Source organism: Cryptomeria japonica, chromosome 9 (genome assembly GCF_030272615.1).
Source record: "Cryptomeria japonica chromosome 9, Sugi_1.0, whole genome shotgun sequence".
Classification (NCBI taxonomy): Eukaryota; Viridiplantae; Streptophyta; class Pinopsida; order Cupressales; family Cupressaceae; genus Cryptomeria; species Cryptomeria japonica.
In genome coordinates, this window is record NC_081413.1 from 406,386,185 (window position 1) to 406,635,136 (window position 248,952).

The 248,952-nt window shown below is 36.6% G+C and overlaps 1 protein-coding gene and 1 pseudogene across 4 annotated transcripts; both read right to left on the reverse strand.

Moving 5' to 3' along the window:
- Positions 1–56,845: 56,845 nt before the first annotated feature.
- Positions 56,846–61,335, reverse strand: LOC131074072 (disease resistance protein RPV1-like; annotated as a pseudogene).
- A 47,674-nt stretch (positions 61,336–109,009) lies between these two features.
- On the reverse strand, positions 109,010–236,855 carry LOC131073294 (uncharacterized). Of its 4 annotated transcripts, none has more exons than XM_058009727.2 (10): positions 236,739–236,855; positions 236,514–236,611; positions 214,345–215,688; positions 213,954–214,144; positions 197,630–197,751; positions 194,989–195,100; positions 178,540–178,687; positions 178,081–178,242; positions 109,527–109,649; positions 109,010–109,328 (listed from the first exon to the last, which is right to left on the reverse strand). In XM_058009727.2, the coding sequence occupies exons 3-10, from the start codon at positions 215,641–215,643 to the stop codon at positions 109,305–109,307; spliced, it is 2,181 nt and encodes a 726-aa protein (XP_057865710.1). In that variant the 5' UTR covers positions 215,644–215,688; positions 236,514–236,611; positions 236,739–236,855; the 3' UTR covers positions 109,010–109,304. The 4 variants fall into 4 exon arrangements, with proteins under 4 accessions (XP_057865710.1, XP_057865702.1, XP_057865686.1 ...); XM_058009719.2 differs by having other exon boundaries at positions 236,514–236,644; positions 236,739–236,854; XM_058009703.2 differs by lacking the exon at positions 236,739–236,855 and having other exon boundaries at positions 214,345–215,699; positions 236,514–236,720.
- Positions 236,856–248,952: the final 12,097 nt, after the last annotated feature.

Consider the following 248,952-nt stretch of genomic DNA (forward strand, 5'->3'; position numbering starts at 1 on the left):
CTCTACCTGCCATTAGTGAAATTTGCCGGTGTGCAGTGGAAAAAACTGTCTAGTTAGCCTGAGCTATCATATCATCAATTTCTTTAGGTGAGTTTGCCAGATATACAACAAGTAATTTCTCAATTTTTATTTTCTTATCCAATTCTATCACACCTTGCCTTCTGGCCTCAAGTCTTTTGTATAAGTCATCAGGAATTTCATTTAAGACTTGCAACAAAAACTTTTTAAACATGTCCATGTGTAATATTACACTCTCCTCAACTTGCCCTTTCTTATCATCTGATAGGATGTCATAAATTTTCCCTATGTTCTTTAATTTACCTTCCTCTATGATCTCATTTAATAGAATTTCTAAAGGTGCCAAATCAGTTGTTGTCTTTTTCTTTTTCTTAGGGGTCAGCTTCTTTTTAGGTGTGACCTTTCTGACTGGAGATCTCATAGCTTGTTGCTTCTGCCTTGTCCTTCTAGGTGAAGGAGTGGTTGCCGATGAGGGGTCTCTTTTCCTAACAACTCTTTTGAAAGTTGTTGGCATATCTCCTTCTGAGGAAGCACCTACCGGTGATAGATGAGTTTCAGGTTGTTGGGCTGCCAACTCATCTTTAGTTATGTCGGTTTTCTTTAATAAATCTTCCTTTATGGCTTTCGCTTGTCTGGATCCTTTTCTCACAAATGCTTCAACCTTTTTCACTCTCTTCTTAGATTGAATTTGACTTTCTATGGTCTCAGCACTACCAAATATTTCTTCTTTAGGTTCATTGGGGGCTTCCAAAAGTGCTTTGGCATAAGTTTCCACTATGTGGTCATCTGTTTCATAGCCCATTTCTGTTACCCAAATTGTCCTAGGGATGACTGCTTCCATCCATATTTCATCCTTTTTTATTACAAAACATATATCATCCTTGTATTTGTTGACAATTTCCTATGATAATCTGATTCTTTTGTTCATTCTGACCTTTAGTGCTTGAAAATATTCATTGATATTCTTTTCCTTGTTTTCACCCATGTTGTTGAGTAAGTCTGATAATTGTTTTCCTACCAGTATGTCATATCCAAAATCTTTGTTGCCTATACTGGGAACCTGTTTGGTTATATGTAGCATTAAGCATACAAGTAAATTTCCAAATCTAAAAGTTCCTTTCTTATCCTTCTTGATTTTGGCTAAGTTATCAATCAACTCATCTTTTAACCATTCACATACATCAATTTTCACATTTTCTTTTACCATATCATGAGCACTCTTAATGCATAGACTGGAAACTCAGTTAAGTCTATTTGCATGAGTTGCTTTGTACCCTAAAATCATGCTAACAAATCTAACATTTATATCGGTCACATCATTAACCCTTAAAGACCTTCTACTTGATGTTGCACTAGTTAAGTTCATTACTAGGTCATTGGAGACCTTCTTAGTCTTGTCGGGTCTGTTACCGGTGGAAGGTAACCCTGTTACTGCTTTCACAGCTTCCTTTGTAATTTTGTGAACTGAATCAAGCCAAAAGAATGAACCATGTACCCTGCTTAAAACTATCCTAATCACTTCCTTGGGAAATTCAGGAATGCAGAGGATTTCAGTGAATCCTAGGGTTTCAACAATTTTATGTTTAGGTTTTATATTTCCGGAGTTGTCACATATAACAGTCTTATACATGTTTTTAATTTCTTCATCTCCTAATTCCTCTATGTTGCAATGAATATATATTCTAGGGTCTTCAGCATATACAACACCTTTTGGAATTTGGGAAAAAGCACTTGTATTGTCATCTTTCTTAGCTACCTTGGGAACTAGCTGAAATATGGGCCTAAGGCATTTTATAACCTTGACTACTGTAGGGTTTGCTATGAATTCAGGTGTAGAGGAGGATGCCATGATGATAAATACCTTTTTCTGCCTTTGGATGGATTGATTGCTGAAATGCTTTGCCTCTTTGTTCGGAATGCCTTAGCTCGGAAATCTTCGCGCTCTCTGAAAGTTTGAATGCTCGATGAAGTGAAATGGAGCCAAAACCTTATTTTATAAAGTCTTTTCTGCTACCTACCACATTAATTGCTTGCTGGTAATGTATTAGCTTAACTTTATTTGCCGGTAATGAGTGATTTTCAACTTCTTTTCTCTAACTGAGGGAATAATAGCACATGTGTCATTAGATTGCCAAACCCTCAAGATAATTTTCTTCAATTAGATGAAGAACTTCCTACCGGTGGAGCACTACTATGTCCTATCGGTGGAGCATCACATTGTCCTGCCGATGGAGCATTTGTTGGTTCTACCGGTGGAGAAGTATTCCCAATATTTAGATCACCTTTTCTAATCCATTGCTTTGAGAATTCTTGCTTAACCTCTTCAACCTTTTCTTTACCTTTCAAGCTAGTACTTATGTTGTCTACCGGTGTACCTTTACTTCTACAAAATTTAGCAATATGACCAATCTTGTTACATGCATAACAAGTTACATTATTTTTTTGAAAAGCTTTCCCATAACCTATGCCGGTTTGTGTTCTGCATTGATTTGATAAATGTCCAAATCTTCCACAAACATAACATCTTACATTCATTCTGTAGTTTTTAGAGTTATGACCAATTTTGTTGCATTTGGAGCATTGACCAATGGGAGGATTGATATTCTAATAATTCCTAGATCTACATTTGTTTTCCCTATGACCATATTTATTATAGTTAAAGCATTTTCCATTGAATTTGTAAGTATTAGGAGGTCTTACCGGTTTGTTGTGATCCTGAGTATTTGCAGTACCGGAGCTTTCTCCAACTTCAAATCCAATTCCAAAAGTGTCACCTTTGGGTTTTTGATTCTTCAATAAGGTACCAAGTTCTTCTGAGCTTTTCTTGAATTTTTCTTTGTGTTGATTTGTAGTTTCCAATTCCCTTTCCAAGATTTTTTTTTGTCTCATTAGTTCATTTGAGTCATTCTGAGTATGCATTAGATCTGTCTTCAACATGTCATTTTCATAGCTAAGTCTTGTGTTCTCATTTGCTACATCACTTAGTCTTCTGGTCAATTCTTCTTCATTCTTCTTTCTGTCCTCAATCTCTTTGCAAAATCTCATAGTCATATCCTGCATTTCATTTTTTGTTGTCAAGATTTCTTGTTTCAATTTGCTTATCATATCATTAAGTGATTCCTTTTCATCATTCTCATTTTGCAATTTTTCACAAAGTTCTCTTCTCTTATTTCTTGTAACAGTAAGATTTTCTTGAAGTGCTTGAATAATGTCCTAAGCTGCTTTTAAATCATCTTCTAATTTGATATTTTTCAACTTCTCTACATCATAGTCAGTAAGAGCTCCTTCAAGTTGCTTCATCAGATTTTCCATCTTTACTGGTGTCAAGATCTTCCTCAAGTTGTTAGGGTTCTGAAAATAGAGGACCAGGGTCTGATACCAATTGTTAGGGTTCCCACAGATACTGAGAGGGGGGTATGAATCAGTATCTGACCGGTAATGAGATTTTCTTAATACAAAACATGCAGAATATAAAGTAACACTATACCGGTATGCAAGAATTAATGTAATTAACAGAATCAAAAGCATCCACATGAAAAGAACACCATAACACAAGATTTTTAATGAGGAAACCCAATGTGGGAAAAACCTCAGTGGGATTTGTGACCCACGATATTCACTTACTGGCCAATAAGAGAATATTACTTGCAATAGGGGCCTGCACATGCAGGAAGGCCAACTGCCTAGAGCACACTACTCAATAAGAAGTCACACTGACTTACAATGAGGATTATGCAAATCCAATATTCTCTACTGCTTTACAATAGCATCTTCAATGCCAGATTCAGTACCGATTCTTGCTCTATTCTTTACATATACCCTTGACCTATAATTCGCACATTAGGTCTACCTAATAATTTTCTTTATACTTCCTATCCATATCTTACTAATGTCTTCAATGGTCTCTTTTATATACAAGAGTCATTTTACAATTTTCCAAGTCTTCTTACAATAATAAACAAAATATTACATATCAAAAATCATGTCGGTCTCTGTGCCAGTATACATCTTTTCTTCTGTGCTGGTGCCGGTGTCGGTGTAGATTGTTCTTGTTGATGTCAGTGCACTGTCTTGCTTGAATAATGCTTTGCTGGTAGAATGTCTTGCCGATGCCATAGGATTGCAAGGTTGCCTGTGTAATTCTTTGTCGGTATAATGTCTTGTCGATGCCATAGGATTGCAAGGTTGCCATCAATGACAAAACCTTCAATCACACACAATGTCTCATTGGAGTGTCCATATGCCAACAATGACTATACATTAGCCTACTATCTCAATGCAGTTGAACCCATGTACTCTTCCACCAGCGAACAGAGTGAAAACAAGACTGAAACAGATATCAAGTATCTTAGTCACAAAAATAAGAAAAATAAAAATAAAAGATCTGATGGCGAAAACCACATTGTGGTCGTGTCAGAATCTAAAAAAGAGAAAATAAATGATGTACCTAAAGGTGAAAACCTTTCTGAGGTGCCTGAGGGTGAGATACTTGATATACTACCAAGTCACTTCTAGGAGAGATCTTCCATATTGATTGATCCAACTCAGCCAGTGAACATTGGGAGTCTAGAGATGCCACACATCATTCATTTAGCTCAATCATTATCATTAGAACAATTAAAAGATTTTAGCAACCTTTTTTAGAAAAGAAGATCAACTTTGCATGGACATACTCAAATATGCCAAGACTAGATCTTGATCTCATCATGCATCATCTCTCTATTACACCAAGAGTTAAACCAATCAAGCAAAAAATCCGTAAGATGCATCCGCATGTGGCATTGCTAGTCAAAGCTGAACTAGAAAAATTGTTGAAAGCTGGATATATCAAAGCTATAGACTATGTAGAGTGGATATCAAATATAGTACCCGTATCAAAGGCAGACAAATCTATTAGTGTTTGCACAGACTTCAGGGATCTCAACAAGGCATGTTCGAAAGATGATTTTCCATTGCCCAACATTGACATGATAGTAGATATGACTAATGGATATGAGTTGTATTCATTAATCGATGGATTCTCTGGTTACAATCAGATCAAGATAGCACCTGAAGATCAAGAAAAGAAAGCTTTCACATGTGCATGGGAAACATTCTGCTGGAATGTTATGTCATTTTGTCTAAAGAACACAGGAGCAACTTACCAAAGAGCAGTAACCACTATCTTCCATGATATGATGCATAAAAACATGGAAGATTATGTTGATGACACCCTGGTAAAGACTATGAAGAGATCTACGCATATTCAAGAACTAGGCCTCATACTAGATAGAATGGAAAGATTCAAGCTCTGGTTAAATCCTAAAAAGTGTGCATTTGGGGTAACATCAGGAAAATCGCTTGGTTACATAATTTCAAAAAAAGGAATTGAGGTTGATTCGGAAAAGGTCCAAGTTATAATGGAAATGCCTCCACCCAAGAATATCAGTGAAATGAGAAGTTTATAGGGTCATCTTCAATCAATAAGGCATTTTATATCTTAGCTAGTAGACAAAGCTCAACCCTTCACAAAGGTATTAAGGAAAGAAGTTCAATAGAACTGGGATAAAGTTTGTGAACAACATTTACAACAAATCAAAGAACATCTTCTAATCCACCCATATTAATGCCACCGATTCAAGGTAAGCCACTGATCCTATATATATCAGCTATAGATACTTCACTGGGGGCACTTCTGGCACAACAGGATGATAATAAAAAAGAACGAGCTATCTATAAAATCAGCAGAACATTGGTGTCATATGAAATGAACTACACTACAATAGAGAAAGCATGCTTGGTATTGGTCTTTGCATTACAAAAATTAAGACACTGTATGTTGGCACACTCTATTAAGCTGGTAGCTATGATCGGTCTGATAGTTCTGATACTTAATGTTAAGTACAGATGCCAAGCTAATAAGATGAGGGGGAGGGGGTGAATCATACAAACTTAATCTTCCATAAAAACATCAGATTCAACCTCGGTAACATATACTTCAGTAATATAATCAAAACTGGTAAACATGCAAACTCAAAAGCATATAAACATCATAACACTCATAACACCAGATTTAATATGGAAACCCAAATAGGGAAAAACCACTGTGGGATTTCGGACCCACTAAGAAATATACTCTTCTAGAGTATGCTCGGTTAAAAGCAAATCCTGTTAAAGATTACAAAAACATTGCTAGATGTGACCCGATTAAGGGATTTCCCTTAGATCTGTTAGGATCTTCACCTTGTTAGAAGTGACCTTGTTAAAGGATTTCAAACACTCAATCAGAATGTCACCTTGCTAGAGGGTTTTACAAATAAGACTGTTAAGTCCACTTGGTTAAGAGATTTTCTATCACTTTACAAAATAATAGTAATAAAATATATCTGCAACTTCACATCTAAAATGCTAAAGCAGATTCTTATTTGCTCAATACAATATGGACATAAAACTAATCTTGTCCTTCTGCTAGGCTCTATACTCTATTATTCAAACAGGTCTTCAAGCTTCTGTGCTCGGTAATCACTATGTAGCATCCTTGTGCATACACTTGCACACATACATTGTTTATCAACAGTTCCTTATATATAAACAATTGTTTGACCGCTTAATCTCCTTGATCACATTTCCCATGATCAATCATAGCCATCAAATCTTCAAACTTGACCAAGTTCAATGAATTCTTTGATTTGAAAATGTTTTACCCCACCTTGGAACTTGCATACATTTCTTGGAACTTGTGCTAGGGTATTGCGGTTCAATCTAAGTTGTAGATCTTCCTATCGATTTTCCTTTGCCATAGATTTTTTAACAAACTTCATTCATGGCATACCAATCATTTAATCATAGCCAGCTCATCAGCTTCCTTCATTAAATAATGCTTGTAATCATTTAATGCATTCTGTTATAGCTCGGTTACAATTTGGTAAATACTAAACTTCACTTGGTAGACATTCTATCTTCATTAACTGATAGCGATAACCTTAGGGTTTACCGACTAGGTTCTTTGCTCGGTAACATAGTATAGTATTAACCTTACAATCAACAACATATGTAGGATATCAAAACAATCTAAACATCATGATCTCATAATTGTCTAACATGGTAATAGTTGCCAATTGAATAACATATTCATCCCCTTATTCATCATATTCTTTCTGTGTCTTTTACCGACATCTTTATACTCATCAAATCATACTTCTTAAGATATGGCAACATCATACTGAATTAGAAAATCAATTTCTTGACATTAATGACAAAATAATAATATTAAGACAGTAGACATCCTTAAGCAGTTATATCCATAATCATCAACAACCTTCTCAATATCCTTATTGAAATGCCACCAATCTCCCTTGTCTGTTATAATGCCAACAATCTCCCCCTTTGGCATTGATGGCAAAACCAATTGATTTGACCTAATTGATTCGGATTCAGATTGTTGTGATTCTGAAATGCTGAAATGCTCTCCCCCTATCATTAGACTTCTCCCCCATACATTAGTCTTCTTCAGTCTTCTCCCCCTTTGACAACATTGCCAAAAAGTAAAGAACTCAAACATAATTTCTTCCTGTATGAAGTGAATTCCTGTTGTTATGTGTCACTTAGTCTCGGTTAGAGCATTTATGTCTTCAATTCCTATTCCCTGTATTGTTTCCTGCACACCTTTAGAAAACCTCCTAAAGTGTGTAAATCAACATCAACTCCTAAAAGATATTCTGTAGAGTCATCGAATTGATGCTTTCACCAAACTCGATCAGTGAATGGAAGATAGGGGTAGGACCCCTAACTTACTTCTAAGGTACTCAAAAGTGTCGCTTGGCAATGGCTTGGTGAAAATATCTGCTATTTGTTCCTTTGTGCTAACATATTCCAACACCACTTTCTTCTCTTGAGCTTCTTCTCTAAGATAATGATATTTGATAGAGATGTGCTTTGTCTTAGAGTGCATAACAGGATTCTTTGAAATGTTAATGGCACTAGTATTGTCACAGAATATAGTTACTGGCTCGGTAACTTTCTCATTTATACCTTCCAATAGTTGTTTGATCCATACTATGTTGGTGCAATTCAATGTTGCAGCAATATATCCAGCTTCTGTTGTTGACTGTGAAACACATCCTTGTTTCTTGCTAAGCCAACTCACTAGTCTTTCTCCTAAAAAGAAAGCTCCTCCGCTTGTGCTTTTTCTGTCATCAATGTTGCCTGCCCAATCAGCATCAGTATAAACTTTTAAATCAAAATCATTTCCTTTCTGATATACTAAGCCATAATCCTCAGTGCCTTTCAAGTATCTAAAAATTCTCTTGATTGTTGTCATGTCTGTTTCCTTGGGATCTGTAGAGAATCTTGCAACTATACCTGCTACATGTGCTATGTATGGCCTTCTGTGAACAACATATTGCAATTTTTCAATCATGGATCGGTAAAGTGTCTCATCAACAGATGCAAATTCATCATTCTTTGATAATTTACAGTTGGTAGTCATAGGAGTACTTACTGGTTTTGAATTCTCCATTCCAAATTTCTTCAAGATTTCTTTTATGTACTTGCATTGAGTAATGAAAATCTCATTTTTCATTTGCATTATCTGTAAACCTATAAAATACTGTATCTCACCTATTAATGACATCTCAAATTATTTGCTCATTTCATTTCCAAAGTTCTTGCATAGAGAGTCATTTCCACAAAATATAATATCATCAACAAATATGGCTGAGATCAGTATTCCATTTTCATCATTCTTCATGTAAATATTGTTGTTCTCACTTGTCCTTATAAAACCAATCTTGATCAAATAAGAGTGCAATCTTTCATACCATGCTCTATTGTTCAATTTACATACCTGATCTTTATTTTTGTCTTCAACAAATCCTTTAGGTTGTTCAATAAAAACTTATTCTTCTAATATACCATTCAGAAATGTAGATTTGACATCCATTTGATATACCTTGAAATTTTTGTAAGCAGCATATGCCAACAATGTTCTTACTCCTTCAAGTCTAGCCACAGGTGCAAAAGTTTCACCATAATCAATTCCCTCTTCTTGAGCATAACCTTTGCAAACTAGTCTTGCTTTATTTCGAATGACCTCACCTTTTTCATTCAACTTGTTTCTGAAAATCCACTTTGTATGGATTACATTTTTGTCCTTTGGTCTTGGGATTAGTGTCCATGTGTCATTCTTCTTGATTTGATCAATCTCTTCTGTCATAGCATTTACCCAATCTTCACTGTTAAATGCCTCTTTCACTATTCTCGGTTCAAATTCAGATATCAGACATGTGTTCTGTCTTAGTTTGTTCCTTGTCATTACTGGATCATCCTTATCTCCTATAATCTGACTTGATGCATGATGTCTTCTGACATACTTGGCTAATACAGGCTTGGTAGGCTCTGTATGATCTTCTTCATCACTCAGTAACTGAATATTCTCTTCATTTTCTTCAACAGTTCTTTCGGTAGGACTTGTCGGTTGAACATAGACAAATTCATCATAGTCTTCTGGTTCCTTGGAATTTCCTTCATCATTTCTTTCTACAAATTCATCAATTTTCACATTTGCACTTTCTACTATTTTGTGAGATGATTTGATCAGACATTTAAATGCTTTGCTTCTAGAAGAATAGCCTAGAAATGTTCCTTCTTCACTTTTCTGATCAAACTTTCCATTTCTATCATCCTTGTGTACATAGCATCTACTTCCAAAGATTTTAAAGTAACTTACATTAGGTTTCTTGTCATACTAGATTTCATATGGTGTCTTCATAGTTCCTTTCTTCAGTTGTACTCAGTTCAGGGTGTAAACTATTGTGCTTATTGCTTCTCTCCAAAATGTTTGTGGCACTTTCTTTTCAATCATCAGTGTTCTGGCACAATCGACAATAGATCTGTTTCTTCTCTCAACAATTCCATTTTGTTGTGGAGTTATTGGTGCAAAGACTTGTCTTTTAATACCATGATCATTGCAGAATAATTAGAACTCATCAGATGTGAACTCTCCTCCTCTATTTGATCTAAGACATTTCAGTTGTCTTCTTGTTTCATTTTCAACTCTTGCCTTGTACCATTTAAACATTTGAAAAGCTTCTGATTTTTCTTTTAAAAACATTACTGACATCATCCTTGAGTAATCATCCACAATTAATATGAAATATTTATCAACATAATAACTTTGAACTTTTAGAGGACCACAAAGATCAGTGTGCACAAGTTCTAAAATTCCCTTAGAAGTGTAAGACTTACTTGTAAAGCTTGATCTTGTCATCTTACCCATCTGGCATCCTCAGCACATAGCATTCTCAAGATTTTCAAGACTCAGTAGACCTCTTACTCGGTGCTTCTTACTTTTTTTGATTAGATTATCAAAATTTACATGACAAAACCTTTTATGCCATAACCAAGTATCATCTATCTTTGCATACAGACATTTGTTCCTAGTTGAGTCAAGGTGAAATGTATTACCTTTTGTTTGTGTCCTAGTAGCAACTAGCTTTCCATTCTTGTCATGAACTTTGACAATTCCTTTCTAAAATTCTATAAGGTAACCTGTGTTGTTTAGCTGTGCTACACTCAACAAATTATATTTCAAACCTTCAACCCAATAAACATCAATGCATCTAGCATTGTCAAGAAGTGTTATAGATCCTTTACCTTTCACCAGACATGGTGCATCATTACCAAATCTTAGATAACCTCCATCATAATCTTCTAACATAACAAACTTGTGTTTATCACCTGTCATGTGATGTGAGCATCCACTATCTATGATCCAAGAATCATTAGTATTCATGTGAGATATTAGGGATTTTTCTTCATACCTTTCTTCAGTTGATCCATCTTTGATAGCCACATAAACTACTTCCTCTGTATCAGTTTCATCTGATTTATCATCATTGGATTCCTCATCAGCTATTAAGCATATATTTCTATCTCTTCTTCTTAAGTCTCGGTGTCCTCTATAATGATTATCTTTCTGTCTATCATCTTGGTAATCTCTCTTTTCAGTAGAATCTTTGTCAGGATAGTTAGAAGCCATATGTCCTATCTTATCACAATTTAAACATTTCAAAGGTAGTTTTCCTTTATACTTACCTTTGCCTCTCGGTAACCTTCTAGCTAATAGTGCTTCAAACTCTTCTTGCTTTCTAATTTCCTCATACAGTTTGTGTACTTCTTCCATGTTCTTATGAAATCTTTCACTTACTCCACTGCGATCTCCTTCAGAGTACTTATACTTTCTTTCATTGTAATCATTAGATTCATCAAGATGAAAAGAACTAAATGCATATTCAACTTTATTTACCGAAGACCCACTGTTATCAAAATTAATTAACTCAAATGCATGTAGCTTACCAATAGTAGCATCTAAAGAAACTGGCATATTGGGTACAGACCTCAATTCATTGATTGCAGAGACTCGGATTGCATAAGCTGGTAGAAGGGTTCTTAACAACCTGATATATCTTTTTCTTCAATAGTTCCACCTACTCCTTTGATTTGATTGACAATCTCTTTTAGTCTTGTATTGTACTGGGTTATATTCTCACCTTTATTCATCCTCATAGATTCAAGTTATCCTCTTAGAATATCCACTTTTGCTCTTTGAACATGTTCATCACCACCATACATAGATATGAGCTTGTCCCACATTGCCTTTGCATCATTGCAGCCTTCTAGATCATTAAACTCTGAATCGGTCAATCCAGATGTTATTTCAATCACTACTTGAATATGTTCTTTCTTTTCCTTTATCTCTTCCATTGTCAATGGATAGGTGCTCGATGTGATGAAATCATTCTCTAAATAATATACAGCATATTCTCCAACTCCTGATAGGTGCAGCTTCATCATTTTCTGCCATGTAGAGAAACTTGACTTGTTCAGCTTCGGTGCATCCCTCTTATACATCTTTGGATCTTTTCCTCAAGTACCTTTAAACTTTTTTTTTGAAGTCCAAAGCTCTGATACCAATTGATAACTCTAATACTTAATGTTAAGTATAGATGCCAAGCTAATAAGATGAGAGGGGGGGTGAATCATACAAACTTAATCTTCCATAAAAACATCAGATTCAACCTCGGTAACATATACTTCAGTAATATAATCAAAACTGGTAAACATGCAAACTCAAAAGCATATAAACATCATAACACTCATAACACCAGATTTAACGTGGAAACCCAAATAGGGAAAAACCACTATGGGATTTCGGACCCACTAAGAAATATACTCTTCTAGAGTATGCTCAGTTAAAAGCAAATCATGTTAAAGATTACAAACACATTGCTAGATGTGACCCGGTTAAGGGATTTCCCTCAGATCTGTTAGGATCTTCACCTTGTTAGAAGTGACCTTGTTAAAGGATTTCAAACACTCAATCAGAATGTCACCTTGCTAGGGGGTTTTACAAATAAAACTGTTAAGTCCACTTGGTTAAGAGATTTTCTGTCACTTTACAAAATAACAGTAATAAAATCTATTTGCAACTTCACATTTAAAATGTTAAAGCAGATTCTTATTTTCTCAATACAATATGGACATAGAACTAATCTTGTCCTTCTATTGGGCTCTATATTGTTATTCAAATAGGTCTTCAAGCTTCTGTGCTTGGTAATCACTACGTAGCATCCTTGTGCATACACTTGCCCGCATACATTGTTTATCAACAGTTCCTTACTTATAAACAATTGCTTGACCGCTTAATCTCCTTGATCACATTTCTCATGATCAATTACAGCCATCAGATCTTCAAACTTGACCAGGTTCAATGAATTCTTCGATCTGAAAATGTTTCACCCTGCCTTGGAACTTGCATACATTTCTTGGAACTTGTGCTAGGGTATTGCGGTTCAATCTAAGATGTAGATCTTCCTGTCGATTTTACTTTGCCATAGATTTTTTAAAAAACTTCATTCACAGCATACCAATCATTTAATCATAGCTAGCTCATCAACTTCCTTCATTAAATAACACTTGTAATCATTTAATGCATTCTGTTACAGCTCAGTTACAACTCGGTAAATACTAAACTTCATTCGGTAGACATTCTGTCTTCATTAATCGATAGCGATAACCTTAGGGTTTACCAACTAGGTTCCTTAGGGTTTACCGACTAGGTTCTTTGCTCGGTAACATAGTATAGTATTAACCTTACAATCAACAACATATGTAGGATATCAAAACAATCTAAACATCATGATCTCATCATTGTCTAACTCGGTAATAGTTGCCCATTGAATAACATATTCATCCCCTTATTCATCATATTCTTTCTGTGTCTTTTACCGACATATTTATACTCATCAAATCATACTTCTTAAGCTGTGGCAACATCATACTAAATTAGAAAATCAATTTCTTGACATCAATAACAAAATAATAATATTAAGACAGTAGACATCCTTAAGCAGTTATATCCATAATCATCAACAACCTTCTCAATATCCTTATTGAAATGCCAACAATCTCACTTGTCTATTATAATGCCAACACGATCCACTAAAATATCTTCTCAGTAAAGCAACGCTTACAAGGAGACTAGACAAATGGGTCACAGTTCTTACAAAATTTGATATCGAATATGTAGAATGTAAAGCCATCAAAGGATAGGTTATTGCAGACCAATTTGTTGATGCTCCACTTGAAGACAGTCAACCTCTGCATATAGAATTCCTAGATGAATCAATCATGCACCTTACTGAACAATCATGGAAGATGTTCTTTGATGGGTCTTTCACTCAACATGGTTCTGGTGTTGGAAAACTTTTTATTACTCCTCAAAAATATTCAGTTCTGAAAGCTTACAAGATTCTCTTCCCTTGCACAAACAACATTGCAGAATATGAAGCTTTGGTAAATGGGATCAAGCTGGTCATCGAGTGGAAGATTATTGAATTACACATCTATGGAGATTCTCAACTCATCATCAACCAAATCAATGACCTATATCAGAAAACAGATGAAAAACTGATGCCTTATAAGAGAATGGTGGATGATCTCAAGAAATACTTTACCTTTGTATCATTTCAGTAGATCCCCAGAACAGCAAATAGAGCAGCGGATGCAATGGCCACCTTTGCATCTATACCACAGCTACAGGAATCTAATTTTCACTTTGAATTCCTGGTGGAAGAGTTATATTATCCTGCCTATGATTCCCCCAAGTCGCAGATGGTCTATTCTATTATTGGACATGACTCGTCTCATTATCGCCACATTTACTCTTACCTGCATGACCAAGTTGTCCCTGCTAATCTTTCCCGAAATGAAAAAAGGAACCTAATCTGAAATGCATCACGGTACGTCATCATTGCTAACGACCTATTCAGGCGAGGTTTAGATAATACTTTTCTTAGATGTCTAGAAACTAAGGAGTCCCAATGTGCATTATCCGAGGTTCATGAAGGTGTTTGTGGATCCCATTCGAACGGTCTAACTTTAGAACAAAAACTACTAAGGGCTGGCTACTACTGGCCAGACATGGAGAAAGAAGCTATAAAGTTTGCTAAAATCTATGAAAAGTGTCAGTTGCATGGGCACCTTATACATGCTCCAGCAAGGGATCTCATACCCTTTGTGACACACTAGCCCTTCCAATAGTGGGCATTTGATCTAATTGGCCAAATATATCCTGCATCATTTAATGGACACAAATTTATTATCACTGCCACTAAGTACTTCACTGAGTGGGTAGAATCGGTTCCGCTCATCAAGGCAACTGGCAAACAAGTAGCTCTCTTTATTCTTAATTATATCATCTGCAGGAATGGTATACCTTCATCCATTATAACTGACAATGGAGGACAATTCAAGAACAAAGATCTAGATGAACTCTGTGAGAAATTCAAAATAAAATAACACTAGTCATCAGTATATTACCCTCAAGGTAATGGACAAGCAGAGGCATCTAAGAAAAACCTATTGACTATATTACACAGAACAGTGAACAAATCCGAGAAGGATTGGCATCTGCAACTCAATCCTGCATTATGGGCTTATAGAACAAGTATTAGAACACCTACTAGGGCTACACCTTTTTCTCTGGTGTATGGGTCCAAAGAAGTATTACCTGTTGAGGTGGAAATACCATCTCTAAGAGTTTCTTTGCAAGGTCTTGTTACTAATGAAGAATATAGAATATCTAGATTGCAAGAGCTCAAATTGTTGGATGAGCATTGGTAAGTGGCGTTTGATCATCTCAAAGTGTATCAAAAGAGAATGTTCAGAGGATATAACAAGAAGGTTCGACACCAAGAATTTCAGGTTGGTGACCTAGTTCTAAGAGAAAATCCTAAAAATCAATAGTTTCGAGACAACAAAGGGAAGTTTGAACCCAACTGGCTGGGTCTGTATATCATTACTACATCTTTTGGCTCTGGTGCCTATCAACTCTCAACATCGAAAGGAGAACAGCTTCGTGAACCGATCAACACCATCCATCTGAAGAAATTCTTCTTTTAAATATTCTCTGCTTCAGCAGCCTATACAGCTAAAAAGTCCTAAAGAAATCCTAAAAATCAGAAAAAGTCCTTAAAAAATCCTAAAAATCAAAAAAAGTCCTGAAGAAATCATAAAAAATCAGAAAAAGTCCTGAAGAAATCATAAAAATCAGAAAAAGAAGAAAAAAAAAAAAAAAGAGGAAAAAGAGAGAAAATGCCCTGGTGAAAACCTGGTAAACAGGCACCTTGGTTAAAAAAAAAATGAATCTCTGCCAAGCAGGTGAAAACCTTGCAAACAGGCACCTCTTGTACTCAAGTGCTCCATCTATCAACGCAACATTGGCATTCCCGCTTTCATGCATCTTTGCTTTCGCTTGTACATATTTCAATCACTTTTGTGACATCCTGGTTCGTTGGAACCCTCATGGCTTGAAACCGATCAATGTCCTAGTATTAGGTAATCTAATGAGCAAATTACATATCCTAAGCGGTGTCAAACAAGTCATCTTTCCATCAATGAAACCTGGTTGTCCACTCCGAGTCAGTCACCTGTCTCCTGACTACTGAAGAGTTTTATAACTAAGTTAACAAGCAAAACAACATAACAGAAAACAATCACTAAACAGTTTGAGCTATGAATGAAAAGTTTCTTTGTGTGTTGTCTTTTATATTGGTTTTTGATTATTATCCCTCTGAGTAACTCAAGGAAGTCTATCTTGACTAAGAGGAGCAAGGATTGGGAGCATAATATATTCCTTGTTTTCTGCTTGAAGGAATTATCCCAATGATCTGGAAACATCTAAATTAGATGGGTATCTATGATAAGAGCCTTCACATCAAGGTGAAATCACCTCACGTACCTCGACTCCACTTATTTGAATGCTACAGGGAGGTTCCCATCATTTCTTTGTCTATTTTGAGGGAATTTCTTTATTGTGCAATATAGGTCCCTACGAAATCTGTCCAAGGATATGAACGAAAAAAGGGTCATTATGGACAAGATAATTACTATTGCACATGAAAAGAAATGAACTCTATTATGCCTGCTATAATTGTTAAACGCTCAATGATGAAAAATTAAGCTTTTCAAAATCCAATGACTAGGTTTAGGTCGCATTTTGCATATCATTTTGCATTTCATTCTGCATCTTGAGAATTTAGAGTGAATTCGGTATGGTAACAATGATCTCTTTATCTTCTGAATGAGAGTTGGAACCATCATCATTTCTTAGCTAAGTGGTCTCTTTTCATCATTTCTTCGATCGAGTACTTGTGTTTTGAGATGTTAGCTGCATACATAAACATTTTATATAAATTCATACACTCATTTGCATTCATCTTATTGCATAGAAAAATGAAAAATTTGCATTACTCATTACTCATTCACATCATTTATTTGCATATGAAAAGAAAGAAAAATAGACATCCATATTTCATCTGCATTACATACATTCATACTAACTCAAAAATGCATACATCTAGAATAAAACATATAGAAAACATCTCAAAAATCGAATCAACACAAGTATGATGAAGTTAAATCAGATCTCGTATATATATCATATCAAGTCTCAGAGTACAAAATGATGTCCAATGACATGTACAAACTCCAATCGGAGCAAGAATCGTATCGGCTATAAAAAATGGGTGTCTCTACAAAAAATATATATCCCAGCTACAAAAAGAAATATCTAGATGGCACCCTCTCCCTCATCGCCCGATGGAGGAGGAGGAGCCTGATGCCTGGGATCTTGATGAGGTATTCGAACTCCCTCTGACCATTCCATATACTATGAGTAGGGTATCACCTATTGCGCAACAGGAACTGCAACACTATATGTTGCAACATAGTAGGTTGCCCTACTAGTCTGGTGAAAGACCTCCTATCGCAAGGGCTCTATCTCTGCTCTCAATGTTGTGATCTGGTGATCACGCTCGACCCTCACCTTGGCAAGTTGTCGGTCTTGCTTTGCCAGCTGAGTCTGAGCCACTGTCAACTATGACTGTAGCTCTGCAAGACATGCTCTCATCGACCGCCCTGCATCAGTCCCCTTCTCTCTAGCAGGCTCTCCACCTCTAGTACCACCCTCCTCATCCCTCCGCTACCAAACCTATCTTAGAGCTACTTGCTCCTCCTCAGTCCCGCCCAATCTCACTCCCACATGCCCTAGGGATCCACCCTCACCCCTTTGTTGTCCACCCTCAGCTGGAACCCTACTGCTACTAGCACCAAGATCACCACCTGTCCGCCTTGGAACCTCGGCTCTCTATCCCTATCCCTACCTCTAGCCTTGTCCCTATGCCGGTGTGGGGGAATCATCCTCAATATGAGGATCCTGCTCTGCTAGATCTATGAATCGAGGGAATGGATGCTGCTGAAACCAATCCCTGAACTGGGGCAATACCCCTGCATCCACCACATCATCCAAATAGTCCCATCTCAGTCGCTAGAGACCAATCAGCTCCTGCATAGCTAAGGAATAGGATAATCATGGAGACCATCCCTGTATCTCCTCATCCACATAACGCACATAAGTTGTATACTCTTGGGATATCCCCTGAGGCCGACCATACTGTCCCATCACCCATGAAATGACAAATCGCTCAACAATGGTATGTGATCTCCCGATGAGAGGACGCATAACAAAAAGGTCCCTACGAACAAACCACCAGTCATCCCATAGCTCTAAGCCCCTATATGGTCTCCATACTATGGCTTTCAGGTCATCAAACTATCATCTCCAAAAATCTATCTTGCCCAGATGATGTTGTGTAATATATCTGGCATACTTGTATATCATTGGTTGCCCAGGCTCTCTACTATCATCTACTATCGGTCGACAAATGGGAAGGTGCTCCCAAGCCCAAACCTATAAAATATATACACCTACAACCATACTCCTACCATCTCTGTACACAATCTCATACATCTCTCGATAAATGTGAGCCAGTATACAAGAACCCCAGCCAAGCCTCTAAGGGGTCTCAACTAACCTCTCCAGCATTCAACCCCATCCACACTGGAAACCTTGCTGCCCTCTATCTCACATCACAAAACAACCAATGAAACCTGCTAGAACACGTGCTAGCAGAAACTCCTCGCTGTATCTGCTCATCAATATGTCCCAACTGATAGAACGGGTCAAAATGTCTGGATCCCTGAATACATGCCTAACCGCCTGTAATCTAGGTAACAGTGCAGTATCATAATCTACCTTATCCCCATCAAAAGGGATATGCAGGATCATGTACACATCCTCGAGAGTGATAGTCAACTCCCCCACTGGAAAATGAAACGTGTTATTCTCTGAGTGAAAACGCTCAACCAATGTTGTGAGCATACCATGATTAACACAGTTATTAGGTAATCTCAAAAGATGAGTCAAACCACATAAATCAACCTGAGCCTGCTCAACCTTAGATAAATGTCATACTAATGCCATGGTGGGAGGATATACACATCTGAAGAGCACAGGAGGTAATCGAACCTAAAAAAACCCAACAATGAACATCAGAAAACATTCCAAATAAGCCAAGATGAGAAATAAAACATCACGCAAATCCAACGGAGTCAAGTGCAAAATCAAATTTTCAAGATTAGAACTTCAAAAATGCTCACTATTTCCTGAACGACAAAACACAGAAGGGCAGAATTTCGTACGAGTCAGGAATGGCTCTCGTACGATAAAACATTCCCAAATGAAAAATTATAAGATTCTACATGACAAAATGGTCTTTTTACTGACATGTTGTATGACACATGAGTAGGGTCTGAATGACAAAACTAAAGGCCCCAAACAACAAAAGAAAATTTACCAGTTACTCGTACAAGACAGGGTCCTGTCTTGCATGATAAAACATAAAACCCAACCCCAAACATGCGAAAAACTTGAAAAATGAACAAAAAACTTCAAAATTGAAAACATAAAGAGGCTTAAGATCGATCACTTACCGCTGGCTCATAGTTTTGAGGTCGGTTATGACATCTCTGGTGCTCAAATCAATGCTGACAAGTAGGGACCACCATTTTTCTCACATAAGGCATTTTGAATTTTCAAACTTTGGAGGGTTAAAATGAATTGAAAATGACACTTTTGTCCCATATATAGCCAAAAACCTAATTTTTCAACTTGCTCCGATGGTCATGAAAATTGTACCCTTAGCTAATTTGACCATCCTGATTCCATTTTCGAGATCGAAATCAAAATTCAAGATCATTTTGCTAGTCAATTTCACAAAGTTTGGACCACTTAGCGCTTTTCATCAAACTGCTCATTCTTTCTCCAATGTGCGCTCAATTTCAATGCTGAATCTCAATTTAATTTCTACAAAACAACTTTGCACTCAATTTCTTATCTATCAACGCAAAATTCTCAAAAATTCCTCTAAATCAATTTGTGCTCAAAACAACTTATCATCACTCAAAATTGCCTATAATCATGTACCCTCGCTATCTTTCGAATTCGCTCCCGAGGGGGCATACTCGTGACCTTATGACCTCACATTCTTCAATATCAAGAAAATTTTCAAATCTTCATCGAAAGTCGACCAAAACAACTTTTTTTTCAACTAAAGAAAATCAAATAAGACCTCATCGCTAGGGGCATCTCAACTTCATCGCTTTATATCAAGTTGAGATTTCTCAATCATCTGAATCAAATCAATCTAGGGGCATATCAGTTTCATCGCTTCAAATCAAGCTGATATTTGTCTTCATCTGAATCAATCTCTTAACATTAATCAGTTTCATCGCTTTTCATCAAGCTGATTATTCATTTAAATTGAATCAAGGGTTTAAAGAGTTTCTTTGATCACGTTCAATCTAAGTAGGTGCTCAGTTTCATCACTTTGGATCAAGTTGGACAGTTTATCTTCGATCATCGTGTCTTGATCAATCAAGTTCAAGATTGATTTTTATCATCACTCACTATATCTAAGTTCAATCAAGTTCTAGATCAGTAAGATCTGCTTCTTGATCAATCAAGTTCAAGTTCGGTATCTTTTGTTTTCTATCGTTCCTAAGTTCAATCAAGTTCGGGATCGGTATCACTTTAATTAGACTTCATTCAGCTTCGTCGCTTTGAATCAAGCTAAACACCTCACTTTTCATCTAGTTCGTGATCAATCAAGTTCAAAACTGGCATCTCCTAGACATTCAACTATTCTTTGAACCAACGCGCTGCTCGCACATTAATTCAAAGAGGGGCAATTGTAATACCCTAAAAATGGTCATCTAAACCATGGGCCCCTAATCTCGACAACGTCACCAAGGTCCTAACCAAAGGCAATTAAATAAATCTTGAGCACACAATTAATTTCTAAAATCATCAATGTCACATGGAAAAATTAATCAACCAATATTAATTAAATATCTATTTATATAATTGGTCATTCCAAGTAAATCATTTTTAAACAATCATCTTATTTATTTTATTAAATATCCTAGCATATTTAATTAAATAAATCAATTTGCCATAAATCTTCAAAAAAGGAAACAAATCAAGAAAGATAAATTGGAAATTATGAGCACAAATCTTCAAAAAAGGAAACAAATCAAAAGAGGAATTAATTGACCAAGAAAGAATTAAAAATTGAGAAAAGAAATCAATTGGAGATAATCTTGAAAAACAAATTAAAAATTGATAAATAATCCCAAAGAAAGCAATTAAAACAATCAAATATTAAAATTGAATGAAATAGAGAATAAATCGGTTTTTTCTTGATTAATCTTTATTTTAGTTCAATTTCCTTTAAAACTGAGAAAAGCATCCAATCACGTCAATTCACCTGGATTGTGCTTCCTCTTGGAAAATCTTGACCGCTCATCATCATTTAATCTCAGCCTTTGGTTTCTTTCTAAATTTTCTATAAATTTAGGCTCTCATCTCTCATTCATAAATCCTGGAGAATATATTGTTATTATGTTGTTTTTGCTCTAGGTTCATTGAGAATTTGCATTAAGATATTGCATATTAGTTATTTCATTATTTCTTAAATCATTTAGCCTAAATATTTATATATTTCTTAAATCATGTTAGATTAATCTTGCATCCATTTAGCTTAATCTCATGCTAATATATATTTAAAAATCCTTCATTTAGGTGTTGTCTAGTCACTGGATAGCTTAGCAATCTGAGAGCAATCTAAACTCGCATCTACTAGAAGGCAATGGGTCGCTTTGTAAAGGTTTAGTATTCATTGATTATTGATTTACTAACCATGAATCTAATGACTTAATTGAAGTGTTGTGCATACAAATATAGGTCCACTTTTCACACACACAGTTTCCACTTTAGCTTTAAAGATTTTTAACTTTTCAAATGCTTCAGATTTTTCTCTCAAAAAAATAACCCACATCATTCTAAAATAATAATCAATGATTAGCATGAAATATCTATCACCATGAAAACTTTTAACTCTAGCAGGGCCACACAAATCAGTATGAATAAGATCAAGAATCAGTATGAATAAGATCAAGAACATCATTTGATTTGTCTTGTATACTTGTAAAAGAGGTTCTGACATGTTTACCCATTTGACATTCTTTACATACCGGATTATAGGGCTTCATAATCTTAGGTATATCCCTAACTGCCTTAGTTGAACTGATCTTCACAATGCAATCAAAATTCACAAGACACAGCCTTTTATGCCATAACCAGCTCTCATCAATCTGTCTAATCAAATATGTTTTCTCATCGAAGTTCAAATGAAAGATATCACCTTATGTCTGTGTATTGGTTGCAATCTCCAAGCCAGATCTATTAATGATTTTGCATTTTCCATCCTTGAACTGTAATTGAAATCCCTTGCCTACCACTTGTCCTACACTCAAAATATTATGCTTCAAACCTTCAACATAATAAACATTGTAGGTATTGTTCTTACCATCCAATGATATAGTTCCTTTTACTTTGATCATACATGCCTTGTCATCTCTAAATCTAACTAGTCCACCATCAAATTCTTGCAAAGACAGAAACTTCCCTTTATCTCTAGTCATATGATGTGAACAACCTCTGGCAATTACCCATTCATCCTTGTCCTCAATTTTAGCAGCAAGTTTCTTCTCTTCTGGTACATCCAATTCCAGATCATCTTCCTTGATAGCCAAGAATACCCATTCTTTCCCATTGTCAGATCCACTAGCAAGGTCTTATGTTGGTTCATCATCTGAATCAGTAATGTCTTCCTCATCCACTATGTAGCATGATTTGTCTTTGTTTTTCTTGAATCTATACTTGTTCTGATATCTAGGTTTAGGCTTAAATGATCTTTTAACTCTTTCTTCAAATCTTGAATTCCTTTCAGGACATCTAGATGCAAAATGACCAATCTTATTACATGCAAAACATTTAAAAGGTGCTTTTACTTCATACTTACTTCCTACCGGTCCTTTCGATACTCTTCTAGAAAATAGTGCTTCAAGTTTCTCAAAATCATCATCTTCTCTCTTCATATCTTCTAACTCTTTTGCATATAAAGATTTCCAGTCTTGCTTACCGGTTGCAGATGTAGATGCATGAAAAGCAGGTTCAATCTTCACATCTCCAGAAGGTCCAAATTCCTCAAGATCAAAAGAAGATAATTTCCCAACCAAGTTATCTTCATTGATAGATGTATTAGCCATTGTTCTCAGCTCATTGATAGCACTAGCCTTCATTTTATAAGCCAGTGGTAGGGCTCTTGGGAATTTAGAAACAATTTCAACTCCACTCAGATTTTCACCACAACATTGAATTCCCATAACAATCTCATTTACCCTTTCCATGAATTCAGCAATCCTTTCATCGTATTTCATCTTTAGGTTCTCATATCTCACCCGGTAACCATCAAGTTTAGCAATATTCACTATAGGGTCACCTTCATTAAGAGTCTCCAACATATCCCATATAGCCTTTCCAAATGATTTGTTAGTTAATCCCATTATTTGTTGATCAGATAGTGCACACAAGAGGGCTTCTCTTGCTCTATAATCATTCTCAAGCTCCTTGTCTAGGTTTGTTGGAGGAGGATTGCCAGATCCCAGATTATAGGGTGTGACACCATTCTGTGTGATCTCCCAAATATCCTTGTCAAGATATCTCATATGAGTCTCCATCTGAATCTTCCATATTGTGTAATTTATTCCATCAAGCCTCAGTATATCCTTCTAAAGATAGCTCTAGAAGAACTAGATGAACTTGAACTATTAGTCGCCATAGGATCTTCCTCAAACAGTTAAGCTTTCTGCAGAGAAGACCAAAGCTCTAATACCAATTGTTAGACAGTTCAGATAACCAGAAGAAAAATCAGAGGGGGGGAAGTGAATCAGTTGTCATAGATTATCGAAAGCATTTTGCAATTTAAACATAAATATCAGAACCCAAAACAATAATACCAACATAGAAGTTAATCCAATTAAGCATAAACAATAATCATAAAATAAAAGACATTCAAACAACACCAAGATTTGTATGTGGAAAACCCAATAAAGGGAAAAACCATGGTGGGAAGCCTACCCACGGTCAGATAATACTTTTGCAGCAAGTATGTGAATTACAATTGAGGGGCTTGCACTTGTAGAAATACCAACAGCCTAGAGCACACTTCTCATCACAAAAGGAGTCTCGCTAACTACATACAAATCCATACTACAATCTGGAGAAGTGTTGAACTGCAAAGGATAGCATCTCCTATGCCACAGTACAGTTTCGGTTAAGCTCAATACCGGAGGACTAAATCCTCATACACCCAATTCGATCTCCAATGATCAATCAACTCCTCTTCCTGAATGATATTACATTATTAACACATTACATTCCTTTACCATGACCTCTTACATTAACCATGATGATCTACAATGAGATCTTACATCTATATATACAAACCCTTGACCATAAACAATTAGGTCGGCCACTAGACAATAAACCAATTACATAATTACAAACCATGTTGGTCTTAGACCAAACAAATGATATCCAACACATAAGACATCTTGGAAGTACATCAATAGGTCATATCCACACATTACAATAATGTCGGTCCATAACCTAGATCAATCGGGACTAAGTATAGGTCCACACTCTTTAGCAATGATATCCACACACCAAGTCTCGAACATGATCACCAACAACATCTTGAAACTCTAACAGAATTTGCACCAACATTTCTTAGGCAATTCATCAAAGATCTCCACCAAAAGCTCTGCCAGTGAAACCCTCATTGGAACCAGAAACCAAGCTTCTCAACAAGTAGGATAGCATCCAAACACCAAAACAAAACCAAATGATCAAGTATGAGTATAAGCATAATGAACAAGCCAATTCCATCACCAGATTATACCAAATTCTACTAGATCATGTCGCATCCAAGTAAACCAGAAAACCACTCAACCTACTGAGACCAAAAGGGTGTCGGTAAAGAATCCAAATAGATAGTGTTGACATCAATGACAAAACATCAATGCAGCACATAATCAATTCCACCAAATGGCCAATAGATTGGGGGTCCTTAGATTTCACTACTACCTTTTCTAGAAAGTCTAAGATGCCTGAATCTTGTATTGCAAATTTTTCTCTTAACACAAATATTGAAATTGATTGGGCCTCTTTAAACTTCAATCCAATCCCTTAAGAGTGAACCCTATTTTAACCATACACATGGATGCAATGGATAAATGCTTGAATGTGAGTGACAAAGTCATGAGAAATCACACTTTCCTTTGTCAACATCTTCTTCTCCATTGTCTTGTAAATCCACACCTTCTCATTCTATTTTTGAGTTACAACAAGAAAATGTGTTGACCAATCTTCTAAATTCCAACTTAATATCTCCTCTTTGTCCTAAACGGAGAAGAAAACATAAACAAAATTATCAAACTTCTTATTTTTGTAGGTATCATCAAACCCACGACTATTCTACTAATGAGTGTCGAGCTTTGAAAACACAAATACAACATTACATTGATTCTAGAATGTTAAAAATAACATCTGACAATGAATGACATATTCATCATGATCATTTAAAATAACATTCAAGTTACAATTATGTTGCTCCTCACTATGTGACATAGTTAGCCTACCTATTGGGGGTCTCCTTGGCATTCATGGTGGTACAATTTCAGGTGTAATCATATTTAGTGGGCAACATAATAGTCCATTTATTCTTGCCTCTATGCTTGGGGGGAAAGAATATTCCTTTTCCTCTTTCTAAGGTTTCACTATTTTCTTTATGGAGTACATTATTCATAAACCTGATGTCCTTTCTTGCATGGAGTTCTCCTTCATGCAAGTGCATGTATGTTCTATGAGTGGGATATTTTCCTTGCTTGAAACGGTACGTCTATTATGAAAAATCTCTCCTTAGAGAACTTTTGTGAACCAACTTCTTCTTTCTCTCTCTTTGCAAATTACATCTTCTATTGTGTTATTCATAACTTTATGCCCTTTCTTGAATGGAGTTATCCTTCATGCGAGCGCATGTCTATTCCTTGGTTAGGATGTATTCTTCACTTGAAATGGTGTGTCTCTTATGAGTAATCTCTATCTATAAGTTGTGTAATTTTTCTCATTGTCCTACACTTGGAGGGAAATGATCTCTCTCCCTCTCTCTTTCTCTAAGGATCCACTCTTTCCTATTTTTCAAATGGTGTGAGTTTTATTATTTGTTGTCATTCCTTGTGTGAAGTTTTTATTGTTTGCCCAAGGTTTCTCTCTTATAAAAGAGGTGTAAGTCCTTGACTCCAATATCTTCATACTTGGTAATGTACATCTATAATAAATTCACCCATCCCCATTAGGATAAAATTGATTCATCCTTCATCAATAATCCATTTCACCTAGTAATAGAGAAAGGATTGAATTCTTTTTCTCTTTTGTGCTTCGTTCTAGAAGATGTTATATTTGTCTAACACAACTCCTCTTGGAGGTAGATGTCTTTTGAGCAAATATATGTTCTCCTCCAAGGATCTCCTTTACACTTATAGCAAGATATCTCTTTTCAACTATCTTATCCTTACTTGAAGAGTATTCCATCTCTTGCTTATATTTATGACATTTTTGCATGATGGATATATTATTAGTGTCGAAGGTAGGTATCCTTGTTCTAGTTTCCTTAAGATGTCAACATTAAACTACATTGACATCTTAATGGGGGCACCCAAGGTGCTCCTTTTGTATTATATTTCTCTCGTGCATTGTATATCTTATATAGTGGGTCATTCTTGGAACCAAAGGGCAACCTCTTAGAGAAAGATGATGAATAATGATGAATAGCAGATATCCTAACTGGTACTGAGAGGGGGGGGGGGGTGAATCAGTACATACAAAAAATTCTTCACAACTTATCAAGTTAAAACAATGCTAACCGGTTGTCTTCATTACTGAACTTAACCATGGCAATACCGGTTAAACACAATATGACTTTAGACAACATAAACTAGTAAAACTGAACCCTTCAGATACATTCAATATTTGATAACTACTTCACCCATAAACAATGCATGTGGTGTGCCAACAATACCATAACCATTAGCTCTGCATGCATAATCACTTAAATAAAGAATACTTATTCATCACAAAAAAATGCACAACTCATGACACACAGATTTTTCACGTGGAAACCCAAATGAGAAAAACCACAGTGGGGATGAATACCCACAAGCTTGTTTTTGAACTCTTTCAAGGCTCACTTTGTTAGGATCCTAGTATGGTTAAAGACTTTACAATAAGGTTCTTCTAGGAACCGATCCTGTTAAAGATCACCCGGTTAAAGGATGGCTATATACCCTATTAAAGGTTACCTTGCTAGAGGATTTAAAGAACTTAATGAACTTGAGTCACCTGGTTAGAGGATTTACAGTAAGCCTATTATAGCTACCCAACAAAGGGATTTTCCTTCTGTTGCAATGGTTAGAAGACAACAGGTAAAGCTTTGATCTGATAACAGCACTATATGCTAAGGCAGATCCTTTTTCAGTTCCTCTACTCTGCAATCACACTTTGTAGTTTTCTCTCACTGGTCTAGCAAGTATCTCATCACTCGGATACACACACAACATTTTCCAACAACTTACAATAACAAACATCATCGACCTTATAGACAACAATTAGGTCGGTAGCATAAACCCTAAACCCTAAGCATTTTAGGTTTACAATACAAGCGGTCCAATCCTAACCATCAAAACACTTTGCATAGAGTAATACAATTTCAAACAGATCACTAGACAATCTGCATCGTCCATTCTTAACTGCACATGGAAATCAATAGCTCATCACGCTTTCTTCTCATACCACTAAGAAGAATGTTCATTCCTGAGATAGATATTTAATGTAGTTGATCTTCTCATGCAAGATCCTCAAGGAAATCCTTCACGTGCACAAGGGTGGTATGGCATCATGATCTCATCTTCATCTCTTAGCTAACTCATCGCAGAATGTCATCGATTCCATCGCACAAGAGAGATTGCCAAACCGGAAACCCTAGAGCTGAGACTACCAATTGGTAGTCACACTTAGTGAAATCCAGACACCGGTTCACTACATCTCTTCATACCGGTTCACCAAATTGTTCAATTTGCATATCGGTTCACTTGCACTTATTGACATTAATGACAACATGCATTACCATCATATCAACATGGTGGTTCATCATATGCCAACAATCTCCCCCTTTGGCATTGATGGTAATACTCAATGTAGCATTGCAACAGTAAACATCATAGACCAGTGTATTCTGCATCATTAGATATCTTATCCCCATACATCAAATATCTTATCGCCCTTTGACAACAATGCCAAAGTGGAGGCACAAGCTTCTATTCTCCACTATGTTTCTCCCCCTATGGAGTAGCATCCTTCAACACATCAATCCTAGAAGATTTGACACTGTAATACCTGATTGATGTGGAGCACATAGCTTTAGTTGACTTCATGAAGGGGCTAAACCCCTAATTCACCTCTCAAATAGGTAAATTTAGTCTTCGGTAAGGTTTTAGTGAATATATCTGCTAGTTTCTCCTTATTGGAAACATGTTCAAGTACAACCTCCTTATTTTGAACCTTCTCTCTCAAGAAATGATACTTGACCTCAATGTTCTTAGTTCTAGCATGCAATACTGAATTCTTGGAAATATTTATTGCACTAGTATTGTCACAAAATATACTCACTGGTTCAGATATAGGTACTTTGAAACCTTCCAATACATGTTTCATCTAGATTTCTTGAGTGCAGTTCATAAATGCTGCCACATATTTTTCTTCAGCTGTGGACTAAGAGGTACAACTCTGCTTCTTTCTTGTCCAGGAGACTAGTCTTCCACTAAGAAAAAATGCTCCACCAGTTGTTCTCTTCCGGTCGTCTACATTCCCTACCCAATCGGCATCGGTATATAATTTGAGATTAAAGTCACCATTATATGGATACCACAATCCATAGTCAACTATTCCTTTCAGATATCTAAGAAATTGCTTGATAGCTACCAAGTGGGATTCTCTTGGACTTTTCTAAAAATGAGCTACTATGCCCACTGCATGACCAATATCTGGTTTGTTGTGCACCACATAGTGCAGCTTACCGATCATTGACTGGTACTCCTCATTCACCAATGTTGAATCATCTTCCTTAGTCAGTTTACAGTTGATCACCATCGGTGTACCAACTGGTTTGCTCTCCTCCATGCCAAAGGTCTTCAATACCTCTTTGACATACTTGGACTGGGTAATAAAGATACCCTCTTTCATTTGTTGAATCTGTAAACCAATGAAGAACTTTATCTCTCCAATCAAAGACATCTCAAACTCTTTCCTCATTTCATCTGCAAAAGCATGACTCATTTTATCATCTCCTCCAAAGATTATGTCATCTACAAATACTTCACAGATCAGAATCTAATCACCTTTTGATTTTAGATAGATGTTGCTATCCTCACTTGTTCTCTAAAATCCTATCTTCACAATATGAGAGTGTTGTTGTTCATACCATGCCCTAGGTGCTTGTTTCAATCCATATAGGGCTTTGTGTAATCTACACACCATGTTACTATCTTTTGATAAGGCAAACCCATCTGGTTGCTCAATATACACTTCCTCTTCCAGGATTCCATTCAAGAACACAGACTTCGCATCCATCTAATAAACCTTGAATACCTTGAATTTTGCAAATGCAAGTAGCATTCAAACACCTTCCAGTCTAGCCACAAGAGCAAAGGTTTCTCCATAGTCTTCTCCCTCTTCCTGAGCATATCCTTTGCATACAAGTCTTGCCTTGTTCCTCACAACTGTTCCTTCTTCATTTAGCTTATTCCTGAAGACCCATTTGGTACCTATGACATTCTTGTGTTCTGGTCTGGGTACCAAGGACCATGTTGCATTCTTTTCTATCTGGTCTAGCTACTCTTCCATTGCCTTAATCCAATCTTCATCTATAAGTGCTTCTCTGGAAGTCTTGGGCTCTAATTCAAAGATCATGCAAGTTTTCTTTCATCTTTCTTCTTGTGAGTATCCCTGCATCCTTATCTCCTATGATTTTCTTTGAATCATGATGTAGTTTCACATACCTAGGAATGACTCTAGCTAGTTCTGCTAGCTTTTCTTCTTCTTTTCAATTACTTCTTCTTCTTCACCTACTGCAGCTTCTACTGGTATAGGAACACTGAGATTTTTACTTGTTTCTTTCTTAACTGGTTCCCAGAAGGCTATACCTAGTTCATCTTCCACTTCCTCACTACAGGTTTCCTCAAGTTCCTCAGGGGATTCATCAACCCTAACATTGATACTCTCGACAATTTTATGTGTTCTATTATTGTAGCACTTGAGAGCTTTTCTCTTAGCAAAATATAGCATAAATATTCCTTCATCATATTTAGCATCAAACTTGCTCAGATTCTCACCTCTCTTGATGTAACACTTACTACCAAACACTTTAAAATAACTCACAATGGGAGTTTTCCCGGTCCAATACTCATAAGGGGTTTTAACTCTACCTTTCTTGATGAGTACCTAGTTCATAGTATAAACTGCAGTGCTCACTGCTTCTCCCCAAAAAGTGTGAGAAATCTTTCCTTGGATCAACATTGTTCTAGCCGCTTCAACTACAATCATGTTATTCCTTTCTGCTATGCCATTTTGTTGTGGTGTCCTTGGGGTAGACAACTACCTCTTGATATCGCTATCTTCACAGTACTTATTGAATTCATCAGAAGTGAATTCACCTCCTTGATCAGTTCTTAGGCATTTTATCTTTTGACCACTTTCCTTCTCTACTAATTCTCTAAAGGTTTTGACCTTTCCAAATGCCTCAGACTTGTCTATCAAGAATGTGACCCACATCATTCTTGAGCAGTCATCAATAAAAACCATCAAATACCTATCTCCCTGAATATGTCTAGTTTTCATAGGACCACACAAATCAGTATGCACAAGATCAAGTAAGTTTTCTTCTGAAAAAGACTTACCTTTGAAAATTGAGGAAGACATCTTCCCAAGTTGACATTCCTACACACAGAATTCTCTAGTTTGTTTAGCAAAATCTCAGGTTTGCAAGTGACGACCTGCATATTCTAATTCAGTGAAGGAGACTAAAAGAGGCATGTTTTACCTGATAAAAATAGAGATCCAACTCTATCCTTCAAATATTCAAATTCATGAGATAATATTAATGAATTTGACAGCGATACTATAAGTCAATTACAGGCAACAGAATGGGTGTTTGTTTATAATACTCAGTATCCCATGAAATAGAGATTGATTTATCAGAAGCTATAATAGATGTTCTTTGTTCTTCTAATGGTAAATGAGGATCAATTTTCTTTTTTGGAAATACCACATGGCGATCTTAAGACATGCCTGGAAATGGCAAAGCTTGCAAATATGATTGCATTTGTAGTTTCAGTTGATGGCTGTGGAATTGTGCACAATCGATATCTTGTAGGAATCCAATGCTCATCTATGCTCAGAGCTCTGCATTTTCCCAACACTATTGGCTTGATCATTGACTCACCAATGGATAAAAGGAAGAAACAGGATGCTAAAAAAAAAAAAGAATGATTTTCAAGTCTTCCAAATAAATTTTCGGAAGACTGTAAAATTCTACTGGCAGATATAGAGGAAGTATTCTTAGACCTTGGTAATATTTTTAATTTCCTTTGAATAAATACAAGTGCATATACTTTGTCATTCTAAATCTTGAAAATCACTAGAATATTTTCATTATATGTTTTTTATCCTTTAAAGTTCATTGAATCATTTTATATTAGGGTAAATATTATTTATTTTTCAAAATCAAAATGTGAATATTATAAAGAATATTTCGTAAAAGGGGAAGATGCATTTTTTTAACACAAATGAAAGAGATGAATAGTATTTATTGAAAATCCATTGCAATAAGGAATTCCTTTCATATGTATATATTTGCCCTAATCCAATAAATTGAACATTTTACATTAGGGTAAATAGTTTTAATGTTTTAAAGATCAAAGCATGATTATTATTATTTTGGAGAAAATGTATTTTTACGATAAGTAAAGTGATGAAAAGTATTTATTTATTAAAGTGATCCTTCCATATGCATTTTATTTGCCCTAGGTTTATAAATTTAATGTATTTATTAGGGTATATTATTTATATCATGTAATTAATGATTTGATTGGTATTTGCAAGGGTATGTTCATGTGATAAAATATTTCCAACCTAATTCAAGTGCCCTAAAAGGTGAAGAGGTATTAGAAGTTTTTCCACGGTTATCATTTTTGCACAGGGAAGTATATGCTTCTATTTGCCATATAAAATCTTTTACCTTAGGTTATGAAAAAACTTTCACTAGGGTAAATTATTTTGTATGAATAAATATTTACAAGTGTTTAATACTTTGATTTAAGTGAATTATCCTAAATAAGTATTTTACATAAGGGAGAAGGATTATTACCTAATCAAAGGTGGTATGTAGTTAATGTTTAAAATCAAGGGATTTGATTGGTTTGTTTTATGTGCAGGAGATATTGAGGAGATGATGAATATTTACAGAGAAATGTTATCAAAGCAGAGGATAAAGGATATATTATTAAAGCATTATTTAGTATGGTGTTTTAGGCTTTTCCTTTTAAATTATATATGTAAACCAAAGGGTGTGTCCTTTGGAAAACAACTGTTTGTAACTCCCTCATGTGTATGAAAGGGTGTGTCCTTTCATATGTGCCTATGGATTCACATACTTATAGGGAGTCTTTTTTTAATGTAAAAGCTAGGGGGAATCATGAGAACAACATACTGTTGTAAGGACTAAATGTCATTTTGTATTAGGTCTATAGGAAGAAGAAGTATCATTTTTTGCAAGCAATATGTAATAGAGTATCTGCAAGTGCATCTTATGTATGCAATTATTTCTTAAAGATTAATATACAAGGTTCATTTTTTTTTTTCAAATATTGTGTACACTTTTGTGTTGAGGATTATCTTTGTCCTCTTGATAAATCTGTTTATAGATTTTCTATGATGTGAATCACATGCCATTGCATTAAGTGAAAGATTGAGTTCTTATTGTTTGTGTAACGCATACTGAACCTTCATAGTTGATGAGAAATTGTCTCTTGAGTTGATAAGATATTTTGTCCACAAAGTGTCATATATATCCCTAGATAGAGGCACTGGTTTGTTATTGATCTTGTAAGGTTTTGATTTGTATGCATTCAAGGTCCTTGATAGAGAAACATTCTTCTCAAATCCTATACAAACTGATCTTTGCAGATTTCATTTAAGTCCTGAAAGCAATCTCATTTTCAATATACATTCACAATCATTTCTTTTCAAAGCATTCAATTAAAGCACATAATAAAGCATAGTTGCAGAACAATAATTTGCCAGTTGTGTAAACTTACTAAAAGGTTTAAATCCACTATAAGTAACCTCTTTTGTTCTTGAGAGGAAGAGGCACACCCACCTAGGTTTAGTGGAGCCTAAAGTGCAGAGGGATCTAGTCCTTGACTGTCCCTGTTCGTTGGCCAAGGCTAATTGGACTACTTGAGGATTTGGCAAGTCTTTTGGTTTTCCAATCTGTGGTTTTGGGAACCAACAGATTGGCAACTCTGCTAGGGAGTTGTTATACATAGTTTGACATTCACCTAGAAGCTCTGGTGTTTTTTTATTGAAGATTTGATAAGTTTTGTTTTCCCCATCCGAGTCACACAACAGATTGGCGACTCTGCTGGGGAGTTGTCATACATAGTTTGACATTCACCTAGAAGCTCTGGTGTTTTTCATTGAATATTTGATAAGTTTTGTTTTCCTCATCCAAGTCACACAACAGATTGGCGATTCTACTAGGGAGTTGTCTGTAAAACATCAACTCCAAAATCTCATTTAAGGTGCTCTACTGGAAGGAAGAACCTAGGAGCTTAATAAGTAATTTTTCCTGCATAGGAGGTGGCAACTCTACCTAATAAAAATTTTTATTTCAATTGGTGACTCTACTAGGGGAAGAGACCCAGAGGGAGATGAAAAATTTCCTTTTGGAAAATGTTTCAAAGAAAGCCTTTTATTCTAGATGGCATCAGGTCGTTGGATCTCAGTAGCTTTCAATGTATTCCAAACAAGTTATTCCCTAAACTTTCACAGCTTGTACCAAAATTCCATGGGGAATATGATGAATCAGAAATTGATCATTTGGATGTATTTTATACATTCATAAAGGATTATAAGATTTATACAAAAGATTATGTGATGAAACTATTCATCGGGACATTGAAGGATAATGCTAGAGAAGCTTATGAATTGCTCCCTACACAGAGCATCTCATCATGGAGGGAGTTGGAACAATGGTTCCTTGATGTGTGTCATGATGTGGGTGAAGAAGGAAGGATGTTCTATGAGCTTGAGGAAGACCAAGAGTGTACTGTGGAAGCAGAATTGTGTGTGTCTCCCTTGGATGAGTTTTTAAATATAAAAAAACAAGAAGATGAATCTGCAGTAGAGTTCTTCATGAGGATGTTCAAAGTTTATCAAGAGATACCTTTAGATATCGAGCCTCCATTTTATGAGTTATTAGATAAAATACATAACTTAGGGTATGATTCTCAATTGTATGATTTGCTCAGGTATCTACTTGATGAAATGGTTGCAGAAGATAATGAATGCAGGATGAAAATTACAGAGGAGCCTGATGAAGAAAGAAGTTTGTATCAGATTGAAGAAGATTCCATTATTGATGGGACCTGTATGTAAATAGACAATACGCAATATCAAAATGATGAATCTCTCAATGTGGAAGAAATTTCTGAATTATTAGACATAGAATATAGAAAATACATTCAGAAAAATCGTCAAAATTTTCTTCAAAATAAGAAAATTAATGGATTAGGTCACATTCAAGGTACATTTGATGAAGTAAATGATGATTCCCAGGGAGATAATATATCAGATAAATATATACCTTGTGGAAAATATAGTAGGAGAGGTTTGCCTGAAAGTAATATTTTTCTCCTACATAATAAATTTCCAGAGGAATGTGAAGGGGAGTTTCCTGAAACTGAGTCAGCTTTTAATCCGTTATGTGAAATATGTTTGCATACAGTTTGTACATAGGAAGGCATGTCCACAAATGAAGACATTATTCAAGGTGATGATAACTCTCAGGAAAATTTCTATAAAGGTATGCATTGTGATTTATCAGATGATCTTTTGTGTAATGAATTAGAAAAAAGTTTTCAAGAAAATATGCATACATGTTCTGTGATTTCAAGTCCATTACTTGAAGGGGATATGGAAAATACAACCCTAAATAATGTTCCAGAAATATCATATAGTAGAAGTATGGGTGAGAAGGAGGTAATATTTTTGCAAAATATTACTGAGAAGGATACATGTCCTAAATCCTTATGTGAAAAAAATAAAATATTCTTTAACCATAAGGGAGAAGAAAATATGTCTTAAGAAAACAAGGAAGTTTTTTCAAATTTACATTATGATAAAATCATATGTGAAAAGAATTCTTTTTTCTGCCCCAATTCACTATTTGAGAAATATAAAATATGTTTCAAAAATGAGGAGGTGGTAAAAATAAATAATGTGCAATACAATCGGGATATTACATTGGGAGGCATAAAAAGAACGAGGTTATAAAGAAAATTTACCAAAGATTTATCTTGCAAAAAATATTATTGCACAAGCAAAAAATTGGATGCTTGGTGAAAGGGGTATGCAACATTATGATATTGATAGTTTTTATCACACTTGGAAAAAGACTACATTTGGTGAAGGTGATTTAAATTTTTCAAAAAAGAAAGCATTATTAGGGTTCTCAAAGGGATGTGAAGTATAATGGAAAGGATATTACACAGTCGGAAATCATAAAATTCAATTTGAAAAGGGAAATGAGGCTAATTATTTATTCTTGGGTCAAGTGATGAGATATATTTATGAAGACTATTGTGAAGTGGAAAAAATTAATGGAGTAATCTATATGGTTGGTGGAAGGGATGATGATACACTCAGAAGGTTTACATTGTTACATAACCAGAACCAGGTGTTTGATAGAGGAAAGGGAATATCATCAATTTTTGGGGGGCCTCAGGCCACCCAATTATAATTCAGATAACAATCTATAGAGGATATAGGATGCTATTTGATGGTCTTCTTCTCCAGAGATAGTTGGGATCTCGCTATGCCCACAAGGGGCATATGTCCCCAGAAAGAGCCACTGATGGAACCTTAATTTTTTTCAAAATTTAGAGTTCCAAATCTCATGCAGGACAGCGAGTTCATTGGAGAAATCATGTGAGACACCTATGTTCAAGTATACTTTTCCATTTCAATCTCCTGAAAGCCTATTCTGATGCATACGTCAAGTGGTTGATTTTCAAGTATGTATGTAGTTGCAAATATGGAATCATTCCAGGTATGCCTTTTTGAATCATAATTTTTCTCCATTTAAGCATTATTATGCCAATCAAATTGTTCTTCTATATTTTATGTATATTAAATAACCCTTGTACCAAGTTGCAGGTTCCTATGATATCGTCTGCCATTTTTCCTAAAGCCACTCCATTTGCATTTTCTTATGTTTTTCAATAGTGAGATAATTTTTTATCAAAGTAAGTCATCTATGAGTATATCTTTCCCATTGAGCTTTCATATTGAATTGAATATTCCTTTGAATTCTTCATGTCACAACGTATCATTTTGACAGTTTCTAATCCTCCATGATTCGATTTGCTTTTTTTCCCAAAGCGACCTTTTTGTAATTTATTTTAAATTCTCATGTGAAATGTAATATTAATTCAAGTAGTCATTTTCATATGTTAATATTTCTTACTTAAATTAATCTTATAATAATATAGTGTTAGAATCAATGATAGTCCCAAAGACACTGAGAGGGGGGGGTGAATTAGTGTCTAACCGGTTAGCAGAAGATTTAACCTTATCAAGAACTTTGCATCCCAAAACAATGTACCGGTAAATAAGAATTAATGCAGTAAATAGGAATAATAGAGACAGCATAGAAAAAACACCATAACACAAGATATTTAACGAGGAAACCCGATGTGGGAAGAACCTTGGTGGGATTTGTGACCCACAATATTCACTCACTGGCCAATGAATAAATATTACTTACAATTAGGGGCCTGCACATGCAGGAAGGCTAGCAGCCTAGAGCTCACTGCTCAATCACGAAAAAAAAGTCTCACTAACTTACAAAATGGATTATCAAAACCCAATACAATGTACTGCTTAAGATCAGAATCAACTATGCCAAGTTCAGTACCGGTTTAAGCTCAGTCCATTACCAAAACCTTCGTTGTCAACTATATTACTTTATAAAAAAATATCAACTATCATGTATCATCATCTCTCATATATTACATACAAAATGACCTATAAGATCTCATAGATATATATGAGTCTTTTACAATATGTCATGTCGTCTTGTACAAAAGATAATTACAATATAAAATAGTTTAGTCCATGTCGGCTTGAGTGTCGGTATCCATTATTGCCGTTGTCGGTGAAGTGCTTGTTGTTGAATGTAGAAGTCTATTGTCGGTGTTGATAACTACTGGTGGGTTGACAGATGATTGTCAGTTGATTACCATCAATGACAACATCAACTATTCTCATAAGAGTATAGAATGTCAACAATCTCCCCCTTTGGCATTGATGGCAACACTCATGAGAAAAATCCAAAACTATTCCAAAAACTGGAGTCCAAAAAGTTTCCAAAAAGATGTGCTCTCCTTAAGCAAATGATCTCCTCTAAATAATCATTTTTCTCTCCACTACTCCCCCTTTGAGATCAATGACAAATGTTGTCAAAAATTGTCAATTGAGTGCAAAAATTTCACCTCAAATTCTATAACTGGTTGGTTACAATCTGAAAGATATCTGCTAAAACCAAATTAAGACTTTGCATAAACCTTTTGCTATCTTTTAAGGTTGCCTTATTCTATTGGACCGTGTTGGTGAGATGATGCATGTGCTCTTTCGGTGATCGTTCTCCTTGAAGTAATGTCTTGGATGTTTCCATTCTCTAAGATATAAGATTGTCCAGTTTTGGACCAAGTTTATTTTTCAGTTCTTTGATTTGAGACCTTATCCTTGCCTTTTCTTTCTCAAGTTTCTCTATTTTTTCTTCAAAGCCTGCCATTTCTTTCTCAACAATTGATATGTGGCCGGATGAGCCAATTATGTTATCAACTATGTCTTCAATTTCTTTTTGCATTTCATTGATTTCCTTGTCTATATCCTCTGTCAAAATGTGTGGTTTTCATGTTTCTTTGTATAGCTCTTTATATTCCAAAATTGTAGAGTTCAATGTCGGTAATAATGTATTTAGGTATTCAGTGCACTTCTTTATGGCATTATCAAAGAATTTGTTCTTCTCCTTTTCAACTTTGTCCTTTATTGTATCCTCATTTACTTTATCAACCGTTATTACATTGTTAGCAATGAATTTGGACAATGTGTCCAATTTACCTAAAGAATCCTTAACATGATCTATGTTACAATTCAGTGCAATCAATTTAAGAATTGGAATGGTGTCATTAATTGCTTTGTAGGCCAAAGCATTGCAATCCATTAATTTTTTGATTGAATCCAGAAGTACCTTTGTTACATTAGTAGGTCTAAATTGACTTGATGATGTGTCGGATTTCTGACCAATTGCCTTTATTACCTTTGTGCTTCTATCAGTTGTAGCCATTTTGCTTGTGTTTACCTCTGGTGGATCAGTCTGTGTTTGCATCTCAACTATCAATGGTTTCTCAGACTGCTTAGATGTCATAGTAATTATTGGTTTCTCTTCCTTAGTATGTACCTCTGCCTCAGTAGAATTCTCTGTATGCTCAATTGTTGGTATCTCAGTCTCCAGTGGCCTTGTGTCAGCATCTATTCCTTTAGTAGGTTTCTCAATTTCTAATGATTGCTCTATTTGGGTTGGGATCTCAACCTCAACAGTCTCTGTCGGTTTCTCAGCCATGTTGCCACAGTCAACAATGTCATCCTTAACCTCTACACTGTCCTTGTCCACAACAATATTCACTTTCTGAGTGTCCACATTCATGGTGAATAGTATCTCAGATTCAGGATTAGTGTCATCATGTATGACACCTTCAGTGTCAATAACCAGTGGATCATCAATATGTACTGGTGCAGTATCCAAATGTGGCGGTAAATTGTCAGTGATCTTGATGTTTGGAATACCACAAATTTTACCTTTCCCTTTGTCCTTATCCTTCTGGTACACTTTGAATTTTTCCTTTGGCTGGTTCATTTCCTCTTATTTTTCCTTCTCCACAAAGAATATATCCTAGTTATCAGCAATTTCATCTGGAATCTCTTTTACTCTACCTCCCATTAAACTTACTTGTCAGTGACCACTGGCAAAAATAGATCGGTCAACCTCTGAGATTAGTTCATCAATTTCCTCTTTAGAGTTTACCGGATGTACAGCTAGAAGTTTTTCAAATTTTAGTTTCTTATCTAATTCCATCACTGCAATCCTTTTTGCCTCCAATCTCCTATACAAATCATTGGTTAAGTCATCCACTACTTCAATTAAAACCTTTTTGTATGTATCCATATGTCAAATTATACTATTCTCAATGCTTTCCTTGTCTAAATCATTGAATGTGTTATACAGTTGGTGTACATTGGCCAAATTTCCATCATCGGTTATTTCACTTAATAAATCATTTAAAAAAGGAGTGATAGGTTGTTGTTTCTTCTTTGGTGTTAATTTCTTCGGTGGTCCCCTTACTGCCTATTTTTTCTTCCTTAAAGTCCTTGTTCTCTTGGGTGAAGGGGAGGGTACCAGTGAAGGTTTTCTCTTCCTCTCAACTCTCTTGAATTTTGTTGGTTTCTCACTGTTAGAAGATGTGCCAACCGGTGAAATGTGTGCCTCTGGTTGCAGTCCTTCAAGCTCACTAGCTGATATGCCACTGATGTTCATTACATTTTCTTTGATTTCGTGTACCCTCTTTGATGCATCCCTAATGTATTTTTCTATTTTCTTCCTTTGCTTCAATATTTTCACATCACTTTCAATAGTTTCAGCACTGCCAAAAACTTGTTCTATTGGTTCTCTTGGTGCATCTAACAAATTTTTTGCATAAGTCTCAATAACATTGAGATCTACCTCATATCCCATTTTAGTCACCCATACAGTCCTAGGGAGTACAACTTCGATCCATGTATCATCCTTCTTGATGACAAAACAAATTTCTTTGTCATATTTGTCCACTACACTCTAAGGTAGTCTTCCTCTAGCTTACATTTTTGCTTGAAAAGCTTTAAAGTATTCAATTTTGTTGTTGTCCTTTGTAGTTCCCATGTCGATAAAAGCTTCTTGTAATTGTTTTCCTACCGATATGTCATATCCAAAGTCTTTAGGTCCTGTACCAGGGATTTCCTTAGTGAAATATAGCATTAAGCATACTAAAAGATTTCCAAAGAGAAATGTCCCTTTCTTATCTCCTTTAATATTTTTCAAATTGTCAATGAGTTCATCTTTCAGCCATTCACACACATCTATCATTGCATTGTTGTTAACCATCTCATAAGCATTGTTAATGCAAAGACTAGAAACTGAATTAAGCCTATTTGCATGTGTAGTCTTGTAACCTAGCACCATACTTATTAATCTCACATTTATGTCTTTGATATCATTCACACTTAGTGATCTACTATCAGATGTTGCTCCAGTTAGGGTCATCACTTTGTTGTTAGAAATTTTTTTGTTTTGTCAGGTCTACTACCAGTTGTGGGTAAACCAATCACTACCCTAATTGCTTGTCGAGTAATTTTGCAGACAGAATCCAACCATATAAATTCTCCATGTGCTCTGCTTAAAACTATTCTTACTATGTCTTCCAGAAATTGAGGAATGTTCAGTATTTCCATAAAACCTAGAGTTTCTATAATCTTGTGTTCGAGTTTGATAATACCATTTTCAGCATAAGCTACACCTTTAGGAATTTTTGAAAATGCTCCTATGGAATCATCTTGCTTAGCTACTTCTATAATTATTTTAAATACGGGCCTAAGGCGTTTTATGTTTTCCACAATAGTAGGGTTTGCAATAAACTTGGGAGCAGAAGAAGAAGCCATTGAAAAATACCTTTAGCTACCTTAAAGTATTTTGAATGCTTGAAAGAAAACACTCCGCACCTTCGCCTTGAATGCCTTTGCTCTTTCTCATGCTCTCTGCTAATTTGAATGCTCGGTGAATCAAAAATGAGGGAAATTCGATGAATTATAATGATTTTTCTCTTACCAACCGCATTAAATGCTCATCGGTTAAGTGAAAACTTAACACATATGCTTGTAAAGAAGAAATATATCTTCTCACCATTGACCAAGGGTAATCTGCATGATATTCAATTTGTTGCAATACCCCCAAAGGGTTACTTCTCAATTGGATGAAGAATCGGCTATTAGCGGAGGGTTACTCTATTCTACTGATATAGAGATAGTCTCATCAACATTCTGATCTCTCTTCCTAACCCATTGTTTTGAAAATTCTTGCTTTACCTCATCTACCTTTTCTTTGCCTTTCAAAATGGATCCTTTATTATTTGTCGGTGAAGTCTTGCTTCTACAAAATTTTGCAATATGTCCAATTTTGTTACAAGCATAACAAGTCACATTATTCCTCTGAATAACCTTTCCATATCCTATGTCAGTTTGTGTTTTGTATTGATTAGATAAGTGTCCATATCTTCCACAAACATAACATTTCACATTCATTCTGCAGTTTTCTGAATTATGACCAACTTTATTGCATTTGGAACATTGACCAGTGGGTGCATTAATATTTTGATTGTTTCTAAATCTACATTGATTTTATTTATGACCATATTTGTTGCAATTGTAACATTTGCCATTAAATTTATAAGCATTAGGTTGTCTTACCGGTTTGTTCTGATCTAGATTGTTTGCAGTACCGAAACTTTCTCCAACTTCAAATCCAAGTCCATTTGTATCTCGATTAGGTTTCTGAATTTTCAGCATGTTATCAAGTTCCTCTAAACTTTTCTTGAATTTCTCTTTGTGTTGATTTGCAGTAGCCAACTCATTTTCCATAATTCCCTTTTGTCTCATAAGCTCAGTTTTATCATGTTGCATGTGAATCGGATCTATCTTCAACATATCATTTTCATGACTAAGTCTTAGATTTTCATTTCCAACATCATTGAGTCTCCTAGTCAAGTCATCTTGATTTTTCTTTCTATCTTCAATGTCTTTACAAAACCTCATAGTCATATCTTGCATTTCATTCTTCATAGTACTATTTTCTTGTCTCAACTTGTTTGCAAGTTCTCTAAGAGTTTCTTTTTCATCATCCTCATTCTGCATCCGCATATGAAGTTCTTTTCTTTTGTTCTTTGCAATAACCAGTTTATTTTGAAGTGCCAAAAGGAATTCTTGAGCAGTTTTAAGTTCTTCCTCCAATTTGATGTTCTTCACTTTTTCTGCATCATAATCTTGAGCAGTTTTAAGTTCTCCATCTATATCGGTGTCAGAATCTTCCTCAAGCTATTAGGATTTTGAAAATAGAGGACTAGGCTTTGATACCAATTATTAGAATCAATGACAATCCCAAAGGCACTGAGAGGGGGGGTGAATTAGTGTCTAACCAGTTAGTAGAAGATTTAACCTTATTAAGAACTTTGCATCCCAAAACAGTGTACTGATAAATAAGAATTAATGCAGTAAATAGGAATAATAGAGACAGCATAGAAAACACACCATAACACAAGATATTTAATGAGGAAACCCAGTGTGGGAAGAACCTCGGTGGGATTTGTGACCACAATATTCACTCACTGGCCAATCAATAAATATTACTTACAATGAGGGGCCTGCACATGCAGGAAGGCTAGCAGCCTAGAGCTCACTGCTCAATCACAAAACAAAAATCTCACTAACTTAAAAAATGGGTTATCAAAATCCAATACAATGTACTCCTTAAGATCAACATCAACTATGTCAGGTTCAATACCGGTTTAAGCTTATTCTATTACCAAAACCTTCGCTGTCAACTATATTACTTTATACAAAAATATCAACTATCATGTATCATCCTCTCTCATATATTACATACAAAATGACCTATAAGATCTCATAGATATATATGAGTCTTTTACAATATGCCATGTTGGCTTTTACAAAAGATAATTACAATATAAAATAGTTTATTCCATGTCGGCTTGAGTGTCGGTATCCATTATTGTCGTTGTTGATGAAGTGCCTGTCGGTGAATGTAGAAGTCTATTGCCGGTGTTGATAACTACTGGTGGGTTGACAGATGATTGTCAGTTGGTTGCCAGTTGGTTTCCATCAATGACAACATCAACTATTCTCATAAGAGTGTAGAATGCCAACATATAGTTTATTCTTTCAAATATTTATGATACAAGGATGCTCTGTGCAAAATCCCAGGTATCAAGGAATTTATTTAATATCTTCTTGGCTAATGTAAAGTTTATTGAGTATGATGTTTGCAGATTATTATTCAGACAGAATATTATTATTTTGCAAGAAGAAATATAAGTTCATTTTGAAAGATAAAATATACAAGATCGAGATTCAATTTTGAATTTGATAAATAGTACTTGTATGGAATATATGTTTAAATCATTTTAAATAAATGATTTGAATAAAAGATATATTCATATGAGACTTATAAAGTTCAAAACACTTTATACATGGCGGGTTGGCAAAGGATGAAACTCATCGGGAGATCATTGTAATAAAAAATAAGTCTCCCCGATCTCCGATAAAGATATAACAAAGCACTCAAGTGTTTAATCAATCCGTTCTAGAATGCATGGTGGCTAAAACTGAATTCACGTTTTTACAGTTCGGGCCATTTTTTGAAGCTGAAAATGAACGATTAATGGTCATTTTTATAATATTTTTTATTATTTTTAAAGTGTTGGTGAGGTGTTTAAAAGCTTAGATTTGCAAGTGACGACCTGCATATTCTAATTCAGTGAAGGAGACTAAAAGAGGCATATTTTACTCAATAAAAATAGAGATCCAACTCTATCCTTCAAATACTCGAATTCATGAGATAATATTAATGAATTTGACAGCGATACTATAAGTCAATTACAGGCAGCAGAATGGGTGTTTGTTTATAATACTTAGCATCCCATGAAACAAAGATTGATATATCAGAAGCTATAATAGATGTTCTTTGTTCTTCTAATGGTAAATGAGGATCAATTTTCTTTTTTTGGAAATACCGCATGGTGATCTTCATACATGCCTGGAAATGGCAAAGCTTGCAAATATGATTGCATTTGTAGTTTCAGCTGATGGTTGTGGAATTGCACAATCGATATCTTGTAGGAAGCCAATTCTCATCTATGCTCAGAGCTCTACGTTTTCCCAGCACTATTGGCTTGATCACTGACTTCACTAACTCACCAATGGATAAAAGGAAGAAACAGGATGCTGAAAAAAAAAGAGAATGCTTTTCAAGTCTTACAAATAAATTTCCGGAAGACTGTAAAATTCTACTAGCAGATACAGGGGAAGTATTCTTAGACCTTGGTTATATTTTTAATTTCCTTTGAATAAATACAAGTGAATATACTTTGTCATTCTAAATCTTGAAAATCACTAGAATATTTTCATTATATGTTTTTTATCCTTTAAAGTTCATTGAATCATTTTATATTAGGGTAAAAGGGGAAGATGCATTTTTTTTACACAAACGAAAGAGATGAATAGTATTTATTGAAAATCCATTCCAATAAGGAATTCCTTTCATATGTATATATTTGCCCTAATCCAATAAATTGGACATTTTACATTAGGGTAAATAGTTTCAATGTTTTAAAGATCAAAGCATGATTATTATTATTTTGGAGAAAATGTATTTTTACCATAAGTAAAGTGATGAAAAGCATTTATTTATTAAAGCAATCCTTCCATATGCATTTTATTTCCCCTAGATTTATAAATTGAATGTATTTATTAGGGTATATTATTTATATCATGTACTTAATGATTTGATTGGTATTTGCAAGGGTATGTTCATGTGATAAAATATTTCCAACCTAATTCAAGTGCCCTAAAAGGTGAAGAGGTATTAGAAGTTTTTCCATGGATATCATTTTTGCACAGGGAAGTATATGCTTCTATTTGCCATATAAAATCTTTTACCTTAGGTTATGAAAAAACTGTCATTAGGGTAAATTATTTTATATGAATAAATATTTACAAGTGTTTAATACTTTGATTTAAGTGAATTATCCTAAATAGGTATTTTACATAAGGGAGAAGGATTATTACCTAATCAAATGTGGTATATAGTTAATGTTTAAAATCAAGGGATTTTATTGGTTTGTTTTATGTGCAGAAGATATTGAGGAGATGATGAATATTTGCCGAGAAATGTTATCAAAGCGGAGGATAAAGGATATATTATTAAAGCATTATTTAGTATGGTGTTTCAGGGTTTTCCTTTTAAAATATATTTGTAAACCAAAGGGTGTGTCCTTTGGAAAACAACTGTTTGTAACTCCCTCCTGTGTATGAAAGGGTGTGTCCTTTCATATGTGCCTATGGATTCACATACTTATAGGGAGTCTTTTTTTTATGTAAAAGCTAGAGGGAATCATGAGAACAACATACTGTTGTAAGGACTGAATGTCATTTTGTATTAGGGAAGTCTATAGGAAGATGAAGTATCATTTTGTGCAAGCAATCTGTAATGGAGTATCTGCAAGTGTAGCTTATGTATGTAATTATTTCCTAAAGATTAATATACAAGGTTCGTTGTTTTTTTTTTTCAAATATTGTGTACACTTTTGTGTTGATGATTATTTTTGTCCTCTTGATAAATCTGTTTATAGATTTGCTATTATGTGAATCACATGTCGTTGCATTAAGTGAAAGATTGAGATCTTATTGTTTGTGTAATGCATACTGAACCTTCATAGTTGATGAGAAATTGTCTCTTGATTTGATAAGATATTTTGTCCACAAAGTTGCATATATATCCCTAGATAGAGGCACTGGTTTGTTATTGATCTTTTAAGGTTTTGATCTGTATGCATTCAAGGTCCTTAATAGAGAAACGTTCTTCCCAAATCCTATATGAACTGATCTATGTAGATTTCATTTAAGTCCTGAAAGCAATCTCATTTTCAATATACATTCACAATAATTTCTTTTCAAAGCGTTCAATCAAAGCACATAATAAAGCATAGTTGCAGAATAATAATTTGCCAGTTGTGTAAACTTGCTAAAAGGTTTAAATCCACTATAAATAACCTCTTTTTTGCTTGAGAGGAAGAGGCACACCCACCTAGGTTTAGTGGATCCTAAAGTGCAGAGGGATCTAGTCCTTGACTGTCCCTGTTCGTTGGCCAAGGCTAATTGGACTACTTGAGGATTTGGCAAGTCTTTTGGTTTTCCAATCTGTGGTTTTGGGAACCAACAGGGTCCATGTATTATTGTTATCAATCCGGTCAAGCTCTTCTTCCATAGCTTTAATCAAGTGATCATCTCCAAATGCTTCCTTAGCAGTTCTTGGCTCAATAGTGGAGATCATGCAAGAATTCTTTGTAATTCTTCTTCTGGTTAATACTCTAGCATCTTTATCTCAAATAATATGGTTAGGATTATGATTGAGTCTCACATACCTTGGAATAACATGATCATCATCTTCGGGTTCTTCTTCCTCATTATCATCATCTTCTTCTTCAAAATCTACCTGTTTTGGTTGAACTGGTACTACAACATTCACTTCACCAACTTCTGGCTTCACCGGTTTTGGTTCCAAAATTAGAATGTAAGGTTCATCTTCCTTCTTCTCCTTAGTGGTTTCTCCTGAGACTTCAGGATACTCATCCACTCGAACATCAACACTCTTAATAATTCTCTGTGTCTGGTTGTTGTAAAATTTGTAGGCTTTACTCTTGGTGGAGTAACCAAGAAATATACCTTCATCACTTTTAGCCTCAAAATTACTAACATAGTCATCTCTCTTGATAAAACATTTACTGCCAAAAATCTTAAAATAACTAACATTAGGTGATCTACCATACCAGTATTCATAAGGAGTTTTATCCTTACCTCTTTTTACCAATACCCGGTTCATAGTGTAGATAGTTGTGTTGACAGCTTCTCTCCAGAAATTTTTTGCTACTCCTCCTTGTATTAGCATCGTTCTAGCGGCTTCAACAATCCACCAATTATTCCTCTCTGCAATATCATTCGCTGTGGTATCCTCGGTGTAGAAAGATACCTCTTAACTCCATTATCTTCACATTATCTAGTGAATTCCTCTGAAGTAAATTCACCTCGTTGATCAATCCTCAGACAATTTATCTTCTTACCACTTTCCTTTTCAGCTAAGGCCCTGAATGCCTTGAAATTACTAAAGGCTCTTGTTTTTTCCTTCAAGAATGTGACCCACATCATCCTTGAGAAATCATCAGTGAAAATCATAAAGTATCTATCTCCTTGAATACTTTTAGTCCTTATTGGTCCACAGAGATTTGTATGAACCAGATCTAACAAATGTTCTGCTGAGAAGGATTTGCTCTTAAAATTTGAGGATGTCATCTTTCCTAACTGACACTCCTTACACAGAGCATTCACTGGTTTTTCCAACTGAGGCAAACCTCTTACTGACTTGGACTTACTAACTTTGACAATGTTATCAAAATTTATATGACAAAATCTCTCATGCCAAAGCCAACTCTCATCTACTTTAGCAATTAAACAGTTGTTGACTTTAGGATTTAGGTGAAACAAGTTACCTTTTTTCTACTTGCCAGTTGCAATTACTTCACCTTTTCTCCCATAGATTTTGCACATTCCATTCTTAAATTCCAATGGATAACCTTTGTCATTGAGTTGAGCTACACTCAAAAGATTGTGTTTTAGTCCTTCAACCCAGTAGACATCATCTGCACTGCTCTTTCCATTAAGAGAAATAGTTCCCTTTCCTTTTACCATGCAGAGTGACTCATTTCCAAATCTCACAACTCCTCCATCAAATTCCTTCAAGGTAAGAAATTTACTCCGGTCACCAGTCATGTGGTGTGAACAACCACTATTTATGATCCAATCATCAAAATTATCCATGCGAGAAACTAATGCATTTTGATCAGATATCTCCTCTTTAATGGCAACAAAGACAATATCTTCATTAGCATCTCCCTCAGATTCCTCATCAGTGATACCACCATCAACTACAATGATAGAATCTCTTTTGCCTTTTCCTTTGTACTTCTCACACTTATGCTCATTATCACTATTAGGACAATTAGCTGCAATGTGTCCAATATTGTTTCATGCAAAACACTTCAGAGGAAATTTACCTCTATACTTACCGATACTTTTGGGTAACCGCTTGGCCAACAATGCTTCAAGCTCGATCAGACTGTCTTCATCATCAACTTCTTTGTTGGATCTATACTCATAACTTGGACTAATATCTTTTCTTTTCCTCATAGGTGGATTAGAAACTGAAGCTCTAAATGTAGATTCGGATTTCTGAGCACTACCATCATAACCATTTAATTCAAATGCAGTAAGTTTACCAATGATGGAGTCAAGAGTTACCTTAGTTTTATCAATAAATTTTATCTCTTGAATGGCTGCAACTCGAATAGCGTAGACCAGTAGAAGGGTTCTCAACACCTTGCTGACCACTGTGGCATCCTCCACTTTACCACCAACACTCTTGATCTCACCAACTATCTCTTTGATCCTCTGACCATACTGTTGAATATTCTCACCTTCAGTCATCTGCATGTCATCAAATTTACCTCTCAGACTCTCTTCTTTGGCAATCTTCACATTCACCACTATAGATTTCATCAAGTTTCTTCCATACCTCATAAGAAGTCTCTAGACCATGGACATCAACATACTCTGAATCAAACAAAGAATTGATAATGGCCTCTAATGCTTGATTATTCTCTTGTAGTTCTTTCTTTTGATCATCAAACATAGTTCCACTAGGTGCAACATATTGAGTAACAACATGTTCACAGTATTGACTTCCTAGACTCTTGATATAGATTTTCATTCTATCACTCCATATTCAGTAGTTTTCCCTATTAAACTTTGGACCTTCTTTCTTCATCATATTCTTCAAGATCTTTACCTCAAGTTGTTAGGCTTAGACCCTATAGGACCTGAAATTATATAATACCAATTGATGGTATGATGAATCTATAAGGATCTAGACAACTACTGAGAGGGGGGGTGAATCAGTAGATAGAAAACTAACTTAAACTTTCACCAAACTCAAAAATAACCTCTCAAGCCAATCTCAGAACAAACTGGTTCAAACATTGAACTATAAACTTCAATAGCATTGGTAGGTTACCAGCTTCACTGGCATATCAAAATAACAGTAAACAACTCTGAAACACTCAAACCATTAACCAAAACATCCAAATACTTTACAAACAAAAGTAAAAGCACATTTTAGATTACTGTCGATCATCTTTTCATATCTAAGTGGATTTAACAATCAAGCAAATTAACCATATCAAACATAACCACAAAAATGATTCCCCACTTGACACAATGATTTTGACGTGGAAACCCAAATGGGAAAAACCACAATGGGGATGAATAACCACAAGTATTCTGAACTCTTCTGAAGTTCGCCCAGTTAGGAGCCAAGCCTGTTAAAGCTTTACAAAAAGTATTGTTAAGAACACATCTTGTTAGGGACCACCCAGTTAAGGGATTGACTATAATGCCCTATTAAAAGCAATACCTTGTTAGGAGTAACCTTGGTAGAGGATTTGAAATCCAAGCTAATGGATTGCCTGGTTAGAGGATTTGATAGCACTAAACTTGTTAAGGCTTGCCCAGTTAAGATATTTGACAGTTGTAATTGTTAGAGAACAACAAGGGTCTGTTGATCTGGTAAATAGCATTACTTTGCTTTATCAGATCCTTTTCATGCTTCTATCTGCCTTCACTCGTACTGTGGATACACCTTCTGGTTTGATAACCAATCACTCTTACACTTAACCAAAAATTGCCAACACTGCAACAAAACAACTCATTGACCTTATAAACAAAATAATCTGTCAGTAACACATCACAAACCTAAGATCTCATAGAGATTACAAACAAATCGGTTCAAGTATGACTATTGGATTACATAGCAATCATTGCACATAGTTTAAGAAAACCTCGGACACTCCTTGATCACCACTTCATCGATCCCTGTAACTCATCAGGCGGTTTTCATTTCATGAAATGCACACACTCATTCCCAAGATATAACCATTATCTCTACGTGCCAAAAACTATTTGAAATTGTAGACAGGAATTTGGAAATCATCAAAGCAATAGATATTAAACTAGCTCAACCACAAAAACTAGATTGCAATGATAAGAAATCCTAAAAACATTCAATAGAGATATGAAAACAAGATAATCAAACCAAATGCAAACGATTACAAACGCAAATATCTCCTCCATAATTCTCCATTGTCCTTTCTCCTTCAAATTACTTTGTTTGTGGATCTCACCTACAAGTGCAAAAGCATAGTATGAAAGCAAGATTGACAAGATGAAATGACAGCGTAAGGATACTAGAAGCGTGATTGATTGATCCTTGACTAAAGAAAATCATCCAATTTATAGACAAATTGGAGAGATGACAAGATTAGCATGAAGAGATTTGAAAGGAAATTTCAAATCAAGAATGACAAATATGACAAATTATGACAAAATTGACATTTTCTATGCAAGATTGATTGATTGACAAATTATGACAAATTTGACATGCAAGGTTGATTGATTGACAAATAATGACAAAATTGACATGCAAGATTGATTGATTGACAAATTATGACAAAATTGAAATGCCACTCCCATGAAATTAGGGGAAATATTAGAAAAATTGAAGAAAATAGGAGAAATAGAAAATTAGGAATTAGGAGAAATTAGTAAATTGGAAAATTAAGGAAAAAGACGAAATAGAAATTAGGTGAATTAATTAATAGGTTTTCATCCATTAATTAATTCATGAAAAAGACCTAGGACTAAATAAATAGATTTATTTAACCCACCAAGAAGAAGAAAAGGATTAAATGAACAAATCATAAAACCCTAGAAATGAGAGGACAAGTAATTAGGTCAAGACAACAAGAAATTAATGTAGGTTCGATCATGATTCTAATTAACAAAGGACCAATGCTGATAAATGATTGAGATTGGTTGACAAAAATCAATGACAAGTTGACCAAGATTGACAAGGAGATCAAATTGATAGGTGCCACTTGACGAGGAACAATGACTAATTGATCCAAATTGACACGATTTGAAAAGGACAAGGATCGATGACAAATCGATCGCAAAAATGACAAGATTGACCAAGACAAGGATCGATGATGAATCGATCGCAAAATGACAAGATTGATAAGAGGACAAGGATCGATGACGAATCGATCACAAAATGACAAGATTGACAAGAGAACAAGGATCAATGACAAATCGATCGCAAAATGACAAGATTGACAAGAGGACAAGGATCGATGACAAATCGATCGCAAAATGACAAGATTGACAAGAGGACAAGGATCGATGACGAATCGATCGCAAGGTGACAAGATTGACAAGAGGACAAAACCCTAATTCTATCATCGATTAGGATTGACGATGTCCAAAATGATGATAAATGAGCACACATCATGATGCGACAGGATAAGATCGACCAAAATCATGACTGAAAATTGCTATCAAGAAGACCAAATTTGAAAGCGATAAACATGAGGAATGCAAAAGAAGGACTCAATGCTTGCAAATGATAAAGACCAAGTGCACAACATAGAAGAAATGTTAATGCAACGCAAAAACCCTAAAATAAGGCAATGCGCGAATGTTAAAGTATGACTCCGCAAGCGTTGACCATTTTTAGATGTCTACAGAAACTCTTCACATACAACATGCATACATGGCATAATCATTACCATCCATCATTTGATCATAAACCAATATAACCGATGCTCCATTGGTTAGGGTTTGGCACATCAACAGGTAGGGTTATCGGTTGATCTCACTGCTTTCTCAAGTAATACCGGTTTCCTTCACTAGCTCACCTACCGGTTGCAAAACAACATCATTACAACATTAATATCGGTTGTAGTTGACATCAATGACAACATAATAGTTCATCAATGCAATCTTTATGAATATAACAACAACCAGAGGGCAACCTCTTAGAGTGAGATGTCGCCACTTTTCTCTTATATAGTGGGTCATGAACTCGAAACTAAAGGGTAGTCTCTTAGAGCGAGATGTCACCACTTTTCTCTTATGCAGGGTGATTATTCTCAAAACCAAAACATAGTCTCTCAAAGAGAGATGTCATGCCTTTCTTGACATTTGTACTATACATCTTATACGGGTTGTAGCATAATCAATCATAGACTCCTATGAGGTGCTTCAAACCTCACTTTCACACATGTGCATGAGGTTGAGTGGAACGAATGGTGCTCTCACTCTCCTCCCTTACATGGATCACCTAGACAGAATCTAGGGGCTAGTTCTCCATGTCCTTTTTTTCTCCATGGATCACCTAGTTCTAGGGGTGAGATTTCCATGGTTCCTTTTGTTTGCCTTTCTTCTCATAGATCGCCAAAGTGTGTATTCATGTTCTCTCTCTTCTTCCTCTCATGAACTCATAGTTTTACTATTGATGGTTCATGGATGATGTCAACTTTTCTCTTTTATATGATTATATGTGTTCATGAGATGGCATTTTATGTTTCAAGAATGATATTAGTTGATTGAGACATTTTCATATCGAGGTATATTTGGCTAGTTGACTTGAGGTCTTAAGATATTAACTTTTGTTGTGTACCTTTTTATGTGCACTTGCATATGTTTGAGTTAAGATCCTAAGATTGGGGGCTTGGTTCCTCGAGATTAGTGACGTCTTATACTCCTTGTGATCTTTCTCTACATCTCTCATCTTCATATCTCTTTCTTCTACTTTATCGGCAGTATTGGCGTAAGCCATACTCCTACTAAAGTGGGGGCTAAATGTAGCATCATAAAATTGCAACCCTTGCAATTTTGACTATTTTTTATGCCCCTTAACTTGGCTATATCATCTCCCATGCTTGATCGGGATCCATCTATGCCTCCACCATGGAATTGGGCCTCATTTTCACACTTTACAACTTGTTTAGAGCCTGTTTCAAGCCTCAAAAATGAGTAGGACCATGGTGTGGTGCCCCCAATCCCCTTAGGACAGGGGAGCATCACCCTTGTCCTCCATTTTTGTGTGGCCCCAAAATGGGTTCACCTAACCCTTGGACTTAAATTATCTTTTGGGAATTAAATTGCCCCCCTATGTCAACCTTTGGTGAAGGGATAATTAACCCTCCAAGCCAAGTATAAAAGGGGATCTATTTCTCTCATTTGCATAAGCAAAATTTGGGAAAACAAGTGGAAGGTCTCCATACCATCATCAAGCGTTAAAGTCTTAAAGAATCCATCAAATCTTCTTCTTCATGTGTCTTCTTCATTCATCCACTAGAGAAACATTACAATATTCATTTGCAAGCATGTGTGTGTGTTAGGGTTTTATCATGCTACATGCCATTTCATGCAATACTTGTGATTACATTCATGAAGCAAAGCAACTATCATCAACAAATTGCAGATCTACAAGGTATACATTTCCATTATTTACATTTAAGCATTTGCAATTACTTTCTTTCAAGGTTGATTCCTCAATCAAGGTTTGACTAAGGAAAACCCCTATCCACAACCCTTCTTCCCTTGTTTTTTTGTGTGCAGATTGTAGGTGTGTGGCTATAATTGAAGATTTAGGATTCATTTACAGAGTCAGAAAAACCCTTTTTGACTCGTGGATTTTTCAGTGAACCGTGCATAGATTATGCACGGTCCTGATGACTTCTCTCCAAACTTGCAGGGAAGGTCTGTATCATTCTAAATACCTCATATCCAAATTTATAGCACGATCCTAAATCGATAGCTCCTTATTTCACCCATTTTGTCTTCATTTTCTGCATGGTCAACAAGTCAACTCTTTTACTTACAAAAGAGGGTAAATTGCATTGCACCCTTGCAATTCACTTAGTATTTAGATCCTTATTCACTCTAGGGTTTGGATCTAGTGAATTCAACCCCTCTTTTGAATGTAAAGTATCTCCCAAGTGAAAATCATCCTAGTGATTTCCTTTCTCTCTCCTAGGTGGGGAATCACTAGGGTTCAATTTTCCACTTTACAGTATTTACAATCAATAATTCCCCCATAGGAATGAACTAAGGGGAATACATAACTCCCCTATAATGGACAATGCCCTCCAAAAATGGTGAGTTCTTGAAAACAAATGGGAAGAAGATAACCCAAGTACAAATGTAGGAAAGATTCTCATTCTAGATAAAAAATAGTAGGAAGCTAAATCCAAATGTATGATGATGACTTCTTTGAAATCCTCTCATATGTCGCCAAGTCCCTAGATAATGAAGATGCCACAAACCAATCAAATACATACCCAATCACAATAGAAGGTAACAAATAAGAAACCGATAGAAACTTATTTGGAACAAGCTCCAAAAAGAAATATGAAGTGACAATTGATGTGTTGTCACTATCACTAAATAGGAGAGATGAGCCCTCAAATGAGTCCTCCAATAATAAAATGTGAGACTCTACAAACACTAAACCAATGTCTAGAAAAAAGGAATCCCTATCAGGAAGACAAATAGATGTCTATTATGATGAATCATGTCGATAACAATAAATGAATTACAAACAAAAGATAAATGTGTGATCTCAACAAGAGAAGTAGGAGTTGTAGGCAGAGTCACTAGATCGTCATAACACTCAAGTTCTGCATATTATTCAAACTCCTCTAAGGTACCATCATCAAAGGGAATATTGTCAACATCATCAAGTGGAAGAAGGCAATCTGAGCCAAGATCATCTAGGAATGAAGGAACATGTAGATCTCCAAGAATCTCCCAAATAATGTTCCAAACTATGTGTGGGCATTGAATACCTTGAAACTTGGGTAGATATAATGGAGGAAACTTTGACTGATGCAACAATCAATCAACACTATGATATGATAATTTTGATTACCCCATCAACTAATATTAAATGCACTTACATTATGAATAACTATGCATCAAATAATTAATACTGTGATGTTGGTTGCCTAGATGAAACTTAAGCATAGGTGAATGTAAAACTCACATTTACTCCAACACTTCCCACCTCTTCCCTCACTCCCTCCCCCCCCACCCCCCTTAAGTGTAACTTAGGAGATTATTATGTGATGGGAGCAAGATACACTATGGATCCCAACAAGTAGGGCATGTTAGGTACCCATGTACAATGCAATGAAATATAATTACTCACAAATGGAGAAAAGGATAAAACCTTGTGGGACAAAACTCCTCTCCAAATGAGAGAAAATATTCAAACAAGCTGATGCATGAAGGACTCACTAATACCCCTAAGAATTGGATGCATCATGTATATACAATCAATAATTTCCCCATAGGAGGGAAAGAAAAGGACCACATAGCTCCCCTATAACGAACAATATCATGTAGAAATGGTGAGTTCTTGAAGACAAAACATAGTCTAATGCCTACAAACAATATTTTTCCCCTTAGGAATAAGATAAAACAAGTAAAAATGTAGAAAAGCTTCTCATTCTAGATAAGAATTGGTAGGAAGATGAATCCAAATTTATGATTATGACGTCTTTGAAATTTTCTCATATGTTGCTAAGTCCTTGGATAATGAAGATGCCACAAACCAATCAAATACATAATCACAATAGAAGGTGACAAACAAGAAACCAATGGAAACTTATTTTGAATAAGCTCCAAAGATAAATGTGAAGTGACAACTGATGTGTCATGCCTATCACCAAATAGGGGAGATAAACCATCAAATGAGTCCTCCAAAAATGAAATGTGAGACTCTACAAACAATGAACCAATATCTAAAAATTAGGAATCCTAATCAGGAAGACAAATAGATACCTATTGTGGTGAATCATTAGTAACACTAAATGAATCACCAACAAAAGATAAATGTGTGATCTCAACAAGAGAAGTAGGTGTTGTAGGTAGAGTCATCAAATCATCATAGCACTCAAGTTCTGCATAATATTCAAACTCCTCTAAAGTACCATTATCAAAGGGAATATTGTCAACAACCATCAAGTGGAAGAAAGCAATCTAAACCAGGATCATCTAGAAATGGAGAATTATGTGGATCTCCAAGAATCTCCCAAATAATGTTCCAAACTATGTGTGGGCATTGAATACCTCAAAACTTGGGTAGATATCATGGAGGAAACTCTGACTAATGCAACAACCAATCAACCCTATGATATGATAACTTTGATTACCCCAAACTGGTTGATTCCATGGTGTCTTTGCTTAGGAATGAGTCCATAAAAATGAAGCAAGAGATTAAGCCACCTACAATGTGTGATGATTCCTTTTGCCCGTGACTCATAATTGTCCTTAGTCAAAGTGACAACAAAAAGATGTATTGCATAACTCGTGATTATATCAATGATACACTTCTCACATCATGAATAGAGAGAAACAACATCAATTTGTGTGAAACCAAGATGTGACTTTGATGGGCAAAAATCAGCATCAATTTTTAAAAATCAATTTTTAATTAAATTATAAAAAATAAAATAAAAATAAAAATATTACTTTTTATGAATTAAAAACTTCATCCTTATCATAGCTTCTATTCTTTGATTCAATATGTAAGGATAAATAAAGTTTAAAAAGTGTTATGAAAGACTTTTAAAAAGTAATAATTACTAGTCATATATTCTAATTATCATCATAAATCTTTCTGAATTTGATTGTATTTGTATTTCTTACATCAACATTTCAAATCATACTATAAGATTCATAAAATGATAAAATGATAAAGAGCTCAAACACAAATGATTACAATTAAGTGGCCCTCATACTATGCTCAAATGCTCTGTAAAGCTGTGAAAAGCTCCCACTAGTGTCTGCTCTTCCTCTCTCACGAACAAAGCCTTCTGCACTTCATCGTCTTCTTCGCACTCTCCGTACCACCCATCTATCAAGAACTCTTCTGCAGTCAGACACGTGGAACGTTGTGTGAATAGACATGTCCATACCCATTGACCTTCATGTGTCTTCATTTTAGATGTTACAACCCTACGACTTGGCATTAACATCAATTCCATTTGTGAAGAAACGCAATTTATAACAGAACATAGCATAAGGGCATTTCCATTGGAGGAACGCTTCTCCACCAATTTTGGCCTTGACTTAATTTTCTGGCTAAAGATGGAGTCACCGACCACCAGATTCGGAGAGAGTAAGGAGTCTACAAGTGACGCAGCATCAGGGACCGCCCGCGTACAAATCATTATGTCATCTGGCCATTTCTGCAAACTCCTTGCAGCACATTCACGACAATCAGTCTAAGTGCGATTAAAAGAAGATAATATTTTATTCCAAGAAACTATTATTACCTGTATTGTTTGAATGCAACGTTGAATGGCTGACCCCTTGTTTGCTCGGAGTTCGAGCGTCCTCAATTTTTCCATGTGCTCCAAACTTTCTATACCGGGCACCTCCCAGCAGGTGTCTACTCTCAGGCTTTCCAATCTTGTGCAATTCTCTAAACCTTCGATTTTCTCAATGCGATCACACTCTCTGAGAGAAGTTAATCGTGCAAAGCTAGGAAGCTCAGCCAACTCTGGACAAGACATTATATGCAGGCATTCAAGGTTTACCAGATCATAAATAACCCTTGCGTTCTTCAGCACTTTACAGGATGTCAATCCCATTGATTTGACTGTTGTTGGCAGTGCTTCAATCTCCGTTAGATGATCGTTATTGTAAAGAGAGAGGCTCTCAAGGCGGGTATGCCGGTCTTCAGAAATTAAAATACTACACAGTTCTGTTTTATGTAGAAATATCCTCTTCAGATTGCTCAATGCAAAAGGTAATGCCGCCCCAAAATCTACTTGGCTGATTGGGCATACAGAAATTGTTAGCTCCTGTAATAGATTAAGAAGCCCCAGAGAGCACGGTAGACACTTCAGCTTGGGACAAGACCCAATTCTAAGATTGGTCAAGGAGAACAAGTCTCCAAGAGAGATCGGCAAAGATTCCAGTTTTGGACAATTCTGAATGGAAAGATCAGTCAAGGAGGACAACTCTCCAAGAGAGTTCGGCAAGCATGTCAACAGCTCATTCCGTATCTCCATCTTTCTCAGCCTCCTTAGTTGACCGATGTTAATTGGTAGCTCCTTTAAGCCCTTCATACCAATTAAATAAAGTTCTCTCAAGGACGCCTGCTTTGAGATGTGAGGAGGCAACTCTTCCAATTGGTCGCAACCAGAAAGGTCCAGATACTCCAGCTTTGTGATCTTTTCGAAGTCCTCTGACGCAAGTATGAGCTGTCCACACCACTGCAAAGTGAGATGTTGCAGGAGCATCAAGTTCGTAAAAGAAGCTGGTAACCTCCTCAGGTTTCTGCAATGAGATAATTCTAAATGCCGAAGATTTCTCAAATCGCCGAAACTGCTGGGTAGTGATGATAGCATTCCACAGTAAGATAACTGCAGGTGCTCCAACGATTGGAGGCGGCAAAATTCTTCAGGGAGACTCCTAACATTGTTGCCACTTGTGATTACTATCTTTTTTAATTCATTGAGACAACCTATGGAGTTAGGAAATTTCTGGAATCTGTGGCAATTGGAAATAACCAACTCTCTTAACTGCACGGGAGCCTGCAGCACATTTCCAGCCAGACAAACTTAAAACATACATCAATTATTAAAAAAATGAAATATGGATTTAATAAAGCTGATACGAAGAGTACTTACATCACTGTCAGCCTTCCACAACTCTTCTAGGTGATGTTCCCCTCCATAGTCTTCATAGAGTTCTAAAACCCTCAAATTTTTCAACGAAAGCCATGAGGGAAGATTTATCTGCCCAATTTGGAACCAGCGAAGCCAGACCAGCTCTCTTGATAGTCCACCAATTATTTGATTGAAATAATCTCCTCTAATCACAAAAAGCTTTAGACCAACTAAAGAGGGCGCGAGTGATAAAATTCCTCCACTTATGTTAGCCATGAGTTCCTCCTGCGAGAAGCAACAACAAAACTCAACAAACTTACTATTTAATCAGCTTCTTTCCTACGTGTGTGGAATAAGAAAATTATGAAATATTCAGAAAAAATACATGAAACCGGAATGTTTTACAAACAATTAATATTGGTAGAGGTATATAGAGAAACAAAAGGCACATAAAAACACACTCCATATGATCTCCACTCTACTATTCCAGTTGGGACAGCCTTAATTCCACGAATGCCATTTCTTATCTGAAAAATAAAAAATTAAAAACTCAGAATCTTGAAAAATCAAAAACAAAAAACTCAATCTTAGAAAAATCAAAATACTATTATTAGTTGTTCGAACATATGCAGAGTAAGCAGCTAAGTTCTCTAGCCGATTTAAAGTGGAGTATTAACCTCACCTCTGTCTGTGCATTAATAATCTGTTGGGGTAACCAAAGTCGGTAGGGTGAATGTTGTTTTGCAATTTCCCTTCCTAGATCTCTTAAATGGTGATGCATTCTTATGCGATTGTTATCATCAAGTTCAACCAAACACTTATTCAGAAGCCTCTCCCAGCTATGGAGACCACTCCACCCTGATCCATTCCATACTTCAATTGCCAAATTGTTCTTTTCTCCTATAAAAAAACAAGCAGTATCAAGGAATGCCTCTTTCTCTTCATCATCAAGAGCGTCATAACTTATTTTGAGTTTGTATTTGATATCATGATGCAATATTCTTGAAATCTTATGCAACAAAGACAACCAATATTCTTTGCAGGTCTCCCCATATAACTGTCCTCCGAATACCTTCAGAGACAGGGGCAATCCATTACAAGCCTCTAAAAACTTTTTAACAAGCTCCTCAAACTCATTGGGTGGAGAGGATTGTAAGAAAGCATGCCAACAAAAAAGTTACTCTGCATAAAATGGATAAGTGCTTTCATTTTGTAGGCAGAAGATATACCCCAAGACCTAAGAACATCTTTATCCCGTGTTGTGACAATGATGAGACTACCCCCTCCAAGACTGTCTTTTGCAGGCAACAGCGCATCGAGCTGGTCGACAGCATCCACATCATCCAGAACAATGAGCACCCTGGCAGATCTCAAATGCCTCGTAAGAATTGCCTTACCTTGCTCTATACTGTCAAATGTCACATTTTTGACAGCAAGGTCATTGAGGAGTTGAATTTGCTTGTTCTGCAACAGGCCTTTGGCTGCACTATCTCTAACATCAAAAATAAAACAAGACCTCTCCATGGACGAGTATCTTCTGTTGTACAACTCTTTGGCAAGCGTAGTTTTTCCAGAACCACCCATGCCCCAAATTCCCACAATTTGTACTCCCTGATCACCCTTGGCAGGTTGAACTGTATTCAACTCAAAATCTTGCACCGTTTCTTTGAGAGCGACTGGATGGTTTGCGACAACTAATGGTACGTTGTTTACTTCTTTCAGTACAATATTCACGATATTCTTCAGCAGCCTCATCTCATCACTGGACCAGTAAAAGCATTGAAAAATTAAATTAGTAACTAATTGTTAGGCCAAAGTTAAATCACATTGATACCAAAAATCATAATCTGCCAAAGTAAAATTACATGAAATGGAAAAGAATGCATATTTGTTAAGATAGGGAGGGCGGTACTTGTTATTTCTGATGATTTCGCCAGTGTAAAAAGAGACGTCGTAAAGTGCCTTTTTCCACTCCCGAAGCTTTTCTGGGCTGTATCTACGCTTCTTTTCATGCTTCTTAAAGGCATCAACATATATTCCTTTCCTTTGAGCTACATATCTGAGATCTGTAGGCTCTACATAGTAGAAAACGGGAATAATTTTGGCTCCAGTTTTAAGCATAAAGAACAGCTCTTCCAAACACCAAGGTGATTCTGCATATCTCTTTGAAAAGATTGCTATATGAAGCGAAGCACCGCGCATCGCTGCTTCTAATGTTGTAGGCATGAAATCGCCGTATTCTAACTCCTTTGAATCTAAAAAAACTGTAATCTCCATGTCGTTAAGGATGTTATAGATACTGCCAGCTAACTTGTGTTTGACATCAGGTCCACGATGATTAATGAAGACATCGAAAGACGGCTTCAAGTTTTTAATAAGCTGTGATGAGGTCCCCACAGGAGATGGTGCGATTCCACGAAAAGCAATCATAACCTCATTCTCTGCTATAGAGGCAGTGGTAGTGGATGCACTAGGATTGGATTCCACTGAACGCCCAAGGCAGCAGGGAAACAAGCGTCGAGACCTCATCTCTGGTCGAGCACTGGTGGTAGAATTAGTCGACATGGAACTGAGCAGTGAGCAGTGAGCACAGAAAAGCGATGAAAACAGGGCCGGAAGCAGGCTCGTTATTGGGCGGTAGAAAGCGCTAAGAGAAGAGGGAGTAGGGGATAAATCTAAGTGAGCAGACGAGTGCGTGAGTGGGTATGAAAGTGGAAGGGAGGGGAAATAGTGTGACGAATGCATCTTTGTCGTTAGCGGTCCTATTAATTTATTTATTTAATAGGAAGGTCGAAATTAGTGGATATGGTTTGTGTAGGAAAGCGCCTAAAAGAAACGTGGAAGGCTCGTCGAAACATGGTCAAGTTTTGTCGGTGTCCAGCGTCAAAAATCTCTTCCCAGAAGTAGGCACAAGGATGCAATAATAAATCAGTCTTCATTCGGGAAAATAATAACTGTTAATTAATTTCATTTTTTAAATTCACTTTCTCGGAAAGAGAGGATTTTTAGTGCTTATGGACTATTCAATAATTTAGTAGCCCTACCATAATATTGTACGATTGTCCACTGGTCCCCCATGCTTTCCACTACGAAGTTTCTTCCCCGCGCTTTCTAAGTATTCGATCATTTCTTATCTCCTATCCGTCTCTTCTACGATTACCTTTACCACTTCAACTTTCCCAGCTATGTTTGCATCGATTGCATGACAATTTATTGCTTATTATTGAAATGACGTTTTCTAATACTGGATGTGACTTTTTCATACCCACAGTATTGAAAAGGCTGAAAACTTTAAAACCGGTTCATAATTTTCTCTGTGTTTTTTCTTTTATCAATTCTTTTAAGGGGTCTTATGGATCACTACATGAATTACTTTTGAAAAGGGGAAAAATTATTATATATTAAATTTAAAATCTTGAATAAGAAAATAGGAGTCATTATTTTCTAGATTTTAGATTTAAAAAATCTTTTTGACAAGCATATTAAAGTTTTTCCACATTTGTCAACCATTTTTAGATTTAGCTATATAATTGTACATTTGACATTTCTTGTGGGTAAAAAATAATCATGAGATCACTAACTTCTTCAAAATTTAGAACTTAAAATTCCAAACTTATCCATTATTATAAAATCCATGGGACCCTTGCTTGTGAAAGTTCCTAAAAATTCTTAGCAACTCTCATTGAGACCACAACCTAGACGGACCACTTCATAGTAAATAGATTTTTTTTTCAAAGTTAAAATGTATAAAAAGTAATATAATTAAATAAGTTTCAAATATTTTTGGATTTATTTAAGGGTTCAATAAAATTAAGCATTGAAGGTTGGATTCTAGTATCTATGGTCTCATTAGATCTATCAAAAAATTTATTTTTTACCCAAATTGTATCAAGAGTAAACATTTTGCTTACTTAGAATGATAATATCCTTCTTGCCTTTTGAAAACCAGAATCTAAGCTAACTGTATCATGTGGAACAATAAGATGGTGCTAAGATTTCACCCCCTCCAACCATGTGGGTTTGAGAGTATTCATTACTGGGTTTGAGAGTATTCATTACACTTGTTGTAAAAGATATTTTGAAATCCTTTTTGTTACATTGAGAAGCCATATTCCCACAAATAGAACATGTTTTACATCTAGAATTTGATTTCTTGTAATCCATGAATTAGATCCAAGTTCTATCTCATTTCTTCAATGAACTCTTAAAAGAGGTCCATCTCCCCATAAGAACAGGCAAAGGTTTAATATGTTTTTTGGCCATCTTATTGACTAAAAATATAAATTTCTATGAGGCGTTAACAATAGCTATCGCCCCTATATTTTATTTTTTTAATTGATCAAAACTAAAAGAATTACAAAGAGAATAAAATTTTGTTCAAATAGGGGAGAGGAGCTAGAACATGTGCACCCTAACTTCACGCTTCTCAAAATCATATGTGGACATTTCAAAAAAAATTGAATTTTATACAACAACTTACTTGTCAAGGCCCCTACTCAAAAATAAAATTTCAAGTTCATATGGTCAAATATGATGCCACATCAGCATGCATTTTTGTGAAGGTGTCCAAAATGGTCCCAAATTGTCATAAGATCCATAGGTGTGCACTAAGTCATGTTTACTTGTGTGCAGATGTGGCATCACATCATTGGTTATTTTTTGAACTTTAGAGGTACTTTTTTTGGGAAAAGCATTGACATGATATTTTTAGAGCACCACTATTGGTCTCATTCTGTCTATGTACTATAACATGTGTTGGCACCTGCACAGGTATTGGCTCCTCTCCCCTAGAGGATTGTCTAAGGAAGAAGAAAAACTAGGACAACATATACATCACAGTATCAACCTACTGAAACAACACAACATTGTCCACAATATGAAAGACTAATACAATCGGTTGGACAAAACAACTCATGGAACATACCAAACACTAATACAACCCAACATTGTCCACAAATGTGAAATACTAATACAACCAACTAAACATAACAACTCATGAACATAATTCAATAGTATTGTAGAGGTAAATATGAAAGACTAATTCAAACATGGACAGTAAAAAATGAGTCACGCAATATTGTCCACAAATGTGACAAACTAATACAACCAGCTAAACATAACAACTCATTAACATAATCGCAACAAATAAATGAATCACTTTGAGAATTAAAATAAGGATACTATTCTTTCCTAGATTAAACCCTAATTTTTCTAGAAGTGACATAAAAATAGAGAGTTTTCAATGTTTTAGGATTTCAAAGTTTGGGACCCTAAACATTTTCACCATAACTAATGAAATCATGTATCTTTTTGTCTTAAAATTAGGCTTATGATTACTCAAACAATTGAAACAAAGTTAACCAAGATAGATTGATTGAATAAATCATTCATTCAATCAATCTATCCATCTATCTATCTTTTTACCTATTCTTCTATTTAACATTTAGAATCATTTATTGTTAATGGAATTACAATACAAGATAATAAAAAACAATTAATTCAAAATAAACTTTTAACAAACTGTTATCCTCTTTACAATAAAAAAATACTTGCCATATATATAATAATTATTAAATAATTATATTTTATATATATATAGAAGAAAGGAAAATAATGAATTACAAAGAAGTGAAGAACCACAAACTAGAAACTACAACAACAACTCTAACAACAATTGTAAATACACCACAGTTGAAAATACAAAATTACAACACAGCTCGAAATACACCACGACTGCTAATACAAAATTATAACATAGCTGAAAATACAAAGGCTAAAACTAATAGTAAAATGAGAAATGCATTTCCTTTCCATATAAAACAACATCTTCATGATTGATCTCCATTATTCTTGATACTGATGTGTAACTATTGAAGAAGATCATGAATTTTTCCATCTTGTGAGTGCCAACTTTTTTGCAGGGACTCTAATTGGAGAGATAAATTGGCACAAATCATATGAAACTCAATCTACAAAGAAAGGATTGAATTAGAGAAAAAAACATTGCATCGGAGTTTCCAAATGCATTTGAGAATCACTTGTTTGCAAGTTTGGGAAAGAGTATCAAAGGATGAAGAAGCATTGAGGAGAGATGACTTCCAAGACCATTTGAGAAGAAATAAAGCTGGCAAGGCAATGAACAGAGAGTTACAAAGTTTTTTAGCGTGAAAGTGGAGCCGAAATGCACGTTTTATAGTTTCTACCTTGGCACAAAAAGGACAAGTGGGAAGAGGATGAACAAACTTAAGACGATTACCAATAGGCAGTTTAACATGAAGCACTTGAGAAAATGAAGAAGCCAAAAAACAATCAAACAAGCATTTGTATATGTCTCATCTTCCACAAAAGTACAAAACACATACAAATAATGGGTTGTGGTTTTCATAAAATGATGCTTGTCACTTAAAGTTTGAAAATGATTACCACTCTAAGAAATTTGTGTCAGTGTATCTCTATATTTGAATAGAATCTTCTTATTTGCCTTCCTTATTGTTTCTACATTTATCTTGTAACATTGTTTGATATTTGTTTAATGTCTTCTATCCTTTACATCTTCTTGGCGAAGAAAAATGGTAGAAATGATGAGAAAAGTGTGAGTAGAATAGACAAATTTTATTATTTTTTTTCATTCTAAGAAATTTCCTATTGAAGATGAGACATTAAAAAAATATATATTTATTCTTTTTCTACCACTTCCTTAATCCCTTTTCCTCCAAATTTACAAGAGAAAATAGAATATTCAATAATGATAACACCCCCTTGTAAAATTTGTGAGAAGCCCCAATCAAACGTATATTAGAATATATGACATGTAAATTTTTGAGAACTTGGCCTAGTGGTGAAAAACTTGTCCTCTTGAAAGAGAGGTCACAAGTTCAAATACCACAGGGGGTAGGGTATGTAGGTCTTTCTTGTAGTGCATTCAGGTGCCTCCCTCAAGGAGTATGAGGTAGTCCCATATTGTTGTAGGCCATCTATAGACCCATATATAGATTGTTGGCATCATGGACTATACAAGATCTTTTTTTTTCCCTTTCTCAATAGTTCTCCCGTGATAAGCTCATCTTCACTATAATGTCTATGAATCTGCACCTTCATTTCCTTCAACTTTATTGTGTTTTACTTACTACTTTCTTCTAACAAGCATTAATATGTAATAAATATAATCTTATATTTTATTTATGGTAATCTAGGCATAAGAGAGCATTAACATGTAACAAATATAATCTTTATATATTTTTTATGGTGATCTAAGGGAGAGGATCCAATAGTTGAGCACCCTAACTTTGTATTTCTCAAAATCCTACGTGAAAAATTTAAATCACTCCCAATTGTTTACAATGAATTACTTGGAAAGTTCTCTACTTGTAACTAAGGTTTCAAGCCCACGTTAGCATTCTTTTTGCCAAGGTGTCCAAAACAACCCAAAAAAAAATTTGAGACTGATACTTGTGCACTGAAGTGGCATTACATGATTTGTTGAATTTTAGTATTGAGGGATACATTTCATTCAATTATGATTAGTTATAATCATAATAACAACTCTAAAGTCACAATTATTGGTACAATGTTGGGTAAGTGCACAAAGTTGTGGTACCAAAAAGGTGCCACTTTTTATCTTTTCATAAAATCTCATCATTGACATGAAAAGGTTGTCCAAACCTTCAAGTTGGATGCCCAAGGAAAATCCAACCCAAAGGGTTGGTATTATCCAATGCAAACTATTTGGCAAGCGCCAAATATGGCGCTCGCCCTATTTGGTACTTGCCAAATTTAAAATTTTGAATTTTCACGTTTGGTGCTTGCCAAATGTGAAAAGTCATTTTTTTGCATTTGGCGAGCGCCAAATTTGGCGCACGCCAAATGCTCTGCATTATCCAATTTTTCATTTTAGAAACATTTTTCAACCTGGGCACAAGTTATAACCATCCCAGTAGGAGAAACATTTCAATATGTCTTTTTCCTTTCTTATACTTTAAGTTATATTTCATGTATATATTGGCAAGATGTTTGAGAGTGGTTTCAGCTCTATAGGAGTTATAATGTAGAATCTAGTTTTTTGAGGATCATATCAAATTTTAGACAGTCAAATTTCAGTAATCAGCATGCTCCTATTAGAATTCTTTATCTCTATATCTCACTCTCTTTATCTTCTCCAAACTATAGACCTATCTCTCTCCCTCTCTTATCTCTCTCACTTATCTCCGCTCTCTATGTATATCCCACCCTCTCTACCTTTCATTCCTTCCTTAACCCCATTTCTATCCTTGACTTCTTTCATTTCTCTTCTTCTCTATCATTTTCCTATTAGTTATTTCCCCTCCCTCTCCATTGTCTTGTTTAATACCTATCCCTTATATCATCTCTCTCCCCATATCTAGGTCTCACCCTCCCTCCCTATTCACCTCAATACATCTCCCTCCCTATATTATTACCCACCTCTCTCTCCTCCTTTACGTTTCTCACCTATCTAATTGTCCACCCTCTAGTTCTCTCCCTCTATCTTCACCTTTCTCTCTCTTCCCCCTTACCCCTATATGAACTCTCTCCCTCTTTTCTTTCTCTCTCTCTCCAAACCTATCTATCTCCTTGTTCCCTGAGTATTTGACTCCCTCCATGTCTACCTCTCCATCCATGCCCTCTTACTTGTCTCTTTCCTCTTTTATATATTCCCTCTCCATTGTCTAGGTCGTCACCTCTCCCCCCTACTTTCACTCCCTCCCTCTCTTAAATTTCTAGGTTTCTCCCTCATTCCCTATCCAATTATATATCTCTCCATCCATGTCTTATTAGGCACCTATCTCTATGTGCCTCTATCTATCTCTCCCCTATCTCTCCCATCTAGGTATTTAACCTCTCTCTCACCCTCTAGATATCTCAACTCTCTATCTATCCCCTCTCTAGTTCTCTCCCTTCCTCTCCACCTCTCTCTCTCCATCACATCTTACCCATCTCCCTTTATCAAATCTCTCATTCGCTTATTTCTCTTGTCAGCTTTGTATCTCCCATAAGGTCTAGACCTATTACTCTCCCTTCCTTCTCTCTATTTATTCTCTCTCTTCCCTCTCTATGTCTCTCCTATACTCTCTCCCTCTCTCTCTTACCTTCCCTCCTTATCTCCATATATATCCTTCCCTCCATCTCTCTTCTCCTTCTATTGTTTCTCCCCACTCTCTCTTTGTTCTCTTCATCACTACCTGCCCCTCCCGACCTCTCTCTCCATACATATTTTTCTCCTTCCCTCCATCTTTACCTCTCTACCATTACCTCTTTGTATCATTACCCACCTCTCTCTCCCCCTCTATTTCCCTCACCTCTATCTTTCCACCCTTGGTCTCTCACCTCTCTCTTCCTAGCCTCTAGATCTCTCACCTCTATATCTCTCTCATCTCTAATTATTTCCTCTCCAGCTCCTTACACCTCTTTCTCTCTTTGTGAACTTATATATCTTATTTTCTTCCCTCTCCCTTACCTATCTACCTCTTCCCTCTCTCTATCTCAATCACTCCTTGCACACCTCTCCCTCTCTTCTTAGTTCTCTCCTCTTTATTCTTCTCTCTCTCCTCTTCTCTCTCCCTCCCCTCTCTATGTCGTCACCTCTCCCTCCCCTTAGGATCCCATATGAACCCTAATGACATCATATGACCCTTTAGGACACCATATAACCCCTCAAGACACCATATGACCCCTTAAGACACCATATGACCCCTTTTAACATCCTAATAAATGACATGACCCCTTAGGACACCATATGATCCCTTAGGACAATATGATCTCTCAAGGGGTCATATGGTATCCTAAGGGGTCATATGGTGTTCTAACACACGTATGGCCCCTTAGGACCCCATATGACTCCTCAGGATACCATATGACCCTTTTTAACCTCATGGTATGTACGACATGACCCCTTAGGACACCATATGACCCCTCAGGACAATATAATGTCGTAAGGGGCCATATGGTGTCATAAGTGGTCATATGGTGTCTTAACACATATATAGCCCTTTAGGACCCCATATGACCTCTAACAACACCATATGACCCCTTAGGACCCCATATGTCCCCTAACAACACCATATGATTCCTTAGGATGCCAAATGACAACTTTTAACATCCTAGTACATGATATGACCCCTTAGGACACCATATGACCCCTTATGACCAAATGATGTCCTCATGGGTCATATGGTGTTCTAATAGATTTGTGGCCCCTTCAGACCACATATGACCCCTAGCAACACCATATGACCCCTTACGACCATATGATGTCCTAATAGGTCATATGGTGTCCTAAGGGGTCATATGGTTTTCTAAAACATGTGTGGCCCCTTAGGACCCCATATGACCCCTAACAACACCATATGACCCCTCAGGACCATATGATGTCCTAATGGGTCATATGGTGTCCTAAGGGGTCATATGGTGTTCTAACACATGTGTGGCCCCTTAGGACCCCAAATGACCCCTAACAAAACCATATGGACCCTTAGGACACCATAAGCCCTCTAACAACACCATATGATCCCTTAGGACACTATATGACCCTCAAGACACCATAGGACCCCTCACGACACCATGTGACTCCTTAAGACACCATAAAACCTCTTAGGACACCATATGATCCATTTTAACATCCTAGTACATGACATGGCCCATTAGGACACCATATAACCCCTTAGGACATCATATGAACCCTTTAGACCACATGATGTCCTAAGGGGTCATGTGGTGTTCTAACACATGTGTGGCCCCTTAGGACCCCATATGACCCCTAACGACATCATATGATCGTTTAGGACACCATATGACCCCTTCTAACATCCTAGTACATGGCATGACCCCTAAGGACACCATATTACCCCTTTAAACATCCCACTACATGACATGATCCCTCAGCACACCATATGACCCCTTAGGACAATATGTTTTTTTAAGGGATCATATAGTGTTCTAACACATGTGTGGCCCCTTGGGACCCCAAATGACCCCTAACAACACCATATGACCTCTTAGGACACCATATGACCTTTAACGACACAATATGACCCCTTAGGACATTATATGACCTTTAGGGCAGCATATGACCCCTTAGGACCTCATATGATCCCTTAGGACCTCATATGACCCCTTAGGACACCATATGCCCCATTAGGATACTAAATGACCCCATAGGATATCATGTGCTCCTAAGGGGTCATCTAGTGTCATATGGCATTCTAACACATGTGTGGCCCCTTAGGACCCCAAACAACCTCTAACAATGTCATATGACCCCTTAGGAGACTACATGACCTCTAATGACACCATATGACCCCTTAGGACAATAAATGACCCTCATAACACAATATGAGCCCTTATGACCCCATATGACCCCTCATAACACCATATGGTCCATTTTAACATCGTAGTATACGACATGACCCCTTAGGACACCATATGACCCCTTAGGACCGCATGATGTCATAAGGGGTCATATGGTGTCATTAGGGTTCATATGGGGTCCTAAGGGGCCACACATGTGCTAAAACACCATATGACCCCTTAGGACATCATGTCGTCCTAAGGGGTCATACGGTGTCCTCATGGGTCATATGGGGTCCTAAGGGATCATATCATGTCTTGACGTTCATATAGTGTCCTAAGGGATCATATGGTGTTGTTAAGGGTCCTAAGGGTCCACACATGTGTTGGAAAACCATTTGACCCCTTAAGACTCTTTATGACCCATTAGGACATTATATGGTTCTAAGGGGTCATATGATCTCTTAAGGGGTCATATGGGTCCTAAGGGGTCATATGGGTCCTAAGGGGCCATAGATCGATTAGAACACCATATGAACTCTTAGGACACCATATAATCCATTAGGACATCATTTGGTCCTAAGGGGTCAATGGTGTCCTAAGGGTTCATATGGTGTTGTTAAGGTTCCTATGGGGTCCTAAGGGGCTGAACATGTGTTAGAACACCATATGACCTCTTAGGAAATCATGTTGTCCTAAGGGGTCACATGGTGTCCTAAGGGGTCATGTCGTGTATTAGGATGTTAAAATTGGTCATATGGTGTCCTAATGGGTCATATGGTTTTCTAAGGGGTCATATGGTGTTCTAAGGGGTCATATGGTGCCCTGAGGGTCATATAGTGTCTTAAGGGGTCATATGGTGTCATTAGAGATCATATGGTGTCCTAAAGGGTCATACGGTGTCATTAGGGGTCATTTGGGGTCCTAAGGGGCCACATGTGTGTTAGAACACCATAAGACCCCTTAGGATACCATATGACCCATTAGGACATCATATGGTCCTAAGGGGTCATATGATGTCCTAAGGAGTCATATAGTGTCATTAATAGTCAGATGGGGTCATATGGGGTCCTAAGGTGCCACACATGTGGAAGATTAAAGAGAGAGAGCTAAGAAGAGAGGGAGAGGTGGGCAGGGAGTGATTTAGATAGAGGGAGAGAAGAGGTAGATAGGTTAGGGAGAGAGAGAGAGAGAGAGAGAGAGAGAGAGAGAATAAAATAAGAGCGATAAGTTCACAAAGAGAGAAAGAGGGGTAAGGAGGTGGAGAGGAAATAATTAGAGAGGAGAAAGATATAGAGGTGAGAGATCTAGAGCCTAGGAAGAGAGAGTTGAGAGACTAAGGGCGGAAAGATAGAGATGAGGGAGAGAGAGGGGGAGAGAGAGGTGGGCAATGATACAAAGAGGGAGTGGTGGAGAGGTAAAGATGGAGGGAAGGAGAAAAATAAGGATGGAGAGATAATTTTGGAGGGAGGTAGTGATAAAGAGAAAAAATAGAGAGTAGAGAGAAACAATAGGAGGAGAAGAGGATGGAGGGAGGTAAGGATATGATAAGGAGGGAAGGTGAGAGAGAGAAAGAGAGAGTACACAGGAGAGACCTAAAGAGGAGAGAGTGAGGAGAAAGAGAGAGAAGAGGGGGAGTCATATGGGGTCCTAAGTGATCATATGGTGTTATAAGGGGTCATATGGTGTTCTAACACATGTGTGGCCCTGTAGGACCCCAAATGAACCCTAACAACACCATATGACCCCTTAGGACACCATATGACCTCTAAAGACACCATACGAACCCTTAGGACACTATATGACCGTCGAGACACCATATGACCCCTTAGGACCCCACATGACCCCTTGAGACAACATATGACCCCTTAGAACAACATATAACCCCCTAAGACACCATATGACCCATTTTAATATCCTAGTACACAACATGACCCCTTAGGACACCATATGACCCCTTAGGACCAAATGATGTCCTGAGGGGTCATATGGTGTTCTAACACATGTGTGGCCCCTTAGGACCCCATATGACCCCTAACGACACCATATGACCCCTTAGGACACCATATGACCCCTTAGGACCATATGATATCCTAATGGGCTATATGGTGTCCTAAGGGGTCATATGGTGTTTTAACACATGTGTGGCCCCTTAGGACCCCATATGACCCCTAAAACCACTTTATGACCCCTTAGGAAACCATATGACCCCTTAGGACCATACAATGTCTTAATGGGTCATATGATGTCCTAAAGGGTCATATGGTGTTCTAACACATGTGTGGCCCCTTAGGACCCCAAATGACCCTTAACGATACCATATGACCTCTAATGACACCATATGACTCCTTGGGACACTATATGACCCTCGGGACACCATATGACCCCTTAGGACCCCATATGACCCCTCAGGACACCATATGACCCCTTAAGATACCATGTGACCCCTTAAGACACCATATGACCCATTTTAACATCTCTCTTCTCCTCCTATTATTTCTCTTCACTCTCTCTTTGTTCTCTTGATCACTACCTCTTCTTCCCAACCTCTCTCCTCATACCTATGTTTCTCCTTCCCCCCTTCTTTACTTGCTTACCTCTCTACCTCTTCATCACTTAGGAGAATGAGAGAGAAGAGGAGGGAGAGATAACAAAGAGAAAGAGATGGCTAAGGAGGGGTGAGGGAGAGGTAGATAGGTGAGGGAGAAAGAGAAGAAATTGATAGAGAAGTTCAAGAGAGAGGGGTAAGAAGGTAGGGAGATAATTTGAAAGGGAGGGAGTGAACTAGAGATGGTTTAGAAGGAGATATAAGATACCTAGAGGGGGAGAGAGATGTGAGAGACCTAGATAGGGAGAGAGAAAGAGTGAGAGAGAGGGTTGAGATAGATGGAGGAGGATAGAGAGAGGTTTGTAATGAGATATGGATGGAGATGTAGAGAGGTGGAGAGGGAAAGAGGGAGAAACCTAGAGAGGGGTAGAGAGGGTGTGATGGAAAGTTGATGATGTAGATGGTAGAGAGAGAATAATAATTAGTAGGGAAGGGAGAGAGAGAGATGGGGATAAGTATGGAGAGGAGATAGAGAGGGATATGGGAAGAAAAGAAGGGAGATACCCAAAAATGGGAGGGAGGGATAAGAGGAGAGATGAAATAATAGAGAGAGGAGTATGAGGGGTTTGAGGGAGAGGTAGACATGGAGGGAATGTAAGACCTAGGAAAGGAGAACAAAGAGAGGTGGGGAGAGAGAGAGAGAAGAGAGGGAGAGGGTTAAAAAATAAATATGTGTAAAGGGGGAGGGAGATAGAGGGGAAGAGAGAGGGTGAGAACTAGAGAGGGGACAAATAGATAGGTGAGAGAACTATATGGGGAAGGAGAGATGAGAGACCTAGATGACAAGAGAGAGGATTGAGATATATAGAGGGTGGGAGAGAGAGGTGAGTAATGAGATATGATGTAGAGGTATATAGGTGGAGAAGAAGGAAGTGAGAAACCTAGAGAGGGGAGAGAGAGTTGATGACCTAGAATGTAGAGAGAGAGAATACAAGAGGAAGAGAGAATAACAAAGTGGGGGAGCGCGATATATATGGGGATATGTATGGATGGGGAGATAGAGAGGGAGAGGAGAAGAAAGGGATGGAGATAGAAGAGGAGAAACAAAAGAAAAAATAGAGGAGTAAGAGGGGATGGATGGAAAGGTAGACATGAAGGGAGTGAGAGACCTATGGGAGAAACATATAAAGAGGTAAGGGGAGGAAGATAAGAGGAGGGATTTCATAAAGGGATGGAGTTAAGGAGGAAGGAGATAGATGTATAGAGGGAGGGAGATAACTATAGAGGAGACATATAGATAGGTGAGATACCTAGATGGCGAGAAAGGAGTGAGATAGATAGAGGGGGATAAAGACAGGTGGGTAACGAGGCCTATATGAAGAGGTAGATAGGTAGAGATGAAGGGAGGGAGAAACATAGAGAGGGGAGATAGAGAGGGAGTGGGGAAGAAAGGAAGGGAGAGACCTAGAGAGGGGAAGGAGGGAGAAAGGAAGACATATAAGAATAAAGAGATAAGTAAGAGGGCATAAATGGAGAGGTAGACATGGAGGGAGTAAGAGACCTAGCGGATGAGGAGATGGATAGGTTTGAAGAGAGAGAGAAGAGAGGGAGAGAGTTAATAAATAGATAGGGGGAAGGGGAAGGGAGTGAAAGGTGGAGAGGGAGGGAGAGAACAAGAGGGTGGAAAATTAGATAAGTGAGAAACCTAGAGGGGGAGAGAGAGGTGAGCAATAATATAGGGAGGGAGAGTTAGTGAGGTGAATAGGGAGGGAGGGAGAGCCATAGATATGGGGAGAGAGAGGATTGAAGGGATAGGCAGTGACCAAGAGAAAGGAGTGGGAGGGGAGATAAACAGCAAGAGAGTGAGAGAAGAAGAGAGAGGGAGGGAGTCAAGGATAGAAAAGGGGCACAAGGAAGGAATGAAAGGTAGAGGATGTGATATGCCTAGATAGGGGTGAGAGAAGTGAGAGAGACAAGAGAGGGAGAGAGATAGGTCTAGAATTTGAGGAAGATAAATAGAGTGTGATATAGAGCTAAAGAATGCTAATAGGAGCATGTTGATTACTGAAATTTGACATTTTGATTACTGATATTTGACTGTCTGAAATTTTATATGATCCTCTAAAAACTAGAATATACATTATAACTCCTATAGAGATGAAACTACTCTCAAACATCCTGCCAATATATACATGAAATATAACTTAAAGTATATGTTATATTTCATGTATATATTTTTCTATTGGGGTGGGTATAACTTGTGCCCAAGTTGAAAAATGTTCCTAAATTGAAAAATTGGATAATGCAAAGCATTTGACACTTTCCAAATGCAAAAAATTGACTTCACATTTGGCGAATGCCAAATTTGGTGCGTGCCAAATGTGAAAAGCCAATTTTTTTAATTTGGCAAGCGCCAAATAGGGCCAGCGCCATATTTGGTGCTCGCCAAATGGTTTGCATTAGAAACCACCAACCCTTTGGGTTGGATTGTACTTGGGCATCCAACCCAAAGGGTTGGATGACCATTTTAGGCATGAGACGTGTTTTTATCAAAAGATTAAAAAATTTCACATAATTTTTGGTTGTGCTCTCCATCAGGTTTGCACGTGTTTTAATGAAACTAAAAAAAAACACCAGAGCTACTTCAAGATCTCTCTTAGCTATGCAAGCATGTAATTTTTTTCACATTTTGATTTCATTAAGGCTTTCATCTATAATTTCTTTTGTTAGTGTGTCTATTTTTGGTCAAAAACCAGCATGTACTATTTTGGCTATAGTTTTTTACACGTTCATCAGATTTTGAAGAAACTTACATTTTTAGAAACTAGACTCCATTCTACAAAATTTAAAAAAAAAAATTGATTTTCAATGATTTTAGGGGGGAGCACGCTCAAATTCCTTTTTCTTCAGGATGTGTCCACTTTGAAAATTAGTAAAAAAACATATACTCATTAAAAAATTAGCCAAAAAATCTAGTATAAACTAAAAGATGTTAGCTAATTTCTCACAGAAGTGATTTTAAAAATAAATAAAAGAAAAATTTAGGGGGGCCACAACAGACGCTATTCTATGTTTTTTGCATATAAACAAGACCACTTTTTGTGGCCCCCTTTTTGAATCCCTTAATCTCCACCATTTTCAAAACAAATTAGTAGTTTAGAAAGTAGACTTGAAGCACTCTAACTCTTGTTCTTGTTGATTCTTCTGATTTGGAGTGTAACTAAGTTCAATTTGTCGTTGAAGTTCAGACTTTATTGATTTCAAAAAAAAGTGGCATCTTAAGACCCCTTTTTGGTATCACAACTTGGTGCACATACCCTATTGTCAAAAAATATTCGGCATTGTAGCGTCATAAAATTGTGACCTTGCAATTTTCAACTTCATTTGGTTCTTTGCATGGGCGGATGAATCCCTAAGCCTGATTGGAGACCCGGGACATGCTCAAACATCAAAAAACTTGCATTTTCTTCCACCCCGCACTGCCTTTTTTTGTCACTACCTATCCTAAATTAGGGTAGGACAGGGGCGTGACGCCCGTGTCCCCCCTAGGATAGGGGTGTGGCACCCCTGTCCCTGCTCTATTTTGGGCCTCCCTTGACCTAATCCTACATTGGGCTTGTCAATTGTGAGCGGGAAATTTTTTTCCTATGTCGGCCTAAGACAAAAAATTAGTTAAAAACCCCTAATTGGCAAGTATATAAGGAGCATTTATCCTCCTATTTGCATAAGTTCAAGAAGAGAAATCAAGCATAAGCGATCATAAGGTGAAATTACTAAGAGACATTGTCATCAAGCATTCAAGCATCCCTTCAAGCATTGAGCATTTCAAGTCTCCTTTCAAGGCTAGGTGTTGCATTCAAGTCAAGGATTCAACCATTGAAGAGGAGATCCCTAAATCAATGTTCAAGATATTCTATTCCACGTATCCTTTCAATCAATTCTATCAACATTTTAATTGCATCCTCTTGAGGTGAATTTTACTTTAGACATTTCCTTTTATTTACTTGCAAGTATTTTCAATCATTTGGTTAATTCCAAAATGGGGTTTGAACTGAAGGCAAACCCCTAATCCCAACAACATTTCCTCTCTTTTCTGTGTGTAGGTTGTAGGTGTGCAGCTGTAATTGTAGGTTTAGACTCCATTTTTCAAAGACAGGAAAACCCTTTTCAACACATGGATTTTTCGGAGGACCAAGTACACTTTCAACCTGGTCCTGACAACTTTTGCTCAAATTTATAGGGGAGCTTCGTCTCCACATCTTACTGCCAATTCCAAGTGCACAACTTCATTCCACATCTTTGTCTCAAGATATAATTGCTTCTTTATCATCTTTACACTTAGTCTCAAATCGCTTGATTCAGAGGGTTACTTTACTTTCCAAATTTATTGCAAATTCCCTACGATTCACTTAGCATTCAATCTCTTTCCATTGAGATTGGATCCAGTGAATTCAACCCCCTCTTTTAAATGTAATGTGTGTGAGAAGTTGAAGGGAATCCTTTGTGAAACTTTTCACTCCTTTCTTGAGGAGGGTAAAGCTTTCCACTTGATCCCCTCTCATCACTTTTCACCATATTATAGGTGTTAAATCAACAAGTGTGGGTATTTAATCAATAAATGATATCACGGCAATTGGAACGTGCTCAACTATTGGGTCATTTCCCCTAAGTATAAGGGAGTGGAATCCTATAAAATTAAGACAAGTTAAAAAGATAAAGTGTGTGTCTTAAGATTAGGTGTGCATAATGAGAACTATAATGTGTACCATCTACCTAAAAAAATATTGCTTCTGAAAATACTTGTCTACCCATCTTAACATGCAAACACAAAATCATAATGCATTTAAGAATTCTCTTTTTTATTAGATGATCTTTTCTCCATTTGTAACTTGTGTTTTGAAGAAGAAGATTTCTTCTTCTTCACATTTGACCATTCTTGATTTTCCTAAGGGGGAGACTCGTAGTTTTGCTCCATTTTACTGTTGTCGTCATTGTCCTAGGAACCATAGACCTCGAGGAAATTGTCCCCAAGCCCCCAAGACAATCAATTTCTCTAGGCTTCGGAGATACCAAAGAGCCCTTAAAAATAGTAACAATCTTAGCATTAAATCTTTCTCTTTAATGGTTGGTAAAGCCACTAGGATATTGCCTTTTAAATTGTCTTCATGTATAGCCCTTGTAGACTAAACTTGCAAATTTGAAGGATGAGGGACATATGATTTAGGAACAACCACATAGAGGAGTATTGGAGGCAACCATAATATTTTCCTTCAAATGAATGTTACAAGCCCACAAAATTTGAAAAATTCATCCATCAATTTCTTTTAATATTTATACATTAGTTGTGTTCTTCCCCTTGCAGTGAATTGACCATGTTTTGATGTCGTAATAAATTTTGAGAATATGTGTATTGAATTTTCCACCATTATGAAACCATTTCATTCATTCATCTATATAATCCATGTGAGTTCTGTATACACCTAAAAATGGTCTGAAGATAATTAGTTGAATAAGCAATTATTTAATTAATCCTCGTCCTCAATTTAATTGAATTCATCAGGAATTTGATTAAATCCTCCCTTTTCGTCTACTTATTAATAAATCTAAGGATTTATTTAATAGGTTCATTTCAATAATCCCCTTTGATTAATTAATTATTCTCCATCAAAATAATTTCTTCTATTCTCTAATTAATTAAAACAAATCAATTTATGAGTTGTTGAGAATTAATTAGTCTTTTCCTATTATTTGAATTTCTAAATTCAAATTACCCACATGCCTCCTAACTTATAACCACCTAACCTAACCCCTTCTAAACCTAACCCAACCCCTTCTAAACCTAACCCATTCCATTTAACCCTAGTTTTAATTAAACCTACCTTAGCTTGCACATCCTAACCTCCTATGGTGTGGATACTCTCCCCTTGAGACACATGGCATTCTTGGGCCACATGTCCCCTCTCTTGGAAGTCTCTTGACACTTGTCACCATAGAGATGACAAATGTTCCCTTTCATCCAACCTCCTCCAATTTCACCATTGATATCTTCAAACTTAATCTTGACCGTTGATTCCTGCCACCTCACCCCTGGCCTTGGAAATCCTATAAATAGACCCCATTTTGGAGCAATAATCATCCCATCTCATTTGCATATTTAGGCATTGTTACTATAGGCATAATATCTCTTAGCATATCATTTGAGCATTGTTATTATAGGCAATTGCATTCTTAGATCTAGCTTATTTTCTAGCATAATTGTTGAATCATGTAGTTTAATTTTCTCTTTTCTAGCTTAAATGCATCATTATCATCTCAAATCCTCCATCTAGGTGTAGTCAAGTCACTGGAATTTGCTTATCCAAATCTGAGAGCAAATCTACACTCGCATTTATTAGGAGGCAATAGATCGATTAGACATAGTTTTATCTTTATTTGTTCAAAATTTGTTAACCATGCTTGTAATGATCTATTGAGTGTTTTGTGTTGCAGCTGCAGGTATACACTTCACAGGCACGACAAGTTCTATCATCTCTTAATGAGACTATCTTTTGGTAGCATGATTGGGTGGGCAACCTTACCATTTTTAACACAAAGATCTTCTCAACATTCGGCTTATTTATCCCAACCACATTATCCTCAATTATTATTGTATTTCTTTTTCTTGTAATCAAATTAACTATGCTTTCTTTGACTCATGACACCTAGTTCTTCTACCTTCCCTCTACTGTCTTGCTTATGCATCACCACTAACCACATTGAAATCTTGTGAAGATGTACACTCCCCTAATACTTTTCCAATTTAATCTATCTCAAAAAACCACTATAAAAATTAACTAGGCTCAAAATAAATTAAAAAAGCAAACTTGTCAAACAATATGACAACTAAAACAATCTTATTATACCTTAAAATAGTTCAAACCTCTTCCAACAGTCCACAAAACAAAATGGAAGCCCAATCATAATCTAATAAAACCATTTTCTATATTTTTCACAATAAAAAGACATACAACTTATTGCCCTCAAACATTGCAATTTAATAAACCAAAAATAAATAAATAAATAAACAAACAAATTCTATTGCGTGAATGCCATACAATTAATAACCATTCTAGAAACAAATGGACAAGAATTAATAAAAATATTTTTAGTTTATTTTATAAATTTTCTTTTTATAAATATGCTATAGATGAAAATAAATGGAAAGTGAACATCATTATTTTGAGTGTTGCACTCCACACTTGGCTCTTATTTCTTGTCCGCATATAGCATCGAATTTTAGCACTGGTTGACCAGAAAGCAGACTCCGCAATTACTATTGAAATGCCCCTCCATGTCACTTTTTCGTATCTTCAAAAACTTTCATTCATTAAATAGATCTAGTGAGCTCATAGATACTATATAATCCAGCCTTTCACTGTTAAATATTTTACTTTTTAATATCAAATCAAACAAATGAATAGTATATAAAAATAAAAAAAAGCCAACTATTAGTTGTGAAGAATAAACTGATAAGATTAATTGACAAAAACTGTTCCAAAAATAAAACAGTAACAGCTGTAAGTGAGCACAACTTACAAAGACTAATCAGTGCTGAAAAGATACAATATCATGATTGTATCAGCCTAAACAAACATAAACAAGACTCAAATAAATTCTAAAACATTTCAAATTTATTTAATTATATTACATTTTACAATATTTAACTTAAATTTCTATTTATTGTTAGAATTTTAAGTAGCATTTATAAACAAAGGTTCTGTGGATTTTATAATAATGACTAAGCTTAAAATTTTAAAGGTATAGGCTAATCTCCACACAAAATGGCATTCCAAAAAATTTCAGATGTGCAAAACACATTGTTTTTTCATCATATTTTTTGTGGTTTAACAACAATGGGAATCCAAAGCATGAAGATTCCACTCCTGAAAATTTTGCAAAAATCCATTGTGTTTTGTGAATTTTAAAAACTGTACATAGTGTTGTTTTGTGTGGAGATTAACCGCTTCCAATTTAAAACACTAAAATTTGAAAAGAAGTTGGTAGTCTCATGATTATTTTTTAACCACAACAAATGTCGAATCTAAAATGATATTACCTAAATCTGAATATATTGGAGAAACTTTCATCCCCTCCCCAAATACATTCCTTAAATCTAAAATACATTAAAGTAGTTTTTAAATTCTGTTTTCACATATCATTTATCTATGATTTTTAAAATTGTTGTCAATTATTTTAGATTTAGCTATAAAATTGTAGATTTGACATTTCTTGTGGCTAAAAAATAATCATGAGACCATCGACTCCTTCAAATTTTACTGTTTAAAATTTTAAGCCTAGCCATTATTATAAAATCCATGGGACCCTTATTTATAAAGGCTCCTAAAAATTCTTATCAACACTCATTGAGACCACAACCTAAAGGGACCACCTCACTATAAATGGAAATTTAAGTTAAATTTATAAAATGTAATATAATTAATTGAGTCTGAAATATTTTTGAGTTTATTTAAGAATTGTAAAAAATTGAGTATTGAAGGTTGAACTCTAGGAGCTATTAGTTCACTAGATCTATCTAATAATTTTTTGGAATCTAAAATTATATCAAGAGATTTTTGCTTACCTAAAATTGTCAATAGTCTTGTCACCTTTTGAAAACCAAGAGTCTAAGCTAACTGTATCATGTGGAACAATATGATGATGATAAGGTTTCACCCCTCCCACCAATACGTTTGAGAGAATCCCTTGTTATACTAGTGTAGCATTGCAAATTGTAACCTTGTACAATTCACACCTCATATTTGTGCTCCTACTTTAGCATGTCCTATCGTCATTCCCTCTAGGTCCATTTTGGCCCCTTTTTACTCCAAATCTTATGTCACCTGATTGCACAACTAAGTGGACTCCATTGCGAGGTTGTCTCCTTATTTGTTGGTCTGATTGTCCTATTTTTGGAGGACAAGAGCATTCTAACACCCCTACCAAGACTAGGGCACCCCACTGCCCTGGTCTTTCTTAACATGATCCATTTCAAATATGAGCGGGCATTTCCCCTCCTTGATGGATTTTGGTCCCCATTGCTCCACTTGATCATTGGAGATCAGCCTAATCAATAATTTACCTAAGAAACCTTATATAAGGACATCCTATCAATCCATTTAGATCCTAGAAGAAATTGATCCACAATATACCGTAGCATTCGCACATTCGACATCAAACATTCTCAACCGTTCAAGGCAACATTTCATCCCATCATTTCCTTCAAGCATCATGGAGCAAAGTAACATCAATCTTCATGCAAGCATGTGCGTTTTATTAGGTCATTCATGTTCATGTGTGTCATGTTATTGCATTCAGCATTTATCATCACATCTAAAAAGTATTGCATCATTGATATTCTATCAACCATTGTAGAAATGACGCATTTACTTCAGTATTTACATTTCTTGGGTATGTGCAAGATCGTGATGGGCCAAAAAGTGGCGATATGAAAAAAATTGCATTCTCCACTCGTCCACAAAGGCGAAAAATCTGTGTTGACTTTTTGCTTGGCTTGGATGTCAGTACATCCAACCATGACAAAAGCCTAAGCATATCGATATCCGATATTATTGAAATTTTATAATATAATATATAATATATCATATAATGTATTATAAAATTTATATAATATAATACATTATATATGAATAATATACAATATATTAAATTTAAAAATTTTATATATATTTTTTTGGTCGGTAAAATATTTATTTTATTAATAATTAAAAAGTCTGAAATACAAAAGATGACATTACTAGTACTATCTATAAACTAGATCAAAACCTACACCTGCTTACCATCGAGCAGGCATTACAAAAAAATTCACTCGTCTATGCTACCACAAACCCACAACAAAATTACATGGAAAGGAACACTGGAGTTTATACAAAACAAACAATAGAAAAAATGTTATTCTTGTTCACCATCCCCATCAATACGTAGTACCTCTGCATTGCTTTGTCTACAAGACCTCCTTGTCTGATGCCCACCTCCGACACCTTGACTATGTGCACCTCGACCCCCACCTCTGCCCTATGGGTGACCACCTCTCCAATAATATGTGAGCTTATACTTTATTAAATATTATGTAATATATAATATATTATATATTATATTAAATATCAAATATTATACAATATATAATATATATTATAATATATAATATATTATATATTATATTAAATATCAAATATTATACAATATATAATATATTATTTAATATTTAATATAATATATTATATGAATTATATATATGTTGGTAAACAGATTTGTCACTTCAAAATATTCTACTATGTGCCCAATGGAGGAGTGACAAAAAGTTCCCAACAGTTGGATAGACCATTCTGTGAAACACGATCCTCCTTTGTGTTTGAGAGGGGCAACTCCCTCGTATGATAGGGGTATTTGTATATTTACGTATAATTAACTTTGAAAAGAGAAAGGAAAAATAACTATGAATGAATTTTAAAGAAATCTACACAACAAACATAAGATTGCCACTCAGATTCCATTCACCTTTAATCTTATCACTATCAACTCTTAGATTACGCATGAGAAGAGAGTGAAACAAAACATTAAACTTGCATAACGCCTATATATTCCAAAGATAACAAAGAAATCTATAACGTTATATGACCATTTTTTTCTTCATGAAACTGGGAAAGTAATTTGCAAGCTTTTTATTTCAATATCACACGATAGTTACATAACATTGAGCAAATGAATACTTAACAACCATGGAAATACTTCCAATCTGCCTTGTATTAAAAATGATGAAGTTATACAGTCCAAAATTTTAGCTGTCCCAAACTCACAAAGTCCAAAAAGTCCTTCTACCATCTATCTTTCTAATATTTATAGCCTCTCAAAATAACCACCTCATAACCAACTTTGATTCTGAGTTAAAAACTAACTCATTTTTGCACAAATTACAATGAGTTAATAACTAGCATATTTATGCGCGGAAAAAGTCAACTTACTAACCTTGACTCTATGAGATAGAAAATCACAACTTATAAAATGAAACCAAAAATAAACTAAGTAAAACATGACCAAGGGGAGTATGCTAAGATATAAACATGGTGTTGATTTTTGATATCATGGAAGAGCATGCTAGTTGATTATTTGTTTCTGCCGAATTAGTGTTTTAGCCTTGAATAACTTGTATGCTTTGAGCGCGTCTACCATAAACTTGTACCTGGGAATGACCACATTATCCATTTTTAATTTGGCAGTAGCTTGGCCATCCTAAATCTTAACCAAATCATGATAATATGAAGGCATGTCACAAGCATCTAAGGCAACTGAAATGACACTGAGTCTCTTCATTCTATTTGCATCTGACACCTGTACATCTGCTAATTCAATATTGACTCTGTCATGAAACTTGCTTAGGAGCACTTGCTTGTCTATTTGCTGAAATTTCTCTTTTACTGATACATCACCAATGATATTCATTGTATCCTCTATTACCTTCATCTTTGTTTGTTCACAAGTTATCAAGAGTTTTTGGTACTCATCCAAGCATTGTTTGATATTCTCCAATTTCCAACTTATACTCTTGCACCATGTACTAGATTGATTTTCTTCTTTATGAGAGAAGACCTTTTCAACAATGAGTACATTCATATCTGCTTTTGCTATCCTTTGGAATTATTTCAAAGTATCATGCCAAGACATTTCTTGCTCTTTGGCGCTCTTCAACTCTGTTTCAATTTCATGTTCCTGTGCATCCAGCTTCTTATGAACATCCTTGGCCTTCTCAATCAAGTCTAATGTTTCTGAATTCATTTGATTAATCCATTCTTCTAACATCCTACTCTGTTTCTTGCATTTGTGTATATCTTCCATCATCTTATTTTCAATAATTCCTTTGGTGTGTGCTAATGCCGAAGTTGAGGCTAACTCCAATTGTGTATCTGAAGAATCTATAATAGATTTGATATAGGATGAAAGAACCTGTATTTGTTGCTTTAGTTGATCCTTTGTTTCCTTATCTTTATTTGCTTTGTCAACAAGAATAGTTACTAAAATTTGAAAATTATGGACAACTCCCTCATGTGTTGTAGGACCTAAATCCACCCATGTCATGCTAAAATATGCCTTATTAGCTTCAGTGACATATTTTTCAACAATGGGTTGGGCTACCTCAATACATAAAATTCCTGATGATGGATTAATTCCCAATCTGGATGCAACTTTGGTTTTCTTGGGTTTAGCTATTATGTGAAGTACATTTGCAACTACATCAAAATTGGGAGCTATCAGCTGAACAATTCTCTTCTTATTTTGTAAACTCTGTTGTAACTAGAATGATGAAGATGATAGCAAGGATTCTTGATTGTTCACATATGCAGAGGTTAAAGATGTTAAATTATTTGGGAAGAGTGGAGATTGAACTTCAGTATGATCATCATTCATTTCAGCTTCCTCACAAATGGCAAAATCATCATGTTGGGGTGATGAGATAATGATAGATGGTGAGATGGAAGGAATTTGCTAACTATCAACATTGGGGGGGTGTTGAGGTGAAATACTTTCTAACTCATCTTCAAGCTCCTGGGCAAGATTCACTGTTTTACCTTTTTTCTTTGATCTCTTTTTCTTAATGACAGGGCTAACTTCACATGCCTTTGCAAGATCTTTCCCTTTTTTTGGATCTTCTCCATCATCACCTCCTTTGGAAATATTTTGGTGTAGACTCATCATTGGGTTTGATATTTCCAAATTAGCTAGAATGGAAGAACTTTCTTGTGATCCACTTCTATCTTTTGAGGAATTAGCTTTATATGAAGGTCTAGTTGTCGTGGACTCAATTCTCTTACCTTTAACCCATTCAAGCGTCCTTTAAACCACATAAGCTGATCTTTCTTGAATACTTCCTACTTCTAAAATTGACCAATTGATGGGTGGAAGTGGAAGAAGTTGAATCCTCTCAAAGTAAAAACCATCAATCAAATCAGATTCATCATCCTCAATGCCATTCACATTTATTTCAATTCTATAGTCAATTATCTATTTGATAGAAATTCTCATCCAGTCCCTTTTCCACACTTCAAAATCATCTTCACAGTCTTGCCAAAAATCTTCTATATCAGGAAAGTGTTCAAATACGACACCAATCTCTAACTCTCCTATAGCACATCCTTTGCTACCAAAGGGAAACCTCATTTCATAAGAATACAGGTGAATCTTTTCTATAGACCTCTCGATACTTTGAGCATCCGAATAGCTCTCATAGCTATAATAACCAAGTCCAATGGAAAAAGAAATAATACTTTTTCTTTTATTCCGGCAAATTTTGTTGACTTGTGCAATCTGTCGGCATACCTCAATGAGGATCAACTTATCTTCAACAAACATCGGTAACATGAGAGGGCGGCCATCATAACCTCCTATCTGAATGTATGTGAACTTCGGAAACTGTATAAAGTAACTACCATATTTCTGAATCAATGTTGTTGCTTTTGAGGATATTTTGAGTCCAATATTACCCTGTAGTTATCTTACTGTCAACATGGTGAAAGCATCATTAACCCGCCTGAAGTGATGATAGTTTTCCTCCAACTACAGTTGTGGATGATAATTGTAAATCTGAGTTGCATCATCATAAATGCCTTCAGCATTCAATCCTGGCCATTTCTTCATCCCATCAATGGCATAAAAGAGGTATGATGTCATATAGAAGTTATAATTGTTCTTCAGTTTGAGTAGTTGATCACAAAGATTATTGCTAATAATCTCGGCCCAATTAATAAATTGTATGCTCTCGCAGATGATATTGATAAACAAGAACATCCACCCTTCTAAGTCATTCGAGTCCTCATTTCCTATGACCCGACTCAAGAAAATAAACATATTAGCAATATCCTCCATTAGCAGAGACCTGTGAATTATTTTAGGAAGTTGTGTTTTTCCTTTCCTTGGTTTTGCTAACCACTTTCTGGCTATATTATTCAAACATTGGGTTTCATTATTGATAAAGTAATTATCTTTATATTCCCTGTCTACCTCTGTGAATTGGTCTCTGAAAGGCAATCTGAAAATTATGGCAATAGACCCTGGATCAAGTTTAGCGACCACATTACCTTCTCTTGTCCTAATCTCTTTCGTATCTAGATTAAATTCTTTCATGTATTCCAAAACTAATTCCGGACATTGGACTGATGTGGGATATCCTGCTACGTGAGCTAATCCACTGTCTAATAACCTCTGGGTTGTCAAAGTCTTATCTTGCCTTGCATGATTATGATTGGAAGAATGAATTGTTGGTGTCTACTGAAAATGAAATACACACTTTATCTAGATTGGATGACATTAGAAGCCTAGTTGAAAAAATCATCTTCATGACACCAAGAGACCAATATGAAGAAAATGTTCCCCTTGTTGATTTGCACATAATCAAGAACACAATGGAAGGAATAAAATTGGTTTTCTTACACATGATGCATGATAGAGATGTTGCCACCAAGTTTTTTGATGATACTTTGTCTTTGAATAAGCAATTGACGGGAGAGGTTAGTGAGCTCACCATTGAGCTTGATTCCACTAGGCTTTCTTTCAAAAGTGTCCAAGAGACACTTCTTGAAGTAAATGATCAGCTCTATGAGGCCAAACATTTAAGAGAGCAGGAGAATAGAGAAATGGCCAAGGAGATCAATCAAGTAATGAAGGAGCTTGATTACATTCAAGAGGAGTATGATCTTTCTCTTTGTCCCCAAAGATCAAAAAAAGTGATTTTGAAGTAGACGAATGTTTGCGTGGAGCATGACTTTGATAGTAATCAGCAGGTTGATAGTCTGTTGCTTGATACAGATGTTGATTGGACATTTGTTAATCCACTTTTCAAGTTTGATGTGGGAATTCCTTTTGACTTCAATGATGAGGTTGGATCACATTGCAGAGTTTGGGATCTACATGCAATTTGCAACCATGAGATATTGTTTCAAAATTGGAGCATTGAACAAATGCATACTCTTGGGTATCTTCTTTGGAAAAGAATGGATCAGATTTTCAGATTTGGGCTTGCTGATTGGTTGCAGATTAACCACTTCACTTTATGGTTTTCTCTCATTCAGGGGAGTTGGTGCAATTTCTTTGGTCATGCAAGTAATGGTTTTCAGTTGGAGATTGCTTGGAGGTGTTTTCCAGCCTTGAACGTGAGCATATGTGTTGTTTTAGATGATGATTTCCTGTGTTGCAATGGTTGTTCATCTTCTTGGATGCTGATTTTCCTAAAATCAAATCTCAAGTCAATCATTTCAGACTTGGTGGGCTGTTGGTGTACTCTTTTTTAGACTTCACAGTCACTTGGAAGGACGGGTTTATGGTCTCAAGTGAAAGGTATGGCGAGTTGGGGAAATCAGTATCCATGTATGGGAAGTGTTCAAGCTCTAACTAGATGTTATCCTCATGCCCTCTCTTCTACTTATGATTGGGATAGTGAACATTTTCTTTCTATGGTTCATCATTTTGAGGTGTTTTGAGTGGAAATCACAAGAGATTTTAGAAGTCTCCATGGTTGTACCAGAATAATTCAATTGAGGCCTAGTAGATTCATGTGGAGTTACAAGAACGAGTTTGTTGAGCTACTGCAAAGGATTGTTTTCCTATTTGCAAGGAGATTTGGAGAAGTCAGATTTACAGTCATGGCTCTGCTTGACACCTTGGGGAGATATGTTGCAGAGTTTGATTGTGAGTTGTGTAGACTTTATTTCCTATTGCCCAGGCTTGTGATAGATAGTGGCATTGTTTTTTTTTTATTAAGGAAAAAGAAGGTTTTGAAGGGGCCCCGAAACCCTTTACAAACAGAACTAAAACAACATAAATAGCAAGAGTGACGAGAAACAAAAAAGATCAGAACCACAAAAAATCAACGAATAACCAGAGAAAACCCAAAAAAGCCCCATTAAGCCATCATGCCTTCTAGAATTCAGATTTTTTCTAGGGCTTTTGCCAGGGTGTTGCTAATTTCGTGCAACTCCTTGATGTTGTCTTTGAGGTTAGGGGGATCCTTAGCGAAAGCAGCCACAACTTTCTTGACGCTGGCCCTGGTTCTCTTCGTAGTACCGCCCACCTGAGTAGCATCACCGCTTCCAGTCTGGATGGTCTCATCATCCAGGTCAAGATCCACAACCGGATTCGGAGTGTAGGTATGATAAAAAACCTTGGCTATGTCCTCCAGGTTTTTAGTGATGACAGAGAGGATACGTGGGATAATGCCCATCAGATTTTTCATCGCTTCTTTTCCCTCTTCCAACGATTTTACCTTATTCTCCATTTCCTACTTCCATTTAATCTGCTCTCTGTTTTCATCCTCCCTCTTCTCATCCGAGTTTATTCCCTTTTTTTCCAGGTTTTTTAGGCTCTCATAGGTCCATCTATCGTAATTCATTCTCGCCTTAGAGAGTTTCTTGAGGTTATCCAAGATAAGCCCTTTACCGACACATTCCTTATCCTCGCTATCCCTGTCCTTAGTCAGGTCCTTCTCAGAATCTTTGTTTGTTTCCTTCTCGGAATTCACTTCAGTTTCCTCGTTATCCTTGAGATCCACTTCTTCCATCAAATGGCTATTGTCCTTACCAGGGCATTCGTTGAGGATAGGGCTTTCATGATTAGGCTTATTATCCCCACTTTCTTCCTTATTACCCAGCTCCTCGTCTTTCCAGTTGTCTTCACCGTTGGAGTCGTCTGTCTCCATTCCGCTGCTTTCCTTAACCATTTCCTCTGTTTCCAGCCCAGGAACACTTTTCCTTTTTTTTGCTGGAGGATGCCTTCTCCTTGCTGGTTTCTCCCTCTTCCATCTTTCTCTTGTCCAGAGAGGCGGAAATCCTCTTATTTTCTAGTAGTGCAAGGGTTTTGCAATGCTCATAGATGAGCAGCAGAAGCCCGCAATGGAGAATCGGGCTGGAAGGGTTGTTCCTATGTTTATTGAGGGACCTGGAAAGGGACCGAAATAGGTAGTAGGGCAGGGATACTTTCTTGTCATGTCTGAAATGGTTTAAGAGCACGAAGTGGCAGGTGTGGGCCTTGGAGAAACGACCTTCAACCGTGATGTATTCCATAATTGCATTCAGGACCCAACCCCACAACTTCTTGATGTTTGCAGCTTCGTAGTAGCCCCCAGTGGCTTTGTTGATTTTAACCCTCTCTTTCTCTTTCCGTGGGAATAGATTGACCGCGTTGTTGGAGACTTTAAGGTCTCAAAAGAAATTAAGCCCAGTGTGGGGCATTCCGATCACAGTGGATATGAGCCCAGCGTCTAGCTTGAACTTAACTCCATAAATTTTAAAAGAGCCATTAGACCAGTTTTCAGAAATCTTAGAAACAGCTAGGTTAACCCTACCTTTGTCATAGTCCACGAGCTTCTCCATGAAACTGGTGAGGGAGCCCTTCTCCAATTTCACCCAGACTTTAGGCATCACTTTCCAAGTCGACGTATTGTTTGGTTCTTCCCGCCTTAGGTCTCCTCCCATCTTCGTAAATGGGCTATCTGCTCTGTTTCTCTGCAAATTAAAACCTTCTTTCCCAATGTTGCTCAAGTTTTTGAACTGAGTAACCCACAAAGCGTGCATCAGATTATTAAAGGTTGTTGAAGATCTGTTGCAATGCAAAGTAATGATGGCCTTTCCAACAAGGCGTAAATGATACTTTTTACTTGTCATGATTAAATTGTCCTTCTCTCCCCATATAATGGTCCTTTCTAAGGAACTCTTTAATGTTTAAATTGAGATCCTTCTTGTGCCAAATCATTTGGGAGTCAGAGTTAACCCCAGTATTCGCTAAATAATCTGCAACACTGTTTTGTTCTCTGAAAGCATGTTGAATAATAATTTATTTGAAACTTGCAATGATCTCCCTAGCTTTCATGATGATATTTTCAATAGACCAAGAAGGCTCTGGTTCCCCCTTTAAACACACAATGATATTAAGTGAATCTCCCTCAAGCCATAATTTATCATAATTAAGATTTTTTGCTATAATTAAGGTGTTCTGGGTAGCAGAGGCTTCAGCAAAATGGCTAGTTTGATTCCCCAGAGGTCCAGCCACTGCTTTAAGACAACTTCTAGCAAAATTCCTGATAATGCCCCCGTATCCAGCTTTACCCAGATTCCCTTTAGAAGCCCCATCAAAGTTAGCCTTAATCCATCCCTGAGGAGGAAAGAACCAAACCAGACCTTCTCTTCCAGTCTCCTTGCTAGAAGAAGTGGTAGAAAGGTTCCATTTGTCTTTAAAATCATCTTTAGCAACAGGTCCCTGATTAGTGCAATAAAGGCATTCAAAAATAATCCTAAAGATTTTATCTACAACCACTTTAGGAGTAGCCATTTTATCCCTAAAAATCCTGTTGTTGCGCTCTTTCTAGATATTCCAACTAACAATCGATAAAGTAAGTCTCCAAGTTTCCACAATTTTAGGATTAGAATTAGGGCAATGCCATTGCTGCCAAGAGTCCCCAAGGGAGTTCGGGAAAACCTAGCTCAAGTTCCACCTGGTTAGGATGATTTTCCAGATATCTTGGCTAAAAGTGCATTGGTTGAGAATGTGGCAAGCCATCTCTTCTTCCCTGCAGCAAACAGAACACCTATTAGGAAAAATAATACCTCTTTTATGAAGATTGTCCAAGGTTAATACCTTATTTTGGATGAAAATCGAGAAGAAGATATTGACCTTTGGAACTAACTTCGTGTTCCAAAGTTTAGCCCAGATGGGAATTTCTTCCACTGGGTCATTGTGAATAGCCACAACAGAGGAAATAGAATAAGTCTCATCCTGGGTTTCCCTCCATATCAATCTGTCATCTTTGTTGTCTCTAGGGATATTAGCAAAGAGAGCAATCTAAAGGAACTTGAGCCCCGGACATTGCTGGCTAAAATTAATCCAGTTCCCATTTATCCAGTAATCTCTGACCTTTTTCCCATACAACCGGTCTTTCCAATCTTTAAGGATTGGAATTTCCTCCAGAGGTTTATCCAGGATCCATCTATCTTCCCAAAATGTTATTCTCCTCCCATCCCCAAGGTTCCAAGTTTTGCCAACAGCAGCCCAGCTTTTAGCAGATTGCACAACATTCCATATAGCGGATCCTTTAACAATGAAAGAGTTATCAAAGAATTCTTCCTTAGAAGGTTGCATATAGAGATATTTGTTTTTCCAGATAGAGTTCCATTCTCTTTCTTCCCCTTTGAATCTCCAAATTTGTTTGGCTAATAAAGATTTGTTCATAGAACCGATGTTCCTTAAACCCAGCCCACTAGAGGCCTTAGGGGAACAGATTTTATTCCAAGCAATAAGGGGAATTCTGTTTTTGACTTCCACTCCCGACCAAAGGAATTTTTTTTGGATTCTTTCAATGGCTTCCACAAACTTAGTGGGGATTTTGAACAGGCTGAGAGCATACACAGGAAGGTTTTGGAGAGTGGCTTTGAGTAGGGTGATTTTGCCCGCTTGACTAAGGACAACCCCTTTCCAACCAGCAAGTTTCAGGTTAAGTCTGTCTATTAGCTTGTTCCAGAAGGACTCCTCAGGCTTAAGACACAGAGGAAGCCCCAAATAAGTAGAGGGAAACTTAGAGATATTGTAGCCAAGAATCCTTCCAATCCTTAGTTGCCTTTGGACTGGGGTATTGATGAAAAACAAAGAACTTTTATCCCAATTGATTTTTTGGCCAGAGGCAGATTCATAAGTATTCATAATATTCTTCATATTATTAGCTTCCATGATGGTGGCTTCCCCCATAGTAATAGAGTCATCGACAAATTGTTCATGAGAACAAACAACATTGGAAGAGGAAGGTTTCAAACCCTTAAGGTTGTCGTCTTCCACATTTTTGAGAATGAATTTGCCCAGGCATTCAGCAAGAATGGTGAATAGGATAGGGGATATGGGGTCCCCCTGTCTGAGACCTCTAGAGCTTTTGAAGAAACATGACGGGGAACCATTGACAATAACAACAGAGGATGAAGTTTCCATAAGTTGAGAGCAGAGCTAAATAACTTTGTAACCAAAACCAAATGCTTTCATGATCCTAAGGAGAAATTGCCAAGTCACTCTATCAAAATCTTTAGCCATGTCTACTTTTAGGAAGAATCCTTGGTCATTCACCACTTTCAGAGAGTGGATATTTTCATGAACGAAGATAATGGAATCCAAAATCTGTCTTCTGAGGACAAAGTCATTCTGTTGGACAGAGATAATCCTAGGAAGAATTTCCAACAACCTGGAAGTCAGAACCTTGGATAAAATCTTGTAAACAGAGTTACACAGGCTAATAGGTCTAAACTTGTTGAGAGAATCACCTCCAAGGATCTTTGGGATAAGGACAATGAAGGTGGCATGTAGCTCCTTAAGAAGTCTTCTGGAGCCAAAGAATTCTTTAACACCATTGTATATGTCAGCCTCCACTATGTGCCAGAAATTTTGGAAGAAAAACATAGGGAAGCCATTCGATCTAAGGGATTCGTCACCCTGAAAGGAGAACACCACCTTTTTGATTTCCAGATTAGAGGGAATATGGGATAAAAGGTGGTTATCAGCTTCCATCAGGATAGAAGGAATATCTTGTAAAAGGGTGTTTTGATTGTTGAAATCCAGGTTATCCACTTCACCCAGCAGGGTACTGAAATGCTCGAGAGCTTCCTTCCTAATGTCGCAATCCTCTATTAGGATACCTTTATTGCAGGATAGTTTGGATATTCTATTGGCTACCCTGTGCTTAAGAGCAGTTAAGTGAAAGAAGCGGGTGTTTTTATTGCCTTCCTTCAGGAACAAGGCTCTGGATCTTTGTCTCCAGAAAGTCTCTTCATTAGAGATGATGGTGTGGTATTTTGATAAGAGATTATTTTCAGCCATCCTAAGATCTTTAGTCAGCCCAACCTCTTGGATTCTATCTTGAACATCCTTTATTTCATCTTTGACTTAAATTTTGCTCTTGAATATGTCCCAAAAAATCTCTTTGTTCCAGGTTTTAATTTTAGCTTTTAGAATGTTGAGCTTTTTGGCAATTTTGAATAGAGCCTTACCCTCCACTTTAGAGTTCCACCATTTAGCAATACAAGCTTCCAGAGAAGGATGGGAGAGCCAAGCTTTTTCAAATCTGAAAGGGAAGTTTCTCTTGGCCGAAAAAGAATCGGCAGTGAAGGACATAGGGTAATGGTCAAACCCAATTTTGATAATGGGAGCAAGGGAGCAGCTATACTTAGAAAACTAGTCAGGAGAGATTAAAGATTTATCAAGCTTAACTTGAATCAGATCAGCTTTGGTTCTTCTATTGGTCCAGGTGTAGTTGATACCCTGAAGATCCACATCAATGAGAGCTTGGTCAGTAATGAAGTCCATAAGGTCTTGTTTTCCATCAAGTTGTAAAGGGATACCTCCCATCTTCTCATCATCTTTGAGCAGGGTATTGAAGTCTCCCATGATAATCCAGCTTTGATCAGCAAACTGGAGTCTGTCAGTAGCAAGGCTTTTCCAGTATTTAGCTCTCCTGGATTTGGAATTAGGAGCATAGACATTAGATAACACCCAAACAAAGTTATCCTTAATATGCTCAAGCTGAACTGAGTTCCTATTAAGAGCAGAGATGATTTCCTTTCCTGTTATAGTTTTTTTGTTCCAGAAAATCGTGGTTCCTCCAGAAGCTCCCTCCAAGTTAGATCCTATGACTCCATTTTCCTTGAAAATTCTGATCTTTTCAACTTTTTCTTTAGACATTTTGGTTTCCTGAACAAGGACCACGTCCGGTTTATGATCTCTGATGATGTTTCATAACACATCCTGCTTATGGGGGGCATTCAACCCTCTAATATTCCAGGATATTATCTTCATACTTTAACTGGGGATAGGGTTGACTCAATGGAACACTGTGTTCCATCAACACGGTTCTTCCAGCTTTCCTGCTCCCTTTGATGTTTTAGGGATGGCCTTCCCTGCTTTTTATTCTGACTTCCAACATCTGCCTTTTTCATGATCTTGCTTCTAGTTGAGATTCCTCCATTGAGTTCCTCCTTGTTTGATTTTCCTTCTCTCGAACCGGGTATCCGGAGATTCCCATCCAGCATATCCACACTTTGAGAAGGGGTTTTACATAGGAGAGGCTTTGGGCTTCCATTAGTTAAAAGCAATAAAGGCTTAGTATCGGAAGGGTCTTGAGCTTCATTAAAGTTTTCCTCAGCCGATATAGAGAGTGAAGAGGCTGAAATGGTTTCTTCCTTCTCCTGACTAACTGATCCATCCTCTTGGTCCAGATAGGTTTCTTTCTTCTCCTGACTAACAGAACCATTCTCCTGGTCTTCTGGGTTTTTTTAATTGTTCATCTCAGTTCCTTGCTCTGCTACTTTAGATCTCTCTAGCAGGTCGTTGGAGCAAACACAATCTTGTTTATCATTACTACTACTCACAGTCCTCTTGACTTCATTCATAAGATCCATTGCATCCTTTTTTTGGTTACACTCGGATGTTGATGAGTCTCCTTTTTTATTTATCGTTTGTCAGATCTTTTTGTTCTTAGTATTGCTATCAGCCTTAATTTCCTTGCATTTCTTGAGTGGACATGATTTAGCCCAATGCCCCGATTTTTTGCAGTGCAAACAGGCAAATGGTAGAGATTCATATTCAATATCTTGAGACCATTTTCCTAGTTTAGATATGATATCTATGGATTGAGGCATATCTATCATTTGATTAACATTTACGCAGATGTGAGCAAAGACTAACCTTGATTTAGCCGCCGTCATTGAGTCAATCGACAAGAGTTCTCCAAAGGATTTTGCAATGCCCTTGAAAAATTCCTCATTCCAGTATTCCAGTAGAAGACCTGGGAGGCGTGTCCAGACTGGCGCAGAAACAAAGAAGGATTCATCAAGGACGAGATTTGGGGCCCATTTCTGAAGAGCCAGGGATGACTTGCCAAACATCCAGGGGCCTTCGCAGAGAGCTTTATTCATGTCTTCTTCAGAATTAAAAGCGAAAGAAAAAAACCCTCTAGGCAGAGCTGCCACTTCCAACTTGTCCTTTTACAAGCCATTTTCTCTTTATGAAATTCCTAACATCATCAATGTTAGGTCTAAAGCCAGAGAATCGTCCCACTAATGTCATAGATAGTTCAGCTATAGTCAAATCGACCACTTTGTCCGGAACGAAAATAGTGACTAGTCCAGAGGTAGGGTCTAAAATGTTTGTTACTTCCGGAAGCCCAGATTTAACCAGCGGCTTCACTCCAAATAGCGAAGACCATTTTTTGCCTTTACCTCCGTCGTGTGGGTCCCCGGGGTTCGAATCTTTCCCCTCTCCTAGTTTTGCTTTTTCCTTGTCCTCTTCTGACCCTTGAGATGCCTGTCCGATCCCAGAAGAGCTGCAGTCTCCAGGAAATCCGCCTTCCCCAGGAATTCCGCCATTTCCCAATTTGAAATTTGGGATTCCCGCTTGTTTTCGCTCCGCTCCCATTTTCATAGTGGCATTGTTGATATTGATTACTCAGAGCTTTATGGGCATGAGATGTTGCACGATATTAATATCAATCCTTCAAGATTTTTCAATTTGAGCATCATGGATGGTAACATTTTGGAGTTACAAGGGAGGTTAGTGTAGTTTTGGCATGATTTTTTCACTGATGTCATCAGAGTGGCACAACATCAGCATGGTGGGTTCATCCTGAGACGGGCATGGGACCCTGAGATAGTACTTGCTTTGGTGTAGATCAGTCTAAAATTCTCTGGAGTTGTGGTGGCATTGCTTGAGGATAAGCAATTTCGGGAAGGGTGGATTGTAATGTCCCCTTCTCCACAGTGATTAGTTTTGTTGGCCATTAGCCTAGTTCGAAGGCCCATAGGCTAGTCGAGAGTAGAAATTAGGCTTTCTTATTTTCTAGGAGGATTCTTTAGTGTTTTCAAGGGGTATATGTGGAAGTTTGATAGTTTGGATTTTGGATTCCTTTTGGGTTTTTAGAGAGCTTCACGATGGTTTGACAAGCATCTGCATCGGGTGACTTTTTCCAAACTTACTATTTTTAGTAAGTGTGACAGTTGCTTAGAATGTGGTTAAAATCACTTTGGAAATACTTACTATTTTTAGCAGGATGTCAACACGCCTGTTCAGATGGCTATTTCCGGTAGGTCAGTTTGAGCAATTGGTCTTCCAACATTTTTTGGTGCTATTCTTGGCAAGGATTCTGCAGCTCAACTCAGTGGCTATTTATGGCAGTATTATTTTGGCAGGATCATGTATTCACTCAAATGACTATTTTTAGCAGTTTCGTTCAGAGCCCCAACTCAGTTCAGTTTTGGTGATTTCCAACACTTTAATCTCCGACTCAATTTGGCAATAATCAGTATTTGAGAAGGTACTTTTAATATATTAATACCTTAGGCATGAGGTATTAATATTTGATTATTTTATGGATGGACGACTTAGGAAGGGAGAAAATATTAATTTTATCTTAAGTCTATTTGGACGAAATTTGCATATGACTTCAAGGGGGTCGTCATGGTGTTAATAATTAAATTATAACTCAAGGCAAATGGGGTTATTTTCGAAGTAAATTGCCTTAGTAATATTTTTTATTTGGAAGTCATAGTTGGGCACCCACTTTACACTTTATTTTATGACACTTATATTTATTAAAAAGGGCGATTTTGGGTGAACTTGTGCAAGGAAATGAAATGAAATGCAATGCCAAATGTGGATGAAATGGAATGGCATTTTCTTTGGGCATATTTGGAGTGCATTTGAATTTGAATTTGGTTGGCAAAAAGTTATAAATAAGTGACTTGGGCTCTCAATTATCATGTCCTACATATACAAATTTAAACTATAGCTCCTAGGGCTCTTGACAAACTTTGATTGTGAGACATCACTCCTAGCTGTGATTGGATCTTCTGAATGTGTGGTTTGATTTTTGTGTGCATTTTCAGATTTCTATTGTGGTGTGGTTTTCAGTGTGGTGTCGATTTCAATGTTGCTAGTTTTTGGTGTGGCTGAAGCGAAGATTCGATTGTATCTCCTTGCATGTGCAATCGATTATTTTGGGTAATATCTCATTGGAAGCGTATCTGGAGGGTGATCATTCTTCTACCTTGGTGTTTCTTTTGGTGTGCTTTCTAATTTTTGGCAGCAAATCGAACTTTATAGCTAGGTTGTACCATCTCTTGGTTGCCTTGGGTTGCGTGTTGGTTGTTTGTGGTGTTCACGGTGCAGGTTTGAGTCTCTAGTTGCATCACCTTAGTCATAGATTTTATATGCTTTCGTTTTTGTGTCATTCTGAGTTGTTTTGGGTGAGTTATGAGCATAATAGTGAATTTGGTATTGGTTGTTTTTTGCGTGTTATGCAGACAACAGATTGTAATTTCAGTTTAGTGATTATTGGTGTGTTATTTCTTTGTGGGTGGGTTTGAGTTTGTTTGTTGTGATTAGTTTGGATATATTCAGCAGTATTAGACAGCATAATCTCTCCTTCCTATGCATTGCATCTCTTATTTGTAAGGCTGGTTAGTAGTACTAACAGCTACTTCTGAATTGTAAAGCATACCCCACTGAAAAGTGGAAGAGGCTGTTGGCTTGCTGCCTACATTTGATATTTGGTAATTTTGTCCTCCCGCTGCATAAGCGATAGAGTGATATTATGTTTGTAATGGTCCTCCCGCTGCATAAGTGGTAGAGTGATATTTTGTTTGCAATGGTCCTCCCGTTGCATAAAGAGTTTAGTTGAGCTTGTTGTAAGTGTTCACTCCTCCCACTGAAAAATTGTGGTAGAGTGATTTGTGCTTGGTTTTGTCATTGTTCTCCTTGGTTGGTTTACCGCCAAGTGATTTCTCATATTCTCCATATCCCACTAAAAAGTGGAAGGGGTTGGCTTGCCACCCAAGCATTGTATTATTTTCAATTATTTGAAGCTAATGATCCCCTCAACACCGTATGCTCTCACCTTCCCATATTGGGCACTTGGTGAGCAGAAAGTGGAAGGGTTACAATTTCAACATTATTGTATCTTGATTTCCTAACCTTAACGGGTTCTTGTTGTGATTGTAACTAGGAATAAATTGAAAAAATTGTGGGGATACTACATCCCCATAGCTTTTAAAATTTCTAGAATATATTGCTTATATGCTTATGACAATGCATCCTAGGCTAAGATGACATACATCCAGGCTTCTTTTGACTACAATAGGATTGAAACAAACTAGGGACAAGTTCCTAAGCAATACCAACAATTATCATGTCCTACATATATAAATTAAAATTGTTCTCCTCACATATACTTCTTCATTCACAAACACAATAGGAACCTATAAACAACCACACATCCTCTAAAAATTTAGGTCATTTAATTGATCCCATGATTGTATATGATTTTCATTGGAGTCTAGATGCCACCAAAATTATTCCAAAACCAATCTATTTTATGTTTCTCTGCATTTTAAACAATGTATGTTTTAGTACTTGGATGTTATTTAAACTTTAACAGAATATACTCATCATATTTACTCATCATATTTGCATCAAACCAAAGAACACATTAAGTCCTTACTTTTCTTTGTCATTTATATGGCATATGAGTTCATTTGTGTAAAACCTCACTCTTCATATTAATGTGACTAAAATTGAATATGGTAGTTTAATTAATTCACTATAGTGTAATTTTAAAATATCCCCTACACGCTATGCACATCAATTACCAATGCATTTCTCAAATAATATTCAACCTCCCAAATATATGTAGTGATATTATTGACACAAAGTTGTATACAACATGTGAATTAATTTCCTAGCAATCCAAGATTTAAACTTGTCACCAAAAATGCTCATTGGGTGTGCTAACATAATTAATGTCATTAATAGTTATACAATCCCTGATACAAAATGTGATATGTACTAAAATTTTGGCAAAAGGTTAAGCACAAATTAATGAACAAATATGTTAGAGATGTAACATGTTTTCAAAGTTGGGATTTTTTTGTTAATTCTAATACCATCCTTGTTGAACCCGTAATGCTAAATGCGTGAAACCAAAAAGAACATTTCTCTATAATTTATTTGAAAGACATTTCGTAATCAACCAAATTTGAAGCTTAATATTCATCATTCATTGTTTGGCCATTTTCAAGCATTGATCCTCCTCATTAAGTACATCTATATTGCATGGGGATTCAATTACATTTCTTGGTTATTTTTCTTCTAATTTTACAATTATTTGTGTTGCTACCAATATTACCAAAAATTCTTGTGCCATAGGCTCTTCTTGTTCGAAATTTTATTCAATTTTTTTAATATATTATGATATTATTTCAATAAAAATTATTGAGATTCAACTTACATGGCCTAAATTTGACATATACCACAACTAGATGCAATCCCATCTGCATCTTGTGCTTATTTCAAACTCTTGATAGATTTTAAACTTGTTTACCCTACCAAAAATTAGATTCAAATGCATATATTGTTGCATAAGATAGCTTATACAAGATATTTACTATAACTGCAATTGAAATTTAAGTACATATCAATAAAAAGGAAAATGGCGGTATCGGCTCTGCAAAAACGGTTGGAGGTTAATGGCGGAGCAGGGAGAAACACAGGTAAACCAAATGGGTGGCGAGGCCCGGAGAGAGATGAGATGGTGGTGAACCTTAGGGAGGAACTCGAAGAAGATAGCCAGCTCTAGGATAACCACGCAGTGATCGCAAAGATCATTGGCCTTAATTGGTCAAGGAAAAATATTAAACTCTGGGTAGCAGAAAGTTGGGGAGATCGTGTTGTTATCAAATTTATCCCGAGGGGATTTTTTGTGGTGCTATTTGAAAACCAATCGGACAGAGATCACATCCTCAATCAGGAGAACTGGTATGCAGAAAAGCACGCGGTGTACTTGCAACCATGGATACCTAACTTTAACCCAATCCCATTGGTAGTGTATTCAAGCCCGATATGGGTCAATCTGTATAATCTACCAATAGAATACTGAGGAGAGTCTTACCTGGAGAAGATAGGCAATATGTTGGGAACGGTATTAGAAATTGATTTCGACGATGAGGAAGATTTATGTAAGTTGGTAAAAATAAATGTTGTTGTAGTTAAAAAAATCCCAGAGTATATCCGTTCACAAACTGCAAACGGATTATGGAGACAATGGTTAGAAATCGAAAAAGAGAGGAGACATTGCTCCAGATGTGGCAGCAAGTCGCACGCTATTGAGAATTGCAGATTGTTTGTTAGGAAGGCTAGGAATCCCCTCAGAAAACTAGAACAACAGTGGAGGAGAAAACCGAAAAAAACGGTTACGGATTCGGTGGTAGAGAGAGATGAAGTTAAATCCCCTAGGTGAAAAGAAAAGGAAGGAAACTCTCTGGCAGAGAATAGAGGAGAAGCCAAGGTAATGGAGAATAGGATCGCTGATGCGATTCCTTCTTCAGTTGTAGGTGAAGGGTCCTATAAAGAAGCAGTGATAGGATCCAAGGAAGGAGGGGTAACTCCATCATCCCCTAGAACCTTAAACATTAGTAAAGGCTTATCAGACACTGAATTCAAACTGGATAAGGATTTGGATGAGGATTTTTACCAAGAGGACGCATTGGGAAATGTTGATTCGAGATGCATCAACCAATCGGTGAACATCCTTTTGGGCAAGGCCAAAGGATCCATAGGTAGGAGAAGCAACCGCCAAAAGAGAGAAGAATGTGCCAAGGAGAAAGGCATTGTCAGTGTCTTTGAATTCATGAGGAAAGCCAGGGGAGAAGGCTTCTCCCCTGGCAAAAGATGAAGATCGCCACGTGGAATGCCAAGGGTCTATCGGCTCCTGACAAAAGACGCTTGGTAAAAAGAGTGTTGGTTAGAAGTAGCAGTGATATAATCGCCTTTCAAGAAACGAAGATGGACAAAGAGAAGGCGAATAGCTTCATCAATTCTTGCAAGGTCTGGGAAGGCATCTTCCAAGAAGCCATAGGGGCTGTTGGTGGGCTGGGAGTTATTTGGAATCCTTCTCAGGTAAGAGTAACTCTACTAGAGAAAGCAGATCATTGGATGTTATGCACAGTAAACAGTTTTAAGGAGAATTTGAACTTCCCTTTAATTAATGTCTACGGTCCAACAAAAACAACATAAAAATCTAAGGTATGGCAAGCTCTCACAAAAATAAAATTCAGAAATAGGAAATGATAAGATAGTAGTGGTTGGCGATTTTAATGCCTTGCTTGATTTGGATGAGAAAAAGGGAGGTTTGAGAATGTCAAATAAGATTATGGAAGGATGTAGTTCCAAAGAATGGAACCTTCACCTGGACGAACAGAAGAGCAAATTTTGCCCATATTTCGGAAGACTGGATAGACATCTCATTGGTGAATCTTGGTTGGAGTCGTCTTTCCAGGTAGAAGCACTCATTCTTCCTATATCCCTTTCAGATCACTTCCCAGTAGAACTCAAATTGAGCGAGGTTCCAACCAAAGGAAGTAGTAGTTTTAAATTCTTAAGCATGTGGTGGAGAGATCCAGAGTTCACTTCGCATCTTCAGCAATGGTGGATAGAAAGTAACACTTTTAGGGGTTCACCAAGCTATTGTGTCGTAAAAAGACTAAAGTTTCCTAAAGAGAAGATCAAAAACTGGAATAGAGAATCATTCAAGAACATCTTTGCAGAAAGAAACAGAATTGAGGAGGAATTAAATCAAATAAATTTGACCACTATCATCTCTGGGATGACAAATGATGCGTACCACAAAGAAGTTTCCCTCTGTAAAGCGGAAAAATCGAACCCTAGTTGTTCTCCCCTCCCCAACTCCAAGGAGAGAGAAGGGAGAGTCACTAGGGTTGATGGTTTTCACTTAGGGGAGACTTTACATTCAAAAGAGGGGTTGAAACCCACAAGATCCAATCCCACACAATGCAAGATTGGATCCTAAATGAGTTTCAAGGGTTAAGACATCAAGGATACCCTCTTTTGTAAAGAATGTAGATAGAAAGATTGAACTAGGAATGCATGTAGAAGCAAGAAAGATTCACTTATAAACAGAGATAGGGATATGAGATGAAGCTGCGGACCTGGAATTAGCAGTAAAATGTCGAGACGGTGTTGTTCTGCAAATTTGAGCGAAAGTTGACGGGACGATGGCGCCCGGCGTGCACACGATCCTCCGAAAAATCCGCGAAACGAAGGGGGATCTGTTCGTCTCTGCACAAGGATTCCAGATCTTCAATTACAGCCGCGTACCTGCAACCTACACACAGAAAAGAGAGGACGATTGGGGGGTTAGGGATGAGGGGTTTGCCTTTAGGTCAAACCCCGGTTTTGGAATTAACCAAGAAATGAGAATGCTGTAAATGTAAATGTTTGTAATGTAAACAAGTACTGATACCTTGCTGTAAGAATGTTTGTATTCTTACATGCGAAGGTGTAATGTATGTAGTATGTTGTATGTTGTGTGTGTTCTCCTCTTCAATGGTTGAATCCTTGTCTTGAATGCAACACCTAGCCTTGAATGGAAACTTAGAATGCTCAATTGCTTGAAGGAATGCTTGAATGCTTGAATGTTTGAATATCGCTTTCGCCTCTTGCTCTTGCTTATTTTCTTCCTTTTCGCGCCTCCCTTTCTAGGAGAGGAAAAGTAGTTTATATACTTGTCAATTAGGGTTGAGAGACTGATTTTCCCGACCTTAGGCCGACCAGGAAACATTATTTTCCAATTTGCAAACTTAAAGACCCGATGCCCACAAGAGACCGGGCCCAAAATAGGGCCAGGGACCAGGGCGCTGGGCGCCATGGTCCTGGGGGACCAGGGTGCTGGGCGCCCTAGTCCTGAAGGACCAGGGCACTGGGCGCCATGGTCCCACCTCCCGGGACAGCAGGGTGCAAGGAGGGATCAGGCCAGGGTGCAGAAAAATGCAGTTTTTGGTGTCGTAAACAGGTTTCGGGGTCTCCATTTAGGTTCAACGTTGCGCCGCCATCGTGAAGACCCAAATGCAGTCGAAATTGCAAGTGTCGCAATTTTAGGACGCTACACCCTCAAGCAGGAATTGGTAGAAATTCTTCTGAGAGAGGAAGTTTTTTGGCATGCTAAATCCAGGGAGCTTTGGATTAAAGAGGGAGACGCAAACACAAAATTCTTCCACACATCAGTAAAATCTCATAGGATCAAGAACAAAATCGCCAGGATAACTGATTTGGAAGGTAAGTTGCACTCTTCCCCGGAAGCCATTGAGGAGGCAGCAGTGAATTTCTTCAAAAATCTGCTTGAGAATGCAGTGGAACAAAATTTGCGGTCCCATATGTTAGCAGACATAATCCCAAACGTGATTTCGGAGGAAGATAATAGAACATTATGCTGCCCCTTCTCGCTCGATGAAGTTAGAAAGGCGATCTTTGATCAACACCCGAATAAAGCTCCGAGCCCAGACGGATTCACAATGGAATTTTATCAAAAATGTTGGGGTTTCATGGGGAACGACATACTCCGAATTGTGGAAGACTTTAGGAAACAGGGGAAGTTTGTCAAAGAGATCAATCATACTAACATTGCACTGATCCTGAAGAAACAAGACTGCTCTTCTATCGTGGACTTCAAGCCAATTTCTCTATGTAATTCCCTCTACAAAATCATCTCCAAGGCAATGGTCAACAGACTTAAACCAATCCTGAAGAACATAATTTCGTTAGAGCAACATGGCTTCACCCCGACGCGTGAAATCATGGACATCATTATGGCAACCGAAACCATCCACTCAATGCATTCTTCCAAATTTCAAGGTATGATTGTTAAACTAGATGTTTCCAAGGCTTATGATCGGGTAAAGTGGAATTTCTTAATAGAGGTCCTCAGGAAATTCGGCTTTGATGAAAAATGGTTGAGATGCATAGTCCACTGTATTTCAACTATATTTTTCTCAATTATTGTTAATTGCTTCGCGTGCGGTTTCTTCCAAGCTTCTAACGGGCTACGACAAGGAGATCCTTTGTCGCCCTTCATGTTTGTTCTTATTGCAGAAGTGCTCGGTAGGTAGATCAAAAGAAAGGTCAGGTAAGGTCTTTGGAAAGGGTTCTCAATCCACGTAAGATTGAATCTGGTGTCCCACTCCCAATTTGCAGACGACACCATCCTCTTCGGCGCTGCTTCGGAAAGAGAAGCTCGGGTCATCTGCAGTGTACTTGAAGTATACGAAAAGGAATCGGGGCAGAGTATGAACAATTCCCAAATTTACTTCCTCAACTCCAACAAGAAAATTCAGGAGAAAATAGTAAGAGTGCTGCACTTCGGCCAAGGTGACTTCTCGATTCAATACTTTGGGGTCCCCCTTTATGCAGGCAAAGTGGACAACAGGCTTTGGGAAGAAGTCGTCAACAAATGCAAAGCCAAATCAGCCTTATGGAAGAACAAGTGGCTATCGCACGCGGGGCGGATCTAGATGATCAAATCGGTTTTATCCACCATCCCAATTTATTACATGTCATGTTACAGGGCTCCATATAAGGCATTGTCGGTGCTAAAAAGATTCATTTGGGAAGGATCGAAGGAAGGAAAAAAGATCTCGTTGATCAACTGGGAAACAGTTTGCATGCTCAAAGCGGAAGGCGGAGCGGGCCTGAGAAAGATGAATTTGCAGAATTTGGTGCTGGGAGCAAAGTTGGCATGGAAGATGTACAATTGTCCTAACAAAGGCTGGTGCAAGGTAATGTCGCACAAATATCTGGATTCGAACGAGCCAGAAAGAATTTTCACCATGGCGAATTCAATAGGAGGGTCTCCGCTTTGGAAGTTCATATGGGATAGTAGGAGGATCATTACCAAACATCTGTCATGGAGAATAGGTGACGGTCGCAAGGCTAAATTCTGGAGGGATTCATGGAACGGTGACAAAGCATTAGTAGATGAAATCAATGACCAAGACTGGATAAATGAGATGGAAGCAACTATGGGCGTGATGGTGACAGATTATGTTCAAGAAGATTGTCGCCCAAACTCTCCAATAAGATGGAAAAGGTTCGAAAATGCTCAGAATGCAAATAGTGCAAAGGTGGTCAACATTCTCCAAAGCAGAAATATTTATCTGACAACTGAAAAAGACACCCTTATCTGGAACACTTCTAAATCAGGGAATTATAAGGTTAACTTGGGATATGAATTACAAAGAAAGAGGCAAAATGATGGCAACTGGTCGGTTGCCTTATGTTGGGACAGATGGGTGTTAACTAAAGCGAGGGCTTTTCTTTGGATTGCTCTGCACGGAAAAATCCTTACAAGCGACAGATTGAAGTTGATAGGTATTTAGGGGCCCAACAAATGTTGTCTCTGCAAAAATAAGGAAGAAACAACAGACCATTAATTGTACAATTGTCCTTTCTCTAGGAAGTGTTGGGATTGGTTGCAGCTGCAACTTCAAAACTATATGGTTTATAATGGTTCTTTCAAAGATTTCATTCTTGCTTGGCCGACAGGGGGCGAATCTTCAAAATGGGGAAGCTTGTGGATTTCAAGCCCTTCATTGGTGGTCTGACACGTGTGGAAGGAGAGAAACAGAAGGATTTTCAAGGAAGAAGAGTTGGAGGTTAATATCCTGATCAATAAAATTCAAGGGGCCATAGAAGAAACAATCAATGGCAAGATCTTCGACAGTAAATATAAATATTATTCAAAGTGGGATATGGAAATGGAGCAAGTTTGGAAGCTTAAACAAAGCAGCAGCCACACCCAAGGAGTCAAATCATTAGAGCGAAAAAAGGTCAAGTGGAAGCCTCCCCCTAGCGGATGGAAAATAAAGAACTTCGATGGTGCTAGCAAAGGAAACCCAGGATTATCGAGCTATGGAGCGATTGTCAGAGATGAGGAGGGCAACCTTATGGGGGCGGTATGTGGCCAAGCGGGCTTTGTTTCCAACAACATTGCAGAAATCACTGCTTTAGAGGAAGGACTTAAATGGGCGACTGCTAACGGAATAACAAAGGTGGTGATTGAAGGAGACTCAAAAGTGATTCTTAACGGAATTACCAATCATCACTTTATGAACTGGCGATTGGACACTTGGATCCCAAGAATTTATGGTTATCTTCAAAAATTTAAGGATTACCATGTTTAGCATATCTTCCGTGAAGGCAACCAAATTGCGGACCCTCTTGCTAATCACAGGATTGCTAAATCTCTGCCAGTCGTCTTGTCGCCTACGAATGTAGTTAACAGAGATCTTCAGCAAAGATTATTAGAGGACAGCGCCCACATCCCAAAGTTGGTAATTGGATGATCGGTAGGTCGTTTTTGTTCCAAGGATAAGAGAAGGTACGCTTTTATCCGACTGTTCACGCGGGTTGGCAAAAGAATCCTCAGCATCACATCCCACCTTTGATAGCCCGTGAGAAAGAGAAGAAGGGGATAGAAAGGGCCTAGAGGGTTCTAGAAACAGTCGATCTTTTTATAGCTAAGAGAAGCCAGATTGGAGTGGTGCATTCAGCATAAGCAAGATGGTTCATAGGTTCGGTCTGAGTTGCCTCTGTTGTGAGGAGACGCTGGAAGCCCAATGCGAACGTCTATTCGATATAGACATCGAAGGCCAGAACGCTATACAGGGATTGCTCAATGATGCATTCAGTGAGGAGCAGCACTGGTGTGACGACTTTATATACGAGATCATCTTGTGTCTATAGGTGGATGGTTTACCATCAAAGGAAGCCTGTGTGGAGAAACTGGTGGGCTTCGTAAGGGAAGAAGATACTGAAGTCGTCGGAGGAGAGGTGTTGGAAGTGGAAGAGGAATGGGCCAGCATACTTGGCCCGTATTTCAATCCCCTAGCCTTTCTTTCTGATGCGGAGTGTTCGGACCTCGAGGACGAAATCCGGCTTGCTGCTGAAGCACTCAGAATGAGGGAGGAATTTATGGCGGAGGCATGGGAGGTTTTCAGAGTGGGAGTCAAGAACGTAGATATGGGGCCTTTCAGAAGGATGATGATGAAGGAAGACGGTTGGCTATTGAAAGGGAATGTCGACAAGGTGGCGACCATAGGCATGCATGTGGCCACCATTCTTAGGCTTATGTAATAAGCTATATGTAATTTGTAATTTTCTTTGAAGTTTGTTGTGGTTGTTCAGAAAATTTCGTTATGTAAGACTCTTTTGGATTAATATAGGGTGCGATCCCCATCTTGATAGCACTTGCTGATAAAAAAAGTACATATCAATCAAAAAAAATATTTAGCTTCACAAAAGAAATGTATCTTATCATAACACATTTAAGATATATTTATTTAGATGTGCAATCATTCCAATGCAAGTACACAACAATTAAAAATATAGAATATAACGAAAAAATACAACAAACACATTTACATGAAATAACTTAGATTTAAATTTGGCAAAGCAAACTAGAGATAAAGAAAATGTTCGCTAATTATAAAACTATAATGATTTACAATTTTATCAGTTAATTTTATATAGCCATTTTAAATATTTTTATTAAAAAAGGTAAATGGTTAGATGATGAGTCAGAACTAATTGACTTAAAAAATTAACATTTTGAATCTAATTATACTATGTGTATAAGATTATCACCAAGAAATATTATAGTACTAAAATAATTGCCTATCTTATTATTAAAAAAAAAATAGCATGGTAGATATAACAATTATTTCTATGCATGTAATGACAATGTATGTAACAAAAGAATAAGTATACTGGGGTTAACCCCACAACGCAGCGGTTATCTACGAGCCTCCTACATGGGAGGTCTTGGGTTCGAGTCTACTTGACTAGTTCTTAGCTTTAAGGAAAAGCTAAAAAATACCGCTAACAATTGAACCACCATGAGAATTATCATCCTACATTCTACAATTCTTGTAAACTTTAAAAAAGTGATTCTAGTAATTTCGAATGCTAGTAATTATTGATAAACTGAAGATTATAACAATAAAATATTGAAAAATATTTTACTTTGTAATTACTTCTAACAATCATCCACTAGAACTAGTACATTCCTAATAAAACCTATGATGTGATGTTAATCATGAACTAAATTAAAAAGTTAATTTAAAAACTAAGTCTATACAACTTAAAAGCCTAAGAATATTTAAAAAATTTAAATTAAAAACTAAGTCTATACAAGTTAAAAGCCTAAGAATATTTAAAAAATTTAAATTAAAAAAATTGAAAAAATAAAAACATTTTTCTATAGCTCAATATTCTGAGTCACTTTTACGCATAAAAATGTATAAAATACAGATAATTCATGAAAACATCAAACAAGATTAAACAAATCCTAACAGTATTTAAAAAAGTTTTAAATTAAACACACATCAACATATTGCATTCTCTTTGTGGAGGTGAGTATGTAATTTATAAAAAGAAAAGCTTCAATATATGTTTAAACTAACATAGTCTAAGCCAAACAGGTCATGAGATTTCCAATCATTGCTTAACATATTAATTTGGGGCAAAATTTAATACGTATATATTGGAGGAATATTATCCCAACTTCTTTGAAGTATTACAGAAAAGTGCAATTTACCTTATTATCAATTACATTCTGATTTTAATTGTGCTACATAGTACAGGGTTTCATTATCTCATATACATATAGATACAAGGTATGATAGATAATAAACAGAAAAAAATCAGGTTCTCAAATTCTCCTTTATATTGTTTATATTGTCCTTTGTCAGGATAAATACTGAGACCATATTTACTCCACTTATGTAGGTTGAGTTCCATTATTCTGAGACAAAATTGAAAGAAGAAATTAGTTGGGCAAAAATGCTAGTTAACTCATAGTAGAAAAAAGATAGGAGACTAGCATTGTTCAATAAACATTCTTGTTTTCTATCAAGAATATATATTTAATACAATTAATCTATAACAAAATAGAAAATGAAAATAAGATATTATCAAGTGCATTGAAAGATAGGTATCTCACATCAGCTGGCTTGAGGAGGTCAATCTTTGAATGATCTAGAACGCGTTGACCCTTGGCATTTGTATGAATGAAATCAACATAGTCTCTATCCCATGCCACATCACCATCGCACACGAAATAATCCTGCCAACAAAATGGTAAACATAAACTAAGATTAAATGTAATTGGTGAAGTTGTGAGATGTTTGCAAAAGTCTAAGGCAAATATCAACTTTAAATCATTTGAAGATGTATTCCAAATTAAACCAAATGTAACTTTACTTTGGAACCTAGATTAGAGAGTCAAAGACCTTAACCATTAAATTTGTGGTTGAAAACATTTGGCAACTCATAAATGAATGTTTGCAAGAAGTTCAAGGCCAAAGTATAGACAAATAACAAATTTGAATAATCTTGTGATAGAACCAACATTCAAACAAATATAACTTAAAATTTTCAATCTAGACTAGATGATCAAAGATCATCTCATGATTAAGTTTAATGAAGAGCTTTCTATTGGTTGTAAATTTATCCTACAAATGAGTACATTAAAATTGTAAATGAGTGATCTCACAATAGTACATCTCACTTGTAGAATGGAAAAAAAATGATCAAATTTTGTTTGAAGGTAAAATGTCTGCCACAGGTCAATAACCTTCAAATGAAGGTGATGCCATCCTCTCTCACCTTACTTTGTTTTTGGATGAAATTTCAATTTTGAAACAAAGGTATGACCATTAAATGGAGTATCATGAAGGTAAAATGTCTGCCACAGGTCAATAACCTTCAAATGAAGGTGATGCCATCCTCTCTCACCTTACTTTGTTTTTGGACGAAATTTCAATTTTGAAACAAAGGTATGACCATTAAATGGAGTATCATGATACAAGATTTTGAAAGATCATAACCCTCAAAGTAAGCTTTCTGAAAAAGTATAATTTGTAATATATTAAATTTAATTATTACATTCACTTTCTATTTCTTAGTGAAGATACGTTTCTATCAAATATAAAAGTCTTTATTAAATGAATGTGGAAATAATAATAAAATAGAGGATTTTTTTTTTTTAAATGCATGTGTAATTTGTATTGATATCCTTGTATCAACAAAAAATAATAATTAATTTGAATGACAAAAAAAGTTAAAGAATTATGAAATAATATTACCTAAATTACAATAAATCTGAATTAAAAATAATAAATAAAACATGTAATGAAAAATATGCAATAATAATATCAAGGTTAATGATTTACGTTAAAAAAATATAATTTATTTTTTCGTAAGTTAAGTTATAGAATAATATTTTGTTAAAATACTACAAAATATACAAACAAGTTACTAAGAGATGTTATATAAAAGAGAGATTATTTTCTATTTTATTTGATTTTTTTCTATGGAGGATTTTTCATTTACCAAGTCGTTTTAGCTATCTGACACAGCAGTACAGACCTTAGGCACGATCCTAACCTCATCTCTTATGATGTTGAAGCCTTACACTCAACAAGACTCGATCTCTAGTGGGCTCATTCAGAAGCTTTCAACTTCACCAACAGACCAAAGGCCCATTGACTTTTTTTATTTTTAAAATAGAATATACAAAAAAATCTCCAAAATTACTAATTTCCATCATTCTTAATGTTCTTAACAATTTGCTTGCTATAAGTGACAAAAAGTAAAAATTTAGTTAAAAATGCTGATTTGAGTATCCCACGTAGGCCAAAAAGTGAAGCATGCTATTATGAGATCACCCAAACAAAAAAATCACTATAAAAGGGTGCATAAGCAATCCCTCTGTACTCCAACTATATACTAGGAACTGAAGGTATCATCTGCATACAGATTTCTAGTTGAATCCCTTTGTATGTTTGTATGCCTAAGCAAAAAATATGCCCATTTTACCCTCCATGAAGATCTTGGATGTTGTTGCCTTCCATAAGGTTCCAATCATTCCCAATGTTCATTGATCCCTTTATCTAGCTTGTCAAACTAACATGTGGTTTGCAGGTTTAACTATTCAGTCTCAACCTCATAATTGGTGACTTGAAAGGGAAATGCATGCGATAATGGAGAACATGTCCTAAAACAATCTCTAATACCATCACCACTTTCTCTAGACTAGTCTCTTCTATGTCAATATAGTTGTAATTTTGATTGAACATCTCTTGGTCCACCAACTACCAGTGCAATAGTTTGTTGTTTAAATTCCCTTTTTCTTTTGAACAACAAGAACTTTCTATTGGGATTGAGGGTGGTTGTGTACAAATATTTTGGTTAAGTCTGAAGACACTTGAAAATGGTTCTTGAAATTGATTGTAAGCCTTCTTCCATTCTTTTTGATGAACAAGTAATCCTTTCAATTGTGGTCCACCTTGGCCCTACAAACACTCTTGACCAAGGAGAATGTTCTGAGTCCTTCAATGACATTACCACAGAGTTTAATATGAACATCCATGTGGATATCACAACTTCTTCAGTCGCCAGAACTCCCAGAGGTTGTATCGGTCCATGAATACACTTAATAACTCTTGTGGAAATGTCATACACTATATATGTGGACAAGAAGCCTTATAAGAATGAGCTTTCTACAAGAAATGCACCTACAGTGAAAAATATTGAGAACGGAAAGAATGAAGTTGTGATCAAAACAATTCTAGGAGTTGCGCTGATCTAGCCTGAAGGAATCTAATGGAAATTCAGGTCAACAAACCAAGTTAAATGCTAAAGAATGGATTACCATTGGAAATGAATGCTGGAAATTGAAGTTGTTGCATCAAAAGTGCTGGAAAAACTAAGATACGAGTATCATTAAATCTGCAATTGCTTGAATGAAGTCACAAACTGTACATGGTGATAATAAACACGCAAAATACCACACAATTGTAAATAAAAAACATGTACAAAACTATTAAACATGCATTAAAACTAAAATTATATTCATTAGACCGGAACATTCATTTAATATAGACATTAACATTACTTAATTTGGGAAGGAGAAATCATGCATACACTAGAGTTACCAAACAGAGGGGAGATGCATACATTTCATAAAATAAATTAAGTATCTAGACGATTGTCACCTACTACTAATCATCCTGACTGGGCCATTTCCCAGGAATGATGATTTGACAGCTCCAGATCAAGATATTATACAGTGGACCAGGAGCAGTAAATATTGCTGTAATGATAGATTAAAATAAATAGATCTATAACCCCTTGCTCCAAGTGAAATGAAGGAGAATATATAAAAAGATCACTCATAATAAACTAGCTAAAGCAATATTTCCTTGTAATTGAAATTAGCAACTAGCTAAAACAATCTCCAGCAAAATTGCTAAAATCTAAACATGATTCCATGTGGTTGTAGCAATCAACCAACAACAATATCCATGAAAAACTTTCTAAAATCCAAATAAGATTTGGTGAGGGTGTAAGAATCAATAACCAAAGTAATCTCTAGTTACAAAGAATCTGTCAATTGAAAACGAAGCAAGTGAAACATAAAATCATCAAGGTTGTAACCTCTGCAGCAACTGCAAGACTGCTGCTACAGAACGACTTCTACAACAACTTATGCAGCAATTTTTTGTAGCAACAGCGCAACTTCAGCAGTTTATTAAAACGTAAAATATCCAATAACTGAACAAGCAAGTTCATTCTATCAAATCCATTAAACCCACTAAAATCTCTATCATATACAGGAAATTACCGCATGGATTAAGTAGGCTTTATGCAATAAGATAATAGTGTTTAAGCCATGAAATGATACCAATCATAGAAATGAAATAAAATTACACAGCAAAATCAACTGTTTTCAATTTTCAGTTTTCATATTTAGTATTGTTTGATCTAAAGCTTAAGAGTTTAAAAATAGTTGGCCAAAATGTTGGTCAGGGCAGCTTTTTGTTTTCTACGATTCCTTGGGTAATAGATATGCATTTGATCTTTCATCTGCTATCACGTTCATCAAGTCAACCTTAGAATGTTCATACTTATGATAATGGTCTTCCTGATCTTCTTCATCATGAGTACCATGCGGTTGACCATCTGCTCCCTTATTCCCAGCTTGAGCTTCATTGGCACTGTCAACATCCTAATGGTATCCCATAGGTTCTGAATACTTAGAAAGATAATTTCCACTCTAATCAGTGCTGTGGTATCCAAAAAACTTGTTTATTTATCTCTTGGTCGGCTTGCTGACAACTAGTGGAGTGTTGTCTTGAACTATTCAATATCAACATGATCCGGTTTGATCTTCATGGATTTCTCCATTTCACATACTTGCCTCAACCATTAGTTGCTTTTCTGTCTAGGGATCTGTTGATGTGTTTTTTATGCACAAAACATTTCAGAATAAAGTACCAAGGTAATTTACCCTCTCCTGAACAAAATCACCTCAGATGCTAAGAATGAGATCAACTAAAATGATTCTAAGGTTTCTGCATGTCAGATCTTGACGAGTGGGTAACTCAATGGTCGATGTGAATTGCTGTGTTTCACTTGGGGGCTTACGCAAATGCTTGGATTATCATGAATGATGCGGAATAGGTGTGCTGAAAACTTAAGATTTATCGATATGGCTCTGGATTTACTTCTTACTAAAAATTGGGCAAAAGGAATAGGGTTTAGGAAGTCTATTCTAAACATAGGAATGTAGGAAATGATGAATGGATTTAATGGAATCAAACCAGGCAAGGTCTCACAATCAGGTATTGACACAAGCTTAGTGCAATCGTCTAAGGTATACTTAAAGATTTTCAGGCTATCACCATCAAACGTTGACACCATCCAAGTTGATGCTTGTCAAGGGACGAGTAATAGTTGAAGTTAAGTTTACTTAAATTCCAGTTGACCACACAAGGCGCACTTACCAGCGGCAAGAGGCTAGTGGTATGGACTAAGGATTCCACACAAATGAATTCAACAAATCTTCCACTCAATCTAACATACATGAAAATAAATTCTAATCTAACTTGGAGGAATTGAGAACCATGAATGCAAATACAACACTTGAAGAGCAAAATCACCAACAATTGAACAATGATTAGGATTCAAATAGCTATAGCATATACCAACAATTCTACAAAAACTCTCTTACAAATGAGAGACAAGGAGGCATATATAGAGTCTCTTACAAAATGGATGGCCAAGATTGATCTAAGATCAACGACCGAGATCATGCCAACAAAACCCTAGAATTGCCCTATTTAGGGTTACATAAAAAATGATGCCACCAACATATGGCCCAATGAAAAGATACCTAGTCATCAAATAGGGAATCTTCTAGAAGATTCCTCCCTGCGTCTCTCTCTATCCTAGCATACTCCAAGAATCTAGCCAATACTGAATCTAACTCCTCCATGGAAATTCTAGGCAAGGTATCCTGTTGTAAATCAATCACGTCCAATGAATCTGAGCAAGCATTCAAAGTGTTCTCCCATTCTGGCATGAGCTTCTGCGAACTATGAACATGAATCAACAAAGAGACCAAGTCGTCTATCTGACTCTTCTTCAAAGAGTCCAACTGGCAAAAATACATAAATTTCATCTTGTCTCTTAATTCGGCTAAGTGTAAACCACTAGCATCACTAACATCAACGCCCAATAATTCCTCAATCGAGGCAAGGATCTTCATCTGAATGTCCTAAATCAATCCCTCCATCTCCATACAACTTGACTAGGCGTTCTCATAAGTTGATTTCTTCACGGCTAGTGAACAATACCAGGCATGGAAATCGTATATGTCTCCACTGTGCACAATGTTCTCGCTGACCAAGGTGGAATTAGGAATCTTATTCAAAGCGTGGAGGCGTGGAATAGTCATCTCTTGGATAGGCCAGAATTCTTCCCAAACTCCCTCCAAATATTGGATTCTGAATACGAGCCCTGTTGTTCTATCATATGCATGGACAAACTGAGTAAGGAAATCATTTGCCTGCTTTCTTGTGCTCTCAATCCACTTTTCCACCTCCGAGTGTGTACCTCTCGCTACCTCACAGTGTGAATGTATTCCATGGTCAATTGCTATAGGGGAAATAAGGGTGGGATTTTCACACCTTGTCCCTGCAATATACTCTCTAAGTTTGATATTCTCTTCTCTGTACCTTTCTTTCTCCGCAACCTCTCTGCCTAACCTCACATCGATTGCCTAGAGGTTTTCACCAATCTCCTGGAATTCCTACTTTCTGGATGTACGACCAAGGGCAACTGAAGTGATCAGGAAATCTATTGGAGTAGCAATGTTCGCTGTCACGCCTGCAATAGGAACAACAATCTGTGCAATCCGCATTCCTGTCTCATCTCTAGCTATGTGCGACAAAATCTCCGCTCTCTTGGGCTCCTTCTCCTTAGCACTCCTAACTAGGTAGTCATCAATGTCATCAATAGGTTGTACCTCTATCATTTGTTTACTTTTTTCCATACTTCTCATCAGCCATTCAGAAATAGCGGCCATCTCCATACCATCATCGAGACATATTTCTCGATCAAGCTCTTTCAATGCCGAGATAACATCATCATCATCAAGAAGATTATTCTTGGTCCAATCATATACCTCATTTCCCAAACTAACTTCCAAAAAGATTGTAGGGGATTCTGGCTGATCATTATTGTCATCAGGAGGTGCAGATGTCGTTGTGGCATGGAACTCCTGAATATTCTCTGGTAGTATCATTGTGTTGGAACATTGCTGAGTCTCCTTGTTCTGCTCTGTTACTTCAATCACTTTGATTGATGAGACACTGGGAGGGGGTGAAGGAATGATAAGTGGAGGAATGATAGTCTTTTGTTTCTTCTTCACCTCCTCAATCTTCTTCCCTCTAGCCTTGACTTCTCCTAACGTGTTCTTCCTTCTCTTGGGAGCTTGACTCTCCTCGTCTCCATGAATCTTGACATCACTGACAGTCCTCTGATCATCCTCGGAAGTAGACTCTTTCGGCTTCATCCTTTCATAAGTGAAGGCAACACCCATGTCAACTAACTTATTCATCTGTATATCCACCCATAGGCGGGAGAAATTCAAGACCTCTCTCATCAATATATTCAGGGCAATCTCTTCTGACTCTGACCAATTAGGCAATAGGATTGCCTTCTTCATTTCACTCTCATACTGTGGATGTGTATGATCTCTATCATCTAATACCTGATCAGGAATGAGGAAAAGTCCACACTTCCTCATGAAATCCACTCACATTCTGGACCACATTCTTCTCTTCACTGCTTGCTCGTCCATCAGGTTAGCCCAATAATCTTCTATGTCAATCTTGTGAGTGAACTTCTCTCCCCTGATCCTTCCGACCTTCTTGTCTGGATCGAATCTTTCTCTCTTCTTATATGTAGCAAATCGATAGAATGCAAGCTCCTCACTCGCAGTGCTAGCGGCTATGGCGGACTGGCAAACCTCTGATGTCTTCCCAACTAAAATAGGGAACGTCATTCCTGTCCTGTGCTTCTCTCTCTGAATAACATCGAAATCTAGAAGTTGTCTCACCACTTCCAACAGTATCATTCTGTCGGTTGGATACCTAGGAAGTCTGTAGGGTTCAGATTGAAACCCATGAATCCTAAGGTAGTGAAAGTGGGAAACTGTATATACCACGATCCATATTTTTCTATTAACTCTGTTGCCTCCTTGGACAATCTTCTGTGGATTCTGCCTTGCAACATCCGTGTGATGTACATAGTGAATGCATCATTCACTCTCTTATAGTCTTCAATTCTATGCATGCTCAGCTGGGGGTAGCATTCATGACTCTTGAACTGTCCTTGCCCATTCCCGACTTCACCTTTGCATATTAATCCTCTGTATGAAACAAACCGTGCAAGCAAGTATACCAAGTAAGAAGTCATGGCGAATGACTTGGACCGCTCTACATTCCTTAGCTGAAAATTCAGGTTGTCACTTATAATCTTGGACCAATTTATTAGTGTTCCTCTAAGACAATCCTGGATGAAGTAGAACATCCATCCATCGAATATTGCTCCTTGCGGCATCCCCATCACTCTGTTGAGTAGGAATATCAAATCACTATACTCCTTAAAATCTATGCACATGAGTGTCTTGGGAGCCTTGGAGTGATGAGACCTAGGCTCAATCATCCACTCTTTGTTAATTAAATTCTTGCATACACCCATCTTCTTCATGTATCTTTCTGTACAATCCTCCTTGGTCACATCCTTCATGTCTGTTCCGCATGGAATTCTGAACACCTCTGCAATAACATCCTCAGCAAGGTAGGCGATGACAACGCCCTTAGGAGTCTTGATCATTCTTGTGAGCGGATCGTAACATCGTGCACACTCTAGGATAAGCTCACTGCACTGTATGGACTGTGGAAATCCAGTGGCATGGAAAAAATTCATTCTCCAACATCTTCAATAGTTCTTTCCTCTCCTTATATCCAGACTTTGACATCGCACCTATACGAAGCTCGAAGTTAGACTTGGGAAAATAAATAATGTTCTTTTAATAAAATTCCTGACTTTCTAAAGATTTAGCTAATTTAGAGCATGGAGTCAGGAAAATAATCCATACACTTGGTAAATTTTAGCAATTAAGTTCAAAGTGTGACAACACTAAGTCATGGAAGCCTTCCATAAAATTCATTGATACCTCTTTATGCTTAGAAAATATGCAAGCTAAAATGCAAAGGAGTATACCGGATAAATGATGACTAAGGAAAGGTGTGAAAGGTTGTGTTTTCACACAATGAATGTCTGAAGACACCTTCCGCAGTCAACAATGGAGGTCAACAATTCTAAAGACAACCTGAAAATCAGACTTTTAAAACATGTTGTAATCTTAAAAAATGTGCATAATCTTGATAAAAATCAGTTTAAATGATGAAAATAATCATATTCAGGAATGTAAGTGTGGCTGGCAAAAAATTAATTTCTGAGGACAAGTCTGAAAATTGGATACTTCAGACTTACCAGCACCTTGCAAAGTAGTTAAAAATCCCTGAAAATGATGAAAAATGGCTAAGGGATCAGCTCCAAGCAAAATCGCCAAAATGGTTAGGTGGCTGGAAATGAAAATTTCTGAAGACAACCGCCTAACAATGGAGTTTTCAGACCTGCAACAGCGATAAGATGGTCTGAAAATGCACAGAAAACTCCACAAAATACTTCCAAATGCAAATCGCCTAAGTTGGAATTGGCTGGGCAATAAAAACTTAAGTCTGAAAATTAATGGCAGCCATTAATGGAGGTCAAAATCTAAAGCAAACCTCAGATCTAAAGCGAATCAGCCGGCTGGAAATGATGGCAGCCACCAAGCATGAATGAAAATCACCAAAATGTGGCATCAAATCACTCTTAAACTAAAATCGAAATTTTCACAACTATGGTGCCAAAATGGAATTCTGAAAATGTTGTCAATGGCAGCCTTGATCTGCAACAATGGAGGTCTGGACAGCAAGCAAATAATGGAGGAAAATATCGCCCAAGTCTCCAAACATAAAATCCGCAACTTTCACCAAAAAATGCCAAATTTGGAAAAATCGTCAAACTTAGCAAAAATTGAAATTTTGGAACTGGTCTTTAATGGCAGCAAAGGGGAATAGATCAGCAAGCTGGAAAAAAATAGAGGAAAGAATCCTCAACCCAACACTTCACTTCAATCACTTGTTAAAATTCGCCCAACTTGGAGAAAAATCGCTCTTTCATGGAGACACTTGGCAGAAATAATAATAAAATAAAGCTAAGGTTCCTCTCTTATACTTGCTTTCACCTCTCACTTTCACCACACAAGCAATGTGGGATAAAACACCTGCTTAAATAATTGCTTGGTGAAAACCTAACTTGCTTCTAGAAGATTCAAATATTAAATGATTATTGCAAGTTATTAAATTTTGCTTTTAAAATATTAAATAATCGTTAATCATTTTTTTAAAAGCAATTAAATGGGGCTTATCTATTAAAATATCGCAATTTAAATCCAAAATAAGCCTCAGGGGAAAATCGACTGAGGTTGGGATTGAAAAATCCCTTTAAAAATCATTAAAATGTCAAAATTTGCCCCATAAGGGAAAATCGATCCTAGCTTGGACAAAAATCCATACATAAATTCATCAAAATTGCACATAAAACTCCCCAGGGGAAAATCGATGGTAGTCTGGATTGATAAATCCACACTCCAAACTCACTTAACTTGGAAAAATACTCCCTGGTGGAATTTCGACCTCAGTCTGGATGAAAATACGGACTCAAAACACTTCAAAATACTCCCAATGGAAAATCGATCTCTGTCTGGATGAAAATCCGGACAAAAATCCTTACAAAATGCTCTCAGGGAAAATCGACCTCTGTCTGGATGGAAATCCAGACAAAAATCCGCACTTAGTTGTCACAAAAATCCTGGTGGAAAATCGACCTAGGCATGGAATCATCCTCAACGTTGTCTGCACTCCAGTCCGCACTCCTGGTGGAAAATCGATGGCAGTCTGGATAAATCCTGACACTTAGCCAAATTTTAGCACTCCCAGGGGAAAATCGATTTTGGTATGGATAAACAGTGGGGGAAAATAGTAGCCAATATGGATTTCAGGGGAAACCCATGTGTAGTGTGGATTTTGAGTGGGGGAATGGCTTGGGTGGTCTGAAATGTGAGGGGAAAAGCACCTCTAGCATGGAATTTGACCCTTTAACCCTTGGAATATGGATTTCCCTTAAGATTTTATCATTTAACCACTCAAAATCACTTAGAAACATTAAATTTAGACTGGACTTAGGCTAATTTTCCAAAAATATGAGCAAAACGCTAGGAAAATATTGGAATAAAGTGCGAAATCAATTTAAATAATACCTTAGGAGTGAGAAAACAACTCCAAAAGGTCTTGGAATACCTTGGCACTTCAAAATCACTGATGCGCATGTTTAAAAACACATTAACGCTCAAAAAGGTCTACACTTAGACAAAACTTAGGATCATTAAAATATCAACGTTTGCAACGTGATCCTATAACTTCAAAAACCCTAGACGGCACTAGGCATGATCAAAACTCCGAGACTCAGGCACGAGAAACACAAAATTGCCCATTAAGCAGCCAAAACCCTAACCTAACAACGCAGAAAGCCGGCAAAGAGGGGGTCCCCGTTAGCAATGGGGTGATGTGTGAAAAGGTCACAACAGGATCCAAAAATGTATCTTGTTGTCCTATGAGCAGATCATAGCCATAACTATTTCAACATCAACAATGTTGACATTCACACCTATTGCTTTGGATCATCATGTGTGTCTCCTTAAAACCATTTGTACAACTTGTTGATCATGAAATTCTTGGAAAAGTAGCCTCACTTGTTGCATTTTACATATTGTACTATGGGTCTTCTACTCGAGTTATATTTACTCTCTTGGTCACCACCATTATTATTGTTGTCTTTTGGTGTTGCAATTGTTCATGTGCCCGCCACTAATGGTTCCTTTTGAGTCAAATGGCAGACTATCCTTAGTTCAGTATTTGCATTATCTGTTTCTTCATACTGGACAGAGAGTTGACTTTCCACTTGTAGATGTGGCAAAAAGCAGTTTTTAGACAATTAGTATTGGTCTGGTTTTTTGTCCCATGGTTGGTACGCTGAACTTCTTTTGCCTTCTTTCTAGTGTCTTTAACTTCATCATCTCTATCAGGTTTTCCTCAGTGCTTCAACCGATCCAGACCCATCTTTATCTCTGTCCTCTAAGTCACAGTAGGCTTTTAACTTCCTTACTGCTATTCCTCACTCTCCAATATCACTACTCTACCAAAATCCTCTTGACAAATAACTAGAGGGAATTATCTCATCCTTTCCTGTGATCTCTAACCAAGATCTACAAATCACTCTTTTAAACTTTTTTAGGCCATATATTGGCTTGACTTATATCCGCAGACCTCCTTTGTCTTTCCTTAGAGCATGTCCTACATTTTTTTGATGAGAGGTTACCTTTGTGATAGAGAGTTTTGAAGCTGAAGCTTCAGTAATTTCCCTAGAGCATGTCCTACATTGTAATAAGAGGTTACCTATATGATGGAAAATTTCCCTAGAGCATGTTCTACATTTTTTTGATCATAGCTACTTCAATGTCTTCCAAAGTGTTTAAGCATCCTGCATGTATTAAATGACCCTGTTAGATACATTTTCAAACGATTCTTGGCATAGCGTCTTCTATACAGTATCTAACAACTTTGTAACTATATTTTATTGATTCTCTTGCTCGAAATATAATGCGATGGTTGGGGATATCAAAACAAAAAAATTCTAATCTTCCAGAACTGATTAGGCTGCAGGTTTCAAATCACTCTAATTTTCTTCTTTCTTCCAGCTCTCTATAGCACCCTGACATTTTACAACATTTTTGTCTTTTGACCATGGGGACGCCTTTATTGTGAAGCTTCCTACTCCATTCTGCTACATTGTTTTATGCTTTTGGGCTCTTTGTATTCTCAAAGTAATCCCCAGTTTTTCTTTTTGAACATTGTAAATTTATTTCCTATACTTCAATTCTTTACCGTTTCTTAATATATGGAAGTCTCTTGAATCTCAAAATACTTGACACTCAAGAGTTATGTTGTGCTTTTCTATCATGTCACCTTCCTCGAAGATAGAAAATAATTTAAAAATTTAACTTAAGTGCCCAAAATGTAAATTAAATTTTATAAAAAGAAACATTTATTTTAAAATTAAATTATATAGTACTTAAAAGTGATTTTAAAAGGAGAATTAAGATATTTTCATAACTGTCGCTTGGACAAGGGGGCTGATTGGAATATAAATTAAAAATTAAAAAAGAATTTCTAGAGATTTCTTGGAGGACTAAAAATAACAAACAGGTCATTATAAAAGGAGCTGGGCTTGAGGAAAAATATACATTGCTTGTTGGCAAATATCTGTAAGTTACCGCTCCATTTTGGCACCTAGTGCTCCTATGTTGATAATTTCCTTGATAAAATTTTGTGTGCACTACAAAAGGAAACTCATATTTATAAGTTGTCATGCCATCTCTTTTTGATACACTCGCTGGAAAAATAGTCTTTCAGTTTACTCAGTAAGCTGCAACTTCATAATAACATATGCTGGGCATTCGCTTCACATCTTACATTAATTCCAATTTGCATAGGCAAAACAAAATTACAAAGAAATTCATTGCGGCTAGCAGTGAACAATGATCTACATTCAAAGTTTCTATCTATCTATATATATATATATGACTATTTTAAGTAATTTACTTTATGCATTTTGTTTTTCAATAGTTTGACAAAATGTCTATTTTACATTATTGATGAACTATTTGTCAAAATTCCTAGATCTGAATATAGATGAGTATAAATTAATTACCATTCAAAATTGTAATCATTTGTGTAGTTCACACCCAAATTAGCTTAAACTTGTAAGTCTAGATGGCAATGCCTCTAAGACACAATGCGTTGTTTAAATTCTTCGTATTGCATACATTGTAGAATTGTGCGGCTTGCTACCAGTAGGTTAGTATCCCAATCACTATATGCTCTCACCTTGCCCACATTGGGATCAAGGTGATTGAAAAATGAGAGGTCTTATGCATTTCATCAAACATTTGCAAAAATTCAAAAATTTGAATTTTAAGACATTACAAATCTATGCTCATCAAGGGCATGTCCCCTACCAAATATGGCCTTGTCCTCCATAGGGAACATTTCAAAACATGGTAATAGGTAGAATACATCCCCACCAATCGCCTATTATGCAAAGTGATCAGAAATGTCCCCCCAATACACAATTTTTTTTAGGAGACACTTAGGTACATTAAGGGGCTACTAGCCATATCCAAAATGGCCAAGGATCAATCATGAGATGTTCAAACACACCCCCAACTATCTCAAAGATGACTAGCCATCCCTTAATGTATCTAGGCCCATTTTAGTTACTTCTGTTTTTAAAACCTTTCAATTTTCAATGCATATTTGGTTTATGACATGCCCATCTAAGATTTACAAAAAAATTATGAAAATTGTATGCATCATGAAGGTCCATGTGGTTTTAAAGGTCTTCACTTGGGCTGTCCCCGTACTCTTGTGAGGAGCACTGTCCCTCAAACCTGCTAGGGGTGCTGCCCTCAAACTCCCACCAAACTATAAGTCTAACCAAATCATAGACCAATGACTAATCATAATCACAAAATCTAAAAAATACATGTCCCATATTGCAGATCTCTACATCCTAGTTGAAGTCATAGTCAAGGATTATCTTGTTTCATACATTGAAAGACCTCTTCCATACTGTTTGACACGAGTTAGGTCATACTTGACATCAAATGGCACTTTCATAATGCAAAAAAGTATCAACTATGCCCTTCACAAACAACTCATTGAACAATTCCATCTAAACATAGCCAGTTCTTCTTTTACTTAACCGTTCCTCTTTGTTAATAAGTTCGACAACAAAGCACACAATTTTGAAGGCTTAAAGGAAACTTCAATAATAAATATCTCACCTAAATATACACACCAACTATCTTTTTAATTATGATAATTCCTATTCAATTATCCATGCTCACAAAGGTTCTATAATGTCTATGATGAATGAGTGATTAATGTTATCATATGAACATTTGACATTTCCTAAGATTTTAAAACTTCCCCTTATTTTTTATAGCCATTCCCTAAAAAATGTGTAATGTCCCCTTCCTAACTAGTTGAGTTGGGGGACCTTTAGCCTATCCAGTTGTTTTCCATAGGCTAATGAGTTATGGTTAGGGAACCTTGGAGACAGTTTATCTAGTGGTTTGATAGTATTTGATGGAGTAGTTGAGCTCCCACCGTTATTATGAGCTTATGTAATGTCCCCATTTTCATGAGCATTAGAGTTTGAGGGATAAGCCTATTACTTGGACTCTCGTAGGCTAATATGTTTGTATAGAGAGTCTCAGTGGTAGTTAATGGAGATTGTTGTCCCTCCATGTCTTCAGTTCAGTTTCAGGTTCAGTTCCGGACCTTTGTATATCAGTGTTTGAGCTTAATTGAGGAACTTACTATTTATAGTAAGTCAATCTAGCAATGTAGCTATTTTTAGTCAGGGCACCTGGACACATGGGGGTTATACAGTGTTGACCCCAGTTTCAGACGGTTCGTCAAAAAACTAAATATTGAGGGAGATATTAATATTTTAGTGGTTTAACTTATTTAATTAACTTATATGGATATTATAAAGTCATAAAGTGACTTTATATAAATTAAGAAGCCACTTAAATATTATAAACTAAAGTGTTCCACGGGGACGTGTCCCCCCCTCCCTCTAGACCCACGTCCCCCCATCCTTGAAACCCATCCCCGAAACTTAAGCCCTTTGTCCCCCCGTCCCCAAAACCCATCCCCTCGTCCCCCCATCCCCAACGCCCGTAAAACATTGTTATAAAGTGACTTTAAACATCACTTAAATGAAAAAATCTGCCCAAATTCATTTTATAACTATGTAAAGTAATTAAAATACATTTAATGTATTTTAAAAGGCAATTGGGTGTACTTTCTTGGAATTCGTGTCATGGTTATAACAGAAAAAAGAAATTCAACCTCAATTCATTATTGATTATTTGAAATTGCTTGGTTTTGCTCTGTGGATTTTTTGAGACAAGGGTTTCAGAGGGTTTTCTATTGAAGAACGATAATTCTTCATGGTTTTGTGATTTTGAGGCTATGAAAGATCAACTGAATTATTGCAACTAAGAGGGCTTCATTCAAGAGTCTTACTGTGCTTCATTAGAGGTTGTTTTCTTCAGTTATTTGCAGATTTTTCAATAAGGCAAGGGCATTCAGGTTTAGTTGCCCTAATTAGCAGCATCTTTCATTTCAATAAGCAATCGTACAAGTTCCTATTGCTAGCCGTACAATTCTTGCTTGGCACGTGGGGTCCAGAAAAGGGATATTTTGTCTAGGAGGCTCAAACGCCTTCCTATTTTGCAATCTAGTTGCACCATTCCCAATGCCCAACATATTCAAGTGGTTTCATCTCATTTCTAGCTTGGAGAAATTGTATTCTGGACTTGTACACCAATTTTGGTCAATTTCCCAATCTTGGCTGGCAAGTTTTAGAATTTTCTTATTTAAATAATTTGAGGACCTCCGGGTATGTTTTATGTATTAGTTTCAATTGTAGCAGTTACCTGATACTTAATATAGTTGCAGTTGCTCTATACTTCTTGTCAATTCAATTTTATATGCATTTCTTGCCTGGCGCACTTGTTATTTTTTGCTTGAAATTCTTCAAAACCTTTGAAATTACAAAAACAAGACAGCATTTGCATCAGTAGAAGAGTTAGAACCAATAGGGTTCTTACAACTTAATGCCCTTTTTTGCAGTGATTTTGGGTTGGTTTTCCGATACTATTTTTAGTAAGTCAGTTTCGAGTACTAACTGGACTAGCTGGCAGGGTTACTATTTTTAGTATTGTCAGTGGATTCAATTTTGATGGCTATCTCAGCATTTTATATAGTCCAAAGTGTTGAATTTCAAAGCTCTGTTACCATGTGGGAGCAAAAATTGCACTCTAATACCATATAAAAGTTGATGATACAACCACATGAGCCAAGAATCATCTGCAAGCAAAACACCTATCACACAAAAGAGAAGAAGTCATGATTGATGTTATGCAACCTTGAGAGAGAATTGATCCAAAAAAGGAATCTGATAATTAGATTAACTTGTAATGAAATTGGACAGTTATAATGAATTAATGACTTGCTTTTATAGAAAGCAAGAGATGCTCTAATCCTAAAATTAGGAGAACTTATAAAAAAGAATGAGGAGCTAAATAAAGCTCAACTACAACTAAAATAAAGTGAAGCTAATATTAGCCTAATTTATAAAAGCTAAAAAGCATTTAAGTTCAGCTTAAGTGAATAAAGTAATTAAAAGACCTAATTAATTATTGTGAGTGGTGAACCTTCAGGGCTTTTTGGTGCTACCAGGGGTCTTCGTCAAGGGGACCCGCTCTCCCCTTATCTGTTTATTATTATGATGGAGGGGCTAGGTTAGTTTCTTAAATTCTAGGTTTCTCAAGGCTTGATTCATGGTTGGCAATGGGGATTGGGTCTGCCAACACTTTCTCATCTCCAGTTTGTGGATGACACCTCTCTCATGGGGTTGGCTCGTATTCGGGAAGCTGAATCCTTTAGGCGTGTTTTGGATATATACCTTGCTGCTTCGGGTCAAAAAATCAATGAACAAAAGTCCTTTATTTTCTTCTTTAATACTCCTCAGGCTATCCAAAGGAGAACTGCAACTATTTTGGAGTTTCAGATAGGGTCTCTTCCCTTTGTCTATTTGGGTATTCCTCTTGCCGTTGGTCGCCAGCCTAGGTCCTCCTAGCAGATGCTGCTTGATAAGTTAAGAAAGAAGGTAACTCATTGGACTCATTGGTGGTTGTCTACAACTGCTAGAGTTACTCTTATCAAGTCTGTTATCCAGGCCCTCCCCATTTACAAGTGCTTTGTTCAAGCGGCCCCAATGTATTTCCTTAAGGAATTTGATGCACTCTCTCATCAATTTCTTTGCAGTGGTAACTTGTTCGCTACTAAGTGAAGCCTTGTTAAGTGGGAATCTGTGTGTAGACCGAAGCAGGAGGGTGGTCTTGGATTACGTTCTACTATCTTGAAAGGACAAGTTCTTGCTACCAAGCTTTACTAGAGCTGGTGTACCCATCAACATTATCTATGGGCCCGTATTCTCAACCACAAATATCTTAGGGGTGTTTCTTCTTTTGAGGTTCCTCGCTATCCCCTGGAGGGTTGTGGTTCTATGATTTGGCATACACTGAAAGTGGGGGTTCAGTTGATTAAGCGTGTGCTTTTTGGGTTCTGTCATTCTAGGTCACAGGCTCTTTTTTGGTTAGATTATTGGGATGGTCACCCACCTATTCTCTCTTCTTGCCCTCACCTTGAGTCCCTTTGTGATGTTTTTACTGCGACTGGCTAGGATACTGTTGAGCATTGTGGTTTGGTTGTTACCTTTCGCTGGAAGCATCCTTCTAAGTGGCCAAGTGGGGGGTATGTGTTAGCAACAACCAAGAAGGAAGACTGAGAGAGGGGGGTGAATCAGTCTTCATCGGAATATAAAACTTAATCACAAAACACGGATCTGATAAACTGCAGTAATAAGATAGATAAGCAAATTGAAAGCGCAATACACAACACCAGGATTTTGATGTGGAAAACCCGATTAAGGGAAAAACCACAGTGGGAACCTACCCACAGTAAGATGATACTCTACAGTAGTATGTGAAAATATTACAATGGGAAATGCACATGCATTCAGGCACACTGCCTAAAGCTCACTGCTCAAATATAATGGCCCAGAAGGCAAGGAAGTCTCACTGACTTACAACAAGATTCGGACTACAATCCGGAAGAAATGAACTAAAAGAATAACATCTCCAAATGCCTGATTACAGTTCTGATTAAGCACAAATGTTTGCTCTACAACACCTATCTCTCCTCAATCACAACACCGAAGGATGAATCACTTGTTCGCACATAAACCTCTCTCTGATAATGCAGACATAACTTTGACACCTAAATTACATGAATATATCACCTATATATACAATTCATCAACCTTGATAACAAGGTCGGCTAAACCCTCAACCCTCAATTACAAAATTGCATCACACGATACAAAGATCGACCACCAGACCAATATAATGATTTACATAGCATAACATGGACCTAAATCAAATTCCCAACGCTCATCTCCATCGAAAATCACGCCAAGATCAACCGCAACACGCTACACCACCAAGAAAACCACATAACACAAAAATCATCATCGATTCATAGAAACCACTAATAACTTGCACAACGATCAATGCGGATCACCAAAACAAATACGACACGACTAGGAAACACCAACAAGCACGTTAGAATCATCGAGAACAACTGCATCAACACCACTTGTCAAATCTTCATTGGTCAACGTCTGAAAGTTCAAGAACACAACCAGTCAACAACTGTCACGAAGAAAGATAACTTGCGGAGCACCAAATCACGATCCATCTGAAATGAAGATACACAAGACCATCCCAAGCAATATCCCATAAACTCAGCACAAGATCTAATCACACCAGAATATACCGGAGGATATACCAAATTCTGCAAAACAACAAACTGGATCATAAGATCTTCCCAATCTGCAATCACCAAAGCAATATATAGGAATGTGTTGACATCAATGAGAACAACATATCCTAGCAGCAACAATAACCAACAATATCCAACAATCTGCCCCTTTGGCATTGATGGTAACATATGAATGTGAAAAACAATCAATGCAAAGAAAGAAGATATCTCCAGTAAACTCCCCCTAAGATCTGGACATAGAAAGAAGTTTTTCACATGATCTCTCTCTACCTTTGACAACAATGCCAAAGATCTCAAGATAGAAAACCAAACTTACTCTCCCCCTTTGAATATAAAACATGAATCTCTCTCCCCAAAACATAGACTACTCAAGCAGAGGAGCAGCACCAACACACCAATCCGGATAAAAGGATAAGACTGTGAAGTCCACTAGATTGATGCAACTCAATGCATCTAGTTCTCATCAGGAGGGGTGGATACCCCTAAGTTGTCTCTCAAGTAGACAAATGTATCTGCAGGCAGAGGCTTAGTGAAAATATCAGCTATTTGTTCCTTTGTAGACACATACTCCAGCTTCACCTTCTCTTCACTGACTTGCTCTCTCAAGTAATGATATTTGATTAACACATGCTTAGTCTTTGAATGTTGCACTGAATTCTTTGACATGTTAATAGCACTGGAATTATCACAGTATATAACAGTAGGCTCATCATAAATAACTTTGATTTCCTTCAACATTTGCTTCATCCAGACTAACTAAGTGCATTTAGTAGCAGCAGCAATGTACTCAGCTTCAGCAGTAGATAAGGATACCGAATCTTGTTTCTTACTAGCCCATGAAACCAACTTTTTACCCAAAAAGAATGATCCACCGGTAGTGCTCTTCCGGTCATCAACATCACCAACCCAATCTGCATCAGTGTAGGCACATAGCATGAAATCATCATTCCACGGATACCATAAACCATAATCCACAGTTCCCTTCAGGTATCTGAATATCCTCTTAACAGCAATGTCATGACTCTCTTTCGGATTAGCTTGATATCTAGTAGCCATGCACACAACATGCATAATGTCCGGCCTAGTCTAAGTAAGATATAGCAGTCCACCAACCATAGATCTGTACAAACTGTGATTAGTTTTAGGAGATTCATCATTCTTAGACAATTTACAACCAGTCACCATAGGAGTTCCAACCGGTTTGGAGTCATCTAACCCAAACTTCTTCAGTAATTCCTTCGCATACTTAGTTTGAGATATGAATATACCTTTTCTAGTTTGTGAAATCATATCTCCATCATCTGACAGTGAAAATCCATCAGCTTGCCCAATGTAAACTTCTTCCTCAAGATCACCATTCAAAAAGGCAGATTTGACATCCATCTGATATACCTTGAAATCTTTATAAGCAGCATAAGCAAGCAACAACCTAACAGCTTCAAGTCTGGCCATCGGAGCAAAAGTCTCCTCATAATCAATTCCTTCTTTTTGAGAATATACTTTGCAAACCAGTCTAGCTTTATTTCTGACAACTTCATCGGCTTCATTCAATTTATTTCTGAACACCCATTTAGTACCAATAACATTCTTATCCTTAGGTGTAAGCACAAGTCCCCAAGTATTATTCTTTTCAATCTGATCTAGTTTTTCCATAGCTCTTATCCAATTTTCATCTTTATAGGCTTCAACAACATCTTTAAGTTCAACTTTAGAAATCAAACATACTTCTTCAACAACTAACCTTCTAGTCATTACATCTTTATTCTTATCACCAATAATCTGCTTTTCAGAATGATTCAGTCTTACATACCTCGGAGTCTTTTGATTGTTTTGATTATCAGGTTCCTGCACTCCTTCACCAGCAACAGCAACATCCGGGTTAACTGTCTCTACCGGATCATTCTGCTTAGGCTCTTCATTTTGAATAGGAGTTAAAACAATATGTTGTCCATCATCATAACCACATGCTTTGATCTCTTTTCCAAGGTTCTCATCCACCTTTACATTTGCACTCTCCACTATCTTTCTTAGTCTCTTGTTGTAGCACCGGTAGGCTTTGTTCTTTGTAGAATATCCCAAGAAAATTACTTCATCACTTCTAGCATCAAACTTTCCTATATCCTCATCTCTCTTCATATAACATTTGCTACCAAATACTCTGAAATATCTCACAGTAGGAATATGACCAAACCATAGCTCATAAGGGGTCTTACTGGTATCACCTTTGATGTGAACTTTGTTGAATGTGTAAACAACAGTGCTAATAGCTTCTTTCCAGTAGATCTTCAGAACATTCCCTTCAATCAGCATAGTCCTTGTAGCATCCAAGACAGCTCTATTCTTCCTTTCAACAACTCCATTCTGCTAAGGGATTCTGGGAGCAGATAAGTATCTTCTAATCCTACGCTTCTCACAGAATGAATTGAACTCACCGAAACAAAATTCTCCACCTCTATCAGATCTCAGACACTTCACCTTCAATCTAGACTCAATCTCAACCTAAGCTTTAAATATCTTGAATTTGTCCAACGCTTCTGATTTCTCCTTCAAAAAGACAACCCACATCATCCTAGAATAATCTTCAATTAGTAGCATAAAATATCTATCACCCTACACACTTCTAACATTTGTAAGTCCACATAGGTCAGTATGCACAAGATCTAGCAATCCATCTGACGTATATTGTTTGCTCTTAAAAGAAATTCTTGTTTGCTTACCCAACTGACATTCCTTACATACCAGATTAACAGGCTTAACAATCTTAAGCAGATCTCTAACAGCATGTGTAGAATTGATCTTGATCATTGAATCAAAATTAACATGACACATTCCCCTATGCCACAACCAACTCTCATCAATCTGAGCAATCAAACAACTTTTCTCACCAGCATTCAAATGAAAAAATGTTACCTTCAGTCTTAGTTCCAGATGCAATTCTATACCGGAGGCATTTAAGATCTTACATTTTCCATCCTTGAATTGTAGATCATAACCTTTATCAACCATCTATCCAACATCAAAATATTATGCTTCAAACCTTCAACATTCAAGACATCATCAGTGTTATGCTTACCATCAAAAGAAATAAAACCTCTCCCATGGATCGCCCAGGCTTTGTCATCTCAAAATCTAACTATTCTACCATCACACCTTTCCATGCTCACAAAATTGCTTTTATCACTGGTCATATGATGTGAACAACCTCTGTCAATTACCCATTCATTTTTTTCTTCAAATTTAGCAGCTAAAACTTTCTCCTCAATAGTACAGCTAGTGGAATCAACAGGTATAGGTCCATCTTCCTTAATGGAAAGGAATACGACTTCATTTCCTTATGATTCTCCATCTGTAATACCTTCATCAGCAACATAATTAACAATTCTTTTGATTCCTATACTTTCGGTTAGGCTTGTAGGGCTTATCATATTTATCATGCTTGTCATATCTATCATTCCTATCATGCTTATCAAACTTATCATGCCTATCATACTTAACCATTCTCTCTAGGCATCTAGAAGCAAAATGTCCTATCTTATTATAAGAGAAACATTTCAAAGGCAACTTTCCATCATACTTACCGGCACCTTTAGGCAATCTTCGGGCAATCAGTGCTTCAAGTTCATCCAGCTCTCTTTCTTGCTCTTCCATCCCTCTTCTCTCTCTCTCATATCTAGATATTCTGCCCTCATCAGGATCATATTTCTACTTACCGGATACGGATGCAGATGCTCTCAATGCAGTCTCAGACTTTCCATGTGATTCTCCAAACTCACTCAGCTCAAATGCAACAATCTTTCCAACCAGCATATCTCTTGTTACTGTAGTTACACTCCGGATCTCATCAATAGTAGCAACCTTATGTTTATAAGGAGGTTAAGCACAAATGTCTGCTCTGCAACACCAATCTCTCCTCAATCACAACACCAAAGGATGAATCACTTGTTCGCACATAAACCTCTCTCTGATAATGCAGACATAACCTCGACACCTAAATTACATGAATATATCACCTATATATACAATTCATCAACCTTGATAACAAGGTCAACTAAACCCTCAACCCTCAATTACAAAATTGCATCACACGATACAAAGATCGACCACCGAACCAATATAATGATTTACATAGCATAACATGGACCTAAATCAAATTCTCAAATGCTCATCTCCACCGAAAATCACACCAAGATCAACCGCAACACGCTACACCACCAAGAAAACCGCATAACATGAAAATAATCACCGGTTCATAGAAATCACCAATAACTCGCACAACGATCAATGCGGATCACCAAAACAAATAGGCCACACCTAGGAAACACCAACAAGCACATTAGAATCATCAGGAACAGCTGCACCAACACCACTTATCAAATCTTCATTGGTCAACGTCTAAAAGCTCAAGAACACAAGCAATCAGCAATTGTCACGAAGAAAGATAACTTGTGGAGCACCAAATCACGATCCATCTGAAATGAAGATACACAAGACCATCCCAAGCAATATCCCAAAAACTCAGCACAAGATCTAATCACAGCGGAATATACCGGAGGATATACCAAATTCTGCAAAACAGTGATCAACAAAACCACACTACAAACCGGATCATAAGATCTTCGCAATCTGCAATCACCGGAGCAATATACAAGAATATGTTGACATCAATGACAACAACATATCCTAGCAGCAGCAATACCCAAAAATATCCAACATTCTGAGGGCGATGGGTATGAGCTTGCTCAGCTTCTGGCTTCCCATGCTTGTAATTCTTTGAGGAGCTCTGATGTGTTGGCTTGGGTTGGTTTTGATGTGTTTGGGAAGTACTCTATGTCTGTTGGTTATAAACAACTGGATAGGCAATTGTTTGGGGATATTGAGGTCCCGTGGTGGAAGCAAGTCTGGCACAAGTTGTCTTGGCCCAAGTGTAATTTCTTCATCTAGTTAGTGGCTCAAAACCGGTGTCTCACTTGGGACAATTTGTGCAAGCGTGGTTTCAATGGCCCCTCAATGTGTGTGTTGTGTTGTGATTCTGAGGAGAGTGTCTCTCATCTCTTCTTCCAATGTTCTTAGGCTAGGGAGATTTGGCATTTTTGGTGGAGGGTGTGGAAATGTTTCCTTGTGGGTTGAGTTTGTGGATCAGTGGGGCAAGGCCCCTATTTCTAGTTCCTTCCTTCAAGGTGCTTGGGCTATTGGACCATCCTTCATTATCTGGAACCTTTGGTTGGAGAGGAATCGTCGGATTTTTCAAGATGCGCTGTTGGGGGCCCCTTGCTGGTGGTGGAAAATCTTGCATTCTCCAGGAGAAATTGTTGCAGCTAAGTGTGATATGACTGAATTGGTGGTTCCTTGTGATGTTGAGTGTTTTAATCATCTTCATCTACCTCCTCTGCAACGACAGTTCATGCGCAACAGATGTAGACATCCTACCCCGAAGGTGAATAGGGAGGGAAAATGGTATCCTCCACCTCAAAGAGTCCTAAAAATTAACATGGATGGCTCTTCTCAAGGAAACCCTGGTCATGTTGGAATTGAAGGTGTGGGTCAGGATAGTTCTGGAGATGTTCAGTTTATCTTTTCTATTTATATGGGTCTTCATGCTAATAATTTAATGGAGGCTCAAGCCATTTTATTAGCTCTGGAGTGAGCAAGTGAATTGGGGTGGCACATGATCATATGTGAGTCTGATTCTCAGGTTGTGGTCAACTTGTTGAATAGGCATCATTTAGATAGTGTTAGTTGGCATTTGGCTGAGATTGTTGAACAGATTCTCAACCTCTGTGCCTCTTTGAAGTCTGTTACTTTTACCCATATTCCTAGAGAATGGAATGGTGTTGCATGATTGGAACTTAGTGGATTAGGGTCAGTTACACCCAAATTTGTCTCAACTGTTGGTTCACTTAGTAGAGCTTGATAGGGCTATGTAATGCCCTTGCTTTGTACTTCTTTTTTATAAATTTTTACCCCTCCTTTATGTTTAATTACTCCAACACGAAGGTTTTAAATACAATAACAATAAGTTATTAATTAATAAAGTTAAATTAAATATTTAACTTTATCATTATTGCTATTTTTATTTATTTAATTAAGGACTATAAGGGGGGCAGTTATAAAGCGAAAGTGACTAATTTTAAATAGATGGGCCCTTTATATTTAATGAAACATTGAAAATTTAAAAGATGAATTTTATTAAATAAAGTGTGTCAGGAGAAAAAGTTTCAACCTCTCAGGGGGTCTATAAAAGGCATTTTGGCAATTCATTTTCAATCATGCCAAGTTTGTCATGTCCCCTTTCTAGAGTGGACATCGGAGACGGAGGAGTTGGCCTATCATTGGAGTCTCGTAGGCTAGCAGAGGTTGATTGGGACTCATTCGGTGCATATAGTGATTGGATTTTGGCTTTACAGGCAGTTTGGAGCAATTCCTAGATTTTAGGGGGTATCCCTAAATTTTAGGAGGTCGTGACAGTTGCCAGTCGTGAGGTTATTCATGACCTTTTAGATGGTTTCAGTTTCAAAGAGATTGGGCTTGTTTCCTAAATTTTAGGAACATCCCTAGATTTTAGGGATGAGACTACCAGTGAATCCTTGATTTCCGACTTCAGTCACAGACAGGTGACAGGATGATTTTAGGGTTTGTAATGTCAGTTGGGCATTTTGTGGCTATTTGGGTTATATTTTTAATATTTCCTAAGTTAGCGTTTAATAATTAAATAAGGCTAAGTTGTTAGCCATTTTGGGGTAATAAGGGGATTTTTGGTCTCATCTGGATGCGCATCCTATTGTGTGATAGCTCGTTGGAAAGATCTTGAAATTCTTTAAATCTTTCTCTTTGGTCTCAGGGCAATTCAGTGAGCGGATTTCTGTCTATGGGGAAAAAGGTCATTTTCTAGTAACATGACCACTTTAAAATAAGAAATTATAACATTTCCACTAGACCACGCCACTTGGAGACAATTAGGGTTCGATTTGCAATTGAGAGGGGTTATAAGGGGATAGGAGCTTCATTCTATGATTATCTTTTACACATTTTACATCTTGGATTTGAGATTTGGCTCTGGAAGAGCTTTTCAGCATCTGGGACGCCAACCCCAATGCCTTGCCTGTTTGGGACGTAGCCCCCAATACAGTGGTTTGGATTTGTTTGCAGCTATTAGCATCTTGGAGATTGTACGGCATTCTTTCTGGAGGTTCAGCAATTCTGACAGAGTTCAGCGTGGGGTTTGGGGTTTCTAACCAGTTGGGTGTACTTGGCAACCATACGGCTGTACCTGGCAGCCACTTTCCTTCCCACGTGCAGCACTTGGAGGGCTGGAATCTTGCCACAACTTCATTCCTAGTTATGTTACTCTTTCAGCATCCAGGTTGGAATTATTCCTGATTGTAATCTTCCTGAAATTATTGGAAATCTTCATCTGGTCAAATATTTGATTTTATATTCAGAAATCTGCCTTGAATCGAATTTGTTTTGGCTGTATATGAACTTCATTTTCAGTACTTTGTTCATGTACTTGTACTTCATTATTTACTTGTTGAAAAATCATCAAAATACAAAAAGAATTCAACCCTTCTGCAACTTCTGTCTATTTCTGAAAGAAAATATTAATAAGCAGGAAAAATCAATTTAAATAAATAAAAATTACAGCAGATTGGTAAAAGAGATCCATCAGGGATCTTTCATTTGATATTTTATAATGTTACTTATGCAAGAGATTGCTCTTCTTTGGTATGTGAGGATGGAAACCCTTGCAGGCAACATTCTCCACGTTATGGAAAGACATAATCTAGAGACTAACTTTGTGATTTAATCTGGAAATCATAGCTATGAGCATTGGAAGAGATCTTCTTTTCAATTTTGCAGAGTTTATTGAATGTGTAATGTCCCCATTTTCGGAGGAAAAATAATTAATTAATTTAATTAGTTATGTTGTCCAAATTATTGATATTTCTTAAGGGATAGCTTAATTAATTATTTTAATTAATAGTATTAAGTTAATTATTTATAAAGTTATCAAATAAATTAAAATTAAAAGATGACTTTATATTTAATTAATTTAATAGTGACTTAATTAAATATTATATCATAAAGTCACTTACATGAAATAATATTATTTTAATATTATATCTAGAAGTTTCTAGAGATGGATTGAAAAAGTATAAAGGGAGATCTAGTTGAGCTTCAAGGAGCCAGGAATTGATATTTGCTTTGTGGAGTTTGTGGAGATAAGGGTTTCTGCAGATTTTTGTCTTTGGGAACGAAAACTCTCATTGATAGCATAACTGAGGTGGTGAAAGATTCCTCCGAAGGGTTGCAGCTGAGAGGAAGATATTCTAGTCTTCCTATCTGAGCTTAATTTGTGGCCAAAGGCCAACTTGCTAAGATCCGATTTTTTGAGAAGTCAAGTGGAGATATTTTGAAGGCTAGAGGACTTCATCAATTTATTACAAGAGCTGATTGCATCTTATTTCTGAGTTATTGTCTCAGTCATTATCAGAATTTTGCTATGGTTGAAGGAGAACACAATTTTGATCAATGGGCTCATTCACTACAGCGATTGAATTCCCAAGTTACACAGCTCTTCTTGTGAGGACAGGGCAATGACATTTGGTGCTTAAGGAAGCACAAAGGAGCTGATGCATCCACCATATCCCTAAGTTACATTTATGACCTCAGTTACCGGTTCTTCCCTAAAATGCCCAAGTCCTGGTCTTGGTTGCCATAGGGAACCCAGCCGCCTGGGCAGGACCCGAGAGGGACCCAGGTCGAACCAAGGAGGACCCAGGTGAACCCAAGCCCGTGGGTTCCCAAAAACGAGGGCCCACGGGTTAGAAAACAAATAAAAACAATTAAAAATCAAATTTTTTAATCCTATTTTAACATCTAAACCCTAATCCGCCCCTTTATGATACATTTCATGCATCAAAACATGCATTCAACTCATTCTACTTGCATTTTTGAAGATTTTTTCTCAACAGTCAGGTTTCTTAGTTTTTGTATTTTTCTTCGAAGGTGATGACTACGAAGGTGTGAGACATGCATCAAAGGCGTAGGAATCACTAGAGAAGGAAAATTTAGCCATTAAAGGTAAGTGAATCTGAATTTTTTTCAATTTTTCAAGAATTTTTCCAAGTTTTTTTCAAATTTTTAAAAATAAAATTAAGTTTTTTAAAAATTTTTTAAAGAAGTCTTGTATATTTTTTTACACTTTGTATGCATAGTATGGGGTTATAATGCCAAAATTTTAATAATTTTTTTCAATAATGTTGTGCTTTCTCTTTTTATTTTAGGTGCATTATTCATATAATCATACATAATGCCTAGAACTGGAAGTGCAAGTGAAAGCTCTAGTTCAGTTGCAAATGTCTGAACTAAAAATAACCCCTTTAAAATTGATCAAGATTCACCACTTTGGCATTATACAGCAATGATCAAGCAAGTGTCTGGTGGTGGGGGTTTTGTTTGGCAATGCAACCATTGTGGCACTGAGTATACCAGCTCATACTTTCGAGTGAAAGGCCACCTTTGTTTCATCCCTGGGCGTGGAATAAAATTTTGTAAGGGATCAGATGGCAAGGGGCTGTCAAAAGCTCTAGTTTTGGGATATATTAGAGAACAAGAGGAAACTAATAGGAGAAGTAGCAAAGCAAAGACTGATCATCCTCTTGTCCATCCAAGCTCAACGTCTAAGAGGCCTTCTAGTAGCATTGGCTCCACAAGACCAACTGGTTCACATCCTTTCATGCAAAACCCACCAGTTGATGCAGTAGAGAATCAGAATGTTGTGGCTTCACGGAAAAGAGGCCGATTGGATTTTGCCTTCAAAAATGAATTGAGAGAGATTGCAGATTCGAAAATTGGGCGTTGCCTTTATGGCAATGACTTCCTTTAAACCTTGTTAGATCACCTTACTTTCGGGACATGGTGCATACTCTTTGCAATACACCTTCTGATTATGTTTGTCTAGGGTATAAAAAGGTGAGAACCACCTTATTGGCAAAGGAGAAAGCATCCATAGAGTCACAGTTGAAGGTCATCAAAGATACATGGCAGGAAACAGGTGTGACCATTTTTTGTGATGGATGGAAAGATTGTAAAAATAGGCCATTCATCAATGTTATAGCAGTGTGTCCTAAAGGGGCAATGTTTTTGAAAGCAGTGGATTGTGAGGGGCAAGTGAAAGATGCAAGTTTCTTTGCCAATATCTTGATAGAATGAATTGACATGGTGGGGCCTCAAAATGCTGTCCAAGTTGTAACGGACAATGCTAAAAATTGTAGGGTAGCAAGGACTATAGTGGAGGCTACATATGGTCACATCTTTTGGACACAATGCGCAGTACACTCACTAAATTTAATCATGCAAAAGCTTGGCACACAAATTGATTGGGTGAAAAAATTGTATGCGGAGGGGGAGGAGATTCAAATGTTTGTGACTAATCATCATATGTCACAAGCCATTTTTAGGACCTTCTCCAAGTTGGAGTTGTTGAAGGTAATTTATAATTACTAATTTTAAATTTAATTTTTTAATTTTTTAGTTTTAAATTTGTATTTTTTATAGACTTACAGTTGATATATGTCATGTTAGGTTGCTGAAACATGATTTGCATCTCACACGCTCGTCTTAAGACGACTTGTGAAGGTGTGAGATGCCTTGAATTCTATGGTCATCAACACCTTGTGGAGTGTATGGAAGTAGTCCCACACAGAAAGAGCTCTAAAAGTAAGAGCATTGATCCTTAGTGAGAAACGGTGGGATGATGTGGAATATGTTTTGAATTTCATTGAGCCCATCATGAGCATGATCAGTATGCTGATACAGATTGCCCATGTTTGGGTGAGATTTATGATGGCATGGATTGCATGGTGGAAAAAATAAAAGAAGTAATAAATAGAAAAGAAAATGACCCAACGGAAACATTTTTCAAAGTTGTGCAGAAAATTGTTGTTGACCGTTGGAACAAGAAGACCACCCCCTTACATCTCTTAGCATTTGCTTTGATGCCAAAATTTTATAGTGCAAAGATGCTTGCAACACCAAGGAGGGTGCCACCATATAGAGATGCAGAGGTTGCTTCTTGCTATAGGGCTGCCTTTAAAAAGATATATCAAGATGAGGAGACAAGAAATATTGTCTTGAGGGAGTTTGGCCAATTTGAATCTGCAAAAAAACATGATGTTGTAGCTCTTAATGCTAGATATGGGATGGATGTTGATGAGTGGTGGTATGTACATGGTCAAGGCTTCGTTTACTTGTAGCCTCTTGCAATTAAACTTAACTCCCAAGTATGTATCTTTTTATTTTTTATTTTTATACTTTTCCAATTCCATTTGATGCTATCATATTTTTATTTTATAATTTATAAATTTCTAATTATGTTTTAACTTTTAACAGGTTGCAAGTTCTTCTTCAGCTGAGCGGAATTGGAGTACATACTCCTTCATCCACTCAGTCAAACGTAATCGTTTGGGTGCAAAGAAAGTTGAGGATGTGGTCTACGTACACTCCAACCTTCGTTTGTTGTCACATAAGGACCCTGGATATTGTGAGGATGTAACAAGGAATTGGGATCTAGCCCCTGAGTGTGCTGATTTAGATGCTACAGTTGCACAACTTTGCCAAGTCTCTATAGACGAGGCAATTATGGAATTTGAGAGAGACATAGCTAGTGGGAGTGGCATTCCATTCGATATTGGTTCAATTGATGCTGAATTTGAACCACTTGATGACCTTGGGCTTGGGTTGGATGCTTCAGATGAAGATGAATATGGAATTTAAACCCCATAGATGGCTTGTAATTTGAATGTTTAACTTTATACTTTATTGTGTCATGACATTTTCACATTTTGAAACTTGAATCAGTTGAAACTTGAAACTTGAATATCATCTTTTTTGCAAATTATGAATATGATATTACATTTATGATATATCAATATCAGAATATTTATTGCCATTGGCAATTATGGATTTATGATTTATGATTTATCTGTTATCATTTATGTATCATTGTATGGGAAAGTTACATTGTATGTTTGAACTGTGAACATATATAATTTTGATGTTTGAAGTTTGAACACACACACACACACACACACACATATATATATATATATATACTATATAACCTGGGGACACGTCCCCGAGTTAAAATCCCCTATCCCCGTACTGGGGACGTTTCGGGGACTTGGGGATGGCTAGGGGACGTCCCCCCGCCATCCCCAAAATTGCAAAATTTGTGGGAAACGTCCCGGAAACTTGGGGACGGCAATGACTCTCAAAGGGGACATCCCCCCATCCCCAATATGGTTTGGGGATGTCCCCTAACCGTCCCGAGGACGACAAGTCGTCCCCCTTTTCCCAGCACATTTAAAAAACAAAAAAAGACTCAAATGCTCAAAAAAACATTTTTTTATTTTATTATAGGTCTATAAAATTGGATTTTCATTAATATGATGGGTAAACATGTCTAAATCAGTTCCAAAAGCACATAGAAATAATGAGCAGCAGCCTGGTAATAAATTTCACAAACACTTAGAACGCGGTAGTGCGTAAAAAAGTGGTTGTAGGTCTACAATATTGGACTTTTCACAATTATGAAAGGTAAATAGGTCTGAATCATAGCCAAAAGCACTTAGAAATATGAATAACAGCTTGGTATAGAATTTCACAAACATCCAAAACTTTGTAGTGCATAAAGAAGCGGTTGTAGGTCATAATAGAAATGGAAGACTATCAAAATATCCTTCAACCAAAAATAAACAATGAACTACATGCAAACAAGTGTTGGCATATTGACAATGTATTTTCAATTATGAATGCATATTGAGTATTGACAATGAATTCTGAACACAAATGTGGTATGTTAAGGTTCTATAATGTACATATACTTGCTTTATCCATGTTTTCATATGAATATAATGTATATATACATGTTTTATCTATTTTTCATATGAACATTTAAAATTTCACTATATATTTTAAATTTTCCCTATATTTTATATAGCCGTCCCCTTTGCCATCCCCCCATCGTCCCCAAAATTGGCAAAAAAATTTGCCGTTCCGGAAACTCGTCCCGTCGTCCCCTATCGTTCCCGTACCCGTACCAAAGAAAAAAAAAATTGCTGAATCCGCGAATCCGAACCTGAACTAGTAACTTAGACCGAAACCAACCAGAGCAGGGGCGGCAGTGAGAAAGGGCACGATTTTGGCAATCAAGGTGTCTCTCTTTGGCTATTGCTTGCTTCTTCACACCCAGTATTGGGCGATTTCCCTAGCAGGTTCTTTCTATGTATTTTTGTAGTGCATTGTTTATATATTTCATCCATGGGGGAAATAGTTATTACAGACATCAATAATCAAACCTATCTTGCCATTGACTTATGCATGTAAACCGAATCAAGGCATCTTTATATTTCATTGTATTTGGCGATTGCATATAATTAAGGAGGAACAAGTTGCAGCCCATTATTTGATGAAATGTCTCTAATGATGTCAGTTTGCATGCCAAATGTTTGTCTTTATGTCTGTTCGCTGTAACTGCACATTTCACCTTTGAAAGTCATGTATATGCATTGGAGGGATTAAATAGAAATTATTCATGCATTATACTTCAAGCCTAGACACTGCAAGGATCATTTGCAGTCAATTTCATGCTGTGTAGTCACCAAAACAATATTATATGAGACTAAAACTCAGACCAGCAAACTGAGTGTTTGTATGTGAAGTGTTTGTCATTATTCCTTGAGTTGGATTCCATCATTTTCACAACTATATTAGCAAGGAATATTACAGGTTAATACTCTCAAAGAAGTCTGAAGTTTTTATTAGAATAATATCTTTCTCTTTGTGTTATTAATGGTCATTTAAGTTGTTTCTAATTTCGCCTCTAATTAATGATTGTTTCTTTTAGAAAAATCATCTTTGTAACTCTATTTAAAGGAGTTTTGTCTCCTTGATTAATTGTACAACATCGATTATTTGAAATCCATATGCTTTTGAATCTGTATTATGGTATCAAAGCAAAAAGAAAAAATTTTGTTTTTTCTAAAAATTTTCGAATGCAATTTTTCATCACTGAAAAAACAAATCTAGGGCCTGTGATTTTTTCAGAATTTGAAATTCAAATTTTTTTTTCTAAAGAGTTTTCTTTCAGGCGGTTTTTTCTACTGTTCTTCATGTTTTCTGTGGCAGATTTCTTTTTAGCCAGACCTTCGTCCCACAACACCATTAATCCTTTGCGCGTATCGTGAATTTTTCCACCTACAAATTTTTTTTCTGCCATTTTTGGACGGAAATCTGCATTTTCGATTAGGGTTTTTACCCTTCAGATCAAGTCGATTTTTTTTTCCAATTGCAGATTCTTGGTGGATTTTTCAAGAGCTCAAATGGGTTGTTTTCAGAATTTTGTGGGTGCATCGTTTTCCGTGCCTCGAATTTTGTGCCAACAGATTCAATTCTAATTTTAGATTCTTTTTGGGTTTTTCGCAAGGATTTTTGGGTTGTCTTCGGATTTTTTTTGGGTCAACCGTAAATTTTTTTCGAAATCTGTGCCAACCATACTTCATCTGTTTTTTTAAGTCTGTACTTGTATCTGCCTCTATTTTTTTCATTGGAATTTGAACCTTGTACCTCAGGTTTTGTGCACTTAGCATCTTCTCGGTACCTCGTTTTTCGTGCCTCGAAAAGTGTGAAGATGGCTTATGGGCATCGATGTTTGTTTCGGTTTTTAATATTTTTTTACTTGAAAAGAATTTTGATGGGTTTTAATATTTTTTTCCCTTAAAAAAGTCTTTGGGTTTTTAAATATTTTTTGTCCCTGTAAAAAAAAATCATGGGAGGGTTTATGATTTTTTCCTCAAAAATTGTACTTTGTTGCAGTATGTTTTTAGTCGCACCAAGAGTTGTTGTGCGAACATCTGCACTAGTCTCTTGTTTGCAGTCTATTTTCGGGCATCTTGCTCATCTGCAATAGTTTGGAGGGTTTGCTGATTTTTTCCTCAAAATCGTGACAACTGTTCTTGGTGTGTCTCTAGTTACAGAGAGGAACAGTTCTCCAACATCAGGTTGGACAGTTGGTGTTGTTTTGGGTATCTCCAGAAGTTCTGCAGTTTCTGGGAGGGTTGGTGGTAGACTCTTCTCAAGTGGCATCGGCGCGAGTGCCCGCCCTCCTCCCCCAGTCAAGGCCTATATCTGGATGCAGCATTCGTATCACGTATCCATCCATTATACACGTGATATGATGTGGTAGATATCAATGTCGTCATCAATCGTATCACGATAGGGGGGCCCTTTCCCTCATCCTCCCAAGCCTAGCATGGCATATAGTCATTCTCCCCTCCCCTCTCTCTATATAAATATAGGCCGCCCCTGCCGGATAAGATCTAGAGATCTATGTCCCAGTTGCCAATCTATAGCCTGATCTATGGTGAGTAGAGGGGACTAGCCGAGGAACCGCAGTTCTGCGGTAGAACCCTCTCTATATACGGCGTATTCGTGCCCTATCCCCTATCCCAATAGAGGGAACAGCTATATAGATCGAGGCTATCGGCGCCCTATCTCCCGTGTTCTGAGCTGAGCTTCGCAATTCTATATGGGCACCCCCCCGACCAATGCACCCTAACGGGTGAACGGCATAGCATAGCCCCATAGAATAGATAGGGCCCCATAGATATATAGGGAGGGCTCCTCCAGTAAAGACCCCAACTCCATCTATAGGGAATAGATCTGGGCGCCTATAGATCTACAGGGGAGCTGCCCCATCCATATATAGATTCTTTTCATCCGCACCGGTTGAGAGATGAGATGAATATAGAGTAGAGATAGGGACCGGTTGAGAGATAGATGCCATCACCGGTGCGGACTAGACTTCATTCACTTCCTCCGGCTCGACCATCGCATCGGAGTGTCGGCCCCTATCTATCATGAATGACCCGAAGCATATCTAGGTTGAGTCAATCGGTTGACTATATTACATAGTAATATGATGCGTCCATCCGCCTGTCTATGTATGGGCAGCCGTCGGTCGTATCACGATCTGGGCAGCTGTCTATGTAGTGGCAGGCTCTTGTCTTCTATTGCAACGTATTCTGAGAAGAAGGGGGCAACCTTCTCTGTTATTTCTCTTGGTAGTTAGAGCGATGACCATTAAGGGAGGGTATTAGAATAATATCTTTCTCTTTGTGTTATTAATAGTCATTTAAGTTGTTTCTAATTTTGCCTCTAGTTAATGATTGTTTCTTTTAAAAAAATCATCTTTGTAACTCTATTTAAAGGAGCTTTGTCTCCTTGATTAATTGAACAACATCGATTCTTTGAAATCCATATGCTTTTGCATCTGTATTAGTTTTTCATCAATCACATGCCAAGTAAAAAACTGCATAACCCGCAGGTTATACAGTTTGAAAATCAGAACAGCAGGTTGTCAGTCCATTGTTTGACAATATTCCCTTCATTTTCTGCCATACAACAACAGGGGATACTATAGAATGTCTGTGTAGAGGACGATTTGGGAGGTGATTTGAAGGGTTTTTTCATTGTTTATTGCTGGTCGTACCTCCTTAATGCTTGTCATACCAACTTATGCCAGCCATACCATTCCAAGAGCTGGGACGTGAGGGTTCTAAGGAAGGAGACTAAGCTTTGAGGATTTAAATCTGCATTCTAGGTGATCATTATCTACTAATAATCAGTTCTACACCCAACTGTACCATTTTGAAGTCATTTGGTGAAGTACCTAGGGTTTACTTGACATTGTATTTGCTGGTTATAGCTGTTGCGGACCTTTATTTCACCAATCAGCAAATGGGTATGTTATCATTTTATGAACTAGGTTGGTCTTACATTCGACAAATTCTGTATAATCATATGAGAAACAAATTTTGGAAATTTCAACCTCTTATATTTATAAGTTTCATTAGTTTTCTGAGTTGTTCATTTGTTGCAAGTGCCAAGTACTTTATAATTTGTATTTTATTTCGCATCCCAAAACAATTGCAAAAATGCTCAAAAACAAACAAAAAAAAGGCAAAACAAGATTAGATATTACAAAATGGTCTTAAGAAATTCCTTCTTGAAAACACGTCCACATGTCCCTTTGTAATGAACCTATCTAACATTTATTGAGTTCTAATAATTGTTTGACAAAATTGTGATTTGATACCGATGTTTCAATATACTCTATTTTACTTTGTGACTTTTTGTTACATAGAAAGGTTCAACCATTTCCATTTTCTCTATTTTTTTATGATATAAATATGCAAGAAACAGTTTACCATTCAACTGAGCCGGAATTTTCATATCATCAAATCCAACATAACAATTCCATGTCACAAAATTAATAATAATATTACATAATTCAAAAATAGCATCAAACCTCTATTACAAATTGCAAATGCCTTGTGGGTTAGGCTATTCTTCACCATTCCATGTCCTTTCCCAGTTCTACAGATTTAGCACCATTAAGACCAACAAGAGTGTCTCCAAATATTTGGAAGCATGGAATTGTGAGCAATCTTAAAGGATTTGTTGATAAGCAAATCTTTGAAGGAATGCAAAATAGCTCCATAGTTTCCATTATTTTTTTGCCATAACTCTAACATTGATGGTTATTGTGAAAATTTTGTAGAAGTCAGATCCCTTGATATGGTGTTGTCCTCATTTTTGTTTTCAAAAATGGACCATTACATAAAAAATTTGTCAAAAAATGAAAATTTTACTCTATGGCACGCTTCCCAAGGCAAAATTTTCCCTTTCCCCTGGACTGGACTAATCCTCAGTCCATCCTCAAACCACGATTCAAATTTCATTGCATTCTGAGTTCGTTTTCTTTGTTTTTCTTTCAATTTTGGGTTTTTTCTCCCTAACTGCAGGTGGGAAATTTTCCTTAAGTTGCAAATTTTACGTTTTCCTTTGTTTTAGTGTTTGTAGGGAAATTTTAAGTTAATTACAAGTGCACTTCATGAAAAGTAGAACTTGTACCTTACTTTTTATTTCCCCCTTGTTGCTTTTTGGCTTTTAAATCATTGTAGGAACTTTTTGGGCATATTACAAGTGAACTTTAAATTATAAAGTTTAAATAAAACTTGTAATTCATTTAAAAAGTTCCACTTAACTGATTTTAAGTTATGATAGGGGTTTTTCTCCTCCATTACCAATTTTATAAAGTCACTTTAAGTTGTAATAGGGATTTTATTTCCCTATTATGAGTTTTATTTTTAAGTTATTTTTGTGACTTGTAAAAGGAATTTTATTTTCCCTTTACTAGTCTTTTGTTGAGTTGTTTAAAACTTGTAAAGGGAGTTTTATTTCCCTTTTACATGCAATTTTAAACTTGTTGTTTGCTCTCACAAACCCGATTTTGCCTTATGCATGAAAAAGTGAACATTTTTAACTTGCAAATAGGTGAAAGAAACCCGATTTCTTTTGTTCTTTGCATTTTAAACTTGTCATTCCTCCTCAAGAACCCGACCAGCAATATTGGAGGATTTTGTTGAAGATTTCCACCGATTTTTGTGGAGAGATTCAAGGAGGGAGAAAGCGTTTTGGTTTCCTTGCTATTTTCATGCATCTTTTAACTCCTTTCATGCCATTTGGAAGACGTTATTGCTGGTTTTATGGCCTTCAAACAGCAAAACACGTGTTTCTTGAATGCCACGATTTTCTTCTTGGAATGCCACGAATCTTACCTCTCCTAAATCATTTTGGCTTGTCTTACTTCGGCGTGGAGGTTGGATACTTGTCTTGACCGATTCTTCATGCTTTGGATGGGCGTTTTGATCCATATGGCATTTTTTTCAAAAATGTGGCTAGGGTTTGGAGTGTGGTTTGTTGTCTATTTAAGAGATTTTCTCTCTTCTTTCAAGGATTGCTTCTTATTCTTGGGAGGTCGTTTTGATTGATCAAGGTATGTTCTCTTCTCTTTTTCTTGTTTTCATTTCTTGTTTTTGTTTGTTTTGGTTTCCTTGGTCAATTTGTATATATGTTAGTTTTGTTAGTTCTTGCCTAAAATCGGTTTTGTGAGAGATTTTTCCCTTTGTTCCAAGTTTGCAAAGCAATTTGTGAATTGCATTGTCTTTACCCATTTTCCCTCTTTACTTGCATTCGGGATTTTAAAACCCGATTGCAAGTAAGATGAAAATAGTTGATCTTCCCCTTTGGTTGAAAAATCTTAACCATTTTTTAGTGAAATTCCAAGTTTCTAAGTTGGAAAAAGCTTATCCTTTCAAAATCGGGTTTTTAAAATCTGATTACAAGTTGAAAGTTCTTCCCATTTTCATAAATATGATCTTCCCTAAATCTTTCCATTTTCATTCATATTCATTGCCATCATCCGTACACACCATTCCCGTCATTTCCCACATGTCAAAATCTCATTTTTCACTCACTTCTTCATTTTCCTTTTTACAAGTATGCTTGCATTCGGGTTTCAAAAGTCCGATTGCACATTTGTTCTTCCCCACTTGTATACTTGTAAAACATTCCCCAAGATCCGAAATTGGTCAAAAGTCAAGTTTCAAGCATCCCCATTTATTTCTCATCTTCCTCTCACAAAGTTCTGAAGTGCAAGGGTTAGAATTTTTCCCATAAGAAGAGAAGATGTTAGTTACAGCTGATCTTGATGTTGCTTTGACACTTTTAAGTCTTCATCACAGCGTACCAGGTTGTTCTTCAATGTCAGATTTACCATCATCTTTCGTTCCAAAGAAGATGAAATATAAATTTGATAAGTACCAGAATGAGTTTTCTCCTTCACAAGTTTCCTCTCCTATGGATCATATCAAGGATATGGAAATAGGGCATGTTAACATGTCAGATTTCATCAAAAGGGTGGAGGATCCGCAAGATAGTAATATGCAGCGACTGTTGGACAACCACATTCACCATGCTTCTTTTCCGGTGGCTGCCCTAGAACCTGAGTTTGTTCTTGCTTGTACTCACCATTTTGATAAAAAGACAAGAACTATCAGAAATGATGATGGGGAGGCAATAATCCATCTTGCAGATACTATTGACAAAGTTTTCAGAATACCATCAGCACCTGCGTATATGGAGATTTCCAAAGATAGTGCAACTAATTATTATGTCAAGAGGGAAAAGGATTCCAAACGTCACATTAACAGGTGTATCCATGAGCCACGTGCCACTTTCACAAGGTGGGCTAAGTTGTACTGTTGTGACTTCAAGTGGGAAATTGGAGACATCATTACTCTTCTCAACAAGATGTTGGGACTAGAGCATTCTAATGTTTTTGAGCCCTGAATGTATCAGTTTATCATGTTCATAAGGCAGTCCCATCACATCTCATGGGGAGAAATTATCAATGATGCCTTGTGTGAACAACTTGCAGCAGTCCCTACTACCATGACATTCTATATGAACTCATACTTTGTGTATTTAGCAGCATCACTTAGACATTTCCCTAGTCTTTCTACCAAGGGTGATCACTCGCTTATACCTATGTGGGAGTACTATGATCAGCTGTCTTTGAGACCCAGCAGATTACATTTCAGGAGGGTTTAGGATGCATTCTTTGGTTATTTCATGTGTCAGTTTGACAAGACTCTAAAGAATAGAAGAGTATCAGATGAGGCATGGGAAAGAGTGAATCAATATAGTTCCTTGTTCCTTCAATTCCTGACTTTCACTTACATGAGAGTTGGATATTACAGCGGGCAGCCTTACATGCTCCCTAGATATTCAACTCCTAAGATTATTCTTATGGAGTTGGGAAGACAGATCATGGCAGTTCATGCACATCAATCTGTCAAGCATAAGGTTGGAATGGAGATTTCTACAACTAACCCATTGAAGATTGGCAGGTACTCTCTCATTACATCCACCAAAGACAAAGCTATGGAAACCGAAATGCAAGAGATAAAACTCAAAAGGTTTAAGTCATGATCAGATTTTGCCTACCGAGGTATGAAGAAGAGAATCAAAAAGTCCTTCATACATGTGCATCGCATAGAGGATATTTGGGTGGATCTTCGTACAGAAAAGGAGGTTCATAAGATGGATTATTGCAGGCTCACCCTTGAGCAGATTATTAATTTGAACCTGATGGACATTCTGCAAGGAATGATTGATGATGGGAATGTGTTTGATCCAGATTATGCTTCACGAAGAGTTGATGAAGCCCCACTTCCATTAATTCGGTGGTCACACAAAGAATGCACTTCCATTCTTGAAAGATTTCAGCCTATCCTAGCTAACACCAACACTTGGCTCAAAGGTAATGGTGTTAGACTCATCAAGATCAAGGTTGGAAGAGAAGATGATTCTACAGGGCCTCTCGGGCACGAGTCCGAAATCTAGATAGATAACAAGGTGTATCATCATCAGGCACAAGAATCAAGTTGCGGGTTAGTCGGGCAATGGTGCTTCCTCCTGAGTAGGTGACAATTCGTGGGAAGGAAAAATCTCAGCTTCATATTCATGTGATTGATCTTGAAGATCCAGAGGAAGAACAACAGTCAGATGATGCTCCTAAGTCACTAACTTCGAAGTCACCTCATGAGGTTCCTTCCTCAATCCCCATGGAGCTACCTCTATCTCCTCCTGATACAGTAGTGGATGAGTCCCCTCAGAATGTCGTTCCCATTTTGGCATTTGAGCCACCTCTTGATCATCAACAAGAGAGTTTGATGGAAATCTTCGAGGATACTCTTGCATGTATTCATTTGTCAAAGATTGATACCTCTACTTCCAGCTTTGAAGAGTTTATAAAACAATCTTCATGCCCTTTGGTTACTGAGCAAGCCATGGTTGCCATCCAGACAAATACTTCCCCCAGGATGACAACGGTTGTTCAAATAGAAACTGCTTCTCTTCTACTTTCAGCTGCTACTGAAGGAGAACTAATGGCTTTACCTCCATGGCTTAGTTCTTTCACTCCCAAGAGAAAGAAGCAAGAAATTTCTCCTGATGTCTTTGATTATCAGCAGCTTAAGCAATCCAGGCCCAAGGTTGTTAAAAGAGCCAAGACAATCTAAAGGGTAACAATTGATAGTAACAAGATAAAGGTGGCAGAAATTGTTGAGCCCCTTGTAGACTAGCCACATGAGGAAATGCAAACTGATGATTACAGGGTCACAAGAGTAGAATTGGGTAAGCAAACGCATGAAGTGGTCAAGCATGATGCCCAGCAATCCGTAGCTTCACTAGTACAGCGATATGATGAGCTTCTAGCAAAGAAAGACAAGCTAGAAGAGGAGAATAGGCAACTAGTTGCAGTTGTTCAAAGGATTACAAAATCCGCTAGTGAGGGTAGCAATCCTTTGAGTTCTTCCGATCTACAAGAATCAATTCAAGGAGTTGAGAGCTACTCAAAAGGTACAAGCATTGGAATCTTGGGTGGATCAGCTTCATGATTTATGTGCACAGGTCTTGAAGGAGGTTTTTCAAATGATGGTCAAATTGAAGGCAGTTGAGGAACAATTGAACCAAGTTTCTGACACTTTCAAATAGAACTTGGAAAAGGTGGAAGATAGCTTGATAACATGGCTCAAGATTCCTCAACAAAAGTTGAGTGTTCTTCTAGAACATCAGGTTATCCCTTCGAGGGTTGTGTATCTAGAATACCAAGAGCTCTTGGAGAACAAAGCCCTTGTTCTCGAGTCACTTGTTGGAGACATTGATGATACCATGAGACTGTGATTGGAAGTATTTCAGGATTTTGTTTCTCGTTGTGAGAAAGCTTCTTGCAATATCATGGATCACAATCGAGAATTATCATCAAAAGAAAGGGTTCTCTCAGATCTATAGTTGAAGATTCATCATGACTGGAAGAGTGAACCATTTTCAGCTGCATCTATTCAAGCCTTGGTTGCCTATCAAGTCTTCTTGCAAGAAATTCAATCTTCCTTCGAGAAGAATAATGCCACAATCCTTCATTGCAGCGATGTTATTGTGAAAACCATGATCGTGGCAAAGAATACCCATGAACCGAATCCTGATGAGTTGCAAATGATCATCTAGAAGTTCAAAGTATTCATGTCTTCACATGCTGCAACCTAAGTGTTTTTCAACACTTAGTTGCATTTTTCAAAATTGTAATCTCTTAGTTGTAGTTTCTCTTTTGACATATTTACTTGTAAAAACATTTTGTAAATTGCAAGTTAAGTCATTACTTGCACTTTTGTAATTACAAATACACGAGTTACAAGTCAATTTAGAATAGGACTTGTGACTTTGAATAAGTCATAGTTAGTTTTTGAATAAGTCTTGGTGGTTGAGAGAATTTTTCAAGTTAGTTAGAATCCTCCCACCTTTTTCTCAAGACTCCTCTCCTATAAATACTTGAGGGGGTCTATTGTAATTTTTATCTTTTTGAAAGCAAGCAAAAATTCTGCCAAATTTGCAGCAAAGAAGTCTTTGAGCTTATATGTGTAAATTGAAGAATTGAAAGGAATAGGAGAAGATTGCTCAAGTTTTGAGTCTTTGTGCTACATTCTTGAGTTTGTGTTCCATATTATCTTTCTTGCAAGTGTTTCTTAAAGAGCTTAATCGAATTTGATTTGCAGTCTTTGTGCTACAAGCTAAGTCACCAGGTTCGAATTCGAATTCGAAGTTCGACAACTTTGAAATTCGAATGAAGTTCGATGAGGGAAAAATTTGAATTAAGTTCGCCATATGTATAAATATGCCAGATATATTCTATAAAACAACCAATCTTTCATATGGGGGATGGTTCCATATGAATTGCTAATAAGGTTTATTGTAAGTAACATCTTTATCTCATCTTATGAGAATAACAGAATCACCAAATACTGGAATACCTCACTGATTGGGTAATCAATTATCATCTTCAACATTTTTTTCTCATCCTAATTAAGGGTTCTAACAGACATAAATATCCTGAAGAAAGAACAGGTTAATGGGTTTTAATCAAAGAAAAGATGTGTTTAAAAAATATTAACAGAAGAAGAAGGCCAAAAATTTATTTAAAAAAAAATTGAAGTTCGGCGAATTTCAACGATTTTTTTTTTTTTTTTGAAGTTCGGCAAATTTTGAACTTCAAGGATGAAATTTGGCCGAACCTGGTGACTTAGGCTGCAAGTATTGGAATTAATATCAATTAGAGTAAACATTCTTTTAGGAAGAGTTGTAAGACTTTGTGCTTACACTTGGTCTTGAAAGAGATTAGAAATAGATTTTGTGATAAGGAATAGTTGTGAGTCTTTGAGCTCATACTAGTTCTTATTGTTTTGTGAAAAAGAGAATAAGATATTTCAGACTTTGTGCGGCTATAATTTGTTCTTGATATTATTAGCATAGAAAAGGGTAGATAGGACTTTGTATATTCAAGACTTTGAACTTGATATTGATGTCCCGTCCCGAAGGAAGTGACGGAAATCTTTGAGCTTTTAGCAAACTTCATTTCCTTTCTCTCATCTTATTTCAAAAAGTTGTCATTGTTGTTCTAAATTAACTTGCTATTCCTTTTCTGTGAAAAAAGAATATTGGCTTTCTTGAAGAAAGAAGAAAGACCGTTGTCTCATCCTGTTTAGTTTTAGATTAGATATAGATAGGGGGAGCCTTCCCTGAATTAGGAGAGTTTTACTCACACACTGTGATTGAAACCACAATTTTGTATATTTCCCCAAGTGTACAAAATTTCAACCAACATATGGCTCAAATTTATTTTCAGTCCCGAAGTATTTGGCTTTTACCTTACCAACCATTCTCCAATGAAACCAAATCTGCATGCACCCAAATGACCTCGAAATCCATTATATCATTCCCATGCGGTCTTCAAACGTTCGACAACCTTCAAACACTTCCACAATGAATGACGAATAATATTTTCTCTTTTGACCATTTCACGCTCATACAGTATCTACATGACTCTTTAAAAATAGAACTACAACTCTCTCCTTTCGTGCTTGGATAACTTGATAAATGATGGCTCAAACATCATTCACAACCTGCAGGCCCAACTTCAACCCATTGATAAATCCATTCGCTTCATAAATGGTGGCTGTTATACCACTTCAACCTCATAACACACAAGGGCAATTTCATAAATGTTACCTTTCATTCTCAAACCTACAACTCCTTCAACAAGCCGCTATTTTAAAAACAATTCCAATATATCCAATTCCCTAAATTGTACAATTGATCCATCTAAAATCAATATCTAGGTAGTCCTTCAATTTTCAAAATTTTGCAAAAACTTATCGAATCATCATTCTACATACCGGAAGACTAGAAACCATGTCAAATCATATCAAAAGATAATTGTTTATACACAAATTGGTTAACTCCGTTATTCAATACAAATACAATTTCTATATGAAATTGTTCCAACAAAATCCAAGAGTTTTTGTCGTCAAATTCTAAATCTTCAACTGGATATCGATCATTCGATAAAACTGCTCTAGTAAAGGCAAAGGGTTTTCATCCTTAGCTTCAACCTCTTGGATTTTCATCCATCCAAAAACCATTGAGGTCTCCAACCCACCAATAGAAGTTTTGTCACAATAACCAACCTTCAAAAAAGAAATTATAAATCTTCCAAATGAATTCCTTTACTCTTCTCAACTCTTTTTATGACTTTCTTTGAGAGAATATCTTCTCATTTTCTAGCCAAAAGCATAACCTTTAAACTACCTTTTTGGTTCCCAGTACCTAGGAGCACAACTTAAATCACTTTTAAGAACAACTCTCAAAAATTAAAATTAGTCATCTTTTAATTTATTATTTTTAGACATTAATTTAATTTATTTAATATTTTTTTGTAATGTCCCCATTTTCCAAGCCTTTTATAAAGACTTGGCCTTTTGGCTAAGTGGAGAAATAAGGAGAAATTAATTAAATTAATTTCTTATAAAGTCATTAAAATAAATTAAAAAATAAAAAGTGACTTTATATTTAATTAATTTAATAAAATAGTGACTAAAATAAAATATTAAATTATAAAGTCACTTAATAAATAATAAAGTGTACCTACCCTCTTCTAGAACGAATCTCATGATGGGTTATGAAAAGGATAAATAGAAGAGGGTGATTGATGATCAAAGATTGGAGATTGATTTGATTATGATGACATGACTAATGTGTGGAATTGGTTGAATCTTTGAGGACGCAAACCTTCAGCAAATTGAGGAAGGGCTGGACGAAACCTTGGCTTCTTCTTGGGAATGGGAGATACTCAGTTTTCCACATTGTGCATAACAGGTTATGGTGATGGGAAGGACAAATCAGTCCTTTCACTTGAGCTCATTGAAGTTTTCATATCAGATTTTATGGATGTTGCTTCAGACCTCTAGACTTCCACGAATTTGGTTCATGGATAATGGTGAATGCATCTTCTTGTGTTTGGAAGGCAGCGATTTTGTCTCGGAAGGAGGGCGGTTTATTTAGTGGGCACATCGAACTTTATTGCTGCTGACTGACACAATGATTGCAGACTGTATCCTTCTCGATTCTGCTTATGTGACATCATAGATGCATGCCTTTTTGTGTTCGAAGTCAGCAAACTTGACTAAGGAAAAAGGGCGATGCTGTTGGATATATTTTGAAGGCAAATCGAACTGAGTACATGCTGGTGGTCAGACTGCAGCAGTCCATACCTCCCACGATTTTTCCCATACACCATCCCTCATGTATCGATTTTGGCATTGAAGGACAGCAATGTCAATAGGAGGCTTAGGCGACTCCCTCTTGGTATTTTGTAGCACATTTTGATGGCAGTTATGGTTGCATATGAAAATCTGATCAGACAGGGCCATGGCACTAGAATTCCTCGATTTGAGTTAAATATGTATGGGTTGGCCTTGGGATATCATTGTTGAAGTGTGGCGCTTCCATTGAAATCATTGAAAGGAAGATCTACCAGGTTGGGGTGGTTTTTGGACACTTGGTGTGCAGATATAATTTAGTACTCAGACTTACCATTGGCAGCAGCAGGAGATCTAGCTCGATTTGGCACATTGGAGTCTTCATGTTGATGGGATGTAGCTTGTATCTTCATCGTCTCTCTTGGGCGAATTTTATCAGGTTCCTAAGGCATCATTTCATTGTAATTTTCAGATGTTTGCATGAGTCATTGGAAAGATACTTGTCCTCAAAAAATCTGAGAATTAGGAATAATTATCAGTCCATGTGTTCTTGAGTTTGTAATGAATTATTGAGCTATTGTATGAATGAGGACTAAGGCTTATAGGGCTGCACTTTACAAGACTGAATTCTGAAGCTGTGTGCCATATATTTGACTAAATGACAGACCATAGTCAATTTGTTTATGAGCTCCAGTTGTGCTAGTTGCTGTCTACTCTTATTTTTCAGATTATTTTTGAATGTTTTCATTAAGCTTCTAGTCAATGTCCCTATAACAAGCTGAACTGAGTACAGCACGATAGGCACTTGTAAGACAAGTGTTTGACGAAATTCCAAAGGGGTCAAAGACTGAAATTTCATATCAGAATAGGTGAGGGACATTACATTTTCAAGGACACAACTCACTTTTAAGAACACTTCTAAATAATCAAAATTAGTCATCTTTCAATTTATTATTTTTTTGACAACTTAATTTTAATTATTTAATTATTTTCCAAGGTATAATAAAAAGGGACATTATAGTCTCCCTACTCAAATATTGTTTGTCTCAAGCAATATAATAGAAAAACATCCTTGGCTACAATCTCCATATATAGCAGGATACCAAGTTAGTCTTGGAAATTGTTGTCTCTCTACTTGAAGTTTGTATGCCAATACCAAAATCCCAAATGAACCTATAAAATGCTCCACCGTATCTTTGTTGCACCACTTTGATATGACTGGCCCCCATGAATCTATCATTCTTTGTTACATTGTGAATCAATCCACCACTCATAAATTCTTGGATCCCAAACCCAAGTTAGGAGTTTGTCATTCCCAATACTTGATTCCTCTTGTAATATAGATGGCTACTGCTATGCCAAGCTGATTTTCAGGGAATCTTATTGAAATATTTTGGTAGCACTTATGGCTTCTATGCTAAGAAGGATACTTGCCTCATAACCAATCTTTATGTGATGATGGTGCTCCTCACTCCACACCAATTCTGAAAGTGCAGAGTCTATCAGTATGTCATATTGATCCCTTGTAGAAAGCATATCATCATGGGAGTTTATCTCCTTTAGCTCCAAGAAATTGTACTCTTCATGTCCTTCCCAAGTGCTATCATCATTTTGAGTTTTCATGATACTAGGAATGTTGGAAACATTGTGTATTATCTCATCATTTTTGAATTCTTCTTTATGCTTCCAAGACAAATTTGAGTCAATTTTTTCTTTTTCTTGTAGCTTAGTGACCCCTTCAACCATTTGCTTGATTTCCTTTACTCTTTATTTAGGTTCCTGTTCATTGTCAAAATGGTCCATTTTATTACCATTAGTTGCTAAAATAAAAATTTCTCCAAGCTGAAAGCCTCCACTAATATCTGTTGAGGCACTTTTCTTACAAACATCCTCCTCAACATGGTCATCCTAGAATTCTACCTCAAAAACTGAGCTACCAAAAGGTATACCTACATCCATCTCAATAATTGTCATCTTTCTAGCTGACATGCAAGTGCTGATCACTAACATGCGATACTGAAATCTTCAATAGAAAATTAAACTCCACATGCTGGGACAATTTGTGGCTTTGATACCTGTTAGTGAACAGATTTGTCCTTCAACAAATACATACACATACTAACTCCAAATGCCCGGGATAAAGGACAAAGAGCACCAACAGTTGGATAGATTATCATTGAATTGATAATCTTCCTCTGAATTGAGAGGTACAGCTCCCTCTTTACAAGATTTACAATAAATTTTGACCAAATTTTATCATATAATTCACTTTTAACCAGAAAGAAAAGAAAGGCTTTAACATTCACTTGTCAACACAAAATGAACGCCTCACAATGATTATCGGAACGTATAACAAAACATTAGACTTCAAATAACGATTAACCTATATAAAGTGATCAAAATATTTGAACTCTGATTGATACTCGCTCATGCCTCACAGGACAAGGGGAATCAGAATATTCAAATGCTTTCAGCTAATTTCATTCATCAGATTGATTCACAGACTTGATATTAGATAAAAATCAGAGAAAGGAATCCAATACATGAACATATAAATATCCCAACAGAAATCTTTTATATATTCAAACGCACAGGTTTCAAAAGTTGTATCAGACATTCCATTCCATTCAAAGATGGAGTATTTCACTGAAATTAACAAATAAAACAGTCTGCTATCGTTTACACTTCCCACAATTCCTAAAAAAACTCTTCTATTGTTTCCAAAATCACAGTTTCAGAACCACACTCTTTTCTTTCATTACATATATATAGCTAAGAATATCAGTTATCAATAACTAATTCTTGAAAAGATTATTAATTAATCTTTTCTTTTATCCTCTTCTTCCGACAACTTTATTTTATTTTGCTTCAAATCTTTTATCTCGAAATTTTTGATAGACCCGTACTCAGAGATAAATATCTTTTTAACCCAACCATATTTTTCAAATCGCTCCGGTGACAATTTAGAAAACTAGGTTTTCTAAAACATATTAAAATTTCAGCGCAATCCAACGGTTCAATTGAAAGTTATGCCCCCCGCACCGAGACTGATTTTTTTTGTCTCAGAAAATCCGTGGTTCCAAATTACTTTGAAAATTACAAACATTAAACATGCCAATATTATTGGATTTTGAATTTGCTGAAATTTTGAAGTCACGCACTTTGAACTTGCATCTGATGAATCTCTGAACTCTGAATTTGAACCTCTGAAATCGAACCTTGAACCTTGAACCTGCGTGCTTGAACCTACGGGCTTGAACCAAAGAAGGTTCAAAGTTCAAGTTCAAAGACCAAAAATTACAATGAACCCGAAATTTGAAACGCTTGAACCTTTTGAACCGCTTGAACCTTGAACCTGCGAGGTTCAATCAGAAGGTTCAAAACACAAACTGCACCCACATTATATTTGATTTATCACTTTGTTTTCATATCTGGCTGCGCGTTGAACCTTTGAACCTTTTGAACCTTTTGAACCGCTTGAACCTAAGGAGGTTCAAGGTTCAAGTTCAATGATAATTGTTCCTTTGGGCTGCCATAGAAAAACCTTCATAACTTTTTAGTGAAAACTCCGTTTCTTGTGAAATTTTAACAGTAGAATAAATAGGCCAAGTAGAGCATATCCCAGAAATCATTTTTGCATATGACACATAAAAAGTGAGATTTAATTGTTTGGGCATATGGGTAAGCTAAAAATAAAACAATTAAAATCTCTCAGCTGACATGGACTTTGGCCACAAAAACTTCAGCATTAAAATATTAACAATAATTGATTTTAGCTGATTATGAGACTTTAGGAATGAGCAAAAATATAGGGGTAACAATACCAATGTAATGAATTTGTTTAATTTTTTATCGAGTTCTAATAATTGTTTATTAGAACGGTGATTTGGTATTGATGTTTCATTATACTTTGTTTTACTCGATGATAGCTTGTGACATAGAAAGGTTCAAACAGCTCTAATTTAATTATTTTTTATAACACAAATATGCAAGAAGTAGTTTACCATTCAACTAAGCTGGAAGTTTTCATATCATCAAATCCAACATAACAATTCTTTGCCACAAAATTAATAATAAAATACACTAATTAGAAATAGCATCAAACCTCTATTACAAAATTGTAGATCCCTTGTGAGCAATTCTTCACCATCTCATGTCCTTTACCATTTCTATAGATTTAGCACCATTCGCACCAATAGAGTGTCTTCCAAAATTTGTAGGCATAGAATTGCAACCAGACATAAAGGATTTGTTGATATGCAAATAGTTGAAAGAATGACTAACACCTCCATAGTTGTCGTTATGTGTTTGCTCTAATGCCAACACTAATGATAGTTACTGCAAACATTCCTATAGAAATCAAATCCCTTCATATGGCTCAAATTTATTTTCAATCTTTTTGTATCTAGTTTTTGTAAACCTAACGACCAGTTTCCAATGAAACTCAGCTCTACATATGCACCTAGACGACCTCCAAACCCATCATAGTATTCCCGTGCAATCTTTGGACATCCAACAACCTTCAAAGACTTCCACAATGGACCGCTAGTGAATAATATTTTCTCCTTTTACCGTTTCATGCCCATACATCATCTACATGAACTCTTTTAAAATAGAACAACTACAACTCTCTCCTTTCACCTCTGGTTAACCTAATAAATGGCGTCTCAATCCTCATTCACAACCTACAATCCCAACTTCAACCCATTCGCTTCATAAACAAAAGCCATCATACCACTTCAACCTCATACCACACAAGGGTAGTTGTCATAAATGTTGGTACCTTTGATTTTCAAACCTATAACTCCTTCAACAAGTTGCAATTTTACCTATTGCTTTCTTTTGTACCTTGTTTAAGGCACTACAATTTTCACAAATTCCTCAATGTTTTAAAAACAATTCAAATATATCTAATTCCCTACAATTGCACAACTGATCCATTTAAAATTAATATCTAGGTAGTCCTTCAATTTCAAAATTTTCGAAACACTTATTGAATCATCATTCTACATCTTTGAACACTAGAAATCATGCCAAAACATATCAAAACATATCCATTTTCAGCTCGAATTGGTTAAATCCATTATTCAACACAAAAGCAATTTCTTTATGAAATTGCTCCAACGACATCCAAGGGTTTTCATCAGTGTTCCACGGGGACGTGTCCCCCCCCTTTTTGGGCGCATCCCCCCGTCAGAAATGTCTCGGGGACGGGGACGCAACGTCCCCTGCTGTCCCGCCACCGCCACCCAAACGCTGCCGAGACGTGGAAACGTCTCCTGGGAGACGTCTGGGCGTCTCCCGCATTCCCACGTTTTGCAAACCGAAAAAAGCAACTTTTGAAAAACAAGTGCCTTTTGGGGGGGGTTAAGGGGTAACCCTAATTGGACGTGGGCCCCACCCTACCCCCCAAAACAACACAAAAGCATGTTTCTTTTAGATTTCACTCTCATTTTGGAAAACTGATTTTTTTTCCAGCAAGCTAAAGAGGAGGAAAAACTTGAAGAAGATTGATTGAAGGGGTGAGAAAATTGATTGCAAGCGTGATAGGAGCTAGAAGAAGCAAGAAGAAGAAGATTCTTCTACATTTTGGAGAGATTTTTCAAGCACAAGGTAGGGTTTTTCAACTTTTTCTTGTTTTGTTTTTTTGTTTTTTTTTCTGATTTTCATTGTTCTATGTCATTTTTGGATTTTTTTTCCCTATTCATCTCAAGACTCAAAATGAGATTTGATGTTGAATCTTGAGGGCAAAATGATTATCATTTTGCCCTCATTTTGCCCTCAAGATTCAACATCAAATCTCATTTTGAGATGAATAGGAAAAAAATTTTAAAATATATTGTTAAACTAGGCTGATTTTATTTTTATTTTTATTTTGTGAAATGCAATATCAATTTCACAATGAGCTTCCAAGGCATGAGTGAAGATGACATGGAAATCCATTCTCATAGTGAGAATGATTCAGAATATGAACCTGAAAATGAGGGGGGTGACCATGGGGCTGATCCTGGAGCCCAATCTAGTTCTATGGCGAGTGAACCAGCTAGTACAGGTTGCCCTTTAGAGTTGTTGGCACCATATGCTAGGGGTCATTTTGATCCTAAGTCTCCTCTAAAACAGTTTGCTTCACGAATATCAGTACAAGGCACATCACATTCAAGTGGGGGAACAAGGAAGTGGAAGTGCAGTATTTGTGACACAGAATGGTTCGGTAGCATTAGTAGGGTGAATGCACACTTTCTATTTTGGAGAGGAAAAGGCGTGAAACATTGTAAGTTTTTGGAGGAAGCCAAAAATATACAGTACAGAATTGAGTTTAACAGGCTTTGGGGGGTTCCAGATGACACAAATATTTCAATGCCTACTACTTTGTCTGCTAGGGCAGCACTTCAGGGCAACCAAAATGTGCCACATACTTCTCATGCTTCACAGACGGGAGGAATGATGTTTGGATCTCCATCCACTTCCACTTCTACTGTCGCCAGGGCTGGGAAACGTAGGTTGCAGACACCACAGAGCAACCCCATTGCTGATATGTTTAATGTGCAGATGAGAGATGAGATAGATGAATTCAGCATTCCATTTCATGTTACACGGTCTCCTTATTATAAGGAGATGATGGCTATGGTGGCCAAGGGAGGACCATCTTATGTGCCACCAGGGGAGACGAAAATGAGGACCTCGATCTTGGATAAATGCTATTCCAAGATCAATATTTTGATGGAGAAGATGAAGGCATGTTGGGTGGCATCGGGGTGCAGCATAGTTATGGATGGGTGGACCGACATTAGCCATCGTCCACTCATCAACGTCATGGTCACATGTGCAGAGGGCCCATACTTCCTTAGAGCAGTTGATTGTACAAGGCATCGTAAAGATGTTGATTTCCAGTTTCAGGTCCTCAGGGAGGCTATTGAGGAGGTTGGGCCACAAAATGTGGTCCAAGTAGTGACAGATGCAGCCCATGTGTGTAGAGCAGCAGGGAGACTCATTGAGGCAGCCTATAGACACATTTGGTGGACCCCATGTTGTGTGCATGCCATGAACAATGCACTCAAGGACATGGGGAAGATAGACTGGATTAGAGGAGTGGTCACCGATGCGAGAGATGTGCAGATGTTTATCTGCAACCACCACACTTCACATGCACTCTTCAGGACCTTCGCGAAGAAGGAGTTCTTGAAACCAGTTGAGACTAGATATGCATCCTATTTCATTCTCTTGGAGAGAATGATTGAGTTGCAAGAGGCATTGCAACTCATGGTTATGACTAATGAGTGGAATAGGTGGGCTGAGGCCAAGACAGAGCAGGGGAGAAAGGTGAAGGAGATAGTGAAGAGTGATGTGTTTTGGACTAATGCGAAATACATTGTTTCCATCATTTCTCCAATATTCCAGGTGATCAAATATGGGGATGGGGATGCACCTAACCTTGGAGAGGTGTATGAGTGCATTGACTCTATGCTTGACCAAATGAGGGCTGCTGTGCGAGCGAAGGACCCCTCTTTAGCATTCTACAATGAGCAAATCCAGCCTATCATTCAGCATAGATGGGACAAGTTGAACACTCCTTTGCATATGGCTGCCTTTGCCTTGAATCCTAAGTGGTACAAGGCTAGACCGGGTAGACTGACATCGATTCAGGATGATGAGGTGAAGGCGGGTTTCTTTAGGTGCATAGAGAAGATGTTTGATTCCAGATATGCCGACACAATGCGCACTAAGTGGGGAAGATTTGCCACTCTTAGAGGTTATTCAGATGCGGCAAAGATGGATATAGACACTATGGCATAGGAGGACCCACTTTTATGGTGGAATTGTCATGGCCTGAAATCTTTGACCACCACTCTAGCCATCCGTCTGCTATCCCAAGTTTCCAGTTCTTCAGCTGCTGAGAGGAACTGGTCTACATATAGCTTCATCCACTCTCTTAAGAGGAACAGACTTACCTCTAAGAGAGCAGAGAAGCTTGTGGTTGTACACAGTGCTTTGTGTCTCATGGACCGCAAGACACTTGTGTACAAGGACAATCCAGCGGCACGATGGGATGTAGAGCCAGAGGAGCCTTCACAGATTGATGAGGATGATCCTACCACTTTAGATGCAGGGCTAGTTGGTGTGAGCTTGAGGGACCTTGATCTTTAGGAGTCCAGTAGTTCCAGTGAGGAGGAGTTCGCAGAAGATTAGAGGCCTCGATTAGCTACATTTGAGTTTTGTCATTTTGTCTTTCACTCTAGTCTCTTTTGTAATGCTATTGCTACACGTATTTGTATTTGGCTACTCATTGTAATGATGAATCATGTAATCATCTTTATTATTATAGATTTTGCAATGGCATCAGATATTCGTATTTTCGTTTTCCTTTTTCGATATTCATATGATAGAAATGAGAAATCTCCAATTTGACAATTTCATTTGTCAAAATTTATTTAGCAATTAGTATTACTAATCTAAGTAATCTTGGTATTTCCTATAGTTTCATTTGAAATCTAATTCTTATACTGTTATATTGTTATACATCTTTTCAAAACTAGTTTTTCAAGTACTATATGTATATGTATAAGTATATGAGCACCACCACCCCGCCACCCCCCTGTCGCCGTCCCCTTGCAGTCCCCAAATTTAGGCCCTTGGTCCCCCCGTCCCCAACGCCCGTGGAACACTAGTTTTCATCCCCAAATCCCAAATCTTCAACTCACTATTGATCCCTAGATGGAACTTCTCTTAGCTTCAGCCTTCTGGATTTTCGTCTTTCAAGAAACTATTGGGGTTTTCATCCCACTAGTGAGAGTTTGGTCAAATGCACCAATACCTCATTCACAACCTACAAGCCCAACTTCAACCCATTGATAAACCCATTCGCTTCATAAATGGTGGCTATCATACCACTCCACCTCATGCCACACAAAGGTGATTTCATAAATGTTACCTTTGATTCTCAAACCTACAACTCCTTCAACAAGGGGCAATTTTACCCAATGCTTTCTTATTTACTTTGTTTAAGCCACTATCTTTATCACAAATTCCCATATATTTTAAAAACAATTCCAATACATCTCATTCCCTAAATTTTACAATTGATCCATATAAAATCAATATCTAGGTACTGCTTTAATTTTCAAAATCTTGCAAAAACTTATCGAATCATCATTCTACATCCCGGAACACTAGAAATCATGTCAAAACATATCAAAAGATAATTGTTTACAGCACAAATTGGTTAACTTCAATGTTCAATACAAACGAAATTTCTATATGAAATTGTTCCAACAAAATCCGAGGGTTTTCATCCTCAAATTCTAAATCTTCAACTAAATATTGATCATTGGACAAAAATTGCTCTATTAAAGGCAAAGGGTTTTCGTCCTAAGCTTCAACCTTTTGGATTTTCATCCATCCAAAAACCATTGAGGTCTTCATCCCACCAACAGAAGTTTGATCACAAGCACCAATCTCTGAAAAATAAATTATAAATCTTCCAAATGAATTCCTTTCCTCTTCTCAACTCCTTTTATGACTTTCTATGAGAGAAAATCTTCTCATTTTCCCATCAAAAACAAGACTTTTAAACTACCTTTTTGGTCCCCAGTGCCTAGGGACACAACTTAAATCACTTTTAAGAGCACCTCTAAATAATTAAGATTAATCGTCTTTTAATTTTTTAATTTTTTGACTATTCATTTAATTTATTTAATAATTTTCCAAGGACACAACCCACTTCTAACAACAATTCCAAATAATTAAAATTAGTCGTCTTTTAATTTATCATTTTTTGACAACTTTTTTCTTTTTTGATAAGTCACAACCGAAGCAGTATTTTTAGCTTTTCCTTGGAGCTAAGAACCAGTCAAGTAGACTTGAACCCAAGACCTCCCATGTAGAAGGCTCACAGTTAACCGCTGTGTTGTGGGGTCATCTCCATCATTTTTTGACAACTTAGTTTTAATTATTTAATTATTTTCCAAGGTATGATAAAAAGGAACACTGTAGTCTCCATGCTCAAATATTGTTTGTCAAGCAATATTATAGAAAAAGTTCCTTGGCTACAATCTCTATATATAGCAGGATCCCAAATCAGTCTTTGAACTTGTCATCTCTCTACTTGAAGTTTGTATGCCAATACCAAAATCCCAAATGAACTATAAAATGCTCCACCATATCTTTGTTGCACCACTTTGATATGACTGGCCCCTATGAATCTATCATTCTTTGTTGCATTGTGAATCGATCCACCACTCATGAAATCTTCAATCCCAAACCCAAATTATGAGTTTGTCATTCCCAACATTCCCAACACTTGATTCCTCTTGTAATATAGATGACTACTACTATGTGTTGACGTGTATTTTGTACACTATCAAACACAGAATAAAATACCTAAGGGTACCTTATCCTCTCTTGAATAAAGCCTCTGATTGCTGAAGATATTGCGAAAAAGGATCAATCAGGATGACTTCAAGGTTCTTGTATTTTGTACACTATCAAACACAGAATAAAATACCTAAGGGTACCTTATCCTCTCTTGAATAAAGCCTCTGATTGCTGAAGATATCGCGAAAAAGGATCAATCAGGATGACTTCAAGGTTCTTGTATGTAGGGTCTCTACGTGTGGATAAGCTCTTTGTGGTATGATGTGATTTGCTGGAATCACAAGGGGACTTACATTTGATGCCTGAACTTCTGATTTGCTTTGAATATTGCTGGAACACAGGATTTTCACTAGCTTAGATTTGAAAAAAGGAAAAAAGATGAGGGCGAGGAAAGGATCTAATCCTAACACTAAGAATGTAAGAGCAATGAATGATCTTTGATGAAATTCTAACTAAGTCTTGTTTTGACATCATAGTAACATCTCCACAAGGTTAGTGCGATCTTCGAATGAAAGCTTTATGATGTTCAAATCATCACTGCAGGCATAGACACCATCAGGTTGATGCATATCGATGAAGAAGCGACAATTGAAGTTAAGCTTAAGCTGAATGATTCCAGTTGACTACGCAAGGCAAGTCTGCAATCAACAAACTGCTAGTAGTATGGATATACGAATTTCACCATCAATCAAGCACATTTCTTCCACTCATCTAATCATAAAATCAAACATGAGAAGTATAAAGACCATGCAAATTGTCGAATCGACCCATAAATTTCACCATTTCTTCAATGAAGTTACAAGTCTTTTACAACAACATCTTGGCAACAATCTTTGCCTTTTCTCTCTACTCTACTCTAATTGCTATTCTATCTTATTACTTATCTATCTCTTATCTATCTAATGCTTCCAACTATTTTCTAACTCCTAATTTATTATCTAACTATTGCTAATTGCCTTTACAAAATGAAATGCCAGGGCTTATATAGTGCCCTCAATACAATTCGATGGCTTAGATCAATTCGAGATCAATGGCCAAGATTTTACAATGAAAACCCTAATTAGGGTTTGTTACAACCATTACATAACATTTAATGCTTGACCAATGAAATAATTGTATTGCTTGGACACATGTCCTCTCTGGAAAATTCCACCAATGAATAGCCGGGGTAGTGTTGTGACGTTTTCACACATCGCCCCATTGCAAATGGGGACCCATGTTTTTTGCTCGTTTTGTTCGTTTTCGCTTTGCTTTTTCTAGGGTTTTGTTAGTTTGTTGGTCGTCTGGATTTAGGGCCAAGCCTTAGGGTTTTAAATTTTGCCTTTTCAAGCCAAAATCCAGTCATTTTTGAGAGCTTTTGAGCTTCTTTTCTAGAATGCAAATTTTGAATGCAATGATTTCGCCAAAATGGTCTAATTTTCAATTGGAATGTTCATGCAGAGCTTAAACTTGTCTAAGTGTTGACCGTCAATATGAATTTTTGTCTGATTGAATATTTTGACCAAATTTTGACTTTTTTGAAGTTTGATCCTGGGCATTTCAAATGATTTGTTTTCGCCTTGTGAAGTGATAAAATGTGTAAAATCATGATATTTTGGCCTGTAGGAGCAAAATCGCTCCTGTCCCTTAGTGAAGGACGGGAGCTCGTTTTCAAATATCTTACTATTCCTGCAGAGTCAAGATGAATTACGAATTGGAAGTGATGGAGAAAGGCGAGATCTTTCCATTGAATATAAATTGAAGATTTTCATGAGCACAGAAATGCCTCCAGGGGAAAGATCGCTCCTGTCCCTCAGTGAAGGACCGGAGCTACGATTCAAATTTCGTTTTGTCCTTGCAAGATTTTGATAACTTAACAATTTGAGGACGTCCAAAGGAAGATGCTTTGCCAAATGAATATAATTTGAGATGCAAAAACGAAGGAAAATGACCTATATTGACTAAATCGCTCCTGTCCCTCTCCAAGGGACCAGGGCGAGGTACCTTGTAGCTCTCGTCCCTCTCCCAGGGACCAGAGCGATTTCCTCCATTTTGCAAAATCCAGACAAGGGTCAAGGTAAGTTTACGTTCAAAAACGAAGGAGAACATGAGATGAATGCATTGAATATAAATTGAAGATTTTTGGGACGTCCATAACAGTATTAAATGCCTAGTTCGCTCCTGTCCCTCAGGAAGGGACCAGAGCGATTTTTGATATAATTGCTTTTCTTGCAAAGTTACAAATGATGTCAAGGCATGAACGAATAGAGGGAAGAAGGACGAGTCCGTTGAATATAAACTTGGAACCAGGCAAAGTGAGATAGTGGCCACAAGGGAAGGATCGCTCCTGTCCCTCTCCAAGGGACCAGGGCGATGATGATGATAATACTCTCTACGCAAGTTCAAGGTCGTTCCTCCAAGGTTCAAGACCGATCCAAGTCAAGACGAAGGGTGGCGAAGACATTTTAGAGCATTTCCATCAAGCGCAAGGTTGTAAAGGTCATCACATGGAAGGAATGTGCACTCTAAGACCCATATCGCTCTTGTCCCTCTCCAAGGGACCAGAGCGATATTTCTATTAAAGCATCGATTTCAAAAGACAAGCAAGTGTTAAGTTACCAAGAGGATCGAAAGGACGTTATTACACGCATTGAAGATAATTGTAAGTTGAAATAAACAAGAACAAGCTCGCAATGATAAACTTCGCTCCTGTCCCTCTCCAAGGGACCAGGGCGATATTGGATATATTGGCCAATTCATGCGAGATTTACGTAAGGTCAAGGTTTCGCAACGTCTTGGAGGATCCATGGTATGATAGGAGGATGATACACGAAGATTGCAAACGTAAAATAATCACCAAAATGAACATAGAGCTCACATCGCTCCTGTCCTTTGGACAAGGACCAAGGCGATCTCATCAAAGGCACTCATGTTCCTTCAAAACGAGGCAAGGCGAGGACAAACAAGGCAAGGGACGACGTTTTGAAGGACATTGCAAAGGAGATCGAAGTTTAAAAGTCGTCAAGATCAAGGAAAAAATGTGGATCGCTCCTGTCCCTCTCCAAGGGACAAGGGCGATGATCCTTATAACATCGAAGGTACCTTGCAAAAGCGAGTGGGACGTGCGCAAAGGACACAAGCAATGATATTATTCGCCTTACAATGGAGGTACGAAGGTCAAAGATACAAGATGAACATGAAGACATGAAGATCGCTCCTGTCCCTCTCCAAGGGACAAGGGCGATGTTAGGCCAAACATATGATATTCTTTGAAAATCACGTTAAGACAAGGACGCACAAGCAAAAGAAGGCACTAGTTTTATCCAAGGCGAAACATCTATCCAAAGGAGAGGCGAACTTGAAGTTTCAAGTTAGGCGAACTTGCCAAGGACATTGAAGAACACATCAAAGATTCCAAGGGTGGCGAATTAATAAGGAGGACGTTCATTATCCTTCAAGATCAAGTCAAAGGCTTTAAATTTTGATTTTTGCCTAGGCAAATTCCTCATTTTGCATTCTAGAGTTAGCTCTCTCCTGAGGTATGGCGATATTGGTTTTATTGTCTTGATTTTGAATTGTTCATCGTCATTTCCTTAATTTTGAATTTTGGAATTTTGTTTTTCCTTAGCTCAGTCGTTTTTTAGGAAATGATTAATAAAGGACTTATCATTAAGTTTCCTAAAATTTGCTCTCTAATTTATGTTATGTATTGCAAAATCATGGTACTAATTTTGAAATGTTGTGTAGGCATCAAATGGAGGTCTCATCAAGGAAAATCAAGCCGGATCCAGGACGGTCTTCGCCAGGACGATCAAGCCAGGACATGGGCGACCTTCTTTGGACTAACATCATCAAGGGCAATCCAGCGTTCCAAGGCGAGGTACATCATCTTCCTGCACATCAAGGACGCAAGGAGTTAGAACAAGGGCTCGTTGAAGAAGCAAAATAGATCCAGAGGAATTAATTAATGCAAGTTTCTCAACAATATCAAGATGAATATCCACCAAGTTCCAAGTGTCAAATGAGGTGGCGTCCTAGTCATCACTTCTCCAATCAGTGAAGTCCATCTCAGCATGTCCAGATTCAATGTACTTAACTCATGGAAGGTGGCACAAACTCCGATGTACCTACCCCGGCTATCCATTGGTCGATTTTTCTAGAAGGGACATGTGTCCAAGCAATACAATTTTATCATTGGTCAAACATTAAATGTTATGTAATGGTTGTAACAAACCCTAATTAGGGTTTTCATTGTAAAATCTTGGCCATTGATCTTGAATTGATCTAAGCCATCAAATTGTATTGTGGGCACTATATAAGCCCAGGCATTTCATTTTGTAAAAGAGGAATTTTAGATGATTAGAGAGAGTTGTAAATAGTTGGAAGAGTTAGAATATAGTTGATAGAATAGCAATTAGAGTAGAATAGGAGGACAAGGCAAGAAATTGTTGCCATTGATTGTAAACAAACTCCATTTTCATTGAAGTAATGGTGAAATATGTCGTTTTCTTGCAATTTGCATGGTTTCTTGTTGAAGTCTTCAATCTTAGATGGTAGATAATTAGATGAATGGAGGAAGTGTGATTGATTGATGGTGGAATTCGTACATCCATACTACTAGCAGTTTGTTGATTGCAGACTTGCCTTGCGTAGTCAACTGGAATCATTCAGCCTAAGCTCAATTTCAATTTGTTGCCTCTTCATTGATATGCATCAACTTGGATGGTATCTATGCCTGCGGTGATGATTTGAACATCATAAAGCTTCCCATAGAAGATCGCACTAGTCTTGTGTAGATGTTCCATTGATGTCAAAACAAGATCTAGTTAGAGTTTTGTCAAAGATCAATCATTGCTCCTACATTCTTAGTATTAGGATTAGATCTTCTCTTCGCCCTTATCCTTTTTCCATTTTTTTAATCTAAGTTAGTAAGAGCCTGTGTCCAGCAAAGCAGATCGGAAGTTCAATGTAAGTCCCCTTGTGATTCCAGCAAATCACATCATATCACTGGAGCTTGTCCACACGTAGAGACCCTACATCAAAGAACCTTGGAGTCTACCTAACTGATCCTTTATGCGAATCTTCAGCAGTTAGAGACTATTTTCTCAAGAGAGGATAAGATGCCTTTAGGTATTTTATTCTGTGTATGATTGTGTATAAAATACACGTCAACAGGTAGGTACATCGGAGTTTGTGCCACCTCCCATGAGTTAGGTACATCGAATCTGGACATGCTGAGGTGGATCAATCCGACTGGAGGAGTGATGACTGGGATGCCACCTCGTCTGACACTTGGTTGATACTCAATTTGGTAACGTTGAGAAGTTAGCCTTAATTAATTCTTCTGGAACTATTTGCTTCTTCAACGAACCCTTTGCTTTGACTTCTTGTGTCCTTGATGTGCAGGACGATTGATGTACCTTGCCTTGGAATACTGGATTGGAGAAGTCGCCCTTGATGACGTTAGTCCAAAGAATGTCGTCCTTGTCGGTGCTAGGCTGGAGGAGGTCGCCCTTGTCCTTGCTAGGCTGGATCGAAGAAGGTCGTCCTTGTCCTTGCTTGATCATCCTTGATCTGGCTTGATTTTCCAACTCCGGGATCTCCATTTGATGCCTACACAACATTTCAAAATTAGTAATATATCTTGAAATCTAAAAATTAAACTTTAAAAGGAAGATTCAAGATTTTAATTAGGAAACTTCATGATAAATCTTGAGTTATCATTTCCTAATTTAGGATTTTCAAAGCAAAATTTAAATCTTCAAAAATGGTGCCAAGGTGATTACGCCATACCTCCACTTGGGAATTAATTCTAAAAATGATGTAAAAATAGATGAATTTTGCTAGGCAAAATGTAGATCAAAGCTCTCCCTTGGATAAAATTGCGCCTCCATTAGCTAGCTTCTTCAAGATCTGGAAATTCGCCTTCAAATGTAGCAAGAAATTCGCCTCTCCCATAGCCTTCAATATGAATTTCGCCCTTCTTAGTCTCCACTCCTGGTAGAAATTCGCTCCTTCAAATTGCTCTTCCAAATCGCACTTGAAATGATGAGTGAATGATTTGAATAATGAAAAACATGCCTCAAATATATAGAACGCTCACCATTTTATTTCCATGGGCCGACTTGGAAAATATAGGCCAAAAGATAAATAAAAATTAATAAAAGAAGAGGCCGACTTGATAAAAACATTAAATAATACCCCAAGCGCTCCAATTTTATTTTTATTTTTTTTAAATAATAATAATTAATTTTAAATGCCTTTATAATTAAAAAATTCGATTTTTTTAGGCTCAAAATTAATTATTAAATACCATGCGCTTTTATTAAATGCCAAAAATATTTCAAGGTTTTATCGAATCTGGCATTTAATGTAATTTGAAGGATATTTGGCGCCCAATCATGAAAAATAATGGCTATTAACAAGATCGCTCTGGTCCCTTGGTGAGGGACAGGAGCGATCTCATTCTAGACCTCACACTTCTTGTTTTTTACGTCCAAGACCTCATTTTTGACGTCCAAGATGGCATTTTTACTTAGAATTTCAAGTTCAATTTATTCGATCTTTGAAATGAGTGCACTTTAAAGCATTTTCGCCCTGGTCCCTTGGTGAGGGACAGGAGCTATTTTGCAAATCCAAGCTTATTTGTCCTTTGTTAGCCTTCCAAATTATATTCAATGGATAGATCATGTTTTCCTTGGTCTCTTCAAATCATAAAATTGTCTTGATCCTGCAAGAACAGTGCAAATTTGAAATTCAAGCTCCAGTCCTTCAATGAGGGACGGGAGCACCTTTGCAATTACAAGCCAATTCATCCTTTGCTAACTTCGAAAATTATCTTCAATGGATCGATTGCGTCTTCCTTCACCCACCTCAAACGTAAAACTTGTTTTTCTCTTGCCCAAATCTTGTCTTGAGGGAAAATCGCTCTGGTCCCTTGGAGAGGGACAGGAGCGCCCTAGCCAGTCACCTTGGTCCCTTGGAGAGGGACAGGGGTGAACTTGTTACTTAGGCCGATTTTCTTCATTGTGGCGTACTTAAGTTATATTCAACGGGCAAAACATACTTCCCTTGACCTCCTCAAATCGCAAAACCACTTAAATCTTGCAAGGATAATGCGAAATTGGAATTCAAGCTCCGGTCCTTCAGTGAGGGACAGGAGCGATTTTTGCTCTCAGGGCCAAATCCTTTTACTTTTCACTTCAAATTTCCTTCGCTGAGGAAAATATCATCTCTTTACACGCCATGAATAAAAGTTCGAGTCCAAACAAGGTCTAAAAATGTGTATATGAATAAAATCGCTCTGGTCCCTTGGTGAGGGACAGGAGCGAATTTACCTTTCTAGACAAATACTCCATCATTTCATCGTCCTTAATCAAGTTTGGATGCTCTATCACGTTCATTTTGTCCTCCATCATGCCTTTGATGTCTCAATTTGTCCAAACAAGGTCAGGAATGACTCCACTAAGCCTTTTCGCTCTGGACCCTTGGTGAGGGACATGAGCGATTCGCCTTGGACCCTTGGAGAGGGACAGGAGCGCTTTTCGCTCTGGAACCTCAGTGAAGGTCAGGAGCGAAATTTGATTTTTCGAACTCTCTATCAGGACAATTTTAATGGAATATAACATTTAAGTATAAGTGACATTTCCTTCTATGTTTCTTCTTTCTTATACTTTCCTTTAAGTTATATTCCATATATACTTTCAGGATGTTTGAGAGTGGTTTCAGACCTCCAGGAGTTATATTGCAAAATCTAGTTTTTTGAGGTTTTTCAGTTTCCAAACTTAGTCAAATTCAGGATCAGGACATTCCAGACTTAGCCAAATTTCAGGATCAGGACTTCACTCCAGCGGGACCTGCTATCCTATTGATCTCCCCGACAGCACTCAAAATGCAAAGGCTAACTAACAAAACCCTAAAAGACCAAAAAACAAACCCTAAAAAGCAAAAAACAGGGGTCCCCATTTGCAATGGGGCGATGTGTGAAAACGTCACAACACTATGCTAGGCTAATTTTCAAGGAATCTTATTGAAATCTTTTGGTAGCACTTATGGCTTCTATGCTAGGAAGGATACTTGCCTCATAACCAATCTTTATTTGATGATGGTCCTCCTCTCTCCAAAGCAATCCTGAAAATGCAAAGTCTATCAATATGCCATATTGATCCCTTGTAGAAAGCATATCATCATGAGAGTTTATCTCCTTTAGCTCCATGAGATTGTACTCTTGGTGTCCTTCCCAAGTGCTATCATCATTTTGAGTTTTCATGATACTAGGAATGTTGGAAACATTAGGTCGTATCTCATCATTTATCAAATCATACTTATACTTCCGACAGAAATTTGTGTCATTTTTTTATTTTTCTTGTAGCTTAGTAGCCCGTTCAACCATTTGCTTGATTTCCTATACTCTTGGTTTAGGTTCCTGCTCATTGTCAAAATGGTCCATTTTATTATCATTGGTTGCTAAAATTAAAAAAATCAGCAAGCTGAAAGCCTCCACTGATTTTTGTTGAGGCACATTTCTTATGAACATCCCCCTCAACATGGTCATCCTAGAATTCCACCTCAAAGACTGGGTTAAAAAAAGGGTATCCCTACATCCATCTCAATCGTTGTCATCTTTCTGGCTGACATGCAAGTGCTGATCACTAACACATAATACTGAATTCGTCAATAGAAAATTACACTCCACATGTTGGGATGATTTGTGGCTTTAATACCAACGTAATGAATTTGTTTAATTCTTTACTGAGTTCTAATAATTGTTTCACAGAATGGCAATTTGGTATTGATGTTTCATTATACTTTTGGCAATTTGGTATTGATGTTTCATTATACTTTGTTTTACTCGACGAGAGCTTGTTACATAGAAAAGTTTAAACATTTCTATTTTATTTATTTTTTATAATATAAATATGCAATAATTAGTTTACCATTCAACTGAGCTAGAAGTTGTCATAACATCAAATCCAACATAACAATTCTGTCACAAAATAAATAATAAAATACGCAAATTAGAAATCACATCAAATCTTTATTACAAAATTGGAGATCCCTTGTAAGCGATTCTTCACCATTTCATGTCCTTTACCATTTCTATAGATTTAGCACCATTCACACCAATAGGATTGTCTTCCAAAATTCATATGCATAGAATTGCGACCAGACAAAGGATTTGTTGATATGCAAATCTTTGAAGAGATGGCAAACACCTCCATAGTTGTCATTATGTGTTTTCTCTAATGCCAACACTAATGGTAGTTGCTGCAAACATTCCTATAGAAATCAAATCCCTTCATATGGCTCGAGTTTACTTTCAATCGTTTGTGTCTAGTTTTTGTAACCCTAATGACCACTTTCCAATCAAACTCAGCTCTACATATACACCTAGACGACCTCCAAACCCATCATAATATTGTCATGCAATCTTTAGACATCCAACAGCCTTCAAACACTTCCACAATGGACCGCCAGTGAATAATATTTTCCCCTTTTAACGTTTCATGCCCATACATCATCTACATGAACTCTTTTAAAATAGAACAACTACAACTCTCTCCTTTCACCTCTAGTTAACCTAATAAATGGCGTCTCAATAGTCATTCACAACCTACAAGCCCAACTTCAACCCATTGACAAACCCATTCGCTTCATAAACGGAAGCTATCATACCACTTCAACCTCATACCACACAAGGGTAGTTGTCATAAATGTTACCTTTGATTTTCAAACCTACAAATCCTTCAACAAGTTGCAATTTTACCTATTGCTTTCTTTTGTGCCTTGTTTAATGCACTACATTTTTCACAAATTCCTCAATGTTTTAAAAACAATTACAATATATCTGATTCCCTAGAATTGCACAACTGATCCATCTAAAATCAGTATCTTGGTAGTTCTTCAATTTCCAATATTTTGCAAACACTTATTTTATCATCATTCTACATTCAAGAAAACTAGAAATCATGTCAAAACATATCAAAAGATATCCATTTTCAGCTCAATTTGGTTAACTCCATTATTCAACACAAAAGCAATTTCTTTATGGAATTGCTGCAACGGCATCCAAGGGTTTTCATCCCCAAATCACAAATATTCAAGTCACTATTGATCCCTGAATGGAACTGCTCTTATCTTCAGCCTTTTGGATTTTTGTCTGTCAAGAAGCCATTGGGGTGTTCATCCTGCTAGTGAGAGTTTGGTCAAATGCAACAATCTTAGAAAGAGAAATTATAAATCTTCCGAATGAATTCCTTTCCTCTCCTCTGCTTTTATAGCTTTCTTTGAGGCAAGATCTTTTAATTTTTCTTTTAATCTTCTCATTTCCCACCGAAAACATGACCTTTAAACTGTGTTTTTGGTCCTCAGTGACTAGCGACATAACTTAAGTCACTTTTAAGAACAATTACAAATCAATAGAATTTGTCATCTTCTAATTTATTATTTTTTGACAGCTTAATTTTAATTATTTAATAATTTTCTGAGGTCTGATAAAAAGAGACATTACACCCGTCCCTATCCCAAAAACTTGCGATAGCATACGTTAAAATGTTTCTTGGGCCTGAGGGCATCACGAAAATTGGTCATTTCAAGTCAAGGAGCACCACTGCAATAGATTTCATCAGAGCACTAGAGGACTCGGTGCCCACAAAAGCAATTAGGCAACAAATTATCACGTTTTGCTCTCAGATGCAGCAGTGTAGATAGTGCTGATGGGGGCATTTTCCTCAGCAGCAGAAATGGATTCTCCTGAGTTTCATGGCCTCTATGTGCATGAGGATATTCAATCTTTGAGGGATGAAATTTAGACTATGTACCAATAGGAGTTGGTCAATTTTTGCAGAGATCAGGCCTTAATGATAAATTCACTGTTGATCACACACAAAGATGGCAGACTGGAGTTGGCCCGTCAGTATTACCTCCCCTCTCTCTCTAGAGGTGTGTTGAGATGGGACATTTGAATTCCTGGGGTCTTTTCAGGAGCCTTGTTTATGCAGCAGTATGAGTATGTGCACAAGCAGATTTAGAGCCATGCTGGTGTTGGCAGTTGCTTGGGTACAGGGGCTGGGAGGGTTGGAAAAGGTGTTGAACAGGGGGTGGTGAGTGCATCTGCTATGTGCTGATGTCTGCTTTGCTAGCACTTTGGCATGTCAGGGTTTTGTTTTTTCAACAGGGAGCTTAATGGCAGCCTTTTGGCTTGTAAGGATTAGCTTTAGAGGTGCCTTCTTTCATTGTTAACGAGTTAATGTATGTATTTTGTGTCCATATTTCATGAGCAAGGACCCCAATAGATCTCACATTACTTTTATAAGAAAAGAAAAAGAAACCAAAAAAAGATGTATCAATAGAGGTCAACAAGGAATTATCCACTATTTATATTAACGTGCCTAGCATAAATCTATGAGCATCCCAGTTAACATGTTATTCACAGGTCAAGGCAATTGCTTATGCTGCAGAAAGTCAACCGAAGATAGTTATTTGTTTGTGAAAGGTTTGCAAATATCTATTATTAATGATACATTGCACAAAACTCGGAAAATAGTATGATTTTCACAATGCAAACACATTCAGAAACGAAATCCCCCAAACCCTTGAAAAATGGCTAAATGGTAAAATTCTAATTAAACAAGAGTAGAAATTATTACTTTTTATATAATTATAGAAAAAAAAATAAGTGAAGATGACGAAACCATAAAAAATACATGTGCTTATTTTAATTCTTTATAGACAAACCTATATATGTCATACCAAAAGGAATTACATCGTATACATAATAAACATAGCTCATAATCTTTGAAATTGTCAAAGCCAGCAATATATCCAGAAAAATGACCTAACAGCAGATCAAACAGAAGGTGAATGAGAGCAGCATTCAACATCCTTAAGATCAAGTGCAGCCAAGAAAATGTCCATCATCCTTGATGGACAAGTGCAAAGAAATGTCCAAGCGAAGGTGTTCAAGATTCACATTCCAATCTTAGTTTTGCCTTGTTGTCTACTCTTATTTCTTGCAACAAACAAGATGAGGATCTGAATGCATAAAAACTATTTCATATGCCTTTCTTAAATCTAAATCTGCTTTATTTTGAAGTTTATCAAAAAAAATTATAATCTTACAGATATTTTCTATAAATAAAATCAAAGAAAAACCTTAGGCTCATCCCATCCGAAACACCAAATCTGGATGTTTTAAAGTCTAGATAACTAGGTTCAAGGTATTTGCAATGAGTTCAGTAAGAATTTTGGTTCCTGAAACATTTTATAAACGGTAAACAAGGTAACTTTCTTACATCAAAATATCAGTGGCTTATGAATTAAAACCTAACTATAGAATCACATGATAAGAATATCAGGAAAGAATTTACGTTTAAATTTGCAATAAAGTAAAACTACATGTTCCATTAAAAGAAAGAAAGATGAATTTGAAAGAATATTTGAACAATATAAATGGATAGAAAATTGGGGAAGCTTATAAATTTAAGAACTCTAAGCCTAGTTGATTGAGTTAATTTCATAATGAAAGCTGCCATGACAACAAAATTCAATAGAATAAAGGAGGTCTGAAAGAAGATTCACTATAATCTACCTCAAGGTGAAATATAGGTTGCATAGATGACCTTTCCAGCCCCATGATAGTTAGTGAAAATGAAGCGTCTCCCTCATGCAAACTTTGTAAGGTATGGCCATATATAGGGCTCTTCTTGTCCATAACATGCCGAACCATCAGCCCATATCTAAGGTACGAAACCTGTGATGAATGGAAACATAATATGATCAGCAACATGGGATTCTTGTTTGTTATAAAGAACTGTCCTGGAGTTCAATGTGGATAAATGCTACTCCCAAACTCATTTAACTAAATATTCTCTCTAAAATGTTTAGCATGTTTTTCAAGTGATCATTCCATGCTTCCATCAAGTGTGCATTATAGATATGTCTCTGTAAAAACAATATCATCATTTCTTTGAAACATCAACGACGACCATCTTCACGACATTAAGTTCAGATACCTTCCATTTTCATGATAATTTAAAAGATAAATCACCTCTGAGCGAACAAGGTCCAAATCTTGAGTGGAGCAAAACGTGGAGCCATTTGGAAGCTGGATAAAAATCCTGAATGTCAAGCATATCTTTACATCAACAAGCTCACAAGGTGCTGGTCCTCCAAGAACCAATCTTATAGCAAATACCCTGGCGAAAAAGACAGAATATATATTTTACTTTTAACAGCTACATGTGCCAAATAATAAAAAGATGTTAGTTCTACCATTGCAACAAATCTTTCATGAAACTATATGATCATTTCCAGATTCAGCTATTGCATTATTTGGAAAAAAAGGTATTGGGGATGAAAGAGCAGAAAGAAATTAAAACAAGCAAACGAGATTATAAGAATCTGATCCCATGATCCAAAGTTTGAGCTCAAAAAGGCAATAAAATTACAGCAGTTGTAATTTACATCTTCACTTTTACAATTGTTTGAGTAACAAAAGCATATGAAAAGGCCCCAGTTAACAGCAGTTCTACAATTTGTTTGTGTTTGTAATCATGCTTAGGGTGTCATGCTTAGTTGGCTAGATAGTTGAGGCTGGTGGTTGGTAGGCTTACCTACTTTTCCTTCCAAAATAGGGAATTCAAATTCTCCCATTTCCTATATATGTAACCTCATTTACCTCATTTGATCAATTCAATCAATCATCTCTTCAAGAGCCAACAATTTGCATTTGTTTATTATTTCATTTTGCTCAAGATTCCTTGGTAAATCTCACATGGTATCATTGTTCTCCCAAGCATAGGGCCAATGTCTAGCATACTTGACCTCAGATCTATTTATCTCCACCTATCCACTGTCCAACAGCTTCTAAAATTTGTCCTTAGAGATCTCCAAAGTTATAGTCACCTACATAGAAATATCATGAAATATGAGTACTCTAGAAGACTCACTAAGCTCCCTCCTCTTGTCCTAGAACCAGTCTTTATTTCCTACATTAGCATAAAAACCACAAAATTTCAATGGAAAGAATATGCCAAAACAAGTTGAAAGATCTACCTAATCCATTCACATAGCCAAAAAGAGTCGCATGCCAAGTCAAGTTGCCCCTTAACCCCAACCCCCCAAGTCAACAAAGAATAAAAGCCAAATCTCTCAAGCATGGAAACAATCAAAAAAGATATTTTGAGTCTCAAAGTCTTGAGGATCCTACAGATAGGGTAGAGGTTCGTATTGGAGGAGAGTAAAGAACAAAACAACTCATTCAATAAGAGCAACCATTTAAAGCAATCTTTTTTGGCTCCACAATACTAGACCAAGATGTTTGAAAATATTAGGCCACTAGCTAGAGGAAAGGCTAACATTCAAACAAACATTAAGGTGCCTAGTCACATCCTAGGACTTAACCAATGTAATGTCCCCTTATGTAAATTGTAATGTCCCTTCCTTAGGCATCTCAGACTTTAGCGGAGGTTGGCCTACTATTAGGGTCCCATAGGTCAACAATATGGTTTGGGGACCCAACCGAGGGTTGTGGAGCTTAGCGGGGAGCTTTACGGGCCTTTCAAATTGGAGTTTTGGGGTTGAATCCATGATTAAAATTGAAATATTAAAGTCGGCCTTAAGGGAATAGTAAAAAGTGAATGGTAACAAAGAAACATAAGAGGAATAGTGAAAAGTTGCCCCCATCCTAGTAACTTAAGTTGTTTTTTAAAAAGGGGGCCAAGTTCACAATGAGGAATTAGACCCTCAATGTTATTTTATGATTTTTAAGCCAAATAGTAACCCCAAAATAGATAAAAAGACATTTTGTCTATCATTTGGATTCATTCTTATGTCTTCAAATTTTAGAATAGTAGCAAGCTTGAGGGTTTGAGTAGCTTGGAGCTTCCAGGAACGAAAACTTCTGGGAGAATTTGGAGATTTAGACGAAAACCTATCTCTCCTAGTGACAGGTTTCATCAATATTCAGCTTCAGTATGCAGATGGAAGCCTTAATTGGGGTTTTGAGTACAGATTTATCAGTTTGAGGGCAGATTTTCTTCAATTAATTGCAGGGCACACCTTCTAGAGGTCAATACCTAAGTCACAAGGTTCGAATTCGAATTCGAATTCGACAGCCATGAAATTTGGATGAAATTCAACAAGGGAAAAATTCGGATAAAATTCCCCTTAATAATTTTGTTTATTTTTAAATATATGTATACTTCTAATAAATTATCCGAATAGCGACCCTTGTTGGAGAAAATCTGAGGGCGACCCAGCAGTTGCAGACACCCATGACCCAATAGATACAAAGCATCTACAAAGAATACCCATGACCAGCTGAGTTGGGTTTAGAGGCGGATAGCAGTGCTTTATAGAGGAAATTCGATTAAATTCGATTTTTTTTATAGAAGTTTGAAATTTGATTAAATTCGAACCTCATCCATGAAAATCGCTGTATCCTGTGACTTAGGTCAATACCACTCATTTCCAGCTTATTTTCAGCCAGCTGCTCCATTTTGGAAAGAAGGGCATCAAACCCTAGGTTGTATTTGGGGTTTGTATCTAATATTGGAGCTGATTTTATATTCCATCTACTGGAAATTTGTATCAGACATATATGCGTAGTTAATGGTATGTACATTGGTCTTTTTAAGTGAAAGAAAGTGCTTAGTTAATGGTATGTACATTGGTCTTTTTAAGTGAAAGAAAGTTATCTTATTTATCTTCTTCATGTGTTATGCATTATTTTAGTTTGTATCAGCAGTTACCTTCATTTAGCATTCAAGAATCTTTCAAAAACACTCAAAAAACCAAACAAAAAACAAGAAAATCAGTCAAACCCCTTTCATCATACGCTGGCCAAAGACTTGATCAGCAAATAACCTCAGAGATTGGACCAGATTCGGTTAAAATTGGGTTGGGGATCTTTCATAAATTCTTAGGAATTAGGGCCTATCAACTCACAAAATCAATTGCAAGAGACTTCTTTCTATAAATATTCAATTGCAAGACTTCTTTCCAATCAAAGACTCTAAAAATCCTTTATAAATAATATTGACGATGATTGATACCACTTAGAATAAAAATGATATATTATGATCTACTTATAAATGTTTATCCTTGGGATATACGATCAATACCACTTATAATATGATGATCTTGATCACTATATGATATACCACTCGTATATGAATATCTTTTGATGATCTTAATCACTGTATGTTAATCAAGAATTCAGATCTGCAATAAGGTGGATAATCATTGCTATCTCTGATATAGACTATGGGGATTATGCAATGATGATCTCTTGCTAAAATCCGATCCGCACTTATGAAGTTCACTCTGCGATTTCTGATATACCAATGTGAATCATGCTGTAACTCTCCTTCCAAATGCTTGTCTCTGTCTCTGATATATCGATGTGAGATATGCTGTAAGTCTTTTCAATATTGCTTATAGCAGTTCCTGATATGGCAATATGAAATATGCTTAAGTCTGCTTTCTATCGCTTATAGTGATGATATAGCTTGTTGCTTCTGATCTAGACTTTATAAGTATACAAAGGTCTTCATTATCGCTTATAGCGATAAGGTAATTGCTGTTTCTGATTTGGCCCTAGAAGTCTGCAATGTATGGTGATGTTCCTAATCGATAGCCTTAGATGTATGCCACCGATTGTTTACTGCTATACCTGATAAATTAAATACAAGAAATAATAATATACATGACAATGCATACCAGACATGGCAGTAAAATATATCTTTATTCGCACATGAAATTATTATAGAGTAGAAGACCGGACATGGTCAGCCATGGATTACAATCGATCCGACTATACCATACTACCTTCCTTGGCAGTACACAACATATTTAAAGGACCCAATGATTGCCGAGGGCCCGAGAGGAACACAACCGTCAACCAACCGACACATTAACTACCCGAGAGTGACAACCCACTTAATACAAACAATTAATACATTGGCAGATAATGATATTATCAAACATAACAATAGGCATTTTATGCCAACTACATCATCCCCCCCAAAGAAAAAGTTGCCTTCCAAACAAGTAAACATCAAGTAATATTTGGAAAGACTAACGACAAGAGTGGACACAATGACTTAGGCTAAATAACCCCGACATGTAGCGTACATGACAAATCAGATGGGATTTTGGGGGCAACACCCCTAGCAAGGTCAAGGGTCAGCACCCCTTGCGGGGGTCTGGGGGTAGTGCCCCTAGCAAGGTCAACTGGCAACGCCCCTCGTAGGGTCTTGAGGCAATGCCTAGGGTGTGCTCCCTGTCGTGATACAGGGTGGGGTCGAGGGGTAGTGCCTCTGCCGCCAACACCAAATTATGACCTTTAGAGCCACACCAAATGTTGATGAGGCTAGAAAATAGTGATTTCACTATCAAAATTATGTTCAAGTCGTACTCTCCAGTGAGATTCCAAGATGACATGTCGGTCCCCTATGTGTTGAATACTTATGGAAGGATGGCACTGAGATGATTGTACGACGTAGGCACCAAAATTGTTACCACGTGTTGTTTGGTAGGGTCTATCCCGTATGGCCCAGGTGGCACCTCCATGTACGACTTGTAATGCTTCCTCACATACGGCTTGATCATGTATGGTAAAGGTCATACAGCTAGACTCCCCTCTACGTACAAATTCTTCATCTCGTTTCTTCGTACGGTGTTCTTGTTCGTACAATATGTTTCCATATGGCTCGGCAACCTCCTCAACTTGTTTCTTCATATGGTGTTCTTGTTCGTGTGGTATGTTTCCATATGGCTTGGCGACCTCCTTGCACCTACAGTTTTGCTTCCTCCCTTGGTCCTGCAACGTATGAATGGTGATGCCCGTATGATGTGTTCCTCTCTACTCTATACGATATCCTAGGAAACTTCCCTTTGTGCATTTCACTATGCCAAACCTCCACCACGTACAGACTTGAGTGAAACAAGTACAAACCTGTTGCTTCCACGTACGACCAAGTCTTCACCATGTACGGATTCCCTTGTGTTTCATATGGTTTATCTCCATCCTTGTACGGGTCTCTATGTGCGTTGTACGGATTTTGGCATACTTCAATTGTCATACGAACTTGTCACCTATGCTTCCTTCATATGGTGTGCTCAACTTCAATGCGTACGGTTCCTTTGGATTTACTTTCCCCCTCTATATAGTTCTTATACATAGCTCGTGTGTGATCCATTCCTCAACCCTGTAGGGTTCCCCAATGCACGTGCAAGCTCATGTATGGATTTCCTTTCCCTCATTCATATGGCTCACCTCCACTCCCATACGACTCCCTCAAATTTTTCTTCCCCTTTACATACAACCCAACCTTGTACAGTTCCCTTGAGCCTAACCCCATATGGAATGTTAGGACTTGGCTTGCGTACTAACTTTGCACTTCCTCAATTTTGTCGATTTGTAGCATGTTGCAGTTGGGGTGGAAGACTTCATAGTCCTCCATTTGCCAATGAAATAATCTGTTCAAAGAACTTGTTTCATCCTCCCAACAATCTTCCGGTTTGTTGGTGTACGTTTTATCATATATCAAACATTAGAATAAGATACCCAAAGGTATTCTATCCTCTCCTGAAAAATCACCGCTTATCATATGGCGATTCCAAGGTCTATATGTGCGAACAAGCGACTTTGGTGGGATAGCTACTTGGGTTGGGTAGTGTATGCTGAAAATCTCAAGGGGGACTTAGGTTTACAAATGTCTTTCAAGCTTCTGGACTTAGATAAATTTGTCAATTTCAGGCTCTCTTTTTCTTTTTTGGATTTTTTGAGATTTAGACTTTCAAAAGGGGGAAAAGGGGGTAGGGTTAAGAAAGCTGATCTAAACCTATGAATTCTGGAGACGGTATTAACTAGGTGTTATCGGGAAACCACACTTTGCTTCGCCACACTAAGGACAACTACACAAAGCAGGTGCAATCTTCAATGGGTTGTGCTTATGATCGAAGTTTTGGCATACACAGGGGATAGGCTCAGACTAACTTTGCATAGTAAAATGGAAATCATCCATTCACCAAAAGTATGAGCGGAAATACACCGCTAATTAATACTTATCAAATCCTTCATTCATCTCTAACAACTTGAAAGCAAATCTAAATTAAGTTCTAACTAATATGTTGAGGAAACTGAAACCATGCTAATCACTCAAATAACAGAGATTACAAAGCCTTAAGAGAAAGCGCACATGAAATGTACTATTTGAAAAATGACCTTCACGCAACAATATATCAAAAACCTCACACTCTCCAAATGAGAGGAGGTAGCCTTATATAGTTTTCCAGAAAACAATGAACGACCGAGATCAAACAATGATCAAGGGCCCAGATTGAAAGCTACAAATCCTAATTAGGGTTTCCAAAAACTCTATCAGTTAAAAATGAATAGGAAGAATACAAGTGGTGCAGTTGCTATTCTCACTGGGGTGAGTGTCCAGTTTCCTTCTTTGTAGATTTGATGTACTTGGACAAAATAAGTCGCACCTCCTCTATGGTGACACTTGGCAAGTTGCCAATTTGGAAGTCAACCATATCCACATCATCAGTACAGGTGGCGGGAGTATCTTCCCAACCAAATGCTTGTGTCAGGAAATCTTCATCTATGCACATGAAGCTCGAGACTCTGGAGAGATTTTCCTTGAGAATTGGCCGTGAAACTTTGAAGACGTTTCCTTGAACTTTGACCTTCAAATTCTCTACACACAGATGCTTCTCTCACACCTCATCCTGTTGCAATATCTAAGCTGCCACAAAGAAAATCTTGTCTTGAATATCTCTGACGGTTTTTTCAATTTCTACACACTTAGCCTTGGATTTTGTCAAAGATTCAGCCCTTGTAACCAAGGCAAAGTACCAAGTGCTGAAATCATACAAGTCACTGAGTTGGATGACTCTTTTGTTTACAAGATCATGCTGAGAAATTCCTCTAATTACCTTTAGATGTGGAATAATCCTCCTCTAAATATCCTCAATATCTTCCCAAGTTTCAGCTATGTCTCAAATTCTACTTAATAAGGAAGATGTAGAGTCATGTGCTGCTATCAGGTTCTCAATGAGTATGTCAGCACGTTTTGAGGCATCCACAATCCATTCTTTTACTTCTTTGAAGGTTGTCTTCATGTCTTCATAATCTTTTAATGACTCTTGCAGAAGAGGTATGGGCAAGGTAACAGGCACCTCCTCCCGATCTATAGGTCTTGTCAAATGTTGAACATATCTCTTCCATTGCTCATTTTCATCTTCATTCTTCTTTCTTTTTTCCTTTTCCTTGGCTAGTCTTGCCTTGAGAGAGTTGCAAGAATCATCAAAATCCTGGATCTCTTGGGCCTGAGTAGGCTTACCCAAATTCACAGTAGTGATTTTATAATCCTCAAGAGTGACGTTATCCCGAGTTTTACCTTATTTACAGCTACTTGCACTAATTTGAATCATGCGCTATCTCTTTGAATTAAAGAGACTCTCTTGGCTAGTTTGGGTTGTCTTATTTCAACTGGTTTACTCACCATAGCCAAGAATGTTGTTGTGTTCTCCTCTAAAAGAGCTTCCTTAGGAGCCTTAGCCTTTATTCTTTCCCTCAGCCAATCAGGAATGGTTGATTGCTCCATAGTATCTTTATCAAATCCACCATCTATTTCTCCATGTCCAGTAACTATACCATCAAGAAAAACCTTTGGAGGCTAAGGTTCTTCAACCTCTGAAGCTCTAGTAAAAACTGGTTCCTTGGCTGGATTTTGGACAGCCTCTCTCATTATCTCTTCAACCAAAGGAGAAAGCACTCTTACTTCATTATCCCCTATATCTGTGTCCATCTCCTGCTCTTCAATTGTATTTTGGTCAGGCAAAGCAGATGCGGCACTCAAAATGGAATGACCTTCATTTGATTCACGTCTTTCCCCAACAATTTTCTTTCCCATGGCCTTTCCAGAACTTCTGGCAGGTTCTTTTCTCTTCCGGGACCCAACACTTTCTGGATTCCGAGCATTGCCTGAAGAAATACCATGGTTGGAAGACATAGAGTCATCCATTCCCATCAAATCATAAGTCAAGGCAACACCTTTGGACTTTAGCTGCTTTGTCTTCTCAGATGTCCACCACTTGGAGTATTCAACTACTGATCTCATGAGGTCGGCCAAATCTGACCGTTCCCTGTCTGCCCAATCAATCAAGGCAAGTGGCTCATTTCTTATCTTCTCAAAACCCAGTTGTTCAAGTTTAGGATTGTCTTCTACTTGATCAGCGACCCTAAATACTTTCGTTGCTCTCACCATACTTAGGGGAATTCTCGACCAAAATCTTCTTCTGATTTCGAAACTATCGGCTGCATTAGCCCAATAATCCTCCAGATCAGTTTTGTGTTCAAATACAATTCCTTTTACCTTTTTCATCTTACGAAACGGATCAAAGTTCCTTCTTGCCTTGTATTGGTAGAAGGGATACCATGCCAGCTCTTTCTCCACAGTGGCAACAGCTTGTGATGATGGACATGTCTCCAATCCATTTCCAATAGTGAGAGAAGATGTTCCTGCCCTCTTTTGCTTCTCTCTCTGAACCGTCATGAAGTTCTCCAGTTGCCTCACAACTTCCAACAGCACAACTCGATTGGTGGGATAAATTGGGAGCTTGTACGGAGATCTAGAAAATCCCTAAATTCTGATATAGGTGAATCTTGGGTATTGGATATGCCAATACCCGAATCTGCTTATGAGGTCCTTAGACTCTTGAGAGAGTCTCTGATGTAATCCACCTTGCAGTGTTCGTGTGATATGCATCAAAAATGCATCATTAACCCTCTTGAAATGTAATTTTTCTTCCATATGCAGCTAGGGGTAACAATCGTAAACAGCAAATTGGTTCTCCTTGTTTCCCACCTCTCCTCTACAGGTGAGGCCTCTGTATCTATAAGTTCTAGCAAGGGAATAGAACAAATATGAACTCAAGTAAAAGATTCTATCCCCCTCCAAATTTCTCAGCTGGCTGTCCAAATTGTTGCTTATCATCTGAGCCCAGTCAATCATCTTGACTCCATTCATTATCTCATTTATGAAGTAATACATCCAAGGCTCAAATGGAGCGCCTTGGGTATATTACCCATTATTCGGTTCAATAGGACAATCATGTCTCCAATATCTTCTTTAAAATATGCCTTCACCAAGTTCTTCTTTGACATCTTAGAGGCACCCTTTCTAGGTTTGTCCAGCCATGAATGATTTATGATGGCCTCGTACTCCTCCATGTGGTCTTGATACATTTGAGTGGCCTCATCCTTGGTCACATATACAGCATTGTGATATTCCGGATTTCTAAAGGCTTCCCTTATGGCCACATCACTGATATTGGCCAACACTCTTCCGTCTGGTGCTATAACATCTCTACTGACAAGGTTATAGTGCCTAGCACACTCAACTACCAACTTCGTGCACTGCATAGCAGGGAGAAAGCCAGCGGCATGCACGATGCCACTCCTCATCATCTTATGTGCGGTCACAGTAGGCACAAGGTTGTCCAAGCCGAACATCCTCTTCTTAAACTCCCTCAGATCGATATGTCTGAGGTTGGTATCACTGACATTCTTCCATTTTGAGTTCATCCTTGTTTCAGGAGGAGCATCCTTGTCTACTTGGAACTTCATTGTGACTGAAATCTGCGAAAACACATGAAGCCTAAGTTAGAAATCAAAATTCCACTTAAAATTTGAGGTTTTGAATGACTAAGTGGTTGAAGTTTTTACTTCATTTTTTCATACTTAGTCATGAAAATGGAGTTTTCACATGTATGAATTTAGAAAATGATAATAAAACTCCACACCCTAGGGTAACTAAATTCTGATTTTAATCCAAAAACTAGGTCTGCAATCAGATCAATCTTATCCAAGCTCACTTTGAAAGGTGGGAAATAAGAAAGAAGGTATGAATATTCAGTCTTAATATGATCCTTCTTATTGAAATTTTGAATAGATCTGCTAAAATCATCCCCAACAAATTCAGAAAATTAATGAATTTACCCACAAAAACCAGCTTCACCTTCGATAGAATGAGAAGAAAAAGACAAGAAGATAGAAGGAACTTGATGAAAACTCAGAAAACTCGATGAATCTGCCTTCTATCAGCTGGTTTAACTCCCAAAATCTGAGAATGCTAAGGTTTGAAATGATAGTTAAACTCAAAAATTCACCAAGAATACGCTCAACCTGCAAGAAACCTTTTCAACCTGCAAGAATACTTCTTATTTTTGCTCTCAACACTAAAAAGAATCGCACTCTTGTGTGTAGAAATGAGAGAAGAAATGCCTTATTTGTATTAAAGTTGGATTTCACAATTAGAAACATGCAAGTTACTTTCCCATCCTTGTTTCCAATTCGATTTGAGTGATGAAGAAAGTTTCTAAATTAATAATGAGTTGCATTGTCACCTCTATCCAGTTTGATCTTCTCACTCTTCATCACAAATGCAAGTTTCTAATTAATTTTCCACTTCACATTCGAACTAGATCTGCAGATTCCCATTTTTCAAAGACTTTCTAATTTGGAAGTCAGTCCTAAATCGCCTCAATCTATAAATATCTCCTCTTCAAAACTTTCCAATTTAGATTGATGGTTCGAATTTCCGAGTTTCTATTTCAATGTTGAGTTCATATTCGAACTTGATCTTCCACACAAACTTTCTAATTTGGTTAATAGTTCGAATTTTTCATGAATCTGCTGCCATCACTCTTGGATTTATCTCATTTATCAAACTTAGTCAGCAATCTTTGACTTGTTTTGACCTCAATCACAAGCAGGGCGGACTTTCGGAGTTGGATTTTTTCGCCCTTAGGAGCATAAGGCGGACTTTATAACACTTAGGAACCTCTTTCTTCCTAAGGTGGACTTTATTTGATGTGTGCACCTTAACCATAATCAAATTTCCCTCTCCTCAAAGCAGATTCCCTTGGTTCTTTCCTTTTTAACATGTCGTTCTCTTCATTTGAGTGGACTTCACTTCCAATATGTACTTCATATGTTCTCCTCCTAGAGTGGACTTTGCTCATTTCATGCATGATAGGGCGGACTTTGTCATCTTAGTGCACCTCAAAACCTTTCCATCTAGGGCAGACTTTACTTAGGTTGTGCACCAAGGTGAGGACGGACTTTGAAATACTTGATACCCTTAGCACACACACCTCTAGGCGGACTTTCCTTGCCTTATGCATTTGGTCTTTGTAGGAGGGCGGACTTTCTCATGTCCACACACCACTCACCATCTCCTTAGGCGGGCTTTGTTTGACTTATCAAAGATAGGCGGACTTTATGAATCTTTGTTCAAGGCAAGGTAAGGGCGGACTTCTTTCATCTTAGGCACCACAGATCAAGGTGGACTTTGAGAGTCTCCTTCTTGCATATGGCGGGCTTTGGGAGTCTTGTTCTTCATCATGGGCGGACTTTAAGAGGAACATGATACTTATACTTCACCTTGGGTGGACTTTTTCAAGCATGTGTACTTTGGAGGGCGGACTTTCTGGCTCATTCTCCAATGCTTGAGGTACCATTGCACTTGCAATAGAGCGGACTTTAGGAAGCTTGTTTCTTGCAGCCTAGGCAGACTTTGAGAGTCTCAAGAAACAAGGTGAGGGCGGAGTTCATTAACCTCATGCACCTTCTTCATGGGCGGAGTTCAAGAGATTCATGCACCATCACCTTGCAGATTGGGCGGACTTTGTGGAGTTCCTGACATAACATTCACCACCAAACATGATTAGCCAAACTTGGAAAACTTCAAAATTTAATAACTTCTTCAATTTTAGCCAGATTAACATGATATTTGAAACCCATACTCAGGTAACCCATTCGAAGCGCCATGACACCTAAAATGTAGGAACTTAGCTTTTTGGGTCAAAACTTGAAAATTTTCGATTGCGATCGATGCAGACCAATGGTACCAGTGCAAACCCTAGGTCCCCACTCCGAAAAAGCAAAAAGAAGACATCCCTAAAATATAGGGAAAACTTTCTAAAAATAGCCATCCCGGGGATCAAGCTAAAAATGCCAAAAATAAAACTTCCTAAAAAATAGGAAAAAGCAAAAAAGCAAACTTTCCAAAAAATAGAAAGTTGTCCAAATTTGCTCAAATCAATTGCAATCTTCGTCCTTTGGCATTTTTGGGCACTTTGACGATGTCTAGACTTTATTATCACTTGGTTTGCAAAAAGTTTCAATCCTTAGGACTCAAACCGTTCAAAACTTGGCAAAACTGAGCAAAACTGAAGCGGAAGGCCACGAGACACTAACAAAAACCCTAGAAAGCAAGAAAGGAGTGAGTCACCATTCTCAATGGGGTGATGTGTGAAAATGGTCACAGTACAATTCCATTACCCCTTCGTCATTTTGTTCCATCTCCTTTCGTACTCCACTCTCTGTCTTCAAACTCCAAGTTTGAAGATGCCAATTCTTCACTCACCGTCTGATTACTCAGGTCGATGACATACTTCCTTCCCTTACTCTCGATGGAGAGTGTGTTCCACTTCCAATTGTGATCTGCCTTCACAGTGATTAACCACCCTCTCCCAAGGAGAGCGTCATACACCTTTTTATCTAATGGGATGACGACAAAATCCAGGAAGAAGGGCTATGTGCCAACTGTTAACTTTTGTGCCATCAAAGTCCCCAATGGCTTAATGCCATGTTGGTTTTAACTCACCAAGAGAACATTGGCGGCCGGAGTGTAGGTTTTCCAAGGCTCTTCCAAGTTTCCTCTGGTAGTACATTGACTCCAGAACCTCCATCGACGATGGTGTTTGTTAAATTCATTACATCTCCACAATGGTTGGCTTCCTGTCAATGCTCATTGTTAGCAACATCTGGTCACTCACCCCATCCCCTTCACATGGCAATTTCTCTGTCGGTTTCTCTTGTGGCTTGTTCTGTTTTTGATGAATGGAGTTGTCATCACCGACCATGTTGGTAATTGCCATTCCTAGTTGCGGCATAGTTTGAAGGTCTATCACCTTGATGGGTACAGTTGTCTGTAACACCTGTTGAGCTATGTTCTTCTCTGACTCCCATAATGACATACTGGCAATTCCATTGAAAGTTATTTGTTCCTTCGCCAACACTTGTTCTACTTTTGTTCTGGCTTCTCGGAGTCCTTCCCTCTCCGTACAAGGGTCCAAGTACACCACCTTCTTGGTTTGTGCTCTCGTGATTGCCAAAATTACCTCCTCTTGTTTTGCCACGTCCAGCATATTAATACCCTTTTGCTTCGAGTAGACAATGTCTTCATGATTCTTTGGCCCACACCATTTGCACAATAGTTGTACATTGTCCTTATTCAAGCAATCTCTCGCAAAGTGTCCCCATTCGCTACATTCTCGACACTTTATGATAGGACGTCCTCTGGAGTCATACTGTATTTGATTTTGCCCTCATTGGTTTTGATAACTAACAAGCGATGCATTTTCTGGTTTCACTAAAGTGGACTCTCCTTGTGTGAAGAGCACTTTTGTACTTCTCGTCTTCAAATTGTATGGGCACTCCTTGATTGAATGATCCATCACTTGGAAAATCTCACAAAACATCTTACGTGTGCCCCTCAATTTTGCACTTAGTACACCATAGTTCATTACACTCTTTATTGATTCCTTTCTCGGCCTTCAATTCTTTCATAATTCTCAACATATCCCATCGAAGGGCCTGTATGGTTTTGGATTCTTCATCACTACTACCTTCGATGCTCTCGTCATTGTCGGTCTTCCTCTTCCCTCGAGAGGATGTTTTGGTTTCACTCTCAATGTCCATCGCTCGATTGTAAGCATCAACGTACGAAGACGGAGGCACTACTTTCATCTTCTTGCGCAGTGAGGGGATCAATCCCTCAGTGAACCAACTCTTCTTCAACCCGTCAGCTGGTTGGCTCTCCATCTTTTTCAGCAGTTCTTTGAGCCTATGATTGTATGCTCATGCGTTCTTGTTCTTCCCTTGCCTAGTGTTGTAAATTTCTGCAACAAGTTCATTCTCGTTATTCCCTTGCCTAGTGACCCAATAAGGATGTAAAAAGAATATGAAGTAATCGATGATCATTGGAATGATATGAAAGTCCTTCTGCGTGCGATGAAGCAGTGTGTTCATAAGAAGTTGTATCCTTCCAAAATCTGTTTACCTCAATTCGCACTTCTTTATGAGTATTTGTTAAATGAGCATTGGTTACTTTATGATTAACATAATCATTGTTGAATTAACTAAACAATGGAATGGTTAGTTGCCTTAATTGATATTTATTTTGTCATACACTCGAACTCCCTCCAGTGATATATATTATTTTTGGTGGCATTGATAATAATCGGATTCATGGAAATTGACCTTCTTCCTGCCTTCTTATTGCAGCGATGATGAAGATGTTAGATATATTTATCTGGCTTAATCAATATTTAGTGTTGATAGGTTTAGTTGATGCCTTAATCTGATCATATACCCGAGCTCCTTCCTTCTACATGGATTATTGTATCTTCTTATAACCGATATGCTTCTTGATAGTATGTACACTTGGACCCATGATGAGACTCTGCCTGATACTTTATGGCAGCCATAATAAAGAATGGATGTTTGAGAAAACATGATCGATATGGATGTATATATGGTCAATGAGGCATTGATATGTGCTGTCTTCATGATTAAGAGAGAATATGTTATTCATTATCTCCATTGTTATGCTGATATGGATTTGCATTAGAGATCTTCATGAATACTTGTGTATCATCAGTATTATGATAACTGCTTCAGTATGCATCATACCTCCTCCATGTTGCCTTGATGATGATGTTGAAGTACAATCTTATGAACATATCCGGTTATGGATCTATTGTTGGTTATTTTGATCATATTTGATCAATGTAATTAATGGTAGGGTCATGATCTATGTATGTGTAAGACGGGTTATTAGCAAGGTCACCATACTTGACATTATGTGAGCTTGGTATGTTGTATGCTCTTCAATCCTTCATTCCTTGATGGGTGGATAACATATCAACTTCTTGTCTTCGCTGCATCTTATCTTCTATGCTTCACTTGAGTCCTTGATAGGAAAATCATGAAGTCTTATGAATAAGACAATTTTCCATAATGTCTCTCATGTTATAAATATACAACTACTTGAACTATGTACAATTTGTTATTTCCTAACTACTAGTTAATGAAAGTGTTTTCAAGGCTGCCACCCTTGATCACATAATTGTTTATTACTTCTTAATATTAGGTTAGAGATGGGGACATCACACATCTAGAATCTTTAATAACTAAAAATCAAACAGCTAGTGGCAAACCATCTAGTTAGTACAATTGTGGATTTTTTGCAGGCAAACTATGATTCAAATGATTGCTCTGCAAATGCAAATCATGAAAAGAACAATACTCTGAAATATATAAGTAGATTAATACCTGTGCATGTTATATTGAAACCTGAAATGATTGAGATATAATGAGTTGGAAAATAAGTGCTCTATAAATGCAGTAGACTATAGACCCAAACTATGACTGAAAGAAAATTTGTTGATAACCCAACTAAAATCGATAACAGACAACTGATAAATGAATGGTACAGCTTTCTTATGAAGAGTATGGCCTGAATGTAAAAGCAAGCCACTAGGAAGAGGTATGGCCAAACTTATACATTAATGCTGCATTTTTTGTCTATAAACAAATAACTAGCAAAAAGGACAACTTCCAAAACACCCCGAAGAAGGCTACAATAAGAACTCGATGCTAATTAGCCACAGATATGAAGTATGGCCAATCACAACCATGTACAACTCCTTGGAAGGTGGCACCCAAGAATTAATTAAAGGTTCATCAATATTAACCAACGCCCAAGACCTTGTACAACCTACAATAAAATATTCTTGAACTCCTATATGTGTATGGTCAACAAATAAAAGGTACAAAAAGCATTTCAAAGAGTTGATAATGCTGCAAAACTCATATAAAAATAGTAAAGACTAATCAAACTGACGATATCACCAAAATATTTGATAAACATGCAACAAACTATATCACCATTCAGCCTAAAACTGTAATCAAACAACTGGATACCGAAAAACTTCAATAAATGAAGCACAATGGTAATCCATACGTAAAATTCTTCTAATGGCTAGGAGATTTTTTTGTCCCAGCAACAATCTTACCATAGGGTTTTCATTCTTAAGAGAAGGAAGAACTTACGTTCATCATTGAGAATTGAAATTCACAGAATGAGCGAGAACTCTTTTCAAAAACAAACCTCCTTTATGACTTTTTCGAGTGAAATAATATATATTCTCTTATTTTATTTTATTATTCCCTCAAAGTTATAAAAGTATTAAAGTGTCATTTTTAACATTCACTTTTAGGACCTTGGGCCTAGCGACACTTTATAATTTACTTATAATGACCTTTTTAAATCATTAAATAAAAGCTGTCTTTTCATATAACATTATATTCCTCTTTTATTGTAATCATGCATAAGTATTTAAAGCATACTTGAATTTTTCTTCAGAGTACTCTCCTTGATTGATAGTTACATCATCTGTTTTGATTATTGCTATCCTAGAACACCGAATAGGCTGCGAGGGTTGAGACATGCGAGCAAAAACTGCAACAACCAAACCAGAAGCATTAAAATTATTAAACATGCCCCATGATCATCTAGATAAGCATGACAAAGTAATTTGAATGAAACAAAGTGGTAGCTACAGACGATATCAAAGAAAGATGTGCAAGTAAAGAATACATGTGACATTCAAAAATTAAATCCAAACACATGTTGCTTCTCTTCAGATTGTTTCTAGTTATACAAGTCTCCTCTTAAAATGTTATTTTTCACTCTCTGGAACAAAATCATAAGGTGAAATCAACATGAAATGTGGACTACATTAAGGTCTAGTAATTGCATAAGTTTCAAAAATAAAGATGAAGAGAATAGTGCTAAGGAATAGGAAGGCAAAGGCTATTATATAAAGTGTCATAGAAAGAAATCATGATCATCATATTAGCCTGAGCAATACCCCTTTTGAGAAGCATTTACTAATAGCTTTCCGTCAATATCTAACAACCCTATATTCAGGTACATTAGCTATGTGGTTCAGCCAACCACAACACCTTGTGAAACCAAAACATGATCTGGTAAAAGCATTTGGAAAACTCAAAGATATAACCAAAGTAAGCACCAAAGTGAATATTAAACTATCATAACATGTCTCATGATCTAATCATGTGCAATAAGTCTAACTTAAGATAACAATGAAAATCTGGTACACCATTAGGAGCCCAACCTGAGCAACCACATGCATTGCAATTATGATAGGTTAATCTAACAACGTTACCAATATAAGAACTAGGGGAAAATGTCAACTCACATGATGAAAGAAAATGGATGTCATCATTGTCATTTGCGGCTGTTTAGACCAACTTGAATCACTCTTCATAATAACTATGTGACACATTAAAATAGCTAATTTGAGTAAATTTCTTTACAATCGTCACTTCCTTCCACTTCAAGCTCCATTAATTTCCACAGTAACAGCCATCATATTCTTTCACAAAGCAGACCAAGCAATCATTGGTTCGAACAAATCATCATGTCACAAACACATCTTAATTTTATTTTACTAGATGGAAGACACCAATATTTTGATCCTAAAGATTCAACTCACCAATTTATGAAATTTGCTTCAAATTTCTATAAGAAAATTTGACATACCTCATTCCAATAGCATCATATTATTCCAAATCTTAGATGTGAAAATGGTCTAGGAACCTCTAGGTTATGGTCACCCAATGTAACCTAGGTTAGATAATAAGTGTTGATTTTTACTTACAAAAAGCATACTATCTCCTAAAATAGATTTTCAGTTAAGAGAGGGGGAGGAGTTTAATGTTTTAATATTTTTCAATTCATAAGCACACTATATAACACAAATTATGTGATTTGATGACATCTACATTTGCCCACAATTTCATTCCATTTCATATTTTACAACAGAAAGCTGATATTATTTCCAAGGTTAAATAATACATCAACATTTACTAAATAACATAACACCTATTTTATCCCTAATCGTTATGAAGCATAAACCTTAATATTATATGTAATTATTATTAAGTTGAACCCCAAAATATTAATAAGGATAAAGAAAAGTTGATTGAGTTTAATATGTAAATTAAAGATTTATGAATCGGTTTGGGAGGGTAATAATCATATCATGAGTTAAAACATATAAGGTAGATAGATTACAAATTTGGCAACTATTGATTTTTGATAATTGAAATGCATGGGGTAGTGGTATATATGACCATTTTCTTGTCAAAGGGAAACTTTAGGAAGTTTGACTTTGTATGAGATGTATGAATGAAAAAAGTCTGTGTTAATGTCTTCTTAAATGTCCCCATTTCAGCTGAATTATGTTTCAATCTTTGACTTGTACCTTAGTTAGCTATGGCCATTTTTAGTAGATGGACCCATAAAAATAACCCCTATATTCCCAATCAAAATATAAAATACTCAATTGGAGTTGAAAGAAACCTCTTCCCTGGGTAGTAAGCACCAAAAGTCATCAATTAATCCAAAAAGCTTTCTCATGTTTTTTGTTGATTTCCAAATATGGTAGTCTAATTGATAATACAAAGCAATATGTTTGGCTAGTGTTGCTCTCTCAATGACAACAATTTTATTGAGATCTACATGTCACCACCCCTCCATAAATGCCCTCTCCATCCTAAATGTCAGAAAATTTGGCTCGTATAGCCCAGGGTAGGCAACAACACAATGTTTGAGTAATGTGTCTTTGATTTTCCCTACATTAGTAGGAATTGTTTGCATCAAAAGAGCCTTAATATAAAATTTAATTTCTAGTATGATAGAATTTCAATTTCTTAATAGAGGAATGGATAAAATAGTTGAAAATTTCATATGAACCACTATTTTTAACAAATTCACTTCATGAATCACAATTTCTTAGAACAGAACAAGGCTAACCAAACATTCAATATCTAAAACAAACTTTGTTTTAAGGCATGTAATACATGCAGAAGTGCAATGTACAAAATTTCTATATTCATTGCTTAAATTATTTTTTTTATGATCTTCATCTTAAAAGAAAACTCAGTCAATTGCATGGCCTACCAGCTCCACTTAAAAAGACAAACAAAAATTGGGCAGCCAACGTGTTCATATTTGCCACAAGAAGACAAAAGGGAGACACGGCAGCAACTGGTGATCCACCAAATGTAGTTGAAAGTGACAACCTGCATCAAAAATTGAACATAGGAATGTCATTTCCACTAGGTAAAGAATATTAAAGCGAAAAAACAAGTCACAAGAACAAAGTGACTTAAAAATTTTAACTTATAAATCCAGCCCGTATTAGAATTACTTATGCTTACTTGTCTTCACAAGCGGAAAGGCAAAAACTGGCAGGAACATAAAGAAAGTCTTGAAGAGAGCCAAAGATTGATAGTTCTAAACTATTATAAACTTTTATGGAAAAGCTCAATTTCTCTTTAAATCTTATATTAAAGTAATATAAGATTTGTCCTCATACCTGTTGTCTCTTGGATGGAAACCACCACTAACAGAGCCAAACAGTTAAATTTTTAAGATTTTGTAGGTTACCTGCTGAATCCACCTATACAACAATGAAAAGTGGGGTCGATTGGTATGAGTTATGACCTTAGCCCAAAAATGTTTTACTGTATTTCGTCATACATACTATGGGTTTTCTGTCATTTATAAATTGTCATGTATTCTAATGTATATGGTTTGCTATGCATTTGGCATAGTCACTTTGTCACTTACCCTTTCTAGAGTCATAGTCCACACTTGATTACGTTAGTCACCTCTGCAGGTGCCATAGCCTAGGAGTGTTTCATAGGTTGAGAAGGTCCCGTTGTTTATATTCCCATGTCCCCTAGGTATAAACTTAAGAAACTGGAATATTCATATGCTAATGTGGGTGCTGTCAGCTGAATGCAAGTATAAATTGAGAGTGGATCAAGTGACAGTCATAGATATGGTGGATTCAGTACATAGGGGCTGGTAGAAATTTGGTAGGAATGGTCAAGGGTTGCTGATTGTTGTCCACATTTGAAAAAACAAAATTCATGTTAAAAAACTGCTCATTTCTGGTTCAATTAGTCAACATAAAGACCTTGTCTCCCATGTTCATTTACGTGTTTTTGAGCTATAATCAGTATCAATGTATAGCCAGCAATGGGCACCTTCCAATATATCAAACAAGATCAAGAATAGAGCTTGGATGCAAGAGGGAAGCCAAAATTGTCCAAGTCATGAAAAGTGGTGTTCCAGTAGTAAGGCGCACACCAATACACTAGACCACCCAAAAAAAACTGTTCTAAGTGAAAGCACTCCAATGTATTGAAGCATGCCAACACACTAGACAACCAAAATATGTGCATAAACTTTTAACTGAAAAAGTGGTGCTCCAATGGTGACACATATAGCAATAGACTAAACTTTCTATACATGTTTTTAAGTGAAAACATTGGCACTCTTATGGTGAGGCAAATAGCATACACTAGACCACCAAAAGAATGTGTTTACGTGAAAAAGTGGCTCTCCAATGGTGACAAGCATGCTAATACACTAGACTGCAAAGTTTTAAGTGAAAAGTAACAAGATGTCCAAAGTGTGCACTCTATGAAAGGGGTGCACCCAAAATTGAAAAATGGAAAAAGTGAAAAGTGGAAAATGGTAGAATAGGTCAACAAGAAATTTAAATATTAAGATACTTTATTAAATTATTATAAAGTGACATTATATCAAACTCCAAATCTGCTATCAAAAAATTCAAATATCTTCGTCCTCAATCAATCCCTAGAAGAACTCTTTGTTCTCTCCAATAGCATCATGTTACGTGTGCCTCTAAATAATCCAAATGAGAACCAAAATCCCCCTTGTATATAGTTGTAGGGAAAAAACAACAATTTTAAAAAAAATATATTCACTTTCCCTTTAATGGCCTTTTTAATATTTTGTAAACAATTTATGACCAAGTCCCCCTTTTCATGAGCGCTGGCCTATGAGGTGTGACCTGCTGCAAGTAACATAAATTCCTAGCTGCTAAGGTCGATCTGTCTTTCATTAATTACCAACTCCATGGTGTAGTATGCAAAACAAACCAAACATTATCTAAATGCAAGATCTTTGTAGTAAGCAATCTCTTAGTCTCCTTGTTCAGCTTTTTAAAACAAAATGCTTCATAAGATCTTATCAATTGTTCTTCCACTGTAGATGATGCATGAATAACCGGAATGAAATCAAGTATATTCCATTTCACACACATGGACAAATCACTTGTAGCTAGTCCATCAAGTGTGTAACTATTGTCATCATTGTTTTCAACCTTGAAAGAACTCTCTAAAAGAGCAAACTCATGATCCTCATGATGCAAACTAAATAAACATTCTGAATTTCTGAATCATACCTCTTCTCTTGTTCACACACAACACCATCTTCTTCTTGTTCGTTTACCTCAACAAGATCTTCCTTTGCATGGTCCACTTGTATACATTCTTCTCACGGAAGAAATAATGATCTAATGCATGATTCCCTTTGTTTCCTCGCGATACCTAGATGTTTGCATCGTTCCTTGACCTCTTCTAGATGTTTTCTTGTTTTGGCAGCAAGCATCTTTGCCTTCTTAGCTCTTTGTAACCATCCATCACACATTCTTTGTGTCTTCTTTACAAAATCAAAGCATTTGTGGCTTGTATCCACAACATAATCCTCATGCTTGACTCCCAAATCCGGAGTGCCATCTTCTGATTTTTCTTCGTGTGTAGGAATTTTGTCATCATTGGAATCAACTATCACACTAGAAGATGCATTGTGATCACCTAAAGAATCCATACCATCATTATCCATGCCAATCACATGCCCTACATTAAGGGAAGTCATGCTTATCTCTCCTATAGAATCCTCTTGTGAATCTTCTCGCAAAGATGATGAAGCCTCATGTGAGTCACTCCCCAATGCTATCCTTTTGTCTTCATGAACCGGATTTGCATGTTTATCAAATTCTTCATGTAGATTTTTGCATACTTCATTTGAATAATCTTTCCTCTTACACTGTTGATTTGAACTTATAGATACCAAATCATCATCCTCTTCAAGTACACCCATAAATTGTGTGAAGGAAAGGAGGTCACGCATCTTTTTAGGAAGGAAGCAATACTTATGGTAGCTGCTCATAAGTGCATCATTTGTTGTTATGGCATGAGGTCTCCTAATTGACCTTGTAGATGGAAATAAAACCTTAGAGTACCCAAATTTCCTTGAATGTGAATAATCTAAATTTTGCGATTCTTGATTGTTCTGTTGTTGTGTTTCTCTTAACTTTGTAGGGTCCTTCATTATTTTCTCCCAGCTAGGTACCTTTTCCTTCACTGGTGAAACAGGAAGGAAGGTATGTAATAATCTTCCATCCTTAATTCTAGCCATTGATGTAATCGGCAACTGAAGTTTACACAACTTGACTTAACCCAACAGGCTAGCAGAATCCAAGCTCTGATACCACTGAAAGATCCCCACCAAAATCTGATCCAATTTTTCCATTTTGTTTTGTTTGATATATGTCTTGGACTCTCGGAGATGGTGATGTTCCGAGACTAGTAATTCCGATCTGAGTTTTGCTGAGTGTTTGTTTGATGCTTGTTTATGATAACATATTGCAAATAATGAAAGAAAATGACTTTGCAATGAATCAAAACATGTATAGCTAAATGATATTGCAAAATACTAGTTTATTGTTTGCTGCTAAGACTGAAACAAGAGATTACAGTCCTATTATCAGTCACAAATCAGATTGTTACAATTTAATCCATAGGGTTTAGCACCTTATAATCAACATGCATCATACCCGGATGTTAGCTAGCTGTTGTAGGCTGATGTAGACCACTTTGGGACTGAAAATGACCACTTTCGGGTCTGATATGAAGTCTGATCTGCAGCAGCAAGACTGATATGAGCTGCTACAAGTCTGATATGCAATTCCCAGCCATCATATTCGCTGCCACAAATCTGATACGCACTTTCCAGCCACTATATAAACAACTACAGGTCTGATTATGATTCTAACCCCTAACACTCAGCTGATATTCTCACTGAATAATGGTACAGCAGGCTGGATTTGGTGCTGAATGATGGCGTCATACCCCCAAACGTCCCAGTTCTGCAACTAAATGGTGAATTCAACCTATTGTTACAAAAATGTCTGATTTACCTCTGAAAATAACTCCAAACCTGCATAAGAATCTTTCCTACGAAGCCCAAACAAGAACCCTATGTAGATTCCCCTCAAATATGAACTGGGCTTTCGTCCAATTCACCATTCCCCTTAGGAGATTTTGTTCCCAGGAGGCTGATCGGCCGTAGAAACCCTTCCTTAGAGCTCATGTGCAATTTCTTGTTGTGAAAATAAAAGACTGAATAATGAAATGAGGCCTCCAAATATTCTTTTATTTACCCCAAACCTTAATTGTACCTTTTACGGTTTCCAACTTTATTTTAATAAAGTTTATTAAACTTTACTCTTCTCAACTTTATTTTAATAAAGTTTATTAAACTTTACTCTTCTCAACTTTATTTTAATAAAGTTTATTAAACTTTACTCTTCTCCACCTTTTTATTTACCCGAATTTTAATAAAATAATGTCCCCTCAAGATGTGCGTTGAAAATTGGGCTCATAATGTATTTACTAATTCATTTTTTCATTTTAAGTTATTTAAAAACCATGGCCCAAGGTGGTCCCCTTAATTACAATATTAAGATACTTTATTAAATTATTATAAAGTGACATTATAATAACTTTATTTTATTTCTATTGAATATTAAAGTCAGTAGTTTAATATTTAAATCCCATCCCCTGGCCACCCCAAACTGAAATCTGATGATGCACGTACCACTAGTGATGTCTAAATGTAGCAGGTGAACTAGTAGTGTCCTCCTAGAAAATAGGGATCCTCCTAAAAAGTAGGAGACTATCTCAAATCAACAAAAAATGCTCATAGGAGCTCCTGCTTTACTCCCCAATCCTTCGGGTGGTCAACCAGTCAACTGGTAGACCTCCCTAAAAAAATAGGAGATGGTCTCAAATCATCCAGAATGGTCCGTAGACACCCCAGGACCAACTCTTAATCATTCCCTAAAAGAATAGGGATCCCTCCTAAAAAATAGGAATTGCCTCTGAACATCCAAAATGGCTTATAAAGCCCCTGTGCAGCTCCACAAACCTTAGTATGGGTCCCCTCTCCACTCCACTGGCCTAAGGGAACCAAATGATAGGCCAATCCCTGCTCAACTGCTTGTCAACTAGAAGGGGACATTACAAAATAGCTATATCTTCAAATCATAGCATTGAAGAGATAGATCATATTATATTGCTCGCAATCAATGTTGTAACAACAAATTGGTATGTTGTATCTCACTCCTGAACTAAATACTTATTTACAGTAATATTATATTTGAATTTTATTAAGAATGAGGGGCAGATACATGACCTATAATATAAGTTGTTTCATTTATTCTTATATATACATATAACAGAAATAATGCCAATAAGATTTATATTTGTTAATAATAGGGAGATCAAATTTATATGACAATTATGCTTAAGTTCATTTATTTACGTATACATTCATAATAAATGAGAGATTAGCATATTAATGACCTAATTCTTAATCATTCCCTATTGCCCCTCATGAGAATAGGTTGGTTTTGTTAGGGAAAAGCAATATTAATATCTCACAAAGTAGGTGAGCCCCAAGAGGTGGTATGGATGGGTGAACCTGAAACCCTTGGGCCTATTTGTGGAGAATGGTTTTCTAGCGCCCTAACATAGTAACTCCCCATCCTCTGTTAGGGTTGATGATTAGGAAAGAAGTTAAGGATTGGGAGCCAGACTCGGATATTGCTTCAAATCTGATATGGGTTCTCATTTTTTATCATATTTTGTGTAATGTCCCCTTCTCCACAGTGATTAGTTTTGTTGGTCGTTAGCCTAGTTTGGAGGCCCGTAGGCTAGTCGAGGGCAGAAATTAGGGTTTCCTATTTTCTAGGAGGATTCTTTGGTGTTTTCAAGGGGTGGATGTGGGATTTTGATAGTTTGGATTCTGGATTCCTCCTGGGTTTTCAGAGAGCTTCAAGATGGTTCGACATGCATTTGCATCGAGTAACTTTTTCCAAACTTACTATTTTTAGAAAGTGCGAGGGCTACTCAAAATGTGGTTAAGATCACTTTGGAAACACTTACTATTTTAGCAGTATGCTATTTTTAGTAAGTACTATTTTTAGCAATTCTATTTTTAGCAGGATGTCAACAGGCCTATTCAGATGGCTATTTTAGGCAAGTCAATTTGAGCAGTTGGTCTTCCAGCATTTTTTTGGTGCTATTCTTGGCAAGGATTCTGCAGCTCAACTCAGTGGCTATTTCTGGCAGTATTATTTTGGCAGGATCTTGTATTCACTCAGATGACTATTTTTAGCAGTTCAGTTCAGAGTCCCAACTCAGTTCAGTTTTGGTGATTTCTAGCACTTCAATCTTTGGCTCAATTTGGCAATAATCAATATTTGAGAAGATATTTTTTATATATTAATACCTTAGGCATGAGGTATTCATATTTGATTATTTTATGGATGGACGACTTAAGAAGGGAGAAAATATTAATTTTGTCCTAAGTCGTTTTGGGCGAATTATTTCACCTTCTTTCTGGATACCAAAGTGCAATTTCATGAATATTATTTTTTAAGCATTATATTTATCAAAAGTGGCGATATGGATGAAAATGTGCTTAAGTTATAATGTTTTTATGTTGCAAAGTGTGGACCAAGGGAAAAGTTAGAACTTGAAGACTAGGTGGTGGATTTTCATCTTGGGTGCCATATACTTGAAGGAAATGAAATGAAATAAATCGCCAAATGTGAGTGGGATGAAATGACATGTGATTTGGGCGAATTTGGAGGCATTTGCATTTGAATTTGAATTTGAATTTGAGCCTTCAAAATCTATAAATGAGAGGGTTGGGCTTCTCATTCATCATCTATGAAGAAAATTATAACGAAGTGCTGCCAAAATTTGGAGTGAAGCTTCGGGGAATGCATACCTCCTAGCTACCGCTTGGTTTCTTGCTTGCAATACAGCAACTAATTGGGCTTGTGACTGCTCTTCATCCAAAGGAGTAGATTTGAGGAAGAATGTTGCAGATTTGTGTGTCAGTTTCAGATATTTTGGAGTTTTTTCTGAGTGTTCATGTTGCTGGTCGCGGTGTGTGCTGAAGCGTGTTTTCGTTCGTAGCTCCTTGTGTGTGTGTCAGGTCATTCTAGGTATTCGCTCATTCATCTCCTATGTCATGGACAATTCACCTTGTAAGTTTTCGTTGGTTTTCTTGGAGTATTGAATTTTATTATGCAAGTCGAAGTTTTCTGCTGTAAACACCTTATGCTGGGAGTGCTTTGGGTTGCGTGTTGAGTGTTTGGGGTCATATTGCTGCTGTTTTCCAGTTCGTACTTGGTCACTCAATGCTTGTTGTTGGTTTGGGTGTGTTCTTGGGTGACTTGAGTGGGTTTTGAGTGAGTTAGGAGATTTTGGGTGTGGATTAGTGTTGCTGGTTATGCATTTCCAGCCTGCTGTCATATATATCAGATTTTCAAAAGTTGGATTTTGGGTGTGTTTTTGAGAGAGTGAGTAGATTGGGTGGTTAGGTGACGACTGGAGGTGTTGTTGCAGTTGTCAGCTCATAATAAGCACTTGATTATCAAATTTCATATTTATTGTAATGCTGGTTAGTAGTACTAACAGCGACATTTTGGCTTTCTACTGTCCCACTGCATAAGTGGAAGAGGCTGGCTTAGCCGCCTATCTTAGATTAATAATATTTCTTATATTCAAAAATCATTCTAATGAATTTGTAAAGCTGATTAGTAGTACTGACAGCTATCTTTCAGATTTCTTATTGGGTTCCCACTGCATAAGTGGAAGAGGTTGTCTTGGCCGCCTATCTTGAGTTTGTAATACTGTCCTCCTGCTGAATAAGCAGTGGAGTTGATATTAATTTATATTTCTTGTCCTCCCGCTGTACAAGAGGTTGAGTGATTGCATTCTTCAGTTCTTTAGCTTGTCCTTGGCTGGTTTACCACCAAGTGATTACATTGTTTTAATATCCCGTTGTATAAGTGGAAAGGGCAGGCTTGCCACCCGAAGATTGTAATCATTTTCAGATATTGGTATCTAATGATCCCCTTGAAACTGTATGCTCTCACCCTCCGAGTTTGGGCTCTCGGTGATCAGAAAGTGGAGGGTTACTTTCAGCAGCATTTGGTTTTCATTTCCTAACATTAACAAGTGTTGTGTTGAATGTAACTTTGTGAAAAAAATTAACGGGGATATTATTTGTTCATCATAATAAAATATTGTGACATGCAAAGATGCAGATTGAACATGCAAGATCAACAATATAGATTTTCAAGGAAATCAATCAATGTAATACAAAGAATCTAAATAAGCCAATGATATTCTTTGATATAGAAAAGTGTTACTATTTACAAACACATGATGTTGTTACAAATCAAAAGATGCCTAATGCCATCAAGTAACACATACTCGGAATGCTTCCATACATAAAATAACAAACCCTCTGAAAATTTGCAAGATAGATCATCGAATCTCCATGGAAACTTATCGATGATGAGCAACTATGAATCCTAAGATGAATTCACTAAGTGGGCTGATTTGGGTTTCCGTCCAAATAGCGTAAAACCTCTAGGGTTTCCGTCCTAGGGTTTACTAAACCTGCAAGCTAAAGCTCTCAAGCTCTCAAGGAAAAGTTTCTTTGAAAATAACAACTCAAGAATGAATCCTCATTGCACTTTTTCCTCCTTTTATAATACTTTTCCTTTTTTAAAGTAATACTTTATTTTATTTCTCTCTTAATTTACTTTTCCCCTCAAAAGTGACTTTACTTTATAATTTGTCATTGACACTATTATAAAGTCACTTTATAAAATAAAGTGTGTCCAATTGCTGATTAATTAAATTTAAATAATCCCATAGGACTTAGGACTATTGAACATTTATTTAATTAATTAATTATCACTCAAAGAAAAGGCGACATTACACTAGAGAAGGGGACATGACAGCAAGCTCTATCAAGAACTCACCAACAAACAGGTAAACATTTTTGTTTTTATAAAATGATTTTGGCTTCATATGGGCGCATGCTTGACCATAACTTCACATAGTTTTTCAAAACTTTAAATATGTTACCCTTCAATGGAGCACATGCTATTATATTGCTGCTGTTTTTTGTGTTTTTTTTAGAGTTGTCTTCCTTTCAAGTGACTCATACTGGTCTATTGGCTAGCAATCTTAAGCTTCAAACTTTGCATGCACTCCTTAAGATGGACGCACATTTCTCTAGATACTCACATTTTTCAATCAATAAATTCTATGTTGGTCTTTAGCAAGGAGCAATCCACTATATTGAGACACAATTTTTCACTTTTTAACATTTTGTTTTCCTTCTATCAAGGACATACCTATCTATGGACCAACATATTTTATAGCTTGAAATTTATCAATGTTCACAGACATGCCCCTTTGTACTAAGTGACATTTTTCATGATTTGATGAACTTTCAACCTTTCAATCATCTAATCTCTACTCATCACCTTGACAAATGTATTTCAAAGCTCATTTCATGGGCCCTACAAAAAGAGTTAGCAACCTCATCAATTCACTGAGTATTCATGATAGTTTTTCCACCACAAGTACTCATGAAATTAACTGACCAATTTTTTCCCACAATTTTTTGTTGAAAACTAACCAATTTTTTCCATGAGCACTCATTGAAACTTGGAGAACTCATGTGACAAACTCACCATTGTTTGTAGACACACTTTGGATACAGTAAAAATGCCATTCTAACACTCCAAAATGTGATTTCTAGTCTTTAAAACCCCCCATTCACCCTTCACCACACAGAAACAAGCAAGAATCCTAGTGCAATTTGAGAATATTATTTTGGTGATTTGAAGAAGAAATTTCAGTGATTTGCATCAAGTTAGACCCAAAAAAAAACTCCTTTTCCACATGCATTTAAATTTGTAAACTATTTCTCATTTTTTTAGAATGTCAAATTTACATATTTTATTGGATTGAATTGATCCAATTTCCCAAGATTTGTGGATTGTTTTACATAGATTTAAATCAATTTCTTTTGTTTTTTAAATTTTACTTTTAAAAAGGGTTTACATTTTAGGGTAAAAAGTTATAGTTTTGTTAAATTCAATTACCATATAACAATATTGGATTTAATTTTTTTAAATGCATTGAAAATTTACATGATTTTTTTTTTTAATTCACATTCAAATTGCTACATTTTTATAATCACTATTTTTCTATTCTAATTGATATTGCAACTTTAATATATAAATACAATGACATCAAACTCTACATCTGGTTCAAACTTAGCAAGTGGAAGTCACCCATTGGGATTAGACACCCTAGAAGCCATGACCTTACTTGGAAACATGTCATAATGGGACCAGTCGTGGGTTCAATGATTTGTAACTAGTGCCTAAAGAAGCTTAGCGGAAGCATCAATCACCTCAAATAACATCTTGCAAGCATTCTTAATCGCAATTCCAAATTATGTCCAGCAGCCCCAAAAGAGGTGAAACAAGAAATACTAGCCCTTCTTGGATTAAAGGATGAAAAGAAATTGGATATGAACAAAGCACAAAGCAAACATAGAAGCAGCCATTGCCCCTAGTTTGACAACAAATTCCAATGTAGATGCACAAGGCATTGTGGCCTCTAGTTGCAATCCATGCATACATGTCACATCCACCTCATTTGGCTCTCAAGTAGAGGTCCACCGAGACTTTTCGTGCCTGAAAATGTATCACGAGCACTACTTTCATCGAAAGCTACAAGGTGGAACAAGGAAGCACACAAAAAAACAGAAAGCATGAGCAAATTTTCGTTATTACACAACCTTCCCTTCAATGTGGCAAGAAGTCCATATTGGGAGTGTTTAGTGACAACATTGACGATTGCAAGGAAAGGCTAAAGCGCTCTCTCCAAAAGAGTTAAGCAGTAGGTTGCTCCAAGATGCTATTGTAGATGCAAAACAAATTATTGAAGATCAAACGAAGCAATGGCAAAATTTTGGATGCACAATTCAATCAAATGGGTGGACAAATGGAAGGAACCGTACCCTCATCAATTTGTTAGTGGCTTCAATTAATGAGTTTTATTTTTTAGTCAATTAATGCCTCCAACAAAATAAAAAATTTAGAAAATGTGAGCTTGATGTTGGAGAAGGTTGTTTAAAAGGGGGGCGCATGAAATGTTGTCCAAGTTGTTAACAATGTAGTAGCATATGTGGTGACTAGAAGATTGCCTTGACTTTTTCTAGAGGAAAAACTAAAAATTTAATAGATGAGATCAATTGTAGAATATGCAAGAAATAAAACAAAATATATTTATAATCACCCATGGGTACTGTTGTCATTTTTATGACACCCTTGGTCCATCAGTGAGAACCGATCAAAGATATGTTCCATGGACCAGCGCTACCCCAGTTGATCGAGGAAAAAACAATGGAATCATGAAGTGTGAAGTGTTGTCTTGACCCCGAAACTTCGAAATCCCGTGATCCTGAAGTTCCCAAGCCTCCTTCCCGGAATCCCAAAATTCCCAAGTTCCTAAGCCTTTTCCTCCCGAAAAACCCAGAACTCTGAAATTCCCAAGTTCCTAAGCCTTTTCCTCCCCGAAACCCCGGAATCCCGAAATTCCCAAGTTCCTAAGCCTTTTTCTCCCCAGAACCCTGGAACCCTGGAATCTCGAAATTCCTAAGTTCCTAAGCCTTTTCCTTCCCGGAACCCTGAAATCCCGAAATTCCCAAGTTCCTAAGCTTTTTCCTTCCCGGAACCCCGGAATCCCAAAATTCCCAGGTTCCAAGCCTTTTCCTTCCAAACTCTGGAAACCCAAGTTTCCCAAGTCTTATGACTTCCAACGACTTGCAATGGCGTGATCAACACTCAAAGCTCTTAATGCTCCACCAACTCTTGCAACTTGTACACTTTCTTTCATGGAGCTACAAGGGCACATTTAATGATTTTTGCAAGATTTCCATCAAGTGGAGTATAGGGCCATGCTTATTTATGGTTACTTGTTGACCTTCATGTCATGCCTGCATGTTCTGACTTTGGAATGTCAAGCAATCCACCATCTAGAAGTACTTTTCTTCTTGGGATTGCCTTGTCAGGGTATGGTCGGGTTGCTTGCATGTATACCATGTCAGGTGCATGCACTTCCTCTGGACACACAAGGGTCAAGGCTTCTCTTCCTTGACCAATGGTCTCTCCTCTGCGACCAGTTTTCTATATACAGGCTGTTAAGCCTCATTGTAAAGGGTTCTCTCCATGTTGGCTTGAAATATTCTTTGCTCTTTCACTTCTCTTGAAGACTTGTATATTTCTTGCATTTCTGCAACTATAAGTTTGGCCATTGGCCTTATAATGAATTGAAATCATCATTCTTGCCTTACTTCAACTTATGCATGTTGTGTATGTGTTCTTACCTTCATTGCAAGTGTATGTTTGTGGCTTTCTCTCACCTATATGATGTGTTAACCTGTTTCTGGGTGTCACTTGTGGGAAACCTTCTCCCCTCTTGACATTCAAGAAGTTCTAACCTCCATACATGCATTGAGGTCATTCATGCAACTGAAGTTTGTGCATCTCCAAGGTATTTCAATTGATTTTTTGTGTCATTTCGGGTGGGGAGAGGAACATCTTTTATCTTGGTGCATCACCTCCTTTTATTTTATCATTTCCTTCTTCCCTTTTCCTCTGTAAATTGTTAGGATAGGTTTAGAAGTAGAATTTGGAGTGTTGAGTTGGTTCAACACTTGCACTTGGATTGAGAAGAAATCGGCCTTCTCCAGAGATTCAACCCCCTTGCGCAAGGTCCCACACTTCGGGGTTGTTTTCATGTTTCACAAGGTTGTTGAGTTGATAGCTCAACAAGGGTGCAAACTTTTGTGACAACAAGTACTTAGCTTTATGAGAGATCACACCAAGGCAAAAGAGCTTTTGCGATTGAGTGCTACAAGGTTTGAAAGTAATTTTATAATGTTACAAATTAATTCTAGTTTATTGACCCCTTAAGTAGAAGGTTGTCGGTCAAGCATGCTAAGACTCAAGTTATTCAGAGAAAGAGAGGATGGCAAAAACAGTTTTTGATGATATTTTTGTGAAGAGAGTTTTAGAGTATGTCAAAGATAACTTCAAACTTCACTTTAAATTTCAAAATGAATCCTTTATATTTAAACTTTGAAAGATATTTAGTTTCATTATAATTACTAAGTTGTAAATTAAAGTTGATTGTACTTTTACTTAATAGATGTCAAAACCACTGGTGAGAGTTTTGCACTTATTGGAAGGGGAGCAAAACTCAATGGGATATATTTATGAGGCCACAAACTGGGCTGAAGAAGCCATCCATAACTACTACAAGGGGGATGCAAGTAGATTTGCCCCTATTTGGGAGACCATTGATTAGAGGTGGAACAATCAACTCCACCAACCCATTCATGCAATGTGGTACCATCTCAACCCCAAGTTTTCTTCTCTAATAGCTTTAGGGATGTTAATGGGGAGATTATGGAGGGCCTATACACATGCATTGAGAGGTTGACACTTGAGCTTGAGGTTAGAGAACTCATCATTTTTAGTTGCAGAATTATAAGAAAACTAGGGGGAGGCTCTTTTCTTTGCCATTAGCTATACAAGGAAGATCCACTCAAACACCATGTAAGAAAAAGTGAAATCTTATATCTTGCAAGTTACAAACTATAATTATTAATAGAATATTCTTTATTGACAAATTCTTGAATATCTTTTTGTAGGTTCTTGGTAGGAAGATTGGGGTGGAAATACCCCACATCTGCAAAAGCTTGCCCTCCAATTTTTCTCATCCTTGTAGTGCTTTTGGTTGTGATGAGAAAAAATGGAATTTGTTTGACGCCATTCACACAATGAAACAAAATAAATTGGCTCAAAAACACCTCAATGATCTAGTATTTATGCAATACAACCTTCATTTTCACACAAGTTGGAGCACAATTTAGTGCAACCTACTGATTTGAATAAGATTGATCCCTATAGTGCATAGACCATGCAGGCTGATTAGCCTCCCTATTTACAAATGATGAGATTGTTGATTTCAAGAGACAAGCCATGGAGGATGTGGCTACAGCAGAAGTAGAGGGGATTGGATTGTCATTGGATGGCATTGATATAGCATGAGGAATCATTTCCATCTAACAGCAAGGTGGAGCCATAGACACAGTTTGTAGGCCAAGCAAGGAGCCACAACCAAGTGGATGGACCATACCCTCTACCGCCCAATTTTTCACAACAAGGAAGAGGAAATTGTAAAACCTTGTGATTTTTTACTTGCAGAGATATGCAATTTATGATGATGATTTTCAAAGTCAATGATCATAAATCCATAACAGTAATTAGCTGGTGGCTAGCTGTTATATCCAGCTTTGCATGATAATGCAATTTTGTAATCCATGTGTCCAAGAATCAAGTCTAATAGAAAACACTTCCTCATGGTTTTTTAAATTCATTTTATACATTTAGTAATTGGATTTTGCCAAAATAAAAAGTGCTTTTAAGAAATTTAAGTTTGTTTTTAAGTTGCCAGGTTTTTGCCAAGTCAGAAATTTTGGGCTTGCCAAGTACTCTATGAGTCCAAGTCTACAAATGATGACAAAAAGACTAACAAGAGACGACAAAAATAACATAGATGAACATGACAAGAGTTGCAACATAACTCATTACTGAAGACATATAAGATTTTAGCCTAAACCTATTGTGACGTATTCACACATCGCCCCATTGCAAATGGGGACCCCTACTTTTTTTTGCTTTCTGGGGTTTGCTTTCTAGGTTTTTAGGGTTTTGTTTGTTAGCCTTTGCATTTTGAGTGTCGCCGGGGGGATCACTAGGATGGCAGGCTCTGCTTGAGCCAAGGGGAGTCAGCATGTGCTCCAGGTTAGGGTTTCTTTGAAAGTTTCCCTTAGGCCTAGTCTTGCTCTTGTTGCTAATAGTGTCTTGTTTGAGTTTCAGGATGTCAAAGCAAAGACTTAGTTAGAATTTCATCAAAGGTCATTCATTGCTCTTACGTTCTTAATGTTAGAAATTGATCTTGTTCCAACCCTTATCCTTTTTTTCTTTTTTCAAAATCAAGGGCCGGTGAAATTCCACGTTCCAGTAATATCCAAAGCAAATCAGACGTTCAGGTCGTCGAAATAAGTCCCCTTGTGATTCCAGCAAAATCACATCGTATCGCAAAGAGCTTATCAACACGTAGAGAACCTATATATCAGAACCTTGGAGTTACTTCGACTAATCCTTCGGCGAGATCTTCAGCAGTCGGGAAACTTTGTTCAAGAGAGGATAAGGTACCTTTAGGTATTTTATTTTGTGTTTGGTCGTGTACAAAAGACACATCAACAAAACCCTAAGTTGCCAATCCTTATTCAAGTTAGTTCAAGTTCACTGGTTTAGCCAAAAAAGTTGGAGTTAGGTTTGTTTTGGGTTCATCCATAAAACAAATATGTTTTAGAATTTTACTATATATTATATTTTTACTAATAATAATTTTTATATTGGAAACATAATAATCTAGAAAAGATAACAGAACTTTGTCCACTTTGTTCAAAGAAAAATGCCTCTAAGAAAAGGCAAGAAAGCCCAATTGACAAGATGATTAAGGAGAAAGAAACTCTTTATAGAAGAAATTCACCGTAGGTCATTCCACTGAAATGTTAACTAGGAAATAATATACAATATCCTCTACAATACCTGAAAATAGGTTCATCAAAATTGCTGCCATGTGAGTTTCGAAGTTCAGCTAAATTCCATTAATTGATTGTGTATCAATAAAGAACATATTTGAATAAATAGTTATATCTCTGTTAGGTATGAAACCATAATTGGAAAGCATTAATTCTGGCACGAAGGTGGCTTTAACAGAATGAGTAGGTCAACCTTAGACATTAGGTAAATTTCATCCATTTCACTTGAATATTTGATAAACCAGGCAAATGAAATCCAAAAGAAGACATCAGAGATGAGATTTTCTCATAAGTATTGACCCATTGACCATCCCAATATGATTACAAATCCATATAGGCATTCTCTGCTATTTGCTTTAAATTTATCTTTTGTAGAGGTTTTTACTATATTGAATGTGGGCATTTAGTGGGAAGTGTTAGAAATAGGTTTTTTCATTTTTGTGCTTTTTAATAAGGTCAAAGCTGTGAATAGCATTTAATATATTTCACAAAACCCTTGGCATGAAGATATTAAAGATATATTCATCAACAAATAATTACCAAAAGTAACACTTACGCATAAAGAAATACATTCAGTAAAGTAAAACACCGATGTCTAGTTGATGCTATAGAGTCACCCTCTGGATCTTTATTCATTACTCCATCAAAACTCAGGCCATCAATATCCAACAAGTATAATAGTGAGAAAAGTAGCCCAAGAACAACTGGAACAAGGAAGACGCCTATTAAGAAGTGAATTATAGGGAGCTGTAGCACAAAGACACCAGATATTAGAATTTATTCAAGGTGGAAAGTAAATGAAGAAACTTCATGTTTTGCATGGGACAAATTAGAACAAAAACTGATTCATCAGTAAGTATAAAAAGAAAGAAAAGAATTTGAATGGAAGATGAGCATTTTAAACATAAAGAAGACTTGATAGCAGAATAAAGAGTACAGACTCTGACCTTCAAGCAGGCTACATAAAGGTCTTGGATAAAGCTAATGATTCCTTTGTCCTGTCTCACAAGCAATGCTTCCATCCCTTTTCTACCTTTTCGTTTTCCTATTGATAAAGTTCTGACACCTTCAAATGCCACTGCCCCAATACTTCCTGCATCTCCCTTATTAACAAAGTTAATTTTACTCTTCAGACGCATCCACCTTGTTCGTGCACCTGGTAGAGAATTCCTACCATGTGTAACATTGGCATCCAGTCTGTTTAGAAGTTGCTCTGTTTCTTCCTTTGCAATCAGCTTTTCCCTGTCACTTGCTAGACATAAACCTACACCTATCTCATTCTGGCTACCACCTTCAGATGATTCTAATGAAAGAGCATCTTGATTTTGCTCAAGTGAATTATCTATGCAATCATCTGACAGAGACTCAGATGATGACTTCTTTGCATCAAATTTAAGAACAGATTTCTCATATTCAATCATCGAATGTGCAGGCAAGGTGTCATTTACTATCAGATCCCTAGATCCATGCACTGTTTTTTCACACTCATAAGCATTCTTATATTTCGGAGAGATCGATGAAATTCCAGCATTGTCTGATTTATTAGTGATCAAAGTGCATTTCCATCTTGCATCCTGTTTCTCAGCCACAGACTCCTGTTTGGTGCTTCTGTCATCATCAAGCAATTCATTGAAAGGGCTATCTGAATTTTCTTCTATGTTTTTATCTTGCAAATTTTTGTTTATCTGATGACGTTTTGCCTTTAATTTCCTTTTGTTTGATAAAAGAGAACTGTTTTTCTTGATATATTTCTTGTGGACAGGCAAAATTGTGCTACAAACTTTTTCAGCCTTCCATGCAGAATTTGCACAATGATTTATCTGTTCTTTGGTTTTCTCTGAGGAATTATCTGGTCTTCCATTTGCACCATGGTTTATTCCAGCTATTCTTTTACCAGTCTTTAATTGATCATTCTCAAAAGCATCATCCTTGTCCCAATAACATCGCACTTGAGAGTTGTCACTGATGAAGTTTTGCTTATTCTCATGATCTGGAATTAGACTCTGTTGGTGTGAGAAACAGATATCTTGGTAGGCACCTTTTCTAGGAAGGTGAGCATCCCTGCTTGTAATTGTATTCTTGTTGATTCTTGAGGTGGTGCTGCAGCCCTCCAAGGTGGTTGGAATTGTTGAATAAGGAGGATAATACGAGAAACCATCCCCATAAAAAAGAGAATCTAGCCCAGTCTCTTCAATTGATCTTGCTGAAATCAGCCGAGAACGCAGATTTTCTCGCCTCCAAGCCATTTTGGCAAATATCGTTTGATGACCCTACATTCAGTGGCAACAGACCTGCAAAATAGCTAGATAAAAAAGGTGAAAAAAACATTTAGGGAAAAACAAGTTCAAGTTCTCAAAGTAAAAAGTATCAGTAGATTCTGTAGTGATTATGGAATATATAGTTCATATGACTCTGAAATCATTGAAATAAATAAGACAAAGAAAACAAAACACATTTCTCGATATTGAAAAGGAGCTCCATGAAGAAATAGAAAGTACAATAGTTTTCCTAAAGCTGCTCAACATTTATTCACATGCTCTAAATAAATTATCACATTTTGGCAGATTGAAATCAACATGACAGAAAACATAAATGATGAGAGATTTTAATTGAAATAATGTATATGGCAGACCAGATCTGACGCATGTCACAATGGTGTCCCTTGCAACAATATATCTTTATATTAGCTACTTCAAAGGAATGCTAACATTTACACATGAAACTATATGCCAGCAGTGACTAAAGAAGCAATACTAAATTAATTCTCACTTGGCTCAAAGCAACAATTGTATTGAGACCTTTGCTTATTAAACAAGGCAAACAGCATCGAGTAAGATTATCAAAGACTAATATTTAATACAATATAGTGGCCAGGTACAAAGTATCATAAGTAAGACCTCAGCATCTAATAATAAAGATAATACTCAGTGATATCTCCATTACCGATCAGAAAATGACGAAAGAATAATCTCTATAGATTAGCGATATAATGGAAAGGAATTGATTAACTATTATCAGGCATCGATGGGTTAAGTAATAACAAAGAAGATGATAGATAAGCATCATTAATCGATTAAGAGAAATATCGTAACTATCAATTACAATTCCCATGGATATTGTTAGTTAATTCAAGGAGGCGATTAATCATCAAAAATAACAGAGATCGATAAACCAGGGATTCATATTAAGCTAAGTCACAAGGTTCGAATTCGAATTCGAATTCGACAACCATGAAATTTGGATGAAATTTGACAAGGGAAAAATTCGAAGAAAAAAAATTCAGATAAAATTCGCCTTATATAATTTTGTTTGATTTTAAATATATGCATACTTCTAATAAATTATCAAAATAGCTTAACATTGCTGAATAGATTTGAAGTCATTATAAAAAGATGGCACATTTATAAAATTTAAACCATAAGAAACATAGGAATTTCAGTAATGCTAGTGATCATATATGCCTAATACAATGTACAGCAGAATCCCTTTTGAACCTGCAGAAGGAAGTGGACTTGACACCTGCATTTCTCTAAGAAAATTTTTACAAGGTGATAGTTCAATGTAGGTTTGCAAGTTATCATTTTCTGTCTGGCCTTTATATAGGCACAGCAGGGGACCATGTTGAATTGAATCTTAGCGTGCAGGAAACCACCCTCTTATTCTAGGAACTTGCCATTTCTTTTATATATAAAAATGTCATTGTATTGGAATACTTTATTTCACATTTGTAGTTTTTGTAAAAGTAATTCTGCCGTCTGCCCACTTTTTAGCAGAATTTTTTTATGACCGAATTTGAATGATTTTTTTATAAAAGTTTGAAATTCGATTAAATTCGAACCTCATCCATGAGAATCGCCATATTCTGTGATTAAGTAGCAGTGATTGTTATCAAATTGATAATTAGAGAAGATATAATAATCATCAGCGATTGTGATTAAGTAGTTATCAGCGATTACAAGGGACATGAAGAGATGCGATTAGTATTAAAAAGGGAGGCGATCATGGATAGGTAGGAGTCATGCTTTTTGCAAAGTGACTTATCATTTCAATTACAAAATATAAGAAGGGATTCATTATCACTTCCACGGGGGAGATCTACAGGAACGTCTTCTAAAGGATAATACCCAGAGTAACGGGATAAGCAATGATCTTAATGATTCATAACTATGTTTTTGCAGTGTTCAAGGAATCGTATTACAACCAAGGAGAATAGTATTGATCCACCCTTGGCAACATAAGAATGCACGTACATGGAGACATCAATCAAGATGCAATAAAACTTCAGACTCTTCTAAATCAAACTATGGTAATATTTTTGGGTTTCCTGTATCAGTACTGCAATTAATATCTGATGTGAACTATTGAGATCTATACAAAGTCAAATGAATCATTAATATTAAAGAGATATAACAATTATGGACTAAGGAGTAATATATACATAAATCATGAAATAATACGCTTAAGGGGATAGACCTTGGCATAATAATCATCAGAAAGATAAGAGGACAAGTCTTAAAGAACAATGAATTCATAATTGGCAGCATGATTAACAAATGACAGCAATTAATAGTAAATTGAAGTTCAGCAACTAGTTGCAAAGGGACATGTCTCATTTAAAGAGAGTTGCCTATATGCATATGAATGTGACTCTTCAATAAATATGAAGGTATAAAAGGAGAAGTAGATGGACATTTTGGGGACAGGGATTAGCTATTTAATTTTCAGATTCGGATCTATCTAGTAAAGCAGAAGTCTACAATATAAAAGCACATATCACAAGTATGTAAATCAAAGGAAGTCACCAAGATAAGTTCCATCTTCCAAAATTATTCTTAGCATTATGAGTTAAATATTATAGTTAAACATCTTTAGAATCAATGAAATTATATTTATAAATGCATTACAATTCTGACTTTAAGTTAGAATTGTTGTTTCAGGACTAAATCAAGGTGAATCCCAAATAGGGACATTACATTTCCACATCAAATTCAATTCAAGCCACACATTAATTCAGACAGCAGAAGTTAGTTACATAAAATAGAGGCAAGTTCGAACAAGAGAAATCAGGTCCAAGCAAGTGTTGAAGGATAAAGAGGAAGGAGCAGAATTGTACCAAACCTGAGAAAGATAAATCGGGCCTGAGAAAGACAAATCAGACCAGAAAAGCAGAAATACAGTGCAAATTCCAATCAGAATCAAGCGTTAAACAAGAAGACAAGTGAATTGCCACAGCAGATCAGAGCAAATTTAAGCAGAGATTCAAGCGAATTTCTTCACAGATCGAGCAGTTTCAGAATTCAAGGTGAAAGGATGCATCATTATCACAGAAAGTTCCAAGTTAATTTCCAGATTGTTGAGGATGAAATCAGACTGTATTAAGGTTCAATATCTGGAAATTTAGTGCAAAAAGTGGAAACAAAGAGTTTTTGAAGCATTTGGTGAACCATTTTAATGATAATTCACAAATCCATATCAATTTATTGTTTAAGGCTACAATGTATTTCACAACTTTCTTTGAGGACTGATTGCCATGAGTTTTCTTTTAAACTTCTTCAAATGCAAGATAGTGAACTATCATTTTCCTATCAATTTCTTGCATTTCATTTACTTACGGTTTCAATTCACAATTATAATCCAAGGGCGTTTTCTCTTTCTTTTCAGGATTGATGCAAGGGAGATGAAGGAAGCGTATGGAATGGTGGAGAAAAATGAAAGGATGTTTCAACAACAACATCAAGTAGATCAAGAATCCAAGGAATGATTGCAAGAAATCAAGTTCAAAGGAAGCGGATGGAATGGAATGAAAAGACTCAACAATGCAAGAGAGAGGATACTTAAGAAAACACCAAGGAAGGAAATCACAACATGGAGGATATAACGACGACAAAGAAATCAAGGATTCCAACGATTAAGGACTCAACACGATCAATGCAAAGGAAAACAAGGTCAGCATGTTTAAGGAAGATAACAAAGAAAGAATGCAATCACAACATGAAAGAAAACGACTAGAGGATCAAGGACATCCAAGATATCAAGACATCATGAAGGACTCCCAAGATGAAGATGGAAATTCATAATGAAGCCCAAAGACAAAGAAGAACATTACTTTATGATGAAGGATTCTACAACAACATTGAGGAGAAGGACATCACAACCTCAGTGATGCAATTACAACATGGAGGACAAGCTCAAGATATTCAAAGAAGATAATTGCAATATGAAGAAAAATAGAAGGCAAGATGATATCAAGGTCAAGGACAATGTAAAGGATTTTGAGATGATGCAATTTGGGAATATTTACCATCACAATCAGTCAAAAGGCTAGATGATATTGGGCATCAAGAGATATTGCTAGAAATGCAAGGACTTGTTTGTGATGAAGGAAGAAAGTTTACAAGATTTGCAAGCTGATGTGGCACCCACTCATCTCCACCAATCAAATAATGACAAGTCAGCATGTCCGGATTCATTAAACCTGACTCATCAACAAGTGGACATGTGGATGCATAGAATGAAGTGTCATCATCTATTCCTTGTAAATTGTGCCCTTGAGGCTATGCTAATTTTCATTAGTCCTTTTCCTCAAAACAATGTACATTTCAAGACTTGTAATTTCCTCATTGGTGGATATTAAATGTAAGGAGGTGTTAGTTGTAACTACCTCACTTCAGAGTTTCATTGAATTATCTTGATCATTGATTTAGAATCAATCTAGGCCCTTCATTTTGTAACCCAAAGTCTATATAATGCTTGGCCTTTTTCGTAAAGGTTAATAGTTGGGAGCAATAGGAGCAACAATAATAGTAAGTAGAAGCAGTAGAAGGAAGAGGAGATCAGAGATTGTTACCAAGACTATGATGGAATAAATACATGATTTTCATTGAAGATATGGTGGATCTTTGTGTGTTGTTTCAACATTTTACACAGTTTCTACTTCTCAATTTTAGTTAAATTTCATTGATTAGGATGGAGAAATGTGAAGATATGTGATGAATTCCTTGGTTCATACCATTTGTAGTTCGTTGATTGCAAATTGCAATGTATGGTTAGCTTGAACCTCATTTTGATCTTAGTTCGATTGTGGATGATCATTTGAATTGCGCCAGCATTGGGTATTTAAATGGAGGTTGTCAATATGAAAATATTTCATCACCTTTGGAGATCACATCAGTTTTGTGTAGTAGTTGTCATCATGGCAAAGCAAAGCTTGATTTAGGGAATTTGTCTATCAAAGCACTATCCATTATCTTCATTGTCCTTAGGTGTAGCTTAGATTTCTCTAACCTTGTCCCTTTTTGTCTTTTATTTGAAGTTAAAGTCAGTTTAGTATTCCATTTCCAGTAAAAGTGTGAGTCCCTTTGTGAAAACAACAAATCACATCATTCACTAACTCTATCCATTGCAAAGTCGCATTGTAAACTGTGGGGTTGCCTTCTTTAATCACATTGTTTAGCATTTGAGGTTTCCTTGCTCAAGAGAGAATAGAATACTTGGTATTTTATTTTGTGTTCTAGGGTGTCACAAAACACGCATCAACATAATTGGCACTAGAAGGAGAGCATGAACACCTGACTATTGGATCATGGAATTCTAGTTTTATTACAAGCCAAGACGTAACAAGAAAGCATAATCATCAAATGGACAAGCTATTTCAAACCTTTTTTTTAAACTCCACCCTCCTCTATGCACATCAACCAAATTTTCAAAAGAAAGGAAGCATGTTTGTTGGTTGAAAATTTTGTACACTTGGGAAGGCGTGCAAAATTATGATTTCAGCCACAGCATGTGAGTTAAAAACTCTCCTAATTTTAAGGGAAGGCTCCCCCTTTCCTACTATTACAAATTAACTATAACCTATAAATACTATTCTAACTTGGGTGGGACAACATCCTTTTCTCTTTTTCAGAAAGATGATCTTCTTTTCTCTTTTTTCAAAAAAGAACTACAATTTAGAGTAACAAATTCAGAAACTTTCAAGAAATTTCAACAATTACAAACAATGTTTATACAATAGGAAGCAAAGTTTCCATAAAAGCACAAAGTATTTCGTCGCTTCCCGGGTTGGGAATGTAGAAACAAAAGCTCAAAGTCTTCACTCTTCTACTGTCCTATCAACCTTCCAAAATGATTATTATAGTAACAACATACAACTCCTCAAAATCTGTCAATATAATGCACTTCTAGACTACTACTGAACAAAAACAATTACAAGCACAAAGTCTTGTAGCTTCTTCCTATCATAAACACTTAACTATACTAATTTAACCCTCAATATTGCAACACAAGTCTGCAGGAAATCGGATTAAAACTCTTTCCAACAATCTTACTAGAATCTCAAGTACATGCAGAAAAATATATTACTATAACATAAGAACACAATGAATATATGACCAAAGTATCAACACAAAGTCTAAAAACTCAAATGTTCTCCTTATATTGCTTGAGAGTCAAATTTACAAGTATAACACAAAGTTTTTATCGCTATAAATTTCTGCAAAGTTTTTTTGCTTGTCAAAAAGATAAAAATTACATAGAGCACTCTCTAATATATATAGGAGAAGGGCTAAGAGCAAAAAGTGTGAGAAGTCCAACTAAATAAGACTTATTCCACAACTAACTATGACTTATTCCAAATTATAGTCCTATTGTCTTTCAACTTGTAATTTGTTTACATGTAATTACAAGTAATGTGACTACTTGTAATTACAAGTTTTGATATTAAATGCAATTTGTCAAAAAGGGAAAAACATTCTAAAACAAAACAAAGACATGATTCAAGTGTCAGTAGACACTTGTCCTTCTTTATTCTTGGCCATGAAAGCTTGGAATTTGCTAATTGATTCCTGCAATTCATCAAGATCTGGACCTGTTGTATTCCTTGCAACAACAACAGTTTTGATGATGACATCGAAATATCTTAATGTTGCTACTCTATGTTTTTTAAGAACAGTTTGCATCTTGTCAAGAAAAACTTGGCAATTCACAAATCTATTGATTGAAGCAATTGTAAATTGTTCAGATTCAAGCTCCTGATGAAACCTTGACACCAACTCAAAGAGTATCACATTTTCAGGAAGCAACTCCTCATCTTGACTTACCATCTTGCAGGACATTTTCTCAAAATTGGAAATAATATCCTGCTCTACTTCAGTACTCATTTCTAGAGCAGCTTCTATATCTTTAATCAAGTCCTTGACAGCTAATGATTTATTGATCATAAGTTCTTCAAATTCAATGTACCTTTCTCTATTTGGTATCATGGTGTTGTTGCATAGGATGTTTAACTTTACTTGATCCATTTCATGCCAAATTTTCAAATCTTTTTCAATAGATTCAATACTTTGCTTAAAAGCTTCAGAAATCTGGTTTAGCTTTATTTTTGCTGCCCTCACATTGACCAACACCTGTAAAGCTTTTTTCACCACTTGAGTACTTCGATAAGCTAGTTGATCTACCCAAGAATCAATAGCCTTAGCCTTTTGTGCAACTCTTTCAACTTGTTTGATGGATTCTTCGGAAGTGGAAGAAGTCAAGGGATCAATCTTTTTAGAAGATTTAGTGATCTTTTGAATCACTGAAATGAGTTGTGCATTTTCCTCCTTGATCTTATCCTTCTTTGTTAAAAGCTCATCATAACTCTGAACTAATGAAGCTACAGAGTCTTGAGCATCATGCATCATCCCAACATGTGTTTGTTTTCCTAGCTCCACTCTCGTGAACCTGTAATCAGATAGCTGCATTTCCTCTTGTGGCTTATCAATAAGAGATTTTGCCACCTCCGCATACTTCATTTTATTACTATCCTCAATCACTCCAAAGAGGAAGAAGCAGGAAATTTCTCCTCATGTGTTTGACTTACAGCAACTTAGAAAATCCAAGCCAAAGGCTGCCAAAAAAGCCAAAACAATCGGGTCTTAGAAACCCGATTACAAGTTGTCTTTACTTGCAATCAAGTCTTAGAAGCCCGATTACAAGTTAACTTGATTTTTATTTACAGTATTTATGCACTTGCAATCGGGTTCCTAAGACCCAATTACAAGAAAAGTTCGCTTTACAAGGAAAATAAGTCACTTGCAAATTACCTTTCCAAACCCAATTCCAAGCTAGTAGCTTGTTTTTCTTGACAAATTGCATGAGTTTTGTTGTTCTCTATCTGAGATCGGATCCTAGAGACCTGATTTCAAGGGGCCTCAATGCATGTAAGGACAGTAAGCAAAAGCCAACGTTGTCATATGTTGATGACAGCAGTGATGTAAACTGAAAAGAGTACAATGTCATATGCATAGAGAGGGTCAAAATACCATGAACCATGAAGCAGAGAATAGTGGCCAAGTCAAGTCCTATCTAAAATCAGGGATGACAGTTCTACTTTCACCCTTGCAAATATTTTCTTCCCTTTACTAAATGTGGAGGTCAATGCCACTATAAGAGAGGACTTGACTAGTAAAGGAGTAATGCAACAAAGGAATGCATTGTTACAATGCATTAGAGTAGCGCTATGTGGTAAAAAGTAGTGACTTTCACTGTCATAGTGACCAACAAAGAATGTTAATTATCTTCAAGTTCAGTGATTGATCTTCATGAGGCCACTGTCATTACCATTCATGGTCAAATGATGCAAGTTGATGTTCCTGGACAAATACCCTCACTGATCTTGAATACTTTCAAGTGCCAGCAGCGTGAAGACCTCTTAGACAGAGGATGATCTAAATAGAGTCGTGTCTCGGACACTTAGATTAGTTTCAATTATGCATTTGTAATTTCCCTTTGACAAATTACATGTAATAACAAAACTTGTAATTGCAAGTAGTCACATTTCTTGTATTCTTGTAACTGGTAATTACATGTAAACAAATTACAAGTTGAAAGACAGTAAGACTCTAATTTGAAATAAGTCATAGTTAGTTGTGAAATAAGTCTTAGTTAGTAGGACTTCTCCCACTTTTTGCTCTTAGCCCCTCTCCCATATATTGGAGGGTGCTCTATGTAATATGGATTTTTTTGGCAAGCAAGAAAAAATCTGTAGAAATTACAGCGATAAAAACTGTGTTTTATACTTGTAAATTTGATTCTCAAGCAATATAAGGAGAGCACTTGAGTTTTCAGACTTTGTGTTGATACTTTGTTCATATATTCATTGTATTCTTATGTTACAATGATATATTTTTCTATATATACTTGAGATTCTAGTAAGGTTGTTGGAAAGAGTTTTAAGTTGATATCTTGCAAACTTTGTGCTACAAATACTGAGGGTTAAATTAGTATAGTTAGGTGTTCATAATAGAGAAAAGCTAAAAGACTTTATGCCTATAACTGTTCTTGTTCATTACAATTTAGATGCGCATTATATTGACAAACTTTGAGTTGTTGTATGTTGTACGGTGTTACTATAATAATCATTTTAAAAGGTTGATAGGACAGTAGAAGAGTGAAGACTTCGAATTTTTGTTTCTACTATCTCATCTTGACAAAGTGACGGAAGACTTCGTGCTTTTAAGGAAACTTCACTTCTTATTGTATAAGCATTTTGTAATTGTTGAAATTTTATGAAAGTTTCTGAATTCTTACTCTAAGTTGTAGTTTCTTTTCTAAAAAAAGAGAAAGAGAAAAGGATGTTGTCCCACCCAAGTTAGATTAGTATTTATAGGTTATAGTTAATTTGTAATAGTGGGAAAGGAGGAGTCTTCCCTTAGAATTAAGAGAGTTTTTTAATTACATGCTATGGCTGAAACCATAATTTTGCACACCTTCCCAGGTGTGCAAAATTTTCAACCAACAATGTTCATGATCAAATCTACAACAAGCTGGAACCAATATGAACTTTCAAGTGTTAAATTTGAGATATGTTAGATCTCTTTTCATATGTTGAAAAATCCCTAAAAACAAAAGTAAAATTTTGAAAAAATCAAAAATCCAAAAAAAAAATTCTCAATGGATGGGCAGCAATTTCATGTTTCTTGTGGCCAAAATAGTCTTCAAGTTGATATTCTTTAGCTTTGGTGGCCTTTATATGCACAGTTACATCCACAAAGTTTGTCCAAATTCACATTGCCAGGAAAATGTAGAGTTCACAAGACCGCTGAGCATGACACGCTGAATTGTTTAACATTTTAGTCAAGTGGAGTTAGCATTACAAGGAAATGTTGGCATTATTGTCATTGATGTCAAGGGGTGTCAAGAGGTTGCAGAGAAGCAGATAGCAGTCGCGCATAACACGCAGATTATGTTGTGCAATTGTGCATAACACGTGTTATGCTATAGGGGTTTCGACCAGATTCATTGTCTCCACATGTCGGCAGCAGTGAACGAGTCCCGGTTTCGGGTTGAGAGCCGTGATTTCCGTGTGGCAGCAGTTGTTTGGTTCACGTGCATTCAAGGGTTCCGTGGTGTGTTCGAATGAAGGGAAGAGATCATGCGAGATAACACTGAAGAAAAGACAAAGGTGTTCTCCTTGTCCCGCAGCATGTTGGTCGAGTGTTAAATGCCTTGCGGGATAACACAAAAGTGGCACTACTCACTATCCCGCATTGTGGAAAAGGTCATGCGCTAGTCGCGTGGGATAACTTATGTTCGATAAACAAGGCGGTCCCTCTTATCCCGCGGTATCAAAAGTGACCAACAAACGTCGCGCGGGATAAGAAACTGAAGGGAAAACTGCAGATTCCCTTATCCCGCACAAGTTAAGAGGCTCACAAAATATCACACAGGGGAAACAAAAGAAAAGGCATCATGTTATCTCGCGTGACCAAGCAAGGAGGTGAAGAAGCCCGCGAGATAAGGAAAAGAGAAGTGAAAAGGGGAAATGTGTTCCCCTCTATCTCACACCATGCAAAGGTGCGCATGGTGTCCGTGCGGGATAACTTCAAGCAAGGCATAGCAACCCCTCCCGCTATCCCGCGGCTTGTTTGTGTTGCGACTGGAGGTTTTGCAAGGCAGCATAAAGAGAGCGGTAGATGGATCCCGCTATCCCACATCACTCAAGATGGGTGTTCGGTGGTCGTGCGGGTCAAGACAATGAAGTGAAAGAAGCATTCCACTATCCCGCGCCTGTAGATGGATGTAAAGCGGAACTCATGGGATAAGTTAAAAGACAAAACGGCAAGCATCCCTCCATCCCGCAGTGACAGAGATTAAGGTCAGCATGACCATTTGAGGTGTTTCAATCGACACGTTGGCAGCCCAATAAGGACGATAGTCCATGTGGCGGTTGACTATGGTTGACCAGGTGACTTGGATGTAGAATATGAAGACTTTTGACGACACTTGTGCATGCCGATTGGCACAAGGGTTTTATGTGGAGGTCGACCGACCTTGACCATCTGATCTAGACGAAGAATATGAAGACATGAGACTCCCTGATGAACAAAGAACGAATCAGATAAACAAGTCGATGACAAAGGATTCTAGTGTGGTAGTTGTCGATCTTTTCATAATAGGTCGACAGAGGATGGAAAACGCATTAATGACGACCGAGCTGCAAGCAGGTTGTGTGGCTCAAGGAAGGATTCCAAATCGTTTTGGGCAGAGGAAGATTACTAAACTTAGTAATCCAAGTACAGAGAATGATCTGAAGACAGACAGGATGTATTTAATTCAAGCAGCCAATTTGAGAACATATTGAAGATAGAGAATAAAATCACCTACAGTAGAGATCTCCAAGATAGCCGACTTGAATAAAATATTAAAATCTTGCATTGGAGAAATGTGAGTGGTGTACAGAGACGATTGAATTGAGTAGCAGGTATGATGAGATTCGACATTGGTAGGTGTGGTTGTTAAGATAGAGATTAAGGTGGAAAATATAGATATCTCAACGAGTTGATTGAAGGAGTGTGTTGAGAGAGAAAGTGAAAAAGAGTGTGTTGCTGCCAAGAGAAAAATAGAGCAAATTTACAAAAGTAGATAGTGTCAGCACAGAGCAAGAATCAAGCATTCTGGAGAGTAATGTTGTAGCAGAGAGAAGAAGGTATCCAGACAGAGGAAGGAGGAGAAATAGAGGAAAAACCTTAGCAAGCAGAGAAAGTCATTCTCAAGATATGAGAAATTTGTAAGTGTTACAAAACTCGTTTGTAACAAGGCTTTGTAATTGCATTGTAAACTTGAACAATCACTGTATATCTTTGAGTGGGTGCTCAGAGCAAGGGTAGGTGCTGCTTTAAGTAGGTGCTCCTTTGAGTAGGTGCTCATAAAATCAAGGGTTGGTGCTCCTTGGGTTGGTGCCCTAAAGTTTCAGGGGTTGGTGCTCCTTGGGTTGGTGCCCTAAACATTGTAAATTGTTATTTACTGTGAGGTTGGATTAGAGCAGTAGACTCCAACAGCTACTCTCACTGAGGTTTTTCCCACATTGGATTTTCCTTGTATATTCTCTGTTGTGGTTTGATTTGTGTGTGTGTGTATATTCTTAATTAATTTGCAGTTTCAATACTTGCACACATAGTTAAAAGTTTTAAAATACACTGATTCACCCCCCTCTAAGTGTCCATTTGTGTTCTTCAGGAAAGATCTTTTGGGATGCACCTAAACTAGTGATACTTGAAGAAGCCAATGATCTCAATATTCCAAAAGTGAGTAATGAAGCATTCACAATATTCAGAAGGTTGATTGAGAATTAGTTAAGTCTTGATAATGGATTATGCCTAGAAAACATATTGGTACCTTGTTGGTGCAAAATTCATAACACAACCCATTCAAAGTTTACCTTTATTGTGTGAAGAAGCCATCGACCAAGTCAAGTGTCAATTGAGATTATTAGATTCATCTAAGGAATGCATTATAGACAGAATCTAGACAACATACCTTGCAACTGAGAATATAAAAGAACATCATTCGACAATGAAAGGAATGAGTTACAAGCGGATAGCATGATTGAGCCTAATGATCAATGTGTTGCAGTGGAAGATGACTTTTCAAGCATTACACCAAAAGAAGACTGTGTTGAAGTAGAAATTAAGGAGACACTTGAAGATGTTCAAGCAAACAAAATAATAGCAAGTGATGATCAATGTTTTGAAGCATTATTTTGCTATTTTATATCCTTATATTGGTCAACACAAAATGGTTATTCGCTTATTCCTATTAATTTAAAAAAGACCACCGACAAAGTTATTTCTCAAAAATTATTTTATTTTATAATGTGATTTGAGTTTCTCAAATTCACCAAGTTAACAACATAGTGATATCAATCATTTCAGCTCGTTACATATCATGATTTCGTGAATTAAAAATTGTATTATTATTTCCCAACATAAACCACAAACTTGACCCACTTAAGTAATTTAAGGGTGTCTATATGGACCCTACATAAAATATAACTCTATTTATTTAATTATTAAATATAATAATTATTAACTCATATATTCAACACAATTTTAATAGTTTATTTTGTGGACCCCAAAGAGGTATTGAGAGCATAACACGGATAATACAATTCATGATGTAGATCAGACCAAAGAATTTATTATTTTAACAATACACCGATGTTAAGCCACGATTTCATTATTAGCAACTTCTAGTCTAGTAGATCATTTAAGCTTATATTAACGTTAACCAAATCCTAGGATTAATAGATTGTGACAATTCAATATCAAAAACCTGACTGTTTATATGGTTATGATGTACGGAAAAGTGATTTAAATTTATGTTATTTATCTTTCTAAACCATGCTTCTTGAAACAACTTATCCAAATCCAAGTATGATTACTTGTTGCCAAAATTAACATGTAAACATTAATGCTGTTTACTTCCAACAGTTATAATGTTACTTGAATAAGACCCATGGATACCCTCCATAGGCCCAACTTCACAACCCAATGACAACATATTGAACTAGTCGCACTCTTAGCACATGTAAGCCATCCATGCGAATACGCAATAATTACAATATATATGTTCATTATGCTTGCCTTGCTATTTACCCTGAGGACCCTCGGAAGGAGTGGCTGAACTCTAACTACCTCATTTAACATTTAACAGCCTCATTAGAAAAGAAAGCGCTTACAACCTCATTTAACATTCTTACTTGAGGATGAAATCAATCATTTCATTTACCTTAAGTCTTGTCATTAGAAAAGTAAGCGCTTTTCAACTTCGTAATTTCCTTTACTAACAAATCTATACAAAATTCATACTTATGTACTTACGTACATATATACACATTTACACACACACACATAGTTATGTTTTTGTTCTTAATTTCTATCTTTCTCTTGTTTAGTGTTTGCCTTTTTTTTTAAGATTCTTTAGTTTTATAGGTTTAATTATCTTTCTTTTTTATAGTTTTAATCCGTTAGTAGTTTTCAATTTTCTTGCTTTTTTTTGTGGCAATTGTTTATTATTTGTCTCTCTACCATTTCTTGCTTTCTTTTATTGTATTATTTGTTTTTTACCCTTTAACATTTGGGTATTTAATGGTGTTTTTGTGTCTTAATGTTTCCTCGTATAGCTTACTTTTAGTCTTTTTGTATTGTTTTGTTTTGATTACTTTCTCTTGTTCTTTCATTATTAGCTTTCTTAGTTTATAATAATAAAATTAACAATAATAAGAAGAATAAACTTTATTGTGAATCTTTTTTGTCTACTTATGTCCCATGTCCTTTTATTTATTATTTTATAATGCCTATGTGGTAATGTATATCTTACTTGTTTCTTGTTTTAAAATATATTTTTTATTTATTTTCTTAAGTGTCCAACCTCATTGGGCCATTCGTAACCTCCCCTTCTCCTCTCCCTCTCTTACATATATTTATTCACCTTGGGTCTGCAATAGTCTATCATTCTAATCTTTGAGCTCTCTAGCATTCTGATGATGGTTCACAAAGTGTGATCCGAAACGTCGATGCAAAAAATACAAACATCTCATCATACTTACTATATTTTATTGCGGATTTGTTAGCTCTAGGGAACAATTAGCACACATCAAACAAGGGATAATCAACATAGCCAGGTCTGATCCCTAATCAATCCTAATGATCAATCTTAGCAGAGATTGGGAAGTATCTTTGTTAGGGCGCCAGAAAAACATCCTCCACAAGTAGTGCCTTTGTACGATGTAAACTATGCCCATTCCACCACAAGCCTTATCCATTGCCTTTGTATGATGTAGCACATGCCCATTCCACCACAAGCCTTATCCATTGCCTTTGTATGATGTAGCAAATGTTCATTCCACCGCATGTCTTATCTACCTTGTGAGGTATTAATACTGCCTTTCCCTAACAATTCCACATCCAGTCCTAGTGTAGGCATTAGCAGAAAAGCAAGGATTAGGCCATGAGTATACTAACTTCTCATGTTTTATGAATATATATGAAATTAAATATGACTGTCATACATATTGCAGTCAATATTAATATACTATTAAATTCTGCATAATAACATCATCAGACACCATATATTAAGCATACATATTAAGCACATCCCCATGCATACCACCAAGAACAAGGATGTTACTGCCTGTAATTTAATAATAGTTCTGATCTGATCTGATCCATGGTGATGTCACTGGAGCCTTTTGATTCCTTTCCTTTATATCTCTCAATGTGAGGGAGAGGTCACACCTCTTCATCATGTATGCCCTTTGGCAAGAGACACACCATTTCACCTTTAGCACCCTTTGAAAGAGTGCAACTCTTCATTATTTCTGCCTTTTGAAAGGGACACAACCTTTCACAATCAGGTCTGCACTCCTTATTCAAATCTGATCTGCACTTCTGATTCCCAAATTATTCCCCCTTCAAATGAACTCTCTTCTCCCTTTTATGCCTCATATTTGGGAGGGTCACAACTTATCATTTCATGCCTTTTGACAATTCACTAACTTTAATAGTATTTTAATTATATTTAATTATATTCTTTCATATTTTAATTTAATTTTTATTTTATATTCTTTTGAATTTTAATTTTATTATTATTATTTATTATTATATTTCAAAGTGGGGACATTACACACATGCGCACACACACCCACACACATTTTTCATGTAAGCATAGGTTGAAGGAAGTAATTTTATTGTCGTGAATAGTTTGTTGAAGGAAGTAATTTTATTATCGTGAGTGGTTTCAAGAGGTAGGTATGTCCATTAAATTAGATCTTGTATTAAAAATTAAGACTTAATTTTGTTCATCTAGTAAAACGTAAAGTTTAAATATCATTATTTATATCATTTTCTTATTGTCTGTAGGTGAGATTATAAAAAAAATGCAAATAGGAAATTTCCTCATCAAGTTAATTAACTAATTAGAGAAGAAAAGCTTGTTTCATTAAATAATTTTGTCAATCCTTAAATTGATAAGAACTTTGGATATAATACCTATTATAACTCTTTAAATAAGAATAATCATATAAGCATTACGAGCATATTCAAGGTATTCCAAACTTAGTCAATAACATAAATAAAAGATTAACCCTGTTAAATAAATAAATATAAACTTGAATCAAGTTGAAAATTTGAATTGACATAGTAATACAAATATATAATGTAACGTGTGAAATCAAAAGGAGTTATTTATTTATTTATCAATTGATCCAAATTAACTCCTTAGTAGGTAAAAGGGTATTTTTCCAATAATATGACTCAAGGGTGATAACTGTCCAAGCAAACATTTTAATCTTGAAGCTTCTCATTTCTGTTGGTAGAGTTAAATCAATGTTGCCAGGTGGGTTCAAATGAACTAAAAATTATTATAATCAAATTGTTGAATTAGTGTGCTTGTGTTAGTAGATTGTGTGTGGAACAAGGTAAGATGATAGTTTGGTTTTTTCAGAAATAAATTGGTTTCTATTATGCTCACATATTGAAAAAATTGGGCACCTTGTGTGACTTATCAGACTAGTGAGACAAAATATATTAGTCAAGCCCTCCAATACAACTATGTAAACCACCTTGCATTCTAATAATGAACTTAGCTCCATTACATCGGAAGTGTATTTTTTATATTATTTGTTTTAAAAGAAAAAAGTGTTGTTCTATCTAAGTGTTTGTCTCAAAGTAAGATTTAGGGCTTTATAGTAATTGTATATGTATACTTCTGCATTTGAAGTTTTCAATAGTTGTGTGCTTGATTCAATGTTTTCTAACATTAGGAAATTCGTCATCAGGTTTTGAAAATTTTCTTCATTAACTTTGTTTATGAATTTCGAATCCAATTCAATATCTTGCTGAAAAGTGAGTGTTTGGTTAGTATTTAGAATTTTTCATATTAGACAAAAAAAAATCATAAAACCTCGTCTTGTGCATAATTGCTTGCTAGCGTTATGCCCTAGCCTAAGAACAAAAAGATATATTTTACTCTGAAGTTTGCTTGTGTTACATTTGCAAAGAAAAACTATTTGTTCTCAGTTTTTCTTAATTTCCATGTAGAGAATACCATTATTTTATTCAAAGAAAGATTTTATCTTCTACATTTCATATTGTGTTGTTCTAAAAGGGTCAAATTAGAACACTAACAAAAGAGAAGAGTAGAATAGATAGTGGATATAGAAGCACAAAAGCAAATGGAGGCAAATGTGCCATTAGACAACCATGATATGCTTGAGGAAGATATTGTTCCTTATGAAGAATCTTTACCATCCAAACCTATTACGTTGGAAATTGTTTACTTCACAACCTCCACCTTATACTTTTGCGTTCATTTTGCTGTCCATTCCCTTAGTATGTTTTTGGGTCCATTTTACCTATTTTTGGCCTCGCTTATGATATTGAAGGACAATACAAATGATCCCAACCTCAAGAACTCGTTACCAGCCAACCATTGAAACCTAAACTTAACCATGCAAAGACACCTACACCCAACACTTGTATCCAGAATCAGATTTCATTGTTCCAATCCCCTTTGTCCCCTAAAACTTACTATGTTTTCAATCGTCATTTGTCTGAAAAAATAGTATTGACTCATTTTTAAACCTCTTTTCCCTTCTAAGTTTCTAACCACTCATTCATTCACTCTTGTATTGTCCCTATTGGACAAAAACCCAGTATGTTGGCTAAACCCCGACGGACATTCCTCCATCATGCTAGTGGGCATGTGCCCAAACCAAAAGGTAGGGCAAACAACCATGTGTCCACGAAGGGGTTGGCCTGCATTGACACTAGGGTGGGACAAAAACCCCACTCTTAATGCTTGCGAGCACCATTCACAATCAATCTTGGTTTTTCACATAATGTTTACCTTGCTTAGTATCAAAGTTGAGGTCTCGAGGTCGAGCCCTAAAGAGTCTAGTGGGCATGTAATGTCCCTATTGGATGAAAAACCTCAAATGTTGGCAAAACCCCGATGGACATTCCGCCATCATGCTAGCAGGCATGTACCCGAACCAAATGGTGGGGCCAATAGCCACGTGTCAACCAGGGCTCGACCTCAAGACCTCAGCTCTAATACCAAGCAAGGCAACCACTATGCCAAAAGCCCAAACTGATGGTGAATAGCGCCCTCCAGCATTAAGAGTGGGGTTTTTGTCCCACCAGAGTGCCAACATAGGCCAACCCTCTCATAGACACATGATTTTTGGGCCCACCATTTGGTTTGGGTAAACGTCCACCAGCACAATAGAGGAACGTCCGCTGGTGTTTAGCCAACATACTAGGTTTTCGTCCCACAGGGACATTACAACTCCTCCTGAAAACTTAGTAAATCTCTCCCTCTGACACAGGAAATTGAAGCAATGCCATTAAAGAGAGCAGGGGCAGCAAATCATAAGTCTGAAGTCTGCAAGTTTGGGGCCAACTTCACCATATTTCCACCGGGATTTTTGTGTACTCTATTTCCTCTTTCATCTCTGTGCATAGTTTCACATTCTCCCTTCGCTATTTGAGAGCCATAGATCCCCTTTTCCATTTATTTCAATAACCAAAACCCTTGTCATAGTTTTATCCCTCAAATATGCAACTCTTTATCCCCTAAGTTTCCCTTGTTTGCCTTCCTTTTGTCATGTCCATTGCCTTTCCTGAGTCCCATCACATCTCATGCACCACTTGTGACTGTCTCCTAAACATCACAGCCTTTTCCCCTCATCTGCCGAACTTCAGCTCAGTCATCCACGTTCCTTACATCAGATATCGTCATTTTGCAAGCAGGAAAAAGACTAGAAGCTAGAGGCAAACAACTTGTTAAAGTTGCTGAGCACCCAGAGATAAAGACACCTGTGCGCAGAAGGGGTCTAGGCGCCTAGCTATGCAGCAGCATCGCCTAGAATCTCAATTTTGCCTGTATTTCACCAGAGGCAGTTGTAGATTCTCCCAGTCCATTTCCAGTTCCAGATTTGCCATAATCAACGTGCATATGTTCCATTTTCAGCTTTCTTTCCTATAATCTTTCAAATTTCAATAATAATTTCCCAGCACTTGTATTTGATAACAATAGAATAGATCAGATTAGGCGGTATATCTCTGTTATTTGCTGTTATTTCTGGTTTTTTATCTATTGTGTAAAGTGAAAAGGTGTTTTCTTGTATACTAAACTAGGAATACTTAATTTCCATTCTTTCAAAGGAAGGGCACAGTTATTGAGGGGCTTTAGTTAAGGAGAAAAAAATTAAAAATATTTATATAGATTTGCTATTTTCTATGATAATATTAATTGATCAATCATCCCACCATAAATGACACTACGATGTGCAGTGTACTCCTCTTATGGTTTAAAAACAACAGAAAAATTTAAAACCACCTACAAGTTTTTTGAATTCGGCATTTGCATGTTTTTAAAGTTTTTTTTAAGTTATTTTACAAATATATGTATTTTTTTTTAATTTGCCAAGTCCTAAATCCAAGTCAAAATTTAGGTTTACTGAGTTTTTGCCAAGTCCAAGTTTCTGAAATATGATATGCAAATTTCTTTGTCCTCTTTTAAGCATTTCCAATATGTTTTTTTGTTCTACATGCACATTTTGTACAGCCTGGCCAGCTTTTTTGAATTCTACATTGTTTCATTTGAAAAATAGCATTGCTTCCAGTATTAAAAGAATGGCAATTGTAATCATTTGGCCTCCTTTATGTACTCATTTCAAAAAAAAATATCCCTACTTTTCACCTTCTTTTCTCTTCTTTTAATTCGTTGTTTTTTTCGCCCATTTCTTCTTCCTTGTTTACATATGCATTTCTAAAAATGCATTACTTACAGCTTGGGCTGAGGTGAAGACCTTTTCTTTTTGCTTCTCCTCATTGTGCAAGCCAGATTTCTGTCTACCTCAATCAGAGGCTCAACGGTTTTAATCATTTTGTTATCTTCTGACATTTCCAACCCGTTTTTTTCTCTACCCATGACCTTCAGTTCTTCGGTAGTTTTGATTAGCACATATTTAGTATAAAACTTCGAAGGGAAACCTTTGTGCACGTTACCTCCCCTGTTTCTGCAAAACAAAAACCGGAATTTCTACTTGACCCCCTTCTGCTCAGATTTGCCCTCAAACGAACAGAAGTTCCTTCTTTCCTTCTCCTCACTCCTCCTGACACCTTGTCAGTCACATCTCTGGGCAAGAATCGTCAACAGGAAAATATAGGACGAAACTCCCATCAATAATACAGGTTGTGGAACAGTTCTGTACAGATGTTTTTCAGTATCAACATTTTGTACCATGCATTGTTGTTCATCATGAGGATAAATGATTGATTACAACGCAGATCAGGGTTTCTGATATAGATAACCCCGGTTAAAATGCATGGCAAAGAGAGAAGGCTGGAATGAGCGGCAAAAGGAGAGCTGCACAGTTGTGATGGTTGGATCCTATCACAGGCCCTTATAAAAACCATTGTTTATAAAAGCATGTGCAGAGTAAAGCTCTCTACTGATCAAAACATAAACCTTTTAGTCATTACTTTGCAATTCACTCATCTAAAACAACTACATGCATATGCCATGCCTTGTTGAGTTCGGAGACTGAATATTGAGAGCTCCTAAAACCTAGTGATACTAATGCACGATTGTTTCTTTTCTTTCCCTACCCAGGTGAACAGCGATGTTTCGCATTTCTCTGAAAATCGTTTTACGCTAAGAAATGTTTCTCAGGTGGGTGCAATTTCAATTTATTAATTTAGAAAATCCCTCTTTGTTGAAATAATATGCATTAACTGTAACTTAGCTTATTTCAAATGAATAAAATATGAGCATCGTAGGGTAAACGTACCAAGGAATGTTAAATGCTCCAGTGTAAGATGAACTATAATTTCGAGTGTATTGATCCACTCTTTTCTTCTCTTCGTTTAATGTCCCTCAATCTGCCTTCTGCAACCATGTTTATTGAATACACACGTATACCTGATTTCAATTAATAAAGGGTAAAGATCAGGAGAAAGCGAAAGAAGGAATAAAGGTGGTAACTTGTATGAGATTGCTTTGTGAAAAGACGCACCTCCTATCAGCATTTGAATTAAGTTAGGCAGATCCTCTAAGCTTGGCTTTTGGTTTAGTTTCAGGCAAAGATAATATTATTTTGATTACCATTACAGTTACGGTAGTCGAATAATAACAATAATAATAATGAAAAAGTGTTTGTCTCGTTCTCAAGATTAGTATAGATGTTCTGAATACTATGTCTATAAAAATAATTTGTTTTTGACAATAGTATTAAATAATAATAATAACAAGGACGCAAAGCGTCAAGTTCCTGCCATTAGAAGAAGGAGAGTAATAGATAAAGAGATATAAGAGGTATAGGGAATAAGATGTATAGGGAGAGATACAAATAGAGAGATATAGAGAGAATTAGATAAAAAGAGATAATTATATAGGGAGAGGTAGAGATAAAGAGGAAGAGATAGCTACATATAGATGGAGAAATGGAGCTATATGTGGTACTATGATAAATTTAGTTAAAATATTCTCGTGGTCGAAAAGATTTATTTCTAATTATTGAAAATGAGTGCTACTAGAATATAAATAATAATGTTTTAAAATTTTATCCATAATTCAACTAAAATTAAAAATTTATTACAAAATTTATATAATATGTTGATTGAGTTATCATGTCACTATATACATTCTTTGTAAATGGATATAAAAATTAGCTCCAAAACCTAAAACCATGGTAGTAACAATTTTACCCAAGGTTAGTGTGTTTGAACCAATCACATTAGAAACAAAATTATGACCAATAATAAAATTCTAAAATATAATAATCTTAAATTAAACTAATTAAAAAATATTTACCATTTTAAAAGAACCTAATTTTAATAACTAGCAAAATTTTATTAATTACCATATTAAAAATTTAGTTAAAATATTCTCGTGGTTGAAAAGATTTATTTCTAATTATTGAAAATGAGTGCTACTAGAATATAAATAATAATGTTTTAAAATTTTATCCATAATTCAACTAAAATTAAAAATTTATTACAAAATTTATATAATATGTTGATTGAGTTATCATGTCACTATATACATTGGAATCTTTGTAAATGGATATAAAAATTAGCTCCAAAACCTAAAACCATGGTAGTAACAATTTTACCCAAGGTTAGTGTGTTTGAACCAATCACATTAGAAACAAAATTATGACCAATAATAAAATTCTAAAATATAATAATCTTAAATTAAACTAATTAAAAAATATTTACCATTTTAAAAGAACCTAATTTTAATAACTAACAAAATTTTATTAATTAACATATTAAAAAAATATAATATACATATAACAAAAATTATATCTTTCTAATCTCTAACAATTGTAATCAAGATATATAGAATAAACTTATTTATAAATTTAATCTTTATATATACTAAGATGATTTATGTAATTTTTCTTTTATTTTGAATTTTAATTTAAAAAATTAAATCTTACTTGAATTAATTAAACACATTCTAATTAATAATTCTAATTCCAATTTTAATCTAATTAAAGAATTATATAATCATAATGATAATATATTCTAGATAATTATAATTTGAAAAATGAAATATAAAAATAAATCTAGCTCAAAATATGACATAAACTTATAATTCAAATCTTAATAAAATAATATAATTATATGAACTTATTTTAATAGAATAGTATATTTTTATTAATTTATTATTAAATTTTTAAAAATAAATATTTCTAATTAATTTTGAATTTATATATAATTTTTATTATAATCAAATAATTTTAATTTTATTGAACTATTTTTATTAAAATAAAAAATAACTTTTAATAAATATCCATTAAATTTATTAAAAAAATTATTAATGAACAAAAATTGAATTAAATTCATGTGAAATCTAATCATATAAAAAAAAAATTTAATAAATAAAAAGTAAACACTTTTATTCAAAATATAATTATGACATAATATGAGGCCAAAAAGGTTAATTGAATTGCATTTAAATTGAGGAACGCAGTGACTATAGCACGAACCCAGTCAGTGGTTTAATACGAGATGATTGCGTAAATCCGTGAATGAAAGTGACGTGAACAGGCAGATGCCTTGGGATTCCGTAAAACTGTATATATATATTTTTTTAATATTCTCTCTAATAAGGATTGTCAGCAAAAGGACAAACCTGGCATATACATAAATTTTAATTTAATACGATTTGACATTTGATAATGCAATGAATTAAATGAATTGAAATTTGTAATATAAAACAAATAGAAAATTGAATTTTATACCTATTGTTTGCAACATGAGCCAATAAGAGTAAAGAAAAATGGTATTTTTATAATTATATTAAATCTTAAATAAATATAAACTATAAACTTGTTTAAAATTCTTAAATCTGATTGGTCAGCTTTAAAAAAAAAATGACCTAGATGAATGCATAAGTATCCTGTTGTGGCAGGAACTAATAATATTATTATTATGTTCGTTTTGTATTAGTATAGATGTATTAAATGTGGGACACAAATCAACTTGGCATGTTTATATATATGATTTTTTTAATTGGATGCATTTAAGATAGTAGTATTTGTTTTTACAATTGTATCAAATAATAATGAAAATATGTTTGATATTTTTTAAGATTAATATAGATGTTTTAAATATAATGTTGAGACAATCAATCTTTACATGTTTAGAATTGATTTTTTTCAATTAGATACATTTAAGATATTAGTACCTCTCTTTGATATTATTATTTAATTAATTTTAATATTTGTATTCAGTAATCAATTATTATTTTTTATATGTAGAGTTTATATTTGCAAATATACATAATTTTAAATTAAAAAATATATATTTTTATATAATGTATTAGTTAAAATATTTGAAGTACCTATGATTCATAAAGCAAAGAGCTAAATAAGTTATTTATAGGAATAAGAATATGAAAGCTAAGATAAAATTTATTATTATCATATATATAATATTAATTATCAATTGAATTGGTTTTTTAAATTTTATATTATAACGTCTTCTTCTTTTTCTAATTGATATGATAGATTTATAAATTTTCCTTTCACACATAATAGAATATTTAAAATTAACTTATTTTTTATAATATTGTAATACATATTTATATTCTAAATAGCATTTACATAATGTTCTACATCTTTCAATATTGTATGTATAATCTATTGTGAATTATTAAGAATGTTAATATTCTTATTGTGTGCAATGAAAATGGAATGATAAACTATTGTAAAACCAATAAAGACATAACCACATAAAACAATAGTTCTCCAATTAAGAATCCACCATACACCAATGAAGAACCTAAAATATACAAAACATCAAAAATAGGAAGATTATACAATTCACATGCTTATTATGATTTGATCTTCATTGTTTCTTATCTCCATTGATCGTGTTTGATATAATTGCTCTCAGATTTTGTATTGTGTGCAAGGGCTCAACAAAGAATGGATTGTGGTTGTGAAGTTGCATGATTGCCTGATCGTCGATTCCATAAAAGTATTAGGGTTTTTGAAAGGATGAAGGAATCCTCTTATATAAAAGACACCTTAGAAAATGGAGGGATAAGATTAAGAGGTGAAAGGATAAAAGGTCGGCTAGGATTAAAGGGTAGGTAGCGGAAATAATAAAATATTAAGGGGGTAATTAAGATAAAATCAAGAGTGATAATATGTATTGTAATGATGGCGAGTGAAGAAAGGTCGGCGAGCGAAGAAGGGCAGGTGAGCAAGGAAAGGAAGGCTCAATGCGATTTCCGGACGGTGCAAAGCAAATTTCAGAAGGGTGCGACGGGCGAATATTCAAAGATCGATCACTAGAAGTTCGAACTCTCAAACCCAATCAAATGGAAAATCTTAGAGGTTGAAAGTGACGAAAATGGCTTCCCACAGGTTGATCAAAAATAGACATATAAGGTTTCGACAGACTCCATCCCTGAACCAATTTCAAGCGAACAAAAACAGGGTAAATGCTATGATCGTATTGAAATCGATCTTTCTGAAGACATGGAAGATGATCGAGACATATGGGAAAACTAGGCCATTATTGCAAGGTTTGTTGGCCCGAAATTTCCATGAAAAACCCTTCGATCCTGGATTGATGACAATTGGGGAAATCATGTATTAGTCAAATTCATTCCAAAGGGATTCTTCATTGCGATCTTCACGAATGCTAGTGAAAGGAATCATACAATGAATTTTAAAAACTGGTTCTTTGAAGACCATCCCTTGTATATTCAGTCGTGGTCGGCCAATTTTGACCCCTCCAATCTTGTTGCTTATGAGAAACTTGTTTGGATACGATTATACTCCTTGCCTATTGAATATTGGAGCGATGCATGCTTGGAAAAAATTGGCAGAACTCTGGGCACGCTTATTGATCTTGATGAAGGTATCATTGAAAATGATCTTTATACATATGCTCGGATGAGAATCGTTGTTGTCAAAGAAATCCCCTCATCGGTGACTCTGCTATCTGCGGATGGTGAATGGACACAACAGATCGAAGTTGAAAAAGAGTTTAGGGTTTGCACACAATGTGGGAACAGAAGGCATATGGCGGATAAATGCAGGATTTTTGTCAGAAAGGCATATCATAGACCTCCCAAAAACACAAGCAAAGTATGGAAAAATAAAGAGGAATCCTCCCTACCAAAGACACCTACTTCTTGAAGGACCGGAACCAAAGGAGGTCAATCCAATCAATCCCTCCTCTTCGGACTCTGCTCCACAAATGGTAGATCCTGAGAACATTAAACCTATTCAAGACACTTTGGTAAAACAAGAGATCGCGACACAGAGGCATAACCTCAAAATTACTAACAATACTAAGATTGTCATCATTCTGGATCATGGAAGTATTGAATCTATTGATGACATGAACATGGATACTTTTTCGAGGTCCTCTGGGGATGCGGAGGACGAGGATGATCTGGCATCTTTGAACCCTAGGTGTATTAGCCAATCTACTAATACTATCTTAGGACGCTCGAAAGGAACTAGAGGGAGGAAAAGAAACATAACTGTCAGGGAACAAAGAGCAAAAGAGAAAGGTATTGTAAGTGTATTGGATTATCTGAATAATTCCAAGGGAGGAAATCCCTCCCTTGGGGGGAGATGAGGATCACCTCATATCTGCCCCTGACAAAAGATGCTTGGTCAAAAGGACTTTGGCCAAGTTGGAAGCAGATATTATCAATCTTCAAGAAACCAAGTTGAATGATGAGAAGGCTTTGGATTTTGTGAAATATTGTTCAAGTTGGGATGGATACTTTCAGACTGCAAGGGGCTCAGCTGGTGGGTTGGGTATTATGTGGAATCCTTCAAATGTATTTGTGGCTCCCATCATCTCCAATGAGTTTTGGATGGCATGCTCTATCAACGGCATTAGCTCGAATATATGCTTTCCTCTATTTAACATCTATGGGCCAACTAAAACCATGGACAAATTCAGAGTTTGGTAAGAGGTTACTAATCAAGCTGCCCAATTAGAGTTGGAGTCTAAAGTCATCATCACTGGCGATTTCAATGCCTTATTGGGCATTGACGAAAAGGAGGGTGGTTTAAGGAAATCCACAAAAGTTATGGATGATTTCAGAGATTTTGTGTTGAACTGCAAACTTGTGGACATCATTCCCAAAAATGGGAAATTCACTTGGACTAACAGAAGGCACAATTTCTCAAAAATCTCGGAATGATTGGATCGGTTTTTTTGTTGGCAAGTGGTGGATGGGAGGCAACCACTCTCTGGTGTCTACAATAAATCCACATGTTGGGTCTGATCATTTTCCTCTCTCACTATCTATTGCACAGGATAGTCGTTGCCAGAAAAATTATTTCAAGTTTTTAAGTATGTGGTGGCGTGATCCTAATTTTATAGAAAACATTCATTCTTGGTGGCATGAGGGGAATATTTACTCTGGTTCACCGAGTTTCAAATTCACTAAAAGAAAGCATTATCTAAAAAATAAAATCAAGATCTAGAATAAAGTATCCTTCAAAAACATATTCACTGAGAAATCAAGAATTAAGGAGGAACTGGAGCATTATGTAACAAGGTGATGCTCACGGGTATGACAAACAAAGAATATACTCTTGAAATGTTGCTAAAAGAGCAATATTCTGAAATCCTAAAAAGACAAGAATTGTACTGGAAAGATAAGTCCCGGGAATTATGGATTACGGACGGGGATCTGAATACCAAATATTTTCATGCTTCCTCCAAATCAAGACGAATTAATAACAAAATCTGCTCTGTCAAGGATAAGAATGAAGCTACAAAAGTCAGGCAGGACGACATCGAGAGAACAGCAATTGAACATTTTCATGATGTATTGGGTAATTCTGAAAATCGGGTTCCTTCTTCTCTCCCAATGGTTGATGAAGTCATTGAACCACTTGTTTCGATGGCTGATTGTAAGATGTTTTTAGCCCCGTATAGCTTGGAGGAAGTCAGATGTGCCACCTTTGAATTACAACCTCATAAGGCACCAGGACTTGATGGCATGACGGCTGAACTCTTTTAGAAGTGTTGGGAATTTATGGGCAAGGACATCTGGTTGGTTGTGGAAGAATTTCAAAAAAAAACGGTGCTTTGTAAAAGAAATTAATCACACCATATTCACTCTCATTCCCAAAAAATCGGATTGTGATTCTATGTCGGATTACCGACCTATCTCACATTGCAACACACTTTACAAATTATTGCTAAGGCATTGGCAACAAGATTGAAGAAACTCCTTCCAAAACTAATCTCTGAAAATCAAAATGGTTTCACTCCCGGTCGTGAGATTGCAGATAGCATTATTCTGGTTGTTGAGGTAATTCACTCCCTTCACAAAGACAAATTAAGTGGCATGCTCCTTAGACTTGATGTCTCCAAAGCATATGATAGAGTAGTATGGGATTTTCTTTTGCATGTTTTAAAAAGATTCGGATTCCCTCAAAAATGGCTTGATTGTATCAAATTTTGTATGTCAACTATGAATTTCTCTATATCCTTGTTAATGGAAACATGAGTGGTTTTTTCGAAGCCACAAATGGTCTACGATAGGGTGATCCCTTATCCCCTTCACTGTTTGTTTTGATGGCAGATGTTTTGGGTCGATTAATTAGAAAAAGGAATAATGATGGCATTTGGAAGGGGATCCGGCTTCATGAACAATTTGAACCAATTACTCATTCCCAATTTGCTGACGACACCATCATCTTTGGAGAAGCAACTATGGCTGAAGCCAGGGGAATTATGAAAACATTGGAAGATTACTCTTCGATGACTAGTCAATTGATGAATAATGACAAATCTCAGCTACTCTTCTTTAACACCAATAAGAAGACACAACTTAAAATCTCACAGGTTCTGGGTATTAAAATTAATGAGTTACCTATTAAATATCTGGGGCTAAGGTTGGATAAAGGATGCAGACAATCTCAGATATGGGAGGATGTTATGCAGTCATGCATTTCCAAATTAGAATCTTGGAAAAATAGATGGCCCTCTCAAGTTGGACGGCTAACAATGATCAAATCGGTACTCTCTGCAATTCCCATCTATAGCATGTCATGCTTTAAAATGCCTACTGGGAAAAAATTGGACAATATTCTAAAGAAATTTATTTGGGAAGGTGCAAAAGACAATAAAAAAAATCCCCCTCATAAATTGGGATACAATGTGTTTACGGAAAATAGACGGTGGTGTTGGTCTTAGGAAAATGGCATTGCAAAACTCGGCTCTTGGTGCTAAACTCTCATGGAAAATGTATATTAAACCCCAGAAACTATGGTGCACGTTATTTTGCTGCAAATGCCTTGATTCTAATGATCCTAAGTGTATTCTTACTGTGGCAAATACTGTACGTGGATCTGCTACTTGGAATTTCCTATGGGAAAGCAAAAATATTATTACCGAGCACGTGTCTTGGCAGATTGGCAATGGAAAATCTGCACTCTTTTGGCGGGACTCTTGGGATGGCCATCTGGCCCTTATGGACTCTTTTGATGATCATATTTGGATTAACATGGTGGAATCTTGCATTGGTAGCTATGTTCATGACTACTTTGAGGATTGGGCGGATATTGGTGGTTTGCGAATTTGGAAAAAACTGAACATTGGCAATTTATCCCTATGTAAGTTGTTATGGGAAACAATTAATTGTAGAAAGATCCCCTTTTCCAATAATGAAGACACCATATTCTGGTGTGCTTCCAAGTCTGAAAAATATACTATTATACTTGGATATGAGGTCCAAAGACAAAAATGGCAATTGTGGTAAATGGTTGCACAAATTATGTTGGAACAATAGGCTCCTCCCAAAGGCAGGGGCATTCCTCTGGATTGATGCTCATGGCAGAATCCTTACGGGCAATAGGTTGCAAACCATTAGCATCTCTAGCCCAAGCAGATGTGTCATGTGTCTGTCAAACAAAGAAACTGTCAATCATCTCCTATTTTGGTGCCCAATTGCTGAAAAGTGTTGGAATTGGTTTCTGGATATGGTCATTATGATTACAGTAAAAAATGCAACAATAAAAGATTTCCTTATTTCCTGGCCCACAAATCAAAAATCCAAGTGGAGTGATCTCTTGCTGATTGGACCCTCCATGATCGCTTGGCATCTTTGGAAAGAGCGTAATAGGAGAATTTATAAGGAATCATCTCTTCCCACAGATCGACTGATTGACAAAATCAAAAGGGCAATAGAAGAAGTCATAAATGGGAAAATATCCAAGGACACAAATGACATATAATGATTGGGATAACAGAATGGAGCAAATTTGGTCTTTAAAAGATAAAGGACACTACCAAAAACCAAAAATGAAGAAGGATCAGACTACCGTTAAATGGGAAGCACCCCCTAAGGATTGGGTAAAACTGAATTTTGACGGAGCCTGTCGAGGGAACCCTAGGGCATCTAGAATCGGTGCTATTATACGTGATGAGAAGGGAAGTATTTTGCATCGGGCTTATGGCGACCTGGGTCTTTCCACCACCAACAAGGCTAAGGTTCGTGCTCTCGAAATGGGACTGCATCTATGCGCACAAAATAAATTGTCCAAAGTTATAATCGAAGGAGACTCACAAGTAATCATAAATGGAATCATCAAATCAAAATTCCAGAATTGGAAGTTAAATAAATGGGTGCCACTAATCAAAAAGCATTTACAAGACATAGGAATGTATGAATTCACACATGTCTATAGAAAGAGAAATCAAGTGGTTGACAACCTGGCCAACCTGGGTGTCAATTTGAAAGAGGGGTCGGTCATTTTCAATCACCTTTCAATACCTACAGGCATATCAGATCAAATCCAAAATGAGATATGTGTATCAGTTCGTGAAGGCATCAGATAGGATTGAGGCATGCATAAGGATTTGCACCTGATTTCGGGTATAGGTGGCATTAGATCAAACTGGTTCCCTGGACATTCGCTACTACTGGAAATTGAAAATGTTATTTTATCCCTGCCTCGACGGCCCAAGGCCTCAATTATCTACTATGTGGGCTGCCATCTCTCTACTAAACTTTTAATCATCTGTCACTCAACCCGTATAAATCGTACTCTGTATTGGGATCATGCTACCGATGCATCTAGAACCCTGAGATCTATAAATTAGTTCAATTTTACTATCCCACATATCTGTTCGAATAGTCATGATGCCTCCCTTCTTTGAGTTGTGTTAATTGTTAATTGGCAAAATTGGTTGTATGTAAACGAAAGAAGAAATTTGTCTCCTCTGCCTGGTTGTCCTTTTGTCATGATGCATAGAATGGGGATCTCTCGACATTTAAAGAACTTAGGGATGTGGATGATTGGTGGCTCCCTGCTCTCTCTACTAAAAGGCTATTTGGCCTTGGAGATGTTGTCGCCCAACTTCTTCAGTTTCTTAACCACAACAAGTAGAGTGCTTGGTACACATGTCTTCTATGTTTTTACTTTCTATGTATGTCTAGCATATGCTATATGTTGCCCCCATTTTGCCTCGAATGGGGGATACCTTATATGTAACTATGATTTTGAAATTAATAGAGGGCATTATCCCCACAATTGATAGCACTTACCATTAAAAAAAAAAAGGAAGATAAAATCAAGAGATAAATGACAAGTGTCATGGAGGGCAAAAGCTAATGAATTAATTAAATAAATAAAGATAAATTTAATTAATAGAGGAAGTGGGCCAATTAAATAAATAAAATATTTATTTAATTTAGGGAAAGGTTAATTTAAATAAATAAAAAATATTTATTTAAATAGGGAAAGGCTAGAAAAAGATGAGTGAGTTAATTAAATAAATAAAAAGCTATTTAATTAATAGAAGGCTTGGGATAAAATATTTATTTAATTAAGCTAGGACAATTTTAGGTGTCACACTTATTAATATTATAATTATTATTGGTATCGAAGGTGTGATAGCTTCTCTCAAATGAGTACCTATAATGAATCCATGTAAATCCTCTTTTCTCCTGTCTCTGCCTTATTGGAGATCTTCAATGGCTTCATTCATCTCCAAAATGCATTCAAGAGGCCTCCATTGTGGTAGTTTGAATAATGGAAACTAGAATAATGGTGGCACCTACAAAGATTTGTCTTCAACAATGGCTCCATCAATGGCTCTTACAACAGATTTCAGCAAATTCTCTTCTCTCCACAATGCATCCATGGTGCCTTTTAAATTTGCACTATATAATAGATTATTCAAGGGTTCAACCTTCACCGTTGTTGATTCCCTCTTTGATGAAGATGTTGTTATAAATTTTTCTAGGTCAAAAGGCCACTCATTCATACTTGGGAAGACAAAATATATGGGTACAAGTGGGCTCATTGTCAATGGATTGAATAGTGTTAAAGAATGCTCTACATCCCAAGCAAATTTTAAACATGGAGTCTTTAATAGTTGCAAATCAAACTAGTAATGGATCTGAAATGGATGAGGGCTCTCTTAATTCTAAGGTAAAAGCTAATCCATCATGGATTTTTGTTTTTACTAGTAAGGGTATGTAGACTTCCAAATTTCCTAATCCCTAATATGTGCTAAGGAATCCCTTAAAGAATTTTAGGGATGAAGTTTTGAAAGAAGAGGATTTTATTTTTGTAAATGCTTTGATATGTCATTTCAATCATTTATAGCCATGCATTCCAAATCTAAACATCTAGGTTAAGGAAATTCGGAAACACTTCTAAAAAATGAAATGGAAATTTATCCATGCACTCATATATTCTTCATTGTTGTATTTGATTCCATTGATGATCGAGATTCAATCATTTTTGGTCATCACTAGACATGGAATCATCACTCCCTTTTACTTAAGCCTTAACACCAGCCTTTAATCCTTCAATCCTTCAATCCTTCCTCTGAATCTTTCAATATCATGCTAATTCAGGTCTGTCTCCCAAACCTTACACTTTGGTTTTGGATTATTTTTTGCTTTAAATCCATAGCAATCTCTTTAGGTACCTGTTTGGTTGTAGATAGGGGTACTTCTAATATTTTTCTCAAATCTTAGTGTAAATTAAATATATCTAAGGATCTTCCTACATATATAACTCTTAAAGTTGTTTATTGGGTTTAGATTCAACATTTGGACTATGAAGGATGTTCCTTTCATTGCAGGAGTTGTTTCCAAATAGGTCATGTTGCTGCAACATAACACTTCAAAAGTAAAACAAGTAAACAAACTTCATGGTGGAAAGATGTCCTCCTCTTAAAGAATTCATTTCAAGGTCAAAAATATAAGTCTCTTCAACTATGATTGTGTCTTCATCCTTTGTTGTTGTATTGAACCTCGAAAGAATATAAGTTGTCATTAAGACCATATAGAAAAAATAGTTACATCAAAGTTAAAGGTTAAAGATAAAAAAGAGGATTAAGAGGATCAAGTGAAAAACATCATTGAGGAAGTTCTTTGGACCATTATGAAAAAAGCATAAGAGAATTCCTCATAAATTTGAATCGGGACCCAATGCCCCTCTATTCCCACATAAAATTGGGAAGAAAAATTAGTGCTGCCTCTTTGGCATTATTTTCCAGCTTGTTGCAGTTGCTTAAGCCTTGGCTTTTTCTTTGTAACTCTCACTTTTATTAATGAATTATTTAAGCGGTCTTCCACTTTTTTCCAAAAAAAAAAGCAATTCTAATTTTATAGTATTTATTATTAATAATTTATCATAATTTAAAATTAAAATTATATTAGTATCCTTCTTGTATTTTAAGAATCTAATATCCTTTTTAATGTCTTCTTAG

Excerpts from the sequence above, each read along its gene's own strand:
- LOC131073294 (XM_058009727.2), bottom strand. The coding sequence starts at position 215,643 with ATGGCTTGGAGGCGAGAAAATCTGCGTTCTCGGCTGATTTCAGCAAGA. Across the intron at positions 195,101-197,629 it reads TGTCTTTTTAAGTGGAGCTG|TTTTTGCTCGCATGTCTCAA; the intron begins GTAGGCCATGCA and ends TGGTTGTTGCAG. Across the intron at positions 178,243-178,539 it reads TGGACCTTGTTCGCTCAGAG|GTTTCGTACCTTAGATATGG; the intron begins GTGATTTATCTT and ends CATTCATCACAG.